Source organism: Centroberyx affinis, unplaced genomic scaffold (genome assembly GCF_046629955.1).
Source record: "Centroberyx affinis isolate AG114_WGS23_722 - 3 ecotype Tasmania unplaced genomic scaffold, CSIRO-AGI_Caff_v1 ptg000120l_1, whole genome shotgun sequence".
Classification (NCBI taxonomy): Eukaryota; Metazoa; Chordata; class Actinopteri; order Beryciformes; family Berycidae; genus Centroberyx; species Centroberyx affinis.
In genome coordinates, this window is record NW_027278821.1 from 198,695 (window position 1) to 487,052 (window position 288,358).

At 43.7% G+C, this 288,358-nt stretch overlaps 11 protein-coding genes across 21 annotated transcripts; 6 read left to right on the forward strand and 5 right to left on the reverse strand.

Moving 5' to 3' along the window:
- Positions 1-2,544: 2,544 nt before the first annotated feature.
- On the reverse strand, positions 2,545-3,390 carry tnnt2c (troponin T2c, cardiac). 2 transcript variants are annotated; one of them, XM_071528137.1, is made up of 2 exons: positions 3,331-3,390; positions 2,545-3,297 (listed from the first exon to the last, which is right to left on the reverse strand). In XM_071528137.1, exons 1-2 carry the CDS (start codon positions 3,388-3,390, stop codon positions 2,545-2,547), a joined length of 813 nt encoding a protein of 270 aa, XP_071384238.1. The 2 variants fall into 2 exon arrangements, with proteins under 2 accessions (XP_071384238.1, XP_071384230.1); XM_071528129.1 differs by having other exon boundaries at positions 2,545-3,390.
- Positions 3,391-17,410: 14,020 nt separating this feature from the next.
- On the forward strand, positions 17,411-19,818 carry LOC139651384 (transcription termination factor 2, mitochondrial-like). The gene is made up of 2 exons (XM_071528283.1): positions 17,411-17,469; positions 18,317-19,818. Exon 2 carries the CDS (start codon positions 18,341-18,343, stop codon positions 19,481-19,483), a length of 1,143 nt encoding a protein of 380 aa, XP_071384384.1. The 5' UTR covers positions 17,411-17,469; positions 18,317-18,340; the 3' UTR covers positions 19,484-19,818.
- A 405-nt stretch (positions 19,819-20,223) lies between these two features.
- cry1a (cryptochrome circadian regulator 1a) lies at positions 20,224-35,685 on the reverse strand. Its single transcript, XM_071528328.1, has 14 exons — positions 34,797-35,685; positions 26,926-27,034; positions 26,644-26,786; positions 25,926-26,110; positions 25,597-25,685; positions 24,852-24,992; positions 24,176-24,487; positions 23,643-23,794; positions 23,110-23,312; positions 22,499-22,603; positions 22,261-22,359; positions 22,015-22,092; positions 21,763-21,867; positions 20,224-21,073 (listed from the first exon to the last, which is right to left on the reverse strand). Exons 1-13 carry the CDS (start codon positions 34,952-34,954, stop codon positions 21,767-21,769), a joined length of 1,875 nt encoding a protein of 624 aa, XP_071384429.1. The 5' UTR covers positions 34,955-35,685; the 3' UTR covers positions 20,224-21,073; positions 21,763-21,766.
- Positions 35,686-39,814: 4,129 nt separating this feature from the next.
- Positions 39,815-162,585, forward strand: LOC139651144 (ankyrin repeat and BTB/POZ domain-containing protein 3-A). 3 transcript variants are annotated; one of them, XM_071527996.1, is made up of 17 exons: positions 39,815-40,809; positions 123,684-123,833; positions 138,980-139,190; positions 144,966-145,118; positions 146,193-146,358; positions 148,884-148,973; positions 150,421-150,522; positions 151,447-151,540; positions 152,899-153,034; positions 154,638-154,870; positions 156,184-156,362; positions 156,642-156,747; positions 158,023-158,125; positions 158,251-158,332; positions 158,623-158,691; positions 158,810-158,923; positions 159,026-162,585. In XM_071527996.1, exons 1-17 carry the CDS (start codon positions 39,945-39,947, stop codon positions 159,254-159,256), a joined length of 3,084 nt encoding a protein of 1,027 aa, XP_071384097.1. In that variant the 5' UTR covers positions 39,815-39,944; the 3' UTR covers positions 159,257-162,585. The 3 variants fall into 3 exon arrangements, with proteins under 3 accessions (XP_071384097.1, XP_071384104.1, XP_071384111.1); XM_071528003.1 differs by having other exon boundaries at positions 158,841-158,923; positions 159,026-159,205; XM_071528010.1 differs by lacking the exons at positions 152,899-153,034; positions 154,638-154,870.
- A 2,255-nt stretch (positions 162,586-164,840) lies between these two features.
- Positions 164,841-172,840, forward strand: LOC139651126 (zinc finger protein 11-like). Of its 2 annotated transcripts, XM_071527982.1 has the most exons (8): positions 164,841-164,963; positions 166,006-166,208; positions 167,107-167,212; positions 167,687-167,689; positions 168,423-168,505; positions 168,703-168,813; positions 169,072-169,195; positions 169,373-172,840. In XM_071527982.1, exons 1-8 carry the CDS (start codon positions 164,936-164,938, stop codon positions 172,039-172,041), a joined length of 3,327 nt encoding a protein of 1,108 aa, XP_071384083.1. In that variant the 5' UTR covers positions 164,841-164,935; the 3' UTR covers positions 172,042-172,840. The 2 variants fall into 2 exon arrangements, with proteins under 2 accessions (XP_071384083.1, XP_071384078.1); XM_071527977.1 differs by lacking the exon at positions 167,687-167,689 and having other exon boundaries at positions 167,107-167,208; positions 168,410-168,505.
- A 5,138-nt stretch (positions 172,841-177,978) lies between these two features.
- On the forward strand, positions 177,979-189,560 carry igf1 (insulin-like growth factor 1). Its single transcript, XM_071528295.1, has 4 exons — positions 177,979-178,033; positions 179,595-179,754; positions 188,065-188,243; positions 189,501-189,560. Exons 1-4 carry the CDS (start codon positions 177,986-177,988, stop codon positions 189,558-189,560), a joined length of 447 nt encoding a protein of 148 aa, XP_071384396.1. The 5' UTR covers positions 177,979-177,985.
- A 7,468-nt stretch (positions 189,561-197,028) lies between these two features.
- pmch (pro-melanin-concentrating hormone) lies at positions 197,029-198,581 on the forward strand. Its single transcript, XM_071528318.1, has 3 exons — positions 197,029-197,271; positions 198,230-198,371; positions 198,532-198,581. The coding sequence occupies exons 1-3, from the start codon at positions 197,029-197,031 to the stop codon at positions 198,579-198,581; spliced, it is 435 nt and encodes a 144-aa protein (XP_071384419.1).
- Positions 198,582-198,730: 149 nt separating this feature from the next.
- Positions 198,731-207,375, reverse strand: parpbp (PARP1 binding protein). Of its 6 annotated transcripts, none has more exons than XM_071528165.1 (10): positions 207,226-207,375; positions 206,681-206,914; positions 206,442-206,546; positions 205,572-205,742; positions 205,264-205,418; positions 203,442-203,625; positions 203,117-203,298; positions 202,483-202,564; positions 200,087-200,253; positions 198,731-199,492 (listed from the first exon to the last, which is right to left on the reverse strand). In XM_071528165.1, the coding sequence occupies exons 1-10, from the start codon at positions 207,373-207,375 to the stop codon at positions 199,162-199,164; spliced, it is 1,761 nt and encodes a 586-aa protein (XP_071384266.1). In that variant the 3' UTR covers positions 198,731-199,161. The 6 variants fall into 6 exon arrangements, with proteins under 6 accessions (XP_071384266.1, XP_071384250.1, XP_071384274.1 ...); XM_071528149.1 differs by having other exon boundaries at positions 198,731-199,484; positions 200,070-200,253; XM_071528173.1 differs by having other exon boundaries at positions 198,731-199,493; positions 200,076-200,248; positions 202,478-202,564.
- Positions 207,376-208,210: 835 nt separating this feature from the next.
- nup37 (nucleoporin 37) lies at positions 208,211-218,203 on the forward strand. Its single transcript, XM_071528272.1, has 10 exons — positions 208,211-208,380; positions 209,465-209,672; positions 209,753-209,874; positions 212,070-212,142; positions 212,393-212,487; positions 216,815-216,905; positions 217,373-217,554; positions 217,650-217,700; positions 217,816-217,909; positions 218,001-218,203. Exons 2-10 carry the CDS (start codon positions 209,517-209,519, stop codon positions 218,112-218,114), a joined length of 978 nt encoding a protein of 325 aa, XP_071384373.1. The 5' UTR covers positions 208,211-208,380; positions 209,465-209,516; the 3' UTR covers positions 218,115-218,203.
- Positions 218,204-221,857: 3,654 nt separating this feature from the next.
- Positions 221,858-226,421, reverse strand: th2 (tyrosine hydroxylase 2). The gene is made up of 12 exons (XM_071527969.1): positions 226,191-226,421; positions 225,556-225,730; positions 225,194-225,282; positions 225,005-225,072; positions 224,866-224,916; positions 224,605-224,750; positions 223,500-223,635; positions 223,342-223,411; positions 223,179-223,235; positions 222,733-222,828; positions 222,490-222,623; positions 221,858-222,017 (listed from the first exon to the last, which is right to left on the reverse strand). The coding sequence occupies exons 1-12, from the start codon at positions 226,419-226,421 to the stop codon at positions 221,858-221,860; spliced, it is 1,413 nt and encodes a 470-aa protein (XP_071384070.1).
- Positions 226,422-227,042: 621 nt separating this feature from the next.
- Positions 227,043-239,680, reverse strand: pah (phenylalanine hydroxylase). 2 transcript variants are annotated; one of them, XM_071527951.1, is made up of 13 exons: positions 239,559-239,680; positions 238,158-238,277; positions 234,280-234,463; positions 232,724-232,812; positions 232,186-232,253; positions 230,967-231,163; positions 230,345-230,480; positions 230,156-230,225; positions 229,955-230,011; positions 229,469-229,564; positions 228,898-229,031; positions 228,684-228,799; positions 227,043-227,756 (listed from the first exon to the last, which is right to left on the reverse strand). In XM_071527951.1, the coding sequence occupies exons 1-13, from the start codon at positions 239,628-239,630 to the stop codon at positions 227,713-227,715; spliced, it is 1,383 nt and encodes a 460-aa protein (XP_071384052.1). In that variant the 5' UTR covers positions 239,631-239,680; the 3' UTR covers positions 227,043-227,712. The 2 variants fall into 2 exon arrangements, with proteins under 2 accessions (XP_071384052.1, XP_071384058.1); XM_071527957.1 differs by having other exon boundaries at positions 238,158-238,275; positions 239,575-239,630.
- Between the last annotated feature and the right edge of the window lie 48,678 nt (positions 239,681-288,358).

The window sequence follows — 288,358 nt, forward strand, 5'->3', positions numbered from 1 at the left end:
GGCGGGGGTAGAAACCTGATGGCCTCCACCAGTCTCTATGGTAACCTGTTGGCATACAGAAATGTCTGGAAGGCTTTAATGGATTTTCACGGTTATGAGAGCAAAACAGCGCTCCAATCCAGTCCAAGCCCAAGTGACAATCAAAAACCACAGGGGAGATAAATTTCCCTGTCCCTTGTTCTGACATAGCTTTCACCAGAGTTCACTGATTTGCTGTTTGTTGGTAAAGGAGGGAATTTTCCCTGCTAGGCATTTGCTGAATGTGATTGTCGGTGGTTTCTACAATACCTAAGGAGATAACTGGTATGCATGAAAAAAAGACCAGAAGTCTTTAGTCCACTTTGTATTCTTTGTACCATTATTATAGTTAGAATCAATTCTGACTTGAGTTATACAGAAATGTATCATGCCAGATAAAGACTTTTCAGGTACATCTAAAATTAGATTTAACCACAAAACTGCTGTGTAGAACATTTCCTGCCTCAGTAAATGACATGACTTAAACAATGAGGAAATACATATTTTATCATTAAAGCTTTTAACTACATAATGTAACTTTTCCTGCAATGTATGTAAGATAATGGTATTCTAGTGCCACCTAGTGATTAATCTAGTAAATAGATTTGTGCAGCCACAAATTCTGACACTCATTTGACCTAGAATATTTTAGGACTACCATGGGCACATATGGATTTATTTTTGTAAATCATATTACATTTGGCCATTCAAATCATTGCAGCCTGATATTAGGCCTGTATTACTGTCCTGTGGCTCCTGAGCTCAGCATTTCAAAACCTCTCTAACAGAATTTCCATAATCAAATTGAAAATTGAGTTTTCCAAAACTAAATAAATTATATTCAAAACAAATAAATGAGATAATTCATAATAGGATTTGTATTGGATAATCCAGTCCTGCTTTTAATCAAGCTTAAATGTTGTTTCTGCAAAACTTAAAGGCATAATTTAGGACAGTTTTGGTGCCAAATAATATAGACTGAAAATACTTACATTTTATTAAATTATAATATATAATAATAAATAAAACTTTCCATACACGGACTGTAGGCTACCATCTGCTCTTGCAAACCTTGTTGAATGAATCAATAAAAACAGTTTGCATGGAAATGGGAAGTTTTCTTTTAATAATTTTTGCCATCCAGTGAGACACTCAACATTTGTCTTTGAGTTCTTATGCATTGTATACTTGTGCAGATAAGTGAATAAAAGTAACATACAAACTGTCTTTTACACTTTTTCCATCTAGCTCTCTTTTTGAACAGACATGTTATAACATTGTAACAGACAAGATAAAGGTGTATTTAAACACTGCAAATCTGGATTATGTGATCTTGAAGTATCTGGATCAGAATGATTCTATCTGGTAGTATTTTGAAAAAATGAATTGAAATCAGTCTGAGATCAGTCGGACTACAAAAAGGGGATTCGAAAATCTGTATAACTCTGATCCTGATTGGACATTTTGAAAAACTGGGATTGGAACTTGATACCTTTCAAATACCAGACATCAGACAAACACACATCTATAAAACCTCTGTCACCTTGGGAACTCTCATGGTGGTGGACTCAATCTTTCAGTCTACAGTTAAGTCTTTCTTGTCCAAACATTGTAACATTCCTAGTCCTGAGCTTGAGACTAAATTAGCTCCTTAAAAAGTCAGCTGTACCACACCTGTTAGGCCTCAGCTTTTCAGCCATTTAACACAACCCCACCAACACTACAAAAATATCAAGTTATTCAATCAAATACTGAGTCTTAAAATATTATCTTTCTCAAAACAAGCAAACAATTATGCCAAAGTAGTGAGATCTTTTTCACTTTTTCTCAAAGCAAATTGTTTCAAGAGGTTTCTTGGATCAAGATACATTATCTTGATACTAGTGGAGTGATGTGACTTATTCAAGAGAAGTTTTTAGAATGAAATGACAGTGTCTTGAAATAAGGCGGATCACTTGATTGTATTTTTATTTTTTATTTTTTTTAAATAAGTCTAACTGCATTGGAAACAAGGTACATTTTTCAACTTGTTTTCAGAAAAATAAGATTCTGGGACTCAAAATCACTTCAGATCAGATGGATATTTTGCAGCATACTCCGTGATAAATAATGATGATGTTTGTCCACAAACATCATCACAGGTGACATCACTGTGTTAGTAGTCAAGGATAAAATAACCACAAAGCAAACTCAAGTGGCATAGTAAACAAAACAAACATTTAATCAAATTTAATAAAATCTTCAATCCACACCTTGTGAACGGGCACCTAATTGGTGAATACCAGCATAAGGCTAATTAGTTACAGTTAATCTCAATCAAAACTAAAAAAAAAAAGTAAAGAAGCAGAGATAATAAGATTGCTGAAGATGTTATGGCCTAATTTACTTCATTTTTAGAGTCCTCTCCCAAAAAATAACAAACACAATCCATGGGAAATATGATACAAGTGGGAAGTGGTAGCCAAACAGTCCAGAAACAAAGGCCGTCCACTTTATGGGACAGTTGTCATGGCAAACTTTTAGCCCTCACTTCCAGGAGCCGGACTTGCCCTTGGCCCCGCGGGAGGTCTTAGACGCTTTGGAGCCTCTCTGGTGGTCACTGACTCGGTTCCGGAGCACATAGATGTCGTACTTCTGCCTCTTGAGCTTCTCGGCCAGCTCGAACTTCTCGGCGTGCAGCTGGTGGAGCCACTGCCAGAGGTCATGTGCCTTCGCTGCCAGCTTCTCCTGGTTGAGATGGTCGATGTTGAGGGGCTTACGGCGGTCCATGAGCGCCTTCTTTTTCTCTTCACGCGCCGTCAGCTTCTTGCCCTTCTTCTGGTCCACCTTCTGCAGGTAGCCGCCGAAGGACTTGTTGGTGAAGATCTTCTTCTTCTTGGCTTCCTCCTCAGCACGGAGCTTGGCCGCCTCCTCCTCCCGCCTGGCCCGCTCCTCGGCCACCTGCGCCTGGCGCTCGCGCTCCCCCTCGGCGCGGACCCGTTGCTGTTCGGCCCGGTCGGAGCGGCGGCGCTCAATGCGGTTACGCAGGGCCACCAGCTCTTCCTCCTCTTTCTGACGGGTGGAGAAATGCAGCTCGATCAGGGTTTGGAGGTCGTTGAAGTCTTTCTCCACTCTCTTGCGGTGGAGGTCATCAAAGTCCACCTTCTCACCATCCGGGAGCTTGGGAGGAGCAATATTTGGCACATATGTCGTCTTAGGCCGTCGTTTGGACTCTTCCTCGCCATGTTCACCCTCCTCTGCAGGCTCTTCTTTCTTCTCTGCCTCATCGACTACATCCTCCTGTTCCTCTTCGGCTTCTTCATCCTCATTCACCTCCTCCTCCTCTTCCTCCTCCTGTTCGTATTCCTCCACAATTTCCTCGGTGTCTGACATGATGTTCACCCTGTCTAGGAGGCAGTCCAAGGAAGAGCGACCAAGAGAGACACACCCAGACCGGCTGGTGCCTTGCACACAAGAGAAGAGTGAGGTCTCAGACGTGCAGCTTGGGGTTTTTAAGGGTTTGCCTTTACCATGTGACTGCTGCCAGACCAAAGTCCCCAGTCTATGGGTCAGCAGCAGGGGGGATTTTCAGACAGATGGAATGGAGTCTATTTTCTCCTTCACCAAGTCTTGTCAGCCACCCACACCCCCACTTATCCCCTAGACCCCTGCTCTCTACTCTGACCCTAGAGCACACTCCCTGCTCATTCCTTTGTAAGGACAGGATGAGTGACTATTTCAGATACACAACAGATGCACACACACTTGTGCTTTCCAGGGCCACAAAGCAAGAAGCGTTCATCATAACATAGGTTGTTATCCAGAACAAATAACATACATACTTTTGTACTGAGTCGCTACATTTGACAAGAGAGAAAGAGCAAATAATGAATCCATATTGTACACAACTTGGGAAACTTGCATAACAGCTTAAAAGTGCCATAGCAATCTACGGTGCTTAAGAACTTCCATTAACAAAGCAAATTGCAATCTCTAAAATACCCTAGAGGAATGTCACAGCCAATGGGTACAGCTAATGATGAGTTCAGCTGTCACATTTTCCAAATTGAGCTTTTACCTTGAAACCTTGTGCACTGTAGCATCAACAAATAAATCCAATATAATTATACCTGAAATTATGTTTGAGTTAGAAAATCTAACAACACTGTAAACAAAAGTGTGTACAAATAATATAATAATTGGAGGTAGGCAGACAATACATTTTAAATTTGCATTAGTATTTGAATAGCTATTTCTGTAAAGAAAGCAATGCTCAACCAAAGACGGGCCCCAGACTCCAATAAGAACAATGACGTGCAAGATGAGCTTCCCCAAGCACTGCTCTTGCCTTGTCTCTACTTTGGAATGTAATTAAAACATTCTTGCTATTGGAGACTGCGGCTTTCAGCACTGAGTGGATTAAACAGTAATTGCTTCTATACGGTTTACTCCTCAGCAATGATGGCAACATTAAAATACTAATGTGAAGCACTCATGTACCCAAGTCTTGAGTTATAGGAGTGCAAAAGGACAAACGCAGTTTTAGAGGATGGGATAACTGACAGGGAAAGACAGGTGCTCTGTGGCGTCTCCCCCGCCAACTCAGAGAATTCCAATTAAACTTTTAGCTCTGGGACATGCTCCTCCTCAGGATAAAGCATCTGACGTCATTCTACATTATATATGTGGCAGTTGACAACATATAGTGTTTCTAAGGGATTAAGTTTTAAACTCACTGCTTGAAATCTTCTGGAGCTTTAATTGGGTGAAGATAGGCTGATTAGAACAGATCAATATCAAAATATGAGCTTGTAGTGGATGGACTTCTTTGAGTTGGGGGTATATTTCACTCCGGCCTTGGAAGAACACAAAACAAGTCTGAAAAGTCCCACACCCATCTCATCCCTCAGTGGACTGAACTCTACTGAACTTCAACCCTGCCTGTGCATAACATGAGGACAGCAGGTGGCTCCAGTTTAATCAAGCCACTCATTGGTTGCTGGTGTCAAGGGACAACTGTGTCTATCAACAAAGAACGGCAGCAAATAACCAGGCCTATAAATAGCCACACCCTCTGTTGTCCCACAGAATTCAAAATGAAGGGGGGTGGAGGTTGCAGTTCGAAAATGTGACTATGTAACTAACCGAAGCAGAATCGTCCGAACTATAGCCTAACCTAGCAGATTAGCTTCACTTGTCGGTAGCTGGGAATGGGGCTACAGTCGCATTTGCTTTGGACAGACGCCAACAAAAAGTTACTTGACTTGAAAATTACAATATCCAGGAGACACCTGTAACTAAATCACATATTTTACATAAACATAGTTCTATACGGTGTTACCCCATATGTGTCTTGTGTAGTTTGTTGGCGTTAGCAATCACATTTTCCTTTAGCTGCAGCTAGTACAATCTGAATAGTAAACTGTTGGGAGTGTTGGCTCGCTAACACCACCGTCAGCCAAATTACTTGAGCTGAAAACTGCAGTAACTGAGAGACTCACTGTAACTGTAACACTTTTTTTTTTTCAATCTTTATTGAAAAAACATTCAAATATATGCTCAGCATAGTACAAAAAAACAAGAATATGAATCTAAATAAACAAATAAAAGTAATAATAGCCTAATAATTATTTACCCCCCCAAAAAAACAAAAAAACAAAACAGTGTTGGGATAAATAAACTTCATTAATATAAAATTATGATAAAAAAAACAAAAAAAACAAACATGTTATTCTTCTTTAAAGAGTTCACCGTACAGTTTGACAGTTTTATTACTTTTTTTTAGTGTTTAGAAGTTTGAGAGTCTTAAAATATTCATTAAATTCACATAAAAATCTTGTGAAATTGGGGGTATCTTTTGTCATTTTGCATTTATGGATGTGAAATTTACCATATAGAAATCAATCAATAAGTTTACAATGAATTCAACGTTATATATATCCTGTTCAAAATGTGTAATGACATTTTTACACTCAATTTTAATATTATGATTCGTTTTACACAATATTATAATCTTCTATTCGAGTCCAAAAAGTAATTGAATGTATACAATGGTAAAATAAATGTGTTAAGGATTCTGGTTCATCATTGCAACTGTAACACATGTTTTACATGAAGAAAGTATGTATTCAGTGTTACTAGATTTGTGTTCAGTCTACTTCGATGGTGTTTGCAGTAATATTTTCCATTAGCTGCAGTTACTACTATCTGAATGGTAAAATGTTGGATAGGCTATGTTCACAACCACCAAACATGTTAATCCTACTTTTCACCACAAAGAAAGACTTTATAGTACAATGCTGTTATTAGAAATTATATAAACACTAATGCATAATCCAGTTGTCTGCAACACTGCACAACTTATCTAAATTAAGTATTCAGTTTGTCCACATGTGATTTAGTTGTAGTATCTTATTGTATGGTGAAATGCACATAGGATTATAATATGGTATTTGTTACTCACTTTGAAACTATTTTACAGCTATGAAAAAGGGCAAACTATGTCCACCGCCACCTGTGTCCAGCATTTCAGCTGATTCAGATTGCGTATACCAACAACTCTAAAGCACTAATGAGCCTCAGCCACATTTTTCAGCTATTACCATGCATGCCTTTGTTGTTCTTTGACTTTTATTACTTTTATTAGGGGGCCAAGCACAGAGATGCTTTGGCATCCTTTTGTTGTTGTTTCTTGCTCCTTCAAATTTTTGCGACTCAAGAATAAATGTCACCGCACACTCGACTACTATATTATGCTAAGGTGCTAGAGGTAAAAAAAAACAATAATAAAGTGGAAGAGCAAAACTTCTGCACACTTAGATCCATGCAAGTTTCTTTATTGAACCAAGCTTTCGGTCAAGCAGACCTTCTTCAGGGCAAACAATACACACAATGAACTGGGCAAGGGACAAGAGTCCCAGCAGTGTAATCAGTAGTATGCAGACCACCTGTGCCGCACCAGTCTTGTGGCACCCAACATGTCACAGAGGGAAGTGTAGTTCAATTTGTAGTCATTTTAGATAACCATCCTGTAGTGCAAATATACACATTCAAAAACTCAGATACACATTTAGCAGGATACAAGAAGGGTGTGGGGCTACATCAAAGAGCACAGCAAAACAAATATAATAGTAAGCAATAAGGTAATAACAAACATGTACAAATATACAAAGAAGGGGGAATCTAAAGTACTACAAACAACCATACAATTTGATAAATTGGAATGGATTATTTATTGTTTATTTCTTCCCTTTTTTTCTGCCCCTTTGGTCACAGTCTGTGGAAGTGGAACTCCACTCCGGAAAGTGCTTTGCATACAGTCCACCAGTGTATGAAGCACGGACCCCTCTTGCTGCTCTGGACTACAACCACCACAACCACCTACCAGCAGCACTCACTGTTGACAGCAGCAAGATGTGAGTAATAGCTTGAATGCTTTCACTCAATTGTAGTGCATTGCTGAGCTTTTTGCAGTGGATTATATAAACCTGATGTGGTATTGTATAACCATGTACTTATCCAATAAACTGGCTAAATGATTTAAAACCTTCATCTTTTCGAATCAATCGCATACTTCAAAAATATTACATAGGAGGTATTATGTCTGGGTTGCAATGTTATACCTTCATTGTAATTTACTCTTATTGACATTCCTATGTTGTCAGTGAAACTTTAATTCAAATTTGTTACTGCTATGGCTTAGAAACAAAACGCATTTCAACAAGAAGTCCAAGAGGTGGAGTGTCTACACCATGAAGGCCCCAAAGGACCACAGTTACATCCCTGACCTCCATCCTAGGGAAGAGGTTGAGGTCCGGAAAGGGACTCCCCAGAAGGAGAACCCTTAGGCCTGATGACCCAAGAAGGCTTGGTGTCTTAGCCAAAGTACTGCCACCTCCAATAGCAGGACTCACCAGGACACAGATCCCCCGAGGAGAGGTATGACTGGAGTTTTTCTGAATATGGCTTTATGATGTGTTGTCGGGGTGACTGGATGACATCAATCCAGTGGGTTTTAATATTTATATAATGGGTTACTTGTCTGACACTGAACATACAAGGATATTGGATAATTGAAATGCTAACAACATTTAGACATCTATATCTTGTATAATTGTGGTTTTGTTGACTATTATGTGGTAAAAACTGCAGTTGTTTTGCTTTACATTTTTCTATGTTTGTGTGTCACTGTCTCCCACAGAACCCTACCCCAACCTCGCGTGGTGACACTGCACCTGAAGCAGTGAACTTACTGACTTTGTGGGCGTGGCCTATTTGAAATGTAACGGCATTCTAAAAAAAATCTTGACATTCTAAAAAGAATCACACCAGGGGAGCATTCAGGACCACTGGTCCTTCTAAGCTTTGTGCAATTGGTGAGAAATGTCAAATCACTTTTCACACTGTGTAGAAAAGAGTTACTTCCCCTATAGAACTCAGTTTCCCATGATCCTGTACACCCTCCCACTTGAACTTTCACCTGCCACTTCACCTCATTACCAAGCTGAGGATGATTAGGTCTGATCTACTCAGTTTGTTTCCTTTGTCTGAGAATTGTGTTCCCACAACTTCCGAATTACCAGCGTTCCCGCTGCCCTTAAGATTGTGCGTAAATGACAAATGACAAGTGATGATTTACCTTTTGAATTATGTTGTTAATGGTAAAGATATGTCGAGTAAATGTACAGTTGTTAATATATGCCTGATGCATTGAACTGGTGTTTGGATATGTCTGCTGTAGTCGTTGCCAGTTATCTGTAGTGTTACATGTAGTATTTGTAGCTGTTGTTCTAGATTGTTTATAGTCTCAGCAGTATATTTGTAGGTAAGTTACAGTTTAACTTAATTCAATGATTCTTCAGGTACCTATAGTAATGTGCACATGTGAATATCTGAAATGAACTTGATTGAGGTGATTATTCTGTTTATTGATTATTGTATTCCTTTCTCTTTATTTGTATTGCAGAACCACATACACACACAGACATGTATACTACATAAACCATAAATAAACTTTGATGCATCTATCTGGACGGGACTGTGTGACGTCTTTCTTACAACCTGACCGTTGTACCATGGTGGTGATAGTCTCCTGAACACCCCTTTCTAACACACTGACAAAATAATATTTTTTCAGTCATCAGCCATTTTTCTACTTTGTCCCCAGAAATGTATTTGATATAAGCAGGTTTGTAAATTTTTGCATCAAATGATATTAGATGCAGGAACTTTGCTGTTTCTGAGGTTTTATTGATTTGACGCCTCTGGTGTGATCTTGTGTCTGGCTCAGAGCAATCTGCACAAAATAGACTGAAATTAATGTAAATTAATAGTACAATTGTTGATAAAGAAAAATATATTGATAATATGAAATATTATCAGAAAACTAGAAGATCTGATTGCAGTACATTCAGAGATTCACTGGCCAGCTATTCTAGACATACTTTGTACTATATTACCTTGGGCCCTATTGTCACTGCCAGGGAAATACCATTAACAAATTCATAATCTAATCTGTGATGCCATTAATATTTACAATCTAAAGCCACACCACTGACAATGAATGGGAGCCTGACATTGTGACTTGATAAGATGCTTGAGCCTTAACACCCAAATGAGCTTCATTTTATAGCAGTGACTTTTAACTAATCTGAACCAGAAAATCTATCTAGCCCCAGTCTCATCAGTTTTTCCAGTTCTTTCTCAATGGAGCTGTATATCAGTGTGACATCACTCATTTGGTGGCAGGACTGATGATTTGTGCCTTGGACAAATAACAAAAACCATAATATGTTATATTGTTATGGAAGTGTTGAAATTCAGTGGTATCCCCCTTTCAGTCCTGTAGATGGCAATAGTGACTTGTGTAAAAGTGTGGTGTAGATGACTCAAGACCACAACCAGTTCATGTTATTCAGATACAATCATCATCATCAAAATTCTTATGATTGTCACTTTTCCAGCAGAATGTGCTCTTTCAGATGTGAAGGCAGTTTTGTGTTTGGAAGAACACAGCAGAGGGGAATTGCCCTAACAAAGGCAAAAACACACAACCCAATCAGTGTTTCAGGAAAAGAATCACGGCATATTAAGTTCCCCATCTTACTTGCTATAATAGGACAATGCGTTACATAACATCATTTATTCTGTTTTTTTTTTTGTTTTTTGTTTTTTTTTTAAATAATAACGCAAAACTTCAGCTCTTCAATTTCAGCTCTGGCTCCCCAAACTTCGCCTATGAATAGTAAGAAGAATCAAACTGATGCAAATTATGAGGATAAGGTCCTTTAAGGGATAAAACACAAATTAATGTTTGAAGATCACAGACTGGAGGTTATATTTTACACATCTTTTTATTTGTCATCAGCTGTTATCACAGTCAATTGGACGAGTTTTGATAAAATTATATTCTTACCAGACTGAAATGTAAACTGCACTGAAAATTGGAATTTAGCCTAATTTGTCCTGCTAATGTCCTCCGGTAATGACAGTCGGTCTTGCAGCTTGTTTCCACCTGGTGAGCAGACAGCGGCCTTGGCTGAATAGGTTAAAGCTGCTTAGCCATAGTTTGGAGCTGGAGCAAGATAACACCTAGTATGAGTCGAAGAAGCAGACAGGCTGTGTGAGAGGGACGCACAGAAGAAAATGTGACTACATGTCAATAGAGGGTAAATGTGTCTAAAATCCTATTAATTATGATTGAATATGTGTTAATAGATCGACAATTGCTTATAAAGTTCTTATTAGCCATCATTAATCTGTCCTGCGCGGGCACACACACACACACACATACACACACACCCGTGCGTAACATGCACACAAATGCAAAGTCTATCTCTCCCTTTAAGAATTTCAATTTACAAGAGAAATCAAACATTAGCCTATCATTCCCTTAAGTAAAATGTAGGAAAACAGCTGGATGTCTTTGCTAGATTGTAGCCTGTGCTGTGAGTGAAGCCTCAACCCACACTAAGGCAGAGAGACTGACTTTTGTAGCATGGGTTTGTGGCACTTTGTGGCATGGCAAGTCAAAATGTCAAGTTTCTTCGGAGTGCCCAATAACACATTTCCTATGGCCTAATGACAATCTTTCAAGCAGTCCTAGAAGAAGCAGAGCCAGCACTGAATTGTTTTCATTTCTTTAATGACAGTTTTCAGGGAAACATGTCTATTGAGTTAGATCGTTTTGTGTGTGTGTGTGTGTGAGTGAGAGAGAGAGAGATTGTGTGATTGCATGTGTGAAAAGAGCACACTTCTGATTGTAAATCTGAATCTGATTGAGTCTCATCTCTGTTTCTAAACCACCTGACTTTGAGTGTAAATTTGTCAGCTGGACTAGTTGGGTTCTATTTATCACTCACATGCTCCTGTAGTCGACAAGCCATATTGTCCTCATCCAGTGGTGTAGAGGTCATTGAGGCAGCGGCTACACTGTACTGCTGACCAGATGGTATTGTATGACCCCATCAATACGTGTCACAAGACTGTATTAATTAAAAGTCTGATATTAACTGCAATACTGAAGTATTTTTTTTAAGTTGAGTTGAGCACATGTAACACATTTCGCTGATAAGCTCATATCCTGATTATAAGAAACTCAAAATGATAATGAGGATAGTAGCCGGGATACTTTACACCTTTTCCTGTTTTTATGGCCTGTGAATGTTCAGTTTCCATGGTAACATTTGGAATAGTTTATAATTCATGTATGCATGGATTTGTGATCTGGATAACGTTAAGCTGATCAAGAACTTTTTGAGCTCCGGTATCCTGAAATAAAGCCAGTCAACATAGTCCAAAATGATGTGAAGAAGTCAACAAGCCATTGTCGGTTCAAAGACATCCAGTGCAAAACAGTAGCCACATAAAAGGTAAGATTGGCAGTAAAACATGGCTAGCTCTATTGTCACTGTGAGAAGGCAACGCAAAGCAAAGACTGCTATTCAGGGCACCATTGCAGCCAAAGACATTGTTCCCAATAAACCAAAGCTACAACCACTAGCAAGTGGGAGTGTGCATGAAGAGAGGCTGTTTATACATAAGTCGCCTCCCTGAAAATGGCAGTGTTAGAAACTCACTTCACCTCCGTCAATATAGTCACATATTGACCCATATGGTTGTTTAAACATTACTCTTGATTTTTTTTTCTCTCTCTCCTCTGATTGAAGGCAAGGGGATCGTATCAGAAGACACAACCCCTGGTGTCAGTAGATCTCCCCCCATATCCCAGCCTTTAGGAAACCTTGTAAAAAAAATCATGCAGTTTACTTCTTTACAAGTCTGGGCTGTGAGGTTGTGTAGCAACAAGGCAAAAGTTCTACCTTAGTCATGTCAGAGCTTTTTCAACATGGCAAGGGGAAACCCAGACTGTGTGTAATCACTAATTTGTCACATCTATTTCTGTAATTTTATATCATTATTATGTTATTTGGTATTTGTTGTCTTTTTTGGCAATGTATGTTTACCAATAGATTCTACTTTACTTTAAAGACAATAGTTTAGGGGTAAGCTATGTATGTTTGAAATATTAAAATTCATCTTCAACCAGAAGAAAATCCATAAAAAAACATAATCTGTTGTATCCTGTTGTCTGCTTTTATTGCAGTGTTCAAATGAGTCAGTCACTGTTACACAGAATATACTGAAAATGGGGATACTCACCCCTCTACTAATGAGGAGTGATACAGTGCGCGAGGACAAAATCTTTTCGAGTGTAAAATACTGCCGATATGATTTATTTTTAGCCACAACGTGGCGCCCTTTGCTTCCACTAGAATTGATTTTCAGTCAAATCAATGTTATTGATTACTTTCAAAGACATGCATGATTTAGCTCGTCTACATCGCTTGGTCTGGTGTAAGTGTGTTAATGAACTATTAATTATGTCAATTTAGTTTGTGCTGTTTTAAATTTCTACATACAGTATGATTATTCTGACAATTATCATCATGATTACTACTGCTACTCTGCCCTAGCAGCTGTAACTTGAGCGGCATTATATGAAACAATATTAATATTAATGTACTTTGCACTATTTTGTTCCATATTTGACTCTCAATATATTTCTACTGATGGATCTGTCTTGAGCATTGAGCTGCGCCTTTCAGCTTCATACAAGAAGTGCAAATGATGAACAACATGAGATAGTAACACAGCTGGAATGGAGGCTTCACTCGGAGCCACAGCAGGTTTTAACTGCTTGGTTTTTGTGCTGTACACTGCTGTACAATCAAAATAGCAAAAACCATAAAACAACACAATAAAAACAAAGACCAGTTTTAAAGACAAAAGGACAATAAAATAATAAAAGCAGTAAGACCATAAGAAAAAGAAAGGCAACTCTCATACTGAGTTAAAAGCCAAGGAATAAAAATGTGTTTTGAGACAGGATTTCTTCATCTTTCTTGTCTTCATCTTCTGTCTGAATCATTCAAAACTGGATGAAATAAGGATAGAACCGGGACATTTGCGTGCGAGGTGAACCTGATAACCACTACACTACGGAAACCGGTGAATGAAACTGGCTGCATGCATGCGTGTGTGTGTCTCCATGTATATCACTACCAACTGAACAACTGAATAAACTGAATAACTTTATTTGCATTTTGTCATTAATTTAGAATGGAATTGTGTATCACAATAACTCGCACAATCATATCACAATATGATTCTACTGAAAGACAATAAATGATGACATTGAATTATTGCCAAGCCTGGTATTAAGTGACCTGAAACTGAGTGAAATGAAACTAACATGGGATGCCAGTTTATTATACTGTTACTACTAAACAATTCAGCCCAACCAGCAGCTCTGCAGCTTCACCTGCTGCTGCTCTCACCAGGACACTCATGCATTTTGACATGTGAATGCTGGTGAAAACTTCTCCCACAAACACTGCAACTGTAGGGTTTCTCCTCAGTATGGCCTCTCCTATGCAAAATCATGTCTCCTCTGTGGGTGAATTGTTTTTTACAAACTGAACAACTAAATGGTTTCTCCTCTGTGTGGACTCTCATGTGTTCATGCATATGAATCTTCTGCCTAAATGTTTTACCACAAACTGTACAACTAAATGGTTTCTCCCCTGTGTGGATTCTCGTGTGTGTCTTCAAGTTTTCTTTAGAACCAAAACTTTTAGTACAGTCTGAGCAACTAAATGGTTTCTCCCCTGTGTGGACTTTCATGTGGATATGCATATGACTCTTCTGCCTAAATGTTTTACCACAAACTGTACAAATAAATGGTTTCTCCCCTGTGTGGACTCTCATGTGGATAGGCATATGACTCTTCTTCCTAGATGTTTTACCACAAACTGTACAACTAAATGGTTTCCCCCCAGTGTGGACTCTCATGGGTCTCTGCAGACGTCCCTTGCAGTCAGATCTTTTAGCACAGTCCCCAGTATGAGATCTCTTATGACTTACAAGGACTTCATTGTTTTTCAGTGAGCCTAAACCTGAGTGAGGTTCCCAATCATCATCAGGTTGGCTTTGATGAATCTGTGAGGACTGAGGTTTCTCTTCATCATCTACACTCTTCACAGGGACAGGAGGGAATGGGAACTTGGTGATATCAGCCTTCTCCAGTCCTTGAAGCTGCTCTCCCTCCTGACTGGTCCACAGTTCCTCCTGTTCATCTTTAATGTGTGGGGGCTCTGGGTCCCACTGGTCCAGACCGGGGCTCCACTCCCGCTGCTCAGGGGGAACCTCTTCTTTACTGACCAACAGCTGCTGGACGTCTGGATGTAAGACTGAAATACAGACATACACACATTAAGGAAAACAAATTATGCACAATCACGGCCTAAACTACCACATGTATGCTGACAATACTCAAATATACATCCATACCACACCTGACATTTTGAAACTAAACTCCAACACCGAAATAATCCTCATCGGCTACAAGTCCACATACAGACACACACATACATTCCGCAACCTCTGCCTCTCTATTGATGATAATATGACAGTCACACCTTTCCTGCAATTAGAGAACCTCAGAGTCATCCTGGATTCTGCACTTTCATTTGAACCCCACATAAAAACCAGACAGCTGGCCTTTTTTCAACCCCAAAATGTAACCAGATCCGCCCATACCTGACCATATATCCTCTAGCTCTCCCCTGCACAAGGCTCGGCTCCCTGGGAGACAGAGCCTTTTCTTCTGCTGTCCCTCGCATCTGGAACAAGCTCCCTCCCTCAGTCAGAGCATCGGACAGTGTTGATTCTTTAAATCACTTCTCAAGACTCACCTTTTTAGAGAAGCATTTCGTTTATGGTGGTATTGTTAGTTTTAAGTATACTTTTTTCTATTTTAATGCTGTTTATTAATGCTGTTTGTATGCTGTACAGTGCTTTGAGTTATTGAGAAAGTGCTATATAAATAAAATGTGTTATTATCATTATTATTGTTATTATTATTAAACCCGTGATTGTATTTTAACCTAAGCTTGTTACCATTACTTTGCAGTTGCTCACAACTGAAATATCATACAATGCGTATGAGTAATGTGAAAATAACATTTCAATTCCACAAACCTGCTCTGTGTAAGCACACTTCAGGATTTAAAACAGCGTCCAGCAGCTTTCGTTGTCGGCCGTTCTCCTCTTTTAAACGAGAAGCTTCCTCCTCGCACTCTGCTATCCTGCTTTCCAACAGTCCAAGTATCTCTTCAACAGCCGCAGTTGTTCGCTGCTTCACCAACACTCTCAGGTTTTGTATTTTAGACATTTTCACACAGTGACAGGAACTGATCTGTGTCGTTAGCCACTGAAACATAGAAGTGCAATTCCCTTTGTCAGTTATATCATTATTATTATTACTTATTATTACACAATAATAAGTGGCAATTTTATTTTTTCTAAGAGGTAACTTGAGGCGAAGAACTTGTAGCTTTTCACTAGTTTAGTCTTTGTACTTCACTAATGTTAATTTTGGGCAGGTTATGGGGCGATTTAACGTTAGTGAAGGCCAGAGCTGGCAACAGGAAGTTGTAATGCACCTGCTTCTCTTTTTATTGAAAACATTTTCATAAAATACAGCAGAGTAATACAGAAAACAACATACAACAACATACAACAACATAAAGACTCATTTCCTTCAAGAACACATAAAATTCAGGCTTTCTGTTGGTAAATTTACATTTGTGGATATGGAATTTTGTTAAAATTAAAATTTGTTTCTCAATGCAAAAGCTGTTACCATGACAACATGAAAAGGGCCTACCAGCTAGCTAGCTTTGCTAACGTAAGGGAGATGAATCTGAGGTAAAACTGTGAGGAAAAATGCAAAAAGCCATTCAGATAGAGGTATCCATACACACAGTCCTCTGCTGGTTAATTCATGTACTTGTAAAAAGCTGGGACTCACAAAGCTTGTTTAAGCCAGACGCCATACTGTCCGTTGCGGTTGGTTCTGAACATGGATGTGTTAAACTGAACAGCCGTTGGTCTGCCGGGAGCGGCATGCACCTCACGGGAGCGCGCACGCTGAGTAGGGCCTAATTTAATACTAGCCTACTAGTACTATTACTACTACTAGTATTACTACTACTACTACTACTACAAATATACTTTATTTGTATTAACAAAACAAACAGAATTTAAATAAATATCATTACACAAAGACAACACAATATCGTGCAAAAATAAAATACTAAATAAAAGTCATTAGCAAAAATGACTTGAATGCTTGAAGGTGTTGGCAGCTGTCATGGAAGACCAGGAAGAGCCCCGAGCTGTGCGGCAGTATACATTCCTCAATTTTCTTGGTTCTATTTTTTTTCTTGTCCTTCCACACATTTGGTGTGCAGGGTGCCGGACGTTGCGTCTGCGCCCTGACAGCTCTACACCTCTTCACCTTGGACTCATCAACGGTCTGGGACGGTAGGGATCAGGTAATTTCTCACCATTTACAAGAACCAATTCATTGGTATAGCTATAGCTGCCATTTCTTACTGTAGCTATGGCTCTGGTTAACATGAAACCCCCATAGCTGTCAGCTGTCAACATGTGGCACGTCGTAAATAAAAAAAAAAGTTGTGGAAAAGTGAGGACGAGTGTTTGTGTTAGATTTCAGATCGGAACTATTTTATCATATCAGAAAAGGGCACGTACATTCCGTGTAATGAAAGACCATACACGTTTACTTCATAGAAACTCGTTTTATTTATTAATTGCAACATTTATAAATGCTGAAAACATCCATAAATTAGTTATCATGAAATACTGTATAAGGTGAATACAGCATCACAGAAAATCCCTGCAGTTTCCCAGTCGTATTTATTTCTCACTTTGTGCATTTTTTCTCGTGATCATGGCATGTCCGACAGTACCTGAAGGTAGCATATCTGACTCCGCCCAGCCCGAAGCCCATGTGAAGAGCGGCTCCACTCATGTTATGAAAGCAGTGGGTGTGTGGAGAAGTGGAGTCGTCCGGCGGCAGTGCTGAGCGTATAGGCTTGGAAACTGGTAAACAACCTATTTCTATTCCTTTTATTGAACTGTCATATTCAATACATTGTACAGGCGTTTTTCATGGGTGTTTGTGTGTAATGTGTTGGTGTGTGGTTGCATAGCTTTAAGCGCTGGTAGGGCTCGCGGGTTACACAATGAGTCTTCACCCTACATAACTCGCCACATCACATGTACTAGTACGCAGTGTTCCCTAGCTGTTCCATCCTCTGCTGGCCGAGGACAACCACTGTCCACGACTTTTAACGCACTGATATATGTGCAACATTTAACTACTGACAACAATATTGTGATCAAGTCTTTATAGGCTTCTGATGTCAATTCACTAAACCCTTATTGCAAAGTCGCCCAATCTAATATCATTTGTACAGAGAGTAATTCCTGATGACTGATAAAATATTATTTGGTCAATGTCATAACAGTGTGTCTGCAGGCCCTGAAACTCTAAACTGAGTTTAAAGTTTCTTGAATACGTTTAATTATACTTTGTCTTGAGTAAGTATTATTAAACATAGAGGTCTTGTGGTTTCTTTGAGGTTCTGCTGAGAAATTGGTAGTCTGCACACTGCAAGTTTCTCCCATTGTGTGTGCTTTTTTTTTTTTTTTTTACATGCATGGCTTCCACACTAGATTTTTTTTTTAGATTTCTGTGTGATCTTTGCTCTCATTTTTAATGATATATCTAGAAAATAGAATTTGTACTCACTAAAGCTCGGGTATAGCGAGTGCCACACCTTCTCATACGCAATTGACTCTGCTTGTGACTGTCATTTATTTTATTAGATTCCGATTGAAATGTGAGTTCCCTTATGTGTCACTGATTATTTTTGTGCTCTCCACACAGGTGCACTGCAGTCCAGTGTCAACAATGTTTCGTGCCACCACTGCCTCTCTATGCACCTACTGCCAGAGAATGAGGGTCTTCATCCCTCCCGGTGCCGCCTCTTCCTCGACAGTGACTTCTCCCAGCAAGAGACCCGAGAACCAACACACAGTGGACTCGCTCTATGAGCTGTCAGTGGACATCCGCAAGGTACGCAAGTTCAAGAGCTGGGTTCTGTCCGAGAGCTCTGCGTACGTGCCTGAAACGGCTCGCCTGCTGAGGGACATGGGTGCGGACGCTGCAGTGATCGCCCGGGTGCTGGAGAGTCACCCCGAGGCCGTGCTGTGCCGGCCGGAGGACGTGGCCGCCCAGCGAGACCTGTGGGTGTCCGTGTGCCCCAACAAGCGCGAGCTGATGAGCATCATTGAGAAGTTCCCGGCCTCCTTCTTCACACTGACTCACCACGGCAACCAGCGGGCCAACATCCGATACCTCCAGAGCCTGCGCCTCAGCAAGAGAATCATCGGCAAGCTGATGGCCAGCGCCCCGCAGAGCTTCGGCCGGCCCGTGGAGCGCAACCAGGAGGTCATCCACACGCTGAGGGAGATCTATCTGGACCTGGGCGGAGACGAGGGCAACCTGCGCGTCTGGCTCCAGAAGCTCCTCAGCCAGAACCCGTACATCCTGATGCGGCCTGCCGAGGCCTGGAGGGACAGCCTGGGCTTCCTGAGGGAGCGGGGCTTCACTACGGAGGAGCTCCTCAGCCTGGTCTCCAGCCTCAGGGCCTCCATCGCAGAGCTGCAGCCAGAGGCCATGGGCCAGGCGCTGGCCTACATCGAGGGCGCTCTCATGTGTTCGGACGAAGATCTCAAGGAAATAGTGGTCCGCTGTCCTGCCATTTTGTACTACTCCTTGCCCACCCTGGTCGGACGGTTCCAGGGGTTGATGGACCTGGGGGTGAGCATGGAGCAGGTGAAAGAATCTCCCAATGTCCTGGAGCTCACCACGCAGATCGTGCTCTACCGCATCCAGAAGCTGGCATCCTATGGGTATGATGTGCGCTGCGGCAGCCTGGACGTTATTGTGGGAACCAAGAAGGACTTTGAGATGAGCTATAGCAAGCTGCACCTCAGACAGCAGCGGCCGCTCTTCAACCCTGTAGCTCCCCTCAGATCTGCAGAGGAGTGAATGTTAATGTAGCTTTGGCTGATATGTTACGATATATTGGGAAGGTTTGTGGAAAACAAGCTTTGGGAAAGTCATTCTGTGTCTGTTGAGGGACTCGGGAAAATAGAAGATTGTGACTATTTTGAAATTAACAAGACTGGAAATGTTTGGTATTTCATATGACAAAATATGTACAGGAATATACTGTCAAGCATTGAACCAGTGGCCTAATGAAATGAGTGTCACTGTTTAATCTGCAGTAACTGGCTTTGTCATTCCTGTACTGTACATTGACCTTTACTACTGCAAGTAACAAACTGGTGGTGGTAACTGAACATATCAAGAGTGGAAAAATAAATACCAGCTGAAATTTCTATATTTGTGTCCTTTAATTGCAGCGGTCACTGTCACATAATTTTTTTCTTCTAAGTGACTCCACCTAGGAGTCAGACTTCAGTGGAAAGTGTCCTCAACAAAAAACCTTTAGTATGTATACTGTTGTGTGAATAATATACTCAGTTACCAATGGGGCAAATTAACTACTGATCCATATTGTACTGAACAATGTGCATCATGATCTATGTTACATTTGACAGGGTTTCTGGGTAGTCTGAAAACCAAAGCATCATCCAGACTGATCTCATTTGAAATACCAATTCTGTTAGACTGGGAGGCATCCTGGCTACAGTTTGGATATATTATAGTTTGTCAACTGTTTAACACTGCAGCTTCAAAGAACAGGCTGAGACCCTTTGTATATTTAACCCGATTTTAATTAAACAAGCACACTGAGAAGAACAAGAAGCACGTGAAGCAGTACACTCCAGTGGTACATTTATTGGTGATTACACAGAGGGAAACCATGAAATGAGGAGATTCTATTGCTGTCACCTTTTCTCATTAACAACTGACAAGGGCAATAACTTGATAGTAACATCACACTGATATCGCCTCTACAGTGGTTAAGAATAAAACGAGTAAAAGTGAACTACATAATATTGAGATAGAAAAGTAGAGTCTGTCAGATAGACAGACTGGGTGGTCCAAAGACAGGAGAAAACTGGGAGTAAATGAAAGGATAGGCAGCTGTATTAGAGAAACAAGGTTCCTCACCATCTAGGGACTGGACTGTCTATAAATGCTTTCACTTTTATTTAAAAATTTCATAAAGAAAGGTCCATCCACAATGATTCTTTATATCAAAAATATATCAATGGGTCTATAGCTACACAAAGAGAGAGAAAACACATACAATATCAAATATGTACAAGTTGTATGTGAGCTGAAATTAGCAAATTCATTATATACACAAGGATTTTTGTCCTGGCAATATTAACTTTCAGAGCAGCGTAGTGCGACAGCCTCTCCCACTGGAACGCTGCAAGGATGTCAGCACTGGCTGGGCAGTTCAGTCCATGTGATCATATACAGTCCGATACTTAAGAAACTTGTGAATGTGCTTAATGACAGGATCATACGCTCCTACTGACGTTATGTTCACCCATCATGTAACAACTTGACAGTGTGGTGCTGTAACAGAACTTCAGTCTTTGCGTCCATTTTGTGATAGCTGTGTACACAGTGTGACTGAAAGCGAGTCTGAAGTCATTCCTGCATGGGAGGGAAAAAAAATGTTTCAGTTATCGAATGCAGCAGCACACTGTCAAATGCAAAACAGAGTTAACAGTTAATTTTTCACCGTTTCATTGGTTAGCTCCTCCATTATGATAAATGTAAGCATTGTTTTACCACATTTCACCAGACTTAACATCTTGTATACTAGGCATACATGTTACAAATAATTAACATAGCATTTACTTAAATTGCTATCTTTCTGGTCATTAAATATCTTTTCTATTTATATCAATGGCAACTTTCAGTTCATGGCTACCTTTGTCTGTTTCTATTGTTGCATGGTTGATGGAAACACTGAAAACATTAGAACCACTTAACTAAATGTTCCCAAAATGAAACCCTTAAAAATGTCCAATGGTGTATAAAGCCAGAATAACAAATTATCTTCTTTAGATCTTTTCATCTTAACTGATTACCTTAGGGATTGTGTGGGAATTACACATTCTGCTTTATTCTTATCTCCTAACAAGGCAGTTTTCTGTCAACTCTGGTAGTTTGATAACCTTAGCACAATTATGGCTGTGAGGATCCCAAAGTTTCCATTCCAGGTCTGAATTTGTTTTCTATTTATATTCTCCTACTATGATACTTTAGTAAGAAATGTGCTGTACAAATAGTTATAGTGCTATACCAATAGTTTAGTTATGTTTAAGTTTCCAACTAACCTGTCTAGTGGCTGCTCTGCCTCTGGACTTTAGAGCCAGTCCCATTTCCAGAGTCCTCACTGTGGCGTTTGCCACTGGTCTGGGTGTTGGTGTGGTGTCCAAGCCCTAAGAACACAACAACAGGGCTTAGATACAACCTGGAATCACTTTCTTGTCATCTCTGTGACTAACTAGATAATAAGAGAAGTAGTTTAGCATAAAGGTGTAGAAGTATAAGCTCAGATCATACAGTAATAGCACATCAACACTCACCTTGTTGCATTGCAGGGCCAGGAATCTGCTGGTTGCATTGAGTGTAACACATCATACTGTTATTGGTGCCTACATAACCTGGAATTTCAAACAAGATTCAAGGATTAGCAAAGAAGGAGTATTGTGTGAAGCAACATAAAAGTGAAAAGTAAAGGAAAACAAATGTGGAGTAAGGGGGAAAGTGAGCCAAAGTTATTTAGACAAATGAGACAGATGAATTAAATGTGTAGTAGCTGAGAGTCTCACCTTGCTGGTGAGTGCTGATGCTGGTTTGTGGGTCACCCTGGGGATACACCATGACACCGCTTTGCCAGTCTCCCTGGGAGTGGACTGGCATCTGGTAACCTGCAAAAATAAGTAAAACACTCAATCTCTAGCTCTTCATATGCACAACTGAAATGCCATTGAGTACAGCGGGCTATAAAAGAAGTTAGGAGAACCCAAACGTCTGGATTGTCAGAGCATTGGGTAGTGGGCCACCTACTGGACGGAGCTGCAGCATCATGTGTAGCCTCTATGGAGAATCCCGTCATGCCTGAGGGCGCCTCGCCATTACTGTTGGTGTTGGACGGAACTGTAGCCAGAAGGCCTGTGGACACAGAGACAGGAGGCAGTGAGGAGGCTGTTTGGTTCTTTACCATTAGGGCTCCAAGACTTTGGAGGACCTGCCTAAGGAGTTTAGGCTGGCTAAACCTGTTTAAAATCACTTCTTAAAACTCACTTTTATAGACTCACTTTTATGCAACAATCTTTTATTAATGTTTTGAACTCCCTTTTATGGTTTACTTTTTTTGTTTTTTTGCCTTGCTTTGATATTTCTTCCATTTCTTCATTTATTTTGCTGTTTTATGTTATTTTTAACTCCTTTGTTAAGTGCTTTGTAACTGTGTATTGCAAAATACTGTATAACCTAAGATTATTATTAGTAGTATTGTCTCTTTTGGCAGGAAGCTTTGGATACTCCAACCTACATATGACTTCAAAAGTAATCTATGTTTCAGGTGATCTTTGTTTAATTACCCTATCCCATCCTGTGTCATGTTCATGATCAACACTGTTGTGAGAAATGAGTCCACAATCTTGTGGTTTCCTTACCAAGGCCCCTGTAACAGGACAGCTGCTGGTAGATCTGTTTCATGCGTTCAATGTTGAGACGGCTTGCCTCCGCGTGGTGCACCATGGGCTTGGGGTATTGCACTCCAATAATACATTTGGCTGCCTTCTGTACACTCTCTGGAGCGTTCCAAGGATCATAAATATACTTGGCCGGAAATCCCCTCAGAATGGGGAGGTAGCGCCTAAATTAAGAGATGGAGGACAGAAGAAAAGTAAGTAAGTACAGAAAGCATTGCAGGGTAGTGTAATTTCCTTCCACAACAAACAAAAAGATCTCAGACTCGTCTCTACAAGGCTGGAAGATATATCAGCCAATATATCAGGCTGATATTGGCCTTTTATTAAATATCAAATAACAGCCAGTCAAAGTCATCCACCTCCAATATGATACAGGTTCCTCCGTGACCACAGCTACATATAAACAAAACAACAGATTCCCACAGGAATTGTAGTTTGTACATGAATGAGACAGACTTCACAGTACAATATAGTAGTAGCACATGCAAGCGCACCGTATGTAGTCTCCGTTGGGGTCTGTGCGTCGGCCGAAGCCCACGGGGCAGTAGCAGTGGAAGAACTGCTGGAAGAAGGAGCTGCAGGAGAGCCACATCCAGCTGCCTGCATTTACACTCCAGTCTGCATCCAGCAGCAGCTCCTCAAACACCTCCACACAAAAAACATGAGCCTCAATTAGCTGCAAAACATAATCTCTTGCACTTGCTCAGTAGCTCCTACCACTAGATTAGATTAGACAAAACTTTAATGATTGTGAAATGATCTGAGAAAAAATAGGATGTAAATAAGAATGAATGAGATATATAGAAATATGAGCAAATAGGGAGACTTCAAACATGATGCAACTGACAGTTACAACACTAGAATGTATTCAGTAAAAATATATGAATAAAAATTACAAAAAATAACAATTACAGCATATATGCAGGGTGTGTGAATGCATCATGTAAAAACAAGAAAATAAGCATCGTATCCCTTCCTTGATCATCTCATCCCTTCTTTTATCATCTTCCCCCCCAACACGGCCTACCTTCATGCCCTCCTCCCAGCTGATCCACAGGTCTCCTCTGGTCAGGAAGCAGGCCACGGCGTGTCTGGCCAGGTGGTGGATCCAGCCCTCCTGCCTCAGCTGGGTCATTATGGCGTCGATCCAGGGGAAGCCGGTGCGTCCCTCCGCCCACTTGGCCAGCGCCTCGGGGTTGCGGTCCCAGGGGATCTGAACGCAGATGGGGTTGCTCTCCATCTTGTCAAAGCGAGGGTTGTTGGTGGCCGCCGTGTAGAAGAACTCACGCCACAACAGCTGACCATAGAGGGAGAGAGGAGGGGAGCTGTTCTTCTTCACCTTGGGGGTTAGAGAAGTGACACATGTATAAATATTACTGAATACTGCCGCGTTCATGTCATATCAGAAGAGAAAGAATGGGGACATCTCGCTGCTACTATTTAGGAGCGATCACGTCTTTAACTTGTTCGAATGCCCACATTCAAAATAATTTTTATTTCTGAATTTAACATAGAACATAAATGAACTGCAGCATACTGTATATACAGTAGCTAAACAACATGGTGGTTTAGGTATAAGTAGTGATTTTCGGTTAGCACATTACTATCAAAATGAACTGTTTACAGTTAATCTACAACGGCTTTGAATGTGACTCAGCCAATCTGAGCTGTACACTAGAACTATACATTTTATAATGACTTACCTTCCTGTAGAGGTCGGTGAGTTTGAAGTAGAAGAGCCGACAGGAGAGACAGCCGAAGCGCAGGTATGGGCTGAGACCTGTGGGGCTAGCCAGCAACGAGTTGGCGTTCATCCTGGGACGCTCAAAGTTGGCCACCCATGCCTGAAACAGCAACACAACCAAATGATCAGATATGCAAATGAAAATAACACCACATTGCATTATGTTTTGTATGTCATGATAACATTTCTGTTTACATCAAAGCAAAAACTGGGGATAGAAGCTGCGCGGTATGCTCTAAACATGCTCGTTTCTTGTTTTGTTTTTTTAATTTTTGTGTCCATTTAGGTTGCTAATTGACTAGCCTAGGCTAAATGCAGACAGTGATGCGCAGTGAATATAAATGCGCGGTTACAACAACATTAATTATAAACGCCAACAATAGACTTGTGTAAGATTAGGCTTGGGCGTACTGCTGCTCCCTTCATTAATGCTCCCCTCTACTTCTGAAGTGATGCTTTTTGACCTGGAGATGTCACGGTTAATTACTGTACCCAACCTAGAAACTCAGGTGACAGTTTGGTCCACATGAAATTCAATTGAATTTGAATTGAATTGAATGAAATATTAATTCTGCGGGATTGTCTCAGCCAAGGCGGCCGACAATTCTTGCTAAGGCTATAAAGCACTGCGGGAAACACTGTGTACAGTACTATATATTGTATTCACAGTGTATGTGTGTGTGAAAAAGATGATTTTGACATACCTTCCTCTCCAAATGCCTCTCCAGTCGTGTGAGGGCCTCGGTCTCTCCCCCTGGCCACACAGCTGAGGACAGACCTTCGGTATCAAAACCTGCAGGAATCACATTAAGAGCACAAAGGACAATGACAGGTTAAGGACTCACCCTGTATTTTTGCATTGGAGTGTTTGGTGTGATCATGTCTATATGTTTTCTTTGAAGTAGCAGTTGTACGTAGATCTACAGATCCCACCACTATCACCCTGAAACCCAAACTGCCCCACAGCTGATGCGAGGGTGATGGAGACATGGACAAAAAGCATCTGCATCCACGACTCTCTGGCCTTACTCACCCAGCTCCTCCAGGGAGGGGACCCCAAACTTCTCATCGTGGTCGTCAGAGAGGGGCGTGGTACATTTCCCCATGACCTCAGCCGTGATGGACTCTGCAGGCACCTCCACTGCATCCATACGACTGATGAGGGTCTGGAAACGCTTGTAGGTGAGCGGGGACTGGCCCCCATTCAACTCTATGATCCTGCAGGGGAAAAAGAGATAGACAGTGTGAGAAAAAGAAGAAATAATGGAACTAACAGATGCATAGGGAAAGTTTAATAGTTCAGCGGGTCAGTGTTTGGACTATAAGGTAGGGGCTTTGAAGGCAGACACCAAAAATGAAGTCACTGATAGCCAATATTTTGTGCCGATATTCAGTATCCTTACATTTGACAATTTTCCCGCCACAAAAATTACAAGTATTCAGTGTTTACCCCAAATTTTGTTCTTGGCAGGTTGGAAAGGCCTCTGAAACAGCATTTAAACCATCATGTGACACTAAAACTCTCCACTAAACCAAGGATAACATATTCTTTTAAGAGGTTAGCAGCTCTTTAAGGCAATGACACACCCCACCTATTTAGTGGTAGGGGAAACTGGGGGATACATTAGGGCCCTTAAGCAAAGAATTAATGAGCAAAAAATATAAGGCCAATATTTGCCCAATATATTGGCAAACCAACATATCACTGTAACCCTACTATAAGCCATGAAGAATGAGGGATGTCAACTCACTTATCCAGGTCATAGAGTGTGTGGGAGATGCAGACCGTCACCTCCACACCAGCCTCGCGGGCCAGTTTCTTGATAGCTGCATCTCGCTCTTTCCCAAAGGGCTCAGAGTCATACTCATAAGACAGACGAGTGATCTTCCACTCCTGGAGAACAGTGAATAAAAATAAAACAAACTTAACAATGGAATAGTTTGGGTTAACACACCTATTTCCATGCACTCTCACAGAAAATGTAATATTGTTATCAACAATCTTCGGTAGTTAAATCAGATCAACGTGTCACCTTGAAAAGTCGGGGAAAGACATCAGTGGGCTGGCCGCGTATCACAAACAAACGAGAGTTGAGCTTACGAAGGCTGGCATCCAAGTCCTCAAGACTCTGCAATAGGAACCTGGGGGGTCAGATAAAAGGATTTGAGGAGAAAAACAGGATGGTTAAAACATTTACTAATATATAGTTTATTCAAAGTGATCTAGCACATGGTGTCAGTAGAATCTCATGATGTGCTACTAGGAAAAGCTTTGCCTTGTGGTGAAAAGGTCATCATGTCAAACATGAGTGAGATATTACCTTGCTATCATACGCCAAGTGACCAGACCCTATTAAGGATTTAGTGAAAACAATTCTATTCAAGATTCAAGTCATTAAAACACACCTATACATATTATTCAATGCCACAAGTCACAACTAACTGGATCCAAAGGTATGTTCTCTAGACCAGGTGGAATGCATAATAAAAGGGCATGAGCAGCTGCACCTAATCTGCAAAAGACATACCATTACCAAATATAAGCTGCATCCTTCATGGAGTTTCTTACGTAAGATAATTAGTAAGTATACAGGGGTTGTGTATAGTTGGGCCATGACGGTAATGACGCTTGTGGAAAAAATGGTTCTGCTTAGATGCCTTACCACAGGAGGAAGCAGAGGATAAGTAACTCAGCAGAATAAATGGGATGGGAATGAACACACCTTAATGAGTGATTTCTATCTGCAATTTGGGTTAATTGTGCTAGGGAAATTATTCAGTATTATTGTATTGTGTTTGAAAAGTCAAACAAAGGCAACCAGTAATTACATGCTGAGAAAAGGCAGTATAAAAGTCATGGTTTACAATGTGAGCAATCTGTGTTAAAAAAAATAAATAAAAAAGCAAACTCATAAATAATGGAACATTGGGGGGATCCTCAGTCAAAGTGGCTGTATTCTTTTGTTGAGGCAGCCTGCATTGACTATGTAACACTGCGGCAGGGAGTCAATGTAATATACAGCCCAGCAGAGGGAGCCACAGAGCCATTACACTACAACCCAATTGAGTCGCAGGAACCCAAGGCTCATGGTGAGATTACACTACTTTACAAAGGATTGAGTATTAGATATATATACACTGTAGTATATCTCATACACCACACATCACTAAAATTGAGATCTTGAGCTAAGGGGTAGTGGTGTATGAGGTGTTGCTCATTGCTCCCAATGGTTAATATCACAGTTGATGTGAACTGTGGTCCTGCATTCCTCAGCAGTGAGTAGACCTGGCACAGCATGCGTTAGAGGTTTCAGTTCCCAAAGGAGCAGTCCAAACTGAACGTACTGTATATGCACTCATGGCAGCATAAGGTGCTTTGGATAGAGGCATCCATCAAAATGGCATATTAGACAATGATATATTTAGGGGACAAGAGACACTTGAGCTGCCTCATGTCCTGCGATAATGCGGTTTATGTGAAATAACCAGTTATGTAATGAAGTCATTAATTAAGCTAAAGAATGCATTAATTAGCAAATATTTCTATGTCAACATAGGTTAGTACTTGTCTTCACATACACATCTCATTAATATGAATCCTGTATCTTAAAGTATTACAGTTAGAGCAATTTCAAGAATATCAGTTTTCCCTCATTAATATGCAAATTTATGCAGCAAGGTGTTCCAAAATCTACTGAGATCATCTATTCTATAGGGAGAACATGTGGTGTAAGTATTAAGTTTCTATCATGTATTGTTCTTGAGTTATTCTAAACACAGTCATACACAGATGTCATCATGACGACTCCTGCATACCATGATGGTGGGAAATAAAAAGCAAGAAAGATTATCTGTGTGAAACCACAGCAAACTATAAACTCACAACAAAAATACCCCCATCACAGAAATTTTGGCTAAGTTTAGAAATTGCTTGGCTCTGTGAGGAGATCTTCCAAAGTAGGACCACAGTAATCTGACAAATGTTTCACATGTAAATAGGAAATTCTATAAAATCTTTCCTTTCTGGAGCTTACAGAAGGAGTTCAGCATATGTTATATATAGACTATTTGCTCAGTGTTTGATTAATCTTAGGGTTAGGGTTAATGTTAGAGATAGGGTTAGGTTTAGGTTTAAAAATGGGCTCAGGGTTAGGTTAGGGTTCGGCATAAGTCAGGGTTAGGCCTACATATTCTGTGGAGATCCACTAAACAGGCAAGTGACACTCTGTTAAACATCTACTTTTTGTCACCTGATAGTTAGTTGAGTATTAACGTTGGACTATCCAAATAAAGTGTAATAATAATTAACCATGATAAGTCTGTTGTCATAAATCAACACTTAACTGACGTAATGTATTTGAATTGTGTTTAAGGTGGCTTTTTCCTTGATTGAAGCATGAGAATGTCTCTTCATGTAATTATGAATAATATCACATGCTATTACTTAGCCCATATCATATGACAATTATTCATAACCACAAATAAATGCCTACTACATACACACCTCTCTCTAACTCCATGAAGGCCGTAGTACGGCAGAGTAAAAGGAAATAATTTTCCTTGAGAACACCGATTTCCTTTTAATCTTTAGGCTAAGCATTATTCCTTCAGAAAAAGCCAAATTTGTTGTTCCACTTTGCATGAACAAATAAGTATGACCAGGCTGCAGTACTTAGGCTGCCTGCCAGCCTGCTGCACTGGAAAGACATATTTCTTACCCACTGCTTACACTGTCATTCTCTTAATCTCAAAATCTTGTTCATAACCAGTATAATTTCTAGCGGAATAACACTGGACTTTTGTGTTTGTCAGTGTGCCTGCTGAGAAAACTGCCATTGCGGTATGCAGATGTGTTATGCAGTGACATATCAATAGATTAAAAAAGGCAGGCCTTGACCACCTTCTTAAGGCTGAATCATGTGGCCAGTGGATGACCAGTTCTTAATGTACTGGCAGTCAACCAGCCCGCATCTGCGTCACACTAAGTTTAATCATCACTGTATGTGACGTCAGCAAAAAATAAAATAAAAAAAAAACCCAATTCAAATGAAGTCAAACGTGGCCAACTGAAGGGTTTTTCACCACAAGTTATAGAATTATTGTTAATGCTTATTTTTTTCTGTATGTCTGCTTTATCTCTTTCCCCAAGAACAAGACTGTACCAACTGTAGGCTAGTCCAGTGTGTCCACAGCACGTGTGCGCACACACACACACACACACACAGAGCGGCAGTAATAGGGTCCTTCCCGTGTTGTTGCTATAGGTACCATTCAAAGTTCGTAGGTGTAAACTTCCTGTATCTACGCCTAATCATGGTTAGCCCCCCCCCACCCCACCCCCCCGACATGAAAGCCAGTTGAGTGTAGCAGGTGAACTGTGAAAAGTTTTCAATGACAGTGAAAGTATATGAATTTAAAAAGGTTTCCTTGTTTCCTCGCCAGCACCATAATCTGAGCAATGCTTGCATTATAGCATGGCTATTGTGGGGATTCTGATAATATGGCTAAACATTTATTATGAGGAAATCTGTATAATCCTGTAATGTGGGATGATGTGCACTTGTGCAGACTTCCTGACGCAAAAAATACCTGAGAAACTGAGTGAATCAAAACGTGTGTGTGTGTGTGTGTGTGTAGGGGGCGAGGGAGGTAGCGGGTGTCTGATTTTTTTTCCGGAGAGTAATGCAAAAATGACATTAAAGAATAAGACGATTTTGGACCGATATATAATGTGTCTCTTTACATACCTGTAGTACTTGGACCTACAGAGAATATTGACTCCAGAGTCAACTGTCACTTGAAACGGCGAGCTCTGTTGTTATGCCTCTTACTGCTAACAGTGAGTCCAAACAAGGTTTGTCAAAATATCTCCAAAAAAGCCAGTCTGTGAAAAAAATATGGCGACCAACTGACGTATTTATATCCACGGCCCAGAAAGCAGCAGCACCACTCAGTGGAACCAAACTCTACTGTTTACTATCTGACCTGACCGTCCACTAAACTACATCACACTGCCAGTAACGCACTTTCACCCCACAGCAGTCTGTGCTGCGGCAGAGAAAAATAGTTCTGTCATTTCCTGATTAGTGAAAGTGTGTGTAATGGCGGAATTGTGTCATAAAATCAGAGCTAATTTAAATTTTTGTTTGCTCTCAACTCCCCTGTGGAGCCTACAAATGGCTTTTTTGCAGATATTTTGACAAACCCTGTTTGTACTAGCCTCAAGAGGCCTAGTAACGGAGCTCGCCATTTCAACCAACATTTGACTCAAGAGTCAATATTGTCTGTGGGTCTAAGTATTACAGGTAATAATAATAATCAAGTTTATTTGTATAGCAAACAGAGTTACAAAGTGCTTCACATAAAAAGCAAAAGTAAAATCAGTATTTAAGATAAAACACATGGTCAAATGAAGCTTATGTAAAAGACAAATTATATATAGGTCCAAAATCACCAAACTTATCCTTTAAACCTGAATTAGGCAACTTTGCACGCTGGAGGATCCAAATGGCAGCAAGATGTAACTGTATGAAAAATGTAAAATTCAATACCCACAAATCATGTGGCATGGCATCAGTAAACTGCACACATCATGCTCATGTTTACCAACCGGACCGGTTTGTGATGGGAATGGGACATTCTTCTCTGTCCCACAGCCCCACTTTGTGATTTACTAAGGCAGGTGTAGTTCTACATAAAAAATCTTGCCTATTTTTGCTTTAACTTTAAGACTGCCAAGTGTCTACAATTAAAAATTGCAAAGGAGTGGCAGATACATCCTCTATGGCAGCAATGTCTTTCTATAGGACTTACGATCACTCACTGCAAAGTGAAACGCACATGGCCCACATCTTTCTAGTAACCAATACTCCTATGCTAGATGACACTAGGTGTAAATCCCGTCTGAGCCAAGGCAACTCCTCTGTAGAAAAGTGGGTCACTCGCTATGCTAGCTGCCGTGCTCTCCTGACCTCCCCGGTCAGTATAATGGTCTAAAACCAGACCCAGACCATCTGACTCCAAAAGAAAAGCAGTGACCTAACGTAGCTCCAGCAAGGGAGTGTTTAGAAAAGACAGAGCTGTACTCCACAAGATGATTAATGGGTTGCAAATTTCAACCTCGTCTGGTGTTCACAAAGCTGCTACAAAATACAGAACTAGATAGAGTATTACAAACAACTCTAACCATGGCTTCAAGAACTCCTTTCAGTTGAATAAAATCCTTCATGATCATGTGCCAAGGCCAAAGCAACCCACAAAACTCTTTCAAACAGCTTAAACATTTGAATGTATAAAACAGCAACGCTAAAGGAGAAATCAGATGGAAGCAGCTTTGTAGAATGAGTTCTCTGTTCACTGTTGTGCTGCTCACCAGAGATAGTTGGGGTCTCTTGCAATAGCAGTGGTGGATAGCGGAAGTAGGTCAAAAAAGATGTGGAGGATGGGAGGTTTTCTACTAACACGCTGACCTACTTAGGCCGCGAGTGGAGATGTTAGCAGGGAGGGAAGGTTGTTATGGTTATGTCATCAGACCTGCCTCACTCACTGAAGATCACCCCCTAGATCCTGATCACCCCCTAGATGTCTGATTCTTGTTGTGATAGTTCCTAAATACTTAGAATGCAGCTTTGATGATCAAACTTTAAAATACAAGACTAATTGATAAGAAATAATGTCTCAATCAGAGCCAACATCAAATATGAGTCACGTTTTACGATTGAAAGATTAAATATTATAATTATATATCATTGCATTGCATTCCTATTAACATATGACTCTTGCTCCAAACACTAAATCACCATTGAGCCTCGCTACATGCACAAAATAAAACTCCTAGTTGCTGGAGACAGTGACGTGCACAACCATTGCACAGAGACAAGAGACAGAGATGAAAAAAGACATAAAGGGAATGAATCGGTGCAAACTGAGTGATCTGTGTGTGAGCTCTGCGTCACCCCAGGCTGCTGTTACATAACTGTGGAAGAATAACATGGATGCTCCATAACAGGAGCGCCGCTGCTACTGCCCCACTCTTCCACTCACGGCATGGGAACGCAATACAAACCAGACCGCACAGCAGGAAAGGAAATGACCAAGACCAGCGAGTCATTCATTCAGTCATGAACAGAGAGGCACAGCTACAGATCAGGTAGGCTACATGTGCAGATTGTTACATGACAAATCATTTACTGTAGTTTGCACATAGAAACACTGAGTGACTGCAGGCTACAGCACACATTTGTGGGGTTGTAATAAATGAATGTCTGGGTCACACACCAAGCTGGAGTGAGGTTGTGATGGGTTTGTTTTGACTGAGAAAAGTTTCCACGCCACACTGAAGGTTAACCCTGACTGTTAGTTTGATGGGTTAGGGTTAAGATGCAGGACGAAGCCAGGGCTGGAAGGGGAGCGGCTTCACAGATACCGACCAAAACACCACTAACTTTAACAGTCCTTGCTTTTATCTCTGTCACATGAGACTTCACATATTGATTTGTGTGAGCAGATCCAAACGGCCTCTTCCTTTCTCAGACAAGCACACACACTTTCTGATTGTCTCAAGTTCGGCGAAGTGCTGTAGGATACAGTTACAATTGTTGAACCGTACACTCTCTCTTTACCTATCGAATGCAGGGATATAGGTCAAATTCTGACATAGGCCAATATGTCAGAATTTGACATATTATTTATGAGAAAAGTTGATGAAGCTCCAAAACACACACACACACACACACACACACACACACACACACAACACAACTACAGAAACAGATGTAATCCATTGCTGACATGTAAAATGCATGGTGTGATTTCATTACTGACTCTTTATGTCATTCATCTTTTTCAAATGTATGGGTAAATGTGGAATGGTGAATGTCCCTAAGCCCCGGCACCCTTCCATTGCTTTGAAGTTGGAAATCTCTCAGCCATAGAGCCTGACCCCAAAAACGGGCTTGTTAATTAATTATACTCCCCTCTCTGGCTAACTTGGAAGCCTAAATAAGTCTGGAGACCTAGACATTTCCCTAATTCTAAATCGGGACAGTGTTTCCAAATGTATGAGTTACTCAGGATATGGAAAGGCCAACGTTTGCCAGCTCTCTAATCCCTATGGAAGGGGGAAAATAATGTTTTGATTATCCTGCCAGGACAGTGCTGTAGCAGCCCGCAACTTGGAGAGGAGATGAGAGAGAGAGGAGAGGAAGAGAGGAGAGAGAGATTGAAATTGGTGTAAACTACACACTATAAGGCAGTGGATCGCAAACTGGGCTCCAGGGACCACAAGGGGTCGTTGAGAGGGTTCCAGAGGGTCCCCAGCAAAATGAGGATTAGTTGGATTTCACTGTTACTTCATTCACCAGATGTTACCACTAGGAGATTATGCATAAAAGTGACTATTCTGATCAGAGGTTTCACTCTCCTCACCTACAGTAGAAACAGACAACAAAACCTTCTCAGACCGGGGTTCCTGGACAAAACCTTTATCAAGTGGGGATCTATGGTCTAAAAGTGTAAAACAAGAGGCCTATACAATATAACCAACACATAGCCTGCCATCCATTTAGCCATGGTTATGGAGGGCCTACGCTATTGTAAAGTCCCTGCATCTCATATGATTTGCCACCAAAACTTTGGCACCTGCTTTGGCACCAAAACATGTCGAGCAACAAGTGGAACAATGACTGATGAATGATAAGGCATTACTATTTGGTCAATGTGATAAATTATTAAATCTAGACCAGTAGAGTACACAACTTAGAGGGAACATTGGTCCTGAATGCTCCCTGGTGTGATTTTTTTTTCTTTTTAGATAGGACCAACTTGATAACTCCAATGACACATACACACACACACACACACACACACACACAACTCTGTTACATCTAACACATGCTTTCCTCACCTCCACCTGCTGATCCCAACGTTAGAAGATCCTGCAAACCAAGGGTCGAGGATGTAGACGCAGCGGACAGAATCCGCTCCCTGCAGAGATTCCTTGAGCGACGGGTTGTCGTGGAGCCGCAAGCCCTTCCTGAACCAGTGGATCGTATTAACGACCATTACTCAACTGGACGAGTCCTTTTCCTTTTGCAAGTCTTTAGATGTATTTATTCCACTTTTCGATTCCGATATACTGACGTTCTTTAATTATGTCCAAGAAAAAAAGGGGAAAAAGGCCACTGGGTAATCCAATTTTAAAAAGAAAAGTGTCTCTAGAGCTATTTGTGCATACAAGCCTTTGTTTTAAGTAATACAGTCCAACTTTGCACCTAACCCTGCTCTAATAGAACCTTTTCCATAATGTCGAAGAATTTAAAAACCGGGTGCAGCTGAACCATTTGGGCACGAGACAGCGCGCGCTCTCTGGCAATGCGGAACGTTACACGGCGGGCTTTAGGACCTGGTTCGCTAACGAGCACCAGCCTGACTTGTTGTATAACTTGTTTTTCTGAATGGTAAAAAATGCGTCTAGAAATATATCTAGAAATGTGCTAAACGGCTTTAATGTGCCTGTACTCTAAACACTGAGTAACAATAATTAACTGGCCTGTAATTTGGTGCAGTTGGTGTTGCTAACGACCGCCGGAGACCGTGGCAAGACCGGTTGCTCTTCGCCGTGAAGACATGGGAAAGCTGGTTATGTAAATACAATTTCGTCCAATGATATTTAATTCGTCGTCCGGGTATAACGTGGGCGAATACTTAGCTGTTGATAAACAAGTCTTACTCTCGTATAACTGCTCTTCCTCACTGTAGAATAGCTGTTTTCAGTAGTAACGTTATATCTGTAATTTCTCTCCAACCGCCGTTAATAGCTGGACAAGCTCCTCGCCGCACCTACAGCCGTGATTCCACCCACAGGAGGACGCACACCGCCCCGGGGTTTCCTATTGGTCGAAATTGCTGTGTGCGTCATAACGTAGTCACGTTTCTGCAACATGTTTATTCAAAGAAGGTGAAAATCTGTCAAGATAGTTCAAACTAACGGCCTAAAATTAGAATAGTATTAATGAATAGCCACCTAGTGGGATAGGACCATAGACGTCGCTGCAATTCTGAACTCTGAACCAATGACAAACTTGGTCTGAACTCTGTAGCATGTAAGAAGCACCGCCACAGTATGTTGTCAAGATTTCCTTCAAGGTTTAAAAAGCAAATAAATTATAATTTGCAGCAACATTTTTTAGAAGTTAGGGCTACTAGCAAGACCTAGCTAAAGCATACACCAGCTAATTTATGCAAGAACATGTGTGAATAGCAAGTGGCAACGGTGTTCAAACAAGCCTCCCGTAGAAAAAAGGTGTTGAATGTGACTGATTGTGAGACACTCGCATTCACTCCCAGCCACAAGAGAAGCGATCTAGTCTGCCTCAAGAGTCTGCCTAGCGGGATTTAAGCGAAGACGGAAGTAAGCAGAAGTGAATCCTCTCACTTCGTTTATATTTGCCAACAGGTTCATAACTGCAATAAAAAACATAAGTAATATGATGTGCAGAAACACCTTGCCGTTGTAGTTAAGTAAGAAATGTTATTTGTGTATATAGATAACATTTTTCGACAGAAAATATCCTAACATGAAGGAAGAATTCACTGACTTTGCCTCTCCAACTAGTCATTGGTTCCGGATTCGCACATGAAGTATGGCATGCTACCACACACAACTAAAAGTTTGTGCAGTAGTCTGGAGTGATTGGTCAGGTATTTTTTGAGACCCCTGCAAAATTATGCTAGTCAGTCCAAGTCAGTGGTGGAATTACGTAAATGATTTAATGAATCTAGTTATTTTGTCCAAATGCTTTAACAGTAGGGGACCCAACAGTATACTGTGGTAAGCAGCCTGTGTTTAGCAGGCCTCTCAGTAGCTGAAGTACGTTAGTACTTTATACTGGATATTAAATCCAGATGTATGATTAAAGTAAAAATTAAGTAGCCTAAACTCTTTGTTGCCACTTAGTTCCGTTTCTCCACATCCCATTTCTCTATAATGCCTACAAATTGGACTTTTTTCAACGTTTTGGGGCCAAGAAATTATGTAACAATAACATTATTAGTATTGTTGTTATGATTATTATTGGGATATGACACAAAACTTTCACCATGTTGTTGCTGTGCCACGCTTTCTTATTTTGGACTTGAATTCCTTCGACTGAGATGCGTCACAATATTCTATTATATAAATAGGCCTCTAATTATGCAAGGAATTAAATGCGGTTGGAGGCTGAAGGAAGTGACGTCCTTTGGCCCACAAGGTGGCAGTGTAACATCATGAACTACAAGCTGAGTAGTCAAGCCTTCTATGCCTGGTGATAATGATGGGCCATTCCCACTGCATGCTGCACTGTCTTGTTTTGCACTTTGTCATGCTCATGTAGGCTCTAAAAGTGTATTATCCTTCAATAAACAGTACACAATAACAACAGCAACAACAACAATAATAATAAGAATAATAAGAATAGTAGACCTAATAATAATAAACCTAATAATATTAGACCCAATAATAATAATAGTGCTTTAACAATCAAATAAAAGCAAAATATGTTAAATTAAAACATGTAAAAGCAAGAAGGCACTACAAGATCAAAAGATAATAGAATGTAAAAGCAATATGCTGTAAAAATAAAAGGATGAAAGCCATCACACAAAAGCAAATCTTTAAAAATAGGGGATTTAAAAGATGGTTCATAACACAAAAAATGTAAGTTATTTTTAGTGTTTAGAGTGACGAAGGAAGCACAAGCGCTTGTTCTTCTGGGAAAAAATACTAATAATCTATCATCTTGGCTGCAAAACCATGATCATTTTGCTGTTACCAGGCAACCAAGGCTTAACAAGTGAGGACAGGCTTTAGAGGACTACAGTGCACGTACAGCCAACAGCTGCCCACCTCCACCACTCTCACCTGAGTTAGTCAGCGAGATCTGCTGCATTGCATCAAGAGCTCATGGCAGACTGCTGATGAACTCAGTTAATGTCCTCTTTACTACGTGGAGAGACGTCTTTTCTGCAGTCTTAGATTGGAGACATCTGGATGAATACAAAATTCATGGAGACAACTGCTTAGAAGTGAACAGTTCCTGACTGAAAATGCTATAATTTAGGGGATTAGGGGGATAATTTAGGGAAAAATTTTACCCGAAATTCATCATTCGATATCTCTGACACAGTGGTTGTCAAAAGTGGGGCTCTGGGTCCCTCGGGGGTCCATGAGGGGGTTTCAGGGGGTCCCCAGCAATGTGAGGAATAGTTCAATTTCACTATAATTGAATTAACTACATGATCCCACTTAGAGGATGTGTAAGAATGATTATTCTTATCACAGGTTTCACTCTCACCTATTATCTCCTCACTTACTGGGTATTTATACAGTTCAATCCTGAAGCCACAACAACAACAACCTTCCCATATGGGTCTCTGGGACAAAATCTTACCAAATGGGGGTCTGTGACCTAATGGGTGACATGAAAAACGTTTGAGAACCCCTGCTCCACAAGATACTGTAGATGCTCTGGTCTGGTATCATTCATCATTTATCAACGAAAAACCAGCAGTAAGTTAAAACCTGGCCTGATTTGTTGTCTTTTTTTTTTTTTCCTGTCAATCACTTTTTAAGAGTAGGCGTCCCATTTCTCACATCTCATTTCATTTCAGTGTAGTAAGTTTTTACCATGGATACTGCAGTGTCATGCAAAGAAAATATCGGGGGCCTCTGGCATGGGAGGCTGTGTGGACAGATGGTCGGTCCAACTCAGACGTACAAGGAGAAGCCCCAGCAGAAGGATGAATCATCGTTCCACCAACTGTTCCTCTCCGCATGTCCCCAGAATTCAACTCACTCACACTTTGTTTTTATAACCTGACAAAAACACTGTATTATGGAAGATAAAAAGTTCAGCATAATGATGAAAAGATGCTAAATCTAAATCCACTGAGCAGGAGTGTAGGTCTGTATTGCTGAACCTCTGGAAACGCTGGACATTGGGCAGAGTTCCATGTCTGATCTCAAAAAGCTCCAAGCTGCGTGCTTCGGACATTAAAATATTTATGGGGATCTGGCATTAAAGCTTCTGGCGTTCCTGAAGAAAGCTACTTTTGCTGCTGCTGCAGACCCACTTTCACTTCTCACCTAAAATGATCAGTGGTGATCCTACAGGCCCACAAATGGGGAATAATGTGAGCTACTTAACACTGTTTTGATTTTGTTCACCATTCCGGATTGGGGACAATTCAGAATGTTTGTATTTTAGTCACATCCAATTCCAAAACACGAACTTGAACTAGAAGTCAAACTGAACTTAAATATTAGTTGAACAGAATGAGATAGAACTGCAGATTTAGTGAACTCCAATTCAACTAGGGAAATCCAAGGAACTCATTATAATATGATCCCTACTTTTAAAGCCTCTGAAAATAAAGTGGATAGAAGAATGTCAACTGAATCCTACTTCATTCAGTTTGGCTCCAAATCAGCGTTTCTCCTCATGGGGATATGAATTCAAGTTGCCTTTGCAGACATAAGTTTACACTTCATTGAGTTGGCATATGGTAGTCAGTGTGTATTGGTAAATAAACCTCCTAAACTACAGTACATCTACATGAATAATTGATTGGCTGGTACAGTAAATATGTGTCTCTGCCTCTGCCGCTGTGTTTTAACACCATCACCATAGCCTTCACTGAAAGGTAACCGGTTATCCGTGTCAGTCAAGGCTGATGGAGATGCGGATTGGCTCGTTTCAGCCCGCTAGGCTCCTCGCCCCTCCTCCCCATCAGAGTGCCGTGCTGCGCTTGTTGCAGTGAGCGCTGAGAGGGTTTGTGCGCTCTCAGGTTACGCGGATGAAGTTGTGGGCAACAGCGGATCGAAGACGTCCAGTCACTTGAAGAAGAGGGGAAAGTAGACGCTCACTTCCTTCATTTCACGGATCAATATTTTTTTTTGAGTTGGGGGAATACACTGAAGTCCTCGGGCAGCGGCTGGGAAATAGCACCAGACGACTTTGTGGCATTTAATTGGAAAAAAAACCAAGCATACCTAACAGTATGCGGTGCAGTTATGGCAGGCAAGGGTAAGACAGTTGTGAGGACGCTGGAGGATTTAACGCTTGATTCTGGTTATGGTGGAGCCGCGGACTCGGTCAGGTCGTCCAGCGTGTCGCTGTGCTGCTCCGACACGCATCAGTCCTACGCGCATGGGGGCAACTGCTGGCATCTGACGGAATCCATGCACAGCAGACACAACAGCTTGGACACTGTCAACACCGTCCTGGCGGAGGACACGGAGATATTGGAGTGCTCGGGTCAGTGCGCCAAGCTGCCCGAGCTGGAGGACGTGCCATGGAGCCTGGGCGAGGTGGAGGGCGCGCTGAGCAAAGACGAGGAGCTGATGGTGGGCAGCCCGTCGCCGGAGGTCCTGGCCCGGCTCTCGGCGCTCATCAGCCGCGCGCTGGTGCGGGTGGCCCGGGAGGCGCAGCGGCTCAGCCTGCGCTACGCCAAGTGCACCAAGCACGAGATCCAGAGCGCCATCAAGGTGGTGCTGTCCTGGACCATCTCGGTCAACTGCATCACGGCGGCTCTCAGCGCCCTGTCGCTCTACAACATGAGCACCGGGGACAAGTTCAGCCGGGGCAAGTCGGCGCGCTGCGGGCTGGTCTTCTCCGTGGGGAAGTTCTTCAAATGGATGGTGGATAGTCGGGTGGCCCTCAGGGTCCACGAACACGCGGCCATATACCTCACCGCCTGCATGGAGAGCCTGTTCAGAGAGGTGTTCGGCCGTGTCCAGCGCAGCGCACTGGTCGAGAGGGACAACGGCGTGCCCAAGTTTACGCTGGAGTCACTGGAGCAAGCCATCAACAACGACTCGGAGATCTGGGGTCTGCTGCAGCCCTACCAGCACCTCATATGTGGCAAGAACGCAAATGGTAAGAAAAGTCGGAATGCAAGCCTTCATCAGTGATTTGTTGAAGCGTGACTGGACAGAGTTTGACCCCTGGTGGTCCGTGTTGGAGGCTTGTGTCCTGAATCCACTCTGCTCACACACTGCAAAAAAAAAAAAAAACCCCACCATAACAAGCCAGTTAGAGTCACATTCAGCCTTTGAATCTTTTTTTCATTAAGACAAGTGAAACATTCTGCCAATGGAGTGAAGTAATTCCACTTGTTTCAGGAATCTTCTAGAGGCAAGTGGCAGTATCTTTAAACGAGGCAGAATCAGGCAAATCACTCCTCTAGTATCTCGAAAATTAGAAAATGCTTGGAGCAAGAGCATTTGCATTGGAAACAAGCGCAATTATCTCCCTCCACTGGCAGATTTGTTCATTTGCTTTAAGAAAAACATAATTGTAAAACTCAATATTTGATTAGGATATATATATATACCTTTTGCAGTGCACAAACTAAAAAACACATTAAGCTGATAGCTTGGCGATGGAAATGATCTGCTCAGTGTTTTGGCCCAGTTGGAAAAGTAATATGACTATAATTGGATAATTATGCTGGGGAATAACCACTGCTTATCTTCCTCATCTAATTACACAACCAGACAAAAGAGCTTGACAGGGTCTTGAATATTTATTACCCTTAGCTTGAACCTCAAGACCCACCTTGGTAACAGGAACCGCCTATCTTGGTTATCAAACCCCCCAGAGCAACAACAGTCCAAATAGGTATTTATGGCTGCAAGGATCAAACAAGTTCCAACTTCTGTTTCTTTGAAGCCATTGTGTAGCCTACTTGGATTTACATAGGAGACAAGAATGTTAACTCGTGTTTTTGGTGTAGTGGTTTATCCAATCCAACACATTCTGAGGTTGTGTTTGACAGGAGAGAGAGAGAGAGAGAGAGAGAGAGAGAGAGAGAGAGAGAGAGAGAGAGAGGAGCTGCAAAGTGCATTAGTGCATACGTGAGATGTGTGTCTTGATTTTGCAAAAACAGGGTTTGTGTTGATATTGTGTGTTGGCCTAATGCTATTGCTATCTCACTCCAGAAGGTGTAAGCTGTCAGTGTGGGCTGGCCCTCATATTCAAAGCCTTGAATGAGTTGGCTCTAACTATAAAGCAGAAGGGACTGTAAATGCTATTCTCTAACTTGGTGCCAAACAGGGCTGTACAATATTGACCAACAAAAAAATCATATTGCGATTCCTTTGCTAAACACGATTCGTGATACATACGGAAACAGCTTGCTCTATGTAAATTTATTTTTCAGCACGAATAAAAAACTAACTGGGGGTAAAAGACAAGATGCTAATGCTTGGGTTTGCTTAGTTGGAATATAATGGAAGAATTCCCCAAATGTAAAACCTGATTCGATTAGGTATTCTGCGCATTATCAGAAAAGATTGTTCCAGAGGCAATCTGAAAACACCTCTCCCTCTGATGAGAAATTGCTGCCTCGTGTGATTTGTAAATTGCAGTAGCCAGTAATTAAGATTGTGTTTTGGTTAATTGTACAGCCCTAGTGCTTATCATGAAAGTCTAAGTCCAGTGGGGAAGCTTATGCAAGAGCATGGTTAACGCTTTGTGGAACAGTATAAAATATCTGAGAGTACATACAATAATAAAAATGCACCAAAATACAAAGAAAATACAAAACAAACATAAAAAAAATCAGAACATAACAACAAATTAGGGCCACGGCCAACTTTCCCATCCCACTCATCACTCCCCTGTCCCATCCTCTGACCCCCCTCCCCCCCAAGCCCCCTGGCAGTACAGGTTTTCTATACTTCACACTAAAAACTACAGGTTCAGCAGGGGTTCGTTAAAGGTAATAAGCACCTTAGCGTTTGTCACTTGAAAGCAGAGCGCTCAGTAATGTCAGGGTTCATGAATCGTTTATGCAGGGATTTAAAACAAGCCCTCTGTGGTTCCTCAAAGTTCTTTTGACTGTTTTGAGTGCAGTTTGAATAAAGGGCATCAGAGCATGCTGGATCAATGGCCTGTCTGTTGGACTGGGCCGATGCTACAGCTGTTATGTTGATAAGCTGTCATACCTGTGCAGGGCTGTACAGATGCTGCATATAACTTTTTAACATCAATAAATCATTAGCGCATTCATTTTGAGACATTAATGGAATGACCGTAAACAAACGAGAAGACTGCCAGCCTCTGCCAGCCTCTACTCTGTATTTTACACTGTGTGGTAACTGGTCGGATTTGGCGGGAAATCTGCTGGATCGCTTTACGGCACAAAACAGGAAGAGGGCACTGCTCTTCCAGAGCAAACAGAGCTAAAGCTTTCAGAGTTTCTCGCAATGGCAGGTGGTGGAAGGAGCGATGCATATTGGCTCTTATCCTTCTTCGGACTGATGCCAGGGAGGGGGGCAAGTAGCAACATCCTCTGTGACAGCAAGCGACAGGGATTATGGGAAATGTTTTTGAAAAACACTACTGACAACACCACTGGCGTGAGGCCACAAATGATCTCCACCATGGTCTCATTTGTTTACAGTAACTATACCAAGGTATCAGTATTAATTTGACAATGATGTATTGATGTTTAAAATGCTACATGCAGCTCCTTTAATGAAATTGGCGATGTCTGTCTTGGAAGAGCATTTCTAAACAACAGAGTAGCAGGTACTCTGTAGACAGGCAGCAGAGCCAAGCATATATCCCCCTCCACTCCTACCCTTGGAACGCATCATTTCCTGATGGTGCAGAGGAGGCTGCAATTTGCACTCACACAAAACAGCATGACCTCATTCTATGACTTGCAGTTATGAAGGCAAAAAAAAGTGGGGATTTAAAAAACTGTTTTTTGTTTTTTTGCAGCTGACAGTTTTTTTTTCTCCAACAAGGGATTTGATTTCAAGAAGCCACGTTCTTGCCCTTTGTCACCCGTTTAACTCGCATAAATATTCTGACAACTCAGTTTTCGTCAGTTTTATGACAGCCCCTGACTGCACTAAAAGAGAACTACTCATTAAAAACAAGTGTTATTGTCAGACCCAGGGCTAAATAATTCAGCATCCTTATACATATTAATGAAACACTTAAGTCTTCTTTTTTCTGTTATTTCTCTCTTTCTGTTTATGCTGTTTGCAAACAAAAGTAATAGGTAAGAAACAGCCCTATTTAGTCACAGGGGCAGTGGGAGAGGGCAGCGTAGCCCTTATGGTTAGTCGCTTGGGCTCTTGTCTAAAATTTAATCTGAGACACAAAAGCAGTGCAGCACATAATGACTAAATCCACGCTCCTCTGCACACCCGCCGAACGAATACGCATGTGACAGCCTTTATGCTGTGACTAATGAGCAGGCCTAAATGGAATCTTTTCTTCATTTCCTTTATTTGCAGTGGTACATTCTCCCGAAAATCAGTCGGAAATCTTTAAAGTCTGTTTGTTTTCCTTTTCTGGCATTTACTAGCACAGAGACACGTAGTGTGTGTATATGAAAGGAAAGGGTTTAGGAGTGTGCAGATTCAGTTTGGACCTGCTAATGTAGGGATTTCATATGACTGGCATGGGGCTTTTGACGTGGCCAGGCTTTCTCATATCAAATCTGTATATCATATTCTACGAATCAAGTGGGGGGGGGGGGCACTGACGTATCCGACCACTCTGACATTATTTTCAGTTACACTGATGCTGGGCGTATTTACTAACTTTACCAAGAATGTCGGTCGTTTTTGACAAAAATATGTTGGTTAAGGAGTGATTTCAAATATTATTCGGCCGAAACGGCAATGAAAAACCGTTGCATGAATGGTTCAAACCTTAGTCCCACCCACAAAGGCGCTGATTGGCCCCATCGTTTTTCCGATCGAGAAATCGCCTTTGAATAGAGCAACACCAGACTCTGAATCGAGTGGGCGGGTCGCGATTCAGGAGTCTGGAACCAGGCTAGAAGTTTTCATTTTCAGCAGATGTTTTTCTTATTTGGCCATGACCAATACCTAACCCTAACCTTAACCAGAGTTGTTGTACTATAACTGTAACCTTAGGCACTGGCCATGTGTAGGCACAGTACAAATCAAATGTGTAGGCATAGTATGAATCAAGGGTGCGTAACTTCATAAGATATCATACGAACGTTGTACGATGACACGTTGCAAGGGAATATCCATGGTACAAATCCCAACGAGAATCCACAATGCTAGGCTCAGTCTTCATCATTGTAAGACACGCCACGCTCATCTAATGACAAGTGATGTCAGAAACAAATAGCATGGTCATCAGCTTTAAAACCCGCCGGGGGCCAGTGTTTAATTTTGGAATCCCAGATGACTTGATTGTATCTGATTAAGTCTGTCATTTGGCGTGACCTACCCCAAGGATCCGATCCAAGCTCCGCGGGACAGATGACACAACATAATGGAATTGCATAGCCCGCTATAGTCGCTTTATTAAATTAGCACCGGGGTATCTCTTTCTCCACGCCCCCCTCCCTCTCCGCTATCTGTCTTTCACACCATATTTTGTTGTGTCTTCTGCTTGGGGGGAAGCGGGGCGGGCAATGCGTGGGTATTTATTTTCCACCGTGGTTTAATAAGCTCAACTCATAACCACATGACTCTGGCAAAACCCACTGTTGTCCGTTCTGTTATTATTTTCTGCCCGTCCTTCCCCCCCTTGGGGTGGGCTCACAGATGAGCCGACAGATTGCCATCGTTCCGGTGGAGATGCGAGCACCCGCGCAGGCAAGCTGGTTGTGATGTATTTTTATGTCATGGTAATTTCATAAGACCAAAGGCCCCTCCGCCCCCTCTTTATTCACAGGGAAAAGCAGCAGCGATCAGACGTCATAGTGTGCAACGCTATGTGCGGCAGTCTCTCTAGTCTCTGTCTTTATGAGCTGAATCCATTTTCAGTATATTTCCATGCCACCGCTTTGGGATAATGTTGACTTTAATTTGGTTTTCCGTGATTTCACTGGAAAGGATTCCAAAAACGCCCATGACTCTCCCCCCCCCCCCCCCCACCTCCGAACAACAGAGACGAGACTAAAAAGCCGCAGTTTTATAATCCACCTTCCGCTTCCACAAATTGGGTGAAAGCATCGGTTCGGAGGGAGATGGAGAGATAGGAGAGTGAGGGAGAGAGTGTTGGATGCCTAATGCTGTGAGGGAGTAGAAGTGAAGAAGGAGGAACCGGGCTGAAGTGTCAGCTGGAGGAGGTGGTGAGGGGGCACTGGCACTGGTCCCTCTGAGATATAATTACCATGCAGCGCTCATTAATTAACACGTGTGCTTATCTGGTAGTCATTAAGATTAGGAATTAGCGACGGGAAACACCAGGGAGCCGGAGAGAACAAAGATGATAATTCCTCTCATCCATTTTTAATACCCGTTGTGCAGGGATCCGTGTTGGCATTTTTGATCTGATCAGTCTGTGTGGCCAAGATTAAATGTATTTCTAGACATTCTGACCTGTGCACTATCTATGCCATGCTTCAATATTGAGGCAAGTATCTTTAGGGTTAGGGTAACGCCCGGTTCAAGCTTTCTGTGTGGCTAGACACGAGTGAGTGTCATATGAATGCAGTTGTGCCATCAATGTCCCTGGACATTCATGCTTCTCATGACAAACCGCGTGCCTGAAAACTCCAGTGCTGTAGAGCCTCCCACAAAAAAACCCCCACAGGAATCAGCCGGTGGTTCCAGTTCCTCTTCATTCAGCCAATGCTGGACGGAGGTGCGTTTACGTAACTGCGGTGCTGTGTGCGTTGTTTCTGATTTCAGATGGTGCGTGACTTTGCGTGACTTTGCGTGACTTTGCGCAATTCCCAAATGTGACCAATGAACCCCTCGTTTCGGACACAATTACGCCATTTTGACGACACACGCTCTGTCCCGTGTTTCTGCGTGAAGCACAAGTCGCCCTTAAGCCTGAGAAGAGGGTAACAATTAATAACTTTATAATGCTAACAGGCCCAAAGAGAGACTGGTAGCATTGTTAGAAAGCACCAGGACGTCCCGTGAGCATCTACAACTCTCTTATTTTCTCTCTACGCTTCTCTCTTTGTATTTTCACACCCTGCTTACAGCCATGTTGAAAGACATGCTGGTGCTGTTGTGAGTAATCAGTTCCATCTGTTGACCCTTGAACCGTGCTATGCGAGTGATGTTGGTACAACAGGTGGCCGATGGGTATTTGAGTCGGCTGACTCCGATGAGTTCATCCTACACCCACACCTCAGCGGGGGGCCGTGGGGACGAAATCAATGGGCACCGTGCACCCATGTCAAAGATGACCTAACTGTCCATAGCAAGTATAGCACACACTCAGCACCAACTGGCACTAGCCGATGCCAGCGTGTTGAGCCTGGGTGACACACATCCTAAAAGTCTGAAGACAGCCTTTCTCATTGGGCTAATTTGACATTGCCAGAACTCGTCACAGCAGATGTCAGAATATACTGCGTTATATAAATTTCTCAATGTTATCTGTCAATGAAAACTTAAATTGCTACTTATGTCTTCATAGGAATTCCTGAACCAACCAGTCGTGATGTCACTTCTCTCGTTTTACTTTGGATAGAATGAAATAGTGCTCTTCTGTCTTCTGTACCATATTTCTCAAAAAGGAGTATTGCTTGTTTGTATTTATTGATAAAGAGTCAAAATAAAAGCCTGAATGCTGGTGCTGAATACAAACTCCAATGGACAATGGGCTAACACAGTCCCATCAACTAAGTGCATAAAAAAATGTGCTTGGAGTGCAAAGTGAAAAACAAAGCCTGCATAATCAAAAGTGAAACTTCACTGAGCCGCTGTGAGGTTTGAATCACGTGTCTGCTCTGAGGTTTTAATCACCTGTGGTAAAAACCACATTTGCTGTAGTCAGTTATACTGTATGCTTTCCTCCATGTGAGGTGTTTCAAAGTTATCTTCCGTTCTCACAGCAGATGCTCCTGTTGCAGCAGGCCTGTGGTTGTTCTCTGAATTCTCTCGTCTCTGATGGTGCTTCTGTATCAGCCCTAAAGCACAAATCATTTTTCTGTGCTCTTTAGTCCACAAGAATATTCCATGTGCTTTATTTTGAAAAAGTCTTCTTTTACTATGAAAGAAGAAATAGTTCCTGCTTGATGAACAGGAGAACAATGAAGCGCCAAACAATCCCAGCATGATTTTTGCACAAATAAAATCCACCTAGAAGGGAGTCAAGGGAGGGCTCTAAATAGATTCAAACTAGTTTCAAGATTTATGAGACAATACAATGAGTCAAGCTCTTGACCAGTTGTGAAACCGAAACAATACAGTATATGAGTCAAACTATTGACTGATTGTGAAATGCTTGAACGGTTTCCAGTAATACTGATGTCATTCTTTGAAAAGGAATGAGATGTTACTCTGGGAAAAAAAATAATGTCTTCTGATACTCATTGAAAGAGCCAGACAGTGATTCTGTTCTTTCTGGGATTGCATGTGACTGCGTTTGAACCAGCTGCTTGTACATTGCCTGTATCATTTCCAATGGTTTGTGCTGCTCTGTGGGGTTTTACTCGGGTTTTACTCTGGTTTTTAAGGTGAAGTGGATTTCTATAGCTAGAGCCCACGACTAGCCCATAATTTAACACAACACAAGCCTTATATAACACAAGCACTCGTACAATGATTTGGTCAAAATAAAAGTAAACAAAAGGCTAATGAATGATTGCCCCTTGAGCTTAATTATATATTGAATCTATTGTTTGATGTAACAAGGAGTGTGCCATATTGCATTGAAGCAAGGGTTGATTGCTCAATAGTAATGTTCACATTGTTCCAGTAAAATGTGAGACGTGTTTTAATAGCAGCAGGCATCAATCAGCAGTTCCCCCACAGCTTCATATCCCCCCTCTGCCAGTATTTCACACACTTACCAGGGGGTCCCTATGTTGTTTTTATGTGTGTGTGTGGGTAGGTGAGTGTAGGGTGGGTTGGGGGGGAGGGGAAGAGCAGATGTCTTTATATTAATGGAAATCTGTCTTGTTCAAAATCAACTACATGCAGTATCTGTTCATTGCGGTTCTTCTTTGTGCCTCCCCTCCGCCGACTGTACTTCAAAAATGAACGAAAGTGACAGATACATATCTTCCCACCGACTCCTTCCCCCCGGCCCGTCTCCGCTCTTTGCTGTCTCCCGACCTTTTTCCCCCTCGCTCTCCCTCGTCCATCTATCTCTCTCTCCGCTCTTCCCCCCTTCCTCTGCTCTATTCCTCAATTCGCTTCCCGCCCCTAGTCATCCCGCGAGCAGACACTTCTTCTTTCCCACCGACCTGGTTTCCTCTACGTTTCTCGAGACCTTCCTACACAAACAGGAAGTCTTTTATGTGTTTCCCCCTTCAGTTGACTTCAGTCAGTTTGCATCCTCCTGCTGATGCTCTGAAGCCGTCTCTTGGTGGGTCACATTTTTTGCCCAGTGTGAACAGCGATAGTAAACCCATGTCTTCCCAAGAGCCTCAGCACAGCTTACTCCAAACTATAACATGATTACTTGGCCTCCTCTAGTCTGCCTCTCGTGTTCTAGCAGCCATGATTAAAGGCTTTACAAGAATCAGCGAGAAAGCTTTTTGCGCATTGCTTTTCATGCTTGTCCACATTGAGACAGGACCCAATCCTGAGAAGTATTGCAATTTTCCATTTTGTGTGTCCCAATAAGTGTAAGTGTGTTTCGTTGTTTATATTTCACATTGACTTCTGACCTCGCATACGCTTACTAAGTACACATCCTGATAGTTTGCCTGCCTGTTGGTGTCTGTGTGTATTACAGAGAGTTGGGACTTATATGTCTCTGTCTGTGTCTATGCAGGGCCTATAATTGTGCAATTCTCTGGCATGCTTGCCAAATGACATGTAATTTCAATGCACCGTCAGAAGAGTTTCTTAGTAAGTCTCCTCTCCGAGCTCACAGACTGAACCCAGGCATCGATGCCAGTTGGAATAAATGAGACGGTTATGTACTGTTATAATGAAAAGATTATTATGATTAGGACGTGGTCCAAAGTGGTTGCTGTTGTTGGTGGCTACAGTGCGCTGTTCTCTTTTTATCTCCCCTCTCTGGTATACCGATCTCCCTCAAACAGAATCAATTTGCCATTAATGTGGCTGAATCCACAACACACTCTGTGACTGGCTCTGGCTCCTACATGAACCTGCTGGTAGTGATATGAGTCGGTTCTTTTCCATTTTTTGGATTGGTGGATTTCCTCCACTAGTCATCATAAAGTGGAGAGTGACAGGAAAGGTAGGACAGAGGGAGGGGAGGGACCCAATGTGGACACAAATAGATACATCTTCACCCCTCTGTTCCCGAGCCAAGCAGTTTCCCACAATAAGGTGTTAGCGTGTTGCCTTATATCCCAACAGACAGTTGATTATTCCATGCCATTACAGCATGCAACACTTCAATTAATGGGGGTTGAGTGTAGGATCAGTTTCCGGCTGTTCCCAGGTGGCGATAGGAAATTAGGCTTCTTGCTCTGGGGAGAGCCATCTGGTGTCACAGTGACTCAAAGTAGGCCAGTGATGGGGACACTCGGCATTCTGGGGGATGGAGTCTAGGGGAAGCCCCGTGGTAATTACAGCTGCAAAGACTCATCTCCAGCCGCCCCCTCTGTGCATCTTATTCTCTGTGCTCCTTCGCCGTACCACTTAATCCTGAGTTGACAACTGCAAGCGCCGACGCACATAGCCCACACCGACAAAAGGGGACTTTCTGTAACGAGCCCGTGGTCGCCGCTGCTCATTGAGAAACAACGGGAGTGAGAGAAGTCCCACATCTCCTGACATTTGGAGTCGCTCACCACTCGATTGATGCGTTCCGGTTGGGAATATTTGCGGCGTAATTGTGCGAAGACCTTTTTGTGGCTCCCTTTTGAGAAGAAGATAAGGTCATGGAGGAACATGAGAGCAAGAGTAGCAATTTTGTTCGCTGCCATTGTGTAGGCAGCAACAATCCCTCCTACTGACATGAAGCATTTCATAACAATCACGAGCTCGACCTTGAATGGAAAAGCTACAAGGAAAACGTCTTTTCAGTCGAAATTTAGCGACGCATTTCCCAGCACATCGTCTAGCTCCATTCACTGCTCCCCAGCTCCCCATGGTGACTGTTTCTCCAGAGACATTTGCCTGCCTCTGTATCATGTGCTGAGCTCACCATCACACTGTGTAATTAGGCATTTGATGGTATCCCAGCCCTATTTCTGGTCCTAATTACTGTTTTCTTTTCAGACTTTGGAGTAAAAGAGGACAGCTTTATTGCATTGTGCTAGGCTAATACCAAAGTGGCACAAAACAGCCATTTCAATTAGGGAGTTCAATGCTGCAGGTAAAGGTCACCCAGCTGGCAGCTAGGCGCTTGATAAACAGCGACGTGTGAAAAGATTTCACTGGATTTGGTGTAACAACATAATAATAATAATTGATTACATTTATATAGCGCTTTCCTAGGTACTCAAAGCGCTTCACATATCGGGGGGGGGGGGACTCAACTCATCCACCACTGATGTGTAGCACCCACCTGGGTGATGCACAGCAGCCAGTTTGTGCCAGAACGCTCACCACACATCAGCTGTCTCAGTGGAGAGTAGAGGACTGAAAGAGCCAATTAGGTAACGAGGGATGATTAGGTGGCCATGATGGAAGGGAGGCCTGTTTGGGAATTTTGCCAGGGCCCCGGGGTTACACCCCTACTCTTGCGATGAGTGCCGATGGGATCTTTATTGACCACAGAGTCAGGACCTCGGTTTAACGTCTCATCCGAAGGACGGTGCTCACTCACAGGACAGAGTCCCTGTCTCTGCCCTGGGACATTGGGGATATTATTCATGAGACCAGAGGGAAGAGCACCTCCTACTGGTCCTCCAACACCACTTCCAGCACCAAGTGGTCTCCCATCCAAGGACTAACCACAGCCAAACCTGCTTAGCTTCCCAGGCAAGCTAGCAATGTGATGCAGGAGCTATGGTGCATAGGTCACTAGTGTTTTACCAGTCTGCTAAGGCTATCTGCTAAAGCGTGTCCCTGTCTTATTTCTTCTCCCACACACCCAGTTATACAGTACATATCCTGTAGGATCTTATACACTCACCGAGCACTTTATTAGGAACACCTTACTAATACTGGGTAGGTATCAGCTTTCAGTTCAGTGTCAACCGGCTACCAAAGTGACATCCGCCTCAAGGATCGATGTGTTGTGCATTCTGAGATGCTTTTCTGCTCACCACAGTTGTAAAGAGATTATCTGAGTTACTGAAGCCTTTCTGTCAGCTCCAACCAGTCTGGTCATTCTCCTCTGACCTCTCATCAACAAGGTGTTTCTGTCCGCAGAACTGCCGCTCACTGGATGTTTTTTGTTTTTCACACCATTCTGTGTAAACTCTAGAGACTGTTGTGTGTGAAAATCCCAGGAGATCAGCAGTTTCAGAAATACTCAAACCAGCCTGTCATCGACAGCCATGCCACGGTCAAAGATCACATTTTTTCCCCATTCTGATGTTTGATGTAAACATGAACTGAAGCTGCTGACCTGTATCTGCATAAGCTTATGCATTGCACTGCTGCCACATGGTTGGTTGAATGGATAATTGCATGAATAAGCAGGTGTACAGGTGTTCCTAATAAAGTGCTCGGTGAGTGTATATACCGTACATTAACAATCCAGTACTGTGAAACACATCTCATTTGACTCATCTCATAATGGGCTTTTTCTAGGTTGCACAGCCAATATTACTTTTTATTCAAAGGAGACAAATGTGATGTATCATATCATCCATGTGTCCCTGGTAGATCATTGGCTCCGGTGTTCAATGCTAACATTTTAGCATACACTATGTTGAGTGATAGTAGGCTCCATGCTAACACTTTAGCATACACTATGAGTGATAGTAAGGCAAGGCAAGGCAAGGCAAGGCAAATTTATTTATATAGCACATTTCATACCCAAAGGCAACCCAAGGTGCTTTACAGAGAACACATGCAAAAGCACAAGAAACAAATGATAAAAACATTAAAAGCGAGCAAGCAAAAGGACACAGAATAAAAACAATAAAAGCAAACAGGCAAATGCCCACAGATTTAAAAAAAAAAAAAAAAAAAAAAAAAAAAATAGTAGTATAAAAGAAAATCAATTAAAAGCAATGGTAAACAGGTAGGTCTTTAGCTTAGATTTAAAAGTAGTCAGCATTGGCTCAAGTCGCAGCTCCACTGGCAATTTGTTCCACATTTGAGCAGCATGGAAGCTAAAGGCAGCTTCACCATGTTTTGTTTTTACTCTGGGAACAGTCAGTAATCCAGAACCAACCGACCTAAGAGGTCTGCAAGGTTCGTATTGGGTCAGGAGATCTGATAGGTATCTTGGACCTAAACCGTTCAATGATTTATGGACAAGTAATAGAATTTTGAAATTGATTCTGTGGGAAACAGGTAGCCAATGTAGTGCTCTGAGAACTGGAGTTATATGCTGGTATTTTTTGGTCCTTGATACAACCCTGGCAGCCGCATTTTGGATGAGCTGAAGCTGTCTGATTGCTGTCTTAGACAGACCTGTAAACAGTCCGTTGCAGTAGTCCAGCCTGCTAGAGATAAAAGCATGCACAAGTTTCTCTAGGTCAGGTTTTGACAGGTGATAAAAGGCTGATTTAGTTATTGATTTAATGTGACTACTGAAATTTAAGTCTGAATCCAGGATAACACCGAGGTTTCTAGCTTGATTTTTGCTCTTAAAGGACAGACTATTTACGTTCTTCTTTGGCCCCAAAAACAATGACTTCAGTTTTTTCTTCATTTAACTGGAGAAAATTTTGGAACATCCAGCTACTAATTTGTTTAATGCATTGTCCCAGGGAGTCTATTGAACTGTACTCGTTAGGTGACACGGCTATATATATTTGCGTATCATCTGCATACATGTGATATGAAACCATACAATTTTGAATAATATCAGCTAATGGGAGTATGTAGATATTGAATAACAGAGGTCCGAGAATTGACCCTTGTGGAACTCCACACGTTGTTGGGAGACGCTCTGACGTACAGCTACCGACTGATACAAAATAGTCTCGGTCCTGAAGGTAGGACTTGAACCAATTTAGGACCATGTTAGATAGACCAAACCAGTGTTCAAGTCTGTCTATTAATATATTGTGATCAACCGTATCAAATGCAGCAGTAAGGTCCAGTAACACGAGGACAGAGACTTTACCAGAATCTATGTTGATATTAATGTCATTCAGAACCTTGATAAGAGCAGTCTCGGTACTGTGGTGGGGCCTAAAGCCAGACTGGAAAATGTCAAGGTAGTTATTTACTGCCAGAAAGTTGCTGAGTTGTCTAAAGACAACTTTCTCAATGATTTTACTGATAAATGGCAGGTTTGATATGGGCCTGTAGTGGTTAAGTACAGATGCATCCAGATTAGCTTTTTTTAAATGTGGCTTGATTACTGCAGTTTTCAGGGCTTTGGGGAAGACCCCTGAAAGCAGTGAACTGTTAACTATCTGTAATACATCTGTTGCCAGGTAACTAAAAACTTTTTTAAAAAACACTGAAGGCAGCGGATCAAGGCAGCACGTGGAGGGTTTGAGATGTAAAACAATTTCTTCAAGAGATGTGAGGTTTATGACATCAAAATGAGTCATCTTTACCAGATTAGTTCTAGTAGATTCCTGAGGCGTGTTATATAGCGTAAGTGAGGAAGCACCGATAGTTTGCCTAATCTTTTGGATTTTTTCTGTGAAAAAATAAGCAAAGTCATTACATGACTTTGTAGAGTTGAATTCGGGAGGCATTGGTACTCGTGGGTTGGTGAGTTTATCCACAGTGGCAAACAGTGTGCGTGCATTATTAGTCTCCGAGTTAATGACCTGAGACAGGAATGATTGTCTTGCATTTTTCAGTGCTAAATAGTATTTCTGGAGACTCTCTTTATAGAGATCATAATGAATTTGGAGTTTAGTTTTCCGCCATTTACGCTCAGTTTTTTGACACATTCTTTTTTGGATTTTGGCCTGAGGGGCGTTCCTCCATGGTGCCTTTTGCTTACCAGAAGAGACTTTGACTCTAACTGGCGCAATTTCATCGATGATGTTTAAGATTTTAGAATTAAAATTGTCCAGAAGATCCTCGCACACTAGTAGCACACTAGCATTATCTCAAATGTGAGAAAAGCTAAATGGTAAGTAATCCTATATGATATGAACCAGAGTCTGGCAGTTTTGTGTGGGAGATTGGTAAAATTACAAAATATGCAAAAAGAATTTCATATTTTTTTTCCATAGGAAGTGAAAGTGGTGGGCGATGGTAAACTGTGTAGGCCACTGCTAAAAATGACTGCAGTGGATAAATGCGTGGTTGCTCACCTAAAATAGTTCTAAAAATATGCCTGGCTACATTGACTTAATAATGATATTTCATTTTTAAAATGTATGAATCTGTAGGCCATATAATAAAAACAACTACAAAGATAATCTTAAGTCTTTTCACACTGTTCAGTCTTGCACATCCTTCAGTTCATCACAGCCTTTGAATAGCTTCTTTGATAATACTCTTGTACGCCCATGACCCCTACACCATTTCACATGGTATTAGATCATTACTATCCGACGAGGAGTTTTGAATTGTGCATGCGTATTTATTTTGCTTTGCTATGCCACCTATCTGGTCGAACCTGCTCTGTGTTATTGTATGGCCCTTTGAATGACGACACAGACAAGCAGAGGCACAGAGGAGCGTCAACAGGTTGCATCATAGCTCTTGCTCACCACATCCTGATTCATAGCCAATAACTGACACTCTGTGTGCGTGCAGATCTACACACAAAACAGGTGTCTAGACACGCATGGTCACTCACACACACACGTTTGCATGACTGTAGTTGTGGGGATCTTCCATAGATTACATTCATTCCCTAACCCCTATCCTGAACCTTTACAATTACAATTTCACATTTGGCAGACGCTTTTATCCAAAGCGACTTACACATGAGCTTTTCATACAACACAAGCAAGGTTCTAGTTAGGAGAGAACAACGAGAGTAGAGAGACCTTAACCTTCATCACTACATGCTGAACCTTAACCCTAACCTATAAAGTAGCATCACTGCCATATCCTAAAAAAGTACAACCTATTTCGTTTTGGGTGTATTCAGTTTTCCCATCATTAAACTTGTGTTGCAAATGCTTAAATAAGTTAGTATCAGAGAACCTAAGTAGAAGTGCAACTGCAGGGAACCACATTGTAGAACTGCTTTTGCATAATCAGCATTCTCTGTAAAGGGTACCAAAACTACCAAATGAAATAAAACTAATTAAGAATACAAATTTTTTTTAACTCAAAAGTCAAGAACTGAAATCTAATCAGGCTTGTACTCACTTGTAGCCAGTCTATATTATCATAGCTAATCTTAAAATTGACTGATTACAGTGTAAAACAACCGGTTGGTTGGATTGTGTAAGTGCATTTCTGAACAATTGTGAATGTAGGCTATTTTTTTTTTTAAATTACTGTACTTTTTATTAGCCTATACATACATTTTATATAGTTGTAGTCTATTTAAAAGCACAACCAGAGACTAGGATTGAAAATTAGCAGTAAAACTCCATGTGCACATATTTAATATTTCAATTGTGAAGTGTAATCATGTTAACTGCACTGTCCCTATCAGATAAACTACTACCTACTACCTTGAAGCAGTGAGGATCGGCCAAAATGACCTCACTTCACAAATATTTCCTCACTCTTAACGCCTAAATCACTGGTTCTCACAAGGATAGCAAAACAGGTACACACCTACACACACACACACACACACACACAGTTGTGAGTGTCAGTTAACAGCACTGCACTGTCACTCATCCGTTACTGCTGCTGCACCCAGGTGTAGCAAAGGGAGCATGTGCAACTGATCGATTCTATTTCTGTCACAGGGAGAAGCTTACTTTCACAAGCCGCTGCCATAGCATTATCATATCATATCATATCATATACCAAAACATTAGCATAGCAGCAGGACAGCCTCTCTCAGGATCTGTCTCTTTATGTAGGCCCTAGGTATATATTAAGCAGCTTTAATGTCAAAGCGCAGCCATCATAAAGTGCAGTTGAAGGTGTTCGTGCATATCGAGCGCTGCCAAGTTTATTCACTAAAGGACTCATTCACCTATGCTAATGCACACCTACACAAAGGAAACTGCATGCTATCGTTCCTGATTCCACACATTCAAACTAGATAATCCTCGGGCTTCGCAGCAACAGATTTTTCCCACACACACCAGACACTCCATGTCATCGGTACCCACAATCCATCATAATATCCCAGAGGCTGCTTGGTACAGTCATCAAAATAAAGTTTGTTTTTCACTCATTTTCACCTATGAATGTGCCATCAGAGCGGTGGTATCATCTCGCTCCCTGACTCGCGTTTTGCTCTGAAAAGTTGAAAAAAAGCTTGTTTTTCAAGTATGAGTCAACGTCTACACACATAAAATAAACAGTGACTGTACTAAATATTAGGAACATCTTCCTGACATTGAGTTGCAGCCTCTTTAGCACAATCCACCTCAGCTTAAAATCCTCTTCTAACTCGTCTGCTTCTCTTTATCTCCATCTCCTCCTTTGCGATCGGTACAGATTTAATAAGGGAAATTAATAAGGGATAATGGCTTTTACCTGGATTCACCTCATCATTGTGCTTCATGAAAAGAGTAAGTGCCCCTCATATTTTCTACATTCAGTGTTTATGGGCCAAATAAATGTTGGGTTGAGGTCTTAAAGACGCAATTTCATGCCTGATTGATGGAGCTGAAACGAGAAATCTCACTCAAAGAACTTGTTAATTCCTACCGTTGGCTATTTGTGTGTTATTTACAGTAACTAGAGTACTTACTGTAGACTTTCACGTCTTCAGGTGACTGTACAGAGGAATGCACTCCTGTATTGGTGCTTTAAAATAAGACTCAAGATCACTTCACATTCCTTTAAGGGTTTTGACAGGTGTCGTTTTTCCTGTCCCTATTTTGTTCCGTGTGCCTCTCCCTTTTCTCGCTCTCTCTCCCCCTCTCTGCTGGAAGCCTTAGGGCTGTGAAATTGCCCAGGAAACATCAATCATGCGTTCGCTCCCCAGACAACCCCCACCTCTATCCCTGCCTCTGGTTGGCTCTCTTACAAGGGTTTTCACCCCAGCCGCTCTTACACCGCTATCATTTTGAGTGCCTCCTCCGCTGCATAAATCCCCTGCATCCTCATGGGGGAAGAGAGGGAGGCTGATAGAGTGTCCCGCTGTAAGTTCTCCCTTGGAGGGATCGGGCTCGTCCATGTTCCAGTGCAACATGCTTCGTGTTTTTATGCGTTCGGAAACCTCATTCCAAAAGGTTAGCCGGCGTTAGGGAGAAGAGATATGTGGCAGATAGCAGAGCTTCCCCCCCTGCCTGAAGATGGATTGGATGGAGCCACAAGGTTGTTCAACAGCCTGTTTGCGTTCCTCCCACTTCTTCTTCGTGGAACGGACTGAGGCGGCGCTATCTGTCTTCTGGAGATTGGTCACCCAGTGTACTGTAGCGATAAGAAAGCGAGTTGACCGGTCTTGAACAATTCCAGCATTTATAGCTGGCTGTCAGATAGGCGGTAGCGGAGACAAACAGCCTGACCCGGCAGAGTAAATTGTATGCAGAGGAGACTTTGTAATAGATAGCGGAAAATGATGCAGCCTGTAGCTTTGCTGCGCATTTGAAGCATGGAAATAAATGCGTTACGGTTCCCCCCCCTTCATTCATGTGGATGCTGATCTTATAAAACATTTATGTATGTGTGCTTTGGCATCAGTGTGTGTGTGTGTGTGTGTGTGTGTGTGTGTGTGTGTGTGAGCACGCGAGCAAGAGAGAAGGTGAGCGGTCTTAAGCACGACAATAAACCTGGCGGACCAGATGTGCTAGTAGCCTCAGTGGGACACCAATTTCCACCTTCATTGTCAGCCCGTCCCAAGTGTCAGCTGCTTTATGTAGGCGTTATTGTTCGTATTCATCTGCATGTGAGCCTTTATGCCACACAGATTCTGCTCTGTCACCATTAATCAGTAAAGTACACACACACACACTCACACGGGCCGATGTGCATTCACGCAAAGGGTCTGCCAGGGGAAATAAACAACTTTCCTCTATGGAGAGAATGCCAGAGAATCTCTTTCATACGCAGCCAGGCAGCTCAGCAGTCACTCAGAAAACCAATCAGCTTTGATCACCTTTCGTATGACAACCCAACATAAAGAATCAGGCAAGCATCAGAAAAATGTTGTGCTCATTTTCCTTTGTTTTTGTCTTTGGACACATTTCGAGCACAGAATTCATTGTAAAAATGCATTTGAGTCGCATCAGTGCTTTCAAAGATTGTTAACACTCAGTGCATGCAGGATGACAGAGAAAGGTCTCTGTTGCTAAACTGGAGGCTTTTCCCCAAGGCTTATTAAAAGCACAAATACTCCATTGGATCAAACGCAGAAAGGATTTGTCTGTGTTGATGTGAGTGTTTGACATTCTGTGTTGGATTTGCACGTGTAATTTTACTTTTGTTTGGAGTATTATCATTGATGTGCGAATTGTTTGGCTGTATTGTTTGAGTTTATTGTGCCAGTGTGTGTGTGTATTTTGACTAGCTACATTAAGATCCCACAGTTTTTAAGGTGTCTATGCCTGTCATCATGTGTCATGCTATCTCTCTGTGTGCATTTATTTTATGATGATTATATTATTTTTCTAAATTAAAATGAAACATACCAATATTATACAGCGTTATAACTATCAGGATGACACAGCAATGCCTCATGACTCATTTCCATTGTGGCCCTTGAGCACCTGACGGTCATCGGCACAGTCTATATATATATATCTATGTGTATTGAGGTTGTGGGAAAGGGTGTGTACTTTGCTATTTTAAGGCTCAGATAGCTGCTACAGGTGTCATTGCTGTACTGTACATCGCTGAATGTCACTGAACAGAGGTCAGTGAGAATTATGTAACTTAATATATGCATCCCTGAGAAGTTAGACAGTGACAGTGAGTTATTTCATGCATTTTTATAACTCTGCATCTGCAGTTTTTGAGACATAAACACGAGGCCTATACGACATTATGAGGGAATTCCAGTGTTTGCGTTTTGCACACAAGCCTCCCGAAAATCTGGACCGAGATTTGAGTCTTTTCTTGACTTTTTCCATCGAGTGCGACTCCATTGCTTTGAACAGCCTCTTGATTATGCTTATAGAGTAAGCTCTACCTAAATACCGCCCTTGGAGTATCTCTCCCATTTGCTTTTCAAATCACTGGTATTCAGACTCGTTTCCTCCGAGTCCCTCATTGAAAATCTTGAGTCTGGAACATAATTACCCCCAACAGTAAAAAGCCTCTAGAAAAAGATCGAATACATAAATTGACAGCGTGCCTCAAAAAAATAATAAAACCTCAATGGAGCGAGTTCATTTGTTACCGTGCGTGCGTGCAATCATCTTTAACTGTTAGCCAGCACTCATGAGTCAGCATCGCGGAGAACAGTAATTGGACTAATGGGGAAGGGACTATTCTGAGGTCTAGTTAAGCAGTATGTGGGACAGCAGGAACATGAGCCTGCATCTTAGTGTATCTGAGTGTCAGCTCAGGGAGCTTGCAAACCAGCCACTGATCACTTAAAATAGAGAGAGAGAGACAGAGGAAATAGAGAGAGAGAGGGGGAGATGTTGGATTCACCTTCATTTATTCATTTTGGAGTGTAGGAGCTTGCACCCGGAGTATTCCCTTATTAGTATTATTTGGTGAAGGCTAGCCGGTGTTGTTCTTATTATTTGTGAGGATTATGTTGAGATTGTAGGGAAAGCTATAGACAATACTGCATTGATTTGAGGCCATACTTAACTTAATGCATGCTTAATGCTATGCTGTATGTAATCAGGAACGTGCATAAAAAATCCTCCTCTAACTCGTCTGCTTCTCTTTATCTCCATCTCCTCCTTTGTGATTGGAACAGATTTAATAAGGGAAATCAATAAGGGATAATGGCTTTTACCTGGATTCACCTCATCATCATCATGAAAAGAGTCATATTTGTGCATTCAGTGTGGATTTATGTAGTTAACAGTCACTTGTGCCTAGTGCAGCTTTTGTGTAGTAATTCATGGGGGTGGGTGTGGGGAGGCAGATAGATAATTCCCTTACAGTTAATCACACAGTCACGGAGCCCCCCCACCTCCCACACACACACACACTCACATCACTCCTCCTAGATTCATTTTTTTCCCACCCCATTCATCTCCCTTTAATTCACCTTTCAGCCAGCCCAACACATTTCTCAGAGGCTGTTTACCTCGAAGGATGCGACCGCGGGCGTTGACGTTTCAGTCAGCCAATATCGGCTTCAGCTTCCTCGGCGTAGTAGCTCGACCCTGGGAAAAAAAAAGGGAACAACATTTCGACATTCTCTGATTGAGCAACGGGGGGCCCGCACGAGGAAGGAGGGCCCGGGAAAACGACAACAGCATTGAACAGCTCTGACTCCGCTGTCACACGCCCACTCCATCACCCTCATGAAACCCACGTGTCGCAGCCGCAGATAAACAAGCTCGCTGCAAGCCGCTGTGCTCTCGCTGCTGTCGTGTTGCCTTCCCCCGACTCTGTGTCACGTCTTCTGGTCCAGAACCAAACCCTGCAGTTGCAAATGTGCTTTTATGCCTCCTTGCGTGTGGAGGACTGTGTCTCTGTGTGAACATAAGAATTTTGTTGCATAATAAGATATCCACACCATTGGAAAAATTGGTGATTAATTGAAAAATTCACTTACTATTCCCTTAAAATACACTTGAATTAACTGCTGGTAAAAGTCACTTTGGCTAACAAACACCTTGGCCGTGTAATAGTGAGATATTGAAATACTGAGCGATGAACATCTGATGTTTTTTCTTCAAAAGGAATATCTCGTATTTTGGAATGAGACCATTGCAGTCTACAAATAAACAAGATCTGCAATCCCGTGCCGTTGACATTTGCCGAGGGATGTTTTTACATCGCCACATGGTGCAGAGTAACATCTCCTCCTTTAATTATAATATAATTACAGAATGTGGTCTCTCCATGGTTTCTTACAACTGTTGGGGTTGGACGAGGGTTCTCCTTTGGCGAGGAGGAGAGATGGTCAGGAAGGGGATGTTCAAGTCATGTTGAAACCATGAGAAAAAAAATCATCCGCTTATCCCTGAAAATGCCATGTCACCGTTGATGAAACGTAAATCGGAAGTGTAAATCATGGCTTGTGTCTTTTTAATCTTTTGCAAGTGATGCTGCCTGCATGATTTTGAGGCTCTGTCACTGTATGGCTATTTCACTATAGAAAATTTGCTTGCAGACGGTAATTTAATGCGCTGATGCATGTTTCCCCTCAATGCCTATTTGGGCCATAGACAGACTACTGCTATCCAAATGCCCCAAATGACCACTGTAGCCTGCTGTGCCCATGTGTGTGTATGAAAGGCCTGTAATTCAGCCACAGATGGGGTCATGACTTCAGCAGAGTGTAATCGGACCGCTAGACACAGCGAGGAGAAGGACATGCTTTAGATGATGCAGCCGTCGAGTGGATCTTCTCCAACCCGTCTGGGGGCTCGAGATACGGTGGCTCGCGGGGCGGGAGGGAGGCGAAGGCTGGATGCATTTGGTGAGGAGGGGCCAGTAGTCACTAGTTCAGCCGGTTGGTTCTGCAGACTGGGCTTTAAAGTAGGCCAGCTCATGCCTGGGAGCGGCCTTGCCAAATGAACCTCCCCGGCCGCCGAGAGAGGAGGCGTTTCGGAGGAGCCTCCAGGGAGCCGGGGCTGTCAAGACAACGAGCAGCACTCTGAATACAGCAGAGATGGAACTCGCCCGATCTGCTCCCTGCTTGCGGTGCAGGAGGTCTCGAGCTTTCTCCAGAAATTAGAAAAGTAAATAATAGGCTTTGTGATGTCTGCCCTCTGTGCTGTGGCCTTTGCTTTAACAGAAACAGAAACAGAAACTGAATAAAAGTCAGAGTGCGTCCATACATAACTGACAGCTGGGACTGGCAAGTAGTTAAGTACATTTACTCAGCCACATAGTGCACATTGGAAGTACTTTTACTTTACTTGAGTATTCCCATTTCAAATAAAATATACAGTACACACTATCCAACCATTATATTTATCTGACCCCTGCAGCTACTGGTTACTTTGAAAAAAGGCTTTGCATAGCAGACATAGAAGTTGAAAGTCATTGTGAAAATGTTTGCTTCCTCTAACAGCCAACTGTTACTGGAAATACAGTCATTATAAGTGAGCCATCAACACCTTTAATATAACCTTTAGAAAGTAAAGCATCAAGGATGCGTACAACCTCTGTCAACTCAGAACCTCAAATAAAACTACTACTTTTGATATTGCCATACTCTTCATAGAAAATGCTGAAGTCACTCTACTGGATTTCAAATGCAGGGGTTTTATCAGAGGCATATTCCTTTAGGAGGTGCGTACATTTTTCACTGATGCTCGCAGCAGGGACCTTGCCTCCACACTTATTTAACTGTCAAAGCCCGCCAGAATAGTCTTTTAGCAGTTTCTGTGATGAAATGGCAATAGCTGCTAAACAGTAAGGGAATCCCATGCTGCCAGACAATAAAACTCTTTTAATGAACGTCTCATCTAGTCTCTTGTGAAACCCCAGAATGCCTGCAGCCTGGGGGGACACAAAGAGACTATCAGCGCTATCATGTACATACACACACACACACACACACACACACTTCATGGATGGTACTTCGGCACTGTGTAGGAGCTTGGAGGGCTGAGGAGAAGAGAGCAGAGGAAGTGGAGAGGTGACGAGAGAGAGAGCGAAAATGGGGGAGTGCAATAAGCGGACAGACTGAAGGGGGAGCGAATATGGGAAGACAGAGGAGAAGTGAGAAGAAGAAGAGGAAGAGGAGGTGGAGGAGGAGGGGGAGGAGTGGGTGGCGCAGGGCCCAAGTGGCAGGGGCCCGTTCCCGCCGAGCAGGCTGGGATAATCAGAGCAGGGAAATGAGCCGAGTCCCACGCAGTCCTCGCCAACCGCCCCGGAGCGACCGATGACAAGCCTGATGGATGACAGCGCACAGTGAGCACACTCCTCTGGGAGTGAGGGAGGAGAGAGGAGGAGAGGGGGAGGAGTGAGAAGACGGAGAGGAGAGAGCTGCAGGTGGTTAGAGAGGTAGCCAGATACCAGGAGATGAAGGGAGATAAAGGATAAAGCAGGAAGTAGACAGAGTGGAAATCATATGTTTGCTAATGAGGTATACCACTGAGAACCCTGCACCAGGTAAACCAGTGGTTCAGAGTGACAGATTGGAGTTTGAGTTATATATTTCTCAGAGGCAGAGCCTCGCTGGAGGCAGATATGACCTCATTGGTTGAGTTAAACCTCAATGGCTAGCTAACTTGAATGACAAAGAAGAAACTCTGGCCAAAATATACTGTATATTGCCGTTATATATATATAACGGCAATGACTTATTTTTTTATTAATTCATGACCATGACATTCATGATGTTGGAAGGTCAGCAGCTAGCTAACTGATAGCTACAGGCTAGTGTGGCTAGTTTGAACTTGGGAGGTCAGCTAGGCTAACTAGCTAACTTGGTTTTTAGATAACTTGGTTTGGCCAGCTTGCATTTTTTCAGTTAGTAGCAAGAGTGCTAGGTTTCATAGGCTGATTATCAAATCCAAGAATGGCAAGTCGATACTTGGCATTGTTAACCAGCACTGTACTGTAGACTACAATGCTGTTCTGACGTGATGTGTTGTTGTTGCAATGAATTTTGGGCTTTCAATCAAAAATGTCCACCCGTTGGACCAAAAGCCCATTTGTCCGACAGCCCGTTATCCCTGAGGCGGTTGGGTTGAGGCATGGAGGCACTGAGGTTAGGGTTAGGTTAGGTTAGAGCAAGCTTACGGTCAAGGCTGTCAGAAGCCACGGTTGTGGATGGAGCCAGGCATGGAGTTTTCGGACTATTGGGGTTTCGGAATAATGGGCCGTCGGAAAAATGGCATGGCATCTTCAATTCGTTCTCGTTGGTCACCATCCGGTGGTTGGTGGTTGAATTGGCAAGGAAATTTACAGGTTTTTTAACCGTCCTCGTTCTTTTGTTTTGGAATCATTGCAGCGCAGCTTTGCCTCTGAGCAATGTAATCTGTAATCTTTCACAAACTGGGGTCCGGGGACCTGCAGGGCTGCTTGAGGGGGTTCCACAGGATGCGTAGCAAAATGAGGAATAGCCTAATTTCACTAGAATGTAATTCACTAGAAATTATCCCAATTAGAGAGAGAGAACATATGAAAATAACTATTCTAATCATGACTTTCTCTTGCACCACTGTTATCTCTCTCTACATAGTGTAGACAATTGTACAATTCAATATTAAATCAACAACAGAAATGTTCCCATATAGTCTCTGGGACAATTTTTTTATCAAATGGGGGTCTGTGGCCTAATGTGTGTCTACTTGGAGGTCTGAACCTGAACCAACCTTGATCTATTGTACTGTACCTACCAAGCCTGAACTCTGTACTGCTGCCAAAAAACCTCTTGTTTGTTCAAGTGTCTAGAAAATAGACATCCTATACCTCCTTGTCTTATTCCCTCTTACACATGTCGGTCTATAGCAGCCTACCACTGGGTCACACTTGATGAAACGCAAGTGCAGTGTAAGAGGATATGGACTAGACTCTGTGACAGGCAACCTGAGCCTGTGTTTCCAACAGGCTGGACTGTGTCCCGGACTGAAGTACACCTTGCGGGCCCATTGCTGGGAGATCAGCAGCCAAGAGAAATAAACAAGGCAATAAACAATAACTGCTGGGGGACGACCGGGGGAGAGGTTATCTTTCACCCTCAGAGGATCTCTCAGAGGATTGCCCAATCAGAATTGCCCCACTCACCGCAAAATCACACCAATCAATTCACATTAATCAGAGAGTTTAAAGAGATGTGTGACAGCTCTGCCCATTTAGAGTTTTATAGGTGTCCCACATGGCAGGTTAAAGCTGCACTAAGCAAGATTTTTATGTAAAGATACAGCCATCTTAGCCTAAATCATCAAGTGGGGCTGCAACAGAGAATAGCGTCCCATCCCCTCTTATTGAGAGGTTGTAGATTCGCCCTATTTGCCCAAATAAAATTCTGGTGTTGGGTATGGTGACTGGGGAAAAAATTTCTCTGGACCCAGGAAGTGACGAATCAGAATTTCACTGTGAACTGTCCAAAGAAAAAGGATCTTTTTTCTCTCTCATCCTTTTGGTATCCTTACCAACCAGCCAGGTTGGTAAAAATGATGTCATGTCGCATGATTTGTGGGTATTGAAAATTCCTTAAATTTCAAACACTTACCTCGCTGCAAATTGGAGCCACTAAATGCAAAATTGCCTTGTGCAGCTTTAAGGTGTCGCATTATACAGGCAAGGAGCTTAAAAATTCCTTGGGCTTGTCGGTGTGTGCAGGTGTGTGTGTGTGTGTGTAAGGACACATGCACTCTCTGGGCCCCGCTTGAAGTCAGATAGCACAACATGTGTGTGAGAGTGTGTGTGTGTGTGGGAGGCCAGTGACATTAAATACAGCTCATATCGAGTGTGAAGTGTGTTGACTCATTAGAGAGCGTGATGCGGATCGCGAATGGAGGGGCTCGCCAACGGTGAGTGCAGAGGAGGGCGTCGCACACACACACACACACACACACAGTCGCAGCACAGTCTCATCTCAGATGCATCGTGGATGTGCATCGACAGAAGCCGCTCCGTGATGTCAAAGAGAACATGTCTGCGCTGATGAAAAGTGACTGATGAGCATATCAGAGTCCAATTTAAATCCAGTGCATAATAGATGCTGATGAATAAAGCCATCAAAAGTTTCAGTGGGAGTAAAGCAGGAGCCACCCAGTAGGGAGAGGTACATTAGCTCGTGTCACACATCTAATACGGCAAATAGTATCTGACAATGAAAACTCAATGTGAGGCTTTGTCTCTGGGCAGATTGACAATGCGATAACACTCCGCCGCTGTGTGTAGCCGAGCTAAGGTCCACTGCCCCGTTCATCGTATTATTACTGGCACAGATGGATAGTTTTAATTGTTATTGATTTGCTAGATGCGCAGACTCCTGAGATAAGCCAATTTATGCAGCACACACGCCGTATAACAAATTATTTGCAAGTTCAGGCACGTGAAAGGAACCGCAAGAGCTGAAGACATTCCAACGCAGTCCCCGTCTGGGGCCTCGCATGGGACGTGTGTGTCGTAATGTGAGAGTCCAGAGGAACCCCGCTATCACCCCCATTTCCTTCCCCCAAGGTCTTAAGCTGCCTTGTTAATCAGAGAAAATGTGTGTGTGTGTGCAAGTGTGTGTCTGTGTGTCTATTCCTGTGTGTTACTTTTAAGTTAGCTCTTGAATTATAGAGCAATGTGGCTGCTTCCCTAAGGGGGAATGCGCCAGAAATAGTTTGCACAAGTGGAAACCAACTGGCTTTTTAAAGATAAAAATGAGAAATGTTTCAAGTTACCCAGTGGAAAAATTCAAATATTGCATGTTTAGAGGCACCTAGTAGCGATGGCATTAAATTGTTTGTTTGAGCTACTGTACCTAGATGATGAAAATACAGCAGCATGTGGCGAAGGTGAAGTGGCCCACTCACTGGCGAGAGCAGCACCTGTGGGGATTCAGAGCTGAGAGGCTCTCGCTGAGGATGATAGGACCGGAGTGTGGCGGTCAGTGCACTAGCCTCAGAGAATACCCTTCCAGACCAGCAGTTAGACCGAGACGACAAGTGCCTTTGCCAGCCTTCCCGTGGAATAAGTGTGTGTGAAGGAGATATAAAAGTCAACAGCGACCGTTGCCACTGGCCTCGCGGAGCAGAGACAGCCTCCAAAGAGTCGTATGAATAAATGAGCAGAGCAAAATGGCCCCTGCCTGACATCTCTAATTCTCTAATTGACCAGAACATGGGCCCCAGGGCCTATTCTTGAGATGATGCGGCCTCTGTTTGGTGATACTCACACCTGATTAGGCATGCATGTGATCTTTACTGTGAATGGCAAGCACCGCCCTTAGCTGGGTCACTCCCAGCCAATCTTGACATTTGCGTTAGTTAAACACAATCATCAAGTGGATTTGGAATTATACAGATGACATGTTAGTTTGGCTAGGACACAGATGAGACTTTGCATTTGAATTCCTGTTGCATATTTAGAAAAAAACAACATTGCCGCTGAAATAATCATGCATGAACACGTTTAAACATCTGTGTAGAAATGCACATGACTAATGAAAATGCAAATAATGGCAAGGCAGCATACAGAGATCCAGCCATAGGTTGTAAGTGTGATCCATGCAGACTGTTCCCCTTACCGGCCATGTGGCTCTGGTGCAGCTTGCCCCCAAAGGTGCCTGAAGTAGTACAGATGGTATTTGGTATGCTGTGCAGAAACCGCTGCTTCCAGCTCCGTCTACCCTCATTCCAACAGGAGACCAGCCCCTTTTGGAAGAATGTGTGGCTGTAGGTATGATGCTGTGTGTGTGTGTGTGTGTGTGTGTGTGTGTGTGTGTGTGTGTGGGTGCCCTTTAGCCCATGTACTTTTTTGCTCCTTTTCCTTACCACAAAATGTTACTTTTACTAGCCCCTTTCTCGTCACCACATGGAACTTTTTATTAACTTTTTTTTTTTTTTAGTAGCCAACATTCCACTTCACTGACATAAATCAGAGCCTAATGAGGCTATCTGTATGCCGTGCATGTTGTCTGTCTGATTTACAGCAGAGAGCATTGCCACTATGGCATCACTAGCATAGCCCCATGCAACAGTTGAAGAGTTGCAGACATAACAAGCACATGAAAGGTCATTTATAAGGCCATTCTCCTTGACTGGGAATATTTCCTCAGGCGTGTGATTAGACTACTCCGTTGGGGTCCTCAGAAGCCCCACTGACTGACTTAAAGACTCCCGGTGGGTTAGCTTCATATTAACATTACAATGACAATCAGTGAACCATCCCGTAATCGCACCCTCCAGCTGGTGTGGCGGTGTCTGCCTAAGGGTGCGTTGGAAAGGTAGCCTTAAAAATGTTTCTTCTAATGTTGAAATTGCCAACGGAGTCAGAGTAAGCTACCTAATGGTTCTGATCCTTGGTTATAACATATCATTTTCCAATTTTTATCCACTCTGTGTTCAGCATTTTCTCTGGAATAGCTAGACAGTTGCCCTTGGGAGGAACACAGGCAGAGGCAAACACCCCGGAGATTGCGGCATGGCATACTGCAGAAAAAAATACATTTCACATACACTTCAGAATATGCTTAGAGATAGTTTCAAAATCTAGCAAAATTGGCCAAAAATGTATTTGAAAACTGTATTCAGAATATATTTTGCACACTGGAAATGCATTTTCTTCAACATTTATCTGAAAGTATATCCAAAATATATTTTGGCCACTTAATGAATGGATGTCATCTGCATCTGGACATATTCTGCAGTATATGTCAACAGTGTTCTATTTTGCTTTTGGGATATAAGGATTTTTTTTGACATTGTTGTTACTCAGCACCCTCAGAGAAACAGGACTTGGAGAAAAAAATAAGATAATGTGGCAGCGCTGTGTGCTCCTTCCCGTTTCCAGATCCACAGGCATTAATCAGAAGCCATGCGCCAAATCCCTTCCTCCCTCCTCCCGCTCGGCTTTCCACTCTCCCTTGGGTCCACCGCACAAACTATAAGCCATACAGAGGCTTTTGTACCTTGGGGACCGACATCGCCGTGGAGGAACGCTGCCAAGCTGGTACAGTAAGATAGGCCTGCAATGCTGTGCTACTCATAGGAGATAAACCCGCTGATAGAAAGCAGAGAGGAAGCGGGCGAGCGGCGGAGTCTAGTGTACTACAGGGGTCAGTGGCTCGATTATCTACCCTCTCTGAGGCCCTCCATTGTTGCCTAGGACCCATCTTATCTCAAGGCACTAGATCTGTGACACAAATGAATAATCACGCCCCTTATCGCCACGTGGGCTCGCTTCCATCCTGGGGCTGCGGTGCTTCATGGGAACGGGGAGAGCAGCCTCACTCAACCTGTTATCTGTAGTGGCAGAGTATGAATGTGTGTGTGTGGATGAGTGTAGAGAAATATACAGAGGAGAAAAAGGCCTTCCGGAGGGTTAGGGAGAATGATGATGGTGTGATGGACATTTGTTAAGCTAATGGTAATGACCTCTGTGCTCTGAGCAGCCCCCCAGTGTAATTTTCCTGCTAGTCTTTTATTGACTGACTGTCATGGTGGCCTGCAGCCATAAAGGACCACCATTTCTCAGACATCTAGTTATACTTACTATACCACACCCTGGTCTCACTGAATGATCTACACTCACTGAAGGAGCCTTAGATATACTTGCTGGCTGCACAGAGGCTAAATTGTTGCCATAAATAGCGTTCGCATTTCTTCATGTGGAGGATTCCCTGTGTTTTTGATTGCCTCTATTGTTACATATTCCGTCACATATTGCATTAGCCGAGGTTGAAGATGAATTATAATGCAGCGAAGAGTCATTCTAGAACCCCCTGGCAGCCATGTTGGGAGACCGCCACATAATTCCATCGCCACTGCCTATTCCAACGGCAGAGAATAAATCATTTTATAGATGTACATCAAGGAGAAACAACAAAACAATTAGCAGAAAAAAGAGACGACTACGGATAGCCTTAATCAAACACAAAGACGTCAAGGCAGGCTCTGCTCAGATCATTTTGTTATCTGGTGAGTCACTTTAACTAAGTATAGCTTTCCACTGATCTAATCAACAAGGAATTTTACTCAACTTTACAGAAAGAAATGTCTGAATGCCTACACAACATCTACTGCTTTCCGTAAAATAAGCTTCATGGGTTTGTTTACACAGCTGTTGGTGTACCTAGCCAAGCTAGCTAGCTAGCTAGCCTAGCTGGGTCATCCCTATGTTCCCTCAGCCCCATGTTCCCTCAGCATCAGAGGGTTAGGGTTAGGGTTTAGGGTGGGGGGTTAGGGTTAGGGGGCGAAAACATTACCTCATTGGTGGAGGTACTGATCTGAGGGAACATAGGGCTGAGGGAACATAGACACGCTCCCTAGCTAGCTAGCCAGCCGAGACAGCAGCCTCAGTCAGCGTTTTATCTGTAGTGGTAGAGTATGAATGTGTGTGCGAGATTTGTAACCAGGCCAATAAAAATATTTGAAATAAACCTACATTGCGGTTGATGCGTGGCTCACCCATAACAGATATATAATGAAAAACATCTCAAACAAGCTATGGTAGGCTATTAAAAATGCTTCTGGAAAGGGCCTAGACCCCAATATCATACACTAGTGGTCAGCCACAAGGACTTTTCTTTCTTTCTAAAGATGAGGAAAGGACTTAGGTGATAAAAGGAAAATACTTAGAGAGGGGAAGGTAGGACTTAGGAGGAGAGGCAGCGGGAGAGGCAGAGCTGGGTGCTGGTATGAAAAATAGAGGGGCCGGAGATGGCAAAGCACCCTGTTGAATGAGCCCGCTGAGCTGCAGAATGGATTCTGCCATAATGAAACTATTACCTTCACAAAGGACCCAGTATGACAAAGAAGCAAAGCAATTATGTTGAAAGAGAAAGGTCAATTTTACCACATATCTGCCGTTAACCTGGCAAACTGATAACAACAGCCTGGGTGATGCTGTTCAGTTTTTATATGCTTCAGAGAGCATCGTTTTTGGTGAATGGTCCCATACAAAGATAGGCAAATATAACTGTTTAATGCATTTTCTTTTGTAAAAGTGACATTTGATGAAATGCTGGTAGAATTATAGTATTGCTTTTTCAAAAGCCATATACCATCATGGCAGATTCAAGGAGAGCGTGCTGGAAAGTGTCTCGACCTTTTTGGCATTTCTGTCCCCCTTTTCTGCTGGGGATGATTTTTATCTCGTCACTCAGAACGGCGTCATCCATTACAGCCGCATCATAACCGTCCCTCATCTCTCGGGTTTTTCTTGGATGCGATGGCGGGGAACACAGATGGAAGGTGGGAAGGAAGCGACAGCTCAGGGGAGCCTCCCCCTTCTTAGCTGCCTGCTCGCACCACTATAGCCGACCTGTAGCCAGTCCATGAAAGCTTTTACATTTGCTGCTCTAAAAAAAACCTGCTGTCTTTTCCGGGAAAACAGAAAATCCAAGGAAACAAACGTCAGTACTGGACACACTGTTTGATTGACAGATGATCTGTGGGACGTGCAGTGCAGAAACACCACAGCAATGAGCTCAAAGATGCCGCCAAAATAAAGAGAAACCATCTTAAGGATTGCCACTATTTATGTCTATATTGTCTCTTGAGGTCTGTGACTGCCAGCTTGTGAGAGGAGGGTGACTGCCTTGTTAAGACCGATATTTTTGCCAATGCCAGTAAGTATTTTCCGCTGGATCAGGCATTTTCTGTCAATGGCATGTCGGATCAGTGGGCAATGTTCCGGTGGAAGACAGTCATCGGCTCCTGATGGCTTTTTGTTGCGAGGTAGGATGTGGGGTAGAGTGGTGCAGAGAGATTGGGTCGGGCCAAGACAAGAGCTTTGCTGGAGAAATGAGTCAGTTATCAAAAATAAACCAAAAACAATACAAAAAGCAGTCATGACTTATAGCTGAAACATATTACAGGGCGCTCAAAGACCATTTCTCCCCAAAGTCCTCGCTGTGTGGGTTTGGATCCTACATTTAAACAAAGTGGCCCGCCTTCTCTGAGCCAAAGCGGCCAATCAGGTTTAAATTTAATTAAAAACAGGTTCCACCGACAGCCCCCTCCCCATTCTACACCGATGGTAGCCAATTTACCAATAATTATATGACAGAATATTCCAATATAGAGTGCTTCCCCTTTACAACTAAGGCTGTTATCAATCCTATTTGAAACAAGAAATCACAATCACAAAAAAACATTATGCATGAGAGTGAATGTGAGTTTTCAACATATACTGGGTGCTCCATAACACTTTTAATTAAGTTGAGACCTATTAAGCCAAAATGTTGATGGCATTTAGTTTGTTTATGGTGTTTAGAGGCAAATCAGCATTCGAACATAGCGACTGCACTCATCCAAAGAATATAAAACTAGATCAAAACCCTGCAGCAAACTCCAGTTATGACAAATGTTCCATTATTTCTCCTTGCAATACTAAACACAGGCTCACAGACATCTGCTAGTTATGCTATTGGCGCTCCACTGAACACTGTGGGATCACTTGGCAATATTACTAAAATAATAGAAAGACCTGTTAGTACAGTGAAGGCTTAATGAATTATTGATTGATTCATTTCAGTCAATTATTATTAAGGTTGTTGAAGCAGAAGTTTTGTTTTTTTTCAATCATGATTTCAGACAATGCAATTTCAAACCTCAAATGAAATACATCCTTTGACCATAGCATAGCTTGTGCAGCATAATTTGTGTTGCTTTTATTAGAAATAGAATAAAATGAGCGGGTAGATTTAGGAACAACCTAGAATAGCTGGGTTTAATACCATATATTTAAATGGAAAGCTATGTCCCATGTTATTTTGAGGTATACAGCATTTTTATTACTGTTGATTTACTGGATAGCATACAGAGTGACAGGAATAGTATGAGAAAGGGTATTGCATACAACTCACAATGTCACTTGGCGATACACCTTACATACATAACATAACTTACATTTAGCCTGCTACATGTCAAAAGCTCAAACATCAAGTCCAGGCCAGTCTAATTATGCTCTTTAGAGATCAATAGGCCATGACCTTAAATCTGCAGGCTGGAAATAAACTTCAACAGCTCTGTGCTGTATGGTCAGGAAGGCATTGGTCAACCATGACACACACACACACACACACACACACACACACAGGTCAAGTTAGCTGACTAAGCAAACTCAGTCGGTACTGAGCCACACATAAACAAACACACAAGCCCTGCGGAAATAATTTCCTCATATATTCCTCCTGGTTTCACATAAGCAGCTATCATATTCTATTCTGTCACATGCTTTTATTGCACAGAGCTATCACATGCAGTTTTTGTCATTTTAACCACTTGTTTGTTGGTTTAGCAGCAGGCAGATTGCAGTTTCGAAAGCGCTGTGTATGCAATTGATTGGCTTAAATCACAGTGATTGACAACATCCCCTTAGGGGCATCTACTGCAGGGGTATATTGTTTGTGGACTTTATGTTTGCTCATGCTCTTGGGCCAAATCAATGCCGAGCTTAGTGGAAAAATCATTCCAACGCCGAGTAGGAACAGCAATGATCGTTTCTGAAGGGAAAGAGTCAGCAGTGAATTTGGGAAGAGAATACTTTGTTGAAAGTCCTTTGCGTTGAGTTTGCCTCAGTCTACATTTGATTGTGTTGCCATGGTGACCAAACCAATGATAAGATTAAGGGCAATTATGGGAACATTACCTTCATTACTGACTGTGGGTGCAGTCATACTTGGTTGGGTTTGTGAGGTTATGAAACTACCATTTATGTCATTTTAAAGGGGACTGGTGTGAAACCTCATGAATCTACTGATATGATAAATGGACATTGTTCACCACCATTTCACATAGTCTTCAATTTTGAGATCTTTCCTTTGCCTTTTAGAAGGAAGAATCTTCTGCTGATTAAAGTGCATGGAAGGCATGGCGGGAATCTTGGAAAGAGACCGAACCTTGCCGGTACCCTCGTTTCTCTGTCTCTCTTTCTCTTTTTCTCTTCTCAGCAAATTCCCCTCAAATTTATGGGCCTGTTATGGCTCCTTAATTTGGGTCGTGGCCAGTTCTGCTAGCCACAGCGCAGTGCTTGTGGAGGAGGCCATTATGGCTGCGCTCTGGGTTTAGAGATGACCCGGGTCACGGATGACATCAGCAAGTCCCATCGGGCCGGTAGAGTCGTCCAAACTTCAGCGCCACAACGAGGTGGCAGAGCTGGCAGAGAGCGTGTACAGTCTTTTTCCACCATCGCTTTCATCTCAGCTGCATTGCTCTTTAAAAAGGAAATTTTTGGGGCAGAAAAAAAACTTTCCCACCAGCAATTGCAGATTATAGAGGAAATCAAAGTGCTAAATCATGTGGAAATATTAGCAGAATGGAGTAAAATAACAGTTTTAAAAGTGTTTCTTTTAGCCCGCGCAGAATAATGTGCATTTTAAAACAGCACACACAATACTGACAAAAAAGAAACAGTTTGACAAGACTGCTGCCTGCTTTGTTTTATCATTTCTGGGCGAAATTGAACTGTATGTTATCTGTGGCCGTCATCTGTTGCTCAGCCTCAGGGAATAGACTCTCACGGGACAGACAGAGGCGGCTTTAATCCCTGTGGTCCAATTGGGGATTTAAACTCACCGTAACCTCATATTACCTCCTTACTGTGTGTAAAACATATTTGGCCACTGTACACACACACACACACACACACACACACACACATGCACGCACTACCCCCCGCCTCCCCCACACACGGCCCTACTCATCACTCATCATTACATCATGCAATTAAACTTGAACATAGGAACTTTGGCTGGGCTTGTATCCAAACACAGTGTAACTCAGAATTGATTTCCCCTCAACACAACCTCACACTGGCATAAAAACAACCCTGTAGATTTGGCGATTAATGTTGCAGAACAGATATGGCCGCTGCCGCACCACACTCGTTCCAGACACAGACGGAGCACTCGCCCTATCGCACGAGCTCAGTCATCATAATCAAGTGAGTCGCAACAATGATGAATTACTGGTAATTATGAGGCTACTGTAGCCCATCCAGAGAACACTTAGTATCAAGTCTCTATTTATGACCGCTTCATGAATATTAATTGTTTTGTCCATGAATCAGGGGAATGTCTAGGTGAAGGACTCATTAAGTGGTGCAATACTTCTGATATCATACTGCAATACTATGATATCACAGCCTTTTGTGTTTCCAAAAACTAAGTCATGGCTCTATTGTATTCAGTAGATCAGAGTTTTATACAAATAATTCTCAGAGGCAGAGCTGCTCTGGAGGCAAAATAATCTGATTGGTTGAATTAAACATCAATGGGCGGAGCCAAAGAACCACAGTTAGTTAAGCAATGTTAGACTGAAGTCCAGTGAGGCAAGGGGTAAGAGAGGAGGCAGCTAATATGATGCCTAGTGCTCTTACTACTAACTGAAAAAATGTAATCTAGCCAAACTAAAGCCGTCTGTACACAGAGCATTTCTACTGGGTTTATGGTGGATCTGACCCGGGTTTGAGTTCTGTGTGAAGATATCAAGCCGGGGGAAAGGGGGGTTAAAATAAGCAGCTCTGACCCACCTCATCGCTGAGGAGAAAAGCCAGACCTGACCCGGTATTTGTTCAGTGTAAAGTAAAGCCAGAGAAATGCCTGTGCAAATGCCATGGTAACCATGGTAACCATCTGCACCACAGCAAGCTTCCATCACCTGTGCACTAAGGTGCGCATGGAAGTTGGGCTATCAGGGGGAAACTGTGGCATACGGTCAGCCGCCGTCTAGTTGAGGTGAAGGAGAATCGCAAAAACAATGAGATGAAAGAGTTATCGGTTATTAGAAATGAAAGGGAAATTAACTATCTTGAATTTAAAAATGTGAGCTAGTTAGCTGTCCTGCTGACCTTCCAAGTTATATTTATCAATTATATTATTATTATTTATATTTTGACCAGAGTTCCTTTTTTGCCTTTCAAGTTTGTCAGTTAGCTAACTTGCGTTCCGAAAAACTGTGGTTCTTTGGCTCCGCCCACTGAGGTTTAATTCAACCAATGAGATTATTTCTGCCTCCACAGCAGCTCTGCCTCTGAGAAATGTTTGTGCAAGTAAAACTCCAATCTGCTCCTATTCAGCACCTTCAAATAGATGTCAGGTAGTACATTTTTTGTTACAGCATATTCCTGGCTGTCTGTTCAAGGCCAAGACACCACCAGTACAAGGACATACATACAGGATTATACTATATAATGCGAGAGCAGACAGCGCAGGATGCCCGCAGGATGCCCGCAGGCGGCGGCTCCTTGGCCGGTTCTCACTTATTAGGACGGCTGGCTGAGCAGGCGGACCCCCGCGGGGCAGAGGATGTGGAGACGGCGGGTGGTGCCGCTCTGAACGAGCCCACTCCGGTATTCCTGAGGAGAGTTTTTTTTTCGGAAGACACGCTCGTCTAGGTGAGCGGGGTCAGTGGCGATGTCTTCCGCATGCTTCCCTGCTTCAGCATCGTGGAGGTCAGCTGGGGGAGAGGAGACGCTTTCAGCAATACACACACACAACATGCTGTGGGTGTTTTTTCCCCTTGGAATGAGTTGAGAGGGAACAAAACCAGACGGATGTGAAGGATGCTTTTGAGGAGGAATCTTTAGAAAGGCTGCGTTTGAAGATCTTGAGCTGGAGAAGCAGCCTTTGTGAGGCCTTCAGTGTTATGTTGGAGATGTTCTCATCCTGCTGAAGGGCTTTGGAGGTGGAGGTCACCGCGGATTTGAGCAGCTTTATCACACTCCCAGCTGTGCATTTCTTGTCCAGCCTTCTTTCTGCTCTTAACCTTCTCTCCTCTTTCTCCTCTGAGCATTTTTTTTGCAGCACTTCTTTCCACTCTTTTTTGTTCTTTCATGGATTTTCATGGCCTTCTTTTTCTCTCTCCTCAATCATTAGGTCCCTGCCCCTCTTGACCACACAGTGTTGATTGAATTTTACCGCGTTGCGACCGGTGTTACGGTGAATTAAGGAAGGTCAATATCGTTTCATCTTGATCTGGTGTCAAGAGAACGGAGGCCGAGTTTCTTGTGCGGTAGTCAATCTATCTTGGAATTTGGCTAGCCCTGAATCGGTTCAGAGAAAAACAAAGATTGGTTGCCATGTAGGAAGAGCCAAGATAGTCTGGGAATGTTTTGGAATCTAATCAAACCATAAAAAATCAGCTGGATGCATCTTCATGTTGTGATTTAATTTGCCAACACCGTCACGCTACATATATATAAACAGTTTAATTAAGGCTTTTGTAAATATATAATTGATTTTTGTTTCTGTTGGCAGTTTGTTTTATGATAATAACCAAATGCAGGCCAGTGTTTGCCCAACTTTTTATTTATTTACCACTACATCACTGATTATAATTTGATTTTAGTGAGCTAACCTACCTCGATATAAACATAGTAGAATTAAGTCATTCCCTTTACATGGTAAGCTCGTGTACTACTACAGCACTGATGCAGTGTAGGTGTTATTTTTTAGTGTTGGGTTTAAATCACAGCACTATAATGCTGAGGCTAAATTTTAATGTGTGTGTCGATGAGCAGATAGTGGTATGTCAGGGTGAAATAAAGATAATCATGCTGGTAATCAGCTGCACACAGAGCTTCCCTACAGCCCTCATGTGAACTGTACCATTGATCCAGCAAGTGTCAGTACACAGGCCGTCCCTGATCAATGTCCCATGTGAGCGATTGTTACATTAGTACCTCTGGGCGACAGGCAGAGGCGGCACGTGTCCGCTGCAGCAGGGACGAGCTGATGCAGAGACATCATGACCGCTGTTGGAGCTGATGGTGTTTGGGATCACATGTATTGACAAACCTGTGTAGGCTGGATACAATGCACAGGAGATGCTAAATGTTTAAGAGTGTTCTGTTCAACGGCGGGTATAATCCAGTGAATGTCTAGATGGTGTAAACAGGAACGGGCAGCTGGTGGGAGAAGGGATGCAGTTTCCTGCTGATGGCTGGTGGCATTTCCTGTAAAAAAAAAAAAAATGATAGACTTGACAAGAGAAACAAAATAAGCCTGGAGCTTCTCCCTTTGAAGCTTTTATTTATTTTTTTTACCCATTTGGCCTTTCTCTGGGCTCTCTGCTATCTACCTTAGCGGTCGACCAACTAACTCACAGTCGGTGGAGTGTGAGTCTGGTTCAAAAGACAGTGATTTCAGGATGCAGCCTCCATGCCACTGCCTGCTGCCCTTTATCTCTGGTGAGCTCCAACTAACAAGCTCAATTACAGTAGCTGCAACTACAGTAGTGAAGCCTCAGGTTGCATCTGCCTGTAGTACTCTCAACAGCATGTTACAGTGGAAATACATTTACTTGACAGGGCTTGATGTTCCATTATAGTAAAAATGTGAGTACTGATCAGGGTTATTATAGTTTGGGACTTTTCATTAGTTTTTTTTTTTTGTATGGTTTTCAATTTTTAGTTCAATTTCAGTTTAGTTTTAGTTAGTTTCAGTATGGGTCTGGTAATTTTAGTTTAGGTTTTAGTTTTTTATAAATGTATTTTTGTTTTTGTTCCTATTTAATTTCAGTTCCAGTATTTTTGGTATAGATGGTATTTTTTAAAAGGTATAAGGACAGTTCAGGACAGATATTTTGTGTATGTTTGCAACAGGTATTAGTATTATGTAATACAAACAATAAATCATATTTTTTTTTTGTAAATCTATTTACATTAATTTTCCAATACATCCTCAACACACAAACTAACAAAAAAAAAATCATGTATATTGTTATTTTAATTTAGTTAGTTCTCATCTAAGGTTTAGTTTTTGTTCAGCCTTGCTCCACACTGATGACTGCATGATATGGCAAACAAATCTATCACAAATGCAAAGTTATTTCATGATGCATCTCAGTGTTATAGCCTACACACAGTATGCTATACCAAAGAGATGAGGGGGGAAAGGGTGAAACATTGGCATAACCGGCATTGCAAAAGCATCATGGGTAGGCAAGACTGACTCTGGTATAGGGCTTATTGTTATTGATATCTTCCAATGAAAACCTACAAATCCACATGTATTCTTTTAGATCAGATATGCTGCTGCTCTACTGCATTCCCATCAAAGAGAATGTGGAGAGAGAGTTCCTTTCACTTCCACCCCAGCTGCTCAGCAGAAACATGTGATGTATTATGAACAGTATTCTGTTTGGATATATCCGCATCACATCCATGACCTGACTCAAAGACAAAGCTGTTTGCTTTGTTACCGCTCCAGACAATACCAGGCTGAAGAGTGGAGGTTGCCTCAAGGTGTTTACACAGTTGGGGAAAATCTGCCACATTCACTCATCATAGACATACATTTTTTAGCTGCGACCATCAGCTAGTATAAGTCCCTCTGTCCAACAACCGAGCCACCAGGACGCCCCATAGACATCCTTGATATTGGTCATGCAATCAATTACACTATCAGAGCTTTGTCTGGAGTTTTTAACTCTGTACATTCACAGACTTTGACTAATTGTAGGCTTAACTCCCTTTGTCTTTATCTTTTCAGCTGGTTTTGTAATAAATGATCAGAGGTTCCTGTACCCAAGCACTGAACGAGGTTTACCTGCAGAGGAATGCTTGTGCTCATTAGCAGTGTAGAAGAGGGGGTGATATGGTGGTGATAATCGCTTAGCAGCAGTAAAGGCCAAAGCATTATGCAGTTTAGTCCAATTCAATATATATTTTTTAATACATTCAGATTTCACCCATTTACGAGGTTTGTTTCCTTTTTAACTCTGTCAGTGGAGTTGGACGAGGGTTTTGTTTTCGCCCAGTTCAGTCTGTCTGTCTGTTTGTCTGTCCATTAGCAGGATAACTCCAAAAGTTATGAACAGATTTGCATGAAACTTTGTGGAAAGTTTGGAAGAACTGATTAACTTTTCACACCAATTGGCCAAAGGGAGGTGTGGCTTCACATAAAAAGGCACTTAACTTCTGAATGGATTTGTGTAACATTGTCAAACTTTGACAGTCTTTCAAACTCTTTGCCTAAATGGAGACGGGCAAAACTCCACCGGTCTCCATGGTTCTTTAGAAGCTTTGTCTCCCAGGCTTAGTTTTAACCCCGGCCGTGTCTCCGCTCACCTGACCTTCTATACCGCACTCCCTACAAGCGAATCCACGACCTTCCCCCCTGATTTATTAAGATGCTACCTCCCTGTTGCCATTTGTACTCAGTATTCAGGTCTCCTCGCCGGGCCCGTCTCCTCGGGTGCCCGGCATCCGCGGGGAGGAAGTAAATGTCATTTTTTTCTGGGAGATAATTGGACGGGGGAACATAGCAGGAGGGATTTTCTGCGTGCTTCACTCTGACAGCCTGACATCCAGGTTAACGTCTGTTCATATCGGCACTCGCGCGCCGGGAAATTCTGGGGCTGATGTGGACGATCTGACACGTCTGCTTTTTGCATGCCTAAGCAATGTGCCTTCCACACAATTACACATTAAAATTCAGGGCCGGTGAATATATTGCGGAGGTGAACTGATAAACATGTTTGGGATTGTTGCTCACCTGAAGGTCGGACATTTGACTAGCTGTTGAAATATCGGTGTGTTCAGATAAACAGGTTTGCAGGTAATATAGAAGCCCTCTCCTATATGCTATTTAGGTGTGTCAAGTCCTGAAGTCCTGGAGTGTGTGTCCTTTGAGGGATGAAGGACTTTGACTCCAATCATCTTGGAATATGGGAAAATCACGAGGGAACGGTCCTGTAGAATAGACTCATATTCCTTGTCTGTTCATCAGACCTCATGACTCCCAGTAGATGCTGCCATACCATTACAGCTCCACCAGCATGTTGAACAGCTGGCAGCAGACAGTGTGGGTTGAAGTCTTCCTTTGTCCGTCTCCCAACATAAACCCATCTGGATGGAGGGAAAAGGCTGAAAGACTCATCAGACCAGATTACTGTTTTCCATCACTCAGCGCTGCAGGTTTTGTGCTCCTTACACCGGGTTATGACTCTTTGTGTGTTTGCCTTTGGATACAAGAGGTTTCTCAATGGCAGCCCTGCTATATATGCAGTTTGGTTGTCTCTGTTATATGCTGTCACAATTTTTGAGACTGCTCTCTTTACCACCTTGAATAATTTTGTAGCTTTTGCGTAATATGCACCTGCAATTTTGAGCACCGATTATTTGGCCTCTTTGAAACTTTGCCTCACGCTGCTTTGAAAACATAAAAGTGGCGATTGTCAGACTTTCAAAGCTGACGCATACTGCGAATTGCCGTTCAACCCTGTGTAACTGCCTTTGTAATTGTGATGTAGTTCCTTCAAAGTAAAAGTCCTTTTTCATGTGCTGTTTCCGTTCCGTTGTCCACCCCTTTTATTATTACTTATAATGATTTTACTCCCATCGTGTCAGCGCAAGGAGTGTTATGAACCTCGGCATGTCTGTTTCCACACAGCACATTTTTTCCTCTACTCCCCCACATCATCTGACCATTTGATTGACAGGCAGGCTTTCGTTTTTTTTTTTCAGTGGATAGTGAGTTACATAAGGCGAAGAGTTGATGGAGGGACGATTGCCCTCTCTGCTGCTTCCTCCATGTTGCCCTCCAGCCTTGCATATCTAAAGGCCAGGAGTAATGCATTTTACCCAAAGGCCCGACACACTACATGGTAAAAAAATGCTGGAGGATTTTTTTTTTTTCACAACTTTGATGTGTCAAGGTCATTAGAGAGAGTGGCATGCTCCTACACTACAAAAAATATCCATTTTAACATGTGTTTTAATCTAGTGTCTAGAGTCTTAGTCTTGTTATTTTTTTTAAGATATTGAAAATTCCTGGAACAAGTGAAACCGCATTGGAAACAAGCGGAAATATCTCACTCCTTTGGCCAGAATTTCATCGAAAATAATATGGAAGATTTGAATGCTGAGTATGACTAAATGACTGGTTAGGATTGACATTTCTTGCAGTGCGCCATGACAGCCATTTGCCCTGTCACTCCAGAGAGCAGCCTAGCAGGAACACAGTGTGTGCTGTAAGATGGATCGAGTGTCACTGGAACCTCTTGGGATTCTCTGCCACGCATATCAGGCATTATATTAAAAAAAAATCGCTTGTAAATGAAATTGGAAAAGTGGAATAATTCATTGACACGCTTTGGCGTTTCTTTGTTCAGGTTGCGAACAGTAATAGTTTCCTCAGGGGGGTTTAAATAGAAAACTGAGACGCCCATCAGCTCTTAATGCTAATGACATCAGTGAATAGATAATTACTTCTAGGCCATTTATGTACCGTCCTCCAGGAACGATAATTTAGCAAACGGAGCAAATTTTGATTAATGATTCAAAGTGATACACTCTTAAAAGATGCGTTAACATTGGAGGGATAAACTACATCACCTGTTGCAAGTCATGATGACACGTTATTCCACTTATTGATATAGATGCAGAATTCCAAGCATGATATGAAATGATTGTACCATGTCTGTGTGTATTCTGAGCCGGATTAAAACGTATAATCCCAGCTAACATAATTATCTCTCTCCTTCTTTCCATGGCCTTGGACCTGATCTCCCTGCTGTCCACTACAGGTAAGCCTCTTTCTATTACACTGCAGCAGGCTTAGCGTGTTCTCCCGCTTTACACGCGGCGTAATAGTTCAGGCCGCTTGCCAACCATGAAAACAATTTACCCCAGCCTAACAAGTTGTGAAATTGGAATCTGTGCATCGTCCAACTGTACTCCAGCCAGTAGATGTACTGGCTTTATTTCATCGCTCTGAAGTTGGCAGCGGAAGAGCAAACACGTTATGTTGTTGGTATGTTGTGTTAGAGATGAGGGGAAGCGTGGAGTAAATCCTTCTCACATGTGATGATGTCTTCTTAACAATCCAATATGTGTGACATCTCATTAGCTTTTGTTGCTGGCTAATTGTTCCCTTTTCATATATTCTGTTCCTTTAACAATTTAGAAATCTCATTCCAAGGCTTTTTCGCTGCAACTTGGTCATTCTTCTTTAACTCTTATACGCTCAGGAGGCATCTTGGTTGGAATTCATGCTTGAGCGAGGATACAGCATGCGTTAGTTTCCCTTCTACATTGTTCCAAAAAAGGGCTGCCTTGTTTCAAACCATTGTCTTTATATCTCTAACCCATTATTATCTGCATGTCTGCACATCAAATTTGTTTATGTGCTTGTATCTCTAGTGTTCATCAAGTTACCAAGGTTAGGGTTAGGGCTAACCCTAACCCTAACCCTAACCCGAGTACTTTGAACTTTCAGCAGCCTGCAGTGTATGACCCGTGCTTAGCAGAAGCAGGGACCACCTGTGTGCTCTTAATGAGAGATTTTGACAGTCAGGAGAGCACATTTCAAGAAAAACGATGGAGGCTGCAGTTAGTGGGGAACAGCTGGCTGTGCGTTTTAATTCGGAGTTCTCGAACCATTAAATGCTCGGGGCGTCCTGTAGGTCAGCTTTGATCCACACTTTTTTTTTGGCGGTAATATTGTGATTATTTACGGTGCTGGAGTGCGGTGTGTGTCCAGCTGTCAATGTTTTTTGGTCTTCTTGAGAAACCTTCCATGCTTGTTTTAACGCTTGGTAAAAAAAGAAAAGGCTATACCACAGTACTGCACATAACGTTTCTGCATGGTTTTTACTAAATTCTACCAAGAAAATGCGTACTGCACATCAGTTACATTGTTGTCCTTCATGCTGCACCAGTGTTGTAGCATCAGTATTAGCAGTCTGATTGGAGCTCTCCTTTCTCTGGTTCTGTCAGCTGTGTGTGTACGAAGGATTGCTATTAGGTCTCCCCCCCTTAGCTGTTTTGGCTCCTGCCACTACAGAGTGAATCTTGGTGCTGTGTCATGTATTTGCTTTAATGTGTCTTCCAGCAGGGATTATAAGCTTTGATCCTGCAGCTCCTCTGCGCTCTGGCTGTGGGGCATCGCGGCCCGTCGGAGGCATGCGGGCATCAGTCGGCCGAAATTAGCATGCTATGACTACGCATCCGGCAGCGGGGGCATTCATCATAGCAATAGGCTCTCTATCACAATGTAATTACCCCTCCGTCACTGCTAGCAGAATGCTCTCAATACAAATGAGAAGGGAAAGGCACAAAATTCACAATCTTGAACTCCCCCATCACACGCCTGTGTAGAGAGATACGCACGCACTGTGGCCAAGGTGCCGTATAGTGAGTCATGTTTGTTGCCTTTGAACGACCCATGGTTCAGTCTGGCTCACAATGTGGTTTTGATAGGACAAATATTGTATTTTGCATATTTTGCGCCCACAGCCAGCATTGATCCTCCCGATCCAATGCAAAGCAGCAGTCACTCTGGTACCCATCGGTGCTGAAAAAAAAAGTTGCATATTGCAGCTTTCACAAATAAATGTTGCGTGTTGGAATGTTTGTGGATGAATACAGTTGAAATAACTTAAAGATAATTTGTGTTCAAAAGTTTTCATACCCACTTGCCTGTGTTAAGTAAGGATAAATGACTGTGAGGGCAAATGGTTAAGTATAGTTAATCTCTAGGATGTAGCAGGTTTCTTTCTCCACACTTAGCAGTTTTCTCTAAATGAGTCAACCAAGTGTTTTAAGGCAGGCTCCAAATAACATTAAACTCATCACACTCCTGAATGTAAATAGTGCATTTTCACTTGATTCAGGCATTGGAGTGCGATGGGGAAATATGTACGGAGGAACGCAAAAAGTCCACCGGCTGTATCTTGATGTATAGTTGTGGGAGGGTGATAAATCATGCTTTACTTGGTGTAAAGAAACTGGACTTATAAATAAACCACCAATTTCACACACTGTTTGTCTCCACCCACCAGCTAAAGTCCCATTAAGATAGACTGACGACACCTGATGTCAGCTGAAACGCAGACACAGCCTTAAACCCACAGTGTCCAAACAAGAAATGATGTCAAACAAGCCTCTGTGGAAATGTATTCTTAGTGGAACAAAGGTCTCAAATCTGTCGTGCAAGATGTGGAGGAGGAGGAGGAGGAGGAATACTTTCTGAAGAAATACATTTGGATGTTAAGAGTGCAATGCATTGAAAAGCTTAGAGTTCACTTGAAAAACCGCTCAGAAAATGAGGATGGTTCTGCCTAGGATTCCCATTGTTCTTGCAGAGTGCATGAGGTGTTGCCGTAGCACCTGTATCCCAGGTGTAATGGCATTTCAACCAATGTGACTTTGGCCAGCTGGAGTAATGGCTGAAATGGCGCGCGGCGTTCCAGTGAAAGTGATTTATCGTTCGACCCCACAGCAACAAAAGAAGGTTAAAGTTTGCCCAGACGCAAGATCAGAGGATTGAAGTGTGTCCACCTCACTCCCACTTCTACTCCACTGCTTTCATGTGCCGCTATTCTTCCCAGTTAATTGCATTCAAACAGCACAGCTAGGCGCTGATTCCATCAGTGCAGCGGGGAAACCTTCCTCCTCTCTCCCTCTCTCTTCTCTCTCTCTCCTCCCCCTTCCAGTGTAGGCTGTTAAAGTCTTCCCTTATAACTTTATAGTAAAATGTTGGCTGCCTTTTATTATTCATGCGGTGGCTGCCCTCTGACTTCTGCATTTGTCATTTACGGGGATATAATTAGCTAATGGAGTGTGTCTTACTGAGGTCAGTTAGTCTGAGGCACAGTTGTAGTCAAAAGATCCAACCAGCCCCTCAATTCCATTTAGGCTGAATATGATTTAACTGGATGGATCTTGGCGGCAGATGCTTTTGCTTTTAAAGAGCCCCTTGAATAAATCAATGGCACAGGGATGAGAACCGCTATAAATGATACAATGAAGAAAATGGAATTCATGTTGAGACTTTATTGAGTTGAATGTTCAGTGCTTTTTCTCTAATAAGTAATATTTATGTAAACTTATGATTTTTGAGACAGGCATCCCCAAACCGTACAGGACGAACGCTTACCAATGAATGAGTATCAGTAGAAATCTGCAGAACAGTGTGTATTACGTTGCCGCTCCCCACCTGTTGACCTAAATCGCACACGTCTCAAGTTACCTGTGTTTTCTCGCTGTGCAGCTCGGGACCATGATGCTTTGCACTTGTAAACAAAGTTACGCAACGTGTCAGGGTGCAACGGAGGGAGCCAAAATTCTGCAGAGCATTTCAGAGGCGTTGCGGTCTCTGAGGCTCGCTCGCTGAATAATTCACAGCTGTTACCATGAAGACGTATAAGCAAGTGTCGTGTTTTCTGTGAAGGGCGAGGAGGATAGGCTGGCCACCGGGGCTTCATTGAGAGATTCCCCATGTCGGGATTACATATAGGCTTTTTGGCTGCAGAGCAAGCAGACTTTAATCAGTTGGATATTGTTGGATGGTTGCCTTTTGAGGGTCAGTGGTCAAAGTCATGAAAGAGACAAGACGAATGGCAGTTTTCGCTAGAAGAATGTACTCAGCCGTTGCAGATCTTTGAGCACTTTTAGAGAAGTATTTATTATTCTCCTCATACATCATTTAATCCCATCCTTTCGAGTGGAATTGCACAGATAAGTGTCTTGTTTATTTTTCAAATGTTTACTCCCTATGGGCTGCATTATTCATTCAAATTGCTCCTGCGTGTGACAGTGTAACACTGTATTAGTTACAAATTTCAGCACATTTGTCTCGAAATGAGTTTTTCTCTTTTTTTTTTTTGAGAAGTCCATATTCAGGGAGATGTAAAGGGCTCGGCCGCGCAGACCATTGTCCCGGCATGCCGGTCAACGCTCTGGAGCACTCATGAAAGAGGCTGGTCCCTTCCCAGAATGCCCCTGTGGCCTGGCTGTGGCCCTGCACTGGGCCAGGCTGTCATCCTTCCTCACATCAGCGGGGTGAGGCGGGCCGAGCTGAGAGGTCACGCCTGGACAAGCTACTGCCTGCATGTCTCCCCGGGACTCCGCCCCCCTCCCCCATGCCTGTCAGAGAAACAGATTAGCAGAGGTGTGTGTGTGTGTGTGTGTGTGTGGCAGTGTGCATATTTGCATAAGTATGTGTGTGGAGGAATTAGGATCATGCCATTGTACAGCGATGAGCACTACAAAAAAATATCCATCTTAATCTGTGATTGACGCTTAAAAACATATTTTTCTTTAAAACAAGTGTTAAAAAATCTAATTTGTTTTCAATGCAAAGCAACTTGCTTCAAGAATTCGCTTGTGTAAAGTCATTTTCTCACTCATTTTTTTGATACTTGTGGAATGATCTCTCTTATTCTGCCAGATGTTGACATTTGTTTCTAGTAAATTCCTGAAACGTGTCAAACTGTATTGGAAAAAAGTGGAATTATCTCATCCTATTGGATTTTTTTTCTCACTTGTTTTCAGAAAAATAAGAAATTTTAAGACTAAATATGAAACTAAATGGCACGTTAAGATAGATATTTTTGTAGTATAGTATGAAAACTAGATGATGATGATATTTCTTGTCCAATACTACTTCTTGGTGAAAAGGAATCCAACTGCTTTCATACTTGTGGTAAAAATCTGATCTAGCTGACAGCAAATTGACTCTTCGGTTCATATTTTCCACACTGACGGACGAACGCACCTTCCAGAATCAAACTCACAGCTGCACTGAATAAATTATCCAGGATGAGGTATGTCAACAGTTGTTTTTCTTTTTTTTTCTTCGTCCCTCAACAAGACCTTTTCCCCCTCGCGATGACATAAACCCTCCATTTGATCTCTTTTGCTCTTCCAATCTCTTAATCATCCTCTGTTGCTAAGGCTCCTTCGTTTTCTCCGTCAGACAAGTGATCCAACAGATAAGGCAGCCCAGGGATAAAAGATCGATTGGAGTGAACCGCTGCTGCAGGGGCTGAATTAGAATTTGTCGCAGTCCCCCCCTCTCTTTCACTTCACAGCCGATCATCTGACACACACACACACTCAGACAGAGTGAGAGAGAGAGAGGGAGAGAGAGAAGGGACTAGAGAGACAGAAGACTAGAAAGAATAGAAGGGAAAATCGAGTGCAAGAAGAAGGAGAGAAGCTCATTTCCCGCTGCTCCCTCTCTGTGTCTCGTTACAGTGAGGTGTAAGTGAGCCAGGCATTGCTGATATGTTTCTTTAGAGTGGTGAGTCAGGGATAATTCCCTATGCATTTGTGTGGCAGTAAATCAGAGGGGCGCGGCCCCGTCCAGGCAGAGGTATTAATCAGGAATCACTGCCCCGTTGGCCTCAGCGAGTCAGGATCCACTCTCCTGACGGGGATCAATCGCGTCAGCCGTGACCCCCAAGGTCCCACATGGCAGTGATCAGGGAGCCGCTGTAGCTTGACTCGCGGATTTTAGAGGAGGAATGGCGACCGCTTCTTCTTCGGTGGAAAGCCGCGGCTAGCCCAAGAGAGAGTTGGGCTCCGCGACAGGATTCGAATCCCGCTGCGAAGATTTTCATTTCCCCAGTCTGAAGGATGCTCTGTTAAGCTCGCACATCGATCTCCCTTAGCGAGAAGAGAAGAGAAGGACAGTGCCATTTTGGCAATGACATTGAGCAATGGGCTTTATCAAAAGACAATCATAGGGCCCTTGGATATCCTCCTGGCCCGGCAGTCAATGAGCTGTTGTTAGTTGACTTTATGGATTATTTAAGGGCATTTTGTTTGGAAAGTGGAAAGAAAGCAATATTTCTGCAATAGTTTGCTGCAGGCCATGTCTTGTACATTCAGCTTATGTGCAAAGTATAGGTCATCTGTTACTTACACTCATGCGCAGATATTATTTGGGTATTTTTGCCTTTATTTGACATTTATCCATACACAGGATATGATGTTACTATCCACTGTGCCATAATCCAAGGTGACAATCCATGTAGAGACCCAATTGAGAGTTCAACTACCATACAGCTGAGTACCATAGAAAACGTCAGGCTGTACCGTCATAAATCTACAGCACCATAAGAGAGATTTATGATGGTATAAAAACAGTACACAATGGAGATAGTGAGCGGAATGACATGGAACAAAAGTCCCAGGCCGGTTATGATCCCGAAATGTCATGGTAACATGGTAGGCGCCTTAGCCAGCTGAGCCACAGGGACGGGCCACATGCACATTTTTGAGATCACAATATTTGCATTATTTTTCTCCCAGTCTCCAATTACTGTAAGATGAGCGCGACCCAAGGGCAGTCGAAACAGCTTACCTGATTATCAAGAGGAAGAAATAACCTCAACAGCTACTCCGATGATAAGTGAGGCAGAAGGAGTTGATTATTGATCTTGCGAGGGTTGTGATGGCAAAAATCATTCAACCCATCCAGCCAAGAGAGGGCACTGCCCGGAGCCAAGCATACATCGATCTTACTGTACTAATACATCTCTGTTTTCACGAATATTATGTCAAAATCACAGCTTCTGTCATGCAAACTCATTTTTCATCGCTCAATAGCCAGCGTTCACAGCATTGCATTAAAGTTATTGCCGGCTTTTTTTCAAGGTAATTGTAATAAATGGATGCATTGTTGAGTTTTAAACAAGAAATGAGTGAGCTGAACATTTTCAATTGACGCAGGCACGGCTTTGCATATTACTGAGGGACACCATGCTGAAATGAGGCTAAGCCTAAATGAGTTACTCCGTCAGAGACATCGTCTTCACTATGAGCCCAGACGTAGGCTGTAATTTGACTCAAAGTGTGCAATGGTCTGAGTGAAAACATCTCTTACAAGTTTTGATCAGTTGTGCAATTAGAGCACAGAACAAAGACCCGGAGTAAACGTCTCTCTGAGAGGATGGCTCTCTGCTTACATTGCTGAGATGATTTCGGAACAATTTTGGTCAGGCTCTCTGCCAAAAACAGCAGAATATATCATCAAGCTAAGATGAATCTAGCTCAGATGTATACACACAGGAACATATATGTATATTGTAGCAGTGTTTCTCCCTCCATTGAATTTGTGGGGTAGAGTCACTGTGCCTTAAGGCGCTGCTAACCCACCTGAAACAATTTCATTAGTCTGGCTTTCAATGGAGAGATTTAATGTCCCATGACGGTCTGAATGATGTTTCAGAGGCTTTCCCACCCTGCCAGGAAAACCCTGCACTGTAGGTATATAATATGCGGAAATAGTAAACATCCTTAAACCCATATGATCACCTAATAGACTGGTTGATGCATCTCCGGACCAGTGGCAGAGGGGAATACATGATCTTTGTAATCCTCAACTACCCTGGCACTTTGAAGAATTGCCCCAGCGACAGTGTCTCCTGTCAGGCAGAGTTATGGGACGGGGTATCCCTGTTCTCTGGCCCGGGCCCCCAGCTCTCTCTCCCCCTCCCCCCTCCCCCCTCCTCTCCCCTCCCGCCAGTATGCCTCAGATCCGCCTGTGTCTTTATGAGCTGTCTCTGCACTGTCTACCTCCCTTAATCTCACAGCAGCTATTAAGAGGGGCAACTCTGGCTCCGGCCCCTGCATGGCAACACTACTGTCTAATCTCGCTGCTGCTGCTCGGAGAGATGAGGCCGGCTGCTGACGCACGACTCAGAGAGTGGGAGAGGGAGGGAGAGACGGCCGCTCTGCCTGCTGGGAAGAGGAGAAATGTTTATTGTGTTTAATGAAAAATACACTTAGGATGTGCACTTCACTCCAGATAATACTTTGTACTATCACATACTGTACTATCACAAATTATTTGAAACCATCAGCCATCAAGACAGAAACCACACTTATGCTTCTGTTTAGCTCAATTATAGCGTGTACAGGTCTGAGAATAAATAGAATAATAGGAAAATAGCAATTTTACATCATTTGAATGTTCTTTGTGCACTCTCTCTCTAAATGAAGGAAAAATGATAATGGCCTTCTGTACTAACAGCATCCTCTGCATTAACTTTGTTGCTGGCAAAGGGTTTTTCTGCTGTAGGTCAGTGGGAAACTTAAATCCAAGCTTGGAAATGTCAAAACAATTACAGCCCACATAATTGAATATTTGGCTGAATTTAGAGCACTCTGTATATCTGGTCAGTGTGTGTGCATTTATGGCATAGTGGGGTGATAAAAGCCTCCGTAATCGGATTATTATACAAAAGCATTTACTGGTGGAAGCAGAGCTTGGTAATTAGCAGAATTTTCCACTCTGCACAAATTAATCAGCCAGCAAGCATGTCAATGGTCCATTAAATATGCCTGTCAGTCAGCCTGCAGTATCTCTACGTGCAATCCAGAGATGGCTTAAAGCCAAGCAGAGAAGACAGTCAGTTAGCGCCAGGCAGTTCTGCATTTTCTGAATTTAATTTGCTTAATTGGAGTGTGGCGATCAACAGAGTTAGGCCACTGGTTTCGTTTGTGTGTGATTTGTAAGACTTCAATAAGTTTGCTGCTGTAGGTCCTCGGCTCTGGTTGTCAGGATGCTGCTGGGGAATCTATAGATCCGCTTTCATCAGTCGGCGTACCAGAACATGAAGCGATGTGTTTTCATTTAAATCGTTCTCAACCGAAAAAATAAAAAAAATCAGCAGGATCTCACTGCCAGGCACCGAGGTGCAGGCCGTTCGTGTTTCTTCCCACGAGTGTACTACATTCTGCCGCAGTGTTTCCTATGGGTTTGCTATCACACTGTGTTATTCCACACCTGTCACCATAGCTGTTAATTATTCATGTTAAATAACCTGCTGCACAGATTTAATTTTGGCCCTGACATTTCATTAGCTTATATCGGATGCCATCATTTGTTTGCTGGGATCACAATTCAGGATATTAAGTTGCTTGACATCACCTTCCGCTCTGGAAATGATCTGATGAACCTTGCAAATGGCAGAACATATAATATTTCGCCCACTGGGAACTAAAACAACATGTACAGCATTTATTGCTTGGTACATGAATGTTTTGTGACTCACTCTTCAATGTGTATGTCTGCTCTCATAGCGTGTATGATGAAATCTGTTCGGGGAGTTTTTGTGTTTTATCCACTGAGGCCTCTCTTCATGCCAGTGTTGCTTGCCTGTAGCCGTCAGCTGAACCGGGCTGAACTGTTATCATCTGGACCCCAGATGTACTGATGAGCCCTAAGGTAAAGTGGGAGGAGAGATAGACAGAGAAATAGACTGAAACAGTGACGGGATGAGAGTAAAGAGGAGAAGGAAAGAGAGAGAGAGAAATATTGCTCAGGCTGTTTCAGGCCTCTGCTGTGCCCCCCAGCTGATCTTTTTAGTTGTGTTAAACGACTGCACCGACTTTTTGGGAGTTCGGCCCATTGGTCACCTTGTCCAATATCTGACGAGAAGATTGGCACCAAAAATCATCTCTGCGTGTCTGGTAGACACCTCTGTCTGGTGCGCACGCTAACGCATACAGCATCTTAACTAATCATAGGTGACTAGCATTATCCAAAGTATGGAGATAAACCTTTTAGTTATCCAAAGTTGGTATTGGTTTTCATTCTATGGCTTTTAGATTCATAACTTCTGAAAACAAAATCTCAATATGCATCATTAGCGAAGTCCATTACGAATCAACAGCACAAAACTTTAGCTGTCTGGCTAACTTTGCTCACTTCTCGCCGGATGAGAGATCTTTTGCCGTTCGAAGTGCATTGTTTTTGTTGTAGCCTATTTTATGTCTGTTTTACCAATCCCCTAAACAAGCCAGACAGACTTGGACACCATCCAGCTTTAGAGCTGCTACAAATTCTCATTTTCAACGTTAATGCTAGTCGCCTACAATTACTTAACATGCTGTATGCTAAAGCGTTAGCATGCAGACAGAGCTATCTACCGGAGACACAGAGATGATTTTGGTGCCAATCCTCTTGTCAGATATTGGCTGAGCGATGAGCCATACTCCCAAAACGACGGTGCAGTCCTTCAAGTGACAAAATGGATGTCCTAGGATCTAACTGAACTCCTCTGTAGCAAATAGCCTGTCCACCCCCCCCCCCGTCTACCTGCCCCCTGTTGATTAAGTTGCAGTCAATATCAACCATACCAGCTGAACAAACATCGTCATTGCTGCGGGATATCAGATCAATCTGCTCGCTCTACGGCGCACGGGTCCCACAGAGCTTCTCCTGTCATGCACGCAGCGAGCTTGAAAAGGGGGGCGGGAGGGAAGCGTGCCTCTGATTAAAGTGAGCTCCCTCTGAGTTGTGACCCAGCCTGACAGTGGCAGCGCTCCAAATCTGCTGATGAGGACGCCTCGGTGCACCGGGCAGCCAGGCGGCCAGGCGGCCTCACTCTGGGCCGACGTGGGGGTTTTCTGTCGCCGGCGCAGCTCCTCTGTCTATAAACATTCTCCCCATCAAGTGCGGGCCGCTAATTCACCTGGCAGCACACTCAGCATTATATAAGACATCCGAGTGTTTTTACTGTAAAATTGTAAGGCATAGCCCACCATGCCCCGGGCGCTTATGAATCAAACTAAGCAGTGGAAAGGAATCACAAATAAAAACATAAAAGATCAGCAGAACTTAGTTTGCACCTAGTACTGCTATTTGAAAGTGCCCCGACTTACAGGACACTAACATTGAGGAGGATTCCAAAAAGGAAGGCAGACCTCATTTGACTTTGCTTGGTGAGAAATCGCTTGAAATATTTAAATTAATTAAGAAATGAATTAATACAAGATTTCAGGGTGTCCTTGTCCTGTAATGTAATAACACGCATGACTACCTGCCAATCAATTTGCCCGGACTAATTTGGATTTGGCATTGAGGAACCATACTCAATTTTGAGATGAGAAGTTTAAGAATTTCCCTGTGCCGTTTCAAAACTTGATTAAAGCTCCACGGTTCAAATACTGCAATGCTTTTGATTTCTCTGTGCTAAGTATGGTTTACTGATAATGCAAAGTCTCTGTGTAACACAAGAGGATATTTAGAATACTAGAGTGCGTCACTGGATCTGGATCTGTCTCCTAGGATTAGCTCACTGGCATAAACACAGAAAATTGTTAAAGCAACACAATCAAAGCTGATTAGAGTAGAAATACTGAAGTGATATGTTGCTAGGATAGCTGATGGAAAATCTAATAGCTTATAAGGAGTGTAACATTTTTTACTTAGGTGTCAGTGCAGATATGTCATTTTGAAACCCCTTGGGAGTCTATATTATTCACAAGGTATTGACCTGCACTTGACTTCTATTCAGAATGCATCCACTGACATCATGATGTCACCTGTCTGGTTGCCATGTGTTGTCAAGAAGCCAACATGCTCCTCTTTATTTTGGCACTTGTAAAACTGCATTGGATTTGCTGTATCAGTGCTCTGTCTGAAGAATCGGCGTGTTGATACGATGGGCAGCTCTTCTGACTGGCCGCCGCCGTTTTGATCTGTCCTTATCTGTTTGGACAGAGAAACACTCAGGTCAGAGGTGGCTGATAAGAAAGACAATCCTATCTGAGGAAGAGATCCAGTCAGTGATCAGACACTTTGTTGGCGAGCTGACCGCATTGTGATGGACCAGCTTGTGTGGCTCAGCACACTGCATGGAACTACTGACAACATATCTTTATTGTACTTATTCTTGAGTCCTGAGTCCGGTCTTGAGACCACTTTTATCAGTTGGATGTTGAAGGGTGTAATACAGCACTCTGCAGATAGATCTATACCTCTGTTGATCCTTAAGAAGCTCCTCAAGCATTATTTTTACATGTGGAAAGACATGAACACTGCTGGATCTGATCTTGGAATCGACTTGGACTCAGTATTTTCTACTCTAACTTGGCCCAGGCCCTACATGAAAACCCTCTGTGGCGATTAGGTCTACAATGGTAGTTTTGAGTTGTTCATTGCAGATACATGAAGCCTGACTGCACTTGTTGGTCGTCGATAGAGATACGTAACAACTAAGGTCGGACTGATATATCGGCCTAACCTTACTGGACCAGAGAAATCATTCCAGTGCAGTGTGGGAGGATTTCACTCAACAGTTTCAGGGCGGTAGTCTGTAAATCCTACAGTGAAACCTGCCTCACTTTGCCGTAAGGAGTTGCCAACGTACTTAAAAGAACTTCATTTGAATGGATTTCAGTTCTGTCTAAAAGGTATTTCAGAGGCTTTTCTACTGTGCCAAGATGAAACTCTGAATCCTTGTACACAAATCGGCTATCGGGTATCTTCAATTCAAAAATATCACCAACTAAATGTTTGTTTTTCTTACCTGTAACCGTATGGACCAACAGACAGACAGACCCCATGTTAACCCCTGTTATTCTATCCAGGACTCTATGCATTCTGAATAGTAAAGAAAGCATGTGGTGACTTAATTTATACCACTTTTTTCAGAGTCTGACATACTCAGAAGTGCTGAAAGGGCTTTTCGCTCTCTCTTTGAATTTAGATATGATGTCTGTTTCAAAAGCCCCTGTCAGAGGAACAACTCTGAGGTGTTCATTAGTTCTCTGACTGACTTCTGCTGTTATGAGGTGAGAATTAAAGCATAACAGTAATTACATTTCACATCACTTATGCTTAATGATACCACTCCATAAAATCTCTTTCAATTATATTAAATCTGTTTTTTTTTTCTTCCAAACTGAGGCCATGGAGGCTATTACCATAAAAAGAGCTGCCAAAAATCACTGGGATAATGAACCTATGTGTGGTCAGGACAGAATTTGGAGGAATTTTCTTTTCCTCCTTGTAGAATTACGCTTTTTCTCGCTTGTTTGACTTTTGTCCTCTGCTGACTGAGAGAACCTGTGCATGCATAATCTGAATTGTGACTTTAGCCAGCATTTGTTGTGTATCATTGTCCCGCACAATGAAATCTGGATCAGTCTCTTTCCATTTGTTCGATCGTTTGTTGTTTGAAACTAGGGGAAATGATGCTTCTCACCACTGCATTCTGCCATTTTCAAAATCACATCATTGGCCCAAATGGGGCACTGCATTGTTGTTTGTCCAGGTGTTGTGTGTAATATCTCAGCCAAGCCTGATGTGAATTTGACAAAACTTGGAGGAATGATGCATCTCACCATTGCATTTCTGCATTTTTAAAATGACACTGATTAGCCCGAGGGGAGGGGTTTGGCTATCTCTCTTGTTCATTCATCCATGTGTCACAACATTGATACCTCAGATACCACTGATTGAATTTTGATGAAACTTCGGGGAATGATGCATCTCACCACTGTATTCGGGATTTTTGAAATTGCACTGATTGGTCCAAGGGGGCATATGTTCTCTGTTGCTTCCTGTATTACTTTTCATTTTGAGTGTAGATTACCATCAGATCAGGGTCTAGATAACTAATCTAGTGTAAGTGTAAGTAAGTGTACAACCTTAGATAGAAGTTTGACCAGGGAAATCATATTAGAAATTTGTTGATGTAATAAAACATATCCCCCAAAATGATTTCCTCCGACTTTTAGAGTGAATTCATGTAGGCATTGCATCTTGCTTTGCTTTCCTATCAAGTCCCCAAGTAATCATATCAGGAAGTCAGGCAGAACATTAGAAGTGTTGCACAGGCTTATCAAAAATTAAGCGAGCAAATCACTGCTTAGGTCGATTGAATTGATTTCAGTTAGTGTTCCTGAAAGTGGGTCTGAATGAATGGATGCCTCACAACAACTGTTTTATCATATAATATCTGCTGGATAAATACAAAAAAAACGTTGGATTTTTTTTTTTTTAAATATGCTTGTGAGAATTACAACGAAGAAAGACTAGTTTATTGTTTGATTACAAAGGAACACACACAAACACACATCAACCCTCGAGGGTCTTTTATTCATTAGGGCTTCGACTGCCGCGAACCAGGATGCCAACAAATTGGATTAGCGCAGCATTTAGAGAATTAAAACACATTCTGTGGAAAATTGATCTGAATGAAATGGATATTGAAAGACCGCAACTGCCTCCACCTTTCCTTTCATCTCTGCACTCAGACTTACTGATAGATAATTCATTCCTGGAGGGCTGGATCTCTCTCTCTGAAAATAATATCTTCTCGAGACTATTTGATAACCCTCATGTGGATGGATTTACAAGAAACACTGATTCATCTTTGTGTGCGTGGATTTATAAGAAACACCTTTCTCACATGGAAATGCTAAAGAGGGGTAGATTGAACCCAGCCAGAGGCTCCTTCTCTTCCAGGCGGGTGATTGTGGGATCTGAGGAGACAGATCCCTGTTTTAACCCTAATAAAATGACTTGGGTCATTTGAGGGGTTCATTCTATTTGAGCCAGTGGTACTTTTGTAGCTGTTTCCAAGCTTGTGTGTCTGCTTTTACAGAGAGAGAGAGAGAGAGAGAGAGAGAGAGAGAGAGGGAGAGAGAGAGAGAGGGCGTTATGTAAAGCCTCCACCCATTCGGGGTATGTGGGGGCAGATCAGTAAAAGCAGTGGATTGAGGACAAGAGCATAAGATGCAGGACAAGATCCTTCTGGAGCAAAGATGTAAAGCCTTCAAAGCAAAATATGTATACGTTTGCTCCAGGAAAGCTAATGGATTCATATCATTTGGTTTGCGTTGCTGCTTGGCTTTTCAGACAACTTGCAATATGTGAACAGCATCATTTAAAACAGCATGAAATAAAGACTGTATGCTATTCTAGTGTAGATGCAGCAGGCTACAGTTTATACTCTTAACTTCAGGAGGCTTTCTGTCAGATCTGAAATGCGGCAGAAGCCATGTTGCACGGTGGGTGGAGGTGATGCATCAAGGCACTGGAACACTAATGCCACCATTTGCAAATGCACATAAAAGGCCTTATTAAATCACATATGAGAGTATGGAAAATGTATGTACAGAGATGGAGAGAGCTGGTGCTCATTAGAAGATGTACCTGTCTGGAGCTTTCATTGGCAATCCTGGGGAGTTTACTGTGCACGCCGTGAATAATGAGGTGAGGAACTGGCTGCAAATTCATCACAGAGCCAGCCTACAGCAAGTTTAATGGAGCTTTTTGTTTCTCACTGAAACTCTCTGACCTCAATAAGAAAAACAACTCAAAAAGCAAGTAGGGCCTGTGTTTTGAAATGGAAATGCATTGCCAAAATCCAGTAAAAGCAAAGGAATTATTTGGTTTCTTTTCTATAGAGCTTTCTTTTCTGTTTTTTTGAGGCACCAGTGATATCTCCGCCTCATTCCAGACCTTCAACTCACATAATTCATTTAGCTTGCCTCCCATTGAAACCCATGTAGAATGGATACAGTGCTTATGGGAGCTGTAGATCAAATTGTAAAGACCTTTCTCTCCTGCTAACCTCCTTCATGGAAGCTGTACTTTTATGGACAGTAGTGAGATGATCTGCTTCAACAACCAATAAAACAGACAGAAACATATAAATAAATGAATCTAAGTGGATTTGGGGTAGATTATCCTTTCAAATGTCTATCACCTCCAGCTCTGCTAACCCCATTTCCCTCTCCAAAGCCCACATCCTTGGCTTCCACACTGTATATTTGCGGATAATCTATGTATATCTTATGCTAACCCAGTGGGTGAGGTCAAGCTGGAGCAGCCTGCCTTCCTGTCTGCTGCGGCTGGAAGCCCGGCGCGTGCCAGCCGGCGAGGTGAACGGAGTAAAAAAGGGTAAAAAGGGGGGATGACCACGCCCTGACAGGGCAACCGCCGCACCTCCAGCTGACCCAGCTCCCTAATTGGATGCTGTTACATAAGTGAGACTCCCCCAGTAGTCTTGAAGTAAGGCAGAGAGAAAGAGAGAGAGAGAGTGTGTGTGTGCATGCATCCTTAAGTGTATCATTGTTCATTTATGAGGCTAAAAAAAAAAAGAGTGTGCAGAGGTCAAAGATTGCCAAGACAGGGGGATTTGTGTCATTTCCCACACACACAGTACTGTGTCTGCAAAGATATTGTGAAAGGAGCTCACGATACTGACGATGCAACTGCGTCAGAGTGCACTTTGCTCAAATCTGTTCATCCGCGGTATTTTCAAGTTTCAAGCCTGATTGCGTCTCGCCCGTAATGGGCAGCCGTAACTCCCTCGGTGGGGAGCGAGTGTTGTCCTTGCCAATAGCTTGTTTCCAACATTGCAGAGGATTTCACAGATATTTGCAATAAACTCTAATGAGCAGCGCTTTGCGGTTTGAGTGTTTTCCACAGAATTCAAGCGTAGCCGGCACTACGCTGAGAATGGATGTCAAGCCCCATGCATTAGTTTCACCGAGATCCTGCAGCTACAGTCTGCTCAGAGACGGAGTGCTTTCCCTCCCTACTGTTTAATCTAATAAGAAGCCATCAGGAGGGTCTGAATTATTATTAGCCATTGCAGTGCTAATTTTAGTCCAAGGTAATATGTTTTGCGGGCTGGAAAGTGCCTAGAGTTTAGCATAAACTAATTTGCCTTAAAATGAGTCTGTGCAAATTATTAATTAGACTTTCTCCATTTAACGTTTGGAATTGTGAACGCAGACAATGTATATTTGTGTTGTGGTTGTTAGTGGTTCATTGCTTATATCCATAGAAGCACATTTTCTGCATTTTAATTTTTTTGTTAATTTTATTATGTGCATAAAGTACACCAGCATTTAAATACCAAAACCCTGAGCACCTAATATACAGTAATAGCTGCTGAGTGTTTCTCCTCTGACTGCGTGTTACCTATTAAAACTCCAGTCTTAATTGGCCCGTGGTTTGGTGTGAACACAGCCACCTCCATCCAAGGCGTCCCTAATGCCAGACAGACCACTTATAATTGACTTTAAGATACTACGGCAATTCATCCTTCCTTATAATGATTCACAGCTCTCGCATAACAAAAGAGCCAAGCTCGTTTAAGACAGACTGCGTTGTAACTTCATTTGGAAAGCGAATAGTTGACAGATACACAAACAGCAGCCCAGAGGTCACAGCAATAATCTGCCCAATCATTCGTTTTAAAACCCTGGTTTGTGACTCTGCCTCGTCTTCATCCTCCACCGTCTTGCTGTCTGACAAGCCTGCCTCTGTTTTGTACTGGAGTGCTGAGCATAATGACAGGAAAGCACAATATGGATCCTTTCTCAAATAGGACACTGAAGTTATTTACTTGTTCTTTGCCCTTGAACTGACAGGCTTTTGAAAATGAAAAAAATCCTGTGAAAGTTTTGGCAAAGCCACTGCCATGATGCAGGCATCGCGGGAATAAGAGGCTTTAGGCTTCATGCCTTTGTGACTGAATTCTCTTTTAAGGGCTCCAAAGGCTGCTGATAGCCTCGTGAGCGCTCCATTACTCCCTCAGCTAGTTATTTGAGGATGCTTGAATGGACAGCTCATCCTGCTACAAGTTTATCCCTTACACAACTTTAATGCCCTCTCCGCTCGCTGTAAAGATCGGTTACGTGATGCCACAGGTCCACTGGGTGTTAGCCCCATGAGTACAAACAAACAACAAGAGGAAAAGGAAGGAAGGAAGGAAGGAGAAAGAAAGTAAGAGGGAAAGTAAAGGATAAACACAGATTATTATAGAACTGTAAATGTGCTTTGAGATGTGAAATTAGTGATTGGAAGTCAGAAGATTGTGTGTTTCCAATTTCTGGCACTACATCATGTGGAAAGCAGGCAGCAGGGGGAACACCAGATTTCCTTAAAGGACAATTCCAGCATGATTTGAGGTTTTGCTCACTTTCTACATTTTTCATCCTAATGTTCATTGTGACAGTTCTTACATGCGCATTTTCCTTACCAAAATAAAAGTTTCAACCAATAGCTAACATTCTCTGCAGTTAGGACCCACCTCCTGTCAAGACGCTTCTGCCAGTTATAGTCCATAATCTTGATCTACAGTGATGTAAATCAGTAAGGTAATCCAGGAAATTAACAAAAACGTAACCTTAACCTAGTCATGACTGTGCAGAAAAACAAAAAAGGGACACAAAGGCAGCAGTGAAGCAGCTATAAACCGAGCCACAGATCGGCAAAATTTGCTCGACTTTAGCCCTCCTTTTTAACCAAATGAGGCACGGATTTTAAGTGTGAATGGAGAGCCGTGCGAATGCTCAGTAAATGACAACAAAGATGAGGTGTCTGCTCGAGCGCCGCGGCAAACATCCTTTTAGAGTCAAAGAGAAAGCGAGGCCTTGGAACGCAGGATAGTCTGGCATCGCGGTGAAAGAGAGATTATCCCCAATTGTTCCTTTCAGCTCCCCTAAGCTGTCCCGATTTACTTTGAAATCAAATCATTCATTTCGCAGCCTCGTCGTTGCGCACCTCGCACGAGAACATATCAGAAAGGGAGTCTGGATTTCTAAAGTTATTGCATTAAGGACAGATAGAATATTTTACAGTCTGGCTGTCTCCGAGGCACAGGCTAACTCCAGCCCTTTCTTTCGCCTGCGGTATTCAGTAATAGAAAGCACAAAGCTATAGTCGCTCTGTCAGGCTTAGTTATTAGAGCTGTACTTCTTGTGGAATTATAGTGTATGAAATAGGTCATCAATTTTCATGCTCGGTAAATTCTTTTCATCTTGGGGCCACCCAAAAAAAAAAGGACAAACCCACAATAACGGAAGACGGTGCGGCCGGTGCGGCGGTTGCCAAAAAACGCTTTTTAGTCAAACTTCGATGAGGTTGAATGACGGAGTGTGACAGGAGGGCTTTCTCTCCTGGGCTTAGTCACATCTCAAGTCTCAGAGGGACAAACTGAGCCAATCAATCCGGCCTCCTCTGCTGCCAATCCGCAGTGTCGAGGCGGATTAAAGAGGCTACAGGCAGCTGGCATCAGCCTCTGCCGTCGCCACGTCCGCCCAGAGTGAGCCTTTGTCTCCGACCGAAAAATCCTCTTTGTCTGTTGGTCTTTTTTTTTCTTTCTTCCAACATAAAAAAAACAATCGGCAGGCACCATACCCTCTCTTCCTGATGTATTGGCTTGTTGTCATTTTTCTCTCTGCTCAATGTTAACGCGAATGTTAAACGTCTATCGTTTCCGTTATTGTCTCCGTTTCCTGACTTTAATGAAGAAAAAACTTCGCTTGAGAGTAGTTGGGAAGACGAACAATGAACAGCGGAAGTGACAGTTATTTGGCGGTGACAGTCATACTGTACCCACTCATGTTAAAAAAAAAAAAAAAATTAATAGCAGTCATTATTTTCAAATTTAGTGATCGAGTACAGTCATTATTTTCAAATCTTGACAGACTTGGGCCAGCCGGATAATTAATGGGAACGCTATCATACACACCCACACCCATGATGAACGTCGCTAATGGAGACAAGACGTATTACTATAAGAACCTACCTGCACATGCTAATCAAGCCAGGTGATGCGGGAGGCGTTCCAGCTGTATTTTATCGCAAAAAAAACAACCAGAAAGAATCTATCATTTAGAGTGCGATGGAAACCTGTTTCATAATGATAAAGAGAAGCGGAGATGGTGGGAGATGCATTTCATTTAGAACCATCATGGCGAGGGGGTTTCTGCGGGGAAGATAATACGAGCGCTCTAATAATCACAACCGAACACAACGGCGTTCTGGGATTGCAGACTCCCTTAAGAGGTGTCATATGGGATCATATAATGTGCCGCATGTATCGTTTGCCAGAGTTATTATTAATAGTGCTCCATTCGCCGCACAGCTTGTTGGTTTGGATGAGTGCTGCATGGATCCCCACTGACATCCTGAATGACCTCAGCTCATTCAATTAACTACGTGTCAGTTATGTGCATCTGCTGTTAGATAAGCGACACCTTTGTTCACTTAGTTAATGAGACTGTGTTCTTTTTTGCTCCTCTGACTATTATGGGGTTGCCTCCGTTCCGTTCAATGCACACTCACAGGGTGTGTGTGTGTGTGTGTTTCCTATTTGCATCGCATTAGCATTTCCTATTTCTTATTTGAGAAAAGTACAACTTGACATACTTCCTCTCTCCCTCATGGAGACACCGTAGGTGTAGGCAGTGAAGTGGTCCCCATGTTGGCCCACAATGCCTCGCTGCACTTCTGCAGAGGCAGGTAACTAGGCAACAGTCCTGCCGAGCGACGGAGGCGCGTTTTGCAGAGATGCTGCGGGAGAAATTTGGACTTTTGAAATCCGTCTGTTGCGTCACTCTCATAGTAAGATGCCGGCTGAGCGGAGGGAGAGGGGCTTCGCGCAGCGCCGGGTCACAAAGCCTGGGATTTCTTGCAGAGAGAATTTCCTCTCCTTCCAATTCTATCAGAAATCTATGCGCAGATTGAGGCTTGACGTCTCTTGGCTGTCCCCAGCTCCCACCTCACTCGGATTCGGGACGCCCGCCATATGGTGCGGGACACGGTTGAAAAGAAATGTGCTGAGGGAGTTTCTGCGTAGAATTGGGTCACTAAGACTGGTGGTTGAGGAGCAGGGAAGTAGTGGAGGGTAAACCCACCTAAACTCACCCATCTGTTTTGGCTGATGTGAATTTTTATGATGTAAATTCATACAGAGTAAGCAAAATCAAACTGATGTTTTTAAATGGAGATAGGGTCTTTTAAGGGGCAAATAGCATATATTAATGCTTTTCTGAATAGATTTTTGTTTATATTGGTGGTTGTTTTTAGTTTTTATTTATCACTGCATCACTGCCTAGGATCAATTATGTGATGTGTTTTTGTCCCCCATGATAAAATGGGTGTGGGACTATGGATTGATCATTTGTGTTTGTTTATCGGTTTGTTTGTTTTCTCATCATACATGATATCTCAGACAACTCTGATTAGATGCAACTTGGAGGAATGATGCATCTCACCATGACATTCTGACACTTTTTAGCCCATGGGGCGCTACGATGACAGATCAAATTTAAGAATTTTAATATCCAGTCATATTGCCCACACTGGAAGTTGGAGTGGCATGAAATTTGGTGCACACATCCAGCCATCCTTGCTCTGCAAATTTGCCTCCAGGACCATCAATGTACGTCATATTGGATTTTCCACCATTTTAGGTTTCTTGAAAAGCAGCTTTCTCCCCTAAGGCTTTTTTATTTATTTACTGACTGACCCAGAGGGGGGGCTGCATCATTCGGGAACCTGCCACATGTTTACTGTTGCCTTGCTTTTCTTTTCGCTTCACAGTTGTCAGTGTGCTCCTTGTGTCATGCGTCTTCTGTCAATGTGTGTGTGTGTGTGTGTGTGTGTGGGCCTGTGCCTGTGTTTGTGTCTGTCGTGTGTGTTTACGTTTCACAAGGCCTTGCATAGAGTTCCTGGAATTGTCCGCATGTTTAATTCATACAGAAGTCCATGTTTAAACCAGGCTGTCTTTGTCAGCCCGACTCTTCCTCTTCCTCTTCCTCTCCCTGCCTGTAGCTGAGATAGCGGGACGCGTGACCAAGGCAAGTCGGGTTTGATCTATGATGCGGCCCCGCCCCGCCTCATACCTCACAACTTGTTAGGATTTACCTGTCAGCCGCAACTGTCACTTATGAAGCAGAGAGCCGGCTTTCTTCTCTGGCTGCAAGATGGATAGCTAGTTCACAACACGTCTGTACTGCTTCTAAACATGAAACTTTGCACTTTGGTGGCCTCAAGTGGCAGCGAGAGAGAACTGTTTGAATTTTCATGACGTCATTAATGATGGAGTTGGTGAAAATAAATCTTTTGGCAGGAGGGTTCAGCCATCGTTCAGCGACAGTTTTGTATCTCGCTCTTTGATTCGTCGCTTCCAGTGAGCGGAGAGGATTTCCCGCCAGTGACTGTACCCGACACCAGAATTTGATTTGGGCAAATAGAGCATATTTATGGCATCTGAAGCAGAGGGGATGGGACTGGGATTTGTGACTTAGGCCGATAAGAAGGGTGTATATGTACATAAAAATCTTGCCTGGAGCAGTTTTATCTCCTTAGAGGATACATTTCCCGGCAATGTGTTGCTGCTACACATTCCTAAAAAAAAAAAAAAAAAGTACAAATATTACTACTATCAGCACCTTTTTCTTTTTGTCTTTGATTATGCCCTCCACAGCAAGGCTTATATCCCATCACAGCCAATGAACAGAAACAGTCTCTAAACCACGGGACAGATGAAGACAGATGAAGTCACGCTGCCCTTGTCTGATTGTTTTCTCTTTGTCAATTTGGAGATTCCACGGTTGACAGCCGACGCACCTGCCACTGTGCGATCACGATCTGCCATTTCTGCACAGTAATTGTCTCATTTTGTTGTGATGCCACGGAGCCAATCCGGGCCGATGCTGCGGCACCAGGACCCCACGAAAGAGAGAATTTGAATTTCTCACCCCTGCCCGTCCAGATCCCATTTGTTCGACATCTGCCGCGCCGTCACTTCGCGTCTTAACCTCGGAGCTTCGGCGGCGGCGGCGGCGAGGGGGGCCCCTATTTTTTCGCGACACCTCCATTAATAGGTGACAGCGGAGGTCGACGGGGTGCCGCGGAGACGCTCGCTGACAGCGTTTGCCCCGTCACCCCGCGATGCCCTCGGGGCGGAGCGCGGCGGTGACAGCGAGTGACAGACGGGGAGACGATGCCCCGATGTGACACCCGCCGCCGCTCTGACCCGGGTTCCTGGGCGGCCCCCCCCCCCCCCCGGCGCTGCCTCTCTCTCTCTCTCTCTCTCTCTCTCTCTCTCTCTCTCTCTCTCTCTCCGCGAGTCAGCACGACCCGTCACCGTCTGACGGGGGGGCGAGTCGGCTTGTGCTCGCTCTCCGGTCTCACATGCCTGATCTTCCCGCACAGTCATAATGCGACTGCAAAACTAAGAGGATTCCCTTGTGATGAAGATCTCAGAAGTGGCAGGATTTCTTAGAACTCAGCAGAAGGTTTTTCCCTTCATTGCAGATTTTGGGCCTTTTGGTTTTTGAAGACCATTTGTAATTAGTGAATATACAGCAGCTCAATCTACATCGTCCTGCCTCTGTTTGTTCCTCTAATCTTCGCCTCGTCTGCTTCCTAGGCAGCCTGGCTCGGAGCTAAACTTGCTGGAATAACAATGTGTTTTTCCACTGTAAGCACGGTCAAAGGTGCCTCCTTCCATTAGCACGAAACACTCTGTTGTTTTCCAGAATAGCAAGCCGATACGCTTCCTAAAGACACCTCCGGTCAGAATCGGGGCATCCAGGGGGGGCCTTATTAGTGTTCGGGTGGGAGAGCCGATCCAGAGCGGGGGGGGGGGGGGGGGGGGGGGGGGTCCGCCGCCGCCGTGTTAACTCCACTCCTTTTCCATCGTGTTCATGAAGAGCCAATCCCCGTCTTCGCGGCTGCCTCGGAGCCCGACACTAAGCTCCTCATCTCTCCTTCTCTGCCACCCATCACGGATTTATCTCCTTTCAAACAGGCCGCGAGCTGCATGTCAGCACTGCAAAGTCACGCAAGGGCAGCCTTCTTCTCGGGGCGATGGGTGTGGGGGTGGGGGGTAGACTGATTTCAGATTTCAAAGCACAATTTTCTCGCCAAATCATCTTGTTCTCCGCCTACTATGCTAATCTGACATGTGATACACCCGGGGGGGACTATTTTTACCAAATTCCCGAGCTGTCCCGCCCGCCCCGGCCGACAGCCCCCACCTCCCCCCGTGGCGGTAGAGCTGTCGACTGTCTGTTGCGAGCGTGCTCAGCTAATCCACGGAGAGGTGTAAGGGGACGGACCCGTCATACTCCGGCTTTTCCCGAGGTATAATTACACCGCCGGAGCTCAACCTCCGTGGCAGCGAGCAGCCCTGTGTGTCTAGTCTCACTCGGCCTCCTGGTTCTCGCTCTTAAAGGATGTTAAGGAGGAGTGGAGAGGGGGAAGACCAAGGGTTATTACCTCATTCCTCCATAAGCAAGCCAGTGTGAAAATGCAGGTACACTGATTCCATTTATTCCTCTGCTCCAGTAGCCATTTTACACATAGCTTTCTTCACACAGAACTTTAATGCAACAATTTTGCGACATCTTTATAAAAATAAATGTCCATTTTGCCACTTTCTATTGCCAGTTGCTATAACACAATAGTGATTCAATAGCCAGTTCATGAAAGCTTGTACATTTGCTCTTCTAAACACCCGGTGTCTGGTAGGTATTTCCCGGGAAAAATCCTGGGAAAGACCAGCAGCAGCAACAGTGGTCTGTTTGGAATAAATAGAAGAACTGGGTAGTTAGCATGAGAAGTGATAGCCACCATGGCTGAACGGACAAAGAAAAGAGAAGAGCGCTACCTACAGAAACTCAAACTGCCTCAACAGAAACTCCAAGGAAAAATTTGTCATAGTCCCGCCCACACTGCTTGACAGGTGATCTTCGGGAAGTGCAGTGCAGAAACCCCACAGCAATGAGCGATGAGCACCAAAGACGGAATCAAAATTAATAAACAAGGATCCTCCCACATAACCACTTTAAGGTTTCTCATTTTTACACATCAGAAATACAACAAATGTACAGGAATTTGTCTCAGTGGAATTGGTGCAGAGATATATCGATATACTTATACATAGTACATACTGACATGGTACAAAGTCCACAAGACCCAACATGGAATGCAATGCAAGACCCTAGGCAAAACATGGCTGGTGCAGAGTCTGGGGGTTTCAGTTGAGAATAATTGAACATAATTGAACCGGGGAAAATTGTGCACAGCAACTGCTATTAAACAATCTACAACTTTGAGCAATATCTCACTGAGGGAAGTGAGCCATAATAATAAGACCACACCTGAGCCCCAGAGCATCAGCCATAACGCTGTAACGGGGTTTAGTGGTTTGTTACTGGAATCTCGCATGGAACCCACAGACAAGGGAGTTTCCCTCAGCCTGTGTGCATGCGTGTGTGCGTGTGTGTGTGTCTTAACATGTCATTTAGTCAAGTATTGAATCTTAAAATCCAATTTTTCTTGAATCAAGCAACATTATCTTGATACTAGTGGACTGATCTGCCTTATATCAAGATGCTGACAAGACGATTCTCACAGCACATGAAACTGCATTGGAAACAAGAGAAGTCGTCTCATCTTACTGGCACATTTTTTCACTTAATGTAAGGAAAACAAGCTTTTAACAGCCAACACTAAATGACTTAAGATGGGTGTTTTTTGCAGCGTGGGTGTGTGCAATCAAGTGAGTCCATGTATCCGTGTGTGTGTGTGTGTGTGTGTGTGTGTGTGTGTGTGTGTGTGTGTGTTAAAGACATGATCCGACCTGCTGCTATGACTCCTCATCAGGTGTCGGTGTCTCTTCATGGTATAAAGCTGTTACAGTAAGTGTCGCCTAGACAGTAATTGCAGTAAATGCAGCCAGCTCATGTTCATGTGCTGCAGCATGTTTTGTCATGTCCCTCTGACATTAATAAACTCCAAAACAGAAGACTTCTCCCCACAGCACCCCCTCCACCCCCTTTCTATCTGCATGAAAACAATTTTGAGCATGCGGATTTGTTTGCTTCCTTATTAAAATGACGTTTGCTCACAAGAAATGTCTCGCATTTCACATTTTCTGTACGAGATGAATCTGATCGTCTCTTTCCTCCTTTCGCCTTTTGTCCCTTCAGTAGAGAGACGGGCTGAGTCGGCTCTGTTTTCTCTCTCTGTGCATTTCACATTCATAGTTCTCCTGCCCACCTGTTATCTTAATATGCTGAACGCTAAGTGCTCTTCCATCGATTCCTGTTGGCAGCTGCTGTGCTGACTGGAGGGCAGAAATAGGTCGAGGTCCTGTGTGTGTGTGTGTGTGTGTGCGTGAGAGAGAGAGAGAGAGAGAGAGAGAGAGAGGATGATATGTGTGTGTGCGGGTCAGTGTGTTGTAGGTGAGTTGATGTGGGTGAGTGTGCTTGAGTGTATGTTTGCGCTGTGTGGGTGCGGGGTGGGTGTATCGGCATGGATGTGTGTGTGTGTGTGTGTGTGTGTACAATGTGTGTGCACAATGTGTGTGCGTGTGTGTGCACTCTCGCACCCATTAGCTATACTGCCACGTTTCTTCTTTGTGCATCATATCAGATGTTGCAGCCAGTGTTGGGTGATAACATGCAACTCAGTAATGCCTTGCAGTAATTTGAGAACTTTTCCCAGTTAAGTAGTAGTGTAACAAATTACTATTCTAATTTCAGTTCAAAAGATTTGTTGTTACTTTTGTTATTGCCTTATCTTAATATGCAAATGAACTTGAATTATCAAAAAACTATGATTATTCCCAATGCCTGATTAGATTTAAAGTTAATTTGCATGTGGAAATACACCCACTACTTTGATTTTATTTGGCAAAAAGATGATGAGAGAACATTACACAGCAATACTATTTGGTCTGAAGATAAGAGAGGATGCAATTGAAAAAATGACACCCACTCTTCCATAATTACTGCTGGCATGAAGGTCAGGAGTCATCTTAAGACATTTGCCTCTAAAATGGTTAATGTTTTCATTTATGTCATTTATGTTTTTCAAATATTTCCTGATGAATTTCAGCCAAATGTTTCCAAAATGGAATGAACCCCTTCAATTGTCAATTTTGGGGGTGTAACAGAAAAATAATATATCGAGTAGAGTAGCAAATTAATGCTCCTAGGGAGTATTAAGTAAAGCAATAATATTACTTTTGAAATGCATAACGAGCAGTAATAGATCCTTTTTTTGCGCCCAGCACTGTTTGTTGCGGTTATTCATGTGTTATTTGCACATAATATCAGATGTTGTCGCTACAGCTGCTTTGTCAGACAGACCCATAACAAACACCAGAGGGGCGCATGGGTAAACAAGCCGTGGCGCTTGGATATTGCGCATTCCTCTCCCCATGTCTGCGCTAGTGTGTTCCTGGCTCGCCGTGCGCGGTCCGCGGACATATGGCGACCATCTGGGCAGGCCCAGGGATGTCGGAGCATTGTGATCGGGCGATATTCGGGGGGGGGGCCGCAGGTCACGTTAACCCCCTCCGAGACGAGAGGTGCTTCGGCGAGAGCAGGGAGGACAGACGGCCGAGTGTTAACGCACGCTCACGCCGGACCAGACGGCCTGGGAATGGCAGTGTGAGAAGAGCCGCAGCCTGGCCGAAACACAACAAGCCTCTCTGTCGGTCAGTCTGTCCTCCCTCTCTATGGTCTCTCTCTCAAGAACTGTTGTAGCAGTATTCCACTTAGCTTTAACATGGGGGGTTATTCGGCACTTGACCGCCATGAAAACCAGATTATAAAGTACTCACCAAGATCAGATGCAGCTGGACGAGTTTGTAGCATTCAGATTTTCACTTCCCATTCATTTGAATGAGGCCATGACAATAGACTGAAAACTGACATTTAACACGTTGGTGAACAGATTCAACAACAGATCCTGCTTTTAAACAACAAAGCCGTTGAATCAGTTCATGAACATGTTAAATGTCAGTTTTCGTGGCCTCATTCAAATGAATGGGAAGTAAAAGTCCAAACGCTACAAACTCGTCCAGCTGCATCCGATCTCGGTGAGTAGTTTATATTCTGTTTTTTATGACGGTCAAGTGCCAAATAACCCTCATGTTAAAACTAAGTGGAATACTGCTTTAAGCTCTATCATGGGAGTTTCAGCAGCTTAGCGTTACTGACAAAAAAACAAAATGTACACAGGGTTGAATGACATTTTCCATCATGATGATTTCTGCCTCGGCGCTGTCCTTCGCTCACTTGAGGGTGTTTGTTTGTCAGTCTTCCCCATAGGAAAGGTAATCTGGCACTAAGCAGACAAACATCAAAGCCTCTCACCTTTGCGGGATTAGTCGATTATGTCGACTGTTTTTTTTGAGGTGGGGGGGCAGTCAACAATGCTGTTTATCACTACAAAGCAGTGGGCACTTTGGGTCAATTCCCCTCAGCCCGCGTGGCCGGGGAGAGGCCGATGGATCCTCGGAGAGCGTTCGATGTGAGTCTGGGAGATAAAAAAACCTCCGCTCACAATCCCCACACATCAATCATCCACGTTCTTTCCCTCTTCTTCCGTTCTTTGTATCCTTCAGGCTCATTGTAGCTCATCTCCATTGTTCTTTCACTCTCTCTTGATCAGTCTCTCTCTCTCTCTCTCTCTCTCTCTGTTTCATTCTGTGATCAGAGAGCTGCAGCGGCTGGGATTGGGATGTGCAAACTAATTTGAGGCTGGCCCCCCGGGCTCCGGCCAGTCAGAGCTGTGTAACCTCAGCCGCTTGCCGACCGGCCCTGACTGGCCGCGACGCCCCGCGGCCCGGGGACCTGTGAGCGCGCCGCACGGCCAGATCAGCCGCGTCGCTAACCCTAACGTCAAGACCGGGCCCAGTCATGCCAGCCCCCCCACCCCACACACACACACACACACATACACACACACCCCCAAATTTAGACCTGCCACTCCAAATCTGCATGAATTCCTTGTCTTGTGTCCCTGTCACTGTCGCTGTTCAAAGCGCTGTACTTTCTGATGTCTTCCTCTGTGTCCTATTGAAGTGCGGCTTTGTTTTGTTTTTTTATATATCACCCAGAAGGAAGGGACTGCTGCTGCAAAAAAAAAAGCTAATGACAAAGCAGTATTATTATTCCAGTATTTTGCATGGTGATATATCACCTCTTCACTAGACGTTTCTGTTGGATCTCTGCTCTAATTAGCTAGCTTACTTGTCTCTGTTATGAATATGTGACATTTGTGTTGACATACAGTATGTGACACTACCAGTCAAAGGTTTGAACACACACATTTTTTTTTATTTTTACTATTTTTCACATTTTATAATACTAGTAAAGACAAAACTATGAAATAACACAAACTGAATGATGCAGTGGCCAAAAAAGTGTTAAACAAATCAAAACTATCTTATATTTTAGATTCTTTAAAGTAGCCTCCCTTTGCCATGATGGAAAAGCAAAGGCTTTGGAAAGAAATTCACACATAGGATCAACTTCACCATTTATATTTGTCTAAGAAACAAATTTCAAGCATTTAAGCAGAAGCCTTTAGATCAAAATGGCTTTAAGAGAATGAAAAACACAGTACATTCAATCAGGTGTGTCCAAACTTTTGACTGGTAGTGTAACTGTTTCCTATTGAGAATTCCTATTGATCCTAGAAGAGCTAAATTACTTAATACCCCTTTAAAGCTTACAAAATCATTTTTGATTTGATATAATTTATTGCTCCCTCGAGGGGAATTTTCCCCGTGTTGTTGGGTCGCAGGGTCAGCCGGGTTGTGGAGCCGTAGGGGTTCATTATCTCGCTCCAAGGTACTGCAGCAGGTAATCAAACCCTCCAAGCCCTCTGATTGGGGGACGAGCTCAGTAACCACTAAGCTGGCCGTCTCATTCTGCTGCCCGACTGCATTAGGGCATCCTCTCAGTGCTTCCCCTCTTAATCGAATTGCATTTTGGAAGAATTACTGAAATCAATATCGCTCTGTTTTGTGTTTCGTGGGGAGTAATAATGCCGCTTTATATATTTTTTATTTGTCCTTGCTTTATACAGATTGATGTGAGAACGTCCCGCTGAATGCAGAGAACGGATCAGGTGCTTCATGATAGCAGCGTCATGGTTTTAGGTCATTACCCTTCCCACAGGGCAAAGGATCCAAATGTCAACATCGACCTTTGCCAAATTAGAGATGTGTTCTATTTGGGTACACATGACGCCATGGGAGGGGTTGAAGGACTGAATGGCATCAATCCATCTTCATGCACCTGGTCCGCTGCGGAGTGTGCTGTGTGTGAAACACCCAAACTAGGTGACAAACAGGGCCACAGGCTGTTTGTGGGGGCTGTGCGTGGAAGACCAGGTGCTCAGCCCGGAGGAAAGGGCATCTTCCGCACCATTAAAAACACTGTAAATGCGTGGCTTCATTAGCCCACCATGAAGTCAACTTATGTGCTATATATAGCTATGATGCCATGTGATTTGTTGCTGTGTGTTATTACATTCTCTCCCAACACAGCACAAACGTATAAATGTTGAATATTCAAATAGTGAATGTTGCGTGTCCTGTACTGCGGAAACAATTTAGCAGCAAGTGAAATGTAAAAAAAATAAATGTCATCATAGCACACATTGTTGTTTGTCTTCTTCGTGCAAATGGCACAAGCTTGAAAATAAATGCAAATGGTAACTCTGGATACAAGATGCTTGTATCCAGAGGGACTTAGGCCTACACTGACTAAGTTGAAAATTCAACTTTCTCCACTCGGTTAATCAAGTCACCTAGTTTTGGGTGGAGCCACGTAAACATCATTATTCAGTTAGATAAACCCGAGTAAACTTAATGTTACTGTGCCATGAAAACATCTTAAGTTTGGCAGCAATGGGATCATCTTTTCCTTCCCCTGCATTAGGAGTAACCTGCTCAGGGAAATTCGCGGCCAAACGTTTTTGCTGGTGAACTGCTCTATCTGTAGACAGTTGGACTGAAATATTCTGTTAGCTGATTTATTCATGGCAGCAGGGAGACTCAATCGCAGGTTATCAAAGTTTCATGTAAAGCAGCTTGATCCAGAGTTTGGTCAATAACCGGGTTGCTCCCTCCATACAAACATAACCAAAGTGCACTTAAATTCCTAGATCACCTACAGCATAAGCAGCCCACAGTGATGAGTGCAAGGGTCCGAGCCACAACATATTATTTTTTTTTCAGTTAAATTCCACAAAAAGGCCGCTTTCTCTAGAGTACAAGTTTTTGTGCTTGTTCCAGGTTGTGTATTCATGAGCTATACAAACGTGAATACATGTGTCTGTGTGTTTGTGTGCGTGTTTTATTATTTTCTGACCTTCTTCGGCGCCACTGTTTTTCTGATCATCCTCCCTGCTCATTAAACACAGGCTGATATTTGTGTTGCGTCCAACTGCATTACGCTGCCTCCCTGTCTCATCGCCCCTGGTGATTGGGATGAGTCAGACTGCTCCATTGAGAACACAGACCGAACCGCACAGAGCGTCTCGACAGGGGAACGCAGACCCCTGATTCTGAATATATAATATCTGCATAACCAAACAATAACCGGACAGACAGCGGTACTGCAGAGGCAGAGAGAAGAAGGTTGTTTGCTAACTTCCTCTGTGCCATGATATGGTCATATGTTCCGGACGGAGATTTTAAATATAGTACGGCATCTGGCGTGGCACCTGCAATCCATCTGGCTTGGCATGATAAAGGTGCCCAAACTGATGAAGGATTAGGCTCCTTATAATGACTTTGCCAGTAAAAGTCTCCTGCTATATTAAACCACAAACCAAAACAACCTGCAAATAGATGACATACTGCATTCATGAGCTTTTATTGTGGAATACTGCGATATAAATCATGATACAAGCGGACACAAATGTATGACATGACATACTAAGGCTTAGGATTTTCCCAGTTTTAATCCAATTAAAGGTGTTTCTGATGCACTGGTTGTTTGCCAGGGATTCGGCACAGTACCAGAAAGTTGTTTGGAAGGCCATCTGGTGGAACACCTTTTGCTGTGATAAAAATGGGTGTCTTTTGATTGGTACTTGCTGTAGTCATTTATGTAGCTACAAGTGAGGCAAATGGATCTTTTGTATTTGAAACTTTAGAAATTCCATCATGATAGTTAATGATCTTGGTTCTTCCTTGGAAGGAGACGGCAGTAGCCTTTGCCATATGTGTTGTGGTAGTTTTAGGGTGCGTTCACATGCAAAGGTCATCATCTAATACACAACAGGCGAGCCTCTAGAGATCCCATGTTGCCTTGCTGTCTTTACGGCCTGTGGGTGTGACAGCCATTCCCTACTAAGTCACATTTGCCCAGAATAGAGAGCCAGCCAGGCAGGAGAAACTTGCATTTCTGTGAAAGGAAGCTGCTTGCTGTGATTGCCATGGAAATGAAGACTTTGGTTTGAGGGGAGGGAGAACATTATCTGGTCACCAGGCGAAAAGAGGCTGAAAGCCATGTGGAGTTATGCAGCATCACACACAAACGCAGCAGGAGACATCCCACACAGTATAGGACAGCACACTATATATGAAGATGCCTCAGGACTTATCAGATGAAATAAAGTACACTCTATCTTCTCATGATATTCTAATATTTAATTTCTCAGTAACCGAGGGTTGAATATATGGAAAATGCTAGTCATGCAGGCTGTCAGTTTATAGCTAATTTCCTATACAGTTTAAAAACTTTAAACTGGGAGAAACTTTCAGAGTAGAGAAAGTTGTAGTGCTTGAGACAGTAGGCCAAGGACACGCACGCATTTTGGAAACGACTGCAGTGCCGCATCTCAGAATATGCAAATACGGTGGAAAACACCCAGAGTAAGTCTGCACACATGCCGAGAGGGTCAGAGGAAGGAAGACGTTTTAATGGAAGTGAAAAGCGACCAAACAGCTTCTCAGTTTGCGGCGGATGAGCATACACTGCAAAAATCATCCAAAGTAAACACATCTGCATGTATTTGCATTACATGGCCAGATACATTTGTTTGTTGTGATTTATTTATGAGGATGTCAGGCCCCCTCCCGCTAGATGATATTACAAGGAGAATTTTCACTGGCATCAAGTGTGATGGAAAAGAGAGGATCATTTGGACGAGTGGATTTGAATGCCAATGACTGGATGGAAAAAAGCTGAGGGCGGTGAGCAACATTTTGAATAAAAGAGGTGCACAAGGCAACTGCACAATGGGAGACAACTGTTTGAACTTCTGGAAGTTTGAGGGACTTCATTACCCAGAAATCATGTTACGTGATGTGGAGATAAAAAATAAAAAAAGCTTTCTCTGGACGGAGAGCTCTGCACACACTTCAGCACTAAGAAGTTTTCCCCTCGGTGTCCATACCCAACACCTGAATTTAATTCAATTAGTCTCTCAATTATTGGGGATGGGACTCTCTTCTCTGTTGCAGCTCCAATTTCTGATTTAGACAAAATTTTACATAAAACTCTTGCCTAGTGCAGCTTTAAAACTTTTAGATATGGGGCAGCAGATTTGTGTTTAGCTTTGATCTTCATTGCGCTCTGTTTTAGACCTTGTTGTCAGCCTTTTAGGCACAAGAGTGCAGGGACTTCCATTAGATGCTACTCTCATAGTATGTGAGGGAGGTGTCACTATCAGAACTACCAGATAATAGTAGTCTACTACCTTGCCATGACCTGTGTGTGTTGTCTGGCCCTGGCAGAAATCCACCTTTTGAAGCCAGTGAAAGTAACATTTACAGGGACACCCTCACAATATGGACCCACACTAAACTGAGGTATTTTTTATAATGTAGTATTCCCTCATCAATGATTACCACAGTGTTGTCACCAAGGCAGTGTGCGGATTTAACTTTTAGTTATAGGCTACAAACATTTCTCAGAGGCAGAGAATTCACACTTCAATGGGCGGAGCCAAAGAACCACAGTTCTTCAGAGCACAAGTTAGCTAACTATCAAAATGAATGACAAAGCAAGAAGTCCGGTAAACCGGCAATGACGTTTTTCGTTCATGACCATGGCACTCATGACCTTGGACGGTCAGCAGCTAGCTAACTAGCTTACCTCAATAGCTACAGGCTGGTATGGCTCATTTGGACTTGGAAGGTCAGCTAGGCTAACTAGCTAACCTAGATAATTCATGGTTAGATAGATTGAATACATCGAGTTTAGCTAGATTGCATTTTTTCAGGTAGTAGCAGAGTGCTAGTCTTCATAATATGAATACCTCCTCTCTTATCCCTTGCCTTTTTTACTGGTCTTAAGTGGTTCTTTGAACTTTAACTAAACCAGTGATATCATTTCTGCCTCCAGAGCAGCTCTGCCTCTGAGAAATGTTTGTATAACTTGAGCTCCAATCTGTTGGCAGTGTGGTCCGCAACCACCAAATATAGGTGAGTCTATCAGGGTGAGACACTTTGCTCCTCTGTACCTGCACACTAAATTTCACTGTGTCCAGTACTATGACCTGCAATTCATGTTTGTTCTTCAGCAGTATCTAATTAAGCTGTAGTTGTATTATTGCCAGAATTTAACTTGAAATATGAATCTTAACATCTGACCTGCAAATTCTCACTCAACTCACGTAATCCTATATCACAAAATATTTTTATGATTGTGAGACAATACATGTTCTGGCACTATATCATAAAAATACATTGTTGTATACGCAGTGTTTCTATGATGCTATAATAAGCAGTTCAGTTGCTGATGTCAACTACCAAGGCAAGTCTCATTACTACATTCGTCATAGAAGAGATTAAGCTGATCAACTAGGGAGCCAGAGAGCTGAGTTTGCATAAAAAGAAATTGATAACTAATTAGGTCTATACGTCATTGCCACGAATGCATCATAAGACTGTATAGGATCTGCTTTTGTTCTCTGTCCATGCAGAGCTACATCTCTGCTCTGCCTGATGTGGCTGTGAGCTACAAACAGTTGGGTTGTGGATCTATGGCTGACATTTCCAGTTAGCCAGTTGGGCGGGTCGTTTGATCATCTCGGCCATTTCACTGCTAATGTGGTTTGAGACCCAACTACATTCATTCATTATTAATGAGAGAATAAATTTCTCTTTAGCGAAGATGCAGCAATTATCCGACTGAATCCCTCTGATGAGATGCTTTCTGTAAAATGGCTGGTCATCCGTGTGTACGCTGGGGCTTCATCCTCACAGAGCTGTAACAGGTGGGGTTTTCCTGTATGTGTGCTCTGTTACAGTAAAAATGATGCTTTCCCCAGCGCAGCCAATCACCAAGCTGTTAGGCAGCACTTGCCTGTTGCCATGGCGACTACCTGTTAATATTCTGGGTGAGTTTTCTCACTGACAAGAGAGAGAGCGCCACTTTCTTGCTACAGAGAAATCGATTGGACATTCCTGCTGGAAAATAAGGAGCCGCGCACTGCGGCGGTTCGAGAGCGGCGCGGCGATCCCGGGACATGATGGAGCAGCTGCTGCATCCTTTGAAAGTGACCTATGTGACCTTGACATGACATTTAGAGTAGCAGAGGTATAAGTGCGTTTGGCAGAATAATTACTGTAAATCAAAATGTCATCCTATCACCACCACGAAGCGTCTTTAAAAGGGTGATAAAAGCCTCAGTTCGTAGTGGGCAGTGATTTTCCTCGAAAGTGTTTTTCTTTTTGCATTACTTTTCTTGAGATGACTTTTCGAAGGTCGGGCATTAAGGAATCGAGTTTTCTCTGCTCTGAGTGGTAAAGGCATTCAGGGAAGATTTGCTCTCTATAATATGAAGGGGTGGCATTGATCACGGGTCCACTATGCCGTGGGCTTGATCTCAAACAGACCAGACAATCCCATCTCCCCGTTTCTCCCCTGAGAAGAGCTTTTTCAAACGGTGTTCTTCTCACGGAAGAGAGGCAGGACCGTCCATGTAATGAGCCGTTAATTAGGATTGGCTCGCTTGGACACACACACACACACACACACACACACACACAAACACACAAAGACGCAGTCATGTTAACACACGCTCGGCTTCGTCACATTTGTGCATGCATGAACACACACTCTTAACAGTGAAAACCCAAACGCTAATCAAAGTACTAATCAAAAGTAATGTTTGCTGTTTATCATTTATCGTCATCTTATGGTCAGTTGCAAAGATTTCTATGCACTGTTTTTTGCAATGTAGCGATTGTTAAAAAGTTATATACTGTAAGCCTGTACTGTAGAATTTTGGCCACAAACACTGATAAAGTAGGCTGGGGAGGAGGGAGGCATGAGCCATTATCCCTCTCTCGATGGAAAAAACTAACAAGGGGAACAAGACTTTTTTTTTTGACAAATGCACAAATATAGAAGCTTTTTTCCCATGTTCCATGCAACAAGTGTTTGGTGTAGAAAAATAGCTATAATTCAAAATGTCAGGGTATCCCATTAAAACAGTGATGCTTTTTTGTAAAGCCTTCTGCACAAACCAGAAAAAATAACATAACAACAACAATAATAACAATAAAAAACCGGTGTGCAGTACTTCCTAAGTTGGAATAACAGTCTCTGTGTTGCCCTTTGGACTTCAGATTCATCTTCCTCAGTGCACCTGGGTTATCTCCCGAAAGAAAACACAGCAAATTGCAAGGAAAATACCATAGAAATATGAAGTAGTCATGATGATAAACACACTGTTGAAAGCTATTTTTAGAATGTTTTCATACCATTATATAGGGCCTGTGAAGCCCTGATTGTGAAATAGAGTACAGCATTAGTGCTGTTGTTGTGTGAAAACCTTAGAGGAACATTACATGTTCCTCTATGGGTTGAGAAAATTCTCCAACACTAGGGTTCATAAAACCCTTTCAAAACCCATTGCATGATGTCAAAAATGCCTTGTCATCATGCTAAAAACAAGACTGTATTTCTTAGTTCCTGAAAAGTTTACATTTTGGAGATACAAGGTTTTCACCAGACGGCATTAATGAATATAGTATATTCTTTGCAATTTTCTGATCTGCTAATGTTTACAGACGTTGTAAATGTAAACCAGTCTTCTCCTAATTCAGCCTAAACTGATGTTAAACTGCCAGAGTATCAAGAACTCTGTTCATTAATTTGAGCCAGAAAAAAGTCTATACTCCTGTTTTTGTTCTCTGTGGTTGGGATACCCTTTTTGTTCATCTCTGGAATGCAGATCTGGCTTCTTGAGTAGACTTGTGCTTAGTCAGTCTCACTACCACTGAATTCCAGCCTTCAAGTATCATTTCCCTGTATTCTAGTATGGTTTAATATGTCGACTTTGATGCGTTTTCCTCGCCCCAAAATCTGTGATGTCACATTGAGATTCAGTAAATCACACATCATGATGAGTGTTCTTGGTTCAATGTTTGGCTTGGTCCTCCAGACCCACCCTGTAGACCATCTTACACTGGCACTGCTGAAACCTTTCTGCAGTCTTAGAGCAAATTGATTTGAGGTTGAGGCACTTTGCAACAGCATCATAATCCACCGGGTCATCTGGTCATTCATTATTATCTACTTACTGAAACTTGTCATGATGGTTCCACTATTTCAAACTGTATACATAACCATATTATTCTTTATTTTTCAGCATTTTTATAATGATATGTGTGTCCATACTTAGATTCATATATAGCACATATTTCATATTTAGTAAATCCATGTTTAAGTAATCCACACATGTAAGTAATCCATTCACTTCCCCATACTTCCCACTCTTACAGTCTGATTAACATGTGATTAACATCAACTTTTCTATTTTCTTCCCGGTGGAATCCTATTGTTTTTGTACTATAAAACAACAACAGTGAAGAGAAACCATATTTTTGGGCAAAGCATTTGGGAGTGTTGCATCTCTCAGATTTTCAGTTTATTTATTCAGTTTTCAACTCATCAGGCTCATGTAAACATCAAAAACGCGGTTGGAAAGTCTCTTCATTATCAATGCGGCAGCTCTAGGCTTTTAGCTCTGCCACTTTGTCTCCTGGTTTCAAGCTGCGAGAGCATTTCATCTTCACAATATCAATTGCTTTGTTCTAGGCCAAAGCCATGTGCATTCCTACATCGTGTTACAAGAATTAGACGTTTGTGCCTCCGCTTGTCTGCAAATGCTTTTTGCAAATGCTTTTTCTCCCATGATCTATTCTAGTCCAGACAGCTTGACAAAGATGGGATGCTCAATATTACTCTCTACATTATTTATGACTACTTGCATGAGCAGCAATACTTTTGTTGAAATGACTCTGGGGAGTTTGGTACACAGCTCAGAGTTTTAAAGTAGTCGTGTCCCCCTGACCCAGTCTCCGCCTTCTCCCGTCTCCCCCGACAGCGGCGGAGATGGAGAGAGCCCCGGAATAGGAAATGCAGGTCATATCTGTTTATCTGGGATTAGACCGTATCTGAAATATATATCTCACCCGGACGCTTCCGAGGTCGCAGGGAGACGCGGTTGAAGTATGACTCAGACGTATGAGGTTAAAAAAACACCTCCCAGTTTGGGGTGGGGAGTCTCGTGCTGCTTGTCGTTTTTTAATCAGACGCTCGTGATGGCACCCCCCCCCCCTTTCCTCCGTCCCCCGCCTGTTCCTTCTCTTGTCTCCAAGGGGCCAGGCCTGCTCCTTTTTTTCGCCTCTGATGTTCGCTACGCAAACATCACCCAGGATCAAATATTCTTACTTTCCTTTTTTTTTTTTCCTATCCTCAGAAGCCAAGTGTGAGCGCGAGATAACGTGGAGGGAGACGTGGAGGGAGAGGGAAAGGGAGGTGTGTGTGTGGGGGGGGGGGAGAGAGAAAGCCACAGACTTGTTTATATGTCTTGATCTGATGGGATGAATAATGCAGCAAAGAGCTCCCCGCCACCCCAGGATCGCATTAAAAGAATAGTTTGGGCAGTGGAGAGTTGGGGAACGCACAGGGGCAAAGGGGCTAAGATGGGAAGCCTTGATTATCCAGAACATCCTGAATTATTCAAATGTGTTTTCGAAAACCATACAAGTGCAAACTCCTGCAGAGGAAGTTGTGAATTCTAATATGGTTTTGGTGATTAGAGGAGGTTCATGGGATCCCTCTTCACAGTGGGACAGCAGATGAGGAGAGACTGGCAACTTGCTTTCAGAGTTCAGAGTTACCGGACTACTTTTTTCCTTTCTTTTTGCTTTTGCTCTCCCAAGATGTTTGTAACATTCAACATATTGCATTGTTATGTTTGTTGTTATATACAATGCCTTCACTGCAGAGTCAAAGACTATGAGGACTTAACCCTCGCCACTACATGCTTAACCTTAACCCTAAATTATACCGATTCCTAATGCTAATCTTAACCCTAAATCCAACTCCTAAGACTAAACTAACTGCATAAAGAAGTGAGGATTGGCAAAATGTCCTCGCTTAGATGGATTTTCCTCATCTTTCTATCCTCGCGAGGACGTTCTCAACACAGAAACACCAGAACACTGCAGGCCAGAGCCACCCGCCTTCGATTCCACATAGGGTCAGATGCCTTTCCGCTTGAAGAACTCCATTGGAGACACACCCGATAGAGGAAGCTCCGTCAATACTGGTCCGTGGTCAGGCGACGTGGGAAAAGATTTTATATAAATGAATTGGGGGGGGGGGGGGGCTCTAAATACAGCTGACCTTCAGGAAAGGCTGTGGGAGGATGAGGGAGCGGGCCCTGGCCGGGGAATAGTGGAATTCTTGGGCTGGACGCTGTGGGCGGAGGACGGGGTGGGAGGAATCCGGAGCCGAGGAAACCCGACGGAAAACTCCTACCCCGATCCAGTCCGCTCAGATTGTGTGTGTGTGTGAGTGTGTGTCTATTGTCTTATGTGCTGGCATCACATGCCGACAAATTGACTAAGTTCCTCCATGTTGTAATTACTGTTTGTTGAGAAACAGCATATCCCCCTGCGCCGTGTCATTAGGATTAGCACTCGGCAGGGTGTTGCTTTCCATTCTCCTGTAGCAAAAACTCAATATCCCATCTGTCACAGCCCATTCTCCGCAGCCAAACAAAGCCTGGCTGGAGTAGCAGGACCTAAATGGATTAATCCTCCCCAGCCAACACTGTCTGGTACACCTTGTTTGCAGAAAATACACGCTACCCACCTGTGAACACAGCAAGGTGTAATGTAATAGGAAAACTACACATCCCAATGCTTCTTTCCTTCAAGGTCACTCTTTGAATTTAGACCTATGAAGAAACAAACAGATATAGCTTGTGGCCTAATTGGCCGTGTTAGAGTTCAAGTCACGGACCATAAGAGGACTCAGAATTCTGTACAAGTCCAATCTATTTATGTTCATGATAAGCGATTCTGTTATATTTACACACATATGCAAATGTAAAATTGATGCTTCGTTGTTTTGGCTGTGAGGAACACAACTAGTGTGGAAGAAGTACCAAACTTCAGCATCCCATTTATTACAATGTTCAGTCTGAGCTTATATATTTATTATGCTAACATGATACTGGCTGTGGCCCTTTCACAAAAAAAATAAGATGTATTAGCCCATGACTTTGTCTCTATATTTAATCATTTAAACTAACACTTGCTCACTTGCTGCTGCATGTGAAATTAATGTGGGTGTTATCGTTTAGCTACCCAACTCTATTTTGAATATTTTACTAAAAGTGTTGATTTGTGATTTGTGCATTTGTACAGTGTGCATACTATCTTAGGCTTATTCCCCAGTGTTGCTGATTTATTGCAGATGAAAACAAACTAATTTCACCAAAAAGAGGATACATAACTCTTACACTATGAAAACAAACTAATTTCACCAAAAAGAGGATACATAACTCTTACACTATGAAAACAAACTAATTTCACCAAAAAGAGGATACACTCACTCTTTTCTTCCTTTACTGCGACCCCTGACCCTCGATCTGTGCCCTGACCTGTCGCCTTTGCTCTGTGCCGTCTCCAGGTGTGCTGAGTCTGCCGGAGAGTTTGAACCTGCACCGGGACCAGCAGCGCTCGGGGAGGGGCGGCGAGGGCCACGGCTACACCCAGGCTGAGCTCCGCACGCTGGAACAGTCCCTGCTGGCGACCCGGGTGGGCAGCATCGCCGAGCTGAGTGAGTGAACATTTACCATCCGTGAACAACCTGTCAACATGTTTGGGGAGGGCAGGGGGGTTCACTGCGCCCCCTAGCGGCCTAAGCCAAAAATGTGTAGGCTTACATGTTTTATACAGAGTTTAACATGCAATGTAATGCACTGATGCATTGATGGAGAGGTGCCTTCCTCTGCGCCAGGCAAGACATTCATTTCACACAGTGTTGAAAACTCAAGCAGTGAATGCTGCTTATGTCTGGTGTGGGTCATTTTCTAAAACCGAAAGTTATCGGAGAATGTTTTGCTGGCACAATGCCAAATTATCCCACTCAGTTTTATTAAATGAAATGCAGTAATGAGAAATATAGGCCTCTATGTGTTATAATTAGTTCATATTCAACAGCCACAGGGTATTGAGCCAGTGCCTATCGATAATGGAGAGTTAACTTTTTATTTTTTATTCTAACTTCTAACTATTCTAATTGCTCCTATGCATGTAAATCATTGAACAGATGCATACTTAAGTATAGGCGTGCACGCATGTGCAAAAAGAAATGACTTGCATGCACATATGGATGCAGCACGCAACTACCACTTAATTCTAAATCAGTGCCATAGCTGTAATACCTATTCATATGGTAATGCACACCATACAGCAGCACATAATATGATTATCTAGAACTGTGTATTAGGGTTACACCAATATACTGGTGTGCTGATATAGTGGGCAGATATTGGCTTTTTAATAAAAATCAGATGTCGGCCAGTCAATGTCGTCGACCTCTGATGTGATGGAGGTGAGGATGTGATTTTACTCAACAGCTTCAGGGAAGCCAGTCTAAAACCTGCAGTGAAGCCTGCCTCGCCCCGCCTTAAGGAGCTGCTGACCCACCTATAAAAGAATTTAATTAGTCTGGCTTTCAATGGAGAGTTTTAGTGGCCCATGAAGGTCTAAATGCAATGTCAGAGGCGTTTCCACCCTGACAAGAGTCAAATTCTAGGTGAAACGGTGAATCCTTGTAAATTCTATTGAATTTCTGGGATTAAGATGGTCAAATTTTAAGATGAAATATCTGCACAAAATATCAGCAGCTCCACTCTAAAGTGTAATTGTTATGCACATTAAAAGTGATCTGCTCTATGACTTATTATTTCCATAACTATTCGCCAAATAGCCCCATCAGTGTGAAGGAATGCTCACTCCCTGTCCCTGTGGGCTGTCATGGTGGTCTGTGGCCAGCCCACTGCTTTTCTACTGTCCTTTCTCTCTCTCTCTCTCTTTCTCCCCCCCCCCCAAGGAACCGCTCTATTACAGCTGTTCTAACACCTGTTTATGAGCGCTGCCTGGGGAGTTTGGATCCAAGGTCACTGCCTCAAAGGCTTTTAACCTCATCTTGAAAGGATGGGCTGCACCTTTAACTCTGACACCCCGTCCTCCCCACACTCACATATTAGATCATTGTGTGTGTGTGTGTGTGTGTGTGTGTGTGTGTGTGTGTGTGTCTGTTTATTTGGACCATATAGCACAGTATAAACCAGCAATTCATTATGCATCATACATTCAAGTAATCTATCACTGATAACACAATAGTGATTCATCCCATATATCCAGGGATGGATGCATGAGACATGCAAAGCTTATTTTAAGGCTGCAGCCCATTCTGAGTGCATGACAATTATCTATGACAGTCTTGCTGAGTGGTCCATCACACAGACTGAGGTGTATTGTCATCTTTACCCAAACAGATCTGTGCTAGAGCAGGAGCAACTCTAGAATTATGGGACATTTGGAGGCTAATATCAGAATTGTTGACAGGCCCTTATTAGTGGGATCTGGGGAGGAAATTTGAGTTTCCAACAACTAAATGCATGATTTGGGTATACTTAAATATGAGCAATATGTCACTACTTTCAATCTTTTTCAAAATACTTGCATTTACACTTGGCAATGAGAGATCCAGTGCTGGGGAATTCCGCAGAGAATTCATATGGCTATTTTTTTTTTACCTTTTTAAGAACAGCTCATTATAATTGGCAAACAATCTCACTTCAATAACGGAAAAGAGAATCAATGAGAAGAGAGACAGACAATGAGAAGACCATAAAGTGAGTAAAAGGACAGAAATAGCGAAGAAAAAAGATTGCCATTGGAAACATATGAAGTAGGTTTTCTTTCATGGCCGATCAATTATTCTGACAATACTCCCCGAAGAGCAGGGAACACACCAGTAATACACAGTTTTGTAAATGCACCTCCTCTAAAGGCTGGTGGAAATGTGAATGAACATTTTAAAGCACCTCTCCTGCATCTTGCTACTGCGAACATATCATTCCCAGGCATGAAAGACATTCTCATCACGCACATGGTTCAGACAGGCAAACATAACAACACCTGGCTGCTGTTTAATTCCTGATTAATGCGCCGTGTGTGTGACTCCCGACGCCACAGCTACCTCACCTCCGGGGTCGGCCAGTCGAGCGCTGGCAGAGGCAGACATGTGGCTCGTAACATGGGCTCTGCCAAGTGCTTGTAGTCATTCGGTGGACTTCTGCGGCATGCCCTCCTCCTCATGTTGTGTTACATGAACAGATTGTGTTGATGTGATCTACAGTGCATGAGTCACTGAGTCACATGAGTGAGAGTCTGCTTATCAAGTGTAAGATGATTGTATTAAAGGTGCTACGTGTAGCATGTTCTGCCATCTGTCGTCGTGAGAAACACCAACAGCTTTAGCTCTGTTTGTGCTGGAAGAACAGCACCCTCTTCCTTTACGTTTTGTGTCGTAAAGCAAATCTCCCTTCGAGCCGTAAAGCAATCCAGCAGATTTCCCACAAAATCCAACCCGGTAGCACACATTGTAAAATGCAGTGTCGAGGCTGGTGGAAGCTGCCAATCTTCTCAGCGGTGGCCTTGTTTGTTTATGGTAATTATACTAATGTCTCACAATGAATGTGGTAATGATGTATTGATGGTAAAATGCACCTTTAATATCACAGCAGAGACCTGGAACAACTCAAGGACTCACTAGTGGATGAGAAGACTGTGAAGAGTGAAATGATACAGAAAGAAATAGATTGACCATGACAGAAATAAAGAAAGTAGGTTTTCTTTCAGAATATGAGAATAGACACTGCGTCCCCACATAAACCAATGGAAATCTGTTTGACATCAACATATTTAAAGTGTTTAAATTGCATGCCATTTTAAGTTATTAGCTGAATAATTGAACAATAGATAAGATAACTGGAAAGTAAACTGGCCACGCAGCGCCAGGCAGGGCAATTTCACACCCGACTTGCTCGATAATTAATGGATAATAAAAGAGGCTTTTAAAGAATAACATTCATCACTATATCCATAATTTCATTTTCTTGAGGTGGAATAACAAGTCTTATATGTCTGAGGCCTCCCCGCTTCTTTTATGCTCTCCTATTTCACGTCTTTGTCCCGGCTAGCAGAATAGATTACCGATGGCAGATCTGGGCGATGGATGCTCAGGGCGCTTTGCAGTGTTCCTCGGCTCCCGTGACGCTCTCTCATGAAGGATAACTTTGGAATCTCCCTCTGTTTTTCCTCAACGCACCACTTTGTGTGCGGCATTTCTGTGGAATCCATAGGCGCTGTGCGTTAAAGCCGAACTGACAGCGTCTGACATATTGTGGCCAGGTGTGACAGAGGGGAGAGGATGTTCGTCTGTCAGCGTAGCCTCTGCCCTGTGGGTTGCCTTGGTCAGAGTGCAGCCACTAGGCAAATAAACTGCGTAATGTAATACAGTGCAAGCATTTAACAATGGGGCCCTCCATTCCTAAGGCTGGGTGTGCCTCTACCACAGAGGATGGCGCGTGTTCACAGAGCGCTGCAGTCTGGACATTGTTAAGTTAGAATGGATCCAGTTGTCTTATCAATTTGTGTAATTCATATCTTCGCATCCGCCGACCAAATAACATCACTGTCAGTTGGATTTGGTTAGACTTTTATGACGATAAGTTGATTTAAAGCTTATCACAGGCTGTATGCTTTAGACATTTGGGCAGTGCTGGCCCTGCTCTTATTTCCCCTGGCTGACAATAGTCACTGAAAAATGAGTCATCACTTTTTCGACTGCGCATAGGTGGAGAAAAGTGCTTATTCTTCAGGGCTGAGTGGGTTTCGTAAATAGAGGAATCCCTTTTCCCAACAAAGCTGCTGGAGTTGTGTGCGAGTTTAAAAGGGTACGGAAAATTGCACAGCACGGGGATGTTATTTCTCTTTTTCAAGGCAGTGATTCAGCTGACTGAATGCCTGACTAAATATGACTTTGGCCCGTGTGCACGTGAGTGTACGTGCGTGTGTGTGCGTGTGCGAGCATGCACATGCAAATACACACTGCAAATGTCTATCCATAAGATAAATGCTGGTTGAAGAGCATGGCCTTTCTGCTCCTTTTCACAAACCTACATTTGGGAATGTGACATGATTTCATTCTTTTTACCATTTTTAAAATGTGTGAGTCAGACTAACTTTGCATCGTCTCTGTTCCACTATCACACAGCAGGCGCACAGACAAAGGAGAGTCATGGTGAGCTGTTACATTTCATCGTGAGACCATCCATGCTCGTTCCATGCCCCATTCACATTTTTCATTATATTAGAGTTAAAATACTTTTTTCCACTTTGTCATGCATCATCTCTTGTCCTCTCTTTATCCTTTCCTCACCTCATACAGTAGCTGACCCAATTCTGAGCATGGAAGATAGAAAAAAAAAGAAAAATGAGTCAATCATAGTCATTTTCTCTTAAGTCGATGAAAGCTCATAAAAAGCTCCATCCAATCGGTAAATGAGTAATGCAGTCTGAGCTAGGGTTGCATTCCTTTTGAACCAATGAACACATTTCACCCATTTGACCACTTCAGCTACTACAGATAATGTCACCCTCATGTCCTTTTCACTGTGTGTCTAATGGACATGTCAAGGCAGAGCGGTATCTTGATGCGCTGGCAAAGGTTCTCCCTGTCATTTTTCTCTTCTTCACTTCACTTTCTGTCGCTTTTTCCATGCTGTCAGAGGTCTGCTGTGCCCTTCAAAGCCTCACCTCTTCACGTCCGTCCGCCAGTCATCCCGTCTTAGAGGCACCGTGGTAAAAACTGTTGACTGGGCTCCGCTGAGGACGGCTCGGCACATTCAGTCACCAGAGCGGGGCGCGGCCATTTTGCTTATCTGTCTTCCAACACCTTTAGGAGGACAGCAAGGGCATGCTGACACAAACAGACCCCCCCCCCCCCCCCCACCCATCCTCCACTCCCACCCACTTCCAACTACATACACACACATGCGCCACACTTAACCGCCCCTTCATCTCACACAAAACACACATGCTGGAAAATCTTGTAGGCTGATGCTGCATGCTGCAGTAATTACCTGAGGCTGGATTCATTACTGTATAATGGTTTAATGTCCCTCAGTAACTGGCATAGGATCCAGCTCGCTCATTGGAGCTCATCACTGCTCTAACCTGGAAAGGTTAGAAGAGTGATGAAAAGCTGCTTCTGGATCAGTGCAGAGGAAGTACCTCAAGCGGGTTCCCTAAGGAAGATGTAAGACCACATTTCCTAGGCTCAATTGTCCGAACACTGGGGGTCTTTCTCAAGATGTGTTCTTGTGCATTCTTGTGTCCTCTATGACGCCTCTGACATAAATACGGAGTACAAGTACAATTCCAAAACAAAAGAATGCAATTACAGAGGACAGATAAAGTTTACTTCCCAACTGAGGATGCATTAGATTGTGATTTGGCTGACAAGAACGAATGGGAAGCCCCAAGATTCATTGCGAAAACAGAGCATCATCTTCAAACAGTGCAGCAGAGCCGGTTGAAACAGCTGGGGAAATGAACAGCAGTGCATCTTAATTGATCGCGCAACGTCAAGCACACAGCCCGTCTCAAACTGTAAAGATTCTTCTCTGTGCTTACTCTCTTGAGAAGTTTGTTCTCCCCAAGACAACTTGGGAAGAACGTTCTCCACAAGGACACAAGTATCGACTTTGCATCCTTGGATCTGATATTCACCTGGGGTCTTCTCAATATGCGTTCTTGTGTTCTTGTGTCCTTCATGATGTGTTTGACATAATATCCAATGACCCATGTAAAAATTCAAAATTAAAGAACGCAAAAGACCACAAGGATGGAGGACGGATAGAGATCCCAGGAGTTTACTTGCCAGCCGAGGACGCATTGGATGGTGACTTGACCAATGAGAACAAATGGGAAGCCCCAAGATTCACTGCAAGAATGATGCATCATCTGCAAACAGCGCAACAATCTATAGTACAGAGCCGGTTTAAACAGCTGGGGAAATGAACAGCAGTGTGTCTTAATTGATCACGCAACGTCAAGCACAAAGCGCATCTCAAACTGCAAAGATGCTTCTCTGTGCTCCTGTTATCGAGAGGTTCATTCTCTCCAAGACAACTTGGGAAGAACGTTCTCCACAAGGACACAAGAATCAACTTGGCATTCTTGGATTTGATCACCAACTTGCTGTTCCTGGGGATTAAGGAGGGATTAGTTTCTTTCCTGCTCATGCGTAAGGTCATTTGTCGATGTTGAGATTTGATCATGCCGTGACTGTGTTGTCACAGGGTCCCAGCGATGGATTCTAATTAAAGTGTATTGAGTGTATCACATTTTCAAGGGGTGAATGTGTGTGTGCGCGCCTGTATCAGCATGTGTGAGCTTTCAAGTGTGTGGCTCTCCTGAGAGGTACAACACCCACAGGCAGATGTTCCTCATTAATAATTATTACCCATCAGCCTGACATCTGAGAGCTGATGATACTCTAGCCTGCCTCTTTTAGCTCCTCGACTACTAGTGACTTTAGTGACTAAGAGACTGGCTGAACTTAACAGTGTTTAATGTTCAGAGTTCACTTTACACTTCCTTCGAAAATTCTGCTGCAGTAGGATAGACATCACAAATGGATATTGTCCCTACAGCAGTGCTGGTCTAAATGGTGCGCCTGTTGAAAACCGCACAGAGAGATAATACAGACTCACTAATTGAGTGTTTTGGAGGGAGCCCAGAAGGCTAATGGAAGTTTGGGGTAATAAGGCGGTGAATTGAACAGGCTGCTCTGAGTTCTCACCTCACTGTTTTCTAAAAAAGACATGGCAGCCGTTTGGAGACAAATACTGGCAGCTGTTTGCAGCAATGCTTTGATGAAAGGAGACTTCACAGAAGTGCCTAATAGCTGTTGGTATTTTGATAAAGCTTCTATCATCAGAATTGTATTATTCTCCCATTTCAAATACAGCCGGTTTATTTTTCCCTCTCACAGTCATCTAACAAGGCACCTCCAACTTGCTTTTTATTTAGCCATAATCATAGAGTACTGTGCAGCAATGTACTTCAGAGCTGCAGGATTACAAGGCCATTTTCACAAGCTTACAAATATGTCTTCAGTGGCTGTCAAGTTAAGAAAAATAAAGAGCCGTGAAGACCAGCGAAGGGCTGCGGCAGCTTGATTTGTGTATTAGAATATTTACAGTCTGTTCAGGTATGAATTTACTTTACTTTACAGTCCACTCCAGTGGAGTGAAAAACAGTTGCTCAACTACCTCACCTGCTCAACTATTGTGTACCTTGATTCCTCATATATAGGTATGCATGCAGCAAGTATGATATTTTTCTTCTGGTTTTCCACTTGTTGATTTTTTTTTTCTTCTGCATACTGTATCCTATGAATATTGGCTATGAAAGACCCTTTGTTCATGGCTTTGTATTGAATTTCACTTTGATGGAGTGTTTTGAACTGCCATCGGCTGGATGCCAAATTCTTTTCTGAATGTTTCTGCAAATGACATAAAGGAAGGAACAAGGACAAGAGTCACTTTGGATTAGCTTTGGTTAGGCTTGTTTTGAAATATTTAGCACAGTGTGCCTGCAACACACTTTAGTTCTGCCTTACATTTCTACTTTCTTCTTCTGCCTGAACTTCACTTTTCAGCTGAAAAGTCCATTCCAACTTCAGCTGTGCAGATTATTTGAGATGTTTGCTATGGTTTCTTCCCTCAGTGCTTTTTATGCTTGATACTGGAGATATTTTACTTTTATTGTTAATTATTTACCCATGGAAAGTTCAGGTGAGCTGCCCTGTAAGGGCCAAAGATGTCACTGGAGCTATGAAGGAGATAATGAAGAAGAGATTGTTTAAAGTGGTACTTTTATTTTGCCCCATATTTTGACCTACTTTATGCTTATATAAACTGTTTCTATGAAATATGAATGGTACAATATAATTTAGGCACATTTGATACATATTGCGTTGAGCGGATAATCAAGACGACATATAAGAAGTTTATTTATTATATGCTGCAGCAGACAGTCTGAAAGTGCTTCTGCAAATCTACACAGAAGAGCCATTAAAGTCTCTAGAAGAACCATTAGACAGAATAAAGTGGCATCCATTTAGAAGTCCCCTCCTGTGAGTTGCAGAAAAGATGATGACAATAGAACGAGAGAGATTTTATGTTTAATATCCTGCTCCATTTCCATTGACTGGGAAAAATCTGAATAGGATGATGAGGCAAAATGAAGCTACGGTTCAGAAATGTCGGTAGACAGAGCAAAGTCATTATCAAATAGGGTTTTCTTGTAATTTTCCATTGTTTCATAATAGTTGTTAATGAACAGACTCACACCAGGGATCCCTGGGACGTTTACAAATTAACTGTCTCAGCTTGTTTCAGTATGGCCAGTGTATTCAGTGTAGTTTCATTGCTTTGGCTGGCAGGTCATCAGTCCAGGAGAGGGCTACTCCTGCAGACAGGCCCTTTTGTGGGACATGCTACTGACCAGCATGAATGAATCATGACGATGGCTGCAGCAGCAACACTACTAGCTATACTAGAAATACTGTTGTTCAGAGACAGATGCTTGGCTTTTCCAGCTAGGGATTTTGGAAATACTTGCAACACCTTGCATCATGGGCTCCTCATTCCTCAGCTTTAGTCCAAATTGCATCCAGGGACGGACGGATAATACAACTGACCCAGAGATACTCCACTGCTTTAAAATTAATTTGGCATTTTAGATATAATTTTTTATTTAAAACTCAATGTCTGAATGAATTATTCTGTGTCCCTTCATGGAAGGATCCTGGGGTAAAACAGAAGGTATCATGCTGCCTTCAAATGCTCCTTGTAAGTTCCTACTTTCAGAGATACTTTGTGGTACTGTGGGAGTGACAGAATGTTGTAATTTGTTTATTAGCCAAGTTGCTGTATATGTGTGACATCTAAAAGTTAAACAACAACTGAAAATAGAAACATTTAACAGTCAAGCAATCACATAATCACTTTAAGGTCAATTGGTTACACGGCTTCCATGCTCTCTGCCCCGAAATGTCACATCTCAGCAATTCAGATATCAAAGAAAATCCAGACTTTCCCATTATTATATCCCATCATTATGTTTCCCAGTCATATTTACTGCTTTGTTTTGTTCGCTCACCATGTAATTATGATATTTCCAGCCGCACTTGAAGGCAGCATAATAGCTAGAATACAAATTAGCAACATTATGCTGCTGCACGTCAAGGTTAGCATAACTGGTTCTTGTTGCCCTAACGTCTAAGTGCTACCAAATGAATGAATCAATTTGTGGCATTTGGTTGCATCTGTCTCCAGGGACTTCATCTGTTTTCAGTTGTTCAGCCCCACCTTTGCGGTTTGTGGTCTGCTGCTTTTCCATCTTGATTTGTTACTCTGTCATGAGTGTGTCACTGTGGACCGGTGATACACTTATGACCAACCCTCCCTCTGCCTCTCTGTGGACCCAGCTTGCCAGGACAAGCCAAACAGTCAGGGATTTTTTAAAAGTACTCCAGATGGCCAGTCCACCTTCGATTGCATCCTAGTCAGGTTATAGAGCGATAAAATTGTGACTTATGATAATGAAATACACTGAGTTGAGTTTTACAACAATTTATTTTCCATTGTCTGTATAATGATTCCTAATGTATTCAAACACAGCTGGTTAACCTTAACCTTCCGTCATCGTCTCACTGGATGATGCCACATATAACATATTGAATGTGTCCACCAGTGATTAATTTCCACATGAGCAGCAGTGGTAAATGTATCTGCTAGTTCCCTGTTGATGATGACATGACTTGTAATTGACTGTGATTAATAGTTGCCAGGGAATTGCTAATGTGGCCCCAAGGCAGCGCTCTCAGTCGGTCGTATTACCAAGTGATGATTAAATGTCCTCAGTTCAGCCCCCGGGGAGCCATAAGCAATGACATTGTGTCAGGGGACAGCAGATGAATCTTCCATCTCAGTCCTCCATAAGGAGACACAACAGTTGTGTTTTTTTTTTTTTTTTTTATAGTCTTGGGTCACATTTGATAAGGAGCTGGCTCAGTGCACCTCACTTCATCCTCAAGTCAGCTCGCCTATTTTTGCTGCTTGAGTTACAGACTCGCTCGCCGACCACTGTCTCACTTATGGGTGTTGTGCGCTAAAGACATTTTAAATCACATCTGTTCAGCTGTCTGTTCAATTAGTTGTAAATACATTTAATGATTTGAATTTTCATCGTAAACTTTCATAGACTGTGTTTACATGCATACAAGAAATGTGATTGTAGCTGCACTAGGTGAGATTTTCATGCAAAAATACACCAGTCTTATCAGCCTAAATCACAAGGAGATTCCCCCCTATATGCCCAAATTAAATGCTGGTGTCAAATATGGTCACTTCCATTCACAGGAGGTGACGAATTGAAACTTAAGAGTGAAATCCAAAAGTATCTCTGAGCGCTTCGCCCAGAGAAAGCTGGACTTAATAATGATGGCTGAACCTCTTCACCACCTTCACCCACTAAGAAGAAGACGTTTAGGTCAATGGAGTGCAAAGTAAACTGACATCACATTACATGACTTCTGAGTAATGAAGTCTCACAATTCAAACAGTTACCTCTTGCCACCACCACTTGGTGCAAAACCAATGTGCAAAACCGCCTTGTTAAGCCAATTTTACTTTTTTTATATTAATAGAGACCAGTCAGAACATGAATGCACCTTAATCACATTTCTTTAAGTTTTGTAATTGGTGACATAGCTCATGTTGTTCTGTCTGGTGAAGAAAACAAAGACAATGTGAAAAGACAATACTCGCACTTTCTAGAATCACTGAAACAGCTTAACTGCATACTTGTCTTAGTTGGACTATTGGTAATATTTGCATTATTGTGTGCATATTAATGCAGCCATAGTCAAACGTTTAATTCCTTTACACAGTGCACTAACTTGTAAGGTTTTAAAACCCTTGTTGGGTTTTCCGCCTGTGTGTTGCATGAAGAACTTGTCACAGGTTTTCCCTGTGGTTTCTTGTTATGAGAACATCATTACATTGTGTCTTTATTGTACCTGTTGCTCAGAGTACATTGATAGATCATAAAGTACATACACTGTGAAGTATGGAATAAAATGAATCATGTCCTAAACAGAAGCTGTAATTGAGCCTCATCTGCTGACATCGGGTAAAAATAACAAGCACCTCAAAAAGCTTCAGAGTTATTGAAGTGAGTCTGCATACTTCGATGCCAAAAACATCTTATGAAGTTACTGATGAAGAAGCCAAGTGTCTTGCCTGTATATATTTCATTGGGGTAACACATGATAAGAGTTTTGTTTATCTTTGCCCTATAATCCTTGTTAAGTGTGAAAAGTGTACATCCAACCCTTATCCACAGTTAATACTTATACTATAGTTCTTATGCGTTTGGTGACATGTACCGCAAGGGGAAAGCAAGGAAATTACTGATTTCCTAACTGCTGCATGACAGAATTTTAATGTGACATTTCATTATAGCAGGGAGTGCAGCGCTCGGTGCTGTCTCACCATTTTTTCACTGGGAATAGGGAATAAAGTTTTGCTCTGTAATGAGTCTTTCCAAGAGCAAAGGACTCGGCTGAGAGAAAGAAAGACAGTAAGTTGTCCCCTATGATTAATTCAAATGAGATGAAGCATGAAGCCCATAGGAGCGCTGCTTGGGTAATTACAGTAAAGGAGACGGGCGCAAATGTTGTCCTGCCGACAACGGCGCAAAGTCGCGAGAACATTTAATGAAGGGAAGGAACGCCTGATTATCTATCGCTGCGCCCGCTTTAGCTCTCGGAGGGACGGCGGTGGAGGACGAGATAATTTGTGACCTTTGCAACCTTTTGCCTGTTGGCCGCCTCTGCTGTTCGAAACGGGCCTCGCTAGTTTATCCTGGTACAAACCTCGAAGGTGGGCTATTATTTATGGACACGGTGTGTTTAGGGTTCTGTTTTTTGCTTCATTGTGAAACACCAGGGGGAGGGTTGTCAGGTCTTTGAGTAAGTGCTTCTCTGCTGCGTCTGCTTTATGGGTTGCTTATGTTATTTCCCACTGAGCAGGGTGTTTTATAATGTAAATACACACCGTATCTCCTTAATCTTTACTAATTCCTTTCCTCTCATTATTTGAGCCAGTGGTACACAGCAGAAATATACGTACACTGAGTAGCACGGGGACTTCCTCAGTACCTGCAGTGGAAAGCTTAGTTCACCTGTTTGAGGTTTCCGGCCAAATGCTACCGACTGACAAACATGCATGGTAAGCAGTCTGAAAGCTACAGCAGAGTGCAGCACATCCAGGCAGGCGCCCTCGTATCAAATCGGTACCGTCATTCCACATCATATTGTGTGAACTGAGTGAAACAGGCAGTAGTTTGACGCAGTGGAATGTAAGGGTGTGGCGGTGGATAGGTGGATATATTTACCTTCATTTCCATTTTCAAAAGATACATTTGAAAGAACAGTAAAACAATGTCATATAAGATAGAAAACAAGGATGAAACAATACAAAGGAAATAAAACAGTACGTAAGGAAGGAGAATGTTATATGATATTGGATATTGGACCATGGAGAGCGTCCCGCAGGTAAGGGGCACGGAAAGAGAAAGCTCTGCTCCCTGCCGACTTTTTATTCACCCTCGGGGGTGAGAGACAGCCAGCATGCTGCGATCGCAGGACGCGAGGTGGAGTACAAGGTGTAACGAGTTCTGAGAGGCAGGACGGTGCCAGACCGATAAGTGCTTTAGAAGTTAGGAGAAGGATCTCGAAGTCTGCTCTTGCCTGTACTGGGAGCCGATGCAGGTTGAGGTTCCGGTAAGAATTCTGGCTGCAGCATTTTGGATCAATTGGAGTGGTTTAAGAGCTGAAATTGGGAGGCCTGAGAACAGAGAATTGCAGAAATTAAGCTTTGATGAAACAAATGTGTGAATTAAAGTTACTGAGTCGCCCAGTGATAGAATCGGTTGGATTTTGGTAATGTTTCAGGGATGAAAAGTAAGGAACATTGTATAAGAACACGGCGACCCTGGCTATAGGTCACATCCTCCTCGCATTCATTTTCAGTCAGTCTACCACAGCCACAGAGACAGGGTATGCTTGCTTTGTTTTTATGTTTTTTTTTTCTTTCTCAATAACTGTGTTGCAAGCTCCCTGGAGCCGGAGTGCAAACTCTGCTGTGAGCCGTGTGTGCGGTTTATGTCTGACTGCTTGTGAACTCTGGCTGGGGCCTTTAGTCAGACAGATGGAGAACCTTGGGCGTACACTCACCGTGTCATCCTGTCTAAGGGATGAGGTTTCAAGACAGGCCAAGTTTCATACTGGATATTTTTGGCATGAACAATCAAGCGAATTCAGAGAGGAGTGTTGTGCTGCGATGCAATGTGTTTTAGGCGTTGACAGATATTGTCTGTGTGTGTGTGTGTGTGTGTGTGGGTGTGTGTGCACATGCGTGTGTGAATACTCTTTTTAGCTTTCATAATTCAGGCAATATTGCACTCTGTTTTGCAAGTACCAGGTTCACTTTCCCCATGTTTTTTCAAGCCTGGAGCCGCCAGTGTTCCAATAAACCAAGTAAATAATTAGATCAATGGGGGTATTAATTTTTCTCAGAAATCGACCCTGCGGGCCCAGACTGCAGTATTTTCTTTCTCAGAACAGCGTCGTTATTCTAAAATGCATCACTAACGACCTCATCAATAAGCTCCGGTAAAATTGCCAAATCTTGGATCAAAGAAGAATTATGACTGTCTAAATGTCAGCACTAAATATCTGCTCTGTAGGTAAAGATTGAATGTCCTGCTTTAGGTGTTCAAAAATTGGAGTTGTAAAATCTTGTGTGTTTGATTTTTTTCCTTATTCCTGTTGAATACAGACATATCTTAAAGAGGTTTTGCACTAAAAGCAGTGGACCTCATGTAAGATACCAGAAAAATACCAGAAAAAAACTGTGGCATGTATAGCAAATACTGTGGTTTTTGTGTGAATTTTCAGATATCTCAGAACCTCGTGAAAAATATACATGATTTTTTCAGCATGAATAGCTCAAATCGAAACTTGAGAGATAAAAGTTTGATTAATGCCCCTCCCCAGCCACCCACCGCCAACACACACACACACACACACACACACATTCCGTGCATAATTCATGCACCTGTCTTCTCCCTGCTTACAGCCACACCTTTCCAAAGGCAGGGAGTTCACAAGGTTTAAAAATGCAAAGATTTTAGTTCAGCTGCATTTCACACACACACACACACACACACACACACACACACACACACACATATACAGTAGAAGTATAGTTTTCCTGTGACTCTACGATGGTCATGTAAGTGAACAGTGCTGCGGGAAGAAATAAGAAAAATAAGAGCTACAGACGGAATAAGGATGCAATTTACTGAAAGAGGCTCAATGTGCTCAATGTGCGTAAGGTTGATTTCATTTTAAGGCAGCAATTTCCCACACAGCAAGGATTGTGTGGGCATGTGTATGACTAAGTGTCCTGTGAATCAGGAGGTGTGTGAATGAGAGAGCATTTCAATGAGGGAGTGAGTCTGTACTTCACCACGGAAGTGCTGGAGAGTACTCATGTGTCAAAGCAGTGACATAGGAAATGGATGTGTGCTCTGGGAGTGATGCGTATGGTGTAATGGCTAATGGCTCTATACACTATGTTATTATCTTAGAGTACAGTAGTATATTTTCTATTTGTGTCACAAAAGATCCTGTATCTATATCACATATAGCAAATCCATACACTGTTTCCTGTTATCTTATAAATAAAACTATCCTACCACCTCCAGGTGATTTGGTGTCCCGGGCCATGCACCACCTCCAGCCGCTGCACATCAAGAACCCCAGCAACGGGACACCGGTCCACCAGAAGAGCCCCAGCTCGGGAGTGCACTGGGAGCCCGAGGCACTCTACACTCTCTGCTACTTCATGCACTGCCCACAGATGGAGTGGGAGAACCCTAATGTCGAGCCGTCCAAAGTCACCTTACAGACGGAGAGGTGAGTCGAACGTTCCTGACAGACACACTAGAGCATGTTTCAGTGTTTTGAAGTGCCAAATGTTGCAGACTGGAGTTTACAAAAAATTCTAGGTGGCAGCTGAGTTGATCTGGAAGCAGAAATAATCTGACCGGTTGAGAACTTCACAGTTTTTCTGGTTAAGTAACATTAGACTGAAGCCCAGTGAAAAAGGCAACAGATAAGAGAGGAGGAAGCTAATATTATGAAGCCTAGTGCTCTGCTACTAATTTTCACAGCAGCCATTTTGATGTGTCATAGCAGGGTAAACACAGATGTCACTAATTAACATTAATGATGGTTCCATTCCATTTAGGTGTTCCAGTGCCAGGGTCCTGGTATTATGCATGCTGGCTCATTGGAATGGCTGTGGCACACCTAAATGGAATAGAACCATCATTAATTACACCTGCTGTGACACACCCTGCTATAACAAATGGCTGCTGTGAAAAGGGTCCATACACCCAAACTAAGTTCTCTAGGTTAGCTAGTTAGCCTAGCTGACCTTCCAAGTTCAAACTAGCCATACTGTCCTGTAGCTATCTAGGTAAGCTAGTTAGCTAGCTGCTGACCTTCCAGTATCATGATTGCCATTGGTCATGAATGAAATCAAAAAAAGAGGTCATTGCTATTTTTATTTTTCAATTTATATTTTGGCCAGAGTTCTTTAAGTTTGCCAGCTAGCTAATTTGCGCTCTGATAAACTGTGGTTCTTTGGCTCCGCCCATTGAGGTTTAACTCAACCAATGAGATTATTTCTGCCTCCAGAGCAGCTCTGCCTCTGAGAAATGTTTGTATAAGTAAAACTCCAATCTGCCCAAATGTCAGTCACCCAAATTTCTGGCACACTATGCTCACACTATGCTGAAAGCATTACATTCAATGAGAGCATGAATTCCAAATGCGGCCACTCTTTCTTGATAAATGTAAGCACAAATATCCTTTCAACAGAATTGGCAGTGTCAGCTTGTGGCACGCCATCACTAGAATAATTCGAACTGTCTAAAGGTTAGTGCAGACCTTCCTACTTACTTTCAAAAAGTTTTCAGACCCACAAGCAAGCCCGTAAGATGCTGCGTGGGCTGGTCAGTCCTGACACTTCCCTGGGCATTGGGCAGATTGATGGGAAGCAGTGGGACTTCGCTTGGATAGACGGATGGACAGATATTCCAACATCTTTCCTCCACTCTGAAGAGATAAAACGCCATTCTGACGACCCTGGGGAGCAAAAGGAATGTCAGACGGAGTGACATGTCAGCAGGCTCTCCGGTCCCGAGAGAACAAATGCTCTATTTAGCATTCTGCTGAAAGGTTGAAGAAAAGTGGAGAGAGACTGAATAACAGAGTGGGATGAGAGGGAGATAGAATACGATTAAATGAGATAAAGTTGTCCTTTGGGGTTGTTTCGCGAAGCCTCAGATAAGCCTCTGTGAAGTGAAAAATTAGCGAACGGGGAAAAAAAAAAATGTGGAAATGACTTCTGCACCTGAGCACCTGGGTTTTAAATAATATCGACCTGAAGTAGAATTTTTCTTAGGAGGAAAATATAGTCTGTTTATATGTTTTTCTATAAAGGATGTCTGAATTTTCAAGTTTTGAAGAAAGATGAAGTATGTGCAAGCAATAATACTTCATGGTCATAAGTAAAAGAACTACAGTAGGTTGTGGCTCTTTGATACATTCAGTTGTTTGACCCAGATATTTACTCCTAAGGTGGAATTTCTGTGCTCTGTGCGCCGGCTGTCGCTGCAGGCCCGCTGCCTGCATCGATGGATAACAATACCGGCAGTGTTTCCATTCCAGGCCGGGCCTCGCTCTCTCTCTCTCTCTCTTAAAACCGAGAATGGTAAATACGTCTTCAGAGCGACACACATCAGTTTCATCACAAGCTCTGAGAGCAGGGAGGAGGTCAGCGGCGTCGCGTTAGTCAGCCAACCGCTAAGCAGCCGGGAAGACCTCTCGCGGTTGTGTTTTTGCCAGGGTTCAAATTCCTGGCAGACTGTAGGTGTAGGGAGAAGGAGAGTCGGTTGCGGCACGAGCAGCTGATGCCCACAAAATGTAGGCCAGTCAAACAAAGTGTCTCCATGCCGCTGTCTTGATTAAACATGCGCTGCCTACAGGAAATTTACAGACGGACCAGGCGGCTCCATACATAAATACAATGCTCCCAGAAGGATTCTCATAGCGTTTTTATCAAACATGGTTCCCACACGGTTCTCTGAAGGATTCATAAAATGATGAAGTGAGTAAAAGCTGAAAAAAGTCCAGTTTGAACCCTTGATTTTATCGCTTCCTAATTTTCTAACGTGCGTCTGAAGGGTTGGAAATAGCCGGTTTTATTATGTTAGCTACACTTGGAGCTGGTGAGTCACAGTAGTCCTTACTAGTCCATAATGAATGTTTCTTTGCAAGTACATTTGTTGGTACAAGGTATCCTGAATGGTTGAGTTCATAAAAGGGGCAGAGTGACGATGACTGAAAAAATCATTATGTGGTTTAATGAGAGCCTCCTCAAAGGGATTTTTTTTAGAAGTCTTTCATATTTATCTCTGCTTTGCTTTAAAGAGATGGGTCATGCACTGCAAAAAGCTCACATCAGCCTCCGTTTGTCGTTAGTTCACTGAGTAGAGCTAAGGATCATTTTTTAAGAGAGGATAATCATAATCAACGAGTTTATTGAAAAAAAAAAATCGATGAAACGGTTTTCATTTGTCATGTTTTATTTCTGGCACCTAGAATATCCTTTACTGTGTTTATTGTTGCAAAAAGGAAGATTAATGTGTCTGATGAGGTCGTTAAGTTACCAGCTTCAGTTTAGTTGTTGTCTAAAATTAAAACATTTATAATCTACTAGGCTATATTTGCAAGATATTTGTTAGATAGTTATTTTAGGTAGGATTTTAGATAGGTAAAGCAGACTAATATGAAAAGGAGGCTGATTTTGTCACTGTCCCACACAACCTGCTCAAGGTAAGTAATATATTATTATGAAACGGATAGTTCCAGTCCTCAGTTCTGATTGGATGAGTCACGCTTGAGGCAGGTTTGAAGCCGTTGTAAAATACCCAATAATAACACACCTGTGAGCACCTAACAATGAGTTTGAATATTAAGGCCCACACACCTGTGCCTGCATAACAATTTAAAAATGAATGGTATAACATTATAATATATAAACACATACCTGTGACCACATAACAGCTATATGTGGATTCTCTAATTGAAAATAACCACTCATACTTTTGAAGTATATGTGAAATGTATGATTTTTTCCATATTTGACAGCTGCACCGGGGTCTGTAGAGACAAAAGGGTTCTTGGTTTTTCTTGATATGCGGTCAAGTCTCAATACACAAAGAAAATATTTGTGGATACCGTGCCTTTTATGCATTTTTGTGCATAAAAGGCTCCAGGAAACATGCGCGGGCTTCAGCCTGGAGCCTCTGAAAAAGGCTTTTGTTTCCTTCCTGGACATATAGGAGTGATGTGCTGTTATAGTTGAATGGAGACAATTGAAGAGGATGAGAGCACTATTGTGCTTTTGTTCTCTCTTGGTTCATTAAATGGGTGTCTATCATTGTGATGTGAAGTTAATGTGACTGAATGGATAACTGGCATACGTTATCTGACAGATGCCAAAAAATTGCAGGGAAGATATGTTACTAAGCAAATAACAAGCAGGATTTCTCAGAGGCGTTTTCCATGATAAAATAGTCCTCTTCCGTTTATCTTAAATAGCCGGCTTACATTTATCCCAGCGTTTTGGCAATTAAAAGTGTCAGTCTGCCCCTGTGGAGCGTGATGCCGAGCGCTGGGAGATGTGGGTCTTTAGTGAGGCTTTGTAACTCCGCTCTCTGAGGATGGAGAAAGCCACTGCATAGCGCTGCACAGTGGGACTGTAGCACCAAATCATAATATGGTTTCAGGGAGGCTGAGGTTGAACAAGCACAGATGCTGCACAGTCCCACAGCGCCTGGCTAGGTGTGCAGCGTCAACTGTTGCTGTAGGTGAACTTACTACAGTCCTGGAATAATCAGGATAAACACATCATTAACCCAAAGTATTATCAAGACAAATAGATACATTCTGGTATAGTGCTAAGCTCCAGAAGGATAGCTGTCTTTCAGTATCATAACCATAGAGATAGTAGCCTGTTTGCCAAACTAGCAAACATAATAAATTCCACTCCTGTTATGCAAAACTGCTTTGCTCAATCTAGTTGTATCTGCAGTAAAGAGGTACGGTATCCCATAACATGCATCATTTCAATCGGTGATCGGATTGGTGATTTGCCGATCATACTGTTAAACTGTTAGTCAAAGATTGACTACTTTCATCAGCATCGGCACTGCAAACTGAAATCTGGGAAAGAGCAATGCTGCACATAATTGGGGGAGTGCAGTAGCCAGATCAGTCAGATCAGGTTATGTGAAAATTCACAACTATGTTCGATGCTCGCAGTAATTCAACTGTTACTTACTTTTATCTTAATTAGATACTACTCAATAAACCAAAGAAAACAGTAGGCTATATACAGTATATAACCAATTCTCAAGCACTGTGAATCAGTTAGTGATAGTGCACTGGTATAAAGGGGTTAAGTGTCTGCTGACTGACTGATCAACTGACTGACCTGAATTTGGCTCCTGATGCCCACATCATGTGCTGTGTGAGGAGGAGAAATGGGGGAGAGAAACCCTACAGAGTGTGTGTGTGTGTGTGTGTGTGTGTGTGTGTGAGAGAGAGAGAAAGAGAGAGAGAGAGAGAGAGAGAAAGAGCGAGAAAGAGATTAGGTGATTCACAGGATGTGTGATTAGAGATGATACAGGCACACTACCCCCGGAAATAAATGATGAAATATGAACATGTCAACCAGGGTAGACCCATTACTGGTTTTGATTAAAGGAGGTAATAACAGTATTTAGGGGGTTCATTTGCAGCATCTAGATCTCTTTCTTTCCGCTCAAGACTAGCTGAATCATAGATTATGAATATTGATTTGATGGAAATTGCCTTTTCAGTTATCCATAAGGGCATCTTTAATTAGAAAGTTTGTGGCTATCAATATTGGGCTTGAGTTTTTATGAAGTGATTTTATTTGAAGGGTGAATAGAGCACCCTGAGCATTATGAAACCCAGCAACGTGTTTTAAAGGATTATGCGATATTATCAGTTTAAAAAATTGATAGCGACATAAAAAAGTGACACTATTCATGTTGTATTTATATGACCCATATGTTCTCTACACATATATCATCTACATTTGTAAACTGGATTGATGAGGTGGACAGTTTTGTTTAACTGTGTCTTTGTGAAGACGTTATTGTGAATATGATGCACACTTTGCACATTCTGTATATATTCTGTAAATTCATTTTTTTCCTCCATATTCTCTTATTTGGTCTTTTAATGTATATTGCAATGTGTCTTCATTTTATATTTTTTATTATCATAGTGCAGAATTTCATAATTTTTGGCATATTTTCATATCATACATACTCTTCCTTCATTTTCTTTGTCTCAGTATGTTCTGCTGGTATTTTGCACACTTAGCATACATGCTGTAATTAATATATTTTCCTACTTTTCATTCATATATTTCTACTTAGTACATTCCAGTGATATGTCGGTAAATGTTGGTTGTGTTGTGTTTGATACCACCCCACTTTTCCCCATGGGGATCGTTAAAGTTTCATCTAAACTAATCTAATTTTAGCATTTGATCTGAGCCGACACTAACTCTGTCTCCCCCTGCAGGCCGTTCCTGGTACTGCCTCCGCTGATGGAGTGGATCCGTGTGGCGGTCGCCCACACTGAACACCGGCGAAGCTTCTCTGTGGACAGCGACGATGTGAGGCAGGCGGCCAGGCTGCTGCTACCCGGCGTGGACTGTGAACCACGGCAACTAAAGTACGGATATCATATCTGTAACGGAGATCAGAGTTCTAGTTATTCTAGTTATTATTTTGACCAGAGTTCCTTCTGTGCAATTCACGGTTGCGAGCTAATTTGTGCTCTGATAAACTGTGGTTGTTTGGCGCCACCCTTTGAGGTTTAACTCAACCAATGAGATTATTTCTGCCTCCAGAGCAGCAGTAAAACTCCAATCTGCATCTTTGACAGCGATTTTTTTCAAACACATTAAACTAGATCTGCTGTAGCACTTATTTCTTCAGCTTTTCTCCAAAAAGACCCATGACTGAATACACTCCACGGTCCTTTAGAATAGAATAATGGTGGGTTGGCCACGGACCACTTACTCTCCCGTTGTCCATCCATCTCTCTCTTTCTCTCTCGTTCTTTTTCTTTTGTCTGTCTCTCTTATTCTGTCTCTCCTCTGTTTCCCTATGTTTCTCTTTCTGTTTGTCTCTTTCTCTCATACACAAACACACACTATGTAGTTACCCAGACATACACAGTGTTTCTCATTCAGTCAGTGATTGTGTGTTGGTGTTAACGGATTAAGAGTGCCATCACGTTTAATTATCTATAGCTTGAGTGCTAGGTCCCTCTTTCAAATGCTTGCTGTGACATGTTTAAATGGACAGATTATCTTTTGCCGATCCATTTCTATCACTGAGATGTGAATGCTTTGCCAATTTTAAAAAAGTTCTACTATTGACCTTGTGGTGGGAACTTCACAGCGGGTTGCAGGATGGATTAAGTGGCTTTACAGGGTACATGCATAAGAAATAATGACTCACAGCAAAATCGTTATGTTGAGAAAAGCTATTTAAGGAAATGAACCAGAAGAGAGCACAGAAAAATGAACCGTCCCCATGTGCAAACACTTGTTAATTGACTTTGAATGCAGATGTGGTGCTTGAAATCAATAGATAAAGTTTGTTTTACCATACGAGAGGGTCTTCGGATATGGTTTTGTGCAGGAATTTCTATTTCTAGACGTGTGTCCAGAGACCTCAAAATCCATTTCTGAGATAAGCTTCCTAATCACAGGAATGGATCTGCTGTCTCCATCTCTAGGGCAGACGATTGTTTCTGTGCCACCAGAAAGCTGGACGCGGCCTCCACAGAGGCCAAGTTCCTGCAGGACCTGGGCTTCAGGATGCTGAACTGTGGACGGACGGACCTGGTCAAGCAGGCCGTGAACCTGCTGGGGCCCGACGGGATCAACAGCATGAGCGAACAGGTCCGACACTTAACGCGTTAACATCGCACACCTACACAGGCGTAGTGGAGAATTATACACAATGCTGGCATTGTGCGTTCCTCACACTTATTACCTAGCAACCCACCCCAATTCACACACACGCTGGGCACCGGCTGCTCCCTATGAGTAATGTAAGGTGCTATATCTATGCCACGATAGAATTTTTATAATCCTCATTATCATCGTAGAAGAAAATGTCACCTTTCTTTGTGGAGAAGAAGGAAAAGAATTACTGCATCGTTCACATTTGATGCTGTAACACTTTTCTTGGAGTCAGCACTGATGGGTTGGGTTTGACCACCGGGTCGATAAACCCAGTCTTACTGAGTCCAAGTGTTAATGTCATTTGGGATTTCCAGCGTTCCCCAGTCAATGGAAATATTGGTTATTCCGTGTGCTGCTAAGTGAAGTAGCTTATGGTGCAATCTGATTTTCCGTGGCCAGAAAGCTGCGCCTGTTCAAGTTCAGTGCAGAAACCTTGGCTGGTTTCCTCTCACTTACTTCACAAAATAGACTTCCCAATCTGTAAGGTTCTCTTAAGCGTGTGTTTCTACAAAGCCCTGCTTGCCACACATGTTTCCAATGTAAACCTGTATGTACTGATGTAATGATAACCAGAGAGCGGTGTGTCGCTGGCAGGCTGATTCATGCCGCATTCAGCGAGAACCAGCGCTTGACTGGAACAGAGCAGAATTAGTGTTTAGTATTTACAGGCCCTTGTGAATATGACAAACAGTATTGACTGACATTTCCCTCTTACCGTCACCGCCAACATAAATAACAGAGCAGCGGTGACATACGGGGTTTTATTTCCTTATAAAAGCGGCTAAATGGTGCTAGGGAGCAGACAGCATTACAGGAGTAATAAAGTAAAAGCTGTGGTCTGTCATCGGGGCCGAGAGTCATTCGGACTCTGCACATTTCATTTAGGGCCATCATCGGGGTCCACTATCGCCCTTTAGCTGCCTGCTGATGAATTAGATTGGTGTCCAGGAAATATTAAAGAATGAATCACCGCAGAGGGATATCAATCTTCAATATAAAGTGCTTTGGTGTGTTATGAGCAAGTCATAAAAGGACCTCCATTGTGCATAATGGCCCAGATCAGACATATGATTGAAGTCTGGTTTATGGAGGCTCATCCAAAAGGCTTTTATTTGCCTGTAAATGCGCATTGCTTTTGTCTAGAACCTATGATAAATCGCTGCGTCGTTCACACTATGTTCTTTGTTATTTCTCTCACACATCACTATTGCAATATTACTACACTTATATGAAGTACTGGTACACCGGCTTCATCTTGCAGCTTGGAGCATAATGTGTGTAGGTGTGTCAAGCCCGAGAGAGTGCTGTGTGCATATGTGATGGAAGATGTTATGCTAGGAGGTTCACATCCCACCTGTGCTGTCGCTCTCATTGTAAAGACATGCCTATTATGAGTTAGTCATTTAATGTATTAAGTCTGGAAAATTAGAACCTATGTGCAATTACTGCATCTTCCTTTGTAGAAATTGGTCAGTGTATTGTTGGCAGAAATGGGCTTACTTCGTTGCATATTATGTATGATTATAGAGTAGATTTTAATCCAAGTGCAATCTTCAGATATAGTAATGACCAATATGGTGCATATGGTGCTTCAGTTTTTCTGTGGGAAAATGGCACTTTATTGAAACTTGAAACTCTAAATGATTCTCATCTGCTATTTGAAGAAGTTTTGGCTCCATACAGAAACAATATCTGCTATGGTTCAGTACTTTCTTGATAGCATTGAATTCCACCAGACCAAGAGATGTTTCATGCTACGGCTGAAAAGTGACCCAAGAATCTGCCTTTGGAACCCAGTTTCATGGGTGTCAGTTGGGTATGGCAAGGTGTGACACTCACCATACAGTCAGTACCTCAGCCTAAGTGAGTCCAAATGTAAGAGCAGAATTTTATCATTGTAATGGAGAGCGAACATCAAGTGAAAATCTACCAGAAATCTGTTTGGAAGCCATGTTTTAAACAAAATTCATACCAGCGGGGCTGATAGTTTGGTTCAATAATTTACACTGACCAAATAATAAAATCTTGTCAGTCATCAGTCGTTTCTTCACTCGTCCTTGAAGATTTAGTCTATACAAGCAGGTTTGGAAGTGTGGGTGACAAATGATATTCGATGCAGGGACCTTGCCATAGCTTAGGATTTAATGAATTGAATCTTCTGCTCAGTTGGGCACTGATGACCTTGGTTCAGAAGCGAGGCCACGTCCCTGGAAATCAGTTTTAAGGCTCCACCATATTATCAAAATTGCTCAATAGCAGCCAATTTTTTTTTTTCCTTCAATAAACAGCAGTAGATTAACCATTTGATTTGTGGTTAATGTAACGGTAGCTTTAAATAACTCTTGAAAATAGATTCTGTACAGCACCAAACCCGATTCCCCAAAAGTAATGAATATTTGATGTAGGAATGACTAGTCCAGCCTAAAGGAAGAACCCCCCTCCCCCCCTCTCTTCTCCAGGGAATGACCCCTCTCATGTACGCCTGTGTCCGCGGCGACGAGGCCATGGTGCAGATGCTGCTGGACGCCGGCGCCGACATCAACAGCGAGGTCAGTGTTAACGAGACCCCGCCAGACCCGCTGTGAAAATGCAACCACGTTAATGTCGTTTTTTTTGTCCGAGATGTTCATTTGCATTTGTAGCTGTTTTGTGTCTTTACAGCGCGGTGCTCGTGAAAAACCGAGGACCCGCTTTGTGTCGCTCCTTTTCCCTCTCTGTCTTCATTTCCGCACCTGCTCTTGGCATGCTTTCTGTTGTACTGTATTGGTAGCTTGTTACACCGAGTGCACTGATTAGAAATGAAAAGGCATCATTTGCACAGTAAGGAAGATATATCTCTACACTAATAATTCACTAACAGTCCCTCAGTGTAGTCAGTTATTTTATTACATTTTACACAATAGACGTTTAGCTGCAAGTGCCTCATCCCGCATCAATAATGTATTATTATTGTGTGAGTGTGTACTCGGTGTAACTTGCTACCATCGGCTACCATACATGAAGCATGAACTTCATCGCACTTACTCGTGCAAATTGTGTAGAGCTGTTTGAGAACGCTAACAGTGGCGGTGAAGCAGTATTATCATAAGAACCCCCACTTTTCTCATCTAGAGTTCAGCTTGTCTTGTGTGTGTAGTTGCATTAATCCTAGTTTGTAAAAAGAATAGGTAAGAGGAGAAATGCTTCATTCAATGCTACTCCACCATAGTGGCCCCATTGTTGACTGACTGTGACTGCTCCATTGGTTGAGTGCCTGTATTTAGCACGGGTGTGTTCACTCAAAAGCAAAGCACTGGCTGTGTAAAGCATCCAGTAGTCTAAGCCATCTAAAATATCACCGCAGAATCCTAATATTTTGTTAAGATATTACAGTAAATGCCTAATTTTCACTCTTAATGTAATTCATACATAGAACATAGAAACACTACCACTTTTATTAGACTTTTGTTGATGGACGCCCCCTCCAGGTGACATTTATGAATAATTTCTATAATCCACTTTGTGATAAAGCTACTTCAGGAATCACAGAACAACATCGGGCTGTATGGCTTTTTAATTTTATTCTGCCGTTGCTTTGTTTCGTGAGTCAGCACCACCCGTCTTGACAGTGTTTGTAGTCTTTGCCAATTTTCTCTGTGTACTCTCTCCGGTTTCCATCTCCTTTGAAATGAAACACTGTTTAAAGAGGGAGCTAGGAAGATAGCGCAGCCTGTGGTTAGAGCCTTGCCTAGACAGAGATGTACTAATATCACGTTTAGAGTGCGAAGTGAGTGTGAAAAAAAGGCTGATGAGGATCGAGATGCGAGGAGCAACTCAAGCCCCTCGAGATTTTTCTGTGACGCTCAAGAGGAAAATCTCCCTCTGCCATCCTGCCCTCCTTTTGCTTACACTTCTCCTTCATATTGCTTCTCGCTCCTTCCCCCATTCTCCCGCCCTGAGCTGTGAATGTTAATGGCTGTATATCTCTCTCCCTGAACTTCACCTATGACTTCCCAGGTGCCAAGCACAGTAAACAAGCACCCCTCAGTTTATCCTGAAACGCGCCAGGGGACGCCACTCACTTTCGCCGTGTTACACGGACACGTCCCTGTCGTGCAGGTAGTGACGTTTATGACCTGTAACCATTAACCTGTGGCCCTTGCCCTGACCTTTGCACCAAAATGATGATGATGATTATTATTATGGTGCATCATAATAATAATGATACCACATGTCCTTTCTACTTTTCCTTCTTGATCCTATCTGTACAGTAATTATCTCAGTTATGTGGAGTACATGTGGAGAGACATTGGCTTAACTGTATCCAGTCAAGGCAAGCTCTCCAGACTTAGTTTGTTTGTAATAATGTATGCTCTTAAGATGTGTGGATGGTTCACCCTGTCCCTATCTGTCACCTAAAGTCTAAAGATTGGTCTTAACAGCAACAGTGAGAAAACTCCAGAGGCAAACTGAACAGACCAGAGCTCAGCCAGCCTGATATACAGCCTCAGGGATGCCAAATTTCAGTGTTTTGTTCTCTTCATTTTTAATGTATTATACATTTTGTTGCAGCAGTTACTGTATAAACTGACACTGGCTAAGAGCCTGATGAACATCGTCGCCTGCGGGGATTTTTTCAATTATTAAACCGCACCACCGCAATCACATTTAGCAGTGATTTCAGAGTTTGTTGGGGATAGAAAGCGGAGCGACCACCATTTTGTTTCCACCTCAACACAGGAGGTGTTAACGCAGCTCAGGCAAGTCAACACCAACATTAAGCTGAGAGCTCACAGAAAATCCCACAATTTATGATGAATTAGTATAGCTAGGAATTAGTTTAGCGGTTCAGAGTGAGGACAGCCTCAGAGTGAGCTGGTTTAGGTTGTTGTTGCAGTGAGGTCTTCAACAGTTGAGGCTTTCCCTCTTGTCAAGCCGGACTGTAAGACGAGGTCTCCCTGGCCTGTTTTCTTTCTTTCTACCTTCCTCCCTGGTTTGTTTTCCTCCCTCCCCGCTTCCTCCCTCCCTCCATGCCTGCCACAGTTGCTGCTGGACAACAGAGCCAACGTGGAGGGCGCCCTGCAGGATGGGGCGGAGAACTACACGGAGACCCCGCTACAGCTGGCCGCCGCTGCAGGTACGCAAATATACGCACGAGAGGTATGTGAATGCCTTTCAGATGGGCTTTGTTGTGATTTGCGGAGCTTGCCTGTCAAAAGTTAAATATGCTCAAAAGTGCAGTTCAGTGCTTTGCACATTTGACCCACGTCTTCTAATGGGTGACACAGTGGATTAGCTGTGACTCATTTTGTTCTCAACCCACCAGCAGCCACTCTCTCACTGTCTTAGTCATCCAATTTAGTTCATCAATTTAAATTACTATGTGGAAGTCAGGAATACAGCTAATGTGAAACTCTATTTTTGATGATTCGTACTTCATTGCTGTATAGTTGTACAAGCACTTATAAATAACCTAGGTTTATGTGAAATATGTGTATCCCTTTAAAATGGGCTTTGTTTAAGCTTCCCTGTCAAAACAGCCTAAAATGCACTTCAGTGACTGACTTTGTATGATATATACTGTATAGAGCTGTATACTGTTATGGTAAATCAAGCTTTTTAAAATGTAAATCAAAGTCTATAAATTGCTGTCAAGTTCACATATCTGCCATGTGGCAGTGCATAAGGTGTAGGCAGCTGCGTTGCCATGGTAATGGGTAGTTAGAGCACATAGCCGTGGATAATGAATACTATTAACAGCCTACTTATTAAATAATAAATAATGTAAGTGTAATAAACGCCACAATCCCGGAGCTGCTCTTTTGCTAGTGCATAGGAGACTGGCTTTATAAGCACGGGATGGTTTTATGGGGCTGTGGACACGTTCTCTGCCTCCCACTTATCTGCACTGCTGTCACATAAAAATTACTGGGACATAAAAGCGTGAATAAACATTGCTTGTGTCCACAAAGTCAAGTCACCCTCCAATTAATTTTAAATGGAGCGGCTTCAGGTTTTGTCTTTTCATGATATCACAGATAAGAGCCTTGACTGTGTTTTTTTTTTAGCTGTATTACGGCAGTTTTACATATTCACTGATGCTGAACTGTCCAAAACCTCTTTTAATCTACTACCTGTTTCATATTTTTATAATGGGTGAGACAGTGCAGCCGGGCTTTGTTGTGAGTCGTTTGGTTCTGAACCCATCAGAGGACACACTCTCTCATTGTTTTAGTCATGCAATTTAATTCATCACTTTAAATTGCTATCTGGAATTCAGCAATTAAGTGAATGTGAAAAGCTATTTTTGATGATTTATGCGTCATTGCTGTATACTTCTAAAGAACCTAGGTCACATTATTCATTGAAGATCATACTTGAACCTCTTACTGAAAAATAGTCTGTTTGGAAGCATCAAAATGTTGCGCTCTCAGTAGCGATTTGAGTGTATTCGTATTCTTTGTATTCATCTACACTGGTTGTTGCTCCGGTCAGGGAACTTTGAGCTGGTGAGTCTGCTTTTGGAAAGAGGGGCGGACCCCATGATCGGGACCATGTGTCGAAACGGCATCTCCTCCGCCCCGCTGGGAGACATGAACTCATACAGCCTGGCAGCAGCGCATGGCCACAGGTAACGCAGGCATTCACACACACACACACACACACACATACAGGGACACCAGAGACATATCCATTACCATGGTATTGATCCATTTACACACCCTGCCCCGGTCCATCTGCCTCTCACAAAATACTACAGCGTATGGGACTCGCAGATATCTGGGTCTCCCTCGTCGGCAGCAGGCGGGTGATAAGCCCTCCGATCTATTCTGCGGTGCTTATTCCTTCAGTTTCAACATCATTTCCCCGCAGCTGAGCAAGATAAAGCCCATTAACATTCCGGGCATCGAGGGCTGTCAGGAAGCGGAGCGGAGTGGAAAGCCAACAACACAATGCAGCATTATTAAGACAATCAATTATATGATGAGCATGCTGCAGTGTGGCGTGAGCTTCCAGTTATGAGGTTCAAACTGCATCCAGACTAGCTGTGAGATCGGGGGTGTAGAAGTTCTCACTTACCATAAAGTAAAGTTTGTTTATATAATCGTTTTTTTTTTTAGGTGACACTCACCCACTTATGAAATGCCACATCTAAAGACCTGTTTGTGGACATGTTCTCATAAATAATTTTGCAGGTGAAACGTTGCCTGGGACCTTATACTTCTAAGGGCACAACTGGAGGAAATACTCTCGCCTGTGGGATTCTGCACACGTTTGGATCTACAGTTGTCAAATCCGAAAGACCGTTAGAGGGGATCAAACAAAATTTTATGAAAGACTCGTCTCGGCTTCAAAGCGATGACTCTGGGCCTCCCATTGACCTGTCAAATAAACAGGCGGCGATCAAGTGATTTCACAGACAGGATATGATGTTATGTTGCATCTGGCCTCCGAAAGCCCCTCCTTAGTAAAGCAGATGGTGTAGTGATGCGTTGAATGAAGTTACCAATTGAAGCCCATTCATTTCAAAGGAGAGAGTCCATTACTGCCGCATCATTCCACTGCAGAAGTGTTGTTATGTAGGTGTTGCATGCAATAGATTCAGTCTACTTATGTATTGGTGATGTATGCATAAATTAAAATGAATGTTGTTTTTCACCCTTTTTTCTTTGAAGTTTTCTTGAGGAAAACATTTCGGCAGTGAAATCAGAGTTAATTTCTGTTGCAATGCTTCAATCGATAACTAGGTCTAATCAGTTTCAGAAATCCGGACATAGCTTGCAGCAATATAAATACAACCGGCTCATAAGAGTCAAAGTATGAGCACCATTAATGGGTTCTGTATCAGTTCCTGTGAGAGGATATAATGAGACCAGCTTCACATGATGTGGCTCTGCAGACCAGGTTTAGAGTAAGCCCTTGTAATTGTGCTGAATCTAGTAGAGGAGAATATTTTAAGTGGCACCAGAGCTGTAGAACTACTCGGCCTTTATGTAGAGTTAACAGACGGCATTTGCAGGCCTAATTCAGAACCATTGATTCTCCTGTCTCATACCATCCTCTTCACTATTTATCTTCCTCTCTGTTGCTTGACCTTGGAGTATTTTGCAAACTTCCCAATTCATTCCCTTCACTTTTTACCTCTTCCCCTTGACGTCACTCTCATCTCTCTTTGCGTCTTATCCCCCCCCCGCTTCCCCTTAAGTCTTTCTCTTTTGCCTCTGCCCCTCCAGGAACGTATTCCGGAAGCTCCTGTCGCAGGCGGAGAAGGAGAAGGGGGACGTCCTGTCCCTGGAGGAGATCCTGGCCGAGGGCTCCGATCCCGGGGAGAAGCGGTCGGCTCCGCAGGCCAACGGCGGAGGCACCCTGCGAACAGGAAAGGCCAAACTGAGGGCCCTGAGAGAGGCCATGTACCATAGCGCAGAGCATGGCCATGTGGACATCACCATAGACATCCGCAGCTTAGGTCAGAGTTACTAATACATGTATTGGCACACAAGCCTCACTGTCTGGTGCCACCTGCTGTCCTGGAGCTGTGCTCATGCTGTAGCTGTACCTGTCCTGTCCTGTGCCTGTCCTGTCCTGTATACACACACTCACCACTCACCGCTAGTCATCCAACCATGAAACAATCTCCGAAGTAGTGCTGTTTTTATGTCGGAGGCGATAATAGCTCGGGTCAAAGGTGTGAACGTGGCAATGAAGCGGTGTCCTCAAGCGGTGCTCATTCTGTAGATGTGCCAATTATCAGCTTTCACCCCCGACATCACACAGTTCATTGGGTGCACAGCTTTATGTGGCTGTTGACAGTGTGCATATCCATAGTAACACACAATCCCTCGCTGACCACGCTTTCATATAGTACTTTGTGTTGATGTCATATACACACCAATCAGTGGCCATCGCATCATTACAGAACATTACAGCTATTTTTTCCTTTAACGGTTAAATGTATAATATTTCTGCTTTACTGAAACATAATATGACTAGTAAATATCAGCAGAGGTTCCCGAATGGTAGTGAGTGAAACAAAATGATCAGCCACGGCGCACGCACTGCGGAGATTTCTGCATTCAAAAACACAGGAGCGGGCCGAGGCTGATGTTTTTGTTGCTGTTTGAAGGCCCTCCTACCACACCAAGGTCCACTCAGAAATCCGGCAGTTTGTTTTTGCCTTGCTTATCGGCAAAAACCACACATCGGAAAATATAATTTGAGACTCTATTACTAATCAGTAGGGTGTTATGGTAAATTCGGCAATCCTCCAAACAGCGTGAATTTTAATGGACCAGCCAATTTATGCGGCAGGGAAGTGGTGTTACTTGACACACAAAATAGCGACTCCTTACCTTTGACATGTTCCAAAAATCCATAACAACAGGAACAGGAATCGTGGTAATATCAATATCCTAATATGGCAAGGGTCCATCGAATAAAAAATGTGGTCAAATATGATAGAACGTTCATTGCTGTTGATCCTGAAACAGTCCAAACAGCGCCACCAATGCTGAACGATAGAGACCAGCATTGGACCAGAAATGACACATAGACCCTTTAATTATATGCTAGTGCTGCACAGAATCACCCTAGATATTCCTGCCGTGCTTCAGACTCTTCCACTAATCCGGCGCTCACCATGCGAGCGCCCTTCACCTCACACTAACTACCGGCGAGTGATGGAGACATGGTCGGTTCTGTCCTTGAAACCACTCCTGACATCTGATTTCCCTGTTTTGCTCCGCGCAAGTGTATTCACTGTCCGTGCGCTGGTGTTCCCAGGCGTTCCCTGGACGCTGCATACCTGGATGGAGTCCCTGCGCACCTGCTTCATGCAGCACCGCCGGCCGCTGATCCAGGGCCTGCTCAAAGACTTCAGCTGCATCCAGGAGGACGAGTACACCGAGGAGCTCATCACGCACGGCCTGCCGCTCATGTTCCAGATCCTCCGATCCAGCAAGGTCACTGGGGTTCGCTTTCCTGTGCATGTAAACAAAGCGCTAGTTAGGAGAAACATCAGATGAAGTAACGGAATACAAAACTGCCCTGTGCTCATATGCTTGGGTGACATTAACGCTCGTATTTGCATATATTTAGATGCACTAACAACATTACCATACATTTGCATAACATTTGTCCCAGATAGCTCGTGGAACAGAGGCTACGTAACTCCACTCTGTGTAAGTTTCTCTTCCCCACTTCTGTCTTCACTCGTGTTGGTGTCTGTGTCTGGTTTGCAGAATGAGGTGATTAGCCAGCAGCTGTCAGTCATTTTCACCCAGTGCTACGGGCCGTTCCCCATCCCTAAGCTGACAGAGATCAAGAAGAAGCAGACCTCGCGCTTAGGTAAGAGAAGGCACTCAGAGTTAAAAATAATGACTGTTCCTCACCTGTTCCCAATGTCTTGTGCAGCAAATGAAGCTGACTGTCGGAGCGGTGACAGTAGGGTTAGGGTGCCAATCAGTGATATTCCTGTTTTTTGTCCCAGAGATCACTTGTCAGTCAAAGTGTGGCCAATACTGTGATGTCTCTTTCCTTGGGTTTTCTGTTAATAAGGTTACAGTTTCTGTAGGTGGCGCTCTTTTCTTTGTCTGTTCAGCCGTGGTGGCTATCGCTGCTCAGTTCTTTTTCTATTTATTCCAAACAAACCGATGTTGCTGCTGCTGGAAATGTAAAATGCCTGTGCACCAGAGGAATTTCCCAAAAGATCCACCAGACACCAGGTGTTAAGAACAGCAAATGTGGGGGGTGAACCTGATGAAGCAGGGATGCAAAATGCGTTGATCACTCCAAGATAAGATGACCTGGTCTGTGAGTTTTTAGTGTGTGGCAAATATAATCTCCTATAGCAATTAGCAGCATTTATGAACTGGCTATAAGTTGAATCACTATTGTGTTATATCAGTCAGTGACACAGAGTAAGAAAAAGGAAATTTATTATCAAAATCATCACAGATTATTACTTCAGTTTACTAGTATAACCAATTTCTTTTTGACAATTAGGAAATATTACTGCTGTTACTTCTTTACTTCTTGACTTTGAACATTTGTCATATATAAAATCAGATGTTAGTAATGATGTTATTTGTTCATCTAACCTCATGTTATAAGCTTTTTTGAGGTCTGGACTGTCACAATGAAGATTTGCCCTGTCACTTTTTTCAAGGATTACTTTTAATTATAACACAGGTAGGCAGTGGGACATTCAAAGGCAATGCCGTAGCACCACCTAGTGTTTATTCAATGACAGGGTTAGAAGAAAATGACAAATAACCTTGTAATGTTGTGTTTGAAGTGAGTTAATACTTTAAACACCTTTGGCCCTTTGACAACTAATTGATTAATCAGGATCCTCCAGGATGCACTACAAGCAACTGCTCAAAGGACTGAGTATCACATTCAATCAAGTGACTTTTAGAATAGTAATGAAATGAGAATTGTTGTATTCGCTAATGCCGGGCTGATAGCTGAAATGATGAATTGCCCTTGGAGTAATTGATGACCGCATTAGCTTAATCTTTTGCTGTTGTTGTTCCCCATCCACACTTTCAGAGCCGTGAGTAATGAGGCATCACTTGGGTGTTTTCGTTGGATCTTATTGTCATCTGTTTTTTTTCTCAGACCCTCACTTCCTTAACAACAAGGAGATGTCTGATGTTACTTTCCTGGTGGAGGGGAAACCCTTTTATGCACATAAAGTTCTGCTGTTTACCGCTTCAGCCAGGTAAAAGACGAATTTTTGAGCTATTAATTTGTTTTTTTCTTCTTCTTTTGTGAGTAATTGTGCAAAAGTGCAATACGGTTGCAACATACACATGATCCAGTTTCTGCTTTTCCCTCGTCATCCAGGTTCAAGTCCCTGCTCCAGAACCGACCAGCAGCAGAGAACACCTGTATTGAGATCAGTCATGTCAAGTACAATATATTCCATGTAAGAAGTGCTCTGTATTATCTTTTGATTTCCAAGATAAGATAATGCAAGTGCGTCATACTTATGAGGCAATATCTTACTTAAGGGGAAATATCTGTTTGCCTATGCCATTCTCACCTTGTTATGTTATGATGTTATACATCAGTTTTTTGGCTGCTTTTTCCATTATTAAAATACATGGTATTCATTTTGTGCTGATTCATCACTCACCAGTGCACCTTACCTGAACTTGAAATGTAAATCTAAATGATCCTGCCATTGATTCTCAACTGTACTGTACTGTGTTATAGCTGGTCATGCAGTATCTATACTATGGAGGAACTGAAGCGCTGCACATACGGAACACTGAAATTATGGAGGTAAGAGAGACTTAACCAAAGCCGATGACAGTGCGCTGACAGCGTTATCGCTTGTAACCGCTAAGTCTGGGATTCCAGTGCTGTGCTTCACTGTGTTTGGCTCTACTGTCGTCTGCAGCTCTTGTCTGCAGCCAAATTCTTCCAACTAGAGGCCCTTCAGAGACACTGTGAGATCATCTGCTCCAAGAACATCACCACCGAAACGTGCGTGGACCTCTACAAACACGCCAAGGTGAGACGGATGGATATTACTGACTGTTTAACGAGCGGCGCAGTGTTCATCTGAAAGCGTCACCCTCTCCCTCCTCTCTCCCCTCTGTTTTTTCCGGTGCAGTTCCTCGGTGCCAGCGAGCTCACGGCTTTCATCGAGGGCTATTTCCTGAAGAACATGGTGCTGCTGATCGAGCTGGAGGGCTTCAAGCAGCTGCTGTACGAGCCGCCGCCCGCCGACAGCCCGGCCTCCAGCCCCGGCATCTGCTCCGACATCCTCCTCGACCTGGAGAAGACGCTGGCCACGCGCATCCACTCCATCCACCTCTCCACCTCCAAGGGCTCCGTGGTGTGACGCCACCCCCCCCACCCCACCAAAACACCACACACACGAACACACACACACACACACACACACACACACTTCTGGAGCCCTCTGATTCACTCGTTCCACATCCGGTGTCCCCGCTATCCACCTGTCCTGGCCCCCCCCTGCTGCTGAAGAGGAGCTTTTGGGTGTTATCGTCAGGGATTCCCTTCGCCTCTGTGTTATCGGCCTGTCGCGGGGCCACCCGGGGGGCGCGCCGATGTCACCTTGTTAGAGAATTCTCACCTCGTCGGAGGCTTGAACGTTGTCGTCGTCCTCCTAACCCCCCCCCCAACGATCACTTCAACACCCATATGTGAAGCTGCGAAGTGAAGAAAGAAGGACCGACTCGACACAGAGCATCACCTAGACCTAACCGTGATTCTGACACTTTCAATTGTATTTCATATAGGATACATGCATGGAACACACACACCTTTTTGCCTAAAAAAAGGCAGATTAGAATTTTATCTCTTGACGGACGCAACTTGTCCTCTCAGTCGCTCCTCGCTGAAACGAGACGTCAGTTTGCAAATATGTACTATCACTTTATGGGACTGGATGCCGTTGAAGCATCATAAAGTAACGAGACACGCCAAAACGTTGATATTATCCTACCATGCGCCACAGCCGATTCAGATAATAAAAGTAACAATAGGAGTGGATAGTAGCAATGCCAGCAGAAGGACTTCAGGTGGGAATGAACATACTCGCAACTCATTCTGTGTCATTTATATGTCGGATTATGTTTCACTGTGTTCTCTACTGTGTGTTGAGGCCAAACCGATCACAGGAACTTCCACCATGACCGACACTCCAGTGCTCATGACAGTTGTGTGACTGTCCACTCAGTGACGTATGCTTGAAATGTGGAAAATGAACTTGTGATAACTCCGTGAGCACTGATGACTTTTTGCATGACGCCTCCTCGACCGAGCTGCCCCGCTATCGCTTTTTATGCAGAGCTTACTCCACTGACTCCTTCTGGAAGGGGGAGTAAGGAACACGCTGCTTGTTGCTTTCTCTCTGCTGCAGAAACAGACGGAGCGGGCTTTCGGACGGACTCTGACGGAGGGGACTTTCTTCGAAGCGGTGTAAATAAGTCATCGTGCCGGTCGTTCTTTTTGTAAACTAATGTACAGTAATCCCCCCCCCCCCCTCCCCCCACACACACTCGCTTGGCTGACGACACCAATCTCATTGAATGTGCTCCCCGAACAGACTCTGTTCTAGCTGTGCGTTTCCGTTTATGCAAAAGTTGCATGTCGAATCCGTTCGTACGGATCCTCTGTTCGCGCTCTCCCTGTGTATGTCCCTATGCCTACGTTCTTAGATCTGTGTTTCATGTAGATCGGTAGGGCTGAGTAGGGGATTGTTCAGAAAGAAGGATGATTTTTTTTTGTTGCTATTTCTAATCCATTCCAAATCGCTGGGGTTGATCATTAGATGAACAAATCCATTGGAAAGTCACTTTTTATTTGTTTTCACCTCAGTTTAATTGAGTCTCTCAGTAACATCAGCGTAAATCTATGGACCAAATGGAAACACACAGACCCTAATGGGTGTGATAATGATATGCATACTGATTAGCATCAGCCCTAGAGTTTCAGCCCTCCCATTTAAATGATGCAAACACAATTTAAAAGGGCAGAGTTCATGCAGCTCTAGTTGAAAGCAATCACAGTGAAGTACCCGCATCCCCAACTTTGTTGAATTTCACAAATGTAACAATGCAACAAAATAATAATTCATGTTTACTAAATGTACGATGCGTCCAGTCCAGCACCAAACCAAAATAATGCTTCCATTTGATAAGAGTAATATTCTGTTTCTGGCTTAAAATGTAGATGTCTATAAAGTGTTCTCATATTTTGTGCTGGTTTTCTCTATGGTACATCTGATTACATCTGCAGTATGATACAGATAAAAGAGACGAATCTTATGACAATACAAACAATGTTGTAGCACACTCAAAATTACTTAAAGATTAGTTTTGGGCCAAATACATTTTAGGTGGAACATATAGGCAGATAAGAGTCGATTTTAAAGTCTGTAAATAGTTACAGAAAATGAAATATATTAGCCTACGACTTTATTTTCTTACCTACATACATAGCACTATATATTTTATTTTACATTTCCACAGCTATTTTGTTTTACAAAAGTGAAAAAGATTATATAAAAAAGATGCTTTAGAATTAAGCAATATTTCCATAAGGTTGTATTACTTGGCGTAATACAATTAATAACATGCCACGGGAAATTGAGCTATAAATGTGAATTGAAAGATCCATAAAATAATGAAAAGGTGAGTCACTGAAAAAGCCTGAATATACTATTGTTGTTTTTCTTTTGATGTGAAGACATCCCATGGTGTATTTTCTTTAAAGCATATTTCTCTCATTTGAAAAGAATATTCCTTATAGATTTCCAGTACATTACTGTTTACCCTGATAGTTTTATTGAAGCTGATCATAAGTTATTCACAGTAACTTTGGCTGGGATCATAAAACGCTGTATAACATTTGGCATTATACTCAATCATAATACTTCTACATTCCCACATTTGAATTGACACAACTTGCTATTTAAATGTGCAATGTAACTTTTAAAAAAATACAAGACTGGTGACTATTTGTCTCCACAGAAGTAAAGAGGTTCATAAAGATGTCATGCACTTTTTTGTGCTCGTGTTACTATGGCCTCACACACAATCAAAAGCATCAGTATTTCGACAGTGAGCTTAAGTTTGTCTTTTTGTGACTGACTCGTCTATCAGCAGATTGATGCGGCTTTAACGTTAAAAGATGAAGCCAAGAGAAAAGACTTTGAGCTTATCTTGTGTTCGTCTCAGCGTCATGCCATGAGCAGAGAACCTGGCACCTGAACTTTTGATTCTAAGCTGGGTCGAAGCCGTAGAGTAAACGTCGGTGAGCATGGCTCTTTTTGTTTAATGTTGTTGAGAATGTGCTCTGTACACCAGCTTTGTCTCTCCAGACTCTCTCCCCTTAATTTGTCCGAGCATTTATTTGCCTGCGTATTTGTTCCTGGTAATCAACTACACTTCTCCTAGATGCAGTTAAAACATGCATGGGATATTTACTAGATTTGGAATCCAGGGGCGGGGTGGGGCACTTTTGCTATCTTTTCCTTTGATGAGAACATGTATATTGTACAAAATATATATATGAAATATAAATTATACATGGTGTTAATAGCAGGGATGTGGTTGAGTATAACAACAAAAAAGGAATGTTACACTCGTGCTACAGTTCAATCGTTCCATGACATGCTTTTGTGTACAGCCAATAAAATGATCACAGTTTAAACCGTATGAGTGTATTTCTTGCTTTGTCTCTGCCATGTTTGCTGTATTAGAGTCAGTACAGTTTCTTTTCAACTCTCCTACAGTCTTAGTGCCCTACTGTAAGTTAGTAGGCAAACTTATTAGATAGAAAGTCCATCCATTCTTCATCTAGACTGTATCTAGTTGTCTGCCAAGTACAACTAAAACACTCACAACTCAAGCCCACTTAGCGCACAAAGACAATGCAGCATCCTCTGAATAGAAATGTGACAAATCTGGCCAAAGCCCAGCACCGGGGTGTTTTATCGATCGCTTTACTTCTACTGAGCAAATGACTCAAGGTACTAAAAGTCATGGCAGCTCCCCCGCGAAGCCAGGGGCCGTCTGCAGTCAGACCGATGGGAGAAGCACAGCGTGGAGGAAGGTCGGGCCTGATTCCTGTGTTTGGGAGGTTCCTTCTCTCTGTCTCCACATGCAGTGCATCCCAAGCCTCCTGCTATCACTCTGCATCCATCCTCATCAATCTACCACTGTAATGGATCAGCAGATGATGAGCTGATGAAATGAGGCTGTTTTCAGTAAACAGCTCGATTTCATCAGCTCAGCTCCATCAGAAAATATTGTTTTCATTTCCCACTATTAGACTGATCTGTGTAAACAGAGTCCAGCTTACACTGGGGAAATGCAACTATTTGGTTTCTAACATTTCACCAGAGCTAAGTACATTTACTCAAGTACTGTACTTAAATATAATTGTGAGGTACTGGAGTATTTCCATTTTGTGAGACTTTATACTTTTCCTCCACTAAATCTCAGAGGGAAATATTGTACTTTTTCCTCCACTACATTTATCTGACAGCTGTAGTTACTAGTAACTCTGCAGAATAAGGTTTTACATGCAAAACAAACAATAAGCTCAGAAAATATGTTGCATTGTTAGAGTTTAAACACCCCAACATATGGAGCAGTTAGACCTACATTAAAATACTTCTTACAGGTTAATGCAGCAATAATTTGAAGAACTGTTATTCAGAATGAATACTTTTACTTTTGATGCTTAAGTACATTTGCTAATACTTCTATACTTTTACTTAAGTATGGGTGTTTCTCCATTATGGTATTGGTACTTTTACTTGAGTAAAGGATTTGAGTACTTTTTCCACCACTGCATTTCACTTCTTTTGGGAAGTAGGCCTATAAGTCAAAGTTTCCACCATCTTGAAATCCACTTAACCTCAGTTCAGATCAATGCACCTTCCAGCCCACTGGGCCTGTGCAGGTCTTCCCTCAGGCTGGATGAGGGGCAGGTGTTGTGTGGCCTATGGCAGAGAGTCCAGGCACCTGCACATGACAGATGCAAGCGTTGGCCACAAATTGGACCCACTGTGCGGTCGGGGGCAGCGGGGTTCAATTGCTGCTGGCAGACCCGCAGCAGCAGAAATCCCCTGTGTGGAGGAGGAGCTGTGATCAAAATGAGATGCTATCCCTCTGTGTCACTTCACCCCACTGTGAGGGCCATTCCATTTATCTCTGCTCTCCTCAGTAACAGCTGGGAGCCTCAGACCTCACACAGCTTCTGTGGGATTGAAGAGCCACAATATGCAGCCAGTGGTTCTCTCTGCACAACACTGCCGATAACAACGTATTATTAAATTGTCAGATTTATCAATAGAATTTTTGCGTTCACACACACATTTTAAGTTTAAAGCAAATTTTTTGTTTGTCCTTTACTCCTTTGTGGAGTAGTTTGTGTTTGTGCTCTTGGCTGAATATATATGATGATGACGATGATGATGATGATGATGATAATAATGATGATGATGATGACAATGATGATGATTCATTCATGCAACATGTACTGCATCTCACGCCATCTTGTGGGCAAAAGGTTTGTCAGGAGGAAACTGAAAGAACCGTCCTATCCCACCGTAGTAATGGTCAAAGTCATGGTCAATTCACAAATAGACTACAGGCGTAGTTAAAAACATGAATACATTAGGTTTAAAATGATCGATAATTATCTTATATTTTCTGTCACGTCACAAATAATGAACGAGTCTAATTTTTTTAAGATCATTTTGTTCTTTTTCTTTGCATTTTTGCCTTTATTCCGTTAGTCCCAGGTTGGACTCGAGCCCGCGACGTCTCCGTTACACGGTATGAGGGTATGACACATTGTTATTATTGACTACATCCGGTTCCCAGACAGACTCACATCGCCTGCGCACTCGCAACAAAATATCGAGCCGCCCTTCCTCCCCGCCAACTTGCACCGCAGGGTCGGGCGGACATCGACTCACAACGACTTTAAGTAAAACCGAATTGATTTCCTTCTCATATTGGAGACTTTTGGAATCAAGATGGAAAGTCCGCATCATATCTGCAACGGTAAGGCAACGCGAATTCAAAAATATATCATCCGTGGCGAGTTATCAAGTTTCCTTTAGGATTGTGTGCGCCCGTTTTTCAACATGGCGTACCCCGCTCTGAGATGGCGGTGGCTTAGCGTACGGCGCCAGCGAGCTAGCTTAAGTGTACGGTAGTTAAGTAGCTAGCTAGCTAGCTAGCCATCCTGATAGAGTTTATCACCATCGACCCCAGACGTCTCATCTTGGCAATTTGGGTAGCATCAAAAATCCCGACTTTCCCAGCCATATTTGCGATGGAAGTAATATGTTATCAATATGTACCACTTTGTTTGGGCTGTTCATGTGCGGTCAAACTGCATTTCATCACGATACATCCGACAGCACTTGAAGGCAGCAAAAGCCAGCTTGGTGGAAGTGGAAGTGCAGCTGGTGTGCCAAAGTGTCTTAATATTGCAGTGGTTCATAAACTGTGGTTCAGTCTCCAATGGCATGCAAAAACAATCTCTTGTATTTGCAGAATTTGTTTTCTGGGAATGTCCTGAAAAAAGTCTAAAGTGATTTTGCATTAACTGAAATTGATGGCGTTTGCTAGGACCTATGCTAGACCGATATGGGTTTTTGAAGGCTGATACCAATGTTTTTGTATTGAAGCTGCTGATATTGGGGCATGTTCATGTTCATGCCAAAGTATTACTGTATTACAAGTACTGAATATTGGAAGTATTCAGTGTTTTCCCTGGTTATACCATGGGACACTAAAACTCTCCATTGCAACCCAGGATGATGATGATAATAAAACATGCATGCATATTTGTGTGCAATCCGATCAAAATGTTGCATCAGAACCAGTTCATGTTAAGGCCTTCCCATAGGCAACCAGTGTAATATTGATCAGTTCTACAATAAATATGTAATTAAACATACTGAATCATATCCATCATGTCAGAGGTGAACAACACTGGCTAGCTGATTTTTTTAATAAAAGGCCAAGAGTTTGGACATACTTCACTATGATCATTGAAGGCCAAACTTACATTGTAAGTTTTACATTCATTTTCTAGATGCACCTCTTCTGCTGCCATCTCTGCGCCTCTTCATCCCGCCACTGCGACTGGTGTCTGCAGCCATGTGGCAGGTCGTCCAGAGGGGAGATGTGCAGGATTATGGGATGTTGGAGGAGTTCATCAGCACAGTTACAGAAATTGTTCCCGAACTTTTAAATCCAGATCAGAAAGCCCAGCTGCTCTTGGGACTTAGAGCAAGGGTAAGACTGATATGCATTTGTCCCGGGTGTTTAGAGGAATCATTCAACAAAATGACCCTGTGGTACAGTTAAAGAGAGACACACACACAGCCAAACACTTAGTGAGAGCTCACATTAACAACAGCAGTTTGTTCTCTCCCTCGCAGATGTTTCCCTCTCAGGACAAAGTGTAAAATCCATAATGTCATATAGCTGTCACCTTGATTCAGGTGGTAATGGACATAATCATACAACATTTTCCAAGGTGGTCGGCCCTCTTTAGTATCCCCAATAACACATCATCCAGTTATTTTCCAGCATCCAGTCAATAACCAGCCGAGTTAATCTCTCCGAGTGAGAGTAAAGGTGGGGCTGGGCGATATGGTTGAAATCAGTATCATGATAATCATAAGGATTTTTTTCGATATCAATATATTTCACGATATGGTTCATGTATGCAAAATCACGTTAAATAATCAAATTAATGTTCATCTCATTCAACCGAATGGTAATGTTAGGTGTGATGTCAAACAAAACAGAAATATTCAAAAAATATTCCTACAATACCTCATTTTATGAGAGTTTTTAAGTAAAATTTGCTTGTCATCAACAATTTAGGCCTAGACAGCAGAAATGTGTGTCACGATATCAAAATATCTTCATATCATCATGATATGATTCCACTGAAAGACGATAAACGATAATATTGAATTATCGCCCAGCCCTAAGTAAAGGTACAGTTAATGATGTGTTATATGTTTCTACAATAGAAACTATCCACATCATCTGCTAGGCCTATGTCTCCCACCTGAAAACAGATTGTCCATTGCTTAGCCTCATGAGCCTTCTGTTGGAGAATAATATTTCCAGGCTGTACTGTCCATTGTTTTACCCCTGAGGCAAAATGTTTCTGTTCCAGGTGGTGCTTGACTTGTGCCGGGCTGAGCAGATATCAGAAATGGAAACCATTGAGATGCACCTGGAAAGGATCAAGACCCTAATATCCACTTGGGCAGCACAGGTTGGTTTCTACACGTGTGATGCGCAGGTCGGCATGGGCTGCATTTTTATTCCATCAGTTGCAGTTCCAAGACTGTGGCAGCTAAAGTGAAAGTCACAGCCCCCAAAAAAGACTGTTTACGTTTTTCCAGTGAACCAGAACCAAGTTTTCACTCTGATTATGACTGTACCGATTAAGTTTGATCATGGCAGGCTTAATATGAGTAGCTGGGATTTTCCATTTTCCATCTTTCACACCTCAGCAAAGAATGAAATCTTTGGCCAGAGTGTAATAAATCAAGACAATTTTCTAATGAATACATAAAGGTACTTGAATTAGGTGTTGGATTTTTTTCCATCTTCTGATCAAATATTGTGCAATATAATTTCTCTCAGTTTAGAGCTGGAAACTCGGCAATGGTATTTGATACAATAAAATTGCTGATCCCCTCACAATATCAAATAGAAGCCTCAATAAGCAGCAGTGGAATCTGCTTCAGATGGTATGTCTTTGGATGGCTTTATTTTCATTTTGGACCACTTGTTCTAGGCCGCTAGGCTTTAATAGGCTGGACCTGCGTTTAACTGTTGAGCTCTTTCTGGATATGGTTGCTACGCTATGCAGCACTTCATGCAAACTCATTGAGCCATAATCTATGGCTTTTGTTGCGCCGCAGACCGCCGTAAGCCAAACCACCAGACTGTGTTTGTGGCTTGTGATTTGTGCAAGAGTAAACAGAATGGCAAGGAAGTGAAAATAAAAAATATACATTGATGCTGGCAAATATGAACGCTCCACAACTTGAAAAGAAAAATGCCACACTGTAGCAGGCTGATAAGAAATTGATACACAACTCAGTCTGCAGCATATTATCATTACTAAATTAGTCTGCAGCCAGTGCTTATGGAAGAGCTATGATTTTGTTACACTGGCACAAGCAATAGTCAACTCAATTGCTAGAAACAGCGAGGCTACAGATCAGTTGGCTATGATGCATTAGCAATAAAAGGAAAGCTGCCTGTTCAGATGATCTGAGATACTCCTACTCTTGCATTTCTCTTTATGAACCCATTTGCCTCTTACCCATCATTAATCATAAGGATTTGTGGTTATAACAGTCAACCCACATATCAGTACACGATGAATGTGTTAACAATTTACCATCATTTCAGTAGATCAAAGGTTTTTCTCTCATTTTAAATTACTGTATATTTTGTTTCAGCCATGTTTTGCAGAGGTCGAGTTTCCAGAATCAAACTTTGTGGATCATATCGAATTGCTATTGAAAGACCCGGAGGAGAGGGAGAAGTTTTTCCAGGTTTGTGATTTGTAACAGGTGTTTACCTCTTTGGATTGATGAGTTATGTTAAGCTTTGGCATTGTGCTTTGAGCTCAAAAGACCATGGAAACATTCTTGGCTCGCAAGATGACAGCTCTTTATATTGTTGGAGCAATGGATGAAGAACAAATATTATGCAATGGTGATAAACTGTGTATGGTAATTATTTCTTCCAGGATGTATTTCCTACGGATTTTGGGCCTGAGTATGACAACGCTCTACAGGTGCTCATGCTGGATTTCCTGTCCAGACTGGAGAGGCTCCTTCCGGTACCAGACCTTCAGCAGGTACTGAAACCAGGGTGGGAAACTAACCTTTAGGAAACCAGCCACTGTGCAAAATCCACCAGCTTACTTACTTTATTTACTAACCAAACTAATTTTAGGAATAGAGGGGAACCTTTAAATGATGGTTGGCTGGTAGAGAAAACAAACTAAGCAGCCACATGCAAAACTTGTTCACAAATATGTCGAACACGACATAGCACTGAAGAGTTTTCACTGTGAGAATTTGTTTTGACCTTCACCTTCTTGTCTCTGTCTCAGGCTGCAACCATGCTCAATGCGGTCCCGTCCGCCCTGGAGGAATGTGTGCAGTCTGTTCCTGACCTGCAGCAGCTGAAAACTGTGCTCCAGTACCACACAACACTTGGACATTTGGATTTAATTGGTGCGTCTCTTCTGGGTATTTTAATCTAACAACGTCTGTCTTGTAGGTGGTAAAATATTTAATAAGGTTTTAACTATTAATTATTCCGACTGTTACTGTGTGATACCGTGAGTTTTGTGTTTTCAGTGAAACTAATAGCCAGTAATCATAATGGTAATGTCTTTTTTTCCCCCACAGATGAAACGCAGGCCATTTCATCTTCCTTTGGGAACTGCATTCTCTCTTCTCTGTCTCTCCCTCAGTTGGAGAAGGTTGTAATTGATGCGGACCAAATACAGTTACAGCCTCCATCAGAGCAGATGCATGGCTGTATGACTGTACAGGTGGAGGGTGAAACTGTGACACTGTTGGACTACATACAGATTGAACAGCCATCAGGTTTGGTTGAGGAACGGGACTCTGTTAAATTCGAGCCTGAGGATCAAGAAGGTTCTGTAAATGACGAGGAACACACTGTGGCTATTGGGCTGGGCGAGGGAGACGCAACTAATCAGCACGTCACCGACACCCTCAAGCCAGCATCCTTTCAACCACTGAAACAAAGCAAACGGCTTCAGTTAAAGAGAAAAGCTTTAAAAGAAAAGAAAGACTCCTCTGCGCCAACGTCTAAGAGACCAAGAAGAAAATACCCCAATAACAAGACATGTCCCGTGTGCAATAAGACTTTCCTGCGAGCCACAGCCATGAGAAGACACCAGGAAATCCATTCTTCAAATCGGGATCTCAGGTACCAGTGCCCCAACTGTGACAAACGATTCAGGGACCAGTACGACATGAATCGACACAACATGCGCGTTCACGAAAAGGAAGAGCTCACTATTGACACTAAACTGGAAGGCGCAGACGATCCTAGCACTTCTCAGTTCCTGGACAACAAAAATTGCTTTCTGTGTGGGAAGTATTTTGCTCGCAGAGTAGATATGGAGAGGCACATGAAGTCCCACTCGGAGGATCGTCCGTACAAATGTGCATACTGTGAGAAAAAATTCAAGCACCCATATGTGTTAAAGAGACATCAAAAGGAGATATGCAAGAGTAAAGACTTGAAAAAACCTGTCGCTGTGGGTAAAGTTGCAGAGACACAGGGCTCAGATCCACAGCTATCTTTAGAGGGGCTAACAGATGGCAAAATCTGTCCCATCTGCAGCAGGATCTTGCCTTGCACTGCAGACATAACAAAGCATTTACGGTCTCACACAGAAGAGCGTCCTTTTATCTGTGTCACTTGTGAGAAAGGCTTTAAGTACAAAGACACATTGAAGAAACATCAGATTATCCATGGTCACGAGGGTATCCGGGAGGAAGAGAGCAAGACCGTGGCACAGATTTTGGCTGAAGCTGACCACCATAATTGTAGCGATAGTCTTGATAAAACAGAAAATAGTCCAGATTCACCTGCTGCCACTTCAGGAGAGACCCCACCTGCTGCTCCTGAACAAGCAAGAAAAAAAGCCCTTAAGGTATGCCCTGTCTGTGCCCGGGCGTTCGATAGTATAAAAACACTGAATAAACACATGCAATGTCATACAGAGGATCGGCCTTACCATTGCATCCATTGTAAGAGGCGCTTTAAACACATGCATGGATTGAAAAGACACCAGATTTATGCCATTTGTCATAAGAAGATAGTGCGATACTCGAAAAAGGAGGTAAAAGTGGCAGCTAGCCTAGGCGAGTTGACCAGTGATCCCCAACAGGGGCCGCCCCTCAAGATACCTGTATGGTGTTCCAACTGCGGCAAGCACTTTGAATACCCGTCTGCATTGAAAGAACACCAGGAAAATGTTTGCAAAGTGGATGTCAAGGAAATCATGAAATGCAACGACTGCGGAAAAGAATTCAAGAGCATGACCATGCTCAAGGTGCACCAGAGAATTCACGATCCCCTCTACTGCAAAGAGTGCGGGAAGATACTTGCAAACGAGCCCGCCTTCGAAAGGCACAAACTGATGCACAAACCAATCCAGTGCACAATGTGCGACAAGACCTTCACGCTCCTGAGACGTTTGAGGGAACACTATGAGAAGCAGCATAGTTTCAGCGGACCGTATCCTTGTACACAATGTGAGAAAACCTTTACTCAGCTGTCTTACCTCGCCATCCACGAGAGGGTCCACAACGGAGAGTTCCCTTACACTTGTAATATGTGTCCAGAGAAGTTCAGATCTTCCAACTGTCTGACGGTGCACCAGCGGAAACACACCGGAGAGAAGCCCTTCCTGTGCTGGCAGTGTGGCAAGTGCTACCGCTCTGCCTCTGAGCTAACGGTGCACATGGGAACCCACTCGGAGGAGAAGCCCTGGACCTGCACACAGTGTGACATGGCTTATCGGACGAAGCTGCAGCTGACGAACCACGTTGAGCAAGTCCACATAGGCGTGAGGTATCCCTGCAACAGCTGTGGGAAGCAGTTCATGAAAGAGACATCACTGAAGAGACATGAACTCATCCACACGGGCGAGAGGCCACATCAGTGCACAGAGTGTGGCAAGACCTTCCTGACCGCTAATGAACTGAGGCTCCACACCAGGTATCACACCGGCGAGCGTCCGTACAAGTGCGACCTGTGCGGAAAGGCCTTCATCCAGTCAGGATATCTGAAGTCACACATGCGCATCCACACAGGAGAGAAGCCATTCAAATGTGACCTGTGCGACAAAGCCTTTAGGTTATCCTATCACATGAAAAAACACAGGCGAACACACAGCGGAAAGCCAAAGAGTCACATGTGCGAGGAATGCGGGTTAGCTTTCACCCATAAGAAGTCCCTGTGCGAACACTCCCTCTCTCATGGAGTGAAAATTGAGCCCTCGTTCACTCAGGAAGTGAGAATAGAATTTCAGTAGTAATCCTGATATTTTCATGTAGGTTGTTCTTTCTTTCTTTTTGGATGTCTATGATAATTTATGGGCTTGTAGTGTGATCATTTCACCAAAAAGAATTGATTCCTTGGTTTTTAATTTGCTTGTCATTATTATGATTTTGGCTAATTTGTACATCAGTTATCTTTCCTTGTTGCATTATTATATTGCTGATTCACATGTTCTGAAAGGGATGTATATATGGAATCCAGTTAATTATTTTTGCTGACATGGCTTTTGAAATAAATGAACCTTGAATGTAATGATTGATTTTTGTTCATTTTTAAGGGAGACAAAAGTATATTGGCCATCTAACATAAGTAAGTTAGATAGTAAACATTAGATGAAACAATTTATCAAGTAAACTCACTGAAATGTCAGTTAGTCACTACTACTATGGGATATAGCTATAATACATTCTTACATACCTTAACTTTGTCTGAGGAGTCATCTTATAAAAGTGTATGATGTATTAGATGAACTAAATGTGGAATTCATAGAATTGATGCCACATTCTGTTTTGTCCTTTAGTAGACAAGCTGTTTTAGGTGTAACTACAGTATTGCCTAAGGTTTTACCACCTTGCCCAGTGTTTTCACAAATGCAGTAATCTTCTTCGACCATAAGGTGGCAGTATAGTAGTGATGATGGGGAGCAGTGCAGAACAGCAGCACTCTACAGGGGAGGGAAAGTTGTGAATATTGCCCCCTGCTGCCACAGCTTGTGCTAGAGGGTCTTGACTCCTCTGCAGGCTTCCTGATACATAAATAATACACTGTGAATATTGTATCATTAGTATCCACATTTCAGTTCTCATTAAAGACGCATTGAACATTGAAAGCGATGTCTGCAATGAAACTTGATTGCTGCAGTTTTTCAGTTTATTCAGCCCTGCTTTTCCCGACAACTGTGCTGACGTGCTCTTTGTCTGGAAATCGATATTTACTCTGCTCTGCTCCAGCCTGAAACTGAAGCCACAGTCCCTTGTCACCTGATTGTAAACTCAATCTGAGTGACCAGCTAAAACCTCAGCACAGCAGCTCGAGCAGCATCTCTGCCCAGTTCCAGAGAAACTGCTCTCATCTCAGAAATCAAAGGCGGACTGAGTCAGAGCCTCTCCAGAGTGTTGGGAGCAGATCACTTTTTAAACCCAAAGCATATTGATTTATATGGGGCTGTAATTGCTTCAGTGTGTCCTGGATTATTCCCCCCGTAATTGAGGCCTGGCAAAGTTTTCTCTTCCTAGACATAGGCTTCCCTGTGCCAGGCGGTGGGCAGAGGAGCACCGCACCCACTCCCCAGCCCCACCAACCAGCCAAACAGCCAGCCAGAGAGCAGTGGCCCTTACCCCCAAAACCACTCTGCATCGTGGGATAAGTAAACAGCCCAAACAGTACACATCCCTGAATGCTTTGTCTGGTAACTTTAAGATGTACCTCATACAGGAACTCGTCCAACTCTAATTGCGGTATAAGGGAGCACATTTTGGAGTAAAGCTGAGTAGGACAGACAGCTTGCTACAATATCAGTAACACTAAAAAGTACCGAATCTGTAAATTCTTTGATATTTAGCTTGCCTCTTTGGTTTTCTTTCCAGCATTAGTTGTGTTTACTGAAACCACATATTAAGACCATAATTACTATACATGCTATTGTTCAAGTATTTGTTTTGTGTTTTTGTTACTGACTCAGTGGGACATTCCTAGATTTTGTAATGGAGGGAATGTTTGCACGCTCTGACAGGTCTCAAGACTACCGTAGTGTCACAGATATGTTGTAGTAGTGTTACTTTATCAATCCCACAGTAAGATATCCCTTTGTCAATGAAACACCGCAAATGATACAGCGCACGAAATAGGGCACAATCATGAAACACCACACAGAATGCATTGGTAACAGAGAAACATACAGTAAATAACAACCAGCGGCTTTGCTACTGGGAGTCCACACTGAGAATATGGGTCAGGGACAACTCCACTGTGCAGTATGGCCTCCAAATGTAGTTTCTTGAGAAACTGATGTAATAAAGTACGGTTTGTTGAAAATCTTTCTGTGAACTCTGAGCTACTTCTTCAACTCTCTCCCTTACAATAATCCAGCAGGTTCAGCGATCATAAACAGTTAAACTGTCTGAGAGATGTTTTGAAAATGGGGTTTGATCATCAACAGGCACCACGGAATTTCCTGGCCTTTTTGCCAAAATAATGTGACCCCTACATGTTACTAAGGAAACATAGCATATCAAAACAAGCACCCCATTTCTCGCTCTGCTCCATGACGCACCTTTATTTCTTCCATATGAACACTGTATGGCACACCAAACGGCTTTGATAACAAATCCGCACCAAAAACATGGACATCAGTACCACACACAAACTCCCATACACCAGTACCACACCCTATTCCACTTAACCACTAAGCTTGGGAAAGTAATATACAAAAAAATCACAAATTACCCCTACAATCACTTGCAATAGATACCCTGCTTTCATTGTTTTTGCAAAGCTTTTTTGTTTAAGTCAATGGATAGAGAAGGAAATATAACACAGAGAACCCATTGAGCTGGAAAAAACCTCAGACTAATCAAGAGAATAGAGAAGGATTGCTCTCCTAATCAAGCGTGTGTGTGTGTATGTGCGTGCGCGTGTGTGTGTGTGTCCTCATTTGAACCTGTGTGTGTGCCCAGACATATCTCCAGCCTCACACATTCCCTCCCATCTTGGGTACCAGCCCTGCAATCCCCACACACAGCCTCCCTCACTACTGTGGTGTACATGGACTGGTGCAGGTCTGCAAAACCAGGCTTTATCTCTCCTTCATCCACACTAATTCTCGATCTGTCTCTCGCTTTCCTCCACTCCCATTCATTTGTATTCTGAACCGCTGTCTGTATCTCTGTATATCCCTTTGACATTTGTTTGGCAGGCCAGACTAGACGGGATGCTGTCAACACTGCAAAAAATGTCCCTCTTGACAAGTCATTTAGTGCCATATTCAAATTTCAAATCTCATGTTTTTAAAGAAACGCGTGAAATATTCTGCCAATGGGGTGAGATAATTCCACTTGTTCCCAGGGCAGTTTCAGTTGTTTCAAGAATGTTCTATAACCAAGTGTCATGAAATATGAATCAAGGCAGAATAGGGCAGATCACTCCACTGGTATCAGGAAAATGCCACTTGATTCAAGAAAAAAGTTGAAGTGAAAGTGAAATTAGCCCACTGGCAGATTTTTGCAACTTGTTTTAAGAAACATATGACTCAATACTAAACTAACTGACTTGCTTATATGGACATTTTTTGCAGTGAACACTTTCTCCTTCCTACAGCAGAAGCCCTGGGAGTGAAAACAAGCCTTTTCCTGGTCAATGAGTTCACTGGGGCGGACGTCTCCTTAGATGAGGCTGCAGGAGGGGGAGGGTTGAGGGGGGGGTTGGAGGTGGTGGTGGTGGGGGGGGGGACTAAAAGTCTTGCAACCAAAGAGAAAAGAGTCAGAGAGAGGGAGAGAGAAAACTGGCAGCAGGACAGTTCTGAGCACTGGGCATTAGAGCCGGCGAACAGGGAAGGTCAGCCCCCCTGCCTGCTACCGCATCAAGCAGATGTACTGCATCAGCAGACTCCCATCATCAATACTGCCAGACCACAGCGGCAGTGATAACAGGGAACTTTGTGATAAAGCATTTACACGGTAGCCTGTTTTTATAATCTGCAATCATCAAGGGACAAAGAAAGATGAGATAATTTCACATCAGGGAGCAGCTACCGACGGAGAGGCTTATTGGCATCAGTGATCGACCGCGTCCCTGATCTGATGCAAACAAGGTCATCCTCCGGTTTGAAAGCAGCTTTGTCCCTCTAATCAGAGGCGCCTCATCATATTCCATGTTGTATCAGCAGCTCCTGACAATGACGCAATTCATCAGGGAGTGCAAATAGAGACACGCGGCGCTCAGTGTGCATCTTGCCTCCGTGCCGCAGTCCTGATAGTATGATAAGTCAGATGTTCGCACACACACACACACACACATTGAGGTCATGGAGTTGCATTCTTGGCAATGAACCCAAAGCTGGGAGCTGTAGGTAAACCATAAAGGACCCGTAACACACACAAAAAAAGATTTGGCGATGAGCTGGGATTTTGGCTGCAGATGTCATCTTAGTGAACTGGGCTGAGACCGCCAAGAATCTACTCAGTGCTTGACACTATGCCTTGGAGCATGTGCATGTAGAAACATGCAATGCTCTAAAATCATAGGATGAGTTAAATGTGGATTAATCTACAGATTTCATTTAGCTTTAATTCAATTCTGATGGCCCCTGTAGTGTCTGTGCCGTCAGGGAGTCAGTACTGCTCATGTCATGTGGGGACATTTGGTCGGGCTTGTGTTTTGACCCACTTTAGGCCAACTAGGTGTTGTTGCGTGTCTTTAGCCTCGGCTCCCTTTGGATCTGTCCTTGCTTGTGATGCACTTGCACTGCCCAAGCAAGCCGGGATATGTGCTGATGTCCTGGTTTATGATTGGGTCAGCACTGATCTCCTGTTTAGTGATTGGATCAGTGTTGATATCCTGTCTCTGCTGAAAACAGCCCTCCTTAAGCCCTTGCACAAGGCTGTGGTCTGTCATTGCTGTTTCCCCGTATCAGAGTGGGAACATTGGGTCCGTAACTTGTCAAACTGCATAGCAAGTGCCATCAAGTGTTTGTCCAGCCACCAGTATACAAGACAGCTGGCTGAGCGTGTCAGGACCAAAGTGGCTCAAAGTGTTTGTTGCCATACACAGGAGGGGACAAACAATCACTCTGCCATAGTGCATGTTCCTGTCTATAGACATCCCAGTAAATGTAAGTAAAATCATACATCATGCAAGATGTTTTTATATTTTGTTTCAGGGTTTTTTTTTCTTTTTTCAGATCAGTCAGTCAATTCACTAAAGCCTCAGATGGGGTCAGATCTAATATTATTTGCCACCAACATTTCCAATTCTGCTTATATCGACTGAATTTCAGGGGAAAACTGGAGCAATGACTGATAACTGACAAGATACTTGTATTTGGTCAATGGGATAAACTGCAGGACAGCAAACAACCCTGCACAGAGGCACTCAGCTTACAGAGAACATTGGTTCTGAATGCTGACTGATGGGAATTTATTTCCACATATGGCTTCTGGGTACTTTCATCTAATCTTTCCATTACAATTATTAAAAGCTATAGGTGTGGAGTGCCACACCTTGCCATACTCAATTTACTCCCATGCAGATAGTATTCTTCTTTTTCACATGCACAAAAACTATTTTTATTATGTAATTGGTTGAATTGTAATTCATGTTACTAGTGCAATTGTGACTGACAGTTAAATGGCAAACTTTTTTTTAAATGATTCACTTCACCTTTAATCAAATAGGATATAGAGACGGGAGGCAGCCCAGGCAGCCAAATTACGCACGAGAAACAACAGTCATATAATAACTGTCAGTGTTTAACTTCACCAACATGAGCTTTCAACACATAAAATATAGTGTGAGCTGTGTCGGCGGGGCAGCACCGCTTGTTCTATCTTGATCTGAACTACTAACTAAGTCTTAAAGAGATCAAAATTCAATCCCGTTCTGAGAAAAAAAGAGAAATGACGTTATTTGAATATGTGCCCAAAATCCTTAATGAATAACTTAGGACGAGTTGGAGGCAAATGCTGCCCCAGCTGTTTCCTGTTGAAAATGTCTGTGTAATGTAGATAAATGTGAGGGATTTTCTCTCTAAATCCGTCTCCTGTTCGCTAAATCTCACTTCTCCAAAACGAGCCTGCGCAATGGAACAAAGTCGGAATATTGAGATGTGACATTGCCCGCATCTCATCCTCTTTCTCCCCGTTTTTTAATGACTTCAAACAAGTTCATTTTCGCCGGGCTTTGTCGTGCGGAGACCCGTGGGGATGTCTAGCGCTCATTCCTTTCAGTGGCATTTATGTGATGTCTTCAAGGTAACTTACCTGATTTCCTTTGACACTATACATTATCACCTTGGTTCTTCACTTGCTCACTATTTGCACAGAGCATCCTTATCTAGTTTAAAATGAAGCAATAAAAGCAAATATTTATAGCTTGTTTAGATTTTTTTGCTGAGTTTAAGTGTATGATAAATGTGTAGCCTATTTAATCTTTTTTTTTTTTTTTTTTTTTACCTCTCATTCACAGTTAGTCAGTGTGTGCATGGCTGTGCTGCATGCCTTGGTGATTTTCTCCATAGAAATTATAGCCTGTCCCCCCCTCTACTTTAATTGACTTTTTTGACAATCTTGACATGTGTCGTGCATGACTTTCACTCCTTGGATGAATGGGGTTTCCATCCTCGGAGCCTGTGTGCGCCGTGCGCTCTTTTTCACCAGAAACCCCCTAATGCAGCTCTGCAACTTTCGGAGTAATTATTGCTGAGTCTGCATATGAGGTGCTAAATATCTAACCTGAGCCCGGGGTTAAGAGAGGGGAGTTTAAGAGAGTCGAACAGGAGTACTTCGGGGCGTACGGACCGTGCGGTCGGGGTTGTGATGTAGATGGATCATGTCCTGTGTTTATTCTCTTTATTATGTATATTTGGCCCGCTGAGCTTCCTCTGCTGGGTTTGGCGGGAGAGCCGTTTTCCATCTCACATTTTGGATAGGCAAGATCCCTGGCCCCTCTGCATCTTTTATTCTCCTTTTTTGGAGTTCGAGGCACCTTTGCTTTTAGCTCAAATGTGCTCGGCGAAATAATGCGCTGACAGTGGTTTCTGGCGCAGGTAAAAACTTTGAGCCTCATTAGGAATGCGCATTCATGGTGGGTTTTTAATAAGGGGGGTGATTTTATGTATTATTCTGGAACGTCGTTAACTTATTGGAGCGCACGCAAGAGCCGAGTAGCGAGATGAAAAGGTGAAAAGTGTGTTTTCATTCTGAACGCGCACATATCTCCTCTGCGCACCGCTCCGGAGCATCCAGGCTTGGAGGTGGCGTTCCTCCTCCTGTTTGACTGGCACTGACTGGAGGTTTGGATTTAATCATTTTTCCTCCACATCTCCATACCCTGTAAAGTTACCATATGTGGCCACTCTTTTCTTCTTTTTTTTATTCTGGGGGCGGCGGTAGAATAGAAGAAGTTAGAGAAGCGGACTTGTGACTGAAATGCCGCTGGTTCGAGTCCCCTCTTATCGGCTGGGGGGATTTGGGGTGGGGAAGGTGAATGATTAACGCTCTCCCCTCCCCCATTGACCACTGTGGGGGAGCCCTTGAGCAAGGCATTTAACGCAACTGCTCTATATATATATATATATATATATATATATATATATATATACATATAAGAGACTGTGGCTGTACTGGGCAGCTCCCAGGTGTGAATGTGCTTAAAGGTGTGAATGACTTTCCCTATAAAAAAAATCCTTCTTTTTCTGATGATGCTCAATCAGCACCACCAGTGAGGATGTTAAAGCTGACATGCACTCTCATTCTCTCTCTCTCTCTCCCCCCCTCTCTCTCTCTCCCTCTCTCTCTCTCTCTCTCTGCGCAGTGTGCGATGTGCTGTATCTCCTGTAGCCACACCCTCTCACTACTGCTGTGCGTCCTCACCCTGACTCCGACGGCAACAGGGGCGGGGCCAGAGACCCTGTGCGGGGCGGAGCTGGTCGACACGCTGCAGTTTGTGTGTGGAGACAGAGGCTTTTATTTCAGTAAGTGCACCACCAGTGCGGTGCACCTTTTTATTTATTCATAAAGCTTGGCTGTATCTGTCCCAGAGCTCTAATGCGCACCTCCAGCAAGCTCATAAATAAAAAAGCAGCCGGTTTCACATCTTGTCTTGACTTTCTCCTGCATAAATGTTATTCCTCTCTGCCCTTCCTTCATTCATTCTCCCTCCACTGTTGCACTCTACATCTTTTCTTGTCAGAGAAGAGTTAATGCCCATCCCTGCACATTTGTCTTAATTCCTAACTCTCATTTACCTATATGGACTGATGCACAGGTTTTGAACAAGCTCGACATGTGCAGGCAACATGAGATATGGATGGATGTAACTATATATATAGGCTATTGTTCATGGCAAATCGCAGCTCTGCCCATGGGGATAGGGCTTTAAGTGGAATTTGGCTGACTATCTCTAAGAAAGGGGAGGGGGAGAAAGTAAATGTTGCAGTGAAGTTTTTTTTCCACCAGAGTAGGGAAAGCTACCCAAAGAAAACCCTCCACCAAGAATCCAGGATTTAAATCTCCTATTTTCCATTAAGGGTACTAAAGCCAGCCCAGAACAGCAAAGGATATATGGAGCTACCGAGGTTAGGTGCAATGTTCTTCCAGCAGCCAGTGTTCCTCAAGACATGTGCCCCGATCCTTCTGTCAAAGAGGAGCAGCACAGCTATCCATTAGTGCTGTACAGCTGCTCCTCTATCTTTCTAGAAAGAGTTTACAGCCCACATCAATGAAGCCAATTTTCACCAAGCGCCCTGCAGGAGCCTTGTATCTCCAAAAAGTCTGTTTTTTTGGAATTTACAATAATTGATTATCCCTGTGACTCCTAGGAGATTATCCCTGTGACTCCTACTTTTGACATTACAATCCATTATTAATAGCTAGGCTCGGTCCCAAGGTCATGAAACATTTTCCACATGTGGTAGACATTGTCAGCTGCCAATTACTACTCAAAAAAAAAAAGAAAAGAAAAATGGAGATACGAGATTTCTGTGGGAAATCAGCGACATCTATAGTGCATTCCCAGTTATTCCCTTTTCAAATAATTGATTGCTTTAGCCCAGCACTGAACCCAGAGTGGTTTGTAGATACACGTTCTGATGCACTTGGATACATGATGAGTGATGTAACCTCGGGGGCCAGGAAGGGGGCCTGTCTTTGAATCCAAGTCTCAGCACAGCAGGGGAATGCTGCAGTATTGGCCAGACCCAGCGCCCACTAATGCAAATCTAAAGCCAGTAAAAGCACAAAGTGGTGGGTTGATCACCTCGGTTGTAATTTTAAAAAATTTGGCTACAGCATACTTAGATTTGTTGCTGTTTGGGGTTTTATGTTTCATTCTCTCAATTAAAAAATAATGGTCCATGTTAATTCATAATTCATGAATATTCACTGGTGCACTGTCATCTGAAACTTAGTTATAAATCTAATTTGTGAGTACGTTTTACTCTCACTATTTGGAATGTATCAGCTACAGTAGAGTGGCTGCAAGATAACAGAAGCAGTGACAACATTAGCTTCAGGCAACACTTAAGGAACAGTCGATCCATAGCCATCAAACCCTCTGTTGCCCAGTAACAACAGCACAATGTCTGGCCTGAGTGTGGCCGCTGCAATGGTTTCTGGGAATTTGAACTGCTCTCCTAGTCTTACACTGTTCTGAGAAGCCCAAATTTTTCTCAGCTTGAGACAAAATCAAAGGCTCGTCTTGTGATAGTAGAGGGTTTTGCTGTTGGTGATGCTTCTACAGACGGTGCTTGCTGCAACCTTCAGCACCTGGTTATGGTGCCAACAGTGGCTTCCCTCTCCCAAGGCTTCTGGGCAAGAGCTGAGGATGAGCCTGCCAGAGCTCAGACCGAGAGTTCTCACGGTGCTTTGCCTGCCTCCCATCTTGCCTTCGCACCTTGCTGCTGCATCCGGATCATCCCACTGGCACGCGATTCCTCCACCTCTGCTCCTCTACCTCCTCCAGGACCAGTCAACCTCCTTCTTTGCCCCGGGCCCTGTTGTAAGAAGTTTGGCGGAAAAGTTATTGGAAAGCTAACTAGCTGTTGGAGAGCCGCAAGTCCTGCTCGTCCAGATGCTGCTTGCCCCACCCACATGCTGTGATGCAGCCGTGACTCAACCTGCTCAACTGCATCTTGTGTCTTCCACTTCCTCACAGTCCTCTCTCCGGTCCTTGGATTCCCAGTAAACCAGCACTTCTCTTGTACAAGTGACCATGTCCTCCTCATTCAGGCTGCTGTTGAGGAGCTTCAGCTTCTTCTTCTGCACAAAGTGATGTTCTCAGGCTTCATGGTGGGCCTAGCCACTGGCTAATAGACAGCAGAACTTTATAGGCTAGCAGTGGCCACAGGATCATGCCATGCTGGTAAATCCAAACCTTGAATTTCTCTTGTAATCTTGATTTGTCCATAGCCATCAGCCATGATTCTTGCTCCTGACTGATCATCTGGTTGACACCATGTCCTTCAGTGTGCAGTCAAAGCTTTATAGATGACCATAGCCATTGATTTTAGTTGATCATTTTATTCAAAACCACTCTGCTAGATCTCATCTTCAGGTTTTCATAGTGGAGTTTGGAAGTTTGTGAATCGGGCATATGAAATGGCCGCAGACGTATTTTAAAGTCGACAAAATGTTAAACATGTGTAAAAAATTTGATGAGGTGTGAGGGTGTCAAGAGATTGGATGATGTGAGACCGTGATGATGTGTTAGCTACTGATAGCTGAGTTTTGTTACATTCTTATAAATGTTTCTCGCAGGCTTTCGCCTGCACAGTATAGTCCGTGTTCATCTCACGAGAAAGGTTTGAATGGAGGCCAAAGTAGCTCATGAATCCTTAGGCAGGATACACTTAGAAACAAGAACAGACCTTAACTGACCTTTCTGTGGTGCGGAGAATGAATTTGTCTTTCCCGCATTACCTTACATCGAGCAGTCACTGAGCTGCACAGCGTCCATCTATCAATGCCACATTTTCCTGTGTTGAAAAAGAGGCGTATTTCATGAACACTCCATCCTTTTTCTGAAGAGACGATGAGGTTTGAGCAGCGGGGTGCTGCGCCGTGGAAAATATGCTTCTCCCTCTCTTTCTCGGTTTCTCTTGCTCTCTCGCATTCTCTCTCTCTCTCTCTTTCTGTCAGTCCTACACCCCCCCCTCTCCTGCGATCAGACGGACCACATGTACCAGTGGCTCTTTACGTCAAGTATCTGGAGAGTCCGTTTGGGTTTTGTCATCTATAGCACCTGGTAGTGTGACAGCTGGGCCAAGGGGGGCGTGCTCCTTCCCTGAACTCTTCCCCTCCAGTCTGGCCGTGTTGAACTTGGCAGCCCTCTGATTGATGATGTGTCCTGAGAAAGTGTTGCAGTGACATTGGGCTTTCTGTGGTGGGAGCCGCTTTGCCAATCCACCTTACGCATGTCACTGGTTAAGTAGCTTAACTTGCATTTCAGGGCTGCAGATTTCCTCACCCTGACAGAAATGTGAAATACTAGTTGGTGGAAATTCTTTTTTTTTTCTAGGTAATGAAACAAACTGTGGTCTAAGAAACAGAAAAAAAAAAATCCACAACCATAGTCAGTTTTTCCAATTATTAGCCTGACCTAGAAATCCTCAGTTGTCTTTGTAATGCTTTAGCAGGCGGGATGGTGGGGTGATTTGAATGGGATGTGAAGATAGACATTCCATGAATAAGATCTGGTATGGGAGTCTTTTGGCCGAAGTCGAAGTTCTAAGTAACTTCCCGTCCCGCGTCACTTTTAGTTCATGCTGAAATGTTCGCATTCATTCTTGAGTGAGTCTGAGCTCTTCAGTCTCGCGATCCAATTTCCAATCTCTGGTGAATGATGCACAAACTCTCTTGACACAGCTAATGTGGGGAATTATTACAAGCTAAAACTGAATAATGACTTTTAAGCCAGGGGTCTCTTCAGTTCCATTCCCCATTGCTTAATAAAGGGCTGTGTCCAAATGACTGGGACCATTGGTCATCGACGTTTTTGCTTGTCAGTGAGGTACAGATGTCAGAGATGGAATTGTCATTATGCTTCATTACTCAAACCATTATTACCTTGCCTATGTTTAAAATAATAAGGATTTTCATGTATGGACCAGTGCTAGTGTGCATTTCTGTAGGTGAATTTCAAAGAAAGAGGGACCTAATATGAGAGGTAGTCATGTTTTGGAGTGAGTTATTTTGGCTAATGGCATGTGCAGTGAACAAGACGGAGAGGAGAGCAGAGAAGAAGAAGAGAGGGGGTGGAAATTGTTTTGAGCAGCCATTGATGAGACTTCCTTTTCAGTGTTTGTCCCTGTCAATTTTATTCAAAGCTGCTGGAGCTGGAGAGAGGTAGAACGTGTAAACAGCACATCACACGCATGCACGCACACACACACACACACACAGCTAGGCCTTGTCCCTGAGCAGCAGGGGATTATGTGGATTACAGGATGATCAGGACACCACCCCCCCCTCCCTAGTTTTACACTGGACCTGAACACACAGCGGAAGGCACTGAGCTCTGAAGAAAGACCTCCTGTGTCCTCTCCATCACCGCAAAAAGGTGTCGTTTTCCCATTGAGACCTGAACTAAAGTCTCTGACCCCTCTGTGAATTACTGCTCACAGGAACAAAGAGGCATCTCATGAAAAGGACAGGCAGGCGTCCTCCAGATTTAGATCTGTACATTAGCCGAAGTTGAGACACGAGGGATTTGAGGACACTTGGTGACTAAACAGTACTTTACCTTTGAAGCCCTTCATCAATGCACTGCCTTTAATCCAATCACGTAATGTAGTGCCTCTACAGAGTGAAGAAAGGATATAATATCTGGTTGCGTTTGTTCAAAGATTGCCAAATGCATCTCAAGATTTACAGTTGATGTGCTGGACCCGTTTCTCTCTTCTGGGACACGGGGTGTCTCATAAAATCCCGAATCTCTCTTTCATACTGGATTTTAATTGCGTCACAAAAGAAGATGAACCTCAGTTGAAAATGTGAGGGGGAAACGGAGTTTTGCCATAAACTCTTTGTGGTACCAGTGATAAAGAGGTAGTTTCCAGCACTTTAGCAGCTTTCGTAGTCCCTGCCCAGCCATAAACTGCCTGACACTTTGCAGGGAGAGCAGTGCACCGGCTCCAAGAATCCACTGGTTTTTATTGACCACGACCAAGCTGTAAAACTCAGATCCTCGCTGTGCCACTCTGGAATGGAGGAATCCAGCCATCTCTCTCCAGTGCCGTTCCTTAGAGGAATGAACGCTATGTGGGCTGCGTCTGTCAAAGAGCAAACCCACGAGTTTAGATGGACCGGTCGACCTGATCGGTGTAGTGGCATCAGATGGAACACACTGAACTACAGTTTTGTGTCTTGGATGGCTGGTACCACTGCATACTTAGTGTTTAGAAGGACGCTGATGGAGTGCAATCCCATGTTAATGATTTAAGTGTATGAGGCTTTGCCAGTCGGGCCAATATAGCCACTGATTCCCTATGTACTAAACGTGTTCACTGCAAAAAACGTCAAGTTCTGGAGTGATTTTAACATCTTTCCAGACCTATCAAGCTTATTTCATGATATTTTTAGTCACATTATCTCACTGCACTGCCAGATATTCTAGCTTGGTTTCAATACATTTCACTTGATGCATCACCGTGAAATCACCATGAAACAATGAAGAAAATCTGGAAACAACTTTCTCCAAGACCATTTCAAAACAAGTTACATGATCCTGAAAAAAAAAAAAAAAAGTCTAGATTGTTGAAACCGGTGAACTGACAGTGCAGTAAGATGATTTCAGAAAAAAAACTAAAAAAACTAAAATAGGCTTGATAAGTCTGGATACAAGATAAAATAACTTAACAAGTATGTCCGTTTTTGCAGTGGTCCCCTTCATTTAGCAGAAAATCAATGTCTTTATATCCCCCCCCCCCCCCCCCCCAAAACCTAATAGACCGCCCAAGCAACATGACAAACAGCACCCAGACACAACTGCACCCTAATCTGTCATGAAGGCAGAACACAACACATGCTCTCTAATCTGACCTGAAGGGCCCCAACTGAAAAACAAAGGCTGCTTTGTGACGGATGATCCCCGCGTCCTCCTCGCGGTCCGTCTCAAAGACCCCGGGGGCCACGAGGCGGCGGGTCGCCCTGGCATGGAGGGGTTGTTTACCCTATTTGTTTAACAACAGTCGCAGAAAACAACTCTTTGTTTACGAGGGATTACGGCAGTTATCCCTGGAACTGAAGCATTTAAAACCTTCCAAACCTTTTAGGCCTGATTATTATATGCGTGTTTTCCCCAACCTGCCCTAGCTGATTATCCTACATGTTACAACCGGTGCCAGCTGATTTTTCTCTCCCTTCCAGCTGTTTGTGCAGCAGGGTTGCAAGCTATTTTCAGAATAATAGCGGATGTTAATTTGTAAGGCTTTATTGGGAGGGATTGGAAAACAGGCCAGAGAACCAGGCACAGCCCCTCTTTTGGCTTCCAACAGCCATTATATAATCACAAGCCAGGGCTCAACGTCATATTTCTCCTCTCTTGAGTTTCTTGACATCAGGTGTTAATATAACAGCCCAGGCTGGTCGCACTGAACCACACCGGGAGAGGAGATTTTGTTTACTCAGATGACTGAAATTACGGAAAAGAAAAGTACGGATAACCAAAATACACCAAAATGCCTGGCTAAAACTAGGTGCAGCTTGAAATAGGGAATGTGTTTGCACTTAGGTTCTAAAACACCCTTACAGTCCAATTAGGGATTGAAATGCTTAAAAATGCAGATATCAAAAAGCACATTAAAACAGAATTTTGTTCTCTGCATTTCATTTAACGGGTCAGTTTGGAAGTCTGAGGTCTGGGCAAATTAGGTTCCTCTGTTCCCTAAATAATGTAATGCACCGTGTATTTATAGCATCATTCTACCTGATGCACAACATGGAAGCCCCCCTGCTGTCGCCATATGTTGCTCTTTCACCCTCTCATTCACACCTCCGTCAGCCTCCTCTTCACCTTGTGTCTGGGGGTCCGGGCAGAAAGATGCTTCTGTTTCTGAATGAAAGCCGCTCTCCGTCCAAAACAACATTGTCAGGACAAGGCAGACAGAGAGCAGAAGTTAATGCACTTTGTCAGCACTGGCAGGCTTCCGAGCCAAGAGCTATTAACTCTGAGAGGGAAAGGCATTTCCTCCTTGTAAATGCCATATTAAATTATTATTATTTCATTTGGTAACAGGGAAAAGCCCATCAGGGCTATATTGCCCAAGGTGAGCGGGGAATTGTAAATGGAGAGTCAGAGTTTTTCTAAAGGCCACCGAAAGAGGGAGGGTTTTTGGGGGGAAGGAAGTTGAAAGAGGAACTTCTTATTGGTGTCATGGTAACTTGATGTGGTAATTGAGCCAAATCGCTGAGCATCAGAACTTTTTAAACACTCTTTTACCCATTTAACTTTTCAGTGATATAATAAAGAGTACTGCAATTCAGTTTCCACCGTACAACTGCTGACCTTACATTCCTCTCTCTGCCTTCCTTTACAGTCATTTCTTGGCATCGCGCCTCCGTCTCCTCTCTGAGAAAGCCTTAAGGGTGCCCAGCTTTTTGCCAAATGAAAATGTGAATGAAAGGTGGGGCGTAGCCAGCGGAGGTGTGGCCTCAAAGCCGGGCTGTTTTTTCTGCAGGTTGATTGGGCCCACCGGGCTTGTGGTTTGGCCCCTCTGGCCGGGCCTCTGGGTAAAAGATACCCGGGCCAAAACGGTCGAGCGTGATATTCTCGACTTTTGGGTGACTGCGACCCCCATTTTACAGGGGAGCGGCTGCCAAAAAGGGTCCATACTGTGCAATGTGATACACTGTAAATTTTACACTGAAGAAATCCATGTCATTAAGGCTGTTCATATATCAGAGAAATCAGACCCATGACCTGGCCATTACCACTACGCTATTACAGGCAAAGCGCCTGGCCACCAGCCATGATTTGTTTGATTAATTCTGCACACAGATATAAAGCCTTGGAGAAAAAAAAATCTATTTTATAGAAATTTGTATCCGTCCAACACTTAAATGGCTCATATGTCTGTTGATTTTCGAGGGATTTTTGATTTTCGAGTGAATCTGTTTTATAGAAGTTGGTGTCTGTCCAGCACTTAAATGGCCCATGTGTCTGTTGATTTTCGAGTGAATTTATGATGCAAAGCAATTCATCTGTGTTTTGCGGAAACCATGCCGGAGTTTGCCTTTAAGTGCTCACACAGTTGACTAATCCCCCCTTGCTGTTCCCGTCCACCCAGGTAAACCGGGCTATGGCCCCAACGCACGGCGATCACATAACCGCGGCATTGTGGACGAGTGCTGCTTCCAAAGCTGTGAGCTGCGGCGCCTGGAGATGTACTGTGCACCTGCCAAGACTAGCAAGGCAGCTCGCTCTGTGCGTGCACAGCGCCACACAGACCTGCCGAGAACACCTAAGGTTAGTACCGCAGGGCACAAAGTGGACAAGAGCACAGAGCGTAGGACAGCACAGCAGCCAGACAAGACAAAAAACAAGAAGGTGAGCACACAGCACTGAACAGATACACTCAAAAAAAAAAAAAAAAAAAAAAGAGCTTACTCCTCAGGAAGAAAAACACAGGATAGACATGTAGATGATGTAATGTGAAGTTGGCTTCAGTTTGATCTGCATTGATGTTTTGCATATGTCAGAGCATGCATTAAGGGCAATAGGATTAATAATAGGCTTGATCGGTAATACATGGCACCTTAATGTGTAGCAACAGCAATGAATCCATCCAATCTAAATGGCTTCATTTTCCCCCCACAGAGACCTTTATCTGGACATAGTCATTCATCCTGCAAGGTATGTCTGTCCACTACAGCATCACCTGAGTTCATGCATGCCAGTAAACACTTTGAATTAGTTGTAATTACCGCATGCCTCACATCTATTGGTCAGTTGCACTAAGTCAAAACTATCACCCATCGGATCGCACTCTAAGCACCTTTAACCATGCAGCCTCCGCCTCGAGACTTCCAGAGCTGCAAAAGCAGCGCGAGGTTTATTTTGAAACGGGAGAGATTTGTTTAAAAAATCTTAGCCGCCCTTCGTCCTGAAATCTTAAACACTTGGCCCAGGAGAGAAACCATGAAGTCTAAATGCAGACTCTGTCTCATCCTCTGGTTGCCAACCTGCGGGAGAGTGTGATCCTTTTAAGATTCGACTGTGTGCTTTTTACCCTTCTCTCAAAAAAGAAAACCATTAGCAGGAGAAGGAACTAAGTGGTTTTTGTGGTAGACCCGCTGGCACTCTCGCTCCCCAGGCAGAATCTCTACTCTCCTACTGTACATCATGTGCTGAAATTCTGGCATCTCGCTATAGCAGATTGACGCATGCGAGGTCCAGAAATGAAGCATGCATATCACATTCACTGTATCTATGGGTGCAGTAGCTTCCACATCACTCATCTATTCATTAATTTGTGGATTGTGGTGCAGTGTAAATTGCGGTGTTGATGTATGAATCCTCTCCTTGTTTTTCTCTTAAGAGAATAATGCTTGTGCCTCCAAGAGCGGGTTTTACTTTCACCATCTCATGAAATCAGTCATCCGCGGTACAGCCGTGTTGTTTTGGGCACAGGTGCAGATTTCAGATCCAAAGCTGTCTCCCCCACTCTACTTCATCCCTATCTCCGGTGTGTGTCTGAAGTGTCTCTTCTCTTTTCGTTTTCAGGAGGTGCATCAGAAAAACTCGAGTCGAGGGAACACGGGGGGGAGAAATTACCGAATGTAGGGGACGAGCGAATGGACAAATGCCCAGCGACTTGGGAAGAGAGAAGGGAGTGGCCTTACCTGGTACCCCTGTGGAATGGTTCACTGTAAAACAAAACAAAGAGGATGCTAACGATGGTCCGATAAGCTCTACAAAATGATAGAAAACCTGAGAGATGAGAGTTAAGTGCTGTTGATGAGGGATATTCTGATTATTTTATACACTGCACCATTCCATATTGGGAGGAATTCTTTGTTAATGCAATGTAACAGACTAGTTTAGCTGCTGAGACACGAACAAGAGCTTATTATACCTCCATGTGTGAGCTGCAGCATCCCCTGGCTCCGGGAAGGTGGGAACGCGTCTGGGGCTTCGGCCAATCAGAGAGCGGCCAGCTGTCTGTGAGAATCAGTGGTCCGTCCTGTCCCCCCCGAACGTTGAGGAGGTAAATCTTACCGAGAGGTTTGGCCAGTCACTCCCTTCGGTAAGACAGGGTACGTTTTCACAGAGTCACATATAACAATTACTATCCCCATTCAATCTGATTAGATCTCATGTCAAAATGTGGCAAATGTGACCAAAACGATGGCTACATCGCTGTTATGCATCATGCATTACTGAGGATATTCCAAAAAAAAAAAGAAAATCTGCTTTAACAGGCTTGAATGCAGCCAGGCAGTTCATCACCAGAGCTTGTGTCGTAGTCAAGTCATTTTTACCTCGAGTCCAAGTCAAATCCCTAGTTCTCAGTGGCTGAATCTAAGTCAGAGTCATGATGGAAATGTTGGAGGTCAGTCTAAGTGGAGTCCCTGAAAGGTTTGAGTCCAGTCCAAATCCTTCCTAAGCCTCAGGAAGTGTTGAGAACCTGAGGACCAAGTCTGCAATCCAAACAGATCAAACAGCAGATCAAGCGCCATTACAGGGGATTTGAAGGAAATGTGGGAAGTGCAGCACTAGAGCAAATTAACATTATACTTTAGTCGGTTTTCAAAAACAGAAACAACAAACTGAATTGAACAAAAGTTGCCCGGCCAGTCAGGGGTGCTTGTTAGGTCGTCAGAAGTGGGTCGTTCAGTGGATTCAAAGTGCATTTGGCAGAAGTCAGTGGAATAAGATAAGTTCAATAACGGCAATGAGGCAAAAGGTAAATTTTTTTTTCACATTTGTTTTTGTACACTGCCACCGCGGCCAAATCTGATATTCGTCACCAGTCCGGTCACCAACATTTGAGTCCACACGAGTCTGAGTCGAGGACCGCTGAGTTCAAGGTGAAGCGTGAGCCACACAAATTGAGTCCACAGCAACTCCGGGTCCTGGACCGAACTGCAGCGACGAGCACGCCGTCTTGATAAAATCCTTTTCTTGTTCTCTTGCAGAACTGACAGTGAAAACCACCTTGACATTCTCAGCTCACTTTCTCAAATCTGTTAAAACCGAGGCCTGATGCAGAAGACAGGGCAACTCTAACAATAGCCACCTAGACGGGGAAGATTAATCATTGATTTATCTTGGCCTGTATTATTTTGTTAGTTTAGGGAGGGAGGCCGAGAACTTTGCTACTTCAGAAGTCACTTGGACTGCGTTGCCTTCCGTCATGGTGACAGTGCAACAAAACGACAAAAGCGGGCCACACTCGAGACAAAAAAACACGCAGATGAAAACGATTCGGCGAATACCGCGTACCCCGAAAAAAAGACACTCGAGAACGACGCTCTCACGATCAAGTTAAGCTGGAGTTCGAACACAGTACACACACAAACACCCACAGTGTAAATGAGAGTTGTGCAACCGCGAGCAAGGTTCAAGCACATACACGCGGACACACACACACACACACACACACACACACACACACACACAGACACACAAGCTCCGTGAAAAGCCAGTTCTGAGAAGTCCTTGCATGGGGATTGACAGTAATGGCTGTTTGCACAAGCCTCCATGTGGATGACGGTCAAATTGTCCCAGTAACCTCCCAAGACATCTCATCTCTGGCTCTGCCTCCTCTGCCTGTGTATAATCAAACAGTACTCCCATTTATGTTATCCTATGCATTCTTCTACTATCATTCATTGTACATGACGGTTTCATATAACAAACTGTATTAAGAAAATCCTATCCACTGTATAATGGTGCTATTTTGTAGTTTGTTACTTGCAAGAGATGGCTAAGACAGAGAGATGGCAGGGCTTACATTGGAGGTCTTCCCTTTTGCACAGCCTTGTGGCCACCATTTTAATAGTGTTTTTATTTGTAAGCTGTTTCAATAAGGTAGTAGTGTAAGCGAGTAAATGTATCTGTGTGAAATCTGTGAATGCATGGAAAAAAAAAATATCATGTTGTGGTCCCAAGAAGGCAAAATGCTATTTTTTCTACTGTTTTTAAATTATTTTCTCAATATAGATCCCTATGCCAAATAACTTGACAAAAGTACTGTGAACTGTGATCTTCCAATTGTATTGAGGTTGTTAAAAGTCATGGTGTGCTTTTGTCTGTCCTGAGATGTGTGTGTACACGCAGCTCGCCGAACAAGATATTGACCATCGCAAAACATTCTACCAATAAGCCAGGAGTTTTGTTTATTTCGTCCGGAAACCATGCATTTGTTGGTGACACAGTCGATTCAATCTTTGTTTCCACCAGTTCTTTTAAAAGTGCTTTGTATCTATTATGATCAACGGTTCTCAAATGGGAATTAGTGCATGTGCTTTGATATCCATTCCTTACAAATCCTCCTATCAGTTCACCTGGCGACTGAAATGAAAAAACAAAGCTGTTGGCAAACAACTCTGGTCCTCCCAAGTCTTCAGATATACGGTACATACCAAAGACTTTTTGATGAAAACGAAGCCTCACTCAACATTAGTTCAGTCAACCAAACTGTTGACCAGATCATAACATACTGATTAATGCCATCCCCATTTGAACTGCACTACAGCTGCAATATGCCCATCAGACACTGTCTCCGGTCCCCCGAAATAAAGCTTGTGTTATAAATAGAAATCAAAGTGAGCCAGGTGAAAGTCCCTCAATATGTCTGGTACCTTTGGAGCACCGAGGAAGAAAGCTACAGCAACCAACAAACAGTTCTGTTCATCACCCAAATAATGAAGTCTCAAATGAAATAAATCTAAAAATGTGGGAGTTAATGATATCGTCATGACTCTATGAAAGTGTTTAATGAGAAAAATGTCATTTCCATAAGCTCACTGTCCAAGAAACTGTTTGAGTAAAGCGCTGTTATTTATGGTGCTCGATTGCCTTCTGTAGAAAACGTTTAAAATACTGACAAATTGTTCACCATTCCTGCTGAATAAACCACTTGTCAACATTATGGAAATGGCTGGTGAGTTCTTTCATGCAATGCACACACACACTTTCTCCAAGGTCTCCGGGGCAGCATCATCATCATCTTGTAAAGACATTATTACGCAATATCACACTGGTGAACTCCCTGCAGAATGAGACGTACTTTATGAGAAACCCCGTGGATTCAGACGCATAAACAGCAGATAATTACAAAGCAGGGTTTTTTGTCTCTGTTAAGCATGTGCAAATCTTATAAGGCATGCATGACTGTCTTGGCTACGGATGAAGCCATATAACTCAAAAGTGAGGCTCTGCATGTGCATCAGAACGAAAGCGTGCGCCGAGCTCTCACTCACTGTCAGCACTTTTTAATGGGTGTGTAGGACAACAATCGAGCCCTTTGCGCTGATAAATTGGCCCTCTGGCTGGTGTTCAGCGGACGTTACAGATTGAAATGAGGAGGGTGGTTGCCATCCTGGATGTTATTTCATCCCTCTCGATGACTAATACAGGATCAATTATCTCGCCCTAATGGTCCAATTGCAGTGTGCAAGCTTGCAAGATTTGGAGTTCAAATAAATCAGAGCGAAATTGTGTGCAGAGGAGCTCGGGCAGCGGTGGGTAACCCAGCCATAAAAAATAAGCCAATTATCAATGCGAATACGGAGGTATCATCCAGTTGCAATTATTCTAAAATGCAAAGCTCAGGATACATTAAAAACACTCTCTTTATCTTTCGAGCTGTGCTACCTAATTTGGGATTACATGGTGACACGGTGAATAAAGAAGTGCAACATGAAGATGTTTGAATAACCTCAAGGACCAGGAAGGTTCTGGAAAGCACACAATCTTTCCCCATTGATCTCCATGCACTCAGGATTCAGTGCATCTCAGGACACAGATTTTGGAGCGAGCCCTGAAATACAATCTCTCCACACTCTTCAACTCCTCAACCTAAGCGCACAATTGTCTTTTGAATGACCTTGTGGTCTATTTTACTACACTCACCAATTTTACTACTTATTCTTTTGGTTATGTTGGAGGAGAAGTGGTTGGGGGGCTTCATCAGTTTTCATCCATTTGGTTTTGGATTTTTTTTTTTTTTTTTTTTTTTTCCAAAAGGACACCCCGAATTTCAGTTTCCTGCTTTATACTAGAGCAGTGGTTCTCAACGTGGGGCCCGGGGCCCACCAGGGGTCCTTGAGGGGATGCCAGGGGGTCCCCATGCAAATTGATGAATTGTTAAACTTCACCAGTATTTCATTTACAAGAAGTTAACACAATTAGAGAATGTAGAAGAATGACTGTTTTGATCATAGCTTCACTGTTATCTCTCTACTTACAATACAGACAGTCATGGAATTCAGGACAAAATCATATCTAACAATAAAAATATTCTCAGATTTGGGTCCGAGAGACAAAATCTCATCAAATGGGGGTCCGTGGCTCTAATGTGGACTAAATTAGTGGTCCTTGACATGAAAAAGGTTGAGAATCACTGACCTGGAGAATGAACTGTATTTCTATATTGTCAACTCAGCATTATTGACCAACATTACTGTCTCTAAACTGGAATATTGCTAATGATGATTTGATCTGAAGAAATTTACAAGTAGACTAGTGTCACACCAGTCATTTTATCAGTGTATTGTGAGCAAACACCAGCTGTGAAAGGGAAAATGCACTACAATGAGAATATTAACAGCGAGATTAAAGCATGTAAAAAAAAAAAGTGTCTAAACCCATTGGAGGAGATTCTCCCTCTTCCTCGATTTCAGTCGACAGTGGAAATTCACTGAGCCTTGATTATAGCAGGAGAGCGTGTTGGCTCAGCTGTGCGCTTTAAGAACCCATGATGTCAGAGCCTTATTTTCCTTGGAGAGCCTCTCATCAGCTGCATTGTTCCAGGAAACCATGGTCTGTTCTCTGGGCAACAAAAAGACCTGCCCAACTGCGGTCCCCCCCCCAATACACCCGCACCTCTGCTGAATGCAGCACACCAGGCTCCTGCCCAACTCAAGTCCCTGCCTGCACCCCAAGTTATCCAGCACACACACACACACACACACACACACACACACGGGGAGCATCACGCATGAAGCATCAGTGCATCACATTTCCCTGGAACTGGAACTTCCTCTCTGCTGTGACACAGTTGGTGTTTGTTTTGTTTCTCTTTCTCTTTTTTTTTTTTTTTTTTAGCCTAGGAGCCGAGCGAGCGTCAGTGATGAAAGGCAGTGTGTTAACACAGGACAAGGAAATAATGTGTTGGCCCTTGGAGGATTATAAAACGATGCTGCTACTGATGTCATATGGCCCGGACTTCTGAGGGCTTTTTTTACTCTGACAGAAAGCTGTAGGCGGCGTGATTGAATTACAACATTGGCGACTGACAGGTGATGCAACCGGTTGATAGAGTTGATGAAAAAAACATTCCACAGCCCGCTCTGTTATGGGAGAGGAATTCAAAATATAAAAGAATTGACAGAATTTTGACTCCCTATATATGAGACAACTGCAAATCAATGGCAACTCAATCAGACGTTGAACAAATCTTATTGGCATCAGCTGATGATGTGACATTTGCTATGCTGTAGACACTCCACTGAGGAAACATATAAAAATATTGTGTGAATGCGGTCAAAAGGAGATTTGGTAAATAATTTTCATGGATGCCCACCAAATCACATCTGGTCTTTATAAGATTATTTAACTCTTGGCTTTTATGCTAATGTTCTTTGTTACAGAATTATGGTAATGTTTTCTTAGAAATTCAGACCGGGGGGAAAGAAATCACAGAATTACCAGATAAAGACCTTCACCTCGGCTCAGAGTTCATTGGGTAAGGGAAGCTGATAGAGAGAGAACACAGTAGAGAAGCTTGGGATCGGGGAATTAATGATTGGTTTGATTTACATACAGTAGACCTGAATTGTCCTGATCAATACATCAAGTCAAGAATAATGTAAAGACTCTGAAATCGTTTCCTGTGGACTGAATATCACAGAGAGATAAAGGAGGAAATTTGAGATTATCAGGAAGAGAGAGGAAGGGAGAATGACAGAGAGAGAGAGAGAGAGAGAGAGAGAGAGAGAGAGAGAGAGAGAGAGAGGTTAGAACAACAGAGCACGAAGCTCACGAGTTCAGTTGTGCTTCTGCTGGAACGGCCATGCCCCTGCGGACAAGTTCAGTCCTTCAGTAGAAGCCCTCGCCCTCCAACAAAAATACTTACAAAATAAAGGCTGACCGCTCCAAGTAAAATCACTTCAGCTGGGTTCAATAACTATTATTCATGTCCCATTTCTCCATCTCTGCCTCTATGGCTTCTGTGATGTTAATAAGGTAAGCCTTCTTGTGTTTTCATTCGAGCCGAGAAGGAGCCTGGGAGAAGCTATGTCAACAAGGCCCTCGGTTTTCATTTGTGAAGCTCCTCCACCTTTTTTCATCAACTGATGATCCGCTACCTTGGTGTGGATGCTTGGCGATTGCAAGGCAGGGAGCTGTGACATCAGATCCTCCTTTAAAGTGATTCATCAGCAGCAGCAGCATCATTATCATCTCTTGAGTGCGTGGAGGTCTTATGACGTGGAAATGACCTTTGTGCACGGTCCATCGTAGGATGTCTTTTGCCCTTCAGAGATAATAACTCACTGTGGGCATTCAATGGACGTCTTTCATGCGGCTCAGTCGGCCTCTGCACCCGCCTCCCGCTGCATTTCATTTCAGCGTGCGGATTTGGAGAGAAGAGCCGGGCGGTTAATTCCTGCCCTGTGACCCGCTGCGGGCCCTGGAGGCCTCCGCTCTGTGTTGCAGCCCACCATGTTGACCCCATCTTACCCATTTGAATGTCAGACCTCTAAACAGGAGTAACAGAGCCATTCACCATCTTGCTTTCCAACACTCACAAAGGGGATAGTTGCTTGACAAATTTGCTATGACCTTTGAACTTACCTGTGATCTTTTGCCAGATAGATGAATCCCTGCAGGAGACTTTTTTACTCTACTTACCTCATTAAATTTAACTACTTTAAAGTGTAAGAAGAATGTCCTTTCCCTCAAATTCACCGGTATAAAAGAAGGCTGGGAGCACAGCGAAATCAGTCATCACAGGTTAGGCAAGATCAGTCAGTCCACCATTGCTTTCTGTGTCAAGACTGCAGGCCCGAATAGCGCAGATACCATGCTCTCGGTGTATTCGGTCGTATTTACTCTAGTGCTGTTCTCCGAGTTGAGCGGCCACTCGGTTGCCGTACCGGCGAGCAAACTAGAGGATGGCAGGACAGAGCAAGAGGGCCTGGGCTTGTTCGTGGCCGACGAGGCCATGACCCAGCCTGCCGCAGGTCCCGCTTTGTACAGACGAAGCCTCATCGTGGACAACAAAGTCAGGGATGAAGACGGGAACCCCAAAATCATCATCCTCTCCGTAAGTGGCCTATCACTATCATCTGTGCCTTTGTTGCCATTCCTCTCTTAAAAAGGATTGCCTAGATCTAAAATGATTAGATCTTAACAAATCCAATCCAATTTTACTAGATATTTGGGACTTTCATCAGTTAATGCACAACTAAAATTATCTGGCAACGCTCCATTTGAATTCATTCAGTCATTTAATTTGGGGAACTGGTATCATTCTATCAATCAGACTCATGCATTGTAATTATTCCCAGCTTTTTCTTTCAACATGTTCAGCTAACCAGATTATTATCTTTATCTTGAAATATTACAGTTGAAAAACATGACCGCTTTGAATTGGCTGCCATCCTTAGTATCTACTGGGAACTCAGTATATCTCAATTCTATCACATGCCTCTATGAAACTGTTTTACTGTGGGGTTGGAAAACCAGGAATACTATTAGAATGAAAAGGTCAAATGATCACAGGCATAAAAAGATTTACTGGATTCTCAAAGTGGGAAGAATGATGATGTATCTCTGCTCCCTCAAACGTTTGGCTGAAATGTGTAAAGGCTTTATCTGGCAGCTGTGTCTCCTGTGTGTCATGAACACGGTGGTTATCTCTGCAGTAATGGAACAGGCAGCCATGTTGAGGGGAACAAAGCCATTTGGGGGGAAACAGGGGCCTTGGAAGGAAAGGGGCCACTGTGATATAGTAAAAATCGGTTAGGTGAGGCATTGGAAATGTTGCCAAAGTTTGACACATTTCTTCCATGTGGGGTTTCATGTGGCTCGCTGCTGGATCAGCAGTTGGAGACGGAGATCCATATGTTCTGTGCTGCACGTGAGGAGATAATCTTTCAAAGCTGTTGCACATTTCAGTTCAGATGCTGCGGTGCGGCGTTGTGTGCGGTCATATTGTGTCCACGTTGGCTGACACGGGCCTCTTTATTGTACCTTCCCCACTGATATATAATGTGCCACAGGACATGGGGCTGAAAGGACACAGCGTTCGCGGGCTGAACCCGGTCTTCAGCCGAGGTCTCCCTCTGCTCACAGACCGAAACTCGGGCCACGCTCCTGCTGAATACAGTTTGAAAATAGAGCGCAGAGACTCTGACCTCGACAGTAAGTATCACATGCCTGCACTATTAGTGTGATCAATAAAATGTATAATCATACATCATACATAATCCCTTTTTCTGAATGACTTTCTGTTCATATTTGGACCAACGCAGCTCATTTACTTCAGTGTTGTTTATGTTGTTTCTTCTCTCCCTCTACATAGTGCTCCGATGTATGATAGGAAGAGTATACCGACCCTGCTGGCAGTCATAAATGTGTTGCCCCCGTACTGCTGTCCTCCCCTCATCTGCTGTAAAATTTCTTCCTTATGTGTTAAACTGAAATGTGTTTCCTTGTAGAAAATGAGAGCGCACAATTGTGTAAAACACAAAATAAAAGTTTATTAAAATGAAAAGTCTGCAACATATTTACAGAGTGGATTTTGATTGTGGAATTTTACAGGTTGAGACGATAAACTATACAAGTATGACAGTGATGAAACGCATTCAAAGCAGAAAGTAGGATTTATTGGCAGCATGTCTTGGAGCAAGATAAACTGTCCTGACCGAATCCAGGCTCCACTGATCTGCTACCAAACTGATTTACTTGAGTTTCAGGCACTCACATTTTCCACATTGCCTAATGGGTAACAATGGCCAACGTCATTGGAGCGTTCACACATGCACACTGCTTTTGTCAGTGACTAGAGAAAACAACAACAACAACAACAACAACAACCGTGTTGGTCATCAGTGACAAACATTCTTGTACTATCGAAGACGATGAATGAAAAAGAAGTCCATAAGTCCATAATGCATCAAACAACCAACATAAAATCATGTGCAACAGAGAATTAGACTCTGAAGAAGCTGGTTAGCTTCCCCTGTCCAGCTATCAGCTTCTTCTTACTTGGGGCCTTGCTGACGTTCTTAGCGGGCATTTTGCCTGCGATACTAGTGGGCGGTTTCTTCTTTGGAGGCTGGTTCTCCGATTCGCCATGTTGGTCGGCATCCACCTGCTTCCTCTTGCTGCCCTTGTCCTGTGTGTGAACGCCAGTCTTCTTCCTATTGCCCGGACCCGCTCTGCTGCTCTGGGCATTTCCACATCTTGGCCCGAGTGCAGCCCCCCGGTGAACACCTCTCTGCTCCGCACTTGGAGATTCAGTGGCAGGCTTTGCTGGAAAGATCAGAACAACAGTAAAAGCAAGCTTAACAATCTAGTGAAAAAAAAAAAAAAATGCAGTATGGCAAGTGCGGAGGAAGCAGAGGAAAAGGCTGTGATGAAATTGCTGACGTTAGCCCCCAGTTTAAGCAGCCTGTGTGTTTATTCTACCGAGCTGGAATTGAACATTTGTCATGTAACCTGATGGAGCAGAGCCTGAATTCCCACAGAAAGAAAGACAGAAGGGGAAATGGGCAAAAAAAAGTGTGTATGTGTGTGTGTGCTTTTTGGTTTTTACTACAGATGTGGGGGTGAGCAGGTTTTATAGAATGGGGAATCATTTAATGGTTGATGGTAAGTACCAGTCCCAAAGCTGGGACTGGGGAGGGTTCAAGGCTGGGGCTGAAAAGGTGGGACTGGGCCTCTGTCCAGTTGTGTGGCGTCAGAGGGAATAGAAGCGTATCCCAGAAGAAAGGGGGGGCAGGGAGAGAGTGTGCTGCATCGCTTGTGATGAAATTTTGAGCTGCTCTCAGCACGCAGCAGAGTACACGCAGTCTTCGGTGAAAATAAAGATTGATGTAACACAAGTAGAATACGTACCTGTGGCAGAGGTGCATTCTGGCTCCGGGTCCTCGCATACCGCCGGGCTGATTTTGTGTTTGGGGGCTGGGTGCACACAGGTAGGGACCTGGCTGCTGCTTGGGAACTCCAGCACACGGTTGAGGGGCAGTTCATCATCTTGGTATGTGCAGGCAAACTGGGACCGGATGACACGGTCTCTGACCTGGAATAAACAGGAGAAATGGTTTCGTGCAACTGCATGAACATATCCTCTAGTTAAAAAGGTGCAATAAGTACGTATTAAGTAAGTAATTTTACTGTCCCATAGCACAAAGTGACCCTAATATATCTGCAGGGGGTTGATAGGGTTGTTGATCAATACCAATACACAATGTTGTTGCAGTTGCTTGGTCACCGATAGAGGCCGAACAAAGTCACACATTACTTAATGCCCCTTTAAATGTGGAAACAGTTGTCTTCAATCTTATCACAATTATATGTCTATTAGACAGTAGCGTAGCAGCTCATTAAAAAGCCTTTTTGGACAGCCTCGTTATAACAAAGTAAATGATATTGGAGGACCTCAATCCTAGCCCCGGGGCATACAGATCCACCGCTTTCATCCACTGTTTGATCTACGCCTGCTTGGGATTATCAGAATCCAAGGATTTCACCCTTCAGGCTAGTGGGCCGCAGTAGGGAAGAGGAATCCAAGGGAAAAAAATACAGTGTGCAAAGCTGGGTGGGTCCGTAAAGCACAAAGGGATCAAAGCCTAGGAGAGAGGCTTTTCAAAAGAACTGCTCAAAAGAGCACCTAAAACAACAGTAACCCTAAGACCAAGACACGCTTCAATAATGGAGCTAAAAATGTAGGCTGCCCTGGTTGCATGCTAATAAAACATATCTGGAACGCCCCAGAAACAATGGGAGGGGATGGAAGAATGAACACAGCCAAACTATGACTGACTGAGAACATCTAATCCAATTACAACAGGTGGGAGCCCAACGTGGCACCATGTGGTCAGACGGCCCTCATTCCTCTGGGGGAGGCTGTCCTGAAATAACCCCCGCACACTGCCTGACCCAACACTGGAGACACCTGACCGAGGAATTCCAGATAATACTTCCAAGAGCAGGTGCAAGCAATTTCTCCGGCTCTGCGGTTTGATGTGCGTGTACATACACACGCACACACACACACATACAGACACACACACACACACGCAGACAGCCAGGTGATGGAAGTGAGAATGGGTAGCAGGTGCGGTGTTACTATGCGAGTATGACAGAAGTATTCAGAAAAAAAAAAAAAGAATTATATAGTAATCAAGATTTACTATTCACAAACATCATCATGAATAACATCACAGAGCAGCACTAAATTGGCATTAAAAGTTTTACTATGCCGTTTGGATCTTCTTTAGCATTGGAAAAAGTATTGGACAGATCCCAAATGCAGAAACTAAATCTGTCCATCTCTGTGTGTGCCAGTTGACGTCAGTGCATGATGAAACCGTTGGAGAAGTCTGGGATAAAGTCATTCAGCAGACAACAGGAAACAATAACCTTTCAAGTTTCCCTTGCTAGTCGAGTTACGCGACTGATATGGCATCTTCAAAGTGAAATTGATGCAGAAAGCTTCCGCTCACCGAGTTCAGGAAGCGGTGAGCTGCCCAGGGACCATTACAGCGCACTCAAACAGGAAGGCAGCCAGATTGTGGGGAGCTAAAATGACATCTGCTAGCGCAATCAAATAAAGGAGCCATTTCACCAAATGTGTTTAGCATACATGTTCGAAAGGGGGTTCACACAGTTTACTTCCATGTTAAAAGGGCGGCCCTACCTTTAAATTTAAAGCTGCTCGCGTTGGTGCTTTTTGGATGACTCAGCAGTTGTGGATACATACAGTGCATGTTGTGAGTCTAATGAAATCGCTCTCATCGCATCATCGGCTGAATTCCCACACACAGTATAGCCTGTATTTTGACAATGCGACTGATTCTCTTACTGACATTCATCTCTCACATTGAGCCACTGAAACATCGAGATGACAGGACAGAACATCAGGTCAAAGCCAGGCAGGCAGAAAGAGATACTGACATCAGATATACTGTGACATTGCACACTGCGAGTCGAGGACCTGAGCTCTGACAATAGCACAGCTTATTAAATCGGATTGGTTGATGGTTTGAATCCCCCACAGATAAGTAGTTTTACACCACGGATTCAAACAACACCCTAAAACTAACACTAAGAGCTAAAACACAGCTGTGCAAACGGGACTGGTGGAAGTCAGTTAAGATGAGAGCTTCAGCTAAGCAAATAAATAATATAATACCAGGGAGAAATTACAGGATGTAAAGACATTATTTTCAATGTTTGTACATCTGATTCAATTTGAAGTTAAGTGATGGTTTGGATTTGGGCTCTTGGATGAAGGGGCCCACGTTACCTTGGGTTTGAGCAGGTCTTGCTGGCTCTGGACGCGGTTCCTTAGGGGCTCTGGAGAACATCCAGCGGACACTTCGGGGGATCTGAAGACCGAGCCACAATAAGAGGCAAAGACAAGAGGTTTATAAATTATAAAAACTATAACGTCACGCGGTCACACTGACCGAGGAATCTGCCCATTACGCTTCAAAAAAGTTGTACTCCCCTAAGTGCAATTACACACAATCAGAGATTCAAAATATGAAAGTTGCCTCATGTTTTTTGTACTAGGGTTAGACCGGGCCAATATTGACTTTGTATTAAATATTAGATATCGGACAGTCAATGTCATCTACTTCCGATATGATGGAGGTTCCTCCCTGACCACAGCTAGTGAGTACGTCTTAAATTGTTATTTATACTTTAGATGGCTGATTCCAGTGGGATGTTGGAGGATTTTCCTAAGAAGCTTCAGGTCTAAATGCGGAATTCAGAATAAAAATATGGGGAAAACACTGAATCCTTGTCATTGGGGATGAAAACAGTCAAATGTGTTTTAAATTTACACTGAATATTGGCTCAAATTATCAGTATCAGTCTTCAGAAACCCATATCCGTCAGACCCTAGTTTGCGCAATATGACCACCTGAGCCGACCTGAACAATGTGAGGATGCAGGTTCCCTCGGCTCCGCTGAGGGCGGGCTGGTCCTCAGACAGCAGGTCGGCCTTGTTCCCACAGGGAGGAGCCAGGGCTTCTTCATCCAGTAACGCCATCAGCACCTTCACAGCCTCCCGACCTCCGTATGCAGTGGCGTGATTGATGGCGTACGCTTTTGGCTGGAAGGAACACCACCACAACCAAAAAAAAAAAAGGAGCACTATTAGTTCACGTACGTAGCTGTCTGTGAAAGAAGAGAAAGTAGCTTCAGCATGAACATAAAAACTTTCTCATTGGCAGAGAGGCAGAGGTCCTACATTACCCTGGCAGGACTTATCCCCGTCCCCGTTCCATTAGATATCTGTTTCTGGCTCTGGTGGAGCTGACAGATCCTCTCCTTCAGGTCCTTTGCCGTCTCTTCAGCTGCGGCGTACACCACATCTCCGCTGCTGCGTCCCTTCACCAGCGCTGCCCGGATGGCGGTGACCAGTCTGGCTCCACATGCACTGAGAATTAAATACAACGTCAGTCACAATGACATCTAAGGAGGCAGTTGTGTTAGACCATAGGTAGAGTAAAAGCTGCACTTGGTTTGGAAAGGAATGGAATCTTTCTTCTGGAGAATAGACACAGGTTTTCATCTGGATGGAATTAATAATCTTCAAGAGTTCAGCCAATATTTGCCAACATGAATAACTCTCTCCTAAAACTGGAAACCAGAAAACCGAGGGCCTTAGTCTGAAAACTTCTTCAAAAGATATACTGCAGCTTCACTTTCAATTAATTGGACACTGACTTTGTGGGCTCAGAGTTTAGGTTTAGTTTAGTTTGTTTAGGCGTTAACATTCAGTTGAGCTTTATTTCATTGTAATGCAGCATTGCCAATGCTAACAGTTATGAAGCAGAATATGTGTTCCAAATCCCTGTTAACATCACCCTGGGCACTGTCACTTTGTCCACCAATGCACTGTCAATGGAGAAACCCCAGGATACCATCACAAACATGACCTCATTAGTAGCAACGCATCAAAACTTTTAGTGTGTCATCACAGTCCAAATGACGCCAATCTACCATGCAAAGCAAAAAAAAGGTCAGTGCTCGATCCAGTGAACTGACATACGAGTTCAATGTTGTCACTTTTGTGTATTGCTAATAGCGCAGTGCACTGCAGCACTCCATGTTAAAAAGATCAGAAAACGTAAACACAGTAAGGTGGAGCGGCAGCAGTCCAACCCTGACCTAGCTCTGATGTGAGCGAGGAAGGCTCAGTAACCAAATCATTTGGGAAAACAGATGTTAGCTGAACAAAGGGCCCTGAACTCTCCATAGAAGGTGTTTGTATGAGGAAATACAGTACTCCACTGAGGGTATAGAGGCACAGACTGTTGAAAGACCCGTTTTGGCTCAGCTCATACAGTGTCTCATCAGAGGTGGACTACTCAGACTCTGCATGAACCGAGAACCCTCGCGGCCATCAACACTCGCTACAGAGAAACTGGAGCAGCAAGAATCAAATGCAGCCATTACAGTGTGTTGCGGCTTGACAAAGTGGAGCTGTAGTCGCTACTGGGAGTGGTGCAAAACATGACGTCTTCAACAGCTTCACCTCAAAGCTCAGTCCTCAAATGATCGAATGGCTAAACCATTTCTGATAACCTTTTTTGTTGCATTGCCAGCGGTTTGATGAAGAACATCCAAAACAATCTGTAATGGCACAGAGGGTGATCTGCAAAAGCTCAAGGTTTGATGATAATTCATCTGAGTAAGCGTACCAAAGAAGGAACAAGTTATCATTTAACATTTAGAAAGATAGGCTTTGATGTAGCAACGATAAACATGCTTTAGCAATCCAAATGTTATCATGAGAACCTGAGATGGAAGTCATTAGAGGGTTTTGAAGGAAATTATAACAGCCTGTACTTTGTGATGGGACAGGTGGGATTTGATGTCATGGCTAAACAGATCACAGGTGTCTGCCAGAGATGTTCATGTGGTCTACACACCAGTACGCAAATATACGCACTACCAGCAGGCCTCCAAGCATTTAGAGTTGATTTTTAGCTGAGAGGGGAGGTGTTAATCTCATAAGCAATGGCAAGACAGAGAGAGTGAGTGGTATCCCGGATTGACTTGTACTGTGTACCTGGGGTCGGGAATCTCTCCCAGTATTTCCTCCAGGTTGTCTAAAAACTGGACAAACTCAGACAGGCCTTTGACATGTTTCCTCAGAGGGTCAGACTGAGCTGGAGCGTAGCCCTTTCCTCCAAGCTGGATGGCCCTCACGAAAGACGTTACAGCCTGCAACAGGATAGAGAGGCAAATGTTGCAAGAGAAAGCGTTACTTTACTCCAATTTCAAAATCCTAGCTTTGGTTCTCTTGCTATGTAACAAAATGTGAATACTTCATTGCTCAAGCATTAAGTGCATGTTCAGTGTGGCTGCATTTCTTACCAAGAAGAGTGAGGTATTGGTGTTGCGCGCAGCGTGCTTTAAGTCGGTAAACGCTGCTTGTCCAAGCTCGCGACTAGGGACGTCAAGGGTAAGTGCCAAGGCCAGGTCGTTCTTCGAGTTCACAAGCAAATCCAGGTAGGAGCAGAAAACCCTTCTCATCGCCGTTTTCACCTATCAATAATAAATTGGATGCATATTTATTAAAATACACATTGTTGGCTTGCCAGCTTAGAAAACAAGTGGAAAAGTGGATTAGTCTAACTTCTAATGAGAGGCTACTGCATCTCATGCTCCCCAAATAAGCATCGGGGACAGTAGTTTTATAAGTAAAAATCATTGAAAACAGCAGCTGACAGCCTCGACTATGAGTTTGAACACAAACTCCAAAAATTTCATCACCCTAGCTGGTAGTGCAGTAGCAAGCCACAACTAACCACTCATAAATCAGCAAGTGACAGAGAGCAACTGGAGGAGAGAGACTGTTACAGAAGCCCTTGTCCAGCCCCACATTGTGTTCTGTTTTAAAACATCTGCCCGGTAATTGAATTCACATTGCACCCTTAAATCTAAGTGATATGATTTAGAGTTCCTGTTAATAAGAGCGGGGTGGATTCCAGAGAGAAAATTAGTACAGTGAAGACTGGAAAAAGGGATGAACGGATTCTTGCCAGTAGGAGAAAAATGAAAGGAACAGTCAAAGTTCCTGCTGCTCAATGGCACGAGCCAACATAGCATTTCATATTCCTAACAAAACCTTTATATGAGGGGAGAGAGGGCAAAGTGGAAAGAGGGGGTTTCTTATGGTCATTTATGAAATAATTTACACGTTTTTATGACTGCATGAAAGAGTGGAAACAGGACTAGGCCTACCTGTGAGCTGCAGGGCCTGCGTTTACTGGACGGTGTTGATGGGACTGAGGAATCCGTCAGCTCTGAGACCTCCATGCTGCCTGATAGAAATTCAAACAGCTGGACCTTGGCAAAAGAATAATAATAAAAAAAAAAAATTGATTCAGAGATAAAGTGGTTGGCCTCATCTCGAACACAGTAGCCTATCTAATCGTCCGCAATCAACGTCATCAGTCTGGTTTCAATCAGGTCCTGCTCACCGGGCTCACGGGCTCCTCCGGGTCCGAGTCCACTCTCAGCTGTTTGTACATAGAGTGGATATCAACCAGGTCCACAGTGTTGGAGCATTTCAGGAAGGATTTGTATGCTTCCAGGATGAGATCATAGTTCTCCGGGCGTGCAAAGTTGTGGGGTGTCAGGTGAAGTTTGTCTAACAGTAAGTGTTTCCAGGCCATCAGGACATCACTCAGAGCCACTTTGAACTCTCCACCCTGCTGTCACAGGAAGAGAGAAAGCAGTGAAGGCAGCAGCCATAATTACTGACTGCCTGGAACCAATCACAGTTTAAAGGCAGAAAGAACTTCTTCCACAGTCCAAAAATGGGCCATGAGCGGTCTCAACAGGAAATCTGTGGTAATGTCATCAGTTATGAGCGTGATGACAGCAGGCCTGATGGTTCAATTGAACTATGCCATCATGATGATATGGATTTGGCACATACAGCCGCGCATTTGGGTAGCAAGCTTCTAACAAGAGCATTATTAGGACCAGGGTAGTGGTTTGATGCTCACAGAAAGGGATTTACCTGTTTATTAACCTCTGCCATGGCCAGCTGCAGGACCATCAGCATGCCATCAGCTCCATGAATGGTGGTTCTCTCAGACTGTAAAGCTCTGTGGCATTCTCTCCTGAAGGTTTTTACCATCGTCTTTAGACCATCTTCGAAACTCGCCATTGTTCCCTACACAGCAGGAAAATACTCTCTAAACAATGAAGGTAATCAAGGGTGAAACAATCTCAGAAACTTGACTATGTCTCTATCTCTCACTCACACTAACTCACACACACACACAAGGGAATACTTTGTGTAACTTTGAAGAAGCCAAATAAAGTGATGCAGTGGTAAATAAAAAGCTGGGTGATCTATTATCCCCAGCTGGTGATCATCATAAAGGCAAAAAAAACATACATTTTCAGAAAATGCATTATTTCTTTTTCCCTTAAGAGGGCCCTATCTTCATATAGACTAACTTACATCACTTTGATAATGCTTACTATGAAGGATAGCAGTAGTTCTCAAACATGTGCTATCTAGGCCCAACAGTACAGTGAGCAGTGAAATAAGCTGCTGCTTGGTTGGAATGAAAACATGCAGACTCATAGGGCTCGATGGCACATACTCAAGAAACACTGATGTATAGTCTCTACTATCTGTTTATGCCAGAAAGATTTATCTCACGCTAACTGAGTTTAGGTTCCTTCAACAACATCCCGGAACACAACACAACGTCTTTGGCAATAATAAATGATAGAAAACGTTCACTAAATGGTGCAAACCTCAAATATTGTAGTAGTGTCCAACAACAAAACACACGTCCACGACGACGACACAAGCAAGCAGCTGTTTTGAAATTTTAAATTGCCTGCGGAGGTTGCTGCCCTGGCCAATCAGCTCGTAGTAGCCAACAATGGGAGTTGTCCCATAATCAAAATAGGCCTTTGCTTAATTTTTTTAAGTTTCACGGCAGATGAATAGTATGTGTTATTGAAGTTAAACTATACAACTCAACTATAGCTGGTAAATTGCGATATTTATTAAGATTTTTTTCATTTACATTGCGCCAAAGTTCCCCTTGCCATTTGCACTGAATGGTACATTCCACTTCGTACCCGGAAGAAGAGTGAAAACATCTCAAACCCGCGCACCGTTTGTTTCAACAAAATTGTTGCAAATAACCTGGTAAAGTATATCAGTTAGCGATGTATATTGAATCGGAATGGACTTTCGTATTTAAGGGATATTTGTGAAGTTCACCAGCGGACCGTCAAATGATAGAACAAGCCAAGATGAAATTTCATGTGTGGCTTATTGCTAACTAGCGGTGCACTCACTGCACCAGAGTGCTGTTAGCACCATGCCAGATGACAGTTTTCGTATGACCACGATGATAAATGCACACGTGTGTTGTGGATGTGGCTCGTAGAATATGGCCAACTCATTGCGCATATATTTTCCCATATGAGTCATGATAGTATGATAGTTATGGACCAGAATAGCCCCGATACCTACCGTTTTCTATAGAGAGAACTTCACGCCGAATTCAATTTAAAAATCTGTCAGTTTAATTGTTTCTTATCGGCAAATGTCCATACCCGGTTGACTATAACGTAAAACCTTTCACGAATCAATAGGGTCTTATGGTAAATTCGGCATGTATATAATTTTCAAGTATAATTTTATTTCAATAGAATCTTAACTTTTGTAATTGGTGTATTGTGGGAATAACCCACTCTAAAAGCAGAAAAAATCTGATATAAAGCGCTAGTTTGTATATTGGGTCTATGCCGAATTAAAGTGTGGCTGCTGCTGATTCGTAAAAATCCTAAATCGTGTTCTACCAGTATGTCCCTCTGTCGATAACCAAGGAAATATCAAACAGACAGATTTTTTGAATGAAATTTCGCTTATCGTCCTCTTAATACAAGAGAGAATGACTTGGTATTGAACATGAAACCACAGCATTATAGTGTGTTTTGAGAATATTGCATTGTTATTTCTCAGGTGAGTGCTACCCCTGGACACAATGTGTAAGGGTTTTGAGTTAATTCAGTTGGTGTATACAGACCTATAGTATTTGATTCTAGACAGAATTTCACTTAAAACGACTGTGATGGAGGTCATCAGTGGCCATATTTGATATCTTTGATCAGCCCTATATCTTATTCTCTTTATTATCCTTCATAGTGATCTTTTAATTTTTGGTGATCATATGAAACGTGAGATTCATGGTCCGCTGCCCTTGTCCTCTTTAACTTTGATGCAGGCGGTACAGTGGAACCCCTTGACCCGAAGCCGGCTCTACCAGGACCCACAGCATGCAGGAGGACTCGAGTCGCGGTGCCAGCTACACAGTGGCCTGCGAGGACTACGTTCATGTGGTGGAGTTCAGCCCTTTCAGCTGCGGTACCTCCGCCTCCCTCCTGGCCTATGCTGGAAACCAGTATGTAGTAGTGGGCACCTGCCTCTTCCAGGTGAGAGACGCAGCTTCAGCAGCCTTGTTTCCCTAAAAGCATTTCCCTTCCTATCTGAATACAAACCTCTGTTCCCATAGGAGGAGGACATGGAGGTAGAGGGAGTTGAATTCACCGTGCTTCGTGCTTTCCATCATGAATTGCGCGTCGATGCTCTCGCCTGGAGCCCCGAGTCCCGGCTGGACAGGATACCCACTATCAGGTACTGCTGTATTCTTATGTCCCTCCATCATGGTACATGGTATGCAGGACATTATGTCGTCATGGTGGCTTCTGTCTGTCTATGTGTGTAGACATTCTTGTGAACACAACAACTCAAGAACAATACAGGGAAACTTCTGACACCATAAGGTCTCCCTATAGCGCAGATGATTTGAGGAGATTTTGGAGCACTTTGCTTGCATAAATTTGCATATGAATGAAGAATCACTGATTTTCTTGCAACTCCTAAATGCTAAAGATACAGAGGTCGTATTAATACCACCCATGTGTTATGTGACGAGTCTGTTGACGTAGAAATGTTTGCTTCTTAATGCATTTATTGGCTTAATTAATGACCTAATTAGCATAACTGGTTATTTTTAGTATATTATGGTGGTTATGGTGGGACATTGGTCAGCTTGAGTGCCTCTTGTTATGTAAGGGGTTATTCTACCATTGTAAATAGGATTAGAAGGTGTCAAGGCGTAATTCACTCCCAAATTAGCAACCTGACATCCACGTCCTTTAACACAACGGGATAATTATTCAATAACATTCTTCTTCCGACCCGAACAAGAGGCAGTTCTAGAGAAAGCGGAGCACCCATGCTGTGTGAGTCTAGTCATCACAGCCTCCCAGTGTCACACTGCAGCTGCCAGGATGTGAGCCAAGTTATTTCAGGTGGCCTTGGACAGGAGGGAAGTAGCCTAACTGTGGGTTGTTAGAAAGCAAGAGTTTCCTGCTAATTGGAACGGTAGATGGGAAGGTCCGCGGTCCCTCCGGAGGTGTTTAGGCTTGCTGTAATTGAAAGGGAAAGGCAGCGATAATTCCTGGCCTTCTGTGGTTAACTCTGCAGGGCCCTCGAGGCGGCCCTGTGACGTGCGCACATGTTATTGCGCTGATGGCTACCCACTCAGGTTCCATCCCTCCCATCGCTTTGCACGTAGCCATGCCTTCCAGGAAAAGTACAATGTTCTCACGGGCGTGCCTGAAGCAGGGGCCTAGAGAGGGGGCGAGAGAGGGGGGGAGGAGGAGGAGAAGGGGCTTGAGCTGGGAGGCTGCCACCATCTACCAGGCCAGCATGTGATGTCCAGTCAGCAGCCTCCCGGATGGAGCCTCTCCTGCGGGCTTCCTCTTCACATCTTTCCAACACCGGCACAGAGAAGCTTTCGAGGAGGAAAACCTACTCACTAGTTGGAGAGGGTCTAACTCATTACCTGTTGTTTCGATGTTAGTTTAGAAACTACTCAAGGTTAAAGGGGAATACCACTTATAAACAACTCTCTCTCTCTAAGCTAGAAACTGTTCAGAGTTGACTTTTCCAGTTTTTTCCTAGTTTGTTCTCTATGGACCGGTGTGATATCACAGGCGAAGGGATAAACTGTTGTCTCTCATTTCTGGCTATGTGCAACAGCGATGAATGTTCACTTATACATACAGAATTGTTCCAGTGCTCCAGTGCAACAAAGCTGAACTTCAGTGGTGTTCCCCTTTTTAATAGTGAGTTTTAGATTGTTTTGCGCAGGATTATTAGAGATCAATCAAGAACATGGTTTTGGCAACAAACTAAAAAAAAATGGAAGAAAGGGCCAAAAATGTGTTCCATGGCTTACTCCAATGTGCAAAGTTAATTTGTCGGGTTAGAAGGCCCATCCTAATATAATCTAATCTACTGCAGCAGTAATACCCCAAAGCACGTTAAGGGTGTTTGTAGTGACATCATGCCAAATCCATCTATGCCTGCGACTGAAAATGTGTGAACTGCTGTCTGTTTATTCTGGTGATATGTGTGTGTTTTTCTTGTCATAAGTGAGTTAGTGTAATTGTGTGAATAATTGCAGGCACTGGTATATACTAGGGCTGATTAGAGGGAAAGTCCTCTGCCTGGCTCTGCACAGGTTTTGAACGGAGAAATGCGTAAATGGCGTGAGGAATCTTGTTTTTCTCCATGTTTATCTTAGCGTGCAATTAGAATCTCCCTGGCAGCGTTTCCACAGATCACTGTCCAAGTTTCTACCACACACACTGACACGCTCGTCCAAACGTGTCAGTCTAGGCAGTTGCAGGCATGCAAGTAGAAAGAGATGTCATCTGTCATTGGGTCGATATAGTCTGACTGTTTTGATGTTCTTTCTTTGTTTATTTTTGTTCTCTCTCTCTCTCTCTTTCTCTTCCTTCCCCTCTCTCTCTCCCCAGATTTTGCACTGCTGCAGCTGACAGAAAGCTGCGCCTGTTGACTTCTGATCTTCAGGATAGGCATGAAGTCAAGGTAGTGGAACATCTGGACCACATTGGCCAGAATTGCTCTTGTCAGTTGGCATCAAACTTTCTCTACTTAGCACTGACATTTGGTACTTAGTGATACAGGAAATGTAGCCGTACAAGCAGAACACTGAGCAGCAGCTAGGGTATTAAGCCTAAGTTTACAATAAAGCAATAGGAAACCAGCACTAAACAGTTTGTTGTTCATGTGCTTTGCTGTTTTTGTTTACACATTGTTTTTGTATGCTGTTGCCTAGGTGATGGAAGGCCACACCAGCTACATTAACCAATTGGTGTTCGAGCCCACAGAGGGGAAACAAATTGCTTCCGTCAGTGATGACCACACTTGCAGGTCCAAGCCATTTTTTTCCTGTGTGTGTGTGTCTTTATGTGTGTGTTCCCCGCTCCTGATTCTGAGTTCTGTTCTCTGTTAATGGTGCAGAAAGTCCTGACTGTGTTTCCACAGTGAAACCTGATGCTAAGCACAACATGCTCCGGTGTGACCGTGCGTAAGCACACAGCCGCTTTGTAGCTTTTCTAGCTAATTGGTTAAATATGGAAATCCAATTAGCCGCAGAGAGATTTTCCTCTCTGTGGGGGCACTCTTAACAAGGTCCCCAAATTTTCCTTTTCAATTAATGGTTGAGGAGGGAAAAAGTGTGTCAGTAGCCAGGGTCACCTCAGGGACACCCCCTCTACACCAGTGGGCTGGTTCTCCAACATACAAACCTGTTTTCCATTTGCACTCTTTTGTACAGACAGCTATACATTAGTAATACAATTTTAAGATTTCCTTAAATGAGTTGCAGTACTTCATTTTAGAGTTGAACCAAAGTAACAGACAGGTGAAGACACTGGGTTCAGTACATCCAGGCTTCTGTGCCAGTCTGGCTTGCTCCAGTGTTTATCTGAAACCTGACAACTGGTTTATTTTTCAAGTATTTTTTGGCATTGAGCACTTGCACAGTGGGTTGCATGGGCCGCTCACTGACTGTCCTATGCTGCTCAACGCTCCGTCCTGCCACAGTGCTCAGACATCGAGTCAGGACAGAGCGCCGGGAGGTGATCGAGGCCGGAGCAGGGGACCAGGCTCTTCCACTCGCATCCACTCTCCTCTTACCCTCCCTCTGCCGCGCGGCCAGAGAAAACAGGAGTGCGCTCCATCTGCTGAAAGATTTAAATTCTGTCATGTTGAGAAAATATGGGACGCAGGAGGAAGACAGAGGCAGAACAAGGGATAGATCAAGTTAACAGGAGAGGACCTTCCAGTCAGCCCACACAAACTGAACCTCTGATATGAGAGGGGGGGAAAGTGGTCTTGCAAAGAGAAAGCGAGGGAAGTGTGGGCACTGCATGCATGTGCACAGCACTCCTTTACATTGTGGTTCTGCTACAGTTTTACTGAGCTCTTTGTCATCACTGTCCCCTCCAGTTATGGGAACTCCACTGCTGCCAACCTAAAGCTATTGCATGTAGTTGCATGACCAAACCTTACTTCCTCTCTGTTGTCAGTCCTGAGGGAAGTTTACATTTGTTTTGTTATATGTCCACTTGGCAAGATTCAATTGTCTGACCAGCTCTTGATTTCATGTCATCAGTATAGATGGTGTGTGTCTGTGGGGGAATATGCCACCTAGAGCCCAGAAAGGGGAACTGCAGGTTTCTGAGGGGATTTGGGGTTGACTGAGTTCGCCGATGAACTCAGGATAACACACACCTGCTACTGCTGCATTATGTATATGGTTTTAAGTATTTTGTCCTGTTCTCAGTGTTAATCCGTTCAGGCCATATATAATCTACAGTGTGTTTTTCTCGCTCCATAATGTTGTGGAGGGGAAACAAATTACAGCGGCTAGATATTTTATCCGTACTGCTAACCTATCTTCTATGCCATAAACCAAGCTTGAATTGTTTTGTTTTTTTTCTTAGGCAGTGCAAGGGGATCCCCGCATTGGCCTGAAGTATGGGGAAACGAGCCAATCCAATAAAAATAACAAATGGCTTTAATAATTATTTCAACAGTCCAAGTATGTGATTTAAAAAAAAATAAAAAAAATTTAAAGATAATGTTATTGTTTTAAAAATAAAATCTCGAACAGGCACGATTAAGATAGACGCTACTGTGGTGGTGGTGGTGGTGGTGGTGAAGGTTGGAGGTTGGAGGTGGGACATCGTGCACCTCAACCTGGACTCTCCCGCGAGGCGCCGGGGTGGGACCGCTGTTCCGACCCCCGCATTTACCCTGCTCTCCACAATAAATCAGATCACACGGCGCTAACGGCATTTCCCGTTCCCCTTCACTTTTGGGAAAGCGCGGACAAACCGTAACGCTCCGGCCCCACTGCTCTCTCACTTAGATAATACAATACAGGACTTCAAATGCCCTCTCTCCTTTCAACTCTGTTGCTCATGGACGCGGACTGTTATTGCTCGATGTAGTGTTATGCAATTACACGGCGCTTTATCAGAGGCGGTCGCCCGTGTTTTCGCGTCTCATGCCTTTCACCTCGTTCGGCAAAGGTTATGTTTTGCTGGGGAGTCGCTGCTCTCCATTTGAAGGGCAGAGCGGTTGACCACAGTTTGGCCGGTGGTGGTGTAGCGTGCAATTGAGCTCTGCTTGGCTAGTGGTCTGAAAGAAGAGGGTTTAGTCGTTGTTTTCCTGGTGTGGTCTGAGGGTTTTTCCTTTTTTTTTTTTTTTTTTTTTTTTTTCTTCTTCAGCCTCACTCATGCTCCACGGTGGAGGCTCTGGCTGAGTTTGCACATAGGCAAAAGGAAAGAAGCCCGGAGAGTTTCGACAGGGCTCTATCTCCTGCAGGGGAGACGAGGCAGGAAAAGTTGAGTGTTTACTGAGGTCTTCATCTGAGACGGGGCATATCCTCCCCTACACCGCACCGCCGAGGACATTAATCTCTCCAACAACACACTTGACATTTAGATGGTCTTTGGAGGTACTTTTTGGGCTTTATTAGATGATGTCTTCTGCATGACCTCATCAGTCAGCGCCTTCCCATGCTTCGCAATCATTTGTTTTATATTCCCAGAAACACTTGCAGCCCCCCCCCCCCCCCCCCCATCCCCACCTTTTGCTTTTGGTTCAGAGGATCGTCGGGGTTGTGTGCGGAGGTATTCGTGTTCAGATGTGGTTAACCATAGATCCTGGTCTCAGAAACCGCAGTCCTCTACATCCAAGTGATTTATTACATCCGTGTGAATGTTTGCACAGTGCTTCTCGGCTGCTTTTGCTATCATAGGTCATATTTAACTGTAGAATTGACCATTATTTTAAGGAAGGAGTGATTAAACTGAAAAACATATTCTTTGATTGGTCATGCCCGGTACATAACCCCCGCGCAAAGCGTGTGTAAGTAGAGCTCTGATTGTTGATTGGCATTCAATGAAACGGTGCTCGCAAGACCCCGTCTATTTCATTTGCATAAAGTAGGATGCCGTTCAACTTTTCTCCGCTGCTCTTCCTCAGCTGACGTGCGTTCTGCTGCCCTCGCTGTACTCCACAGAAAATGAATGGCAGCGGGCCGCCCACAGCGAAACATTTGCTGTAATGTGAGTGGAGCGTAACGCCTGACTCAGGCTAGGGTGATGTTTCCCCACTGCCCTGCTATCATAGCTCACTGTAATGTGAGTCTGGCGTTTTCCCCGTAATAAGAGTCCAGCATAAGCCTGTCTGTCTTCAGAGCTCAGCGCCCAGATCTGAGAAAAGAGCCCTTTTCCCTGGAAGAGGGTGAATATTTTGTACATCACTTGCTCACAACTGGCAGAAGTAAGATAAGTTAAGAACAAACATGAACTTGGATGAAAACGCACCGTCCATCATTGCCCCATCCTGTGCTATAAAACCCCATTAATGGTGTCCTGTATTGAGCCACAAGCTTGGAGAAAAGTTGAGCTAGAATTCCGTGGAAGCATCAGAGACAGAAACAACAACTGAATGTCTTTTAGTAAGCTTTTAACCTTCTGTCTGTCAGCATCAAGATGTCCAAAAGGTAGCAAACACAGTCTGTGTGCTACCTTTTGGACAGTGGACTGTGTAATTATGTTTTTGGTTTAGCACCACTGTTACGACCTGGCTCAAGTGGCCATAATAAAAGGGAAACACACCATGATAAACATTTAACAAAAGAAATATTTATTACACAAATTAAACTGAATGTCACCAACTAAACCAAATTAAACCAATTGAACCAAATTACAAAATGGGTTAAGTAATGAAAGTATGGAGTGTGAACGTCGGTGGTAAAGAAAGAAACAAAGAAACAAAGAAAACACTAGGAAGGTGCATCCTTTCAGATATCAAGATACAAGTATCAAGTCGTCCTCACCCAGAGGGCAACTAGACTTCTGATGCTATTTTTAGAGCTGCACTCCTCAGCATCGTCTTTGTAGTTGATTGAGAGGTTATTAAGTTTGTTTTGGATTTAAAATCAAAAGTGGTTCATATACCAAGTTGGGTCAATCTCTGATTTAACTACTTTGAGTATTGATCACATGTCCTCTCTGCACAAGAGTTTGTCACAATAACCAAGTTGCTTTCACAGATTTTGAGTAAAGAATTCTCACAACAACCTGAACTGAACTACTGCCATGATTCTCATCCACCTGTCTGGTCAATCATGCCTTGTTGCATTGATGTTAATCTCATCCTAATTCCTATGTCTTTACAGGGTTTGGGACCTGGATGGCAATGAAAACACCACTCTCAGACTTCGCTCTCCTGGCATCAGTGTGTGCTGGCACCCAGAGGAGGTCTTTAAGGTATGAGGAGGGGCCATCACAACATTGAGTACATTTACATGCACAGGTTGTTTCAGATACCAGCTCATATCTCGAAGTTGAACTCTGGATACGGTGTTAATATGTAACTTTATATTCAAATCACTAATATCCCTGTATTTATCAATTAACCGAATGCTCCATATAATGCCATAAAGAACTACACAGGCTGCAAAAACCAACATAAATGGGATAAGGTGTTTACAGTACTTTTCTCACTATCTCGGCTAAGTAGCATGTCCTACCTATCATATTCCGGTTTCTAAAATTGAGATATGCCTTTATCCTGGCTACTGTAAACATGATATGGAGTTTACATGTGCCAACACTTGAATGTAATATTTAATTATTTTGAATATGCATGTAAATGCAATGTCATTGTTGCAACTTGTACTGTATGTTGGGTTAACTGACTTCACTGTATTGATGCTAAATATAAACACCCACAGTTAATGGTGGCAGAGAAGAAGGGGACGATTCGTTTCTACGACCTGGTTACCCAGCAGGCCATTCTGTCTCTGGACTGTGGCCAGTCACCACTCATGTCAGCTGACTGGTGCCTCACCAATACCATCAAAGTTGGCGCTGTGGCGGGCAACGACTGGCTCATATGGGACATAACCCGCTCCAGGTGACTGTGGTGTTGGCGCAGCTTGATATATTGATTTGGGTTGATAGTACACAATAGGATGGCTTGCATTAAAGCCTTGTTTTCATCCTCTGCAGTTACCCACAAGAAAAAAGACCAGCCCACATAGACAAAGCACGGTTGTTCAAGTAAGTGCATTGCATGGTTTAAACCATTGGCATTGTGGTTCCTCCAGTTACTTTAAGGACATAAATGAGTATAGTATTGTTGCAGTTGAATGGATGTTGTTGTTGTTCACCTCAGGTGGTCTCGAGCCAATGAAAACCTCTTCTCCACCACCGGATGTCCAGGAAAGATTAGCAGTCAGTTACTCATCCACCATCTTGGTCACCCACAGGTCAGTCAGTTGCCTGTATCACTACTTGGTAGTTTTCTTGTTAATGTTCTCTATAGCTTGAGTCTCATGACATATGCTGATGTCGTTACAGCCAGTGATGATTGGATCGGCCACAGTGGGGGCGGGCCTCAGCTGGCACAGGACACTCCCACTCTGCGTGATTGGCGGCGACAGGAAACTTTCATTTTGGATGACTGAAATGTAGCCATCTTGTACATTCCCATGGTGGATACAAGTTGTAGATATTCAGCACAAGGTCCTCTATTTCTATTCTGGTACACAATAAAATATTTTTGAGAGTATCTGCTCAGTTTGCATGGACTTTGATGGAAATTGGCTGCGTGCTTGCACTTTGTTCTTTTTTATTTTTGAGTGCCCCCTCAGGTCAGATGCAGATAAGCAGCGAGTCGTCTGGTTTCTGTGAAGAGCCTATTTTTCTTTCCTCTGAAGGGTTATATCAGTCGTGTTATGATGTCCTGCCAAGAGAGCTGTAGTTCAAAGGAATCTGTCATCCCAACGGTGCCAACACACCACTTCAACAGTCAACATGATCATCACTCTGCAGGTGCTCTCTCTCCCTGTCTGTCTCTCGCTTTCTCACTATGCCTGACAGATACTGAATTATATAATGCATATATCTTCATAGTTTCTATTCCACCTGCTGTGGAGTACAGAAAACTTATGGGATGGTTAGGATAAGGAAGACTAGGAGGTCTGGCCGCTCTCCAGCTATTGGATAAACCCTGAAGAGAATCGGTCTAAGAAGTGTGATCAGGAAAAGCTTTGGGAAACGTGGGAGTGTGGGGCCATTTCAGGTCAGATCCAACTACATGGCAGTGCAAAGTGAGTGGTTAGTCTCCTAAAAGAGTTGAGGCTGCAGTGAGAGGAAGAGATGCGCATCACCTTACCGTGTGCGTGAATAATTGTCAGTGGTCCACAGACCAAACAAGGAATCATTTGCCAGAAACTCGTAATGCCCTGTGGCAAAACAAGGACTCATTGTACTGTCACGGAATGCCATGTGTTAGAAAACCACCATCTCCATTTCAAGGCAGTTATACACCCACTAAGCTACAGAAGGCACTCATTTAATTAACTTGATCATGAATCATTCTAGGTGACAGCTGATCACTTGTTTCCACAGATGTACTTAATCTTCAAGGGTGCAGCGTTGGATAGATATGCATTCATATCCAGGAGTGTAACAGAGCTGTTTATTGTACTTTATTAATGTATATGTTAGCTGAAACACTAGGTTGTATTGTGCAGTGATGGCTCTGTGCGACAGAACAGGGCAGGTACAGGGCATAGAGACCTCTACTCTTTCAAACCGTTTCGTCAACCCTGTGTATTTCTTGGACAGGACACATAAACCACCATCCACAATCATAACATGCTACCGCTCTCCTGGTCCACTCTTTTTGTTTGAACAAGTCCAATGTGGTCTCCACTCTGCGTTCGCTGTGCTAGGAACAAGTGGTGCTGGAGCAGCTGCATGAAACACAGAGACATCGACGTCGGGGCAAGAAGCTGCCATTTTCATCTGTCCACACACACTGAACATTTTCCAGAGGGTATAAAAACCTATTTTAGAGGGCATTGGAATTGTTAACTGAGACAACACTTTCTCAGAAACATGAGTCATGAATCTCTTGATCAACAGTGTCTTTACAAATCACAATGACTCAAGGACACCATCTGATGGTCAATGAGTAGAATAGCATCGAGATTTAATTCCATCTTATCTGTGAAGTGATTGGCATAATTGCTTCATCATATGATCCATCTTGGAGGGTTTTTCTTTCTTTTCCCCATTTTCTTCTGGGAAACACCTCCTCAGATGTCACTGCCACAGACCTTCATGTTACTTTTGATATAAACTGAATGAAGCCATTGTGCCTCGCAAAACAGTTTGATCTCTTGCGGCGGTGTGTGGTGTGATAACAAACTGTGAAACGGATCAAAGCGAGATCAGACAGTCTTAAACTCTTCACCACTTTCTCCTAATCTCCTCCTCTTCGGCTAATTCTTCTACGGCGCTGCCAACTAAAGCCAGGGCTCAAGGAGAGGAGAGCAAATAAAAATAATGAGGAGAGGAGAAACAAAGAAAGAGATTAGAACTCTTTGAGGCTAGGACTTTGATTTAATCTTGTGGCAGGTTTGTTGTGCAATGCTTTCCCAGAATGAAGTGATTATGTTGATCTTGATGAGGACAAAAAGTCCGTCAAAAAGCACTCCGTCATCACTTGCTGTGTAGTACAATTCATCGATCATCTGCACAGTTGATGCAGTAGACTCACTTTGTGGCAGCTGCATGTTGGTGCCAAAAGTGTTAGAAATCACCGGATTTACTTGCATCTCGTTGCATATCTTCCTTTTATGAGTTCTCAGCCTGAGGACACAATGAACCTCATGACCCTGCTTCCAGCCTGGAGGAGGTATCCAAGCCAAGGTAGGGATGGCCATGACATCAACAAAGGAAACACTTATGGTTGGAGGCAGGATGATACAGCGTTTGGGATTTGCGGCGAGTATGCAAGGCACAAGAATCTAGCTGGATCCCTTACTAGTCATCTTGTTGCCATGGCAACCTGCTTTTGTTTAGGGCTCAGCAGATTTGGATCCTGGCAGCGGTTTCATGGGGATTTGTGGATTTCAGTGTGCTGGATGTAGAATGAGATACTAGAAATTATTAAGTGTTTGACTTCTGGTTGGAGAGCGTGGATGTGTGTGTGCATTTCTGCACACCAGTCAAGCAGTAGATCACTCTTTCCCCCGCTCTCTTTCTCCCTCTCTCCTCCACCCGTGCTCTCTCTCCACACACAATTTTCTCTACTCCGCAAACAGAGAGGCTTGGGTTTCCCTGGGAGGCCGGCGCAGGCTTGATTTACTGTACAGCGGAATTATGGGAAGGGAAGGCCTCCCACACAAGGTGGCCGAGCGGAGGCTTTGCCAGCCACCGTGTTCGTCACGATGCTTTATGAGTCCTGCAGATGGGGGTGATTTGTCTGCTCAAGGCTTCGACGCACATGACTCTGACACGCATTGTCGCCGATATGGAGATCAAGCGCTGGACGCCCCTCAACTGCACAAGGGCCAAATTCTCCACTCATACGGCGAAAAAGAAATAAAGAGAGAGAGAAGACAGAAGAGCATCTGTCAGCAGTGCAGCCTTACTGACCGTGCTGTGGTCTACTGTGAGGTCCCGGTGACCTGGCCCTACCGATGTGCTGGGCCTCAATGCTGGCTCCGGCCTTGACCAGCAGAGGGAACATGATACTTAAATCATTCATAATTAGCTCCTTCCCTTTGCTTAATAACACATGAAGATAAATGGGTTCCAAGAATTTTCCAAATGGAAATAGTTGGTTTGGAATTAGAAGCTAGAAAATGGCCTGCAAGCCCTATATTGTAGTGGTCCAGTCTCTCTCTCTCTCCAGTCTCACTCTCTCTTTCCCTCTCTCTCTCTCGTTCTTCATGGTGGCGAGCATGGCAGAGCAACGCCTCTTTATTCATCACCTCTGCTCTCTTCTTCTCCGTTTCCTTGAAACACAAAAACACTGGATTCTCTCCCTTTCACCTCCTCAGTATTTTTTCTGCAGAATGGCTACATTTTTTTCTTTTTCTGTAACTTTCCATGTTATCTGTCAGTGTCATTCACTCACTTCCCTCACTCATTTTCCTTTTGCAATTATATCCTTTTGAGATCTTCTTGAAAATAAATATGTTTATTTGTTTTTACATTCTTTTCGCATTACATTGTACAATACATTATACATACCACTGAATGGCCCTACGGTACATCATGAACTTCATAATTGTATCTATCTTGTGATTTTCAGTGTTTTTTACATGTCGTTCATCATAGTGGATTTACACGGGCCAAACGTCCAGCTTTGTGCTTGCATGTCTCGGTCTGCCTGACTTCTTCTGCTTATGGCCTTAGCATCAGCCCAGCTTCTCCAAGGCACTGTGAAGGATCTTCAGGTCCTCTCTCATCTGGCTCAGGGCGTTCTGGATCTTACTGGGCTGATCCAAAACCTCCATGCTGCAGGTAAACGGGTCGTAGCGCACCGAGAAGGGACGCTTGATTGTTGCAGAGTACCTCCTGTGGGAGCGGGTGGATTGCTTAGTATACATAAAGATGCCCATGTCATTACGTGTAAGCTAAGGTGTGCATTCATATAACATATAACATTCAGATATCCTCTGTTTGGAAAAAACTCACTTTACAAAAGGATTGGCAGTGCCAGATTAAAACAAATTATAATTTTGAAGGGTAGAAGGCATTTTAAGACCTTGACTGACAAAATAGGAACACTTTTACAGAGGATCCACTAGATTTGTATATCGCTGTTATGTGCAAACCTTGTAACTCCAATTTTGATTTCATGTAACTTCACTTGAGGGATTACATGGTTCTCTATGGGCTGAGAAAATTCTATGAAACCCTTTCAAAACCTCATTGGATAAACTCAAAAATAAATGGTGATCAAGCTTAAAACAAGGCTGTTTTTGTTAGTTCCTGAAAAGATATGAGGTTTTCACCCAACAGCGATGATGTGCTTATCAGTATGTACCTCAGCTTAATCTTGGCATCCTCGAAGCTCTCAGACACAAAGTAAACAGGCTGGTAGGTTTGGTCCTGATAAGGCTGGACTGCAGTCTCCTCCGGGTTGAAGGGCTTGTACTCGGGCTCGTTGGACAGGGCATACTGGAAGACAGGTCAAAGGCTGTCACTATACCAGGTAAGTGGGACATAAAGGAGAACACATACTGTAGCAAAATGTTTCTGCCTGTGTGAAGACAGGAAAGAAACTCACAACAAGCTCTCCGTAGGAGGACAGGAGTCCAGCACCGTAAGCTTTCACTGTTCCATTCTGCTTACAGAGTCCAAACTCCACGGTAAACCAATACAGCTGCGAGGGAGAGGACAACAAGAGAGGAGCAGATGGTCAAAGTCTCTCTGGAGGAGAAGGTGCCGAAACACAATGTGCAGTCATCTACTTTTGTCACTAGATGGCATTAAAGATCCATTATTTGCACCAATTGAGGATAACCTGTTTCCCTTAGATATTTAGATGAGCAAGCAGTTGAAATAGTTATTCTTGAGTTGAAATTGATTTATTTTCCCCCTATTGTGATGTTTTTTACCTTTTAGGCTAATGGACTACATGTGCATGACTGTCTATTTTTTCATTCATTTTCAATGAAGTTTGTAGAAAAAAATATTTATGTCTAATTTTGAGAGTACAAATAAGACTCTTACTGTTGACAGTTTCTCGATGTCTTCATCTGATACTCCAAGCGAGGCAAGTCCAATCTCCTGGAAGCGTTCAAAGTGGTGAGTGTTAAAGTTAATACAACTAGATTACACTATGCTATGCTAAATCAAAGAAGAAGAAAAGACAAACATTGTGCAGTGCAATTACCTGGGAAAACTGGGCAAATTCTTTATCCGCCAGCATGGGAATATGGCCGAGCAGTTCATGACAGCAATCTCTGTTGGAGTAGATTGAGCGGAAAGTGAATGAAAGGCAAAGCTGCTGAATACAAATTGAGATAAGTCCCGAATGTTAGGGTGACTCACGGCTCAGGGGAGTGCATGGGTGCCGAGGAGTGGCGGATGTACTGGGTGCACTGAAACACCCTGAAGGCCAGACTGGCCAGGAAGTCTCTGGCTGACAGCAGGCCGGCTACTGGCCGCAGCTGGAAGCCTGTTTTCTCTGGAGACGGACAGAGAGGGCAGCAGCACTCAAACACACTGAGACGCACTTCAAAGGAAGCATAGGGAATAGAAGCATCAATATGCACTGGTACACTGTGTGATCACATTGGTTTCATGGTCTTTACTTTGCACATACACAAACATACAGAATCATTATGGTTAGTTTGATAAGTCTTTCTCTATCTATGCCTCTGTCTCTCACCCCCTCCCTTCTCTCTCTCTCTATCAGAATAAGAATGGCTTTATTAGCATGACAAGTATAGGCTGCTTGTGTTGCCAAAGCAGTCATGTATATTAATTATAAGTAACAGCAAGTTCATATATGCATACAGGGTTGGATAGTAATGGAATATTTGTAACAACATTACTCTAAATACAAAAATGTAACTATTCAGTTATATTATCTAAATAAAATTAATGTATTCTGATTACAAATACATGTGAAAAGGATTGCTTAGGGGAATATTTGTATTTATTTTTTCATTTAAATAGAGGCAGGTGTTCTACGTCTTTATAAAATATGACAGAAGAAAATTTGGGTTTGCATGCAAACCTGAAATTTCCAGAATTTTTTGTAATTTTTCATGTTTCCTTATCTGTACCTTTATATCTCAAACATGGCAAAGTAATCTGAAAGGAATCAGAATACATTACTGAGTTTTCGTAATCCCTTAGATTATGTTACTGATTACAATTTTGATGATGTAACTAGTAACTGTAGTGGAATGCATTTTTATACCCAACTCTGCATGTGTACAATATTTACAGATATAAAGCAAATATAAAGCAAAATGAATCAAAATTAAGTCAGTCACACACCAAAACAATAAAACAAAACCTCTCATTTACAGGATGTTTTTCCAGCATGATTCTGTTTGAAAGTATTCATCTTTGTTACAATTTTGAACGTTTATTTATATTTTAAAGCTTGTAAGCCTTTGATTGTCATTTTGTCTCTCTCCCTCACCTTTTAGGAAGGCGGACACCTCTCGGAGCTGAGGGATGCTGTCCTCTCCGTAGCCACACTCTCTCTCCAGCTGCTGCAGACCGTCCAGGAACTGCCTGCAGGCCAGGCTGGGGTAGATGCTCCGCAGCCTCTGGTACACCTCCCTCCTTTTGACATGACAACACCACATCGTCACATCCTCATGCCATCTGGTGGCATAATCATGCCCCACCACGCATCCGCATCATCTATAATGTGTAGGACTATGTAGTTCAGTCTCACCATGTGGATACTTCTTCTGCTGTGTACTCCACTCTGGGCAGCGGGTCCCCCCTGCAACAAACGCAGTCCATTCATTCATGAGAAATAATTTGATACGGCATGAAGATGATGGCAGGATTTATTTTGTGTAGTGACTCACTGTTTGTAGTTGAAGGCGAGCTCAGATATGAAAGCCCTTCTTTTTCTGTATTCTGGATCACTGAATCCCTGCAAAAAGAGATGTGTGGCACATAAGTATGTACACTAATTTCCAAAATCTTATATAGTAGCAGAGAATAAAACCATGTTGTTTTTGCAGTAAAAATAAATAAATAATGGAAACACTCACTGGATGCTCCTGGTCCATGTCCGGATCAAATTTTGTTATTAACAGGTTGCATCTGTCCAAGTCTTTTATCTGTCTGGGAAACCAGGGAACTGTGACGATGACACAAGAAAAAAAAAAAAATTAGGATTTTTGTAATAGGCCTTATTACACATTATCCTATGGTAATGGTAATGAAAAGAAGAACAAGCATTCACTGAATGAATGAATGAATGAATGAATGAATGAATATTAGACCTGATAACAACATCACATCATATTACTGTCAATTAAATTTCCTAATATTAACATAAGTCACACTAATTCTAAGTTCAAGTAAGCCTAATAAGTGTAACAGAAGTCTAATAATAAAATGGTGTATTTGCCTTTTTCCTCTGGGATTGTGCGGACGTCGTCGGCCACTCTCTTCAGTGAGTTGATAAAAATGTCCAGGTCGGAGCTGTGCACCTCACACTTCATGAAGAACTCCAGGTCGGTCGTGCTGTTCTTCGACTTCTTCCCGGGTCGACTTTCAATATGCAGAAGTTTAGCTTCAAACGTCTAAAGAGGAAAAAGAATGGGGAGGATGTCAACTCTCTAAAAAAAACAAACCGACATTCATCCTAATCAAAGCTTTCCTGAGATGTTTTTTCTGTATGGGTGTCATTTAGGTATGGCAAGGTGCAGGACTATTACCTGAGCACAGTGGGTTCATATTTGATCTTTAAATTTTTATCATTATAGCCGAAAGATCAGGCAAAATTTGGAAGTAGCCTAATATCCACAAATGGCACCAGGGCAGCATTCAGGACCAATATCCCCTTGAGCAGATAGCCAAATATAATAATATATCCTATATAGCCTATGATAATAATAATAAGCAAGTTCTGGTGTCAGCTGATATAGGACTTTGCCAATACGTGTTTACTGAATTGAGGCTTGATTGATTTTTTTTTTTTTTTTTTTCAATTTTAACATTTTTTTTAAACAAATCTAAACCAGACAGGCATGTTTTGCTCACCTCAAATATTTTCCCAGTTTTGAAGAATCCCGCATTCTTCTCACTGCTGAGGGCGAACAGGATGTTCAGCGTGACTCTGCCGTCCTTCTCCTCAAACACGAAGCCGTCTCCGCACCTCGAGGGCCCCGGCGAGGAGCAGGAGCCACTGCTGCGCTCCTTCCGCGCGTCCTCGATGAGACTCTGCTTCCTACCAGTAAATGGCACATTTTGCACCCCGCTCTCCGTCTTCATTTAGGGTCTCTGTCGGCTGCGCGCTGTCCTCAAGGTGTTGGAAAAACAAAGTGCGTCGGTGGCTGTGCCATCCGCGCGGTGGACAGGTTTAAATACCGTGCCGTCTTGAATTCTTTATGGAAATGAGTTGCGCAGATACGTGCGTCTGATTTTTTAGGGCCCTTTTGCGTCATGATATTGCATTCTGTTTATGGAACAAAAATAGCATGGTGGTAGGAGAAGAAAATAGCCCACTTTAGCAGTGGACACTATAGTCACTACACTAGTAGTCATGGACACTATAGTCGGGATCGAAATTTTGTTGAGTCAGACATGAGTTCGATCAAAACAGGTCATTAATTGGCCTACTTAGGCTATGTTTCATAATCCTGTTTATTGTGGAAAAAAGTGTTTTTCAAAGGCCTTATGGGTACTGCTATTATTCATTTTAGTGCTTCAGTGTTTTGAAAAATGATAAATTATTGTTTCCATCACGTAGCCTAGTCAATTAAATTCGACATTCAATATTAACTAATTTAGCCTATAATTTCTCTACAATGTTAAAATGTAGAGAATTTGTATAGGCTTATATGAAATAATAGAGAATAAAAGAGTAATAGAGAAGCGGGTACAAGAGAGGAGATATTTATTTGTCACATCAATTACAAAACATTTCATGCATACAAAACATTAAATTTAGCTAAGTGGTTGAAATGAAGGCTGGTGGGGAAAAAAAATACCTCTGCGATATGTTTCTAGGTTTAAAATGGGTAGAAAAAAGGCAGATTACAGCATTTGTTCCCTTCTGCTAGTGTGGTATCATGTTGCCAGTGGATGCAAAGTTAGATATTCTCCTAAGCACTTGCTGTTGTATTTAAAAATAAAGTAACTTATCAATGAGCTTCTAGCTTTAAATAAATTTATAGGTTATTGAATAGATGTTGCTGATTAAATTACCTCCTTATGAAAAATATATCTGTTTATAGAAGATTAATGTTTTCTGAAATGTAATATGTACAATGGATCTTTAGCTATTACACCAAACACTGGTTATTATTTTTGCATAATTATTGAGAGTAACAGGGTACATATTATTCACTTGACTAAAATATACAGTTTCCTACTAATGGGATTACAGTAATATTGTCATTATTTGACTTGCATATTTTTTTGAATACAAAGGAAGCTAATTGACAAGCATGCTAAGCATAACTGCAAGAGGACAGCAGTCCAATAAACAAATGACAGTTTCTATCAAGAAATGAGAGATTCTGTCTTGTGTGCATCGGCTCGAACACCATGTCCATTTAGGTTACTCCAGTTTCCGCAGGGCATTGCACAGTATCCCCATCTCACCTGAAATAAAGCAGAAAATCCAATTATTAAAGTAAAAAAAAAAACCCAAAAAATTCAAATGAACCTTTCCAGTCAAATGAGAAGCATATCAGTAAAATTTCATCAATACTTGTGATGTCCTGGTGGCTGTCTGGCTAATGCATTGCCACATAGTTGTGACTACATGGGTTTGAAACCTGACTCATGCTAAATCACTGGTGTTAAACTAACTCTGAGAGTGTAAAAATCAACACTTATTAACACTAGAAAATTTGCTGTGTATGCTGTCTTTCATCTTAATCTTAAAGTACTGTGTCAGTTAGATCTGTCTGTTGCGCATGCTAACGCTTTAGCATACAGTATCCTTAAAGTGTGAAGATAAATCCTTTAGTAATCTAAAATTGGTATTGGTTTTCATTTTATGAGATGGAGATTCATAATGAAAATAAAATCTCAATCTTCATCATTAGTGACGTCTGTCTGGCTAACTTCACTCACTTCCTTTGTAAACAAAACAAGTTATACTCAATGTTTCGCGGGAAGAGAGATCTTCTGCCATTGAAAGTGTATTTTTTGTTGAATTTTATGTCTATTTTACCCAGTTTTAGACACTTGTCATCCAAATTAACTGACCATCCAGTCTTGGAACGAATACATGCTCTCATTTTCTCATCTTTAGGTTAATGCTAGGCGCCTACGAGCTAAAATGCTGTATGCTAAAGTGTTAGCATGTGCACCAGACAGAGCCATCCACGGGAGACACAGAGATGATTTTGGTGCCAATCCTCTCATCAGTTATTTGGTAAGGTGACCAAAGAGCCAAACTCCCAAAAAGTCGTTGTTGTCCTTTAACTATCTGACAAAACGAATTGAAATAGTGGACTGGAGAGCGGACTGTCCACTCAAATGTATTGATCCAGGGGGTGAACTTGTGAATTTGCCACATACTGCTGATGCTGTCAGCCAGGTTTCTGAGCTGCTGGGTGTTATCCAGCACTTCGATACTCTGGGTGTAGGCGTTGTAGCGCACTGTGAAAGGCCTGGGGATGGTGGCCGCAAATTTCCTGTAGGCAGAGAGACATTATTGCAGTTAGCTCATGTGCACTGCAAGAGAAAGAAGAGAAATGCATATCAATTAAAAAGACAAAACGCTTATTTGTACCTGACTCTCTCTTTGGCGTCCTCAAAGCTCTCAGCGACAAAGTACACAGGCTGGAATTCTGTGATCGGGTATTTCTGGAGGCTGGTCTTCTCTGGGTCGAAGGCCTGGAGCTGGGGCTTGTCTGTCAAGCAGTACTGGAAAAAAGTGTAAAAGGGTATAATCCTGGTGGATTTCAATTTCTCAATGAGAGTCTCTATTCCCGTCATGCTTGTCGGTAAACAGGAAGTGCAGCATGATTCAGGGCTCAGCTTGAGTCGCTGCTGCTGATGTGACTTGGCAGAGTGCACATCCTCTGCTGACAGTGGCTGATGTAACTTGTGACCTCGGTAGTGGAGTATTCATCTATCCACTCCCCGCCGGGCAGAGTCCCCCAGTGACACATTTATCCCGAGTCCGAGTGGACCCACTAACCCACTGCCTGCTCAGCTCTGCTTGTGCAACGAGGTGAATGTGTTATAACAGCAGATGGGTGGTCAGCAGGAGGCGGGCAAGGCGCTGACTGAAGTTATTGTAATGAATGTGCAGATTCTGTTTTTTTTTAACTCAAACACTTGAATTGTCCCCCTCTTACCTGCAGCTCTCCAAATGATGAGAGCAAGCCGGCTCCATAAGCCTTGATCTCAGAGCCCTGCTTACACAGGCCAAACTCCACAGTGAACCAGTAGACCTGAAGACAGACATGAGGGTTCATAACAGTATTTCATTTCTGACAAGTTAGCAATAGATAAAAAATAAGATAATATACAACTGACTGACTATTCTGATAAAAGGTTTCCACTGTTTTCTCTCCACCAGTGGAATTTAATCATATCTAATATCAAAGTTTCTCCAAATAGCTTGTGGTCTATTGTGTATCTATTTGGGGATCCATGACATGAAAACGTTTGGGAATCCCTACTCTAGTCTACCTTAGTCAGAACGAGATAAAAAGCAAACCTGTCCCGAAATGCTGAGATACTTTATTAATGTGAGCCTAGATCAATGGAGTGTACCAGAATTAGAAATGATCTGTCACTGATTAATTCATCGAATTGTTTTTCTTGTACACAGTACTTACAGTGGCAAGTTTCTCAATGTACTCATCGGGGGCACCAAGGGATGCTAGACCAATTTCCTATATAGAGTAGAATCAAAGACACAAGAGACAAAAGGTTACATACCGTGAATCTAAAGATAGTATCTTATCCTAATAGCATGCTTGGAGATAATATTGTTCTATATAGTTAGTATACAGGATCATTGCATAAAGCTTAATTACCTGTGAGAACTGGGCAAAGCTAGGGTCAGCAAACAGGGGAACGTGTCCCAGCAGCTCGTGGCAGATGTCCCTGCAGCAGAAACAGAACTGACTCTACACTTACACTGACTTACACTGACACTTCTTGTCATCACACACATTATGTATTTCTTCTTCTTTCGCCAGATTGAGGTTAGACGTGACACTCACGGCTCAGGTGTGTACATGGGCTTGGAGCCGTGGCGAATGTACTGCGTGGAATGGAAGACGCGGAAGGCGAGCCCGGCCAGGAAGTCCCGGGACGACAGTAGGCCGGCCACAGGGCGAAGCCGGAAGCCTGTGCAAGCTGTGGCAGAGGGAGGGACGGATGAAAGAAGGGGTGCGTGTGTTGTGTTGTTGTGCGTGAGCGGTTATGGATTTGGAGAGAGAGAGAGAGATGAATAGGAAGTAGGGCATTTGGACAAGCCCTGCTTCCCACTGTCACGAGCGCGGCAAGGGGCTCCCAAAATGGAATGAATGAGCATATACTGTATGATGCCATATCTAGAGCTGTATGACTCATACGCATAAAATAAATTCTAGCAAGTAAAAAAAAAAAGAAGGCACAAGGTAAGATAAAGAAGGTAAAAACAATTTAACAGCAAAAATAATAGGATAAAAAACATCACATTAAAGCAAGTCTATAAAAATACGTTTTAAGAAGGGATTTTAAAGGCTTAAATGGTTAAATGGTCTGGGATATAGCTTGGGTCCGGACCGAACCCACATGGTAGATGGAGAAATGCCGTTCAAGGGATTTTACGCAATTGCCGCCTCCCCCCCCTTCACTTACACTGCAGGAAGCGGGAGATGTCCTCCAGCTGGGGGATGTTGTCCTGCCTGTAGCCGCAGTACTGCTCCAGCAGGGGGAAGACCCGGTTGTGCTCGCGGCAGGCGTGCGTCGGGTACAGGGTTTTCAGCTCCTTGAACACCGTGCCCCACGTGGCCTTTTCCTCCTCTGTGTACTCCACTCTGGGGATGACCTGGCCACTGGGAAAAACATAGAATTTTACTCAGGATTTTACTCACAGTGGAAAAGCCTCTGAAACATCATTCAGACCATCATGGGACACTAAAACTGTCCATTGAAAACCCAGACTAATGAAATTTGTTCAGGTGGGTTAGCAATGGAAAGGTAAACTTAAGGCCATCTTAGACACCTCCCAACCCTCTTTCTGTGGTGAGCTGATGCAGCTATGGAGCACCTTCAGCCTCCACCTCAGCACCCCAAGGTGCAACACAGCGCTTTAGGTGCTCTTTTGTGCCGACAGCCATCAGATTGTACAATGATTCCTGCCCAAGTGGCCCCAGTCTCAGCCAATTAGGAGGAAGCTGAGGCAGGACACCTGCACTGTCTATACCTGAACTACCCTAGATAGCTTTTTGCATTCTTTTTGCATGATCTGGACTAATACATATATAGACATTTGCTGCACTGTTTTTCCTATCTGGACATATTTCTGTACATTCGCTGCACATGAGCTGGCACATATTCTAATTAATGTGTTGAATTTTTGTTGAGGGTTTATATTACCCCAATTTAGAATATTATTCATATTTCCCCTGCTGTATCCTATTACTTTTTGTGTGTATGTACACACACGCGTGTACATACACACAGATAAGGAGGACTGTGAGAGTAGCAGAGAAATGGGGAGTGTACAACCACAGCGTCACTTCATTATTTGTCCGTATCACAGTGTTACACAGCTATGTAAATGTGCGCCTCCTCAGTGGGCGTTTCATTGGGCTTGCCGCTCTTTGTAGTGCCTGTGAATAATACGTCTCAATTATGCACACAAAGACAGGGGCTTTAAATCCACCACTACCCCCCTATAATTTCTCCCCATTTATTTATGATAATTTACAGGAAAGGGCAAAGCGGGGAAATGAGTTGTACTAGCCCCTTGAATATAGTAGGTCTTTTTCCTCCATAACTTTTCTCCAAACTTGTGAGACAGAGAAACAAAGAGAGAAGAGTTAAGAAAAAAAACATTTTTAAGGCTAGTTACTGTCTGTAGTTGTAGGCAATGTCCGCAAACTCCTTCCTGCGGGCTCTGTACACTGGGTCTGTGAAGCCCTGGGCACAAACACAAAGGGAAGCCATGTTAGATCTCATGATCGGAGCCTGTACACTCACAACTAAATCAAAGAGTGGAAATCCTCCGCTAAGGCTAAACCCTGTGGCCTTTGACAGCATTATGCACTCCGTCTCTAATAAGAGCACGCAAATACATATTCAAATGAAGCCTTTGTAGAGTGTTTTTCAGCTTATGATGAATACATTTCGCTTTAATGGCGGTGGCAAAAGGGAGCAATTATCTATAATTATAGGGGCTCAATTAAAGCAATGACATCAATTTGTGTGTCTAGATAGTTTCCATTAGAATAGCCGGCAGAGTGGGGCCTGTCATCTCTGCAGCTCTGTCTTTCATAAAACATGTAGGCGTGAGTGGACACACATTCACACAAATGCACGCACACAAACACACACACAAATACAGGGGCAGGATGTTGCAAACAGACAGTGATAGATGAGTCAGTCCTTACTGGGTGATCAGCATCCAGCTCGGAGCCGTAACTCAGAATCTGGTTGGCGAAGCGGTCCAAGTCCTGGATGTCGTTAGGGAACCATGGGACTGGCGAGTAAAAATATATCATCAATATCAATATAGATATTTATTTTATTTAACATTTATTTAATCAGGCAAATCTACAAAGACTTCCCAGAGCTTGGACGATTTACACATTTCGAATAGTTGCAACAAACAGTGCAACAAATGTCTTTCTAGAGCATCTGGCACTGTCATGGATAGGTTTGTCTCCTGTCTCTATATCTCTGTGCCCCTCTCCACTGCCTTGTGTTGGTGTCCAGTAATAATTCTCGACTGATGTAAATGAGTACGGCACAAATTGATATTGATGTGGATGATGATGATGTGGATGATGAAGATTTGCCCATGGCATTTTTTGTGCCAGAGTGGCATTTTGACACTCAACAGAACAGTGAGCGGGGGTCATCTGCTTGTTCATGTGGATTTATGACAGTCGAAAACACTGGGGTCCCATCATTAATCTGCATTTGTGCAGTGTGGTCCAGCCTGAGGCCTGGGGGAACAATAGGGCCCCGCCAGGCTCCTCTATAAACAGGCCGTCTCCAAAACAGGCCATAAATATCATCCACTTGACCCTGACCAGCAACCCACAATGGCTACACCGGGGTCAGAGGAGGATCCATGGTGGCCCCGTCTGTCTCAGCCCGCCGTGACCTTGGCATGGTCCCCCCCGCCAGTGTTAGTCTGGGACCGGGACACAGAGCTCCTCTGTTCATGCCGGGCCTGTTGGTCCTCAGTAACTAAACTAATGTCATTCTGGAAACAACTAATAAAGGGTCTAGATGTGGGAGACAGGCCATCAGTCTCAGCGGCGACGCTGGTCGTCCATTACACAGTCTGGAGGGGCAATTCATAACGCACCACCCAGCGCTCCACTCACTTGATAAATGACTGTATTTGTCTCCATATTATGTGATTATTTAGATGAATCAATTACATCAGGGGCGTCAGTTCACGAAACCTGAAGGTCCCTAATATTTTACAATCTAATATTTGACACCAAATCCTCCAAACTTATTTTGACTAAATTTCAGGGGACAAAGTGGAGCAATGACTGATGACTGACAAGATGTTATTATTTGGTAAATATGATAAATTATTAGTCGTAGGTCATCACACTATCAGCTTAGTGAGAACATTGGTCCTGAATGCTCCACTGAATTTTTTTTTTTAAGATATGACTAAATAGATTTCTGGAGATTTTTGCTTGATCTTTGCTCTCTATTATAATGATAAACCTGCAAGATCACATTTGGACTGACTTAGGCTTGCCAAACCCAATTGACACCCATGACCGGCATTTCACATTTATCATATTTAAAACCACAGTTCTATGATCACTGACATCAATCTGTAAAGTCTCCTCTCACAACATGGCGGCATAAACATTTGTACACATTTCATGTTTCCTAATTTTCAGGATTCATGTTTATCTTGTTCGGGGTAATGTCCTCTGATTGCACACACACACACACACAAACACACACACACCTGTGTCCTTCTGTTTGTTGCGTGAGAGCTCATGCACGTGTCCGCTGATTTGTGTACGTAAGCCGTCAATGACCTCATCCAGGGCCTGGGAGCAGGTGGAGTCCACACTGATGAAGAACTCAAACTCCTCTTTGTTCATCCGCGACGGACGGGACTCAATGTGCGTCAGGTTGATGCCCTTCTCCTGCAACACACAGAGGCAGGGGAGCGGAGAGGACCATGATGACACTTGAGTTGACCTTTGTTGGTATTTTAAAAGAGAGGACTCTTTATTTAGCTATTTTGAGTGTCCATCTTTATCAGTATTTTATTTGCACCTCCTTTTCATTCTACAAAAAAGGTCTAGTTACAAAAACAAAGTCAAGCATAAAAATACAAGTATGTAAGATAAAAATCTATGTGGTAAACAGAGAGAAAGCTTTTTGATAGTATTTTGAGAAGGTGCAACATTGCCTTTGTTCCACCACTAGAGGGTGTTGCATGGTTACTGAAGCGATGGCTATTTGTCAGACTTTGTGGAGTCCACCATGACCTGGGGTCAGAGCTGCCTTGAACTCGCCCTCAGCAAACTGACACTGACAGCCAGAATATTCTAGCATAGTAAAGGCATTCAGGATGTATTGTAGCGGTTTAGTGCAACTTTCAAATAAATCATCCTGTCAACATTTAGGCATTTCTCATTCAGGAGCATGAACACAAAACCGTTGGGATGTTTCCAGGATTCCGATTTTTCTGGACACAGTTCACCAGTCTGCACATGAATCCTTTTTAATAATTCACAATGCTGAGCAGCTCTGGCTGGTGCCAGAAGGCATGACTATCTTTAATGGGGTAATTATGATCAAAAATGTGTTTTTGTTTATGTAACTTTGGGGAGGGAGAGGGAGTGGAGTGTTCTCTCCTTGCCATAGGCCAAGTAAAGAGGTGGGCCTGAGCAGCAGGCGGTCTCTCTTTTCTTCCATCTGGATCCTATTCCACACATCGCAGCTCTCTGGGGGCCATGTGGTCCTGCACCCTGTAATTACAAAATCAGTGACCACCCCCCACTACTAGTTGGCATCTGACAGACTTACTGACCATAAAATGATGCGCTGCTCATTGTCAGCAAGTTTACTGTATGTTTCGGTACACATCAAAGGGGAATACCACTCAGTTTACAATTCAAATCCTCAACTATTGAACAATTTTGTGTTTTATGATATGAGACACCTCAGTCATCAACATTTCTGAATATGAACAACTGATTTCCATAGTTACAAGACTCCAATATGTAAGATCATAAAAATATGTAGTCTACTGTATATACCAACGGTGAACAGGAGACTGATGAACTCATGCAGTTCCAATCCAAATAAGCTTTTACATCCCAATAAGTTTTATACTATGGTAATGCTATCAGTTCCAAAACAGAAAATGTATCATGATCCTCAGAAAATCAGCTGTATTCAGTGGTATTCCCATTTCAGAGAGATTCTTTCACATGTGTGTTAATGAGAGAGCCTGCCGCTGCTTAACATAGCCAATGCTGGCCCTGAACCATGTAGGGATGCAGGGGCCAGTTTTGGCAGATTTCTGTACCCTTCAGGGACGTCACTCCGCCTTAAGAGCCGAGTGAAAGTAGGGTGTCGGTGACATTAACCCTTCTGTTGCCAAGGGTTCAAGGTCTCAGCCGGGCCATGAAAAGCTTACAGATGACAGGAACCGGCTCCTCACATGACAGCCGCACCGCTATGTCACATGTGCTTGAGTCCCAGGCGGATAAACAGGGAAGCAGTTTTAGAATGTGACTTTACAGGACCCCTTGCATTGTAAATACCAAGATTACACATTCTAATGGGGATCAATTCCACATTTTTGACCTGGAATAGTGTTTTTGAAACGTGGAGTCGCATGCGAGAAGAAAATGAGTACGCAAGATGCTCAATTAAACGTTAGCACATGGTGCTACAGAGCCGTCATTTTCAATTTTTCAGATCTTCTTGAAAGAGTACAGGAAAATTGAGGGAGAGGCACGACACCTTTAAAGTTGTGTTTTATGAGACTATCAGTATGACCATATTCTGACCAACATGTATTGTCATTTACACTGCAGTCTTTCTAGGGTTAGAGGGTTGTGTTGATGGTTTGGGGGGTATTTGGCCTGTTTTATACAAAAGTTGGAGAGGAGAGGAATGACTGGACAAGGGAGGGGGGTGGAGCAGGGGGTGGATCTGGGAAGTGAGAGCTCATAGGTTCAGAGAGGATCCTGATGTTTACAGCTGCATTTGGAGAGCAGCACTTGGCAGATACTTGGTATTGATCGGAGGCAACCACCCACATCTCCACCCCCAGAAATTCACAAGGCTGAGAAAAAGATCTGACTGTTTTGCACTCCAGCTGTATTGTCACAACATGCAACGTATTTCCAACTGTTTTGCATGCAAGGACATCAAACTCGAACTTTGATATCACTTGGGCATTGAAGGTTGAATGATGGAGGTGCTGCCAATCAGCGTTGACTCCATGCAGCGCTGCACGTAGTCAGTTTAAGTCAATAAATGACAATGAAAACCGCATGTGTGTTGATACACTGACCAATCATTTCACTGCCAGTAATGTGGGGTATTATTTGGGGCAGGCTGGGACACATCCAGTCCAATGTTTGACTATTGCACAAACAGAATAGCAGGAGCTGGGCTAGTGGATCAAAGAGCCACCTGTCATGTTTGCACATAACTGATACATAGACATCCCAGATAAGGATGTTAGCACAAGCTCAGTTTGTTTAGAATCTTTCAGTAAAGGGGTCAGTAAAAGCAATGCCCACAGTCTGCTATATAAAACACCCATAGATCATTGCAGCACGTTCCTCTGAATCCCCACCAGCCTAAACAGCATTGAGAATCTGCCAAGAATTCAGAGCAATAACTACTTCTAGTAAAACGTGGGCTGTATCTCTGTAATTAATTAATACCTCAAGCATTTGCAGGAAATGCTCTAATTATGCAACTTTTGTTTTGTTTAATGCTAATCAGTAACTTTGGATAAAGCTCGATCTTCGTCTCATCACGCCCATCTGTTTGGGTCAGACCATAATGTTTTACACTGTCAGCCCATTTATAGTCAAGCTATTTCATTATTAGAACATGGTTATCTTGTGGATCCCTTTGACTCAAACAGTTCAAAATTGCATCTTAAGCAATGGAGATAGGGTTGTTTAGTCATTGTTAGCGGAGAACCTATGGGTACCTATGGAGAAAAGGCCATTATTTCAACCACACATAGTCAAGGAGTAATTAGCCCAAGATGAACAAAGCACACTACCACTGCATTAACACTCCTCCATCCTCTGGTTTTTACTGCAGGTGTGTGTGTGTGTGTGTGTGTGTGTGTGTGTGTGTGTGTGTGTGTAGTAAGCCCTAAGGTGCAGCATGCCCCCACCAGCCACACGTCCTTGACCGTCCTGAGCAATGATGATCAGGGGGTTTTTCGCCTGGGACTAAATCAGACCAGATTCCCTTATGCGATGTGTTAACATACCTTGCAAATTCCTCCATGGTCTGGGAAAGAAGAAGAGACAGAGGGTCTCGCTAATGCAGGGTGACGCCCTACATGTTGCTCTTATGTGGGCTCTGGCACTGATGAATGGCAGGTAATAAAGTTCGGTCTCATTGTTCCTCATGTTAAAGTCATTACACTGACATGCAGTTGGCGATAAAGCTGTTGCTGGCTGCCAGAAGGTACGAGATGCTTCATTAGGGGTCTTGGGCTATTTGCTTATAAAAGAAACATAAAAAATAACAAAGAGTGAGGGGAGGGGTGAGTGCGTGTGTGTGTGTGTGTGTGTGTGTGTGTGTGTGTGTGTGTGTGTGTGTTATCGGTGGAGAAGGCAGGATTACCTCGAAGAGCCTAAGGGCCTTGGCTAATGCTCCAACCTCCTCTTTCAGGGAGAAGAAGCAGGAGAGCACGCCCGACTTGTTGTTGGTCTCCTCCTCCAAGTACATGGAGCCTCTTCTTCTCTGCAACAGAGGTGGGAGAGAGAGAGAGATGGAGAGAGAGAGAGCTGTGAATGCAATGAGCTAGCGCACATTTTAGGAAAGAAAAATGAAGGTTCAGAGGCATGTGCAACACACTATCCATTTTCAATCTCTTTTTCACAAGCATAGGGAAATGGAATGTCTTTCCATCTGCGCTCTGGGCAATTTTATAACCCAAGTGGTATTTTGCAGAGGAATATATCTCATATCCTGTGGCTGCAGTAGTCAGCTGTTTGTGAAACAGAGACAGTGGCAAAAGGCTATGCTCTCCTAAAATGAACCATTGGTCATGTGGTGACCATTCCCCTTGACACAATGGTGAGGCTATGTATCCCCCCCTTTTTTTCCCCCCTCTGTCACTCTCTCTCTCCCTGTGATCACCGTGAATAACAAACACATGTTGCTCACTGCTCTCCCTGGCAGCTGAGTGTGCGTTGTACAATCTGCTCACCTCAAACAAACCTGTGGAGGCATACCAAGCCTTCAAACGCCTTAGCTGCACTTCTTCAGTCAAGGGCAAAGATATTCTAATATGCTTGATATCAGTTTATTTTACGTATGGCTGTTTGATTTGAGTTTGGATCTTGAGATGTGTGTGTGCATGCAGAGATAATTGTGATTTAAAGCCATGGCAGTATATACATTCCAGGTGTCTAATCTTGTCTAACCCTAAGCTCAAAGCCCTCACGCCTTTAGGTTTTTTTTTTTACGCTGCAGGGTTTTTTCTCCAGTCTGCAAAAATATCTGCGTGCATGTTCTGTTCATCAAAACATTTTGTCAGTAATTTCATTCTACCCAGCAGCTTGACATTTTGAAATCCTCTTTTGAGACGTTTACAAGGGACTTTGCCATGTTTTCCAGATACATCATAACAATACATATTGTCCACTATTGAACAACATCAGCTACAGTTGCCCTCTATTCACCAGAGGATCTTTACAATTCCCTGCTTTGTTTTCTGTTGTAGAATATTCCATGCCATGTCAATATGCACAATGGGCATGAATGGCATTCTGCTGTTACATAAAACTGAATGACTTCAATTAGAGGATGAAAGAATAGATATGCAAGTTACTTGTTTTTTTCTTTGAGCAATCTTTATCGTAACATAGGCTGGTAGATTTACTTTTTCTGATGGAAATTAATGAGGTGATGAAATAGCCAAATACATATGAGGAAATTCATTAAAAAAAACTTTTAAATTCATGCAGCAGATGCCATAACAAGCAGAAATTTGTGCACTATTGTCAAAATAAGATTTACCCTGGTTTCACTGTACTCTGTCTCTGCATCTGGGCCGTGGTCCCCATTGATTCTCTTGTATGCTGCGTCCATCCTCTGGTCTCAAGGTAAATCTGTTTCTCCTGATGCAGGACTCTGATCTTTGGTGGAGTTTGTTTGACCAACTCTTGTTAAAACCTCACCGATTTCACGTCGGGCCACGTGACACCACACCCCCTCGGCATCGGTATGTCACGGGACGGGTTGTTGTGAAACAGAACCATAATGGCACATCTGGTTCTTGTTGTCCGCTGCTGGGTTGGGGTTGCCGCTGGGTATGTGCGCTTTCAACTAAAACTTTATTTTATCACCACCACCTTTATCACTTCTTCCTGCTGCCCAGCCTGTGTTATAGCGCCGGTCGGTCTGCCCGACTGATAACCGGATCATATACAGACATAATTCAAGCAAAATGCGCGTTCTAGCCTATTGATGAGTAATAATAATTTATATAATCGTGTTTATTTATTGACAGCCTGCCTATACATTTTCCATTGACTCCAAAAATAAATGGAAAAAGGAAAAAGGAAAAAAAGAAAAAAGTGCATTTGTGAGTACCTGTGTAGGCCCTCAGCTGCTACAGCAAGTTCTAGATTCAACCAATGAAGCCGTGGTTGGCAAAGTGGGGTCCGGGTGCCCTGAGTGGGTCTTTGAGGGGGGTTCCACAGGGTCCCCCCGCAAAATGTGGAGGATTAATTTCAATCATGTCAATATTATTTCACTGGGAGGCAAGAGAGAATATCATAGGAGACCGTTTGGGTCAGAGGTTTCACTCTCCCCACTATTGTTATCTCCTCACTTATAGTATCAGCAGATGTGCACTTCTGTAAATCAGGTCTAACAACTAAAATCTCCTCAGATAGAGGACAAGGACAAAAATCGTACCCAAATATAATGAGTATCTATTTGGGGGGGCTTGACATTAAAAAGTTTTGGAAGCTAGAGCGCTGGTCCGCGTCTTCACGTATGTAGTTACCATTTTGTGCCACAAGGTGTCGCCAAAATCCACTAATTCAATGGCCAAGGTGGTTTCAGCAACAGGTAGATTATATAGTGCTGAAGTCAGCCTATGCACTGTAGCTTACAGTCTCAGAAGCAATTTCTGAGCTCGTTTCTCAACTTTTCCTTGTATCCATTATGCATTGCATTATTTATTTTCATATTATCCCATTTAATCATGGGCATCAATTGGTTATGGCAGGCTGTGATATTTGCCATACCTTAGCATAAAAAGTCCAAAATTGATCTTGATCTTGATCTTGTTTTTATTATTAGATTGTAATGAAATTTGAAAATTCAGGTATTCCTGGAGAAAAACTGATATTAAGAACCAACACATTTCGGCTGCAGTAACCTTTGTCAGGGTTACAGGATTGCATGCATAATCAGCTAAAAATGTGCAAATGTGTTCGCTGCCATCCAAAATGGCCAAGTCACAGCCCATAGACCAATCAGATGCCAGTATTTAAAAAAAATAAAAATGCTATCATCTGCTGTAGGAGTCATTATAGGGTTCCAACTCTCAGGTTTAGAAAACTACTCCCATTACCACACCTGATCCACAGATGCCACTGGAGGGCAGTGTGGGTTTGGTAATGGTTTGATGATATGCACAGTAACTCACAACTGGACCACCTAGCCACATGTTAAAGAATCAAACTGTGTGCAAGTTAAGATACATTTTCAAGCAGTATTAATAGTCTGAGATGCCCAATTTGTTTTTTCTCTATCAGGAATTTCTATCACAACATACAGTATGCCATTTCATGGGCACTTAATTCCAAAGCGCCTTACAGTACCTTATAAGTGCATATGTACGTATATATATATTTTTGTATGGGTGGCCCCAGTGGGAATTGAACCCCTAACCCTGATACTGTTATAGTGAGCTACAGGACCAGCATTATCTTGGTTGATTTCATGGGCAATGATGCACTAGATGCACTGATGAGCTCACAAGTGACATGGTGAATGAAGTGAGATCATTTAATAGACTAGGATAATACTGCGGGCTATGTGTATAAGCAGTGGTAGACTGCAGTAGGCTTGTGTTGGCTATGTTTGGAGTTTGATTATGTTTATGGAATTTTCTATGGACAAACTGTATGTTTATGGAGTTTTACTCTCAGAAAATGCTGCACAGGCGACTAGCATAATAGTAATTTCCCCCTGAATTCATTGTTTGAATTCAAATGCAAGTAAATGTAGCAGCCACTATTCTCTGGCAGTGAGGACTTATAATGGACCTCTGTATGTGTCGTCCGTTTGTCTCCAATGGTCAGCAATTTGCAGACGAACCCATATAGACGCGCACGTGTGTCTACAATGATGTCATGTAAAGCTCCGAGGTTCCTCAGTGTCCTCTTCACATCGTACAGTGGATGGAGAGCTCTCCACTGCGTCATTTACCGTCATTAATGGTGATGGAGACAATTGCTCGTTTATCATGAGACGTGGTTCAGTCTGGCCTACAATGGTCCGCTGCATAGGGCCTCAGTCTTATTCAGACACTGAAGGTCCATTCTCACACTAGTGATTAGCCAGATGTGAGTCAGTGGTGCTGCCTTATGAGATAGATTGCTCTTTAACATGCTGCGGCCTTCCTCGCTCTCCACATTTTCATCATTCATCTTTTTTTTTTATGTTTTGAATCATTATGCAACTCTCTCATACTTATATATACGTACATAATGTTCCAGCTTCATCTCTTCTTAATTATTGTTGGTCTAGCTAACCAACTTCAGTACAGAACATTGCTGTGTGGGATGAGTAGCAGGGGGGCTAAGAGATGATAATCAGTGTTATAGAGTTGTGAGGCTCCTAATTGTGCCTTCATGAGATGTTGTTGATTAATGGACTGGTTGACAGACATCCTGTGAATGTCGTCCACATGTGCACTGTCCACAGGGGTGCTGAAGAATCCACTCCAGCCTTCCACTGGCATTGTGGCGACTCTTTTCTGAGTGAGAGAGCAGGGGAGTGCGATTGGAGGAGAGGGAGGAGGGGGGGGGGGGGGGGGAGGGGGGGGAAGAAAGGAGTGGAGGGGCAAAGAAAAGAGAATGAAACTTGGAGGCTTTCAGCAGTGCTGTTGTGAGGGGAGTGAAAGAGAGCGGGGGCCGTGCAGCCAGCCACATGGGCTGTTCTCACTCCGGATAATGGAGGCCTTTCTGTGGTACTTAACCCCCTCGTCGCACGCTGGGAACGGGCAGCCGTCCGCTCGCCACTCACAACAGACACGCTCAGACACGCTCACCCGCTGTATAATTGAATTTTACACCCAGAAAAGTCACCCCCGGCCCCGGCCACCTCCCCACTACACGTGGCCCTGACAGCAACTCTCCCAGGATCACCATCTCATCTGGGAAGTGGGTCCAGTGTCGGCCCGGGGTAAAAGTAAGAGAGGAGAATATGAGACGAATGGTGCTTGGTCATGAAAGAGACACAAGTGCCTTTAGGTTTGATGGGGATGTTTTCATGACCTGAGGGAAATACACTGAATGTACAAAATCTACATCTCCTCCTTTGTGACTGCCTGGTATAGATTTAATAAGGGAAATCAATAAGGGATAATGGCTTTTACCTGGATTCACCTCATCAGTGTACATCATGAAAAGTGTCCCCAATATTTTCTGTATCTTAGGGTTTAGTGATCCCTACAGGTGGAAACTGTTCTCTAGTGGCTGTTTTAGCCAACTTGTTTAACTGTCAGTCAATAAGGCCATCATGTGGTAAAGATGGAGATAAGATTGGTGTCTTGTCTTCAGGGTTTTTTTTTCTGCATTCAGGAGGGGAGTGAGCTGAGGTCCCTAACTGAGCGGGGTGGGAGGAGGGCATGTTAAGGTGGCCCAAGGGGGAGGGTATTGATGATGTGAAGAGAGAGTGATCCAGACCCGCCCTCCACTCCACATCCAGAGGCCCCCGGGGGGGTGTGGAGCCACCGACAGGCTGACGATCTCGTCGGCAGGGGGACGCGGGTCACTGAGCCACCCTCTCTGGCTTTCTGCCGCCCCCCCCCCCCCCCCCCTTCTTGACCAAACACAAAAGGTGCTTCCTCCCCGCAGCCCCTGGTCACTTTCACCTGTCACTCAGACTTTCTCTGTGTCACCCAGGGCTGAAGCCTCTCTCTCACCGAGTCTATGGAGGGCGGCTCCAGGTGAGCGTTCAAGTGTGGCTGGCTGCTCCTCCTCTGTGCTGAGTGTGTACAAAAGCCCCGCAGAGGCTTCAGTCCTCGGCCTCAACCCCACTTCACCCAGGGGTGTCAATTCACTAAACCCTAAGGTACGGCAAAGTCCCTGCATTTCAAATCATTTGCCGCCAAAACTTCCTTATATCCACTGAATTTCTGGGGACAAAGTAGAGCAATGTCTGATGATTGACAAGATATTATTATTTGGTCAGTGTGGTAAATTATTAGTCCTAGGTCAGATATTGCTTCCAATAAATTCCTGGGGATTGTTTTAAGTACTTGTTGCAATTATTTGTTTTATAATCTCCAGTATTAACTATTTGTTATCTGCATCTTATTCTCTGCTGCTGCTGCAGCCCACAGGGATCATTAAAGTTTCATCTAATCTAACAGTCTGAGCTATTAGGATGCCCCAATTCAATAGATATCAAACTAATCTGGAACAGTCACTATGCACACTCTTTTAACTTTATTTATCCAGGTAAGAGTTCTGCTGAACATGCATGCACTTTTGCAGCAGTTCCCTGCTTCACATTCATATATTTACACACATTTACACCTGGCACCATCCCAGTACAACCATAGTCTTCCGCTGTTGGCCATTGAGCAGCTCAACCAATACATGGGACTTTAAATATTCACTTTCCCTGGCCAGATTTTCCCAGCCAGCCTAGGGATTTGAACCGGCAACCCTTCAGTCGCAAATCCCTCTATGTTCACACCATCACTCACCTGTAGTTAATTGTAAACTATTTAATCTAAAGGTATACATGTTTTTGGCAAAGCTGAATCCGCTCAGACTTAATGCCCGCCATACTGAGCGTTGTTGTTCAGGGGAGAGCCAAACATTTCCGAGCGCTGTTGGCTGATGCATTCATCAGGTCCATTGTCACTCCCACGCTTGCCTTTTGAGCTGTCCTGAGATCTGTGTTTACCCAGCCGTCACTGGCAGACCGTACACTGTATTGTAGGTGGGGGAACAGAGAGACTTAATGAGAAACCTGTGATTGACCGACATTCACCACTCCCTGTCACACAATACCTGACTGCCTGCATCACTGCCCACACACACACACACACACACACACACAGAGGGGATGTCACTCTTCAGCAACCAATCACGCATAAAATTTGACACGTAGTTTCCTTACCATACATGAAAAACCAAAAAAGTATTTGGATTTCACTGAAAGCAAACCACCTAGATCAGCTCCATACTTTTTCCATACTTAAATTTTTAGTTATGTATCTGCCAGTTTCCAGTCTGGTTCCAACATTTCTCCTCTGAATGCTTCTCAGTCTTGTTAAGTTCCTAAAGGGGGGTACCTAAGGGGATTTTTTGAGGGGGTCCCCAGCAACATGAGAAATAGTTAAAAAACTTTTCTTTTTAAACATTGCACAATGAATTTGGCTGTATTTTGAATCCCTGTCTTCCAACAGTAGTACAAATCTGCACTAAATCATATCTAACCACCAAAACATCCACTAACATGCATCTAAATGAATGTTTGAGGTTCCTGGGCATGAAAAACTTAGGGAAACCCCTGCTGTAAAGCGCTTTCCACCACCAGAGGACGACATTCGCTCGGCAACCCATTTTCCTCTCGGTCTCCCCAGGCAACCTCCTCCCTGTCCCCAGCGACGGCCCCTCCCATCAAAGCCATAACCTCTCCTAATCCCCCCTCACCCCCCGGTTGCCCTGGAGACGGCTCAGACGAGCAGGTGATGCATTGACAGGGAGCAGATGGTTCCCTGTGGAGGTAAGCATGGCTGAACAATGCTTCCATATTCATCATACAGTCTCCCTAACTCTCTCTCTCTCTCTCTCTCTCTCTCTCTTCAACTGCATACACACACACAACTTTAAAGTTTTCCCCCCTCCGACGGCGGATCCTGCTTCCAGTGACACGCACAAACACGCTGGGTGATGCATCTGTCCACCGCGCTCACTCCGAACGCTGATTAAAACAGCGGACATTGTGATGGATGTGTCAATACACAGCGGTTTGTGCGAGGTGATAATGTTGTGACAGGTTATTAGACGGAGGAGGGGGGGGCGATGAATAGAAACCACTCCATTCAGAAGAGGTCGGCGTACAGTGCGCCGGGCCCTCGGATGGGACACAGAAGAAAAGTAAAGTTAAACAACAGGGGGTTCCTTGCCTTGGCCTCCCGGCGCTTGTCTTCTTGCAGGTGTTTGTGGGCCTTTCGCTGCAGTAACTCACTCCTCTAAAGAAGCTCCTTCTTTAGCCCCTGTCTCCCCTGGAGATAAAGTACAGACACCCCACTCTCCCTGTCTCTTTCTTTCAGCTAACTCCTGAATAATCCAGCAACAATACATGGGCTCTGAGGCGGTGTGCAGCGATTCGCCGGAGGCCTGACTTGTTTTGGGGTGCAGGCAGGGAGGAGGGGGGAGAGGAAGGAGGGGGATTGCATTATGGAGATCAGCAAACGCATGTAAAACACTGCATCCAGTTTTTTTTTTTTTGGAACAAGTGGCAAAGAAAGTGCGCCGGACAATAGGGTTTGCTTTAGAGGCTTCGGAGCGCTACGCTTAACCCACCACACCTGGAGCACACAACGGGGGGCGAGAATAGTGAGCCCACCTCTCCCCCACCTCACCCACCATCGCCACCACACTCCTACCACCTATCAATACAGGCTGTAAGGAGCTTGGTGGGGTCGGGGGAGGAGGGGGCCGCCTGTATTCACGGCCTGACTATGATAAAGACGCACAGTGAGGAGCCATTCAAGAGCCCTGCGCCCATAATGGAGTCACTAATAGGTGCCTATTCAGCAAGGAAAGTGTTTTCTGGAGGAGAAAAAAAAAAGTTTTGGGCAAGCAACAATCACTTCGCCTGCTGCCTTGTGTATGTAAAATTTATGCAGCGCCCCCATCCCTCCACCCTCTCCTCTCCCAACTCGTTTTTTTCCATCCTTTTTTTTTTTTTTTTTAAAGAGAGTCACCATTGAATAGACTACATGCATAGTTTGGAGTCTTCCTTTCATCCTTACTTGAAAATAAATTGAATGGTCTGTTCTCGAGTGAGTCCAATCCAGTGGCAGGGATCTCAAAAGAGAAATGCATTCTCTCTCTCTCTCTCTCTCTCTCTCTCTCTCTCTCTCTCTCTCTCTCTCTCTCTCTCTCTCTTTTCATCTCCCTATCTCCCTAAGTGTTACCCATATACACATGTGACCAACTTTTACTCAAAAGGGCTTGTCAACTGGATTTTTCCTGTTCCTGATCTCTCTCTTACTCTCTGTAGCAGCCAACTTTTGCAAAAACATACATGCACCAAAACTGGAGCCAGGAGTATCATTTTCTCCTTTTTTATTCGCTGTCAGTATTTGGTTTTAAAATGCATTCATGTTTAGATATTGATAAGTGTAGAGACAGCAGTATCCTAGTGAGGGAAAGCTTGGCAGTTGTACCAAAATATCCCACTCAAGTAGAAGTACTGCTGCTTTTTAATTTTACTTAAGTGCGAACAAAATTACTGGTGTGAAAATCTTATTTTCAATTCCGCCAATTTCTGATGCAATCCTTATGGAGAGCCTACAAAATTTGTGGTGGAGGTGATTTAAAATGTAGCAAAGTACACTATTTCAGTCAAAATGAACTCAAGTAAAAGTAAAACTGCTGACTTCAAAAAGTACAAGCACACCAACATCAACACAATTACAGTAAGGAGAGTAACTTGTGACTTCCAGCCTCGGGAACAAGGCACCAGGGGGCCAAACCCCCGTGGGAGAGCCGGCTAATATAGAAATGCTGGGACCATATTGAAAGAGAGGGCACCAAAGGAGAAATACGGGGACCATATTGTGCTGCGTGTCACAGGGCTTAGCTGACAGATTGATGAGATGAGGAAATAACGGAGCTAACCAGGGGGTGTGGTGTGTATGTGTGTGTGTGTGTGTGTGTGTGGAGGGGGGTGTCCCAGCGTGGCGTGGAGACCAGGGGTCGGAGTTAACCCGCAGAGCAGGACGCCCCGCAGGCCCCGCCGGGCAGAGCCAGCCCAGGTCACCGCTCTTTGATTCTGGGTCCCGCCGCCGACAAAGGGCAGCACGCAGTGGGCAGGGCCGCTTTCCTTAGAACAGCATGAAAGCCCTTGTAATGGTATTTTTATGTGTTTTGTGAGAGGCTTTGTCAGCTTTTGTGCGTTGATGTGTGTGTTTGTTTGTGTGTGTTTGTGTGTGTGTGTGTGTGTGTGTAATGCTTTTTCATTTTATTTGAACTGAATGAACTAAAATTAAGAAAATACTGACACCTGATTCAAAGTTATGTTTCTTGTTTTATATTTACTACCAGTTGCCAGTATACAGATTATCCAATGCAGTAAAGAACCCTTTCATTCAGACAACAATGCACTATCCAAATGTTCTGCTTATTAAAAGAAAAAGCAAAAAAACACCCATGCCACAAACATACTGCCATTTCAAACCTTACTTCCCCTCACAATGCATTTTCTAGCAGTGTCTTAGCAACTGGCATTGTGGCATCTGGATTACCCAAAGTGCACTGCAGAGCCCCCTGTGGGGCTGAACAGAGGGAGACCTCAGGCAGAGTGTGCTTTAGGAAGGGACGTGTATAGGAGAGGTCTTGATCTCAGATGCTCCCAAGAAGCTTTAGTACAAGGCGCAAGTCGTCTAGTTATAGTCAAAGGATTTTCAGGAGGAGTTTCTTCCTCAGTGGACTGCGAACTGTAGAAAATTGACAGGTTAAAAAGATTTTGTGAGCAGAAGTGGGACATGGGTTGTGTGTTGGTGGCTGCTTGTGATACCACTATAAGTGTTTGGTCTGGTCACCATGGAAAACACTGACTCTTACTCGCTTGTCCGCAGGCCTTGTTAATATTTCACCAAGAACATATTTACTAGGATTTCCCTGCCCGACAAATCTGAAGATGAAGAACCTCAAACCCGAGACACACTCTAGATAATAAGCTTTGATTAGAGATACAGATAGAGGGCTGTTCAGAACACGCACGCTCTCACACACACACACACACACAGGCACATACACACTAATGAGCTCTGATGTGTGGAATTGATAGGGTCCATTGTTTCCACAGAGCTTGCCACTATATGCCCTGTAATGTAATTAAGGCCAGGAGATTTATACGCTCTATAGCAGCACAGAACCTGATCCATGTTCATTCTGTGTCTGGTCTTGGGCTGAAAAGCCCTCTCTCTGTCCAGCTGGTCCAGATTTCTGCTCTGGCCTATGTCAGTGTGTGGGGTTTCACTGCTGTTCACTTCTTAATTGAAAGCTTTGGTTTATTGTAGGCCTTGTTTTTGTGTTGTACGTGCAAGGAACACAGGACTGATATTCATTATTTGCTTGCAAATTTGCAGCCAAATCAGTAGGGAATGTTGTTTTGTGCCCAAACCGTATGCTTTGTTTCTTTGTTTTTTTCCAGGAAAATGATGTGGATCAGAGAGTTGCACTGGTTTAGCAGGGTGGTAATTATTAACAGCCATAACCCATTTAAGAAAGCTGCACTTTTCAGCCTCCCACAGAGAGGCATGTCAAGGGAATTCCACTTTGTTCTTCCCTCGGCTCTTCCACACTTGATTCCCTCAGCTACAACTAAGAGTTGGGATATTATTGAAAATTTTTCTCGGGGGAATGAAACTGATTTCAAGACTTGAAAGGTAAAACTTGGATTTTCCAGAGAGGATCAGTAAACTGAGATTCTAGAACACGTTGGACATGTTGGTTGTTGGGACAAGGAGAGCTCCGGAGCCTCGCTGGGAAAACAGACCCGCCAGAAATCAGACGGGTCTCAAGCGACCTCCGAGGCTGCCGGCTCGACCCAGGCGTCCTGTCAGCGTCGGCACCTGGCCGCCCCGTGGCTCCTGCTCAGCACAGCACACAGACCGGGTGAGTCCAACCGTGCCCACCCAGCTCCTCCTAATCCACAGCAGAACACAGCAGCCTGCTGCCGCCACCGCCCACAACTCCAATATCCCAAATGAAAGACACGTCAAACGCTGCTCAATGAGCCCCATGGAGAGAACATGAGAGAGAAGATCCGTAAGAGTCTGAGCATCTGTCCACCTCTCTGACACTAATGAATGTTAAGTAGGTTAGCTGCTGGTGTGCCACCGTCCCACAGGTCATTGTGGCCCGTGGTGGCAGAGGGGCTCTGCCTTTGTGAGGGTGCGCCAACCCCCTGTGAGTTGTCTAAAATGGCTGGACCGCTTACTCCTGCACACACAATCCCAGCACCAATAGTCGCCATATTGATCCCCTGTGCTTGCAGATTAAAGCATAAAAGGAGCTCTGTCCTGCCGGTGGGGGTCCCCTCTGACTCCCAGAGCTCATTTCAGGGTCACAGAGTCCTTGCAGCCCTCTGACCCAGAGCCCAACGTGAACACACACACACACAGCAGCGCCAGGCAGGACAGAAACCTTCCAGGGATGAACCCCATTAAACAGGATTGGTTGGATGCTCACATTCACGGCTCATTATAGCTGACCCCGGGCTTTCTCTCTCTCAATCTGGGTGCTCTCCTATTCTGTCGCTGGCTCTAACCTGGCCAAAGCCATGCTGAGGTGGTCAGCCTGGCCTTTTGTTTGCCATTAATAGCTCGGCCGTTTGTGTGATTGTTTTCTGAACTGGATCTCCTCATCCGTTGTGCCGCCCTGCGTTGTCGGGCTCCTGTGGTGCGCTTTCAAAGTTTTGTCTTAGCTTTGGCAACAGTGTGGCCTCTTTTGTCTCAGTGTAAGTTGGTTTATATAGTGTGTGTGTGTTTGTGTGTGTGTGTGTGTCCCTGCTTGGCCATGCCTGTTCCTTTGCTCCTCCAGTAGGTGCTGACCTCACCAGGATGCAGCTCTGGCTCCCTGGCTCTCTGCTGCCTGCTGCCTGCTCCCTTAATTAAACGTTGATTAAATGCCTATTAATGTGCCCTGACTCACAGACAGGGTGTAATCAGGTGAAACGGAATTAATAAAACATCCAGTCTAGTGCTCAGGAGAGAAGGAAGGGCTCCCCAGAGGAAGACGGACAGATGGTGGCAGAAATGAGGGAGAGGATAAAGCAAGAGTGGAGAGGGGATAGAGCAAAGACCAGCCACCACTTTGGCGATTAGCTCTAAATTGGTAATTTGATCTTGCCTGTTCCACCTACTCATTATTGATAAGATTGACCATATTTGACCATATTTCCCCTGCTGGCTTGCTAGGCTGCAGCTCTGCACTTCCTGTTCTCTTGAGCCCTGCCAGCCCACGCCGCGCCACGCTCAATAACGTCCTCCCCTCTGACCGGAAGCACCTTGAGGTGGGGCTGCGTGGAGAGGAGGGATGCGTGCCCTTGACACATGCACAGTGGAAATCCCATCTGCCAGGAATCTCCCTAATCTCATCATCTGAATTGAACAAGGAAAAGGGGAACGGCAATCACTTTAGACAAACCCTCTATGGGATTATGTGTTGTGTTTGTGATGATGGGTCAAATGATGACATCAAAGGCAGGACGAGGGCATTGATGAATGCGTCTTTTGTTTTAGCCCCGTAAGATACTAGTTTTGTTTTTGTTTTATGTTGATTATTCTTTTGATTCTTTTGATATGCCTTGGTTGAGCATTCTGCATACTAAGATTCTGTGTTTCCCTCAACCCATAGATGTGCTGCCAGCCTCTTCTCAGCTCAGTCAGCATATTTAGCTTTTATATTTGTATTTTTGACAGTTTTTCTCCTTTTATCCCTTCAGTTTGGCTCTCTCTCCTCCCCTGTATTTTCCCTTTCTATTCACTTAATGTTTCCACATGGTTGTCATAGAATGCCCCAACCCCCAGCCACTTCACCTCCACTGTCTGAAAATGTACTTGATTTCACATTCAATGTGTAATTAGTGACAACAAGGTCATTGGGCCCCAAGCACCCGTGATTCACAGGGAAATTGGTCGTTATTCCCCCTTGGTTAATTACCCGGCTGCAATTAAGGCTTCTATTAAGGCTGGAGGGCTTGTGGGGTATTTTGATAACGAGTGGACTTAGTATTTGGTAATAATGTCGGGCCTAATGTCCATAATCATATGTAATGTGCTTTGTTGAGTAGAGCAGGTATGGCCCAAGCGTAGTCTATACACAAAGGCAGTGTGGCCCCAGGCAATGAGATGGCCGGACCTGACGCTGCCCTCTAGCCTCTTATAGCGCCACTGAAGGGGTTTGAGAGTCTGGCACAAGCTGGCAGAGAGAGAGAGAGAGCTCCACACCAGTGCACTCCAAAGGAAAAGGGAAACAGTAGTACCCCCCCCCCCCCACACACACACACACACACACGCACACACACACATACACACGACAAGCTCCATTGTCCTCCTGCCTTGTGAGCCCTTCTTGCCCCCTTGTCACCCACTCCGGTCTGGGGTTACAGCCCATGAATGAAGGGTGAGTCCTGGAGGATCCGCTCTCTCCCTCCCTGGAGTGGGCCAACCCCGGAGCTGACTCAGGGCTTCTGGGAGCTGCCAGGAGCGGCAAAGAGAGATGGATGAGCCGCCGCGCTGACCGCCGGACATTGGCCAGTGATGTGTGTGTGTCTCCGGTGATTGATGAGTTAACACAGCGCCCCCTGCTCCGTGGGTCAGACCGATGCACCCTGGCCATAGGGCTACCATACTGTCCCCCAAAAGAACCTGCGTGTTAAAAGGGATGCTGAGTAAAGAGTCACACAGAGCCAAGGGGAACAGGAGTTTTGTAAAGGGGTTAACTGAACAGATGGAGGCGAGTGGCTGTGTGGGAGAGCGGACTCCATCATGGAGTCCTCAGCCTCTGCTGTAGTAGCTCAAACCACTGGAGGTGTTTCACAGTAGCTCAGTAACTAAGACAGAAGGGTTTTTGATGCACTGGAGAGCCTCTCACTCTGTGGCTTTATGTTTGTCTTGCTGGGCGCCTGTCATTGTTCTCAGATGGGTCGAGGTAGCAGTCTCTGAACTCTCTCCATCAGGATTACTCCATCTAGTTTTGATGTGTTTGTGTTTATATTTGAGCATGTGACTGTGCCCTCTGTGTGTCAACAGGTTGAGGAGCAGCTGTATACTGTAGCTGAGCCAACATGTGAGTGTGTTTAGATCTGTCTGTTTTCTGTCTTTTGCAGGGACCCGTTTATGTGTCTTTTGTCAGCAAAGCCATCCTGTGGGACCGAGGACTCTGCCACTACACTGTGAGTGCTCAAATACTATTTGAACTTCATAGCACGAACGTAGGGCCACTGAATGATGCTTTTGAGTGTATAGCAAACCATCTGAGATGTGTTGAGGGCCACTGCATATTGTATGACATACTCACTGATGGGACATTCTTGCTTTGTAAGTTTGTTCAGTGAGGCTCTTGGTTTCAACGTACCGACAACAAGCAACAAGGAAGACACACACACACACACACACACACACACACACACACACACAAGCACGCACACACTCCTCTTCGTTTTCTCCCTCTCTTTCTGTCTCCAACACTCACAAGTCCCCACCTCTCCCCTCTGCTCAAAAGAGTCTGGGAGTGGATGTGCCACAATTAACAGTGGGGTTGCCATGGGGACAGCAGAGTTGTGTGGGCTGGCTTCCTGTCTTGGCCTCTGGTTAAACAAACAAGTGAAGTCGGCGGACAAAGACGCTCGCTGGTCCTTACAGCCTCATTTACATCTTCAACTGCCTTCAGCACTTTTGCATTCACCAAGTTCATCAGCCTGGCATCACCCCTCTGCCATTCTCCACCTTTTCATCCTGAAATACCTAATAAATCACCAGGCAAACTGCTCCCGTCATGCAGTGACATTGAAACTTTTACAACCGGGGTGTCCCTGTCCAAACAGACTGCCAGTAGATGAGAGGCTGTTGACCCAGTGGTCTGCTTTATATAGGCTTCAGGGCTCAAACCGCTGTCACCCAGGACACAAGCTCCAATAGGACAGTCCTGGTTCAGAATGCACAGGGACACAAACCCTGTACAGGTGCCCAAACAAGGCTGTGGGGCTCAAGAGGTCCCATTTAAATCTTAATATATGGGGTTGTTTACACAAAGAGTTCACCCCCGGTTTTATGGTTTCAATGGCGGACTCATATATTCAGTTAGTCCCTTCAGTCTTTACACTATTCATTGATTCCAAATCAGAAAACACTTGACTATATACATTAGAAACAGCATTGAGCATAATTTGCCAATGCTCCCGTTTTCCTTTACTGTGAAGCGTCATTTTGCTCTGCGATGTGTTGTGTAATGCCGTATCATATGGCGTGGTGTTATCTTGTGCTTTGCTGTGTTGTGTTGCGTTGGTGAGGGATGAGGGGGCTACAGGGGAAGAGTTGGCGGGCCCTCTGGGGCTGCGGGGCCTGAAAAGCAGGGTCATTGTCTAACCATCGAAAGTAGAAAGTTGCTCTGAATGCTAAGCTGCATCTGAGCCTGGCTTCTGACACGAGCTGATAATCAGATTTACTCCCCTGAATCCGCTGGACTCCACAATGCGCCCCACTGTCATCCCCCCCCCCCCAACCCTCGCCCCTCGCTGGCCCCTTCGCCAGCATCCCGACCCTTCATCCGCCCCCCTCTTCCACCAGAGCAAAGCTAATTACACCCCGCAGAAACACAAATCTCCATGATTTAAAAAGTCACTCTTTTTCATGGGTTTAACCTTGTTAGGGCCTAAGCCTGGCTTTCTTGTGCATCAGCTCTGTGAAGAATTCTCTGTTCCTGCAGACACAGAGACATAGACACACTTCTGTCTTTGCTCGGAGTCGTCCGCCTGTCAGAGGGTTCACTCAGAGGCAGTGTCATTAAGTGTGTGCGTGCATGTGTGTGCCTGTGTGTGTATATCTGTCTGTGTGTGTGAGTGCACGCGCCAATTTGTGTCTGTAGCACTGCTTCATAGCGCATAGCTTATGTATGCTTGCGTGTGTGTGTATATGTGTGTATCAGAGTGTGTTTAGAGGTGAGGGGGGGTGAAGGAGCACACGCCGGTCTGTCCTCTGCAGGCCATCTGGGACTCTGACTAACTAATAGACTTCCTACATTCATCTAGCAGCGCTACTTGTACATCTCAATCAGGGAGCTGTTGACCACAAACAGGCCCGTAATGACATTAGCCAGTTCTGGCTGTGTGAGGACGGCGTGTGGGCTGCCTGACGCCAGGAGGTCAGCCTGTTTCCTGGGGGCCTGCAGGGGCCTGAAGGAGCCCACCACCCCTCTGGGTGTCTACAACAACTACAACTACAGTATTACTTACTGTCAGAGTTGGGTTATAGTAAAGTTAGCACTTTTAACAGTAATGTGTAACAAAGTATTATTTCCATTTCAGTGATAATATTACAGGTACCAGTTAAAATGTGTTACTTTTGTCGTCACCCCATCTAAATATTAGAGTTGAATTATTCCAAAACTATATCCCACCTCCATTCCATAATTTGCTTTCAGCATAATTAGTAACCGTCCTCTCAGGCTAGATGTGAAGTAGCAGAGAAGTTGACTTTCTCTGAGTGGAAGTATTTCCACAACTTTTATTTTATCGAGCAATTGGACATTGGACATCAATACTGAGGTTTTCCTGGTTATTCACAGAGGCAAGCAGGTGAGAGGAAAGTTATCCAGATTTTTAAAGGTGAGAGAGGATGCAATCACCCATTTTGGCCATGTAACAGAAATGTAATAGAACAAGTATTGTAACAAATTACTGCTCCTGGGAAGTAAGCAAAGTGATAGCATTACTTTGGAAAGGAGTAACAAGTAACAAGTAATAAATTACTGTTTTTGAGTAACAAGCCCAACACTGCCTTCTATTGATGGTGTACATTAAGGGCCAAGGTAATGAACTGAGAAAAGGCTGCAAGATGTGTCTCAGTATATGGGAAGTATTTGTTCTCTGTGACCGATAGCAAGTGACCCTCATGAGTATAGAGATATATACAGGTGTGCATGTGAAAGTTCTGTGTTTAGACCATTGAGTTCAGTCAAAAAAGTCAAAGAGCTTTGCCAGCATTAGGTATATATGTGTGGTTGCGTGTATGCGTGCATTAAAAGGGGCTTTGCGTGGGTTGTAATGGCACAGACCTGCGGTAACGGGCGTGCCTAGACCTGTGCTGCAGAAAGTTGCGAGTTCGGCGACACCAGCCTCGTCTAGCCTCACAAAGCCTCCCCATCAGCCTTTTGACGGGCCTGAGTGACAGGTAATGAGGAGGCCGAAGGGGAGGAAGAGGAGCGCGGAGGGCCCGGGGAGGAGAAAGGCACATCGCTGTTCCCCCCCCCTCGTTTCTACCTCACTTCTCCCTCTTTACATCACAAGAATGCAAATCTTTAAAGCCTTTAGATCTGAGAAAAGGGAATCAGTGGAGATGGTGTAGGGATTTAAAAGCTGATCCTCCCTGTGTGAGTCACAGACAGCGACCCCACCTCCCTCCTCCTTTCTCTCTCTCTTTCTCTCTCTGTCTGAAGGTCTTCTGGTTCATCACGGTATTCACGGGCACACAGATGTGGTATCTGTGCATGTGTGTGTGTGTGTGCGCGCATGTGTTTGTCTTTATTCTGTGTTAAAAGGAGCACAGTGAGGAGCTGAACTTTGTTTCAGTGTCTCAGATGCAGCCTAAACCCAAGACAAATAAAAGCCCCGCGTCTGTGTGTGTGTGGATCACAGGGCCATTTATTACGATTGTTTGTTCTCTAAAGGCCAGAGAGGGACTGAATGACTCACTGGCACTGAGGCTGCGGGCTGGCTAGTTTTCACTGGTCGGCGCGTTGCAGGCAGCCTTCCCACCGCATTTTCAATATTGACCGTCCCGCCTGCTTTTATCTCCGCACAGAATAGGGCCGTGTCCCGTCAGTGTACTCTAAAGGGTTTTATCATCCTTGAGATAATTTTCCGCCTTGTCTCCATCTGGGAGGAGGCGGGCGGAGGGTTTAATGAGAGGAGTGCACACAAACAAAGCTGGAGTTAGTGTTTGTACTGTGAAAGAGATGTGCGGTCTGTTTTGGCAACACAAGGGGGCAGTGGTGTTACCATGCATCATTTGAATTCTCTGTACATAGAGGAGGCTGTCTTATTCAGACTATTCATTTTCTGGTGGTAGCATGGTTGCATGGTCAGTTGTATAGGATGGTATTTTCTATACTGATGTATGAATGGACGTATTTTTTATATTTCTGGTGCAATAACAAACGTCGGCACAGAATGCACGGTTAAATGGGAGGATTACATGTGAAAACAATACACACTCATTCCTAACTGAAGAAAATACAACCCCAGTAGTGTATATGAAAGAAGGAAATGCCTTCACATGTGAAAAATATTGAAAATAGCTGATGTGTTCAACTTTATCTTATAACACAGAAAGGTTTTTTTTTCTTCTCTTGCAGGCCCGTGCCAGTGTGAATCAGCGTCCCTTGTTGTGTCCACGTTTCTTGTCTCACATGAAGGCCTGTCCCGAAGACCTCAGACCCCCTCGTGTCCTGAGCACTGAGTCCAAACCGCAGCCTCAGACCCACAGAATCCAAGCCCTTACTGCCCCGAAGACCCAAATGCTTGAAGAGGCTGGTGAGGCTGATAAAAAAAAAAAGAGAAAACACCTGGTACTTTCACAACATCGCAGACTCCAACCGCAACATCAGGAGGAGGGCTGCGACTCCTTTGACTCCGCAGCTCTGCTTATTATGGATTGTTTTTCCCTTTCTCCCTCTCTCGGCGCGGTGGATTTGGAGGCCACCAAGCCCTTCGTTAGCTCTTAATCTCTCTCTCTGTGGCCGTGTTTGGTTAAGTGCAAATCTTGCCTCTCGTCCTCTCTCCGGCGAGGAAGTGCCCACAGCGCCGCCCTCCTGGTGGTCCTCCGGTGAGAGTGAAAGGCCCGGGCCGGGAGACCTGCCGCTCCTTTCAGAGCCCGGCCGTCTGATGTGAAGGCATTTTTCCCAGCACTCGCCTCAGCCGCACGGCAGGGCATTGCTTTCAGCGTGAGCAGGGGTGCTGGGCTGTGTGTGTGTGTGTGTGTGTGTGTGTGTGTGTGTGTTGGGGAGGGGGGGGGGGGGTGCATTTCTCAGCACCGGGGTCTAATACTAATTATTCTGCCATATGGTGGTCGGCTTCCTCAACAATCATCCCTAACCCCGCTCCCTGAGGAAACGTGCTGGGCTGTACGCAGAGCAGTGTGTGTAGCCTTGCGCTCTGACACATGTCATTCATATGCACATCAGTACACACACACATACACACACCCCACACCCCCTCCCGCCCAGCACACGCACGCACACACACGCACGCGTACGCTCTCTGTGTGTAACAGATGGGAATGGCAGGGCATTGTGAGAGGCGCAGTGCAGAAATGTGCTCTCCAATGTGTTCTCTTTATCCCCTGTGCTGACTCCTCTCTGCGGCGGACCCCCGAGGAAACAAGAGCAGATTGTCTGACCCCCCCCACACACACACACACACACACACACACAAGAAAAGAAGGAGTGTGCAAAGGCAAAGAGGAAGAATGGAGAGGGCGACAAGGAAATGGGCGGTGTTGGTTGGAGTTGATGTTTGTCGAGGAGAATCTTAAAGGGATGAAAGGAAATGTTGAGAAGAAGGAAGGGCCAGTTTGAGCAGAGGAGAGAGTTTGGTAGGAGGAGAGATGGATGGATAGAGAGGAGCCACAAGTGCTTTAGAAATGAGTTTGACTATGCACCGTGTGTGGGCCTTTTCAGTGCACATTTCTCTGTGTGCATATAAAAAACCCAAGATGGCATTCTACTGGCACTTGTTGCCAAAAGTATGGTTTTTTTTAGAAAGTCTGTAATTGACTTGATATTCAACCATCTCCAGTCTGTAAGACAGACTTTGTGCATGTATTCCCCTGCTGCCTCCAAGGCTGATTACCATTGTGAATATGGAGTTGGGAATTGGGCAGCTGGTCCAGCGGGGTGATTTCTCTCTGCCTTTGTCAGAAGGCCAACCCACTCAGCAGGGAAACAAGTGTTTGCTCCAGGACTCGGGAAACTGGGAACGAAAATGTCATGAGCAGGTTTTGCCAGTGCATCCCAAGCTGTAAATGATGATGAATACCTTTTAAAGATGACTCACCCCGTGTTAACCATTCAGAAGTGTTCTTTGTGAACTGAACAATGGCTATTGTTAAGCTCTGGATCCAGCACTCAAATCTGGCTCTGGTTCTTGATATATCTTGCCTTAGACTGGTTGAGCATAATCCATTTTCAAATTCAGTATTGGATCTTTTAGGAAATGTTTTGGTGTTATCTTGATTTAATAATATTTCCCTTCTTAATCCTCACCCAGACTCTAAGAGTGGCTTGCAGAACAAGGGCTTCGTCAGAGGGAGGCGCGCTGCTGTTGTTGTTCCCCACATTCCAGTCCCTCCTCCCCCCTCCAGGGCCGCTGCTGGGTCCACCGTCCACCCGGCACCGCCCCCTCTCAACGCCCCAAACCTTGACTCCGGAGGACAACAAACCAAACTGAACCTTGCCCCAGCGTCTCCCTCCTGCGCTCACCCTGCTCCAGAGGAAAAGGATGAAGCTCAGGAGAGGGAGCGGGGACGACAGGTTGCTTTGGTGTCCAGCAGCAGCAATCCAGAGCCTGATGGGGAGCAGGGTCTGGGGCCGGATGAACCACAGCGCTCGGTGTCGCCAGCCTCCAGGATCTCAGAGGGCTCTCTCTCTGACTTCAGCCGCCCGCCCTCCAGCCAGTTCAGCCGGAGCACTGACCTGGCCAGTGGCAGGAGCAGTGTCCTGTCTGGTAAAGCCTTTACTGTGACAGTGGAATTACCCATAGCCTTTCTGATATGTATTTCAGATTGAAATATGTAATTTATGTGAATGATCAAAATTCTTCATTAGCCCATATGTCTAAAAATGGCTCTTAGTAGTTCTAAAATCACACACCATTGTAATAAAAAAGAACACAAATGTTCAAGGAATCATTTATTATCAATAATACATACATATTTTTCCACCTCCCAATATACTGCTTGATCAGTAGCCAAACAACATGGTTGTTAAGCAACTCAAAAGTACCAGTATGAGTGGAAGTTTTACTACATTAATATTTAAACTCCCAGTTATGTGATGAAAGGTGTCTGTTTATCGGATATTTCACGTGGGCTTCAAACGTGACTCAGCCATTCAGAACTGAGGACTGGAATTGTGGGTTTTATAGTTTATTATTACATTATTGATCATATTATTTCAGTAGGGAATGGCATGTTAGAGCTACCCTATAATTTTCTTGTCTCTTTCTGCAGCAGATATGAGGGAGACGGACTCAGACAGCAGCACTTGTCTCTCCCAGCTCCGGCCTTCCTCGGTGTTGCTGTCAGATCTGGCTTCTCGCTCTCCACCAGGATCCAACACTCACCAATCCTCAGACACCGTCCCTCCGCTCCACCAGCCCCTCCCCGGCCAGGCCAAGCCCCTCACACCTGACCCGAGATCAGTCATCCATCCTCAGTCAGTTCCGCCTCTGAGCAGTTGCAAACACACAAAAACAACCGAGGATCTCCACCAGGATGCGTCCGTAGATCCTGGTCTAGACCCGTCCTTGGACCCAGATCGTGGCCTCGTTGCGCTGGCTTCCCCCTCTGCCACCTGGTCGTCCTGCCCCAGTCCGCAGAGGACCACTCCCCGCTCCGGGTCAGGAGGGAAGCTGACCCCGTCTCCCTCGGCGGGGCGACAGGAATGGTCGTCCCACCGCTGGCCCGTCCTGCCTCCCATCTCCCCTGTCAGAGGTGAGAAATGAGCTCTGCCGGCCCCATATGGGCCGTTCACAGCCTCCTCCCCGCCCGCCGCTGCACTCCTGCCCTGCTTCCCTGCCCGCATTCTTAGGGCCTGATTGTCCACAACATGGCTGGACATCCACCCGCAAACAAAGAGCCCAAGGCAGACATAGAGAAATCAAAGCCTGCTTCCATAGCGAGGCGCTTAGATGCTCCTGCCCCCACCGACACATTGTGAATGCGCTGCTGTCAGCCTGTTTTGCCGCCCCCCTAACCCCATAATAAATAACGCAGAAAGCTTTTCTTTTTCCTCTAAATCAGCAATAGAAAGGAGGGCTTTTGATGAAGAGCTGGTACCGTTTGATTCTCTGTTCAAAGGCATGAGGCCCCCACAATAGAAGTTGGGGTCCCTACCTCGTGTGCCGTGCCTCTCAGCCCCGGCTCCCCCATGCCTTCCCTATTCTCCCGGCTCTGAGAGGGAGACGTGTAGCCGATGGTCATAAATCCACACTGACCACCGCTCGCTGACGGCAGAACAGTGAGGACGGCCGCCACAATAGAATACCTCCGTGGCTTTCTGCAGCCGCTAATTTACCGTTCCGAATGGGGATAAAGGACGGGGCCACTGACATCTGACTCCTCCGGGAACTTTATGAAAGAAAGCAAACAATGTGGAAATTGTGTAGGGATTTTCTTTTTTCCATCAGAGACATCGACTGTTCTCTGTGTGGTACTGTTCTGTAGGGGGGCCCATGCTGTAGCGGAGCACGCTGTTCTCTTCACAGCAGAAAACAGAGCAAGTGTCACTGGTTCATTTATTTCGCCGCAGATGGAGGCAGATTTTGTGAGTGAGCAATTCCAGCTCAATGTGGCCACTGGACAGCGCATAAAGCTTTGGAAATTTCTCCCTTTGTCGAGAGAGGTGGTCGTGTTCAAAGAAGTATTTTCTTACTAAATCGGTCCCCATAGATTAATTTGTGAAATCTATGACAGGGAATTAGGCAAGTTTTTGACCCTGTGTTCTATATAAGGGTGCACAGGCCAATGGGCGTCCCCTTTCACCCCTTAGCCCTTTCAGATGGACCCCCTCTCTGCGACCCCTAGCGCAGCTCTCTCATATCCCCACACCAGAGCCCCAACAATCCAGAAGGTGACCCCGAGGTGACCTGTTTTGAGCAACATCTCCAGAGTGTAACTGTCCTTGACAATGGAGCGGGGCACAGTGCTATTGTGCTTGGCCTGGCCTGGCCTCTCCACTCGGGGTCTTTGAGCCCAGCACTGTGGCCGGCGCAGGGGGACAGAGGACGCCTTGTGTGCCTCTGACTCCGTCGTATCAGACCCCAGTGACCCCCCACCACCGCCCCTTAACCTCCCCGAAAAAACTCACCCTGACTCAGAAGCCCTCCTCGGCTGAGAATGACAGCTGACTTGACAGCAGCAATATGCTTTGAAGTGTCAAGTCAAGTCCCTCCATTGTCTCTCTGAGTAGAGAGCCGAGGCGCTGAAGTGCACAATGGTGCAGTGGTGTGTGTGTGTGTGTGTGTGTGTGTGTGTGTGTGTGTGGTGTGTGTGCGCATGCTTGATTGTGTGAGGGTGCCTTCATGTGTACTTTTATACTTGTGCATGTGGGCAGACATGAAGGAGCTGAGTTTGTCTTTTCCTTTTAGAGCCTGTGTATATATTATCCTTTTGTCTGTGGCGAGCTGCTCTGCATTTCTAATGTGAGAAAAGCCCATCCTCTTTCGTGACTACGACAAAACACACCACCCAGTGAAACTGTTTCACTCGCTAATCCTCTGATTTCTGAGCAAGGCAGAGTAAAACAGTTTTGTTTTGATGGTTCGAGGGGAGATAAGTAATTAGTGATTAGCTTGACAGTTTTTGCCATTCCTTTGATTGAGCTATGTGGTAATTAGGGCTTAAGGGCAGAGTTGCTGCCGTGTGTTTATTGAAGGTGAGATGAGACGAGGCTCCTGTGGCCCCGGGGCCCCACTGGCTCACTCAGACCTTCATACTTCACCTGGGGGGGCTGCACTCCTGGAGGTCCTGGGAGTGTGTTTGTGTTTGGAGTCATCAGCTTGTCAGTGTGTGTGTGTGTGTATAACCTAGAAGGCACTGGCTTTGAATGAGCCCATTACATGGACATCCAGCCAAGATTTACAGTCTGACAAAGCTGCATCAGAAAGTGCCTTCCAGGCCCGTTCCCTTGGCCGTCTGCTTCTACAGGACTTATTCTTCTGCAGTATTTATTGTTTATTTACACCACATTAGTTATCAGTCTAAACTTCTATCCCTGATATATACCTGATATACAGTATATATTGTACAAACTGCAGATCCACAGAATAGAATAGTAAAAATTAAATATATTCTTTTTTTTAAATGCAGATGCTACATATTTATTTTCTTCTTCCTCTCATTTGCCGTCTTCTTCTACTTCTTCTTCTTCTTCTTCATATTCTTATCAATATATTTTCTTTCTTTTTTCAGTCATAATACCCCCAGTTGCTCATATTCATAGTCTATTTTTTTCTTTGCTGTATCCTAATATTTGCTCATGCAACAGATCCGCACGTGGATCGTTAAAAGTTTCATCTAATCTTCATCATCATCATCATCATTATCATTAAGTCATACTATACCGACCCTTTGCTGTTGCAGGGGCCAGTGGCACAGCAGCGTCACGCTACTCGGAGCTCAGCTGCAGCCAGTCCCATGTGTTTGATGAGCTGGAGGCCATCGCCCCTCGCTCATCCTCCTGCCTGTCCCTCGACCTGCCGCTCAACTCAACAGGCTGCCCCTCACCTGATACAGGTAGACACACACACACACACACACACACACACATCCACCACACAATATGAAACACCACAGACATAATACAACCTAAATAAACCTGAATTTCAAACTGAATTTCAAACTTCATTTTTGGATGTGCTCGGCCTCCACTTGATTACATGATATCAAGGTTTGGAAGATCAGCCGCTGATTTTGTTCCAGCTGCCATGTTTGTGGGTTGCACTGGGTGGAGTATGTTGTGACAAATGGACAAAAGCCTACAATTATGTGATTGAAAGTCTTAACAGCCAGCATTGTGTTCTGCTTCATGTTTTTGTGTTTGTTTGTTGTTGTTTCCATCTCTGTGTGGCTCCAGTAATGTCTCAATTAGACATGCTTTCCTTCCTCTGTGACTTGTGTCTTGTTATGGACTGGGATGGGCTTATCTGAGCACTCACTGTGTCAGCTCTTTGTATCAGCTCATATTGGCCAACAAAGGCAGAGTAAATGCAGTGTGTGTGTGTGTGTGTGTGTGTGTGTGTGTGTGTGTGTGTGTGCGCACGTGTATGTGCAAATCCTTATGTGGAAAATCTGTGTGTGTGTTTTGCACGTGTGTGAGTGCCTGTCTAAGTTAGTACGTGTAAATGCATGTCTGTGTATGTGTGTGTGTGTGCGTGTGTGTGTGTGTGTGTGTGTGTCCCAGAGGTGGTTCAGTGAGCTGCGGAGAGAGACATTAGCCAATGAAGACTTCCTCCGCCTCCTTTAGCCCCCCTAATCCCCGACAAGGTGTTTAACCTGCTTGCTTGACCCGAACCTCAGTCTGACCCCGGTGACCTTTGCCCTGAGGATGTGGAAGTATCAGGGCGTCTGCTGCCACAGCAGCTACAGCCACAGTGTGATAAAATCAACTCAGGGCTCAAACCAATGCAAGCTAATGTCCTGTCCTGATTTTTATCACAGATTGACGTGTAACACAATTTACAGCTGTATAGATCGTCACTATGACTGACTGCTTATTTAAAGCTGCACTAAGCAAGATTTCTATGTAAAACTACACCTGTCTGCCTAAATCACTGTGATTTAAGCTGATAATGCATTTTTCTGACATCACGTTTCTCTATATTGAAGTTCACCTTTTTAAACCATTACCTATCACTGCCATTTGGAGCTGCCAGTGTGCAAAGTTGTAGCACAGCTTTAACATTTACATTAGACGTAGAAGTGTGTGTGTCCTCTTCTTGGTGACCCCAGGTGGGTGGTAACTGGTGCGGCCAACACCTTAATCACAAGATTAGTCATTTGTTATCTGCAACTGTGTTTGCGAAGTGTCTCTCAATCTTCTGGCTACTTTTGGCTAATGACCTGACTAATGCCCCGGCTAACCGAAAGTGTGTCCCGCCACATTATGTTACACTCCCAGTTATCCCAGGGACTTCCTCTCAACGACTCGTTAATTAATCAGCCAAGGCCACAGTTCCCTTTTTCTCACCTGAGGGGATTACTTTACCAAACAGGAACACACCCATTGACACCCACATGAGTGTGCCTTTCCAACTGAAAGTACTTTCCCCTTGCGTCACGGCAGAGTGTGTGTGTGTGTGTGTGGAAGCGGACTGGACACACTGTCCGTAATGCAATCGGTTCTGAAGGAAGCACTGAAAACTTTCTGTGTAAGAAAGCTATTCAAATGTAATGAGATGGAGAGAGTGGGGGTGGGGGGGATGCTGGGACAGAGGGCTGAGTGTTAGCGGGGTACCTGCAGCGGAGCGTGTTGTGTGAAATCCCCCTCCAAGAGGAACGGCAGCTCCACACCCCGCCAGCGTGGGCCGGGGATTTGCATGGGCACCAAGCCCACACTGTCACTGATCCGCTTTTAATTGGGTGTGACGATGAGAACTTTGGAGCCTTGGGGGGTGAGTGAGGGGGTGGGGGGGTTGGGGTGGGTTGGGGTTGAGGGGGGTTTGTGTTGTGTTTGTGGATAGAGAGAGGGGTACCTTAAAAAACTCCAAGATCCACACTGCAAAAAATGTCTGTCTCAACAAGTCACTGAATCCACTATTGAGTCTTAAAACTTATTTTTCTTTTAACAAGTGAAAGGCATGCTGTATATATGCATGACCTTCTGTAGACCTGCTAATGTGAACACAAAGCACATTTTATACATCATGTATATGTTCTGTAAATTCACGTTTTCGTTGCATTCCCATATTCTTCTCATTTGTTATATTGCCATGTATCTCGACATTTTTATAATTTTCCACTTTCTTCATACAGAATATATTTCAGATTCTTGGTATATTTTCATGTTGTCCATATTTTTCAGTCTGTTTTTTTTATCTTAGTGTGATGTCATTTTGCACACTAATAATACTATAATTCATAATTGTTGCATATGTTTTATTCATACATTTCTGCTTAACATGTTGCAGGTTTGAAACTGTTGCCTTGTGTTTAAATATCCCCCATTTGTTCTATTCTTATTTATTACCTCCACTAAGGAGGTAATGTTTTCCCCTGCGTCTGTGTGTTTGTCCGTCAGTCTGTTAGCAGGATATCTCAAAAGTTTGGCACAGATTTGCACAAAACTTGGTATGAAGGCTGGTTATGGGCCAAGGAAGAACTGATTAACTTTTCATGTCGATTGGCCAAAAGGGTGTGTGGTGGTGGGTGTGGCATATCACCAAAAGGTGCATAACTTCCTTGCGGGGTGTTGTCAGACATGGCGGAGGTGTGTGCTCTACTGAGCACATTCTCTAGTATTTTATTTTTCTTTCCTATATTCTATTACTTTTTGCTGCTACAATGACTCAGTTTCCCCATGGGGCTCATTAAAGGTTCTTGTTTTCTTATTAAAAAAAATCTGCCAAGATAATTTCACTTGTTTCCAATACATATCATCATGTTTGTCTTTGCCTTTACTCTGCCTTTTTCCAAGGTATTGGCATTCCTGAAAAAACTGAAGCTGCATTGGAAACAAGTGGAATCATCTCACCCCCATTAGCAGAACATTTCCCTGTTTTAAGAAAAAAAAAATTTTAAGGCTGAATTTGACATGAAATGACTATTTAGTTTAGGTTAGGATATTTTTCACAGTTACATTGCTGGCCTGTTGTGGATCTGTGCAGATCTTCTTTTGATTCACCCATGCTAAAACCCAACCACTCACATCCTTCCTTGTTGCATTTCATTATTTGCTGTGTGGTGCAGAGCCACAGGATGTGATAGATTTATATCTATGTGTTGCATGGTGTCTTTCCTGCAGAGCTGTCTCCTGGCCTGGCAGCGCTCACAGTGGGCTGTGACTCGGGGAATCTGGGCTCGCTGTCTCGTGTCCAGCTGCTCCTCCTGAACCGACCAGAGCCTGAGACGCTCCTGAGCCCCTCAGCGCTGGACTGGCCCACTCATAGGATGCAATACAATCCAGGATGGACTTCAGCAGGTAGAGCAAGAGAATGAGACGCTCGACAAGGAACAGATGTAAAAGCACCCAAGATGCATTGAAGATTCAATCACTGTGTCTTGAGTGCATTTTCACCTGGAATTTATGCATTTTTACTCCATAACACATGTAACGACTACGTAAACATAAATAAACTTCTGCACACAGATCCAGCCAGGAAGCGCATGCAAATCAAACAGGTGGCAGGCCAATTATACAGTAGTTGTTAAGAATGGACTGTCAGGATAATTGTGGATGGGGAACAAGTGAAAGAACATAAACATTATGAGAGTCTGGGAATCTGTGTTTTGCGAAAGAGAAATCCAGAGACGCATCTCAATGCAAATGTAGGCTTAATCCAGCTAAAACATCCAGTCCCAATCCGGATGCAAGAAGCCAGCTGGAAACGGGGCCAAACGGGAAGCTCACACTCCCAAAAAAAAAAAGCTGCAGGACTTTAAAGCAGAGCAGCAGAAAAGAAAAGAAACACCTTTCAGCGCCAGGCCTTTATCAGCATTTCTGAAATCTGAACATGCACAAACAGCCTGTGATTTATTTGTGATGGCACAACGCTGAATGACTGAAACCACCATCACTTACCAGTGTCTTTGCCAGTACATCGTCTGACTGACAAGTAATCTCAGTTTACGGAGTGTAAACCTTTGACAAACCTTTCTGACAGTTTGAATGAGATCGTTTGATAAGCAAAAACCGTCACTTTAATAACAGGGAGGAGTGAGACAGGTGTGTCTGTGTGTGTGTGTGTGTATGTGTGTGTGTGGAGAGAACACACATGACTAGACGGGGGGGGGGGAAACATGGCATTTGTAGGTGTGTTTCTTAGCCCACTTCAGCCTTGAGAGTAAGTGATGCCTTTATGGCGTCAAGCGGCTTTCTTTTAATGGGCTATGACACCGCCTCTCATCTGCTCCCAGGCATGCTGCTGCGGGTCTTAACTGCTGTGCCATAAAGGTGTGGCGGCTCATTTCTCCTCTGTGGAAAGGTTTATAGGGATATCAGGATATGTCATATTAATAAAGATCAAACCGCTGGAGTGGATCATTAACCGGGAAAGTCCGTCTAAGATAGCTCGAGACACTTACAACTGAGCAAGGCATACATAACAATGGATAAGGGAGTGATAGAGTGTGCACAGAAAGCTCGTTTGGCCCCGTGCCGAGTCTGATAAAATCTCAGAGTGTTTGCTAAACACTATAGAAGTTTAACAGTACCAGTCTATTTGATTTAGCTTAGCTGTGTCAGAGAGAAATGTGATATCCTTGGTGATTTTGAAGTTATTTTGCAGAGACATTATTGCTCAGGCTGTTACCAGCATTTATAACAACAGAACATCGGCCTGTGTGTTGAAGACTTTGCTGGAAGCTTGTCTTTCCTCTCTCTGTGTCTCCAGAACAATGTTTGCACCTGGCACGCTTCTGGTAGACAGGTGCTCCAGGGTTTTGTAGCTCTATTTCTGGCAGTATTTGCTCAGGGATTAAGAGCCATAATTGTGACTAATACACTGCATTACTCTTATCTGTGCACACACTCGAGCACAAAAGACGAGTGCATGTAAGCGTATGCCGTAGGCTAAGACGTGCATGCGCATGTGTGTGCACGCACGCACCCGCAGCACAACTGCGTGCACGCCACAACTGCATACACACGCTCGTTTCCTCTCTGCTCAGGCCGATGCTGTGTCCTGTGTGTTTTTGTCAGGTGTCTCGAGGCCCCTCACAGCTGGCAGCGACTCTGAAAGGTGTGACTCCGCAGGGAAAGTCCAAGGAGACGAACCGGTGAGCGGCTTCTCACTCTCTACCCCCCTCCTCTGTTCATCTATCAGACTTCCCCCCCACAAAAGCAGGATCGCGCCTTGTCGCGGCGACGCACACTGAGCAAACACAGACCTCGAGAATCAGCTCCTATCAGACAATAACCCCGAACCTGGCACACTTACTCTCCCTCGCAGACAAAGACCCCCATTTACAAACTTGAACCGGCATGCATTTATAACTGTCATTCCAGTAAGACGAGCCAAAGTGTTGTTGATAATTGCGACACAATATAACAGAGGGCGCGCGGCATGCAGCAGGTGTGTGGTTAATCAGTCACGGGGCTGCAGGAGGGAGAGGCCGACTGTACGGGCTGAAAGACCACAGAGCCACAGAGGCAGGCTTTTACGCCGGCTCATTGCTCCGTCGCGGGGGGGGGTGCGCTTGGCTAAACGCTCGGCGCGGGGGGATTCTTTTGGAGGATGAACCGCAGACGGGGTTGAGGGGTGAGGGGTCAGGGGGTAAACGGGGCTTGTGCACGCTGGGCTGCTGTGGAATGGATGAAGGTGCTCCACGTGATCTACTATTAATCTCCCCTTTATGACGGAGGAGAGAGCGCCCCTGAAAAGCTGAATGAGCCTCATAAGCCCCCTGCAATTATGTCTAACCACAATGAGGAGCTGGAGTGCTCAGAGCATGATTCATACGAACCATTTACATAATGCACCTCGCCGAACCAAGTGTCCTAGGGCATGGGTTACTAGTAATGTGGAGAAACCGGTGGTATGTATGGCGTTGTGGTCACACTCTTATTGAAAGTTTTTGTTTCCCTGCAGGAACACTCTGAAGGAGGCTCTGGATCACCGTCATCATGGATCATCGACCCGAGCCCATCAGACATCATGTTCAGATCCACTGATTCTCCCTGCAAGTCCAATCACAGTACTCTATCCCTCATATCTGTCCACCTCATCCCCAGAATATGATTCTTAATTATCCCTTTTCCTCATATTGCGCTTGTGTGTGTGCTGCTATGGCGTACTGCCTCTCCGTTAAAACCGAAGCCCCCTCTGAAGAGCCTATAACAACAATACTTAATCAATACAAGAGCCCGTCTTCAGCATTAGAGCCCGAGTCGGTAAAAGCCCACTGAGTCCCTGTCAGCTCTGGTTTATTAGGAGCCATTGTCTCCTCACTGTCAGCGCCGTGTTTGGCGTTCCCCTGCCTCCGGTACACTTAAGCCCGCTAATCCTTGCTCAGGCCAGCTGGCTAGCAGTATCACCTTCACCTGTGTGGCCGGCTTGTGTACATTCATGAGTGATGGTTCAGAGGCAGAGCTTACAGTACGGACCACAAACACTGGAAAGCCGGCGGTACAGGAAAGGAAAAAGGTCAGGACTCAGGAGTGCTTTCACCACATGGAGAGCCACCCTTGAGCTAATACTCCGCTCCCCCCCTCTCCCCTCCACTTTCATTCGACCACATCTGTCAGTCTGTCGTCATGTTTTCTTTCTTCCTCGCTTGTCCAGTATCAGTCATCGCGGCGTAAGGCTAATGGTCCATGTTGCGCTGCTGCAGGATCGCACCGTAACAAATGCACCCGTCATATCGGAGATTGATAAGCCGTGTCTGAGGGCCGCGCCGCAGCTAGCCGCTTAGAGCAAGGGCACAGTGACATGGCGCCCTGATCCTCTGTGTCTGATGTCAGAGCACCAACAGCTGGGCTTGATCATCTGATCACTTCATGTTTGCTTAAGGTGTTTCTAATGCAGTGAAATTGGGAGGGGGACTGTGGATCGGGCTGTGTCCATCTATCTGTCAAATGTGAAATCTCATATCAGATGCCACTGGTCTGATTTTGACAAAACTTGGAGGGATGACGCATCTTCGCACTTCTTTGAAAAAATACCCTGATTGGCCAAATGGGTGGGGTATTAATTAGGGTCAAAATTTTTACCTCAAATGTATTTTCTCAGGCATTTTGGCGCTGTGTTCTTGCGTTTCTGACCTGATGGGAATGCTACCGTTAAAGGTCAAAATTTAAAACTTTGAAAATCCCTATCTGCGACACCACCAGTCCAATTTTGATTAAACTTAGAGGGATAATGCATCTTGCTACTGATTGGCCTAAGGGGTGCCTGCATCATGCATGGGGGATGACAGGTTTCGCTTGTTACCAGGAGCTTTCCAAAGTGTTTAACAACTGTCCTGCATGTTACATGATGTGCTGTGTATTTTAAATGGGTAGGAGTCCAAAAGAAGTCACCACACACCTCAGATCCCTGCAGCTGGGAATGAGCGGTATACGGTCATTTACGGAGTGGCATTTCAGAGAGAATGCTTTCATTTATTAGCTTGTTAAGTTTATATAATGTCCATCCATTGTCACTGGCCGCAGTGGGCGGAATTTCCATCAGCTATAAAAACGCAGCTTTTTTGTTCCCGGCATCCCTAAACATTCAAAACTGAGGCCGGCCCCTGTTTTACTTTGCTATGGGAAGACAAACCTGACACGTAAAAAAAAAAGATGTCACCCAGGGATTCTTGGTGGATGGCTTGTGTGCTTTGACTCGTTGGAGGCCAAAGGCACGGTCAGGCTCTGGGAGGGGGTCATCGGCGGGGCGGTGAGAGGTCAGGCCTGAGGTCACGCAGCCTCTGACAGAGGCCCAGTGTGTGGCATGGCTTTGTGTGGATAGGTGAGATTTGGTTACCATGGAGGTGCAAGCAGTTCAGCCTCTCAATAGGGCCCCTAAGTAATTGGTGGAATGACCCTTTTATGACTCAATATATAGGACACTGTTGGGAAAATAGGGGTGTGACAGCATTTGCATAAGGGATAGTTCATTAACTATTAACACAATCAAAAATGCTGGTTTGATTTACATTTCAGATGGTGAAGACTGGCTGAAAGTATATATGTATATTGGTCTATTTTAGTTTATTCAGTGAAAAAGGATTTGGCTGATTCCACATCAATGAATTGTCCACCTGTGTTTGAATCTATCGACAACGCTTGAGTGATTCTAAGATCACTTTAACTGAAGCCAGAAATCTGCTGCAGTAAGATTTTCCTGATCTCCGGCCGGCCCGGTCCCCAGTGAGATTCACGATAAGGCCTTTGTCCATTTCTCTCATCAGGAATTCATAGGTAGAATAATCCCCCTCATAATTGTTTCGTGGCTGTTTCGCCTCTCCCCGGTCACTCTGTGTTTTCACCCCGGTGTTTAGCATTCAGCTGTTACTGAAGACGTTAGTGTCCGAATGAATGTAGCGATCCGCGGGGCCACAAAGAGCACTAATCTGAACTGACCCTGGTGGATTGTTCCGGAAAGCTGAGGAAGCTGCAGGACAGATTAGGCCTCAGAAAGACAGAGATGGTGGAGCAGAGATTAGTCGTGTACCAAGCAGGGATCGTTTCCCCCCCAAGGACCACACACTGACAGTGTAGCTGTGTCACCATTGTCTCTAAACCACCGCCGCTGTAGGCTCATTGGCTATTGTCTCTGAAATCCTCCAGCGTTTCTCCACGTTGCCCCCCCACCCAAACCTGGACTCAGGCCCTTTGATTGGCACTTGTCAGGGCTGATAGAGAGGGTGACGTGTTGGGAAAGGCTTCGATAAAGGAAGCCTGAAAGGAAAATCCCCTCCCCATGAATAATAATTTGGCAAGGATTTTCCTTTTTACTCCACCCCTCCCTATTCTGCCATTCTTCCAGGAGATAGAGGAGTGGAGGCTCTGGGTGGCATCAGTGAATAGTCGCGGCACACCGATTGTCTCGCTGATGCTCATCCCTTTCTCAAACATACAAAGAAAGAGATACAAGTCCGACCTTCTTGCCTTTCCCTGGTGCGCTGGATGTTGGACTGTTCTGGAGGGGGAACGTAAAGGGCAGGCAGCGTGTGTGTTTTTGGGTTCAGGGGAGAGCCGGACGAAGGGTGGGTGGTGTGTGTGTGTGTGTGTGTGTGTGTGTTCATTGTCTTCGGTGGCCTTTTCGAGATCAGCGAGGGGATTTGACTTGGCCGCTCACAGCCAAATCCAGCTATCTGCTGTGTTCAGATGCTGCGGTTGGTATGGTAACCTGCTCTGTGTGTTTTAGATGGGCTCTTGTTTCAAGCTTGACCTGACCAGTAATCACTGCCGTGCATTCATGGATTAGGCCATGTTGGAGGTTAGGATAGCAGGGTTTCAAAAGGAAGGAACCAAATCCTGAATAATTTCAGACATCCTTTCACCCGGCTTCAAAGATTCTACATTAGAAACAGTCTGTTTGGATTCATACGCTTTTGTTTGTATGCTGTTTTTAGAAGAAAAGTTTTTGGTTTCATTTTATGCCACTGTTTTTTTTTTTAAATGTTCTTCACATTGTTCATAATCATATTCATCATGATGTCAGTGTAGATCTCCTAGACATACAATTTATGTTGCATATGAAAAAAACATCTCAGAATGATGAATTCTGTGCTCTAAAGATGAATATGTTGCTCCCCAGGAGGGATTTAGTGACATTGAGAATGCAGTAGGACATGGAGGCTGGCGGAGGGACGTGATTGTGTGCAGTGTGGTGGAAGACGGCCTGTCAAATGAGACATGGCTCCATCAATCTGGGCTGCTGACCTCTGTACACTGGCAGGATAAATGAATACATCCCACCATGTTTCTGATGCTTGATGGATCTGCACCTCATCACTCCACTGGTCAAGCTTTCTCTTCTCAATGAATAGAACCATCTCCAAATGCATCGCGTTTGAATTATCGCCCACGCACTAACACAAGTAACACTCATGTTTGCAAAAGTAGCATGGAGAATAGAGTCCAAAGCTCTAATGGAAACTGTAGCACAAGACAATCCAAGCCTTCCTAAAGCTCAAGCCTTCATTGATGGTGCTCTTTGTCTCTGCGCTGCCACACCAAGAAGTGCATTATGTGGACTTTTCATTCAGAGATAATGGGACTCTTAATTGGCTGGTCACTGACAAAATAGATGGCTGTTTAAGTTTCAGGGAGAGCGTCCTCTTCTTAGTGAGACTCTGAAAAGACTGAAGGGAGATGTGACTGTGGCATTTAGGTGAACAATGTGATGAGAATGAGTGTTTATTAAAGAAACTGAAATGGGTTTATTGTTTTTTTTAAGTGGCTAGTTTCATGCAGACAGCCATTGATGCAGATGTGATTTTTTTTTGTTGTATGTGGGTTTTTTGTCCAGACTGTGTTGAATATAGTTTGTGTTTGTATTTGGATCAAAATTAACCCCCGAACCAAGCATGAATGTGATATGGTTATAATAAATACATGTGATGTGGTAAGACTGTAGTTGCTTCATATCAGCCAAGTCCCTGTATCTCTCTGCTATAGCCTCCAGCCCAGATGAAGGGAGCCCCGCCAAGGAGGAGTCCAATTATCCGGGATGGAGGAAACGAGGCGGGTCCTCAGCTGGAGGAAGGAGGCCTGGGAGACTGGAGTGCAAAATTAAAGAGGAGGGAGGCAGGATGGAGGAGAGGAAAACAAAGGTGCTGGACATGCTTTCCAAACTGCAGGACAGTGCGCCCCGTCAGCCCAGCCACAACCAGGGCCACTCCAACTTTGAGGACTGTGAGTTCATTATGGGCTTATTCTATGTGTAAAAGCATAGCCATTTTCTCCCCACCTTATTTTCCCATTATTTTCCATCATTCGGATCGATTCTGACCAAAATCTCATCAGTTGCTTCACTGTAGAGCTGCTTATGTCTTGCTTGCCTGGGACACTCAAGAAAATCGACCCCAAAAGCGCCTAAACCATGTCTTTTTTCGACATTTTGACACTCACTCTGTAATGATGCATACTCACTCTGTAATGATGCATATATATCTGTATGTTTAATTTTCAGTTTATCCATGACCTGACAACTTTTACGATTTACTTTACACTACTTCACACAGCGGTGCATGTAGACAGAGAGTAAACAAGGAAGTGTGAAAGCAATGGCTAAGGTAGCAACCAAACTGTAGGAGAAAGGCATGACTTAATTTTCATTGACATCTTTTGCCCAACATTCATTACATACCAAGCAATCAATATGTCGAAAAAGACATGGTTTGGGTGCTTTTGAGGTCAATTTTCTTGAGTGTTTGAATGTTTGGAGTGTCTATTGGCCCGTTAGGACTATATTGTAGAGTCGCGCACACAAGGCAAACAAGATCTAATTAGCCCTATAGTGAAATAATCAAGGAGATTTTGGTCAGAATTGATTGGTATGATGGAAAAATATGGGAAAATAGGGTCAAAAACGGCCAGTGTTTTGTTTTAACATTAACTGTTAATGAATGAGAACAAGGGGTTCTCCAGCCTAGCAGTGTTTAGAGAGTAAAATCTATCACTGCCTGCCAACACACTGCTTTGCCCTACAAGTCACACAATAGATCATGTGGTAAAAACACAAACACCCCTACGCATTTACTAACACTCATCCTCTCAACTCTAAAATTTCCCCCTCAATTACAGCACTTGATTTTTTTTTAGAATTGCCTTCTTTGCAAACAGGAGTATAGCCAGGAGTTCTTCAGTTTCCCTCAAGTGTCTAATTTCTGGCATCCAAGCCATTGTGAGAGTGCCGGGGCTGGCGGGTCCGACAATAAGCATCCACACCTCGGGTCAAGGCTGAGGGGCCGACCCTCTAGAGGGGTCGGCCGGGTTGGAATTCTCCTGTGAATACTGGCACCTCTGAATGGGACTGATTGGACAGGTTTGTTCAGCCAGTAATCAAGCAAGATGAAGAACCCCGCAGCTGGCCGCACTATACTGCAGCAAGGTTATTACCAGTGGAAAGCTTTTGTGGAGTTTCAGGGTTGGGTTGTGGTATGTGTGGTCGTGTGGTTGTGTGTGTGTGTTCTTGTATTCTTATGAAAACCAATTTGAGTTTTAGACCTTGGGTGTGAGGACATTTTTACAAAGTGAGGTCATTTTGGCTGGTCCTCACTCCTTCAAGAGGCTGGTTTATAGGTTACGTCTTGGGTTTAGAGTTAAAATTATTCACTTTCACTGACTATTCACATTCACTGAGTGTGCTAGCTACACTTGCGCTTATGTGTGTGGCGTGTTTACAAAATTTGTCCCGGTACAATCTGTCGTTTTTTCGCTCCTGAATGTTAGCCAGCGTCGCTTCTTTTGTTTTGCGCATCTGAGTGTGTGTCCGTGCATGCGCACACGTGTGTCTTTGTGCATACACAAAAGTGTGTGTGCGCGTGTCTGTATGCGTGCGTGCGTGTGTGTGTGTGTGTGTGTATTCGCTGCCTCTCACTCAGACACTTGTAACTGTGTCCCCTCATTAGGCTCTGAAAGGCCCTAACTGGTCATAATTGTCCGCCTCTCATCCAACACTGACCACTTGCCAAAGGATTCCCAAAATAGAGACTGCTCTCTGTGTGCACCCTCTTCCCCTCATTCCACCCTCCCTCTCCCCCCTATACACACATCTATAACTTCCTGTACTCTGCCATTCAACCCTGTGACCCTCCAGGTTGTCCCTGTCAACTGTCAGCATTCCCTACGCAGGATTGTGAGTAAGAGCATAGAGAATATGTACATAAGCACAAATAGCAGATGTAATAATGTGGAGATGAGCGGTGTCAACCTTACCCCGTTAATGCACACTACCATGTGCTGAGTACCTGGATGGTTTGGTTAATAAACACTCAATTTGTACCACTAAGATTTTACTTCTTTCCCTCTGCTGGAAACTGGCAGCAGGCCTTCCAGAAGAGCATGGTGCCATTTCCCCCTCTCTGTCCCCAGCTAATCCATCTTCCAACTCTCCATTGAGTTTTTTATGATATTGGGTTTTTGCTGCAGTGGTTTGTGTGGGGTCGGCATTTTCTTCTGCCAAAATATTCTACCGCTTCAGGCTGCATGCTCAGTTGTTTTCTGATCAAAAATCACTCCATTTTTCTCCTCCAGATTGCACTGGAAAGAATCCCCCTGGGCTGCCACAAATCACCTACGGTGGCCCATGGGGGACAGTAGATGCATTCATGCATTAATATCTCGCAACTTACCAAAAAAAAATGTGAACAGTGTGAAATACAAAAAAGGGTCGTCCTAAGTAATGGGGTCATCTTTTGCCAACTTGTTTTTCATAACTTTTCTGATCTTTCAATTTTGCCCCAAGCGCCTAATTTCTGACCCTGGTGGGCAACCAAGGAGGGCCTGATGTCAGGTCTCCACTGTGTGACCACAGAGCGGCAGCAGCTACCTGTTAACCAGCGACTGACTGTGGCGTCCAGGACTCTCTGGGGCCGAGGTCTGATGAATGTCAATGTTGATAGGGAACACCTGGCGGCCTCGGGGCCAGCCTCACCTCAGCCCCGCCTCCCAGCATGCAACACAGCATCCACCCCCGACCACCACTACCACCACCACCACCACCATACATTACTGTCCTATAGCGGTGGGTGGAGAGCAGGCTTAGCTCGTGTCTGTTGTTTTCAACTCGATGAATGACTTCTGCCAAAAAGAAGGAAAAAAACAGGTCTATCCCGAATAAACAAGAAAGACCAGTCACTTAAAAGAGACAGGGAGAGACATTAAAGAGTGCGAGGGCGACAGAGGTGCGCGTGAGTGTGTGTGAATGTGTGTGTGCAGGAGGATGTTCCTAGTGCGCGTTAGGGTACAGTGCCTTTATGTAACCCCTGTTTGCTCAGCCTTTGGTCCGGAATACCTCTGTGTATTTACCATCAGTCCAGAATGACTGGGCAAACAAACAGCTAGCCTATTGATGAGCGGCAGCGTGGAATATGCCCGCTGTATTCAAGGGAGAGAAAGAAGGAGGGGTGGAGGGAGAGAGAGAGAGAGAGAGAGAGAGCAAAGTGAATCTGTCAAAGAGTCTATTATACGGTGTCCAAACAGAGAGGGCCCTCCACAATGGCCTTATTAATGGCACAATGTCAAGGAGAGGCAGGGCAATAATAGCAGATGATTTTGCTTTGTAAGGTTATCTCTGGAGATCTGCTATAGCAGTATAGCAGATGATTTGCCCTCTTGGGGGCTTATCAGTGTGGATCTGTGTTTTGCGGCGGTAGGTGATGGGGCGTGGGTGTGTTTACGACTCGGTGCGCGCGCGTGTGTGTGTGCGTATGCGTTGTTTGTGGTTTGTGGCTAGGTCGATGGCGTGCAGCCAGAGACAGGAGTGTGGCCACTACGTGTGTCTTTGTTTGTTTTCCTACCAGAGAATCAACCCTCAACCCCCCCCACACACACACATACACACACACACACACCCCGTCCCCGTCCCGTCTTTGTAGAGAAAGTGAGGGGGAGGAGTCGTGTGTCCATGGAGCAACAACAGCGCCTGCAGGAGAATGCTGCCAAATTCGGCCGCCCTCCTTTACATTGTACCCACTCAAAAGAGGCCAGTGCATGCTGCCAAATTCTGCACTGAAAAAGAGTATTTTTACTATGGTTGTACAGTATTCCCTATATTACAGCAGCATTATACCTTCTATGGCTTCAGTCATATTTGTAAAATTGTGGGGCTTTGATATTACCGCTCTTTAAAGTACCTGAGGCCCCCAGCAACATAAAGCATCACTGAAACATCTTTGATGCGTAGAAATAAAATATTAGAATATGTCAAAACAGGCATACAATAACATTAAAAAAGTAGTATTCTTTCGGGAATTTCATATTCATAGGAAAAATAATTTTTGTGTGTGACAGTGCTCACCATTCCTATGGATGTGAACTTTGAACTTATATGCAGTTTTACAGTTATTACCAGCGATGTAGATACTTATATTTTTATATGCAGAATAGAGTTTAATTTAGCACCTTTATGACATACATTTATAATATACATTATAGTAACTAGTATGAAACTGATGTAAGGTATATGAGGATAGGGTCTTTTAAGGAAAAAAAAACATAGATGAATGCTTTACTGCAAATATAATTGATTTTTTTTTTATATTGGTGGTTGTTTGCCTGATGATGATACCGCCTTTTCATTTAACACTAGATCACCGGTTATTTCTTTTACTTACATTTTTTTCACTTTTACAATATCTAAAACCACATGTAAAACATGATGTGTAACTGTGGGCCTTTTGACTGGTATTCCACTCTGAAACCTCCACACCTCCTTCTACTGCACCTCCTACTGGCCTTCTGCAGTCCAGTGTTTTTTCCTGCAGCGTTCAACTGCCTGCTGTTCTGTTCTATTCCAGGGGGTTTATCAGATAAGATTTAGATCTTCACCTTTGATGTGGGCCTTTTCTAAATGCCCCACAATACCTCATTCTATACTATTGTGAAATGACACGCTTGGCCTGGTTTATAGGTCCTCCTTTTGCGTTCAGGTCTCTCACCTTCTTATCTCGCACCATGCTGAACCATACTTCATATTTTTTTACGGCTTTGGTCAGCCTTTGTCTCATTCCATTGAGGCAATAGATTTACAGGATGATCACAATCGCCGTATTTAAGAACTTAAACCCGAAACATCCCATAAACCTATTTCTCATAGGCCGCTTGTGCTGACACCAAGCTTGGTGCAGTTTGGAGCTCTGCTAACTGTATTTATCTCTGTATGTGAATGCAGTTGCTCTAAATTCAGGCTCTTAATCACATATTTTCGGGCTCTATATGTGGGGCATGTTGCACTCTGACATTCTCCTGCTATTAAAAAGGGGGTCACCTCCTCTCCGCTGCTGAATGTGACCTTTGTTAGAGGAATTATAGGACACTTTATATATGTGATGATGAGCAGAAACAAAAGTCTGGGATTAAGCGGGAAGGAGAGCAACAAACAAGAGAACATGTAAAAAAAAAATACAATAGACCCCTGTGTATGTGTGTGTTTAGAAATTGCATCCCGGCTCTGACACTGTTTGACTAGTGGGATATGGAAAGACTTTGTTGTGCAATCACCTACTAGTAAACTACATTGTTTGCTGTGTGTTTTATTCTAAATGTATGTATTCTATCACCAGTCTCTGTTTTTCAATCTTATTGGGTTTTTTCTCATGACCGTAGGAGAAAATATAAATCATACACAGATGAGTAGCAGTAGTTGGCAGACGAGCAGCCAGCGTGTTTTTCATCTGTCAGCTGCGGACGCTGAAAGTGATGTCCAAGTGTGTGTTAAATGAGTTGTGACCCAAGGCTGTTTGCAGTCTGCGGACCGGTGCGCGAGCAGTGACTCCGCAGAGAAAAGGAACAAAACAGAAAAACAAACGCCAGTGAAAGAGTGAACCTCCCTGCTCATCATCATCATGGCCCCATTCTTCCTCTCTCAATTGCTACTGAATCGCCTCGGTCTCATTACAGATTATGGCCTCAACAGAGTGACTCTCCCCTTTCTCTCGCCTTTCTCCACACAGTCCCTCTCTTGATTAACATTTTCTGCTAGGCTTCACACCAAAGGCACAACCTGTGTGCTTTAAAGGCAGGGTGAAAAAAAAGCCATCAAGCGCTGGAGTGGAATCAGATAAGGCTATCAGGCAGGAGGCTTTACTGCCGCGGCTTTGTCCTGCTCCTCCACCCGCCTTCGCTTCCTCCCTCAATCTCTCACTCCACTGCACCTTTTGTCCAGCTGATTCCCTGACGGAGCGCTCCCCTCTGCCACAGACCCCCCGATCTCCTCTAGCAGCACCGCTCTGCAGGCCCCACAGTGTGTGTGTGTGTGTGTGTGTGTGTGTGTGTGTGTTGTGTGTGTTTGTGTGACAGCAGGACAGAGAGCAGCGGTGCAGAGACGCTAGGAGAACAAGCAAGGCTATGGTCATGGATGTGACAGAGGTTAAACCCACTTAAACTTAGTTTACTCACCTGTTTATTTACAGAATAAAGTTTACCCACCAGGAAATAGTATTAAATTGATGTAAGTTATATGAAGATAGGGTCTTTTTCACAAAATATTTATCATTTTTGCTTTTTGGTGGTTGTTTGCTTCATGATTATCACCAACCAGAAGTCATAGTTTACCCATCTTTTTTATTAAACATTACATTATTGACTGTATGGTGAAGACAGCAAGAGTCACAGTGAGGAAGCAGCAGCATGAGGAACAGCCATGACTCTACTACTGAACCTCAACTTCAGCCTGCCTTGTCCTAAAAGAGAGAAGCTGGCTCCATTCACTCTGTCACACAAGCTGTCGTGTCACTTTAGTAGATTGATCAGTGCACTCATCCGGTCAGTGGGTGAATGCGTGTGTGTGTGTGTGTGTGTCTTTTTGAAGCGGGGGTCTAAATCCCCGGCCGGTCCGAGGCTGAGCGGCCGTGTGACTCCAGACCCCGCCGCAGCCCCTCTCATCATCAGATATTTGCAAACAGATGCGCGAAGCCGGCCCGCAGGTTTTTGATCAATCAAGCTTTAACAAGTCAAGTTGACTAGATGCGAATGTAACATTTTGCATGTGAAAGGACGAGGCCGCGGAAGGCCTGGTTTTGATTAGGCCTAAGCAGATAAATGGCAGATTGAAACGGCCCCCTGCTATTGGGGAGAAGCCCCAGAGGTCCAGGGGTTTAAGTCCAGACTGATATCAACTCTGTTGCTTCTCTTTCTTCTCCCACCCAATGAATAGATCCATTATTCAGTAGACTCATTCTCATCTCCTGAATTGAAGTGGCAGCAGCTTAAAAAGCCCCCGTTTTCTGCCCCTGTTTCTCCGGTCTCTCTCCCTCCCAAATTTGCTTACTGAAATATTCATGGATGCGGTCCGATATCAGAGTCGATGGATTATTGTTGCTTGCTTTTCTACTTGTTGACCAGTCCAGGTGTATTTCCAATTTCTTACTCCTTAATCATTTACCTAAAGACATCCTCTCACAGTAAATATCTTTGTCCTGAAAAAGCAATATGAACTTCTCCAGCGTCTATTCCTCTCTCTCTCTCTCTCTCTCTCTCTCTCTCTCTCTCTCTCTCTCTCTCTCTCTCTCTCTCTCTCTTTCTCTCCCTCTCTGTCTTAATAAAAAGACCAAGCAGCCAAGTGCCACTCCCCCCCCCCCAACCCACAGCATGGGCAACTGGAAACCCCAGTGAACTGCTTGCCCTGCATTGTCCCCCCTCCCTGACCCCAGCGCTACCAGAAGAGAGAAACCCCTGCTCAGTTAAAATCCACACCACCCACACACACACACAGACACACACACACACACACACACACACACACACAAGGAAGCCTAAGATCGTTATTCAAGCCGAACATCGTTGTGTACTGTACAGCATGCCATGTTAATGCATAGCAGCACAACAAACACACTGAAGACTGAAATCGTGTTAGTATGCAGTCAGAGCCGTGGACCGCAAACTACAGAGTGCATATGGATTCGAATCACTGTGGTGGTTTGTGTTTACCCTCTGCCTTCTTCTTCTTCTCTTCTCTTTGCAGTCGACTTCTTGGCAAAGTATTGCATTTTCAGTCAGGAGAAGCTGGCGGAGTACAAAAGAGCTTTTGAAGCAGTAAGTGAAAGGGGATTTAAAACCCTTTCTGTTCCCTTCGCTTTAGATATTCTCTCTCTCTCCCTCTCGCTCTCATTCGTTGTACTCCCTCACACAAGCATGAGGATGATGATGATGATGATGATGATGATCTTCGTTGCAGGTGGACAGCAATGGAGATGGCTATATCTCCTGCCTCCAGGTTCTACTAGCTCTTAAAACCATTATCCCTCCAGAACTGCTGTCTGACGAGGAAGAGATCTACGTCTACAGGGTATACTGTATACACACACACACACACACACACACACACACACACACACACAGCTCTCACATAACCATAGCTAATCGTCTGATCTCTCCTCAGATCCTGGAGATGGTGGATTTCAGGGTGACAGATGGGCTCACAGACCTGAGGCTCTTCGCTGTGATTGCGAGCCTGGCACAGAAAATAGCCACCATGGAGTAAGTAGCCCGGGTCACCAGCACACTAGCCCAACTCCTCACTTCACAATGAAGCCGGAAGACGTGTCACTGACCTCCCATAAATAAGAATAAGAGTGCGTGCGCAAGTTTGTTCCAGTGATTTTGGCGTCGTGTGGGGTTTTCTCTGATCCTCCTCTGCTTGAATGTTGAGATTCACTACCAGTCAAAAGTTTGGACACACCTGCTTGAATGTTCTGTGTTTTTCATTCTCTTAAAGCCATTTTGATCTAAAGGCTTCTGCTTAAATACTTGAAATTTGTTTCTTAGACAAATATAAATAGTGAAGTTGATGCCCATGTATAAATTTCTTTCCAGCCTTTGCCTTTTCATCAAGGCAAAGGGCGGCTACTTTAAAGAATCTAAAATATAAGATAGTTTTGATTTGTTTAACACTTTTTTTGGTCACTGCATAATTCCATTTGTGTTATTTCATAGTTTTGATGTCTTTACTATTATTCTAAAATTTGGAAAATAGTAAAAAATAAAGAAAAATGTGGTGTGTCCAGACTTTTGACTGGTAGGTGTAGGTAACATGATTTTAGAGGTTAGAAGTTTGCATGTGATTACAGCAGTGTGTTTGCATTTGCATGTGTGAGAGTGAAAGAGAGAGACACATATGTGCCCGCATATACATCCCATGATGCATAAAGCTCATATTTGTCATGACAGAGCTAAAGCTGTGTGTGTGTGTGTGTGTGTGTGTGTGTGTGTGTGTGTGTGTGTGTGTGTGTGTGTGTGTGTGTGTGTCATCCCTGGGCGGGCAGGAGACCATCACACTGATTAAAGTCTGGCTTGTCTTGCTACATTATGCCCCATATGCCGCAGATTCCCACACACAGCGCCTTTCTCCTGCCCTGGGGTTTATGACTTCCTACAGGCTGAAGTGTGTGGAGCCAAGCCTACCCCGGAGGTCCCGGGGGGGGTCAGGGCCTGCTCCCAAAGCCCGCGACCCGCAGTGAGAGCTCCCTCTCAGCCAGGACAGGGCCAGGGTCATGGGTCCTCTGATTTACGGCCAGCCCATTGTGTTGTGTAGCAGAGGAGGCTCCTCATCTCCACTGCCTGTAGACTGGCTGCCCCGCTAGTAGAGAAAGACCAAGTCTGCTCTGTATAGAAGCAATCATGGTAATGATAATGAATGTCCAGCTTATTTCAGAAAGCAGTCTCCTTTTCGCGATCCGAATACATGGTAAGAAGACAGAAGATCCGCGTTCACAACACCATGCCGAAAACAATAGCATCCTTCTCTCATCTCATCCCATCTGAACTACATTGATCCCGTTACCTGTACCAGCTAATCCTGTTGTCTGTAATCCCTAGCATAGAAATGAGCTGCAACAGTAGGAGCAAGGCTTTGAAATATGACCAGTGTGTGTATCCTAAAAAAACAGTCTGCCACTCCTTACCGGCATATATTTTTTTCTTCTTCCAATTTACCTCTTTCCTATTATACTCCCGCTAATTGTACCCTTCCCCCTCTCCACCATGCACACTCCTCTATTCAACTTTAACTCTCTCTCTCTCTCTCTCTCTCTCTCTCTCATCTCTCTGGGTCCCTGTTGCCGCCTCCCTCTCACCCTCTGTGCGGTGGTGTGTTGGCCCTTGACTCAGCCCATCTGTCCCTGTATAGCATTGTGCCTGTTTGCTGCTCCCAGTCCGTCCACCTCACACAGCGCCACATTCCCTTAGGGCAGGTCACATGATCTGCCAAGAAGCACATTGCCATACAGCCGCCAACAGGATTCCCGAACAGGACATCAGTGGAGCCGTCCCAGACAGACTCATAATTTGCGGCTTTGTCACCGCTGTTTACTCTCATCCCTCGACGTGTGTGTGTGTTTGTGAATATGCGTGTATGCAAGTGTGCATGAGAGTAACAGTAAATCCCCAAGTTCCTGGAAATACACTGGCCAGAATGAGTCAGCGAGTGAAGGAGCGCTTATTCAGTGTGTTGTAGGAAACATTAGACAGCAGAATCTAGACCCGCTCCCCTCTACATACACTGTACGACCAAACATGTCTCTCCTCCTTTCCACTCCAGAGTTTCAATGCAGACATGCGTGGCTTCCCTCCCCCAGATTCTGAGTGGTGACACCGCAGCCCGCTCAAAAATACCCAAAAACAACCCTGAATTTCGTCTGTCACTAAAGGCAAACTGGGTCAGGATATGTTTGCGTCCCGACTCCCCCATCTCACTGTACCCCAGCCCCCCAGTGAGGAGACCGCCAAATTTTTTGGCATTACGTAAGCGAGAAGTGCTGCTGCTTTGGCCACAGCGGGGTGCAAGAGGAGGGCCAACAAAAGAAAATGGGTTAGGCTGCTATTATCCTCCCCACAGTCCATCACCGGTCTCCTAGTCCCTCGTTTACGCTAGCCATTATCACGCCAGTGTCCTGAGCGCAGCAGCGTTTGGACTCTTTTACTGCAAACCAAGTGCAATTAATGATCATTAGCTGCCCTGTCTCGCTTCATCCCCGTCAAGCCCCTGCCTGCACCCCGGTTGGAGGACGAGGGCCAATCACGGCACTGGGAGCACTCAGGCGTGCATTGCACTCGATGGCCTAGTGCTCGGCCATTCTTCGGCCTAACAGGCCTTTCAGCGGGCCGCGAGGAGGGGCTCATTAACACTGGGCGCTCGTTAGAGCAGGGACGACCGTCGCTGTGCCACACGTTGGACAGGAGAGGTCTGTCCCGACACAATCGGTTGTGTCTCCCTCTAATTATCCGAACGGACCTAGATTTTGTTGGTTAGCGAGCGGTCACATTGCACCAGAGCGTGCCCCAGTCCTGTCCTCCTCCTCCCTTTGGCTCTCCCTCCGCTAAACCTCCCCGCTAACCCCGCACACCCTGCCCCAGCACCCCCACACCGTCCCAAACCAGAGCAGTTTTATCCGTTACTGTGGCGGGATGTCCCCGTGTGCCCACGCATTGTTTGGCAGCTAGGCCACTGTGAGCAACCACAATGGGCTCAGAACACTTTACCATCACATCGCCCCAAACACAACATCGCACGGGACAGACCCGCCAAAAATCACCCGCCACAGCACCCACAGTGACCTAACTCTGTCTGCTGCGGCCGACCTCTGTATTTACCAACACAAACAGATTTTGCACTGAAATTACATGTAAAATGATTTTTATTGTGTGTTGCAATATGCCAGATTAGACAAATGTTGGCCTTGGTCAGTAGTACAGTATTAATGGTACTATTTTGCTCTTTTGTTACAGTGAGTTTATGCGATCTTTAATTGGCAATATGGACTTCCGCTCTCTAGAAATGAAGCTGTTCAAAGCTAAGGTAATGTCAAAGTATTTTTTTGTAAGATATTGCAGGCTAACGTATACAGCAAAGAATTAAAGTTGTTATTAAAGTTCATACTGTTGAAGCTTTTCAAATTTTCATGAATTGCACTTGATAGGCCCCATGCAGCATCAAATCAACTACAGTTTTACGCCACAAACACTACCTCTCTCTCTTTCATGGCTCCGCGGGTATAATTACAATGAAATAAATACTGGTAAACACTTTGAAGAGCAATTCCAAAGCATGCTTTGTAAAGCTAGCTTTTTTTTATGAGGGGCACTCAGTCCTCATGCATAGAAATGAAGGAAGCAAGCCAGAGAGAGAGAGAGAGAGAGAGAAAGGAGAGAGAAAGAGAGAGAGAGGGGTGCTTTTCCCTTTTCATAGATTAGCACGGCCCTAATCTCATTAAAGTGCCCAGCGGTGAACATGCCGTCCACTCCGCCCAGCCCTGTAATCAGCCTGAGACACACTGCTCATCTCAGACGGACCGGGACTAGCCTACCAGCTGGCCGCTCACAACCAGCCCCGGCCCTCATTCACACAAGGAGGCACTGAGCGACTGAAAGGCAGGAGGAACATGAAAGCCTGTGGCCATGGGTGTGGAAACTGAGCCCTGGCCAGGTAGGGGAGGCTTTGTAATTATAGAGCTGTTAGGGATAGGGTTGTTAACTGGAGAGGTTGGGGGGAGAAATGGGCTAATTGCCAGAGGGATTATTCCCCCCACCCCCCCTCCCCCAACAATTATTACCTAGAATGCATTAACTGTGCAAACAGGTGCACTCAAACAAGACTAGAAACAGGCCGAAGTAACCTGAGGCTGCCCTGAAAGGAGCACACACACACACACACACACACACAGAAGCACACACAATCATACACTCATACTCGCACACGCACATGCACACACACACACACACACACAAACAACTGACAAGAAGTCCTGCAGCCAGTGTTTCTTGTTTTAAATCTATATACTTTTTATTTATTATTAATATGATGATTGCCCCCCCTGCAGCAACTGTTCCTGTTCCTCCTGGAGGAGCAGCCAGGGGGCGCTGTGGCCCAGCAGGGCTTCATCAGCGCGGAGCAGCTGCTGGTGGAGCTGAAGGCCGGGGGAATCCACCTGGAGCAGGAGGCGGCCGTCAGACTGGAGCTCCAGCACATTCCCTCCCTGGACCTGCTGGACTTCCTGGCCTACCTGCCGCTCTTCATGCTCATCCACAAGTCTGTCATCGCCAACCCTCTGGACGACTACAGCAGCCTGGGACCTCACTAACTGCACTGTTTACCCCGGCTGGCTTGATTATCAGCGTTACCTTTACTGCCACTCACACTACCACTACCAGAACTGTAGTCTTGAGTAATAAGGCAATAGGCTTTCTGGAAAAGGCGTGATTTTAAAGTGAAGAGATTGAATCAGGGATTGTAGTAAGTATTCACCTCACAGGGATGTTTATGCATTATTTAATGTGTTGGTACTGTTGGGCATGTGGAGCATTTCACAGAGCTGTGAAGTGCTGTCTATGGTCCTGAAATATTCTCAACTCCAGCCATTGTGGATGTTGTGTTTGACGGTTGAGTTCAAAACAAACTTAAACCTTCCAAGACTTTCCGCTTCAATCCGGTAAATGAAGCTTCAAACGTTCGACTGAGCAGCGCTGCAAAGGCACAGCAGAACTATTGTATGAGGAAAAACTCTCAAACTTCTTTACAAAATTGATCTGACACACTGTTTTGGGGGGTGGGGTTCATGTAGATTTGCTGATGCACCAACACATTGGATCACATTTATCACATTGGAGCAGAAAACAATGTTTGAACTGAGGTATCAGCAGTATTTCTTATGTCTTTGGACAGAGACGTTGGACGTTGCCCAGTTTTATCCAACTTCATCAAGACACAGATGAATGATACAATAAGATATTCAACTAATATAGTTTGTGCCATTGTTTTGCCTCAGCTTTGTCAATTAGATATGGCCATTCTCTCCTGCGGTTTGTGCACGCTTGACAGACTGCAGTAGAGGACGGCATAATGGGCTCTGACAGGCAGCAACCCAGGATTGTTCAGAGCAGCCTGTCCTATAAGCAGCATATGCTATCACTTAGAGCCCAGTAGGCAAAAGGAAAACTGTCGTGCTGCATCCTGACTTTAAATCCGTTTTTAAAATGTACTTAGTATACGTACATCTACAGTGTCATGGTATTGTTGGTAAGAACTGAGACTGAGCAAGTTCAAAGGAAAGATAAGATAAGGAACTTATCTTTCCTTTGAACTTGCTCGGTAGTCAGATGAACATAGCTATCAGTGACCCTCCCACCTATCTTATCCTATTTTTTTCCTTTTCTTCTCACAACTGCATCATCTTCCTCATTGGGAATGTCACAGCCAAGTAATTAGAATAAACCAAGAACCTAATGAGGCAGTTGATGTACAATATATTCTGGTGCTAAACAGGTTGGGCAATTTTTTGTGCCTTTTAAGGCTTTACAGATGATTTGCCTGATCTTCTTTTTTCCCTCTTTTCAAGAAATTATTTCAGCAACTGTGAGATATAACACACCCCCAAACTCTAAATTAGTAGCTGAACATTATCCAAACAGGTTTGGAGGTCTTGAGAATGAAGATTTCTATTATAATTTTAAACATGAAATTTTGGGGCATTTTTCACAACTACATATTGTGCATCATAACAAACTATATATTTGTGATATAGT

Excerpts from the sequence above, each read along its gene's own strand:
- LOC139651384 (XM_071528283.1), top strand. The coding sequence starts at position 18,341 with ATGTTTCGTGCCACCACTGCCTCTCTATGCACCTACTGCCAGAGAATG.
- pmch (XM_071528318.1), top strand. The coding sequence starts at position 197,029 with ATGCTCTCGGTGTATTCGGTCGTATTTACTCTAGTGCTGTTCTCCGAG. Across the intron at positions 197,272-198,229 it reads CCAAAATCATCATCCTCTCC|GACATGGGGCTGAAAGGACA; the intron begins GTAAGTGGCCTA and ends AATGTGCCACAG. Across the intron at positions 198,372-198,531 it reads CAGAGACTCTGACCTCGACA|TGCTCCGATGTATGATAGGA; the intron begins GTAAGTATCACA and ends CCCTCTACATAG.
- th2 (XM_071527969.1), bottom strand. The coding sequence starts at position 226,421 with ATGAAGACGGAGAGCGGGGTGCAAAATGTGCCATTTACTGGTAGGAAG. Across the intron at positions 222,829-223,178 it reads ACATCGAGAAACTGTCAACA|CTGTATTGGTTTACCGTGGA; the intron begins GTAAGAGTCTTA and ends TCTCCCTCGCAG. Across the intron at positions 222,624-222,732 it reads CCTCCTACGGAGAGCTTGTT|TATGCCCTGTCCAACGAGCC; the intron begins GTGAGTTTCTTT and ends CCTGTCTTCCAG.
- pah (XM_071527951.1), bottom strand. The coding sequence starts at position 239,630 with ATGGACGCAGCATACAAGAGAATCAATGGGGACCACGGCCCAGATGCA. Across the intron at positions 230,481-230,966 it reads CATCTCCCGCTTCCTGCAGT|CTTGCACAGGCTTCCGGCTT; the intron begins GTAAGTGAAGGG and ends CCTCTGCCACAG. Across the intron at positions 229,565-229,954 it reads ACATTGAGAAACTTGCCACT|GTCTACTGGTTCACTGTGGA; the intron begins GTAAGTACTGTG and ends GTCTGTCTTCAG.
- cry1a (XM_071528328.1), bottom strand. The coding sequence starts at position 34,954 with ATGGTCGTTAATACGATCCACTGGTTCAGGAAGGGCTTGCGGCTCCAC. Across the intron at positions 25,686-25,925 it reads CCCCTCCCTGGAGGAGCTGG|GTTTTGATACCGAAGGTCTG; the intron begins GTGAGTAAGGCC and ends TGATTCCTGCAG. Across the intron at positions 24,488-24,851 it reads TCACCGACCTCTACAGGAAG|GTGAAGAAGAACAGCTCCCC; the intron begins GTAAGTCATTAT and ends CTAACCCCCAAG.
- LOC139651144 (XM_071527996.1), top strand. The coding sequence starts at position 39,945 with ATGGCAGGCAAGGGTAAGACAGTTGTGAGGACGCTGGAGGATTTAACG. Across the intron at positions 40,810-123,683 it reads ATGTGGCAAGAACGCAAATG|GTGTGCTGAGTCTGCCGGAG; the intron begins GTAAGAAAAGTC and ends TGCCGTCTCCAG. Across the intron at positions 158,126-158,250 it reads CTGTTTACCGCTTCAGCCAG|GTTCAAGTCCCTGCTCCAGA; the intron begins GTAAAAGACGAA and ends CTCGTCATCCAG.
- tnnt2c (XM_071528129.1), bottom strand. The coding sequence starts at position 3,390 with ATGTCAGACACCGAGGAAATTGTGGAGGAATACGAACAGGAGGAGGAA.
- parpbp (XM_071528173.1), bottom strand. The coding sequence starts at position 207,375 with ATGGCGAGTTTCGAAGATGGTCTAAAGACGATGGTAAAAACCTTCAGG. Across the intron at positions 206,915-207,225 it reads TGGCAGAGGTTAATAAACAG|CAGGGTGGAGAGTTCAAAGT; the intron begins GTAAATCCCTTT and ends TTCCTGTGACAG. Across the intron at positions 206,547-206,680 it reads CGGAGGAGCCCGTGAGCCCG|GTCCAGCTGTTTGAATTTCT; the intron begins GTGAGCAGGACC and ends TCTTTTGCCAAG.
- nup37 (XM_071528272.1), top strand. The coding sequence starts at position 209,517 with ATGCAGGAGGACTCGAGTCGCGGTGCCAGCTACACAGTGGCCTGCGAG. Across the intron at positions 212,143-212,392 it reads AGGATAGGCATGAAGTCAAG|GTGATGGAAGGCCACACCAG; the intron begins GTAGTGGAACAT and ends GCTGTTGCCTAG. Across the intron at positions 217,555-217,649 it reads TGGGACATAACCCGCTCCAG|TTACCCACAAGAAAAAAGAC; the intron begins GTGACTGTGGTG and ends CATCCTCTGCAG.
- LOC139651126 (XM_071527977.1), top strand. The coding sequence starts at position 164,936 with ATGGAAAGTCCGCATCATATCTGCAACG. Across the intron at positions 164,964-166,005 it reads TCCGCATCATATCTGCAACG|ATGCACCTCTTCTGCTGCCA; the intron begins GTAAGGCAACGC and ends TTCATTTTCTAG. Across the intron at positions 169,196-169,372 it reads TGGACATTTGGATTTAATTG|ATGAAACGCAGGCCATTTCA; the intron begins GTGCGTCTCTTC and ends TTTCCCCCACAG.
- igf1 (XM_071528295.1), top strand. The coding sequence starts at position 177,986 with ATGTCTAGCGCTCATTCCTTTCAGTGGCATTTATGTGATGTCTTCAAG. Across the intron at positions 178,034-179,594 it reads ATTTATGTGATGTCTTCAAG|TGTGCGATGTGCTGTATCTC; the intron begins GTAACTTACCTG and ends CTCTCTGCGCAG. Across the intron at positions 179,755-188,064 it reads AGACAGAGGCTTTTATTTCA|GTAAACCGGGCTATGGCCCC; the intron begins GTAAGTGCACCA and ends CCGTCCACCCAG.